Source organism: Choloepus didactylus, chromosome 3 (assembly GCF_015220235.1).
Source record: "Choloepus didactylus isolate mChoDid1 chromosome 3, mChoDid1.pri, whole genome shotgun sequence".
NCBI lineage: Eukaryota > Metazoa > Chordata > Mammalia > Pilosa > Megalonychidae > Choloepus > Choloepus didactylus.
Window position 1 is genome coordinate 790,833 of NC_051309.1, and position 256,297 is coordinate 1,047,129.

The window sequence follows — 256,297 nt, forward strand, 5'->3', positions numbered from 1 at the left end:
CTTCTCTGACTCCCTGTCGTGAGGGCCAGGCCCAGCCGGAGGGCTCGCCATTGCTCCCCACGGGCGCCCACACCACACCAGCACCAGCCCGCTCTGACCTCACAGTGACCTCCTGGGTCCCTCCAGCCACCACCACCCCTGGCCCAGGACCCCTGCCCCCTCCCACCCAGGTCTCTAGCCACTGCCTCCACAGCCCCTGACCCAAGGGGACACAGGGTGCAGGTGGCTCTAAGCAAGCCCTTGCTGGCCTGCGGGGTCGGGGTGCCATGTCGTGCAGGGCTGGCCAGCAGAGCCACCTGGACAAGGGGTGAGCAGCGAGCAGGGAGAAGGGGGAGCAGGAGCGGGGGGCGGGGTGCAGCCCAGAAGCTCCCTCTGAGCTCCAGAGGCAAAAATAGCAGAGTTCACAGCAACTGAGAATAGAAGGCTGCGTCTCACCACTCGGCACAGGAGGGGGCTGTGGGGGGCTGGGGAGGGTCTGGGGGGGCCGGGGCAGGCCGGAGGAGGGTGAGTGGGCCACGGGAGGCCCTCTGGGTGGCGTCAGGCATGTTTGGCCGCTGGGTCCTCACCAAGGTGCTGAGGGAGGGGCCCGAGCTCTAGGGGTCATGTCCCCTCTCCGCGGTCGCTCACCAACAGGAGGGACCCCGGAGAAACAGCCCACCCCAGAGGGGCTCCAGGCCGAGGGACGGTATCTCTAGTGTCCAAGGGCGACAGAGGTCAATCCGACCCTCCCTTCCGGCACCGGCAGGACACAGAGCCCAGATGCCAAGTGCACCCAAGCTGCCCCCACCCTGCCGCCCCTTGGCCCCCCACTCTGCCCTCCCCCCAGCCATGCCCCCCAAGAAGCCACTCACGGAGATTGGGGTGGCCGGGCCGTGGACTTGCACCCGCAGCTTGGCGGGTCCGGGCAGCACACACATCCCGCCGCTCAGAAGAGCCACTTCCAAGCCCAGCCTTGGCCGAGAGCCTCAGGGATTTGGCCGAGTGGCCGCGAGGGCCGGGTTAAGTGGGTGGGAGCGGCTGAGCCCGAGCTGGGCCCTGCTCCCCCCTGCTCGTCCCCAGGCCGACCCCGAGACAGCCAGCAACAGTGACCGCAAGGTGGGCTGTGAGGGGCACCTACGCGGGGCATCGGGTGCCACGTCCCTGCTGAGCCGCACATCCGAAGGAGAGTCCCCACGTGACCCTGTGATGACATCCAGGCCGTGCTCACCAGCTGTCCTGTGGCTCTGAGCTTCCCGGGCCCCCGAAGGCTCCAGGCTGGGGGGTCCCGGTAAGCAGGACCCTGAGGCTGGGGGCTGGGGGTGCTCCCTGGGCGTCAGAGGCTAGCTCCTGATATTCCCCCCAAGACAGAGCTCCCCCAGCTTTGACCAGGTGGGCCTGGCCTGCCCTTCCTTCAGCCAGAGTCAGCCAGGAGACTCTGACTCGGCACAGACCATGCAGGCTGACACCAGGGTGGTCTCTCGCCAAGCGGGCTGGGGGCTGGAGAGACCCCTCCCAGCAATGCAGGCTGTGGAGGGAAGCAACTGTGCAGAGGGATGGGGCTCCCATGCCCAAGGGCCCCAGGAGTGTGTCTCCCAGGCCCAGCGCAGGGGTCAGGGGGCTTCAACCAGGCCTTGAAGGAGAGGCCTGGGGTCCGGGGAGAGCAGGGGGCCTGGGGTGGGGCGCTCGGCTGGGCAGGGCGGCGGGCGGGTGTCCCGGGTGGGCACGACCCCTCGGGCCGAGATGCTTAGAGCCCAGGCGTGGAAGGTCGGCCCCGAGGACCCCTGCCCCTCCCCGGCCTGGGGGGGGATGTTACAGGGATGGGAGGGTGGGGGTCAGGGGGAGCACAGTGTGCTCATGTGGGAGCTCCCTCACCCCAGGGACACCGAGGGAGGCCTGCACGGGGGTGTCCCACCCAGGAAGCACGGGAGGCGCCGCTTTGTTCTCCAGCAGATACAGGCACCGGCTGAAGCCCGGGGCTTGGTTAGGGAAAGGAGCCTGGAGCCCGGCCGGCCTGGGACTGCCCCCAGTGTCCCCGGGTCTGGACCCTGCCCCTGGGCGGCCAAGAAAGAGGGTGAGCGGCGGCCGGTGGGAGGGGCCAGTGGGAGGGGCCAGCAGGAGGGGGCTGGTCGGCAGGTGGGAGGGGCCGGTGGGAGGGGCTGGGCGGTAGGTGGGAGGGGCAGGCGGGAGGGGCTGGGTGGCAGGTGGGAGGGGCAGGTGGCAGGTGGGAGGGGCTGGGTGGTGGGTGGGAGGGGCCGGTGGGAGGGGCTGGTGGCAGGTGGGAGGGGCTGGGCGGCTGGCGGGAGGGGCTGGGCGGCTGGCGGGAAGGGCCGGTGGGAGGGGCTGGGTGGTGGGTGGGAGGGGGCAGCAGGAGGGGGCTGGGCGGCAGGTGGGAGGGGCCGGTGGGAGGGGCTGGGCGGTAGGTGGGAGGGGCAGGCGGGAGGGGCTGGGTGGCAGGTGGGAGGGGCAGGTGGCAGGTGGGAGGGGCTGGGCGGCTGGCGGGAAGGGCCGGTGGGAGGGGCTGGGTGGTGGGTGGGAGGGGGCAGCAGGAGGGGGCTGGGCGGCAGGTGGGAGGGGCCGGCGGGAGGGGCCACTTGTCCCGGCTCCCGAGAGAAGGTTTTTACATTTTCAGGAGTTCTGTGAGCTAGGTCTTAAATATAGCAATGATTAAAAATTAAATCATGGAATCTTACAAGACAGTAAGTATATCACAAGCAAAGGAAATAGGGATGGCAGGAAGCTGGCAGAGTAGGAAACCCCAGGAACCAGTCCCTCCACTGAAACAGCTACTGAACCGGCGGGAACTGTCTGGAACGATTATCTGGGAACCTGGAGTCTGCTGGAGCACGGAGGCACCCAGGGACGAGCTGGAGGAAGAGGCTGGGAAATGGTGGCGAATGGTGAATTCCACCGTCCCTGCGGCCATCACCACCCCATCCCCAGCCCATGGCGGGAGCGGTGGGGGCTGCAAGGACTTGGTCCTCTAGGATCCCGGGGTGTGTGGATGATCACTGATCACCGCTTGCCCCACCTTCAGGGAAACGCAGTGAAGGAACCTTAGAGGCAGTTCTTACACTGTTCTCCTTTTGACACTTTTTATTCCACATTTGGGAGCAAAAATACTTTGGAAAAATCGCAAATTGATGACTCCAGCCCTCAAAAACAAAAAGAAAAAGAACAAAAACAGCAATCTCAGAGGAATGGGAGAAGAAACTTTCCAGAATCACAACTACATAATATTCAAACTGTCCATTTCTCAATGAAAAATGACCAAGAAAACCCACAAGGAAACAGGAAAGCATGGCCCATTCACAGGAAAAAAAGAATTTGCCAGAAACCATCCCTGAAGAAGCGCATAGATTGATATATTGGTCAAAGACTTTAAACCGACTGTCAGTGTTCAATGAGCTAAAGGAGCCTGTGATGGTTGGATTCATGTGTCAACTCGGCCAGGTGATGGTGCCCAGGTGTCTGGTCAAGCAAGCACTGGCCTAACTGTTACTACGAGGACATTTGTGGCTGGTTAATAAACCAGAAGGCTGGTGTATTAAATCATCAGTCAATTGGCTGCAGCTGTGACTGATTTTATCAACAAAGGGTGATGATTCTCTCATTCTCACAATGAGAGAATGCAATCAGCTGGATTTAATCCAATCAGTTGAAGACTTTTAAGTCAGACAGATAGAGGACCTTCACTTCTTCTTTGTCTGACCAACTAAGCGTTTCCTGAGGAGTTCATCGAAGTTGCCAGTTTGTTTCCTGAGGAGTTCATCGAACATCTTCATTGGAGTTGCCAGTTTGCTGCCTGCCGTATGGAATTTGGACTTGTGCATACCCACAGTTGCATGAGACACTTTTATAAAATCTTATATTTATACATATCTCTTGTTGATTCTGTTTCCTTAGAGAACCCTAACTAATACGGAGTCCATATACAAAGAACCAAAGGAAATTATAAAGAGATGGAAATGACTAAAAAACAAACAGAAATTTTGGAGCTGCACAGTATAGTAATTGAAACGAAAAACTCATTAGAAGGATTCAACAGCAGATTTGAACAATAAGAAAAAAGGGTCAGAAAACTTAACAGTGAATTTCTCATCAGCTATCATGGAGGCCAGAAAACAATGGAATGGCATATTTGAAGTCCTTAGGGAAAAAATTGTAAATGAAGAATTCTATATCCAGAAAAAATATCTTTCAAAAATGAAGAAGAAATTAGTGCATTTACAGATAAACAAGGGCTGAAATGTTCATTCCCAGAAGCCCTTCCCTACAAGAAATGCCAAAGGCAGCTTCAGGCTGAAGTAAAACATAGTAACTAGAAGCCATAGAAGAAATAAAAACTTTAGTAAAGGTAACTACATAGGTAAGTGTAAAATCCTATATTACGGTATTTTCAGTTTGTTACTGTTTCCCCACCTCTATATGACTAAAGAGTCAAAAGTAAAAATAATCTATGTTAATAGGCAGACAATGTACAAATATGAAATCTGAGACAATAAAAAGGGGGAGGGACAGAGAAATATAGGAGTAGAGAGTTTATATACAACTGAATCTTGGTTGGTACTAGTTGAACTAGGTTATTAAAGATGGCTGTTGCATTTACATAGATATTATATTTACATAGATAGCCACTAAGAAAATAAGTTACAAATATAGAGAAAAGGAAAGAAGAAGGGAATCAAAATGGTACTCTACAAAATGCAACTAAATACAAAAAAGGGGCAGTAACAGAATAATTGAGGAACAACAACAAAAAAAGTAGACATTCAGAAAACAAAGAGCTGAATGACAGAAGTAAATCCTTCCTTCTCAATTATAACCTTAAATGTCAATGGATTAAACTCCCTAATTAAAAGGTGGAGATTGGCAGATTGGATGGAAAATAATGATCCCTCTATATGCTGTCCACAAGAGACTATCCTTAGGTACAAAAATACAAAGAGATTGAAAGAAAAAGGGTGGAAAAAGATTTTCCAAGCAAAGAGTAATCAAAAGAGAGCCAGAGTGGCCATATTATTATCAGAGAAAATAGACTTTAAGTCAAAAAAGATGAAAAGAAACAAAGAAGGCTGTGCTGGTTTGGATGTATTATGTCCCCCAAAATGCCATGTTCTTTGATGCAACCTTGTGGGGGCAGATGTATTAGTGTTGATTACGTTGGAATCCTTTGATTGACTGTTTCATGGAGATGTGACCCACCCAACTGTGGATAATGCGTTTGACCGGATAATTTCCTTGGAGATATGGACCCCACTCATTCAGGGTGGGGCTTAATTTAATCACTGGAGTCCTATAAAAGAGCTCACAAACAGAAGGACCTAAGAGCAGCTGAGAGGCACATTTTGGAGATGGCCGCTGAAAGCAGACTTTTGCTGACACTTTGGAGATGCTAGCCCAGAGTTTGCTCTGGAGAAGCTAAGAGAGGACAAAATGCCCCAAGAGCAACTTTTCGAAGAATGCAGAATAGCTGAGAGAGGAGCTGAAACACAACCCAGGATCAGCAGATGCCAGCCATGTGACTTCCCAGCTTCCTTCTGTGAAGCTATGCTTGTGTTGATGCCTTAATTTGGACATTTTCATGGCCTTCAGACTGTAAATTTTTAACCAAATAAACCCCCTTTATAAAAGCCAGTCCATTTCTGGTATTTTGCATAACAGCAGTGTACTGGTTTACATATATTATGTCCCCCAGAAAAAGCCACGTTCTTTGATGCAATCTTGTGGGGGCAGACTTATTAATGTTGATTAAGTTGGAATGTTTGGATTAGGTTGTTTCCATGGAAATGTGCCCCATGCAACAGTAGGTGATAACTCTGGATAATTTTCCATGGAGGTGTGGCCCCGCCCATTCAGCATGGGCCTTGATTAGTTTACTGGAGCATTATATAAGCTCAGACAGAAGGAGCGAGTTGAAGGAGAAATAGATAGTTCTACAATAATAGTTGGAGACTTTAGTACACCACTTTCAATAATTGATAAGACATCTAAACAGAAGATCAATAAGGAAATAGAGGACTTGAACAACACTATTAACCAACTAGACCTAATGGACAAATATAGAACACTCCAGCCAACAACAGCAGAAAACATGTTCTTCCCAAGTGCACATAATGCAACCCATGACACATTTTCCAAGACAGACCATATGTTAAACCACAAATAAAATCTTAATAAATTTTAAAATATCAAAATCAGAAGGCATCTTCTTAGACCAAATGGAATAAATGTTGTTGATTTCTAGCTTTATTCAGTCAATGTTTCCGTCATATATTTTGGGGCTCTATTGTGAGGTGCATATATGTTTGTAATCATTACCTCTTCTTGCTGGACTGAACCTTTTATCAGTATATAATAGCCTTGGTTCTGGTTTGCTAATGCTGCCTTTTCACTAAACACCAAAATGGATCAGCTTTTATAAAAGGGGTTTATTTGGTTACACAGTTATAGTCCTAAGGCCATAAAGTATCCAAGGTAAGTCATCAACAACAACAACAAAAAGGAAAACTTGAAAATGTACAAATATACAGAAACTAAACAACACATTATTAAACAACCAATGGATTGGCCAAATAAGAAATCACAAGGGAAATTAGGAAATATCTTGAGATGAACAAAAACCAAAACTAAACATACAAAACTTATGGGATGCAATGAAGACAGTGCTCAGGGGGTAATTTACAGCTCTAAATGTCAACATTAAAAAAGAAGAAGGATCATAAATCAATAACCTAACTTCACACCTAAAGAAACTAGAACAAGAAGAGGAAACTAAACCCAAAGTTAGTAGAAGGAAGGAAATAGTAAGGATTAGAGCAGAGATAAATGAAATAAAGAATAGAAAAAATAGAGTCAACAAAACCAACAGCTGTTTCATTGAAAAGATCAATAAAATTGTCATGCCTTTAGTCAGACAGACAAAGAAAAAGAGAGAGGACACAAATAACTAAAATAAAGAAAGAAAGTGGGACATTACCACCAACCTTACAAATATCGAAGGATTATAAGAGGGTACTATGAACAGTTGTATGCCAACAAATTAGAAAACCTAGATGAAATGGACAAATACTTAGAAACAAATTACCTAATCTGATGCAAGAAGAAATAAAAAATCTCAACAGATCCATAACAAGTAAAGACATTGAATCAGTAATCAAAAAACTCCCAACAAAGAGAAGTCCAGGGCCAGATGGTTTCACTGCTGAATTCTACCAAACGTTCAAGGAAGAATTAGCACCAGACCTCCTCAAGCTCCTCCAGAAAACAGAAGAGGAGGGAACACTTCCCAGCTCCTATGAGGCTAGCATTACCCCAACACCAAAGCTAGATAAAGACAGTGCAAGAAGAGAAAATTACAAACCAACATTCCTTATGGATATAGACGCAAAAATACCCAACAAAATACTAACAAACCAAATCCAACAGTGTATTAAAAGGATTATACACCATAACCAAGTGGGATTTATCCAGGAATGCAAGGATGTTTCAAAATAAGGAAATCAATCAATGTAATAAACCAAATTAACAGAATAAAAGAAAAAACACACGATCATCTTGACTGATGCAGAAAAGGCTGTTGATGAAATCCAGCATCCTTTCATGATTAAAAAAAAAATCACTCAGAAAACCAGAAATAGAAGGGAATTTTCTCAACATGGTAAAGAGCCTATATAAAAAAACCCACAGCAGTAAAATACTGAAAACTTTACCTCAAAGATAAGGAACAAGGCAAGGTTGTCCACTGTCACCTCCCTTATTCAACACCATACTGGAAGTTCTAGCCACAGATAGAAATAAAAGACATCCATACTGGAAAAGGAGAAGTCAAATTATCCCTGTTCACTGACGACATGAACCTGTATGGAGAAAAAAACCAAAGATTCCAAAAGAAAACTACTGGAACTAATAAACAAATTCAGTCAAGTTGCAGGATAAACACAGAAATCTGTTCATCACCAGTAATAAGCAAGGAAATCAATAAAATAATTCCACTTACAATAGCATCTAAAAGAATGAAATGCCTAGGAATAAGTTTAATCAAAGACATGAAAGACTTGTACATTGGGAACTACAAAACATTACTGAAAGAAGTTAAAGAAGACCTAAATAAATGGAAAGGCAGCAGTGTTCATAGATCGGAAGGCTTAAAATTGTTACAATGTCAATTCTGCATAAAGTGATATACAAATTCAATGCAATCCCTATCAAAATCCCAGCTGCCTGTTTTGCAGAAATGGAAAATCTGATCCTCAAATTCATATGGAATTGCAAGCGGCCCCAAAAAGCCAAAGCAGTTTTGAAAAAGAACAAAGTTGGAGGACTCACACTTCTCAATTGCAAAACTTACTACAAAGCTACAAAAATTAAAACAGCGTGAAGGGGCGTAAATAGACATAGAGTTCAATGGAACAGAACTGAGAGTCCAGAGATAAACCCGCGCATCTGTGGTCAGTTGATTTTCGACAAGAGCACCAAGTGCATTCAATGGGGAAATAATAGTCTTGTCAACGAGTCGTGCTGGAACAGCTGAAAATCCACAAGCAAAAGAATGAAGGTGGACACCACGTCTCACTATATACACAAAATAATTAAAAGTGGATCAAAGACCTAAATGTAAGAGTTAATAGTACAAAACTCTTACGAGAAAACACATGGAAATGTCTTCAGGACCTTGCTGTAGGAAATGGATTTTTAGATTTTACACTAACAGCACAAGCAACAAAAGAAAAATAGACAAATAGGGCTTCGATAAAATTAAAAGCTTTTGTGCACTCAAGGACATTAGCAAGAAAGTGAAAAGACAGCCTACTGAATGGGAGAAAATATTTGGAAATGTATCTCTGTAAGGGTTTAATATCCAGAATGTATAAAGTATTCCTACAACTCAGCAACAACAAAAAAACCTAATTAAAAAATGGGCCAAGGATTGAAACAGACATTTTTCCAAAGATGATATTCAAATGGCTGGTAAGTATAAGAAAAGGAACTCAACATCGTTAGTCCTTGGAGAAACGCAAAGTGAAACTGTGCTGAGTTCCCTTCCACAGCCACCGGCACGGCTCCTGCTGGAAAACTGAAAGCGAGTGCGGGCAGGACACTGGGGAACAGGACACTGAGGAGCAGGACACTGAGGAACAGGACACTGAGGAACAGGACACTGAGGAGCAGGACACTGAGGAACAGGACACTGAGGAGCAGGACACTGAGGAACGGCCCTCGCTGGGGGGTGTGAGACGGCGCAGCCGCTGAGCAGGTGGCTCCTCTGAAAAGCAGACGCAGAATTGCCGTGTGACTGGAACGAGCCCCGAGGAACGGAGGCAGAGCCCTGGCTGAGCAGGGTCTAGCCCAGCAGCGCCCCCCGCAGCAGGGGTGGAAAACTGGTCCAGCCAGGCGCGGACCCCAGAGGACAAATGGGACGATTTCCCTCATGAAATGCTTGGAATAAGCGAATTCAAAGGGGCAGAAGGCGGGACAGTGGCCACCGGGGCGGGGAGGGGCTGGGGTTCCTGCTGAGTGAGAGTTTGGTTTGGGACAAGGAAAACATTTGCAATCAGGTGGTGGAAAAGTTAACACAACACTGTCAAGGGGCTTGATGTTAATGCACTGAAGTCCACTAAAAAGGTTAAAATGACTTTTACGTGATGTGTATTTTACCACAATTAACGGTTTCAGAGCAAATGTGACAAATGCACACAGTGCCCTGTCTGTCCTGATCTGCAGCCTGAAGGACGCTCGGAAGCAACCTGGCGCCTCGAGGGGGTCACGCTGGGGGGATTCATCCATGGAAATAGGAAAGTGCTACAGACCGGGGCTTTCTGTTCTTCATTTCCCGGAGGGCTAGTCACCGGGCGCCACTGACTCCACTCCTGCTGGGGTCCTCGGGGCCCAGGGCTCCCCGGTGGCCTCCATAAAATGTGCCCAGACGCCCACCTCCTCTGGCGGTGCAGACCCCGGGCTGGGCACACGGGGTCCCCCGGCAGCGGGGTCCCTGGCCGGTCAATCTGAGCCCCTCCTCACAGCAGGGGGGAGTCCTGGGGGCGGGGACCAGGGGGGAGCCCCGTGGAGCGGCCGGGCAGGGGGGAGGGGGTGGGAGCCCACGCCAGGCCCGGGGGGGCGGCCTGAGCCCCTCAGCCGCTGGCCCCAGCGAGGAACGTCTGGACCCCAAGGTCCTTGGCATCATCACTGCCCCGGGAGGCCTGGGTCTCGACCCTCAGGCCGTGGCCCCCTGGGTATGGGGTGAGAGGCTGGAGGCCATGACCTCCCAGCCCCCAAGGCCTCACCCACCCCCCAGGGTAGAGCAGGGGCTTCAACCCTGGAGGAGGAGGAGGGAACTTCAGGCAGCTCCTCGCAACACAGGGTTGCATACAGAATAATAAAAACAATAAAAACGAGGGGGGTTGTGGGCAAATAGCCTGAGCCGGGAGTGCCTCCCTGACGTGCTCGGGGTGCGGAACGTCGAGTCTTGCGCGGACGGACACTGTCCAGGGCAGCACCCGCACTGTTGACACCAGAAGCAGGCAAGTCTTGGATGGTCTGTGCTGGACTTCCCTGTCTTGCTTTCTCTGGCCTGTTAGTAACTCCCCTATTTTCTGTGAGAAAATGAAGCTAATAAATACGATGTGGAGCAAGCAGAGGTGCTCTTTGCCTACAAGGCTCTGAGTCCCCTGCTCCCAGAACTTTGCATTTTGTGTCCTTGTTTCATTCCTGCGCCTCCCTCTCAGCAGCAGGGGGGTCCCACGCCACGGGAAGCAGGTGCTGCCCCCAGACGGTGGGCGGGTAATTACCGACTCAATGAACCGGCAGCTCCTTCCCCGGGGAGCCGGAGCGGGGCAGGGCCACGGAGTCCAGGGGTGTGGACGGGGGGCTGCACGGCTCACCCAGCAAGGGGCAGTGGACGTGCCCGAGCCTCCCTGGGGGCCTGAGATGGGGGCTCTGGAGGGCAGCCTGGTCTGGGGCAGGTGGGACAGGTGGGCAGGGGGCAGGTAAGAGGGTGCACAGGTGGACTCGGCCCGGGAGCTCCGCCTGGGGGTCTCTGGGCCGCGACAAGTTCCCCGCGGGAGCTGCCGGCCCTGAGCGTCCCGGGGGGGCCTGTGAGCGCCGTGAGGCAGCCCCCCGCCCTGGCAGCGCGGGGTCTGTTCGCGGCTGTGGGCAGCAGGGGCGTGATGGGGGCGGGAGAGGGAGGCTGGGGGGCACGCCCCGGGAAGCCCACCCCCGCGGAGAGCCCCTGAGCTGGGAGAAGAGGTGTGGGGATGGAGAGGCGGGAGCGCTGGGCGCCCACAGAAGCCCCCGGGACAGGCGCAGGGCTCCCCAACCTCCTCGCCCGCTCTCGGGGTCGGTCCTGAGCCGTCAGTTTCCCGGGGTCTGAAAACACGTTTTATACATTGTCATCGGGCGGTACGTCTGGCCCCTGTCCCCAGGCCGCGACCGGCGGACGGGCCCCGTGTGCTCCTGTGGGTGCGGGAACCCCGCGGAGAGCAGGGGGGCGGCCTGGATGCGGGTTGTTGGAGGAGGGGGTGCGGCCGGCAGACACGGCCCTGGACTCCCCGCCAGCCCCGCGATGTCAGCGCCAGGTCAGCGGCATCTCGGGTAAACCGCGGGTCCCCCCGGGGCGGCACCGCTCGGGCTCACGGCCTCGCCCTCCCAGCCCAGGAAATGCCGCGTGGGTCCAAACCCGGCCGGACGCTGCTTGTTTGTGTGTGACCAGCTGGGCTGCGTTGCGCCCACACGGCTCAGGGCACGGAGGACACCTACGACCGGCCTCCAACCGCCCGAGAGCCACTGGTTCAGACGGTGACAAGTGATAGCTGTCCTCAGGAGTCACGTGCATCTGGGTAGCCACGTACGTATGCGTGTGTGTCCACGCATCTGTGTATCCATGTACGTGTGCATGTCTGTGTCCATGCATCTGCATAACCATGTACATGTGTGCATGTCTGTGTGTCCACACATCTGTGTAACCGTGTATGTACAAGTGTCTGTCCATGCATCTGTGTAACCATGTACGTACGCGTGTCTGTCCATGCATCTGTGTAACCATGTACTTACGCGTGTCTGTGTCCATGCATCTGTGTAACCGTGTATGTACAAGTGTCTGTCCATGCATCTGTGTAACCATGTACATACGCCGTGTCTGTCCATGCATCTGTGTAACTGTGTATGTACATGTCTGTCCATGCATCTGTAACTGTGTACATATGCGTGTCTGTGTCCATGCATCTGCATAACTGTGTACATATGCGTCTGTCCATGCATCTGTGTAACCGTGTACATATGTGTGCGTGTCTGTGTTGTGCCTGTGTATCTGTGTACCCACGTATGTGTCTGCATGTGTGTGCCCTTTCTACACAACTGTGTGTCCATGTGTATCCGTGTGTGTCTGTGTGTGTCCATGTGTTTGTGTGTCTGGAACACACCAGGTCTGTCCACGTCTGGTGGCTGGGAGCTGAGACAGGCAGGAAAAGCGAAATTCTGATGATATTCTGGGCAGACGAGTGAACCCCTGAACTCCCTCCGGGGCTCGAGAGGCCTGCAGCAAAGCCCCTTCCCAGAGGAGCCCCTCGCTCGCCCCCACAGCCCACCTGGCACCTCTCCTGGACACAGGTCTCTGCGGGGCCCCAGGGACGCTGGACACTGGCCCCAGCCACCCACTCACTGCCCCCCAGGCTGCTCACTCGCCTCACTGACCACGGGCCTACCCTCGGGGTCCTCGAGAGGAGACCGTGGTGGACAGATGGGCCACGAGCACTGGACACACCCTCAGGAACAAGGCCAAGGACTGGGCAGGGACCCTCTGGGGGTTGTGAGGAGGGGACACGAGCTCCAGACCCTCTGGCTCCCAGTGGAGACGGACTCCGGGCCCAGTTCTGAGACTTTGCTCCTGGGGGTCGACCCGGAAGGCCGGAGGGAGGGGCAGTGGGGGCGGGGGTCGCTCTGCATGCTGGTTGGGGGCTGCACGTGGAGTCCGGCCGGGGGCCAGGCCGAAGCACCGCCTGGGAACCCCGGTGTGGTGGGGGTTTGAGGCAGGTGGGGCCTCAGCGGGGCGGCCAGAGAGCAGGGAGCCGGAGCCGGGGGCGGGGGCAGCGGGCGAGACGCGTCTCGGGGAGGGACAGGCCCTCAGCTGCCCCCTCGGCCTCCGCCTCCACCCCCAGCCCGTCTGCCCACCCCCCACACCTGCGCCGACCCTCAGGTCACACCGAGAGCCCTGGGCTCGGGGAGGGGCGGGTGCAGCAGCTCAGCCCCCCTGGGAGCCCTCGCGATGGCCTCGGGTGCACTGGACGCTGCACCCCCTGCCCCCTGCGGTCACGTGGGGCCTCGCCAGCAGCGCCCACGCCGCCGCCCACCCCTGGGCCGGAGCAGGACGACTTTGGTGTGAGCCTCCGCACCTATTTAGGGTGCTCATTACTTTTTAAAAGAACTGAGCCCTAAAAATAGTGGACGCGTAGCAAACGTGGAGTCCTCCTCCGGCAAATGCCGCCTGCCCCCCGCCGGAGGGGACGGAATCCGGGCCCTTGGCGTGGACTCTTCTTGTTGCTGTGGAAGAGAGGCTGGGGCTTCCAGAAGCTTCTCCCAGAGCAGCCCCCGGGGCCGGAGACGAGCAGGGAGCACGGAGGGCCCTGGGGCGAGCTCGGGGGCTTGCAGAGCGGACGGGCAGCTGCGGGGACCGGCGTGGGGGGCCTGGGGTGGGCCGGGGAGGGGGTTCCGGGGTGCTGGCAAGACAGAGGGGCGAGCGGAGGCCGTGGGGAGTGCGGCCGGCAGTGGACGCCATGTGGCCCCTCGGGGGACCCCCGCCCCCATGACCCGGAAGGTGGGACACTTGCGGAGAAGGCACAAGGGAACCCCGAGGCCCACACAGGGTCAAGCGGGGTCCTGACACCTGGCAAATGCGCAGGCCAAGCAGGGGGCCCCGCCCCACTCCAGGGGTGCCTGCCTGCGTCCCCCTGAAACCAGGGCCTGCTCTGGCCTTGCTGCTGTGGGAAGGTTGTGGCCTCCGCCCCTCGGGTGCTGGGGGTGGGGGTGGCACTGTCAGTCGTGCCAGTGCCCCCGACACCCCTGCCCCCCACAGCCGCCCTGCCAGGCTGCCCTGGATCCACGGTTGCAGGTTCCAAGGGACCCCCGAGTGCATCAGCCTGGGCAGGCCAGAGGATCAGTGCCCACAGCGGACGAACGGGGCAAGGGCAGGAGGGGGAGAGGGCGGGCAGCCGCCTGGTTCCGCCTTGAGTTCCCTGAACCACGGAACTCGCAGGCCACTGCCCTTCAGGCTCAGAGGAAGGGGATGTGCGTCGTGAGCTGACGGCCGCGGTGGGCTTGGGCGCCAGGATGTCCCCTCTCTCCCAGCAGTGAGGAGCCGACAGGTCAGCGCCACGCAGCTGTGAGGTGCCTGGGACGCCTGGTGCCCTCCACCATACCTGGTGTCTGTAGCACGGCCAGCTGCCCCAGCCACACGCGGGGGACACAGCTGTGCTCCGGGCCGACACGAGGACGGGCCCAGGACCCTGCCTCGGGCTTGCCCCGACCGCCGGCCCCACACAGCCCTCTGGCCTTGCTGCTGCCGAGACCTGCCTCGGCGCCCACAGCAGGGGCCCCCGGCTGGCTGCACCCCGGGTTGTCCCCACTGCTCCAGGTGCTCCTGGGGGCATCGGGGGCAGCCCTGGGACTGGCCCCAGAGAGCTCCCTGGGGTTAGTTGGAATTGCCCAGCCCCCTCCCCACTGGTGTCCAGACCCAACCCCAGATGAGCAAAGATTGGTCAGGGGGTGCCCATGGGGCTCTACGCCAGCCCTGCCCCCCAGAGGTGAGGCTGGCCAGGCCCCTGCCAAGAGGTGTCACGGAGGGCAGCTCGTCACGGACAAGGTCACGGCCGAGGGTAGGAAGGACAGAGCCGCCACCAAGCACTGTCATCAGAAAATAGTTTAATTATGTACAGAACCATCATAAGACTGATTACGTGAAATAAGATGTAAATGTACACCTCGGGGGGTGGGGAAGCGAGTGCGCTTAGCAGATGCAATCCTGAGGGGCAGTCACTACACAGACAAATCACCAACCGTGAGAATCGCAGGGAGCGAGAATCAACACTCCTCCAGGACAAGAAAAAGAAACACAAAACATCAACAAAAACCAGTGGCTTTGGAATGGCTTCTCTTCTCGTGGCAGGGAAGGGCGTTCCACCATCAGGGCAGAGGCGGGCGGGGTGGGGCGCCCCATGGCTCGACCCGGCTCTCCGTGGCCCCGACCCCGTGCTCCGTGGCTCCATGGCTGAGCGAGGGGCGTGGTCCCCCCTCAGAAGAGCGGCCGGGAGCCCTGGCTCTCGAACTCTGCCCAGGCGTCGCTCAGCTCCATGAAGACCATCTTGGCGTGCTGCTCGTAGGGCTGCCCCGTGGCCTGCAGGATGAGGGCGTGAGCGCCGGGCCGGGCAGGCCCTGAGGCCCCACGGAGCCGGGCAGCCCCTCACCTTGTCCGGGTGCACCACCAGCACGGCCCGGCGGTACTGCTTCTTCACCTGGCCGGGCGTGACCAGGTCGGCCATGCCCACGGGCACCCAGCGGGTCTCACCGTCCCACAGCACCGTGTGCAGCGTGGAGAGCAGCGCTCGAATGTTCCGCTCCTTGCCATCAACCCACTCGAGGAGCTGGGGGCCCAGGGGACGGGTCAGGGGACGCCCACACCGCGCCTGCAGCCCACCAAGCCTGTCGGCACACGCGCCCCTGAAGCCGGGACAGGCTGCCGCGTCCACTCAGGCCCTCAGGGGGCACCACGTCCACACACGTGCCCGCCCCGCCCCCGGGGAGGTGATTGCTCTTCCCCAGGCCTGTGCGGGGTGTCCAGTGATTCTGGATACTGTGCATCCCCCGCCCCTCTCTGCACCACCACCCGCCCGTCACACCCTGGGGGTGTCCTCACACCCACTCGTGTCCCTGGTGACCCCTCTGAGAGCCCTGAGGTTTCAGTTCCAGGGTGCTCTCTGCAGGCTCTGGGCCCACCGCCTGCTCCAGGGCACCAGAACCCCTGCATGAGACCAAACACCCTGGCACCCTGGGAAGGACAGCAGTGAAGGGGTGGGTGGGGAGGGCAGGGCAGAAGCGGGGCTCTCTGGCCCCGGGCACCGCCCCCTTCATCACCACCCCAGCCTCCAGGTGACCCCGAGGGGCCTCAGGCACCAGGCGGGTCTACCACTGAGGGCCTGGCCCGGCCCAAGGCCCTGGAGCCCTGAGCTGACCCTCCAGGGCCACACCCACCACACACAGGAGTGCGGTCATGACACCCCCCGACCTGTCCAGCCCACCGGCCACTGAACGCGGGCAGGACGCAGGGGCTCGGGAGACCCCACCTGTGCTCAGCAGACCTGTGAGCACCCCCAGCAGGAGCCGAGCCCCGCCCCCATCACCCCCCAGCAGGAGCCGAGCCCCGCCCCATCACCCCCCCCAGCAGGAGCCGAGCCCCGCCCCCACCGCCCCCCCAGCAGGAGCCGAGCCCCGCCCCCACCGCCCCCCCCAGCAGGAGCCGAGCCCCGCCCCCATCACCCCCCCCCAGCAGGAGCCGAGCCCCGCCCCCATCACCCACCCCCAGTAGGAACCCAGCCCCACGCCCACCGCCCCCCCAGCAGGAGCCGAGCCCCCCCCCCAACACCCCACCCCAGCAGGGTCCCCGCCCCCACTGGCCCCCACTGCTGGGCGGGGGCTGTCAGGTGGGGAGAGAGCAAAGGGGAGAAGCAGCGGGACCTTGAGCTTGAGGGGATCCGTCTCTTTGGCCAAGTCCTGCTTCCTCATCTCGGCGATCGTCTTTGGTCCTTTTTTGTCAGATTTAGAGGAAAAACCTTGATTGGGCAAGAGATCTTCAAAGTCGTTTTCTGAAACTTTTGGCTTTTGAGCTAAAAGAGGGAAAATCGTTTATGAGACCCCACAGGTCCCATCTGATCGGCTGTAATCGCGTTCTCACGCCCAGGAGAACCCACTGCACCCTCTCTGTGGCCAAGAAAGAGGAGGATGGGGGGCTCCCAAAAGCGGGGAGAAGCCCCCTTCCCGGGGCGGGGGGGAAGATGGGCCCTGGCTCACCCCAGCCACCCCTCCAGCTCCTGTCCTAGCTCATCCTCTGGTGTTCAAGGGAGACTGAAAAAGGGGAACCGTCTGATTGGGCTTATTTTTAGGGCCCCAGGCCTTTCCCTTCAGGGCCCTGAGGCACCAGCAGAGGCCGAGGCGGTTCAGGTGGAGATGTGCAAAGGACACACAGGGGCTGGGGTCTCCCCAGGCTGACGGGACTGACCGGGACAGGGACGGGAGACTCTTCCCTTGCAGCTCAAAGATGGCTCATCTTTCGGGGACTAGACTAGGCGCTGGAGGAAGTGAGCCCCGTCTCACCTTTAACCTCTCCCTGCAAGCACTGCAAAGGCCACCCAGGGGGAGAGGACCTTACCGAAGGTGGGCGTGCGCACACCCCGCTCCTCTCGCCCCCCAATCACGCTGAAGTTCGGGGTGTAGTTCGGCCTTGGCTGAGGACAGGCCTTGGCAGGGGGCGGCTTGGCCTGGGGGGTCCGTGGGGTGCCCGGGGGCCGACTCGTCTGCCAGGGGCCACTGCCTGTCTTGGGGGTGAAGCCACCAGGGAGGGGTCCGCCAGCCGAGCCTGGGGGGAGAGTGCACGTGTGGGTCCGCAGGACAACCCCACAGGCTGCCCGGCCACAAAAGTAGGGTGCACATGCTGGAGATGCACCGTCTCAGGACAGAACACATGCTCAAGGCTGTGGGGGACACCACTCGGCCCAACCGCACAGGCCAGGCTGTGGCCACCGAGGACACCCCAAGGCCAGGCAACTCCAGGCCAGGCGGCCGCCAAGGTGACCCCACCCCAGTCCTGCAGTCAAGGTGACCCCCCATTACTCCCCACGGTCCAGTGTCAAGGCAGCCAACGAGCTGGCCCCGTCCACAGAGTGGACTCAGGCCTCCTGTGTGCGTGTGCGGGTATGTGCAGTTTCACCACTCGCAGCGACGGATCCCGACGCCTGCCCCCCCACCTCCTGCTCCACCCCTGCTGCCAACTCTGGCCCTGGAAACACGAATTTGTTTGTCTCTGTAACTTCATCATTTTGAGTGTTTTAAAAACAGAACCGTGCACTTTGCTGCCTTCACTCAGAGGAACGTGCTTGAGCTTCCAGGAAGCCCCAGCTCGTTCCTCCGCTGTGGAGGTGCCCGTTGGACGGACCCACGGTGCTCTGTGCCACTGCTCACCCCGAAGGACACCTGGGCTGCCTCCGGCTTCTGGCTGCCACAAGCCTGCCGAGAACGTCCACGCTCGCGCTTGCTGCCCAACGGGAGCTGAGTGGTGGGGTTTTAAGAAGCTGTGAAACTCTCATGAGGGATCTGCTTCTCCCGGTTCCCGTCCGCATCCCCACGGTGGCTCTCAGCGAGCTTCACATTTCCCTAAGGCTAACGCGGGGGCGCGTCTGCAGTGCTCACAAACATCCGGCCACCCTGGCCACGGCCCCCACACTGCCTGCAGTCCTGAGCGCTTGTTTCTCCTCTGCACAGCCGAGGTGCGGGCCTCTGTCGGACGCCTGGTTTCCAAGTATCTTCCCCAGTCTGTAGCTTGCCTTTCATCCTCGCTGCAGTCACGGAGCAGAAGTTTAATTCTCAAGAGTTGAATTCCTCATTTTCTCTTTCTGGATCATGGTGTACATGCTGTGACCGAAAGCGTCTGCCTCTGTTTCTCCCAGGGGCTTCACAGCTTTGCGTCTTCCTCTGCACCTGGAGTCGCTCCGGGCTAGCAGCTGCATGAGGGAGGCTGAGGCCAAGGTTCCCTTCGGCCTGCGGACGTCCGACTGCATCAGCCCCTGGCCACAGCAGCCGGTCGCCCGCGTGTCCATCCCCGTCCTGCCACCCTCAGCCAACACCACCGCCTCCGACTCGGTGGCCATAGAGCAAAAACTGCAGCTAGGTGCAGGGACTCAGGCCCCTTGTGCTCTTCCTCCACCACAAAATCCCTCCAGCTGCTGGCTCCCGGGGAGGCGGGCGCTGAGCCGTGGCCCCTCCGCCTCCCCCCATAGTTGGGTGTTCCCTGTAAGAATCCCGTATGGGCTGTCAGATGTCTGCCTCTTGTTTTCTGAGGCTGCACGTGGCAGCCTGCCATCCGAGTTTCACTGGGTACGCTGCTAAGCACATAGAAACAAATTATTTTTGTGTGTTGATCTTGTATCCCACAACCTCATTAGTTCTGGAAGGTTTTTGTGGATTTCTTGAGATTTCCTACATTGGCAGTCATGTCATCTGCAAACAGGAACAAATTTATTCTTTCCAGGTCAGATTTTGCTTCCCGCTCTTGCCTTACGTGCAGGCGAGGACTCCCAAGAGCCCGGCAGGAGGGACACCTGGCCTTGCTCCGTGCCGGGAGGCTGTGGCAGCGGCACCTGCTGGGTACAGCTGACCCGTGTCCCCCAAAAGCTGTACTCCAAGTCCCAACCCTGTTCCTGTGAGTGTGGCCTGTGATCTGGAAATAGGGGGTGTGCCAGTTTGGATGTATCATGTCCCCCAAAACGCCATTATCTTTGATGCAATCTTGTGGGGGCACTTACTAGTGATGATTAGGTTGGAATCTTTGTTTCCATGGAGATGTGCCTCAATCAATTGGGTGAGACCTTTGGATAATTTCCATGGAGGTCTTCATTAAATCACTGGAGTCCTATAAAGAGTTCGCAGACGGAAGGCGCAGGAAGCTGTAGCTAAGACAAACACCTCGAAGACGGCCGTTGGAAGCTGACGCTGACATTTTGGAGAACGCCACTTTGAAACGCAACCTGGGAGCAAGCAGATGCCAGCCATGTGCCTTCCCAGCTGACAGAGGTTTTCTGATGCCAATGGCCTTTCTCCAGTGAAGGTACCCTTTGCTGAAGGAGATTTTATGGCCTTAAGACTGTAACTGTGTAACCAAATAAACCCCCTTCATAAAAGCCAATCCATTTCTGGTGTTTTGAAAAACGGCAGCACTAGAAAACTGGAACGGGGGTTTCACGACATGCTTAGTTCATATAAGTCAACCTAGATTTGGGGGGGAAGGGCTCTAAAGCAATATGACTAGTGTTCTTAAAAAAGGGGAAATGAGGACACAGATACAGACAGACGGCGGGAAGATGGCCCTGTGGTGACACAGGTTGAACTGAAGTGTGGCGGCTGTAAGCCAAGGGACAGCAAGGGCTGTGGGGAACCCCTGAAGTGGGCCGAAGCCAGGAGGGGCCTCCCCAGAGGTTGGGAGGGGTGCAGCCGCCAACACTGGGACTTCGGGTCTCCAGAACTGTGAGACCTGAGATTCTGTTGTTGTGAAGCCCAGTTTGGGGTCCTTTGCTAGGGCCGGTGCTCGTGACCCCGTGGAGGACGCGCCCTGCCTGGGACTGGGTGCCGGGTGCTGTCGGGTACTCCCCCTGCTGGGCCGACACGAGCCGACACGATCGCTCGTCCTCCTCCTTTAGGTGGTCAGTGTGCTAACACAGCAGGTCACGTCCACTGATCTGCAGACACCGAGCCAGCCTCGCGTTCCTGAGGAAATCCCACTTGGTTGTGATGCATAATTCTAATATGTTGGCAAATTCTATTTGCTGATATTTGTTCACGACTTTTGCCTCGCTGAGCAGATGGCAGATGCTGCCCAGTCCTGACCAGAAGGCGGGAACTGGCGGACTCGAGGCCCATCACCTTCCAGGACAGTCAGAGAAACGGATGCAGCGGCTGCCGGGGTGGGGGTGGCCAGCCCTGGGACCCTCTCCACTTTCTCCTGCACCTGCCCAGCCTGCAGGGACATGGTCTGAGCCACCACACGGCCCCCAGGGTGGGGGCCCCGACCCCACCCAGCCCACCCCCCCAGAGCTGCACCCCAGTGGGCAGCATACGTGGCCCAGGCCCTGCAGAGTGTGTGTGCTGCTGCCATCCCTGCCCCTCACTCCACGGCCTCTGCACACCCCCCGGCACGTTCTCCTCACCTGGGAGGCCTGAACCAAGGTCGCCGAGGTCAGCAAACGGGTCCAGGCTCTGAGCCTTGGCCTGGCTGCAGGAGGGGCCGGGAGGGGCTGCCGGCTGCCCCCCCGAAGGACGGAGGGGACCTGTGGAGGACAGAAGCGTGAGAACGAGGTGCCCTCGCTGTGCCTTCCGGACCCTTCTCCCACCCTCAACGCTGTCACTGTGTGCTCAGCGTCGGCACTTACAGAGCCTCGGGAAAGATGCACCTTGTTCCTTGAATTCTGGTTGCAATAGTAATTTCAAAGCGAGAGAGGACACAAGAGTTAGCCAGTTTTGCTTCGCTCTCTTCTAAGACGCCCTGTGATGTAACAGCTGCCCTACACTCCTGTCCAGCTCAGGTAACAAAATCCTTTTGGAAAATAATTTAGCAATTTGTACCAAGAACCAACTAATGTTCACTTAGTTCTTTCTGATTTTAGGATTCTACTTCCTGGTGTCCACCTAAATTCCGGAAAAGTTGAGAATATTCCAAGTGTGAAACAGAGTGCAATAATCCAGCAGGCTACTGTATCACCAAATATCAAGCAGCCATTAACAATGGCCGCTTCTCTGTGCATAAGGAGCTCTTCTAAACCCAGGGAAAAAGGGGAAACCCCTATTTTAAAAAATGAGCAAGGAACATGAAACAGTTCTGAAAAGGAAAACAAATAATCAAAACCACACAAAACACGTCAGCCCCACTGGTGAGGAACACATGCAGATCGAGATGAGTCTGGGGGTTGTTTGTGCAACTTTCGTACTCTCGGGACAGGAGCTGCTCCTGGGTGGACACACTCAGGGCACGGCCTTGTGAACAAAGACACGCCAGGAGCTGCCCAACAGGACAGAACCACACGGTGGACGGGTGTGAACTGTGACCCCAGCTGCACCCTCACCCCACAGCTGGACACATGGACGCCTACAGGACAGAGGGACGCGCTCAGTGTGCTGGGGGCACAGTGGTCTGAGGAGACGTGTGGTGGCACAGGTGCAGCCTGCAGGACAGACGAGTCGCACCTGTGAGCCAGCGAGGGGACTGTGAGGGGGCACTGAGGGGACACTGGGGACAGCGAGGGCACACTGAGGGGACACGGGACAGAGATAGGACTCTAAGGGGACACTGGGGACGGCGAGGGGACTCTGGGGTGACACTGGGGACGGCGAGGGGACTCTGGGGGGCACTGGGGACGGCGAGGGGACTCTGGGAGGACACTGGGGATGGCGAGGGGACTCTGGGGGGACACTGGGGACGGCGAGGGGACTCTGGGGGGACATGGGACGGCGAGGGGACACTGAGGGGACACTGGGGACGGCGAGGGGACACTGAGGGGACACTGGGGAGAGTGAGGAGACACGGGACAGCAAGAGGACAGTGAGGGGAAACTGGAGACAGTGAGGGGACACTGGGGACGGCGAGGGGACTCGGGGACACTGGGGACAGCGAGGGAACTCTGGGGGGACACTGGGGACGGCGAGGGGACTCTGGGGGGACACTGGGGATGGCAAGGGGACACTGAAGGGACACTGGGGACGGCGAAGGGACTCTGAGGGGACACTGGGGACGGCGAGGGGACTCTGAGGGGACATCGGGGACAGTGAGGGTGCACAGGGTGGCAGGGAAGTGATGGCACCCTGAGCACCTTCCGCGTGCCAGCTCCCTTCTGGGGTGCGTGGGAGGTGAGTGTGTTGTTTGGGAAATGGGAGAAGGAACTCGTGACGTTCAGGCCCACGCCGCTGAGCAGGGAACCTGGGTGCGGCCGTACCTTCTGCAGGCCTGGGGGCCGGCATGGGCGCTGGGGGCTCGGCCCAGGTGTCCCACCCCCCAAGGAGGTCTGGGTGGCTGGCTGAGGCCGCCACCTTGCCAGGCTCTGCCGGGAGGTCCCCTGCGGAGAGAGAAGAGAGCAGCTGGGGGTCCCCACCTCCGACCTCCCACCTCGGGCCTCGTAGGAGCGGGGCCGCCATTCATCGGCCCAAAGGCCAGTCCTGGCAGGACAGCTGCAAGACCCTCCCTGGGGGCACCAGATCCAACAGCCTCCCTTGCGGGCAGCAGGGTCCAGGCCAGGTGGGGATGTGGGAGGATGCAACACCACAGTGGGCCTGGAGGGTTCCTAGGGGGCGCCCTCATGCAGGGCCACACACACAGGCTGACCCAGGCCCCAGCATCGTCAGAAGCTGCACTGAGACCTGCCTGAGAGGCAGGTGGGGGACGAGGCAGGTGGGGGGACAAGAGAGGGGACTGGGGAGGGGGCGAGTGGCAGGCGCTGCTCCCAAGGCCTGAGGGCCCTGCCTGTGCCATGAGCTGTGGCCCGGTCACTGCTGGGAGAACAACTCGTATCTGCAGCTAAGGGTCCCGGGCTCCTCAGGGGCGACCCCTGCCCTGCCTGTCCTCTCTGGACCCTCCAGAGCACGGTGCTTGAGGATGGCCACCTCCCCAGAGGACAGACGGCCTGCTCCCCAGGCCCCTGGCTACAGCCCTGCGCCCTAAGTGCCCTGGGCCCCACAAGGTCTCGGTGATCTTCCCCCAACATAAGCCAGACCCGCCTGCTCCACCCCGCAAGCCCCTGCCCGCTCCCCGTCCCTGCTCGGGCCTATCTCCCTCCCGGGCTGCCCCAGCTGCCTGAGCCCTCCCTGCCCGTGGCAGCCCCCTGGGCGCATGCCCACCTCCCGCGCCCTCCTGCTGGGCCTTCTTTCCAGCACTGGGCTCCCAGAACCCCTGCTCCCGTCCTCTCACCCCACTGCTCACAAGCTCCGTGCCCACAGCCACGGGCTGGGGCTTGCACCCCAGTGTACATGCAACACACCCGCTGGACACGCACGTCGGGGGCTCAGGGGAAGCACAGGCGTGGCCGGGGGAGTTGGGGCTGCCCAGGGACGACCTGGAGGGCGGGTGGGGAGAGCCTGGCCAGGGCTGGGCTCTGCGGGACACGGGCGGCCACTCACCCAGGTGCAGGAAGTCGGCACTGCAGGACGGCGGGGGAGCGCTGTGGGTGGTGGGGAAGGCGGCCAGGGCGTCGGGGTGCAGAAGCTCGCCGAGGGGGCCGGCATCAGACGCCATCGGGAAGGGGTCAAACGGGTCGGCTGAAGAGAACCAGAGCGCGCAGGAGTCAGGAACGTGGCGAGGAAGCCACACGCGCCCCTGGCACACAGCCAACGCTCAGAGGACTCGCGCGGAGGCCCCCAACCTGGCGCACTCGGGCCCCGAGGAGGAGCGCGTCAGCACCAGCCGGGCACTCGCCGCAGCACAGCCGCTGCCTTCAGCCACCCAAATTCCCCCTCAACGCCCCCCCAGACTTCTGATACCCCAGGAAGGACAGACGGACGGACGCTGTCCCATGGAGACCGCAATGCCCATGAGACCAATGGGCCCACGGCCTCGGGGGACGGGAACGGGAGGACGGGACAGGTGTGACAGTGCCAAGCGGCTCTGGGGGAGGCTCCGAGTCGAGGGCTGACCCTCCAGTCCTGCCAACAGTGTGAGGTCCGAGCCGTGGTCACACAAACACGTCCCTCTTGGCATCTGCACGCAGCCACTGGATGGGCTCATTGCGAGGCCAACAGAGGACAAGCTCATGCTCATTTCAAGGGACAGACAAATGCACGAGCAGTGGCCAAGGGCTGGACAGACAGGACTGCGCAGAGGCCGAGGCTCTGGCAAGCAGGGGCTCCAGGCAGGGTGTGCACAGCTGAGCCCCAAGGGACGTACCGGTGGGAGGGGGCGCCCCCAGGGGTGGGGCTGGGCTGGTGAAGAACAGGTCGGGGTCTCCGCCCAGCAGGTTGCCCGTGGGCCCCTCGGGGGTGGCCGTGGGGGGTACGAGCAGGCGGCTGAGCAGGTCAGTGTTGCTGGAGGCCCCAGAGGCCGGCACTGGGGGTGCCGTGCCCGGCCCCACCTCCGAGTGCAGCCCCAGGAGATCGACATTGTCATCCGGTGGGGGCTCGGGCCGTGGGGTCGGCAGCCCTGGGTCGGGGCCCAGGCTGGAGGTGCACCCCGGCTCATCCCCATCAGCCGGGGGCTCCCTGGGGAAGGCCCCGGCGTCCTCGTCGGACGGCTCGCTTCCATCTGCGTCTTCATGTAGGACGGGCTCGCTTTCCCTGAGGAAGCTGTTTTCTCTGTCAGTTTCTGATTCTTTCTCTTCTGTGAAAAAAATGCAAACCAGAAAGAGACAAGTCCGCACGCGCGGTGCCTTGGGGACGCTGACTCCAGGAGCCGCAGCACCGCTACAGCAAGGCGGACCCTGACTCGGCGGACCCTGGCCCTGCCTGAAAGGGCTCCCGGCCAGACGAGCTGCAGCGGGTGCCCACAGCGCAGGGGCACCCAGGCCAGCTGCTCAGGATGGCACAGGGACAGGTGGGAGGGCCCTAAGGAACATGCCGGAACACAGTGGGCTGCTCCCCCGAGGCGTGGAAGACAGACAAGGGGAGTTCTGAGGGCCCCAATGTGGACAAGGCGCATCCTGGGGCGGCCCCTTGGGCTTCCAGCCCCTGCGCCTCAAGGTCTGTGCAGCGGCCGCCCACAGCCCGCGTGGCCACCGGGTGGTGCGAGTGGTGGGCAGCTCGGGGCACAGAGGTGGGGTCCGCGGAGCTCACATTTTTGGGTGAAGGCCCAACAAGGATGCAGACCTGGGCCCGAGGGGTTGAGCGAGGGTGCATGAGCGTCCGCGGGTGGCCCCCTGGGGCTGCCCTGCACCCCCGTCCCTCTGCAGGGGGCCCCAGGCCTACCGTGCGTGTCCAGCGAGGGCAGGAAGTGGTTGGAGTCTGTGCTGCTGCTCTGGGGCGAGTCCAACTCGGAGGGCTCAGCCCTGGGGGAGTGTGCGGCTGCCTCGGCGTCGTGCAGCGCCATCGAGCCGGGCTGCCGGGGGAGCTCGGGCTTACCTGCCACGAGGGCAAGCGTCACGGGGCCCGGCCCGAGGACACCTGCCCAGGCCCTGGAGCCCCAGACAAGCCGTGCTGGGCGAGCCTTCAACCCCTCTCCGCCTGTTGCAGGCGTCTCACCCCAGCCAGGGCCTGGCACTGATGAGCAGGACGCGGGACACTCACACGTATGTGCACACGTGCACACACCCACACAGCACGCCCACGTGCACAGCACACCCACACATGTGCGTGCACACAGCAACCCACACGTGCACACGCACGCAACATGTGCAAGCACGCCGACACGTGCACACGCACACACAGCACACCCACACATGCACACACAACACGCCCAGCACACCCACATGTGCGCACACATGTGCACAGCACGCCCACACAGCACACCCACACCCACACAGCACCACATGTGCACAGCACACCCACACATGTGCGCATACAGCACACCCACACGTGCACACATGCACACGCACGCACAGCAACCCACATGTGTGCACACACAGCACACCCACACGTGCACACACGCACACACAGCACGCCCACAGATGCACATGCACGCACAGGATGCCAACATATGCACACGCACACACAGCACACCAACACATGCACACGCACGCAAGCACACCCACACACAGCATGCTCACACATGCGCACGCGCACACAGCACACCCACAAAGGCACATGCACGCCTACACACGCAAACGCACACACAGCACACCCACACATGCACACACACGCACAGGACGCCGACACATGCACACACATGCACAGCACGTCAACACATGCACACACAGCACACCCACACACAGCACACCCACACAGGCACACGCATGCACAGCATACCCACACATGCGCACGCACACACAGCACACCCACACAGGCACATGCACGCACAGCATACTCACACATGCGCACGCGCACACAGCACACCCACACAGGCACACGCACGCACGGCACGTGCACATGATGCTGGGACGTGAGTAAACTGGGGCACGCCTGGGAAATGCCAGCACTGCAGGCCGCCGTGTCCCTGGGTCTTCAAGCCGGTTTCTTACTGAATTTCTGGAGGGAACCCCTGGAGCATCCCTGCTCCGCCACACGCACCCGCTGTCCACAGCAGAGTGGGGTGCAGTGGGCCTGCGGAAAGGGAGCGTGAGGCCTCCCCAATGCCAGCCCTTTGCCCCAGGCTGGGGTCAGGAGCCCCTGGACACAGCCAGGGAACAGGGTGGGGTGCGCAGGGAGGGGGTGGGAACACGGCCCCCCGAGACAGACGTCGAAGGGGACACCCGTGGAGTGCCAGGCTGACAAGGGACTCGTTGTCTGACTGTGTCTTACCAAACTTGGACAGAATGTCTAGCTGCTCCTCCCGGCTGGAAAACAGGATCTTGGGGTTCAGCCCCTTCAGGCTCAGGCTGTCCCACGGCGGGGCCTCGTGGCTCGGCCTGTCCCGCGGCTCCACGTCCACCTCGAGGCTCACTTGGAATAAGTCGGGGTACTTCTCCTGGATGTCACAGGCGTCCAGGTCATACCTGCGGGTCACACGGCCATCTGCGAAGGCCCCTGCAGGGCTCACGGAAAGGGGGGCTGGGGGCGAGGCCAGCAGAGCTCTGTGCAGCTGGCACCACGCACACGGCCTCACTGACAGAGCGACCCACGTGGGCCTGTGGGCCGCCCAGGACACGGGCCCACCAAGGGAAAGCAACTGCCAGCCAAGAACTTTAGATCTCGCAAGACTCAAAAATGAGGGAGAGATTAAGAAATTCCCAGATACACAAAAGCTGAGGGAGCTCGTCACCACTAGGCCTGTCCTGCGAGCAGTGCTGAAGGGAGCTCTTCAGACTGAAAGGAAAGGACCCTGGACAGGGGGTCACTGCGGCATAAAGAATTAAAGACCGGCAGTAAAAGTGACCATTTAGGTAATTACAAATGCCAGTATTATTGTAGTGTATTGTTTGGTATGTAACTCCACTTCTTACTTCCTACAGGTGCTAAAATGCAAATGTATAAAAATAATAATAAATCTAGTTTTGAGGAATACAAAGATATAAGTAGTAGTAAGAAAAAAAATGGTGGGGGAAAGAGGGTACAGGAAAAGTACACGTGCAGGCTACTGAAGTTAAGTTGGTATCAAACCAAATATAATTGTTATCTATTTAGGATGTTAAATTACAATCCTATGGTAACCACAGGGTAAACAGATGAAAAATATATCCAGATAGAAATGAAAAGGTATTCAATATAGTATAACATAAGAAAACAAATAAATATAAAAGTAGGCTTTACCAGAAGCGAGGGACAAAATGGTATAATACTTAAAGATGGTCATTATATACTGATAAAGGAAACAATTCAACAGGATGATATAACAATTATAAATACATATGCACCTAACATCAGAGCCCCAAAATATATGAAGCAAAAATGGACAAATCTGAAGTGAGCAACTGACAGTTCTACGTTAATAGTAAGAGACTTGAACACACCACTCTCAATAACGGATAGAACATTTAGTCAGAAGATCAATTAAGGAAATACAGGACTTGAATGATAAACTAACCCAACTAGGCTTAACAGACATATATAGGACACTGCACTCAACAAAAACAGAACACACATTCTTCTCGAGTGCACATGGATCACTCTCCAGGATAGACTATATGTTGGGTGACAAAATTCAAAAATATTAAAATTGTACAATGTATATTCTCCAATTACAAGGAAATAAAACTAGAAATCAATAACAGAGGGAGAAAGGGAAAATTCACAAATACGTGGAAATTGCACAACATACTCTTAAATAACCAATAGGTTAAAGATGAAATCAGAAGCAAAATTAGAAAATACCTTGAGGGGAATGCAAATGAAAATGCAACATACCAAAACTTATGTTATGCAGCGAAGGCAGTGCTGAGAGGGAAATGTATAGCTCTAAATGCTTAAGTTAAAAAAAGAAGACTCCAAATCAGAGACCTAATCTCAAAACTGGAAGAACTAGAAATAGAAGAGCAAACTAAACCCAAAACAAGCAGAAGGAAGGAAATAACAAAGATTGGAGTGGAGATAAATGAAATTGAGTACAAAAACAAACAAACAAAACAAAACAAAACAAAAACCAACCAACAGACAGAATCAATAAAATGAAAAGCTGATTCTTTGAAAAGGTCAACAAAATGGACAAAGAAAAAAAGGGAGAGGATACAAATAACAGAAATTAGAAATGAAAGGGGGGCCATTACTACCAACTCTGTTGAAATGGAAAGGACTATAAAAGTACTATGCACAAATGTATGTCAATAAATTCGATAACCTAGATGGAATGGACAAATTCTTAGAAACACACAAACTACCTCCACTGACTCAAGAAGAAACAGAAGAGCTCAATAAACCAATTACTAGTTAAAAGATGGAATCAGTCATGAAAACCCTCCCAACAAAGAAAAGCCAAGGACCAGATGGCTTCCCAGGGGAATTCTACCAAACATTCCAAGGAGATTTAACTTCAATTCTGCCCAAATTCTTCCAAAAAACTGAAGAGGACGGAACACTCCTAAATCATTCTATGAGGCCAACATCACCCTCATATCAAAGCTGGATAAAGATGCCACAAGAAAAGAAAACTACAGACCAATATTTCTTTATAAAAAGAGATGCAAAAATACTCACCAAATACTAGCAAACTGAATCCAAAAGCATACTAAAAGAATCATACACTATGATCAAGTGGGATTTATACCTGGTATGCAAGGTTGGATCAACAAAAGAAAATCAGTTAATGTAATACACCACATTAACATGACGAAGGGAAAAAAAAAAAAAAAACCATGATAATCTCAACTGATACAACTAAAGCATTTGAGAAAATCCAGCACCCCCTCAATAAAACTTAGAAAACTACAAATAGCAGAAAACATGCTTAACATGATAAAAGGTCATATGAGAAAAACCCACAGCTAACATCCTCCTCGATAGTGAAAGACTGAAAGCTCTCCCTCTCAGATCAGGAACAAGACAAGGATGCCCACTGTCACACTGTTATTCAACTAGAAGTTCTTGCCAGAGTAAACAGGCAAGAAAAACAAATAAAAGGCATCCAAACTGGAGAGGAAAAAGAAAAGGTTTCATTGTTTGCAGATGACATGATCCTGTGTAGAAAATCTGGAAAAGTCTACAGCAAAGCTACTAGAGCTAATAAATGAATGCAGCAAATTGGCAGGCTTCAAGATCAACATGCAAAAATCAGTAGTGTTTCTATACACAACAATGAACAATTGAAACAAGAATTCAAGAAAAAAATTCCACTCACAATAGCAAATAAAAGAATCAAATATCTATGAATAAATCTAGCCAAAGATTCAAAGGACTTGAACACAGAAAACTCCAAAAATTCCTAAAACAAACAAAAGTTGACCTAAATAAATGGAAGGACATACCATGTTCATGGACAGGAAGACTAAATATCATTAAGATGTCAAAACTACCCAAAGCAATTTACAGGTTCAATGCAATCCCAATAAAAATTCCAAGAACCTTCTTTGCAGAAATGGAAAACCCATCATCAAATTTACATGGAAAGGTAAGGGGTCTCGAATAGCTAAAGTCATCTTGATAAAAACAATGAAGTTGGAGGACTCACACTTCCCAATCTTAAAACTTATTCCAGAGCCACAGTAATCAAATCAGCATGGTACTGGCACAAGGACAGACATACCAACCCATGGAACAGAATGAGAGCTCAGAAATCAACACTCACATTTATGGCCAACTGATTTTTGACAAGGTGGCAAAGACCAATCTATTCAACAAATGGTGCCGGGTAAACTGGATCTCTGCTTGCAAAACAAACAAACAAACAAACAAGAAAAAAAAAAACAAAAGGAGGACCCCTACATCACACCATATATAAAAATCAAAATGGATCAAAGACCTAAATGTAAGAGCTAGAACTATCCACCATCTTCAGACCTTGTGTCACACAATGGTTTAAGACTTTACACTAAAAGTACAAGCAACAAAAGAAAAAATAGATAAACAGGACCTCAACAAAATAAAAAACTTTTGTTCCTCAAAGGACTTTATCACTAAAGTAAAAAGACAGCCTACACAGTGGGAGAAAATATTGGGAAACCACATATCTGACAAAGGATTAATATCCAGTACGTACGTACATATGTGTGTGTGTGTATATATCCTTCAACATCTCTCCAAGAAGATATAAAAATGGCCAGAAAGCAAATGAAAAGATGCTCAACATCATTAGCCATCAAGGAAATGCAAATCAAAACCACGAGATACCATTTCACACCCATTAGAATGGCTGCTGTTAAAAAAATGGAAAATAACATGTGTTGGAGATATAGGAACACTCATTCATCACTGGTGGGAATGCAACATGGTACAGCTGCTATCGAAGACAGTCTGGCAGAGCCTCAGAAAGCTAAGTACAGAACCACACATGACCCCGGCAATCCCACTTCTGGGTATATACTCCACAGAACTGAAGGCAGGAACTTGAATAGATACTTGCACACCAGTGTTCACAGCGGCATTATTCACAATCGCCAAAAGATGGAAACAACCCAAGTGTCCATCAACTGAGGAACGGAGAAACAAAATGTGGTATATACACATACGATGGAATGCTGTTATTCAGCAGGAAGAAGGAATGAAGTCCTGAAGCATGTGACAACATGGATGAACCTTGAGGACATTCTGTTGAATGAAATGAGCCAGACACAAAAGGACAAATACTGTACCATCCCACTGATTTGAAATAATTAGAATAAGCAAAGTCATAAGTCAGAGTCTAGAATATAGGCTACTGGGGGTCAGTGTGGGGATGGGAATGGGACGTTAAGGCTCAAGTGTTCAGGGCTCCTCCTTGGTCACGGATGGTGTGATGGTGGCACAACAGTGTGGACAGTTAACAGCACGGAAATATCTCAGTGTGACTAAAAGGGGAAATGTTAGATTGTCTATGGGGTACCAGAGTAAACATTAAAACCATCCACGGACTATAGCACACAGTGAACTGTGAGGTAAACCAGGGACTACAATTAATAGAACAATTATCAAAATGTGCCATCACCAATTGTGACAAACGTTCCACACCAGGCCAGGTGTTGGGGATGGGGTGGTGTACGGGAATCCTGTATTTCACGCATGATTGTTCTGTAAACCCACAACTTCTCTAACGAAGGGGAAAAAAACACAACAAAAACCAGGCCCACTCCTATGGGATGGGCCATCAGGGTAAAAATATAATAATAGTGAAAAAATATCAAAAAGGAAACCCCCAAAGGTGATGGCTGTGGACATGGGCTGTGCTGCAGACATCAGGAGTAACCCCGAGGGGCAGCAGCTCGCCACGCCTGCAGACCAGGGGCTGTCCGCCCGCGGCCTGATGGCCAGCCTTCCACTGCCCACGCAGAGTGATAAGCATCCAAAACAAAGACGCTTGAAGCTGAGAGGAAGGGTGCCCGCGGGGCAGACTGAGAGGGCGGATGGTTTGGGTAGCAGAGTGACGGCAGATTTTAGCCCTCACTTCCCTGGACTTAGCAGAACTAACGAGAGAGCAATCCTTCAAAGTGTTCAGGATTCCAGATCGAGTCCTCCCACAACTCCAGAAACACCATTACTCTATGGAAGGGAAGACGACGAAACACGAACCACCTCAGCTTCGAGACGAGACGGTGCCCCGAGGAGACGGAGGCGGACACTGCTCAGCTTTCCGGGTGAGGGGCTCCGGTGGGGGCTGCAGACATGCGTGGCCTTCCCGCCCCCCCAGACACAGCGCCTCGGCCCAGGGACTGGCTCCAGCTTCCTTTCAAGTCAAAGTTCTTTCTTTCTAGGTCATGTCGCCCCAATAAAGGACTGTGCTTGGGCGGGAAATACCGTTTAAAAAACCAGCAGGGATTCTGGGTCCAGAGAGGTCAACAAGGACAGGAAAAGGCTCCACAGGCAGCAGGGACAGCCTGGGAGCCACGACCACAGCAATTTCCTTCACCAGCGAGAAGGCAGAAGGTTGGGGAAGAGCCGAGGGAGGACGAGGGAGCGAGGTGGGCAGGGGCCCAACAGGCACACCCGACCTCTGCAGGGAGCGCGCTGGGCTGGGCTGCTGGTGGCCGGTCATCCCGAGGCCTCCGGGCCGGCCCCACTGGGCCCAGAGACTGCGGCTGGGCCCGGGCCTGGGCCTCCAGCCTGCCCCGGGGATGGTGAGCAAACAATGCAGGGTGGGCAGGGAGCAGGGACAAGAGCACCTGGGCCTGGGGCCCAGGACACCAGCAGTCTGCTCGGCCAGGAGGCACTCGGCTCGCAAATGAACGAGTCAGGTTATCTGACAACTGGATTTCCAACCTCCTCCTCTCACGCTACCCTGTTCTAACCACCCCCCACAAGGCAATTCCTGCCCCCAGAATATGCACACCCCAACTTTTCTGCATCGATCTGCCAAATCAACAGCTTTCTGCTCAATTTAGTCAGTGAAATGTTGGAGGTGTTACATATGCATTAAGAGCAAAACTCTTAAGAGTACACAATTTTTAAAAACTATTATAAATAGCTCTTTACAGAAAGCCTCAGATATTTGCAACTGGCCGCTGGACCCACGCCAGGGTGGAGCAACGATAGCTCTGAGAGACAAAGCAAAGGGTCTCGTAGGGGAGACAATCCCCCGAAGGGCATAACATCCCCAAGAAAAGGGGGGCGGGCCCAGCACCGGTGGTGGCCATCCTTCAGAGAACTCAGACCCCAGGGGCTGGGAAACAGAAACCAGCTTCAGGCAGCCATGCCCCTGGCAGGGTCAGGGTCACCAGGAGAACAAAAGGCTCCTCATCTCCTCACACTGCCGGACAGCACAGGAGAAGCACAGAGTCTAGAGGCCTCACAGGAGGGTCTCATTCTCAGGGAAACTTCATACTCTTCTCCTGAGACCTGGGCCTCTCTGGACTGGGAAAACCTGACTGGGGTTGACCATATCTGAGGAGACCCTCTCATGGAAAGGCTACACAGAAGCAGGGAAAGAACGAGAAAAACAAGAGCTGAAATATTTGGATCAACAAAATAGAAGCTATGTTAGAGGTACAGAATAAGTTAATCTGAATGCCAAAGGATAGAGAGCAAAGCCAACCAACAAGAAAACCCTAAGCAAAAGAGTGAAAATGAGCTCCAGAATAAACTAATCAAGAAACACAGATGCCTAGACAGCTGAAAATAATGAGCCATACTAGGAAACACAAAAACATGGACTAGCCAAAGGAACAAACTAACATTTCACCTGAGATACAGGAGTTGAAACAATAATTAAAGGTGTTCAAACAAATCTTCTAAATCAAATCAATGAGTGAAGGAAAATGTGGCAAAAGAGATGAAAGATGTAAATAAGACGCTGGGCGAAAATAAGGCAGAACTCAGAAGTTAGAAAAAACAATTGGCAGAACTTATGGGAATGAAAGGCACAATAGAAGAGATGAAAAACACAATGGAGATGCATAACGGTAGATTTGAGAAGGCAGAAGAAAGGATCAGTGAACTAGAAGACAGGACCTCTGAAATTCTACACACAAAAAGAACAGGGAAAAGAATGAAAAAATATGAGCAGGGTCTTAGGGAACTGAATGACAAAATGAAGCACAAGAATATATGTGATATGGGTGTCCCAGAAGGAGAAGAGAAGGAAAAGGGGCAGAAAGAATAATAGAAAAAATTATCACTGAAAATCTCCCAACTTGTATGAAAGACATAAAATTACAGATTCAAGAAGCACAGCATAGAATAGATCCCAACAGACATACTCCAAGACATTTACTGATCAGATTGTCCAATGTCAAAGGCAAAGAGAGAATTCTGAAAGCAGCAAGAGAAAAGCGATCCATCACATACAAGGGAAGCTCAATAAGACTAAGTGCGGATTGCTCCACAGAAATCATGGAGATGAGAAGGCCGTGGTATGACATATTTAAGATACTGAAAGAGAAAAACTGCCAGTCAAGAATTCTGTATCTGGCAAAACTGTCCTTCAAAAAATAAGGGAGAGTTTAAAATATTTACAGACAGATACTGAGAGAATCTGTGAAGAAGAGATCTGTGCTATAAAAAATACTAAAGGGAGGGCTACAGGCAGATAGGAAAAGACAGGAGAGATGGGTTTGGAGAAGAGTGTATAAATGAAGACTATCAGGAAGGGTAAAAGGAGTGGGGAAAAAAATAAGTCATGACATATAAAATCCAAAAGACTAAATGGTAGAAGTACTGCCCTCACAGTAATAACACTAAATGTTAGTGGATTAAAATCCCCAATAAAAAGACACAGACTGGCAGAATGGATTAAAACACATGACCCATCAATATGCTGTCTACAAGAAACTCACTTTAGACACAAGGACAAAAAATAGGTTGAAAGTGAAAAGGTTAGAAAAAGACATTTCATGCAAACAGCAACCAGGAACGAGCAGGGGAAGCTATATTAATATCAGACAAATTAGACTTCAAATGTAAAATAATTAAAAGAGACAAAGAAAGACACTATATTAATAAAAGGGACAATTCATCAAGAAGACATAATAATAAAAAATATTTATGCACTGAGCCAGAGTGTCCCAAAATACACGAGCAAACACTGACAACACTGAAGGGAGAAGTAGATACCTCTACAATAATACTTGGAGACTTCAATACACCACTCTCATCAATGGACAGAACATCTAGACAGAAGATCAACAAGGAAACAGAGGTGTTGAGTTGTACGAAAAATGAACCGGACTTGACAGACATCTATAGAACAGTACACCCCACAGCAGCAGTATACACATTTTTCTCAAATGCTCAGGGAACATTCTCAAGGATACACTATGTGTTGGGCCACAAAGCAAGTCTCAGCAAATTTAAAAATATTGATATTATACAAAACAGTTTCTCGGATCATGACGGAATAAAGTTGGAAATCAGTAACAGGCAGAAGGCCAGAAAATTCATAAATATATGGAGGGTAAACAACACACACTTAAACAACCAGCAGTTAAAGGAAGAAATTACAAGAGAAATTAGTAAATATCTTGAGGCAAATGAAAATGAAAACACAACATATCAAAATTCATGAGATGCAGCAAAGGCAGTGCTGAGATAGAAATTTATTGCCTAAGTGCCTCTATTAGAACAGAAAAAAGAGAAAAAATTGAGGAATTAACTGGTCACCTGGAGGAACTAGAGAAAGAACAGAAAACTAACCCCTAAGCAAACAGAAGGAAAGAAATAACAAAGATTAGAGCAGAAATAAATGAATTTGAGAACAAAAAAACTAGAGAACTAACAAAACCAGAAGTTGGCTCTTTGAGAAAATCAATAAAATCGATGCACCCTTAGCTAGGCTGAGAACAGCAGCAGAAAGAGTGCACGCCAACAAGGTTTTAAACTGGTGTGACCAGCACGCAGACGGCAGTGCGGCACAGAGATCAGGAGTGACACCAGCAGGGTGGCGGGGAAGGACGCTCCCCACACACGCTAGCCAAACACTGACGAACAAGCAGGAACTCTCAGAACCCACTTTCCCGGTACACAGCACCCAAGCGAAGGTGAAGTCGAGAAAAAGGCTGCAAGCGCAGGAGAGCCGCGTGGGCCTCGGACCCCCTGCTGGCCGCGCCTGGGGGCGGTGTCTGCCGCACAGAGCAGGGCCCTGGGGCTGGCTGGAGGGCAGAGCACTCCTAAGGCACATACGTGCTCAGTGCATGTCACCGCCCAGTGCATCAGTCTGTCATCTCCCCGAGCTCACTCAGGGTGGCGCTGAACTGAACACGTGGCCACCTGTGGCTGCTGGGAGCAGGAAGGAGACCCTGGCGAGAGGGGCTGGGGAAATCTGGAAGTGCTTCAGTGGCACCTTGGGCTGATCTGCAGGCCCAGGATAAGCTGGGCTAAGTGTGAAGGGAGAGTCTCAACACAGAGGCAACTGTCAAGACTGGGAGAAGCTTTTCTGGTTTTAATTTGTTTTTCAGAGCTGCTGACATTCAAGGAATTTTCTGTCAAAACAAAAAAACAAACTAAAGGAACACCGATTTCAGTGACCATATACAGCAAGGACTAGACCCTATAGCCTTTAAACTGGGCCAACCCTCCAAACAGAAATCAGAAAACCCCAGAGAAGGGGGAGAATCTAACTGCCAATTAACACATTATAATATACAAATGTCCAAATGTCAACAGAAATCACAAGGAATACCGAGGAAAGAATGGCCTATTCAGACGAACAAAATAAAGTGACAGAAAACATCCCTGAGAAAACCCAGACACTGGAGTCATTTATGAAGATGTCAACTTTCCTAAATAAATTCACTGAGCTAAAAGAAAGCATGGACAAAGAATTAAAGGAAAACAGGAAAATGAGAGAAGACAAGAGGGGTTCAATAAAGAGACAGAGACTTTAAAAAGGAACCAAACAGAACTTCTGGAGTTGAAATGTATAATAACTGAAATAAATTCTCTAGAAGGGTTCCACAGCAGATAAGAACAGAACAGGTAAAGAAAGAATCAGTGAACTCAAAGGGTAACTGATATTATCCGGTCTAAGGAGCAGAAGGAAAAAATGAATGAAAAAATGTAACCCAAGACTAAGGGATATGTGGGAACCACTGAGTGTCCAAAAATACACATGACAGAAAGAAAAAGATAAAGGGGAAAAAGACTATTTGAAGAAATAACAGCCAAAACTTTCGTAAGTGATGAAAGAGATATACATATCTGTGAAGCTCAATAAACTCAAATAGGAAAAACTCAGAGATTCACTGAGAAAAACTCAAAAGGCAAAGGCAAAGAGAGAAGGGACTCATGGACAAATGAGCCTCAGTAAGATTAACAGCCAGTTTCTCATCAGAAACCATGGAGGACAGAAGGCAACTTATTGGTATAGATTTAGGATGAAATTGTAATCATCATGGTAGTCACCAAGAAAAATATATACAGAAAGGGAAATGAAGAGGGAATCAAAATGGCACACTAGAAAAAAATCAACCAAAAACAAAAGGCAAAATCGGAGGAAATGAGGAACAAAAGAAGATATAAGACATATAAAAATGGCAGCAGCAAGACCTGCATTATCGCTCAACACTTTAAATAGAAATGGATTAAATTCACTGATTAAAAGGTAGAAATTGGCAGAATGGATACAACAACAAGATCCAGGCTTGCTTTAGACCCAAAAACACAAATAGGTTGAAAATGAAAGGATGGAAAAAGATATTTCTTGCAAACAGTAACAAAAAGAGAGCTGGGGTGGTTATACTAATATCAGACAAAGTAGATTTTAAGGCAAAGATTCTTACCAGAGGCAAAAAAAACACATCATTACATTGATAAAAAGGTCAATTCAATTAGCAGATATAAGAACTATAAACATCCATGCACCTAACAGAGCCCCCCAAATATGTGAACCAAACACTGAAAAATTGAAGGGAAAAACAGATCTACAACTTTTTTTTAAAAACATATGCAACTAAAATTAATTCTAAACACTGCTTTAAATGCATCCCATAATTTTTTATCATTCAGTTTAAAATATTTTAATTCATGTGTGATTTCTTTTCTGGATTATACAGGAGTGTACTCTTGATTCTGATTTTCTAGGCATTTTTCTATTATTGATTTCTATCTTAATTCCACCTTTTGAGATGTTTTGAGACTTGTCTTATTACCCAACATATGCACTATTTTGGTAAATGTTTCGTGTATATTTAAACAGAACACAATTTCTCCAGTTGTTCATTGTAGTACTCAGAACTCAGGTCAAGTTGGCTAAATGTATTGTCAGGAGTCTTCAATATCTTTACTGATTTTTTGTTTTGTTGGACACTGAGTTAAATGAACATCAATATGGATGTGGTGATTTCACATTCCGGTTCTGTCAAATAAAAAATATTGTTGTGGTATGCATAACATAAAAATCGTTTTAACCATTTTTATTTGTACAACTCTGTGACACTAAGTACACTGACAGCACTGTGCAACCTTGACCACTGCCTACGTCCAGAACACTTTCATCATCTGAAACAGAAACTCATACCCAGTAAGCAATAACTCCCCGCTCCCCTCATCTCCCAGCTCCTTGTAACCATTATTTGACTTGGTTTTATTCTAAGTATTTCATATAAATGAGATCATAGTTCCTTAAGTATCTGGCTAATTTCACTCAACATGATTTCTTAAAGTTTGATCCATGTTGTAGCATGGATCAGCACTTCACTTCTTTTTACAGCGGAAAATATTACTCCATTGTATGGATGGACTATATTCTGTTCGTTCGTTGATGGACATTTGGGTTGCCTCCACCTTTTGATTACTGTGAATACTGCTGCTATGAACCCTGGTGTACAAATAGCCATTTGAGTCCCTGCTTTCAATTCTTTTGGATAGAAACCTAGAAGTGGAATTGCTGAGTGATGTGGTAATTCTATGTTCAACTTTCTGAGGAAAGAATAAACTGTTTTCTGCAATGGCTGTACCATTTTGCATTCTCGCCAACAACATACGAGGGTTCCTATTTCTCCACAGCCTTGCTAACACTTGTGATTTTCCAGGTTCTAAGTCATAGCCATCCTCATGGTTGTGAAGTGATATATCACTGGGTTTTGATTTGCATTTCCATACCTGCTAATGACCATCTTGCATACTTATTGGTCATTTCAGTATCTTCTTTGGAGAAATGTCTATTCAAATCCTTTTTCCACTTTAAATTAGGTTGCATTTTTGCTGTTGAGTTGTAGTTCTTATAATTCTGGATAGTAAACTCTCAGTGATATGGTTTCCAAATATTTTCTCCCATTGCATTGGCTGCATCTTCACTTTTTTTTGACAAATTCCTTTGAAGTACAGAAGCTTTTAATTTTGAGGAGTTCCCATTTATCTATTTTTTCTATCATTGCTTGTGCTTTGGGTGTAAGGTCTAAGAAGCAACCTCCTAATATTAGGTCTTGAAGATGTTTCACTACATTATGGTACTGTCTCTTATACTGAGATCTTTGGTCCACTTTGAGTAAATTTTTGTATAGGGTGTGAGGTAGGGGTCCTCTTTCATTCTTTTGGATATAAACATCCAGTTCTCCCATCTCCATTTGTTGAAGAGACTATTTGGTCCCAGTTCAATGGATGTGGGGGCCTCATCAAAAACTGGTCGACCGTATTATCTAGGGGTCTATTTCTGAACTCTCAATTGGATTCCATTGATCAATATGTCTATCTTTATGCCAGTATTGTGCTGTTTTGACCAGTGTAGCTTTATAGTAGGCTTCAAAGTCTGGGAAGTGTAAGTCCTCCCATTTCATTCTCTTCTAGTCATTTTTTTTTTTTTTTTTTTTTTTTTTGGCAATTTGAGGCCCCTTTCCCTTCAAATAAATTTGATAACTAGCTTTCCAAATCTGCAAAGTAGGTTGTTGGAATTTTGATGGGAATTACGTTCACTCTGTAGATCAGTTTGGGTAGAACTGACATCTAAACAATATTTAGTCTTCCTATCCATGAGCATGGAATATTTTTCCACCTATTTATTTCTTTTAGTAAAGTTTTGTAGTTTTCTGTGTAGAGGTCTTTTATATCCTTGGTTAAGTTTATTCCTAGGTACTTGATTTTTTCAGTTGCTATTGTGAATGGAATTTATGTATTTATTTATTTTTGATTGCCTCTTCAGTTAGGTCATTACTACTGCATAGGAACACTACCGACTTAAGTGCATTAATTTTATATCCTGCGACTGTGGAATTTATTAGCTCAAATAGCTTTGTGGTTGAATTCTCAGGATTTTTAAAATACAAGATCATATCATCTGCAAATAATGACAGTTTTACTTCTTTCCAATTTGGATACCTTTTATATCTTTGTCTTGGCGAACTGCTCTGGCTAGAACTTCTAGCACAATGTTGAATTAATAGATGTGACAGAAGGCATCCTTGTTTTGTTCCTGATCTTAGGGGAAGGCTTTCAGCCTCTTGCCTTTGAGTACTGTGCTGGCTGTGGTTTTATCATATTGAAGTTTCCTTCAATTCCTACCTTTTGAAGTGATTTTATAAAAAGGGAAGTTGAATTTTGTCAAATGCTTTTTCAGCATCTATCAAGATGATCATTTGATTTTTCCCATTCAATTTGTTAATGTGTTGAATTACATTAACTGATTTTCTTATGCTGAATCACCTTTGCATGCCAGTAATGAACCCCACTTGGTCGTGGTGTATAATTCTTTTAATGTGCCTTTGTATTCAATTTCCGAGCATTTTGTTGAGAATTTTTGCATCTATATTCATTAGGGAGATTGGCCTGTAGTTTTCCTTTTTTGTAGTATCTTTATCTCGTTTTGGTATCAGAGTGATATTAGCTTCACAGAATGAGTTAGGTACTATTCGTTTTTCCTCAATTTTTTTGAAAGAGTTTGAGATGGAATGGTGTCAATTCTTTTTGAAAAGTTTGGTATAATTCCCGTGAAGCATCTGGCCCTGGGTTTGTATTTGTAGGTAGATTTTTGATGACTGATTGGATCTCTTTGCTTGTGACTGATCTGTTGAGATCTTCTATTTCTTCTTGGGTCAGTCTAGGTTATTCACGTGTTTCCAGGAAACTGTCCATTTCCTCTAAATTGTCTAGCTTGTTGGCACACAGTTGTCCATAGTATCCTCTTACGATTTTTTTTATTTCTTCAGGATCTATAGTAATTATCCCCTTCTCATTTCTGATTCTATTTGGATCTTCTCTCTTTTTGACTTTGTCAGTCCAGCTAAGGGTCCTTCAATCTTGTTGATCTTCTCAAAAAACCAACTCGTGGTTTTATTTATTCTCTCTATTGGTTTCCTGTCCTCAGGCTCATTTATTTCTACTTCAATCTTTACTTCTTTTCATTTACTTGCTTTACGGTTAGTTTGCTGATCATTCTTTAGCCTCTTCAGTTGTTCAGTTAGGTCTTTAGTTTCAGCTCTTTCCTGCTTTTTGATATATGCATTTAGAGCTATAAATTTCCCTCTCAGTACTATCTTCGCTGCATCCCACAGGTTTTGACATAGTGTTCTCATTTTCATCTGTCTCTAGATATTAACCAATTTCTTACAATTTCTTCTTTGACCCACTGATTGATTAGGAGTGTGTTGTTGAACCTCCATATATTTGTGAAAGATCTGGTTGTTTGGTGGTTGTTGATTTCTAGTTGCATTCCATTGTGGTCAGAAAATGTGCTTTAAATAATTTCAAGATTTTTAAATTTATTGTTTTGTGTGTCAGCATATGACGTATCCTGGAAAATATTCCATGGGCACTAGAGAAGAATATATATCCTGGTACTTTGGGAAGTAATGATCTATATATGTCTGTTAAATCTAATTCATTTATCATATTGTTTAGTTTCTTAATTTCCTTACTGGTCCTCTGTCTAGTAGCTCTATCTATAGAGGAGAATGGTGTATTGAAGTCTTCCATGATTATTGAAGATGTGTCTATTGCTCCTTTCAGTTTAGCCAATGTTTGTCTCATGCATTTTGGAGCTCCTTGATTGGGTGCATAGACATTTATAATTGTTATTTCTTCTTGGTGAATCATCCCTGTTATTAATATATAGTGTCCTTCTTTGTCTCTCATGACATCTTTGAAGTGGGTTCCCTCCCCTTAATCTGTAACAAGAGAGTCCCCTTCCCCCTTAACCGGTAATGACTGCAAAGTAAACATTAAACCCTGAGAGGAAGGGAGTGAAACTGTGCCGTTTTAGGGAGTGAGTCTTGCGGATGTACGCATTAGCCAAGCATAACCGTTTCAATAATTAACCATTGCACCGGCCTTGAGAAAATTTCTCAAGCTTGCTAAAGGTCTTAAGCACCCATTAATTAACTGCCAACTCCGCTTTTGTCAAAGTAGCTTGCTTGCATTTTCAGGATGTGGTTTCTGCCTATGTAAGTCTCAAGCACTCTCCGGTCGCTGCTGCTGCTTACTGAGCTCCCTGCGCGAGTGACAGTCACCGGCCGGCTGATAAAAGGCTCTTTAGATTCTGCTTGGCTGTCTCGTGCTCTAACTCACAGGCACCGTAACAATCTCTGCATTGAAAGCCTATTTTGTCTGATATTAGTATAGCTACCCCAGCTCTCTTCTGAATGCAGTTTGTGTAGTATTTTTTCCATCCTTTCACTTTCAGTCTCTTTGTGTCACTGGGCCTAATATGAGTCTCTTGTAAATAGCATATTGATGGATCATATCTTTTAATCCATTCTACCAGTCTGTATCTCTTAATTAGTTTAATCCATTCACATTCAAAGTTATTACTGTGAAGGGAGTTCTTTAACCAGCCATCTTACCCTTCGGTTTTTAGTTGTTAGATCTATTTCCCCCTCCCTCTTTTTTTCCTTTAAGTTACCCCCATTAATAACTCTTCAGTTCTGTGCCCTTCTCCAGACCCCTCTCTCCTTTATTTTTTTCTCAGCTGGTAGAGCCTCCTTTAGTATTTCTTGCAGGGCAGGTCTCTTGTTAATAAAATCTCTCAGCATCTGTGAAAATTTTAAACTCCTCCTCAATTTTGAAGGAGAGCTTTGCTGGACAAAGAATTCTTGGCTGGCAATTTTTATCTTTCAGAATCTGAAATATGTCATATCACTGCCTTCTCACCTCCACGGTGCCCGCTGAGTAGTCAGTACCTAGTCTTATGGTGTTTCCCTTGTATGTGGTGAATTGCTTCTCTTGCTGTTTTCAGAAGTTTCTCCTTCTCTTCAGCATTTGACAATCTAATCAGTATATGTCTCAGAGTAGGTTTATTTGGATTTATTCCATTTGGAGTTCACTGGGCATCTTTGATTGGCATATTTATGTTATTTAGAAGGTTTGGGAAGTTTTCCTCAATTATGTCTTGAAACACTCTTCCTAGCCCTTCACCCTTCTCTTCTCCTCTGGGACACCAATGATTCTTATATTTGTTTGCTTCATGTTGTCCATTGTTTCTCTGCACTTCATTTCAAATTTTTCCATTTTCTCCCCATCTTTTTTGTGCTTGCATTTCATCCTCAAGTTCACTTATTCTTTCTTCTGCCTCTTCAGATCTGCTATTGTGTCTCTAGTATACTTTTTTAATTTGAGCCCCAGTGTCTTTTATTTCCATGAGGTCTGCTATTTTTACATTTCCTCATTCAAATTCTTCCTTATGTTCTTGTAGATTCTTCTGGATTTCCTTTATGTCTTTAGCCATCTTGTTGAAGTTGCTTTGGAAATTTGTTTGTACTTCTTTAATTAATTGCTCCAAATTTTGTGTCTCTTGTAGCTTTTTAATTTGGTGGCTTGGCTTGTCTGTATCCTTTAGATCCTTCAAGTACTTTGTAGTTTTCTGTTGGCTTCGGGGCATTTATATATAATTTGGTTTGCTGGGGTGCAGTTTCCCCGACCTACCAGCAGGTCGCCTCTCAAGTAGGTCTTCCCTGAACATCTCCTGTGTGGTGGGCAGAGTCCAGACCAGGTGGGAACCACCAGTGCACTGGATCTCTGTGTGCTCAGGGGACTGCCTGCCCTGGGGCTGCCACGTGGGCCCTGTCTGCCGTTTCTCTGTCTGCCGTGTGCCTGTGAGTCTCTGGCATGTGGGAGTGGATCCTCAGCATCAGTATGGTGCCTCTCCATTCCCTGCTTCTTGCCATTGCACTCCCTGGGCTTCTGTGGGGAGAGCAAATGCTGGGTTCCCTCATGGGAGCTCCCGCTGTCTGACCGTGGAGAATCACCACCCAGCAAACTGTCAAGGTGGGTGCACAGTGGTTTTGCTGCTGCTGCCTGGATGAAGTGGTTCAGACACGAAACAAATTCACGTGACCCTCGAGCCGCTGTCTCTCTCCCGTTTTTTGTCAGTGTCCCTTCCACATATGGTGAGAGACCCTCTATGGTATCACACCCCGAAACCATGATCCCTGGTGCCCTCTGGCCCCTCTAGTTACTTTCACAGAGAAGCCGTTCTGCCTTGCCTACTCCGCCATCTTCCCGGAAGTCCTTGCTGTATATTGTGAAGCTGTGTTTAGGTGCTAAAAGATTTAGGACTGTGGTACCCTCCCTTTTAGTACTGGGCAATGTCACTATCTCTAGTAACACTTCTTGCCTCGGTCTACCCTTTATGATATTGATGTAGCGCTATCAGCTCTCTCTTAATGTCTGCATGGTATATTATTTTCCATCACTTAACTTCCAGCCTTTCTGGGTCTTTATATACACATTATTTTTTTTTTTTTAAGTGTGACTCTTGCAAAGAGATATAGGTGAGTTTAGTTTTTCCTGCCTAGTCCAGCAGTCCTTTCTTTCAATTGGAATGTTCAGTCCGTTTACATTCGATGCAATGACTGAGACAGTTGGGCTCACCTTTACTCTCTTACCACGTGTTTTCTACCCATCCCATCTTGTTCTACTTCTTTATTTCTCCATTCTTACCTGCTTTTAGAATAATCACTTACTTTTAATGCATTTTTATTAGCTCTTTTATTGTTTACCCTAGAGATCACAACACGTATCCCTGACTTATCATAGCCCACGTTAAACTGGTATGTTTGGTACTTCCTGGGTAATGCAATAACCTCATTATAGTAACTCCACTAACCCCCCTTACCTTTTGTGCTACTGTTATTATGTATTTTAATTCCAAATAGATTAAAAAACTCACAATACATTAATAGTACTGCTTTAAATAACTAACACTCAATTTTCCTCACAAATTTACTCTCCAGTATTCCTCCATTATTTCCTTTGTGGAAGTCTGAGGCTTGCACCTAGATCATCTGCCATCTGTTCTTTCGTGTGTCTTCAAATGCAGCAGTTCTGCTCGCAATAACTCTCCCAAATTTTTTGCCTGAAAACATCAATTGATTTTCATTTTCAAAAGTTTACTTCACTGGATACAGAATTCCAGGATGATAATTTTTTCCTTCAGCACTTTAAATAAGTCAGCCAAATTACTTTTGGCGTCCATCATTTCAGTTAAAAGTTAGCTCTCAGTCTTCTTGTTCCTTTGTAAGTCATGTTTTTTTTTTTTTTTCCTCTGAGTGCTTTGAATATTTGTCTTTGGTTTTCAGATTTCAACTATGATTTGATTAGGTTGAATTTTTTTTTCCTTTTCTTAAGTCCTGCTTGGAGTCTGCAGAGCTTAATTCTATGGACTGATGTCTTTCGTCAGTTTAGGAAAATTTTTGGTCATTCCCTCTCTCATCTTTTAGAACTCCAAATAAGAGCATACCGAATCTTTTCATGTTGTCTCAAATATCTTGCGTGCTCCATTCCGTGTCTTTCATCCTTTTTCCTCTCTGTGCTACAACCTGACACTTTCTTCCAATTCCTTACTCCCATTCCACTGCTGAACACATCTGTTGAATTCTTACGTCAGCTGTCATACTTTTCAGTTCCAGAATTTGCATTTATTTCCAGGTCTTTGGTGAAATTCCCTGTCTCTTCCTGTATATTTTTAAAAATATTAATCATAGTTACTAAAAGTTCCTGTAACTAACCCCAGCATATGAATCACCTGTGAGTCTTTAACCTGTTTTTAACTCTTGGTCTTCAGTCACTTGGTTTCTTTTTTTAAGCATACTTCCCCTAGGGTTGAAAAACTACAGAAGCTCTAGTTCTTACCTTCCTCCAAAGGAGGAAAAAAGAAACAAAAATGAGTTGGGAATTTATGGGTAACAAAAGTGTGAGACACCAACCCGAAAAAGACACAACAAACACAAGAAATGTAAAAAGATTAAAAGAAAACAAAGCCATGAAAGTAAAGGATGAGCCACTCCAGTCTCTTGACAATGCAGCCATGCAGGCAGCCGCTACCAACTTGCCCTGAGCTCCTGCCAGGCGCCAGGCCCGGGTCTGGTGCTAACAGCCAGAGCCTGGAAAATGGCCTGGCCGGTCCGGCCGCGGGGGCTGTCTCTCGAGTCCTCGCTATGTAGCTCCCCTCTTGCCCTGGAACCGCCCTGTGGCTCTGGAACATGACGGGACAACGTCTAATTCATCTCTGGCCTCCGCGGCCAGCAGAGCGCTCTGCACGTAAAAGGTGCTCAGTAAACATTTGCTAACGTGGACTAACCACCGAGCCTTCCACCTGTCACTCCACACACAGGTAACAAGAAAGGTGCCGGTTAGTCCCCGGTCAGCCAGGCCAAAAGTGAAATGCTGTCGCAGCTCTACCTGGGCCACAGCATCTTGGAAACAAACACCAGTTTCAGAAGAACAGCTCCAGAACCTGCCATTCCCAGCTCCCTTGAGGGTCACATCGACCCCATCCACATTTGTGAAGCACCCGAGAATGTGCTGAACGGTTTTTGGATATTCGGGCACCCTCTCTGAACCGCAGCACATTGCATACTTGGCAAACCTGCAACATACTTGGCGAATTTCACAGTCGTTGCATTCCGAGGCACAAATCCAGTATGGAACTGAATCTGGAACATCTTCATGGAAGCCATCTGTGAAAGGAAGGAAACTGAGAGTCCTCGTGTGCGCCAGGCTGAGGGACACAGTCACAAGCCCCCAACGCCTACTCGTGCTCACGCACTGTTCAGGGTGCTGGGGACACCCGGACAGGACAGGAGCACTGCTGGGGCAGCGGGGGACAGGGATGGAAGGAGGCGGAGGGGGCGGGAGGAGAGAAGGGGTGGAGGGAGGTGCACGTGGGAGGGGACAGGGTCTGTGCACAGGGTGAAGCCAGGCACTCAGTCCCGGCCTGCTGCAGAGGGAGCTGGAGACTCCAGACTTCTCACTAAGAACCTCTGCCTTGTGCTACCCGGAGAATGTTAGGGGCACGACAAGGTGTATATCTGATAAAACCTTAAAAGCGCCTCCTGGACACCAGCTTGATTTTCTGCAAGAACCGGCCAGCCTGGACGTGGGGACAAGCCAAGAAGGGCTGCCTGTCACTCACCTTGGCCTGCAGCCTCCCTCCCAGGGTGGACCGAGCGTGGTAAATTATAATGAGCACATCTCCTTGAACGGTTATGCCCAGCGGAATCACTGCTCTGCCATCCTCGATCTTGAAATCCCTGAAAGACAGAACAATGAGTTGCTCACTCAGGTCAAGAGCGCCCAGCCAAGCAGCAGCAGCTCGCACAGGGGTTGCTTCCTTGGAAGCTTCAACACCGAAACCTGCATCTGCTGTGCCTGTCTTGGTACCAGTGAGCGCAAACAGCGTCCCGGGGAGTCACCTCTGGGAGCTGCTCCTTGGCACAGGGCTGAGGGCAGCCACAAGGACATCCCCCACCACGGCCCACGTGGCGGGGTCGAGAGGGCACAGCGGCAAAGACGGAGCACAGAACCCAGCGTGTCTGCCCAGGCAAACAGCGGGTGTTCACGACGGCACCAGATCCAATGCCCCAAGGCAGGACTCACTTCATCTTGTCGTACTCCTGGGAGGTGGTGGTGATGCGCTCGTCACCCACGTAGACCTCACAGAAGGGTCGGCAGCCGTTCCTCTGCTTGCTGAACAGCGGCACGGGGGTCATGACAACCGACTTCACCAGGATCGGCTTGCTGTGGGGCGAGACGGGCTCCTCCGCCACCATGTCACACACGTACTCAATGTACCTGGGGCAGGAGCACAGTGCATCACACTTGTGTTCCAGGCACCCAGGCCCAGGCAGCAGAGCACATCACACACTTTATTCACTCTTGTACAAACACCTAAACACTGTTTTGATTAACAGAAAAGGAATAAACACAGAAAGTTAATGTCAGAATGCTATACTTTCCGTATTTTTAGCTTAACAAATCCTATCTCACAGGCTCCAGTGAGAATCAAATGAATTACATTCAAGAAAGCATCTTAAAGAATCATGACTTTAAATATTCACAGATAAAAGGAACTGTTTTGTCGTTACTCGACTGCAGGAGACAAGAGCAGCACGTCCATCTCTTCACCAGAGTATTAACTGCGTGTGTGGCAGCCACACACCCGTACGTTTTCCAAGCTAAGACCAGGAAACACCAGCTGGGTTCAGGGAGAAAGCAAAAGTCAAGACAAGTGGCCACAAGCAGGGAGGGCAGGAGGGCAGTGCTGTGGGAGAGCGAGGCACCCGCCCAGGGCGTAAGCAGTGGGGGAGCAGCAGAAGGCCCCCAAGGAGGGCTCTGAGGGCTGCGGGTTCAGTCTCCACTGCTGCATGACACAGAATCATGGACTCAGCATGGCTTGGCGGGCACAGATGGCACTCAAGCTGCTGGCTGGTGACGTTGCCTCCTTCGAGCCCATGTGGCTGTGAGCAGAACCCAGTTCCTGGCAGGTGTAGAACCGAGGTTCTCAGCTCCCAGAGCCCCCGGTCCCCACCACATGGGTCTGCAGGCAATCCACATCAGTGCCACCTGTGTGTTCAAGGTCAGCAGGATAACCACTGTGACGTCCAGATCATCTTTTAATGTGGTCACCTTTTTGTTAACTCAGAGTTTACTGATCAGAGGCCTTAATTACACTGGAGTCCTGTTACCTTTGCCGTACCATGTGACAGAATCATGGCAGTGCTAGCCAGCAATTCTGAAACAACGTGTGGGCGAGAGGCAAGCCATAGGCCCTGCCCACCCTCGAGGGGAAGGGCTGATCAGGGGACGGGCCACTGGTCACCTCAGCATGGCGACTGCCACAGGAGGGGTATACAGAGGCCGTGAGACAAAGGGCCCGAGGTGTCTGAGCAGGACAAGCCGTGGCCGCAGCACGCACGGGCCACCAGGCTCTCTCCAGAGGTGAGACCCTCTAAGGGCCACGGGGCAGCACGCTTCAGTTGCTCTGTTCTCAACTTTAACTTTGAGATAATTTCAGACAGACAGAAAGTGGTAAAGACAGCACAGGGGTTCCCCACATCCCTTGCTGTGCTTCCCCTTTGGATAAATTCTCACACGTCACCAGAAACACAACCATGCAAAGAAAGGCACCGCCATACAAAACTGTTAACAGGAGACGCTCCCTGGCTTCCCCAGTTCCCCACCAACGTCCTCCTCTGCTGTGCCTGGTCGCGCGGCTCCTGGGAACCCCTTGGCCTTCCCTTGCCCTCGTCTTCCATGGTGACGGGGGCGAGGGCCCCCGGGTGTCCTGCTCCCCACTCGTGTGCCCGCTGCGCCTCCCCGGGCCTGCCCTCCGCTCTGCGGCCTCAGTGTGGCGTTGGTGCGGCTGTCGGCAGCCCAGGACCCCAGGCAGCTCCCAGCAGTGAGACCCTCCTGGCAGCAGGCCTGGTTGAGGACCCGCCGTGCCGGGAGCAGGGAGCAGTGAGCAGTGAGCCCGTTCCCTGGCATGCTGGAGGGCCACGTCCCCTGGGCTGGCCCCTGGAGGGAGCCGGGAAGACACCCCACGGAGCCCCAGGGAAGGCAGGAAGGGGAAGCAGCTCTCCAGGGAGACCTGTCCCCGGGTGTGAGCAATGAGGCAAGGCCTGTTTCCCAGTGACCCAGAAGCTGCGGGAACCTAACTGCCCTAACCCCGACCCTGACCCTGACCGTAGCCCTGACCCCATGGTCGACAGGCTGTGCCGTCGGCGTGGAGGGGAAGACTCCACCCCACGACTCTGCCCTTTCTTCCCAGGGGTGAGGAGGGCGGGGGGCACACCCAGGTTTACTGTCGTTCCACCTGCTCTTGGGGGGTCTCTTCCCGGTTAGCGCCCTGACACGAGCTTTGTGGTGGGAAGTGACCCCCAGCTCGGGGCACCAACAAGGCACCTCTCGTGGTGGGGAAGGGACAGAAGTGGGCAAATGGCCAAGTGTGGCCATACTGTGGTCAGCGAATGGAGGGTCCCAGTGGGGAAGAGAGAGAAGGGGCACAGCTAGTAGTCGACGCAGAGATTCTACTTCCTGCCAACGCAGAGATGTGGGACACGACGTCTCTCCTGACCCTAAAGAGGAGCGCCGCGATTCTCGGTAACGGCGTTAGCTGCTGGCAGTGGATTTTTGTGTACAACAGCAGCCAAATCAAAACGTCCAACCCCACAAGGCTCCCACGGAGGGAGCGCACTCAATGGAGGCCAGAGGGGTAGGTGGCTGGGAGAACGGGCACTGTAAGCTGACGCGGGGACTGCGCTCCTGCAGGCCGGGGGGGGCGGTGAGGGGTCCCTGCTTAGGGCCCTCCACGCCCCAGCCTGGCTTCCGGCTTCCTCCTCGGGGCACAGGAATGGTCAGCTCACCTCGGGGCCCATGAGGCTGCGCGTGGGTGGGCGCTGGGTCGGGTCACAGCTGGCACGGGCCTTCCCTTCATGTCCAGCTTTTCTGCCCCTCGTTTTCCTGGGACCTTTTCCTGCCTCCGAGAAACCCCCTGCGTGTCCGCACGGAGCCCAGGAGGCCCTGGAGGCCCCGGGCCACCCCCGGGCAGAACTCACCGCTTGTGGGACGGCCAGATGCCGGGCGGGCAGCGCCTCATGCTGAACATGTAGACAGCGGCCTCGGCGGTGGTGAAGAGCCGGCAGAAGCACAGGAAGGAGCACACCAGCACGGCGGACGCGGCCCGCCCGTCCTGCGCAGGCACAGGGCGCGTCCAGAGGGGCTCAGCCAAGCCCCAGTGCCCCCCACCCGTCCAGCACCAGGGAGCCTGAGCCGACCGTCCACTGCAGGGGCAGCCCGGCCGTCCCCAGTGTCCTGGGGAAGCGAGGACTCCGCTCCCTCACAGCCCCTCAGCAGAACCCGAGGGCAGGGGTTTCGTCCGTTTTGCCTTCCATTCCCCGCCACGACCCGAAGCCCAGAACGGGGTCTCCCTGGGAACATTGCTGAACAAACGCACAAATGGGGGACTTCAGCAAACACGGACACGAAGCGACGGCCTGGTACTCACTGTGCAGTGCACGACGCAGACGTTGCTGGGGTCCTGCTTCAGCCACAAGTGCATGTTCCTGCAGACGCCGTACAGGCTGCGCAGGCTCGGCGCCCGCCGGGCGGCCCAGCCGCACTCGGAGACCTGCGGGCACAGTGCAGCTCAGGGCCGGGCCTCGCGCCGCCCGTCCAGAAACCGGGAAGGATGGGCGCTGCCTCCTGGAGCACCGCTGGGCGCACTCGCCGGGTTTTACATCTCCCCGTCTCTCGCCGTAAGCTCCTCTGTGCTGTCAGAGTCGCTACCAGCACGATCACTGGACTCACACAAGGAGCCCGGAGCCTGCCCTTTCCCGTGCTTTGGTTTAAGCATCACGAACAGCGTCTGAGTCCTGGACGCTCACTGCGGAGAAAGCCGTCTGCTGGCCTTTCCCCGGGGCAGCCCTGGCCACAGCGCCCCCCTGCCCCCCAGGCTCTGCCTGCTGCAGGGGACCCTGTCTTACGGCACTAATTTGGGGAAGTCTCCCCCCTCCCCCACCGGCAAATCACCGGAACCACCCAGGTGGTTGGCAAAAAACAAAGGCAGCCCTTGTCCGAGGTCCACGAAGCTGCATCCGTCATGGCAGGGCCATTTGGGTTTTGGTTGGGAAAGGGTGAATCCAAAACTCTCTTCCTTCTGTTCCTAGAACACCCCCCACCCAAGTATCTTCTTCCTCTGCCTTTTCCTTTTCCTTCCTCAGAAGAGAACCTCTGACCTGTGTCTGTGCGTTTTCCACTGCCCTCTCAGAGCGGGGACACGGGGCCTCTGCAGACCGGGTGCAGGCAGGGCCCAGCGGCCCATCCCCACCACGCAAAGGGGCTCCAGGGGCAGCACTTAGCGGGATTTCGGGGGGGGGGTGCTGGCAGCAGGTCTCAGGGAGCCCCCATCGCTCCCTGTGTCAGGAAAGCACACGCCCTTGCCAGCCCCACGGCGGCCAGTAATACCGCGTCTGACCTGACGTTTGCTTGGGGGCTTTTCTCCTGACGAGGAGCAGCACCAATAGGAGAATCTGGGGTCGTGGACCAGACGCTGGGCCCCACGGTCCACACACGCCCTGCCCTGCTGGCCCCGCCCCCCAGGGGCGCCCCTGGGCCTGCTGCCTCCACAGGTGCACGGCCCGACGGCCCCAGGCTTGAGGGGCCTGATGGTCTCGGGCCTCTGTCTTCTCCATCTCCCCAGTGGCGTCACAGGCAGCCCCCTCCTCTCAGCCCCCTCACCCACTGGGAATGTGGCTGCACTGCTCTCCTGTCCCCTGGCCTAACCAGACCTCCCCTGCCCAAAGCGCCGTGGCCGCTGCGCCCGTGCGACACTGGACGGCTTTGCTCCTGCTCAGATCTGGAAGCTCCCGTGACTTCACCCTTCAACAAAAACAGCTGCGTGGCGGGCGGCGCTGGCTGTCCCGTGTCTCCTGCCCCCGCGCCGCGACTCCACCCTGCAGGGCGCAGCCCCATCCTCCACCTATGGCCCAGCGCCCACCCCCTCCACCGGTGAGTGTCCAAGATCGACCACAGGCTGAGCTGGGAACCAGTCAAGCGAAAGCTCCACTTCTGGGCAGATTCCACGCTGCCCTGGGGCGCCGGGACGCCTGGCGACAGCCTGCCAGAGCCCGGCACTCACCCGGTTATGGAACCTGGAAGGCCGGTATGTCCGCAGGGACAGGTTGTAGACTGCATAGCGGCCTGGGTGCTTGGCGTCCAGAAACGCACGCACGTCCTCCATGCTGTTCCTGATGGCGGACTCCACGCCCTCGGCCGGGAAGGACATGACTGGAACAGAGCGATGCGTCAGCACCGCCAGCCCCGGGCCAGCGCCGGGCACCCCAGGCCCCGCCGCCCGCACCACCCCTCTCGTGGCGAGGGGGCTCCAGACTGGCCTTCCGGGACAGTGGGAGGCGGAGCCGGAAAGGAGCCCCCACGCCTTGCCCAGCTGTGCCCCCTGCGCCGTGTCACATGCCCCGGAGGTCAGCGGCCTCACGGAATGGTCGCTGGAGAGGAGGAAGCAGAGGCACGTCCTCGGCTGAACTTGGCCGACATACCAGCGACTCTGGACGTGATGTAGGATATATCCAGGTCTCCCTTGGCGTAACTGAAACCGAGAGGAAGAGAGCGCGGCTGTCACACAGGTGCTGACCCGGAACCCAAGCCAGCAGAGGCCGGGGGACTCACGCTGGTGACCACTTCACCACAAGGGACCCACGCGTGCACGTGTTGTGTGCGTATGACCACACGTGTGTGGTGTGTGCACGCACGTGTGAACACACGTATGGAGCTGGCATCTGTAGCAGGGGCAGGTAAGAAATGATTAACTGCAAGCAGTGGAAAGGCCCGGGACCCAGCAGAGAGGATCTCCAGCTCTCTTCTGCCAGTCTCAAAAGTTTTGTCTAAAAAGTCACAGCATGAGGGGCGGTTTGAGAAGACAGCTGGCAGCAAACATGGAAGGCAGAGGGAGAGAAGAAGGCCCAGGGCGCAGACCCCCCGAGCTGCGCAGTCGGCCCCTGGCCCCAGCCCTGCCTCAGAGGACACCAAGGCACATGAGGGACGGGAGATCGGGATCCCAGGGCCACTGTGTGGAGCCACTGCCCCGGGCTCCGTGTCAGCAAATGTACACAGAAGTTCCGAAGGACGTCCTGAAGGGCCCACGTGGAATGGGGCAAGTGAATTCTGAAGCTCACTGTTAGAAACACTTGAACACCTGAAACACTCTTGGCGAGGAGAAAGGAGGAAGCCTGGCCCTGCCAGTGGCACAGCACCAGCCTGAGCTGCAGTCTCTGAACCAGCGCAGGCGCCAGGGAGGAAGCAGTCAGCAGGACGGAACAAACTGCGGTCACAAGGGCCACGTCAGGAAAGCGCAGGTGAGCCCATGGCCGGGCCAGGACCACTGGCCATCTGCTCAGAAACCCACCACAGAAGGAAATGCCAGGTGCCCGGCCCCTTCCCTGGGCGGCAGCCACGCAGGCATGAAACCCAGGGGGGCTGATGGTGGGGCTGGCAGCGGCTGCGGGGAGGGCCGGGCAGGGCCGCCGACGTGCAGAAAGCTCTCGGAGACGGCCCTGCGGCAGTGTGCCCGAACACACACACAGAGAACGTGGGCAGCACGGAGCTGTCAGCACAAGGCCACTGCCCGGGGTCGAGAGCCAGCTTGCTGGGGCTGTGGGACGAGATGTGAGAAGAGCACACGCAGGCAACAGGAATGCACCTGGCTGGTGGCCAGTGGAGGGCAGAGCCCAGCTGGTCCCGTCCACGCCGGCCCCTCTGCCAGGCCCACCTACCCAGAGCTGTGGGCCGGACAGGCCTCAGGAGCCCCAGCCCTGTCCACACGCATGGCCACGGAGGGAACCCTGGTACTGCAGACGGCGTGGAGACAGGCGATGGCCACCACGCGAAGGAGAAAGCAACAAAAACAAGGACAGAGAGTTCCATCAACTGTCAAAGGGACACGGGGTCACCACAAAGAGGTGCAGACATCCCCGAAGCTGGTACGGGCACCAGGCAAGCATTGCAGTTTCCTGGGTTGGCTGTTTGCTCGTGGTTTGGGGCTAAAACAAAGTCCAAATCGAGGCGTCACCAGGGCGACCCTGGCCCTCTGTCGCACGCGGGGCACGTGGCAGCGTCTCTGGCCTCCCCTCTCTTCCGGATCCCGGCAACCTGCAGCCTGTCGCTCTCCCTCAGTCTGAGCCTGGAGGGCGCTCGGGGACAGGACTGAGGCCCTTCCTGATGCCTTCCCTGAGGCAACCCCACCAAAGGCCCTGGAACGTGCTTTCCTGCAGCACACACAGCTCCAAGCACCACACTCCACCCCTGGACCCCCAAACCCATGTTCTTTCTATATGCAGAATAAATGCATTCCGTCAGAGTGCCTCAAAAGCCCTAGTCGTTTCAGAAACGCTAGAATGAAACCGGTTCCGCGCCTGCTCTGTCCAGGGGCACAGCTCCCCTCCACCTGCGAACTCTCCAACGGAGAGTGGGGGGACTGGCCTGGGGTAAGCATTCCCATTCCCACAGGGAGAGACAGGAAGGAAAACGGGGTCACGGGTCCCAAACGGTTCCGAAACGCAGAGGGCAGTCTCCTTGGATCTCGAGGTCCCAGTTGTCTGTGGACCGACGTGTTGTCCTCGGGCCTGATGCGGCGGCCGCCCTCCCTCCCAAGTGCTCGCACGGGGCCCCGCTCTCCCCAGCACTGGGGTGAAGGCGCCACCCCTCCAAGTATCGGGAGGCGGCCAGGCTCTCCGCGAACCCCGGACACAGGCTTCACCGTCCCCAAGCATTGGCCAGACTTTCCCCAATCCCTGGGGAATATGCTCCACCCTCTCGAAACACTGGGATGGTAACACTCTTCCTAAACAACGGGGTGAAGGCCCGTCCTCTCCAAGCTCTGGGGCCAACTCCCCCTTTCCACACACACGAGTGGGCTGCTCTCTGGGCCTGAGCAGATGTCTTTGCTCCAGACCTCAGCTTCCATGGCTCTGACCTTGAAGTGACTTCTCTTTCAATTCTTCTCTTCTCTGTTCCTTTAGGTCCAGGCTGTCAGTCACCCCATTCAAACAGATATTGCAAAAAACCTTGTCGGTTGTGTATACAGAATGTACCAGTCCCATCTACCAGACAGCAGGACTTTCCATGGATCCTTCCTGGACAGCTGCACCCCCAGTCCTGACGCGCATGGGAATGGGTGACCGGATCCACAATCAGTGAAGCCCTCACGTGGGGCACTGGTCTCTAGGGACTTGTATTTAGGAAACTCAGAATTTCTGGTTTCTTGTGCCCAGGAGCTCAGTTCTCAGCTTATCCGTTTCCTCTTGTATTTCACCGTAAGCTGTGAGAAACCAGACTGCACCTTCCACACTTAGCTTGGAGAGCTCCTCAGCTGAATATCCGTCATCACTTTCAAGCTCCGCCTTCCACCTGACACCAGGACTCAATTTCCCCAAGTTCCTGCCATTTTAAAATGGGGATCGCCTTTCCTGCAGTTTCCATGACACGTCTGTCGTTTCTCTCTAAGGCCTCAGCGGAAGCAGCTCCGGCTTCCGTACTTCCACAACAGCCTCTTCAGAGCCACCAGGGCCTTTTCCATCAGCCCCTCCCAATCCTTCCCGCCTCCACCCACCGCCACTCCAAAGCCGTGTCCACGGTCTTGGTATCTGAAACAGCAGCACCCCACTCCCAGTCCCAACATCCACTTCTGTTTCCTGGGCACTGGAAACAAAGACAACGAAATGAGCCTGCTTAAATAACGGGGATTTATGTGCTTAATTCTGAGGCTAAAACAACTCCAAATCAGGCGCCACGAAGACGACCTCCCCACGTGGACCAGCCTCCTGGGGCTGCTGTGCCCGGCGGACGGCGAGGCCCTGGCGGCGTCTCCCGGCCCACCCTTCTCTCCAGGCCCTGGACGTGCAGCCTCCTGCGGTGCCCCCTCACTCCCGTCCAAATCCACCCCATTTATACAGGAGCAGCCACAGGCCAATGTCCCACCTCCTGGACCGTGTTCACGAGGAGTCGCTCTGCTCAAGCTGCCTTGCTGGGTTCAGCAGAAGAGCTGCGGCCAGTGCGCCATCCGCCAGGGCGTCATTAGAGCAAGCGCACCTCCCACCCAGCCCCCCCTGCCCGGCCCCCCGCCCAGCCCAGGCTGTCTCATCTGAAAACGCTGTTCTGGCACCGTCTCGCTGCCAGGACCCCGCCCTGGCTCTCCTTCCTGACCCCCCAGGCCCCAGCACCAGCCACTCCTGCCAGGGCCCAGGGGTGCTTGGTCACCAAAGGGCCGAGCCGCTCCCCAAGGGGATGCTCAGGAGAAGAGGGGACGCTGGGCCCCTACTGCCCACCTGGCCAGGCCGCCTGCACACCAGGCTGACAGGTTCTGAGGTTCTGTCTGGCACCATCATCCCCTTCCGAGAGCGGGCAGGCCCCACCTGCACCCCTAGGGCCCCGGGCCACCCAGTGCCGGCTTGCCAGAGCAGCTGTGGCAGAGCCTGCCCCGTAAAGCACCCCTGGTCCTCAAATCATAGATCATGGCACAGGGGTGGACAGGGGCTGGGAGGGCCCTGGGGCCGCCTAACGCTCTGAGGCCTCCTGGACTCCTGGGTGGGCAGGGGGCAGGAGGCGCCTCAAGGTGGGACACACACAAAGCTGTGGGCCTGGGGCTGGTGCTGACGCCCCCGCTCCCCCCGCCCCCCACTGTCTCCTGCGAGGACGCACACTCACTTGGCCACAGACTGGATCACCTTGGAGGAAGTGTCCTTCAGGTTCGTGAAGAGCCGCTCGGTCCCTCCGCGAAGAATGTCCAAGAAACCCCCATAGGGCGGGTCACACTCCACCAGGGTCAGGCCTGGAGCAGAGACCGCAGCAGTCAGGGGCCTGGGGGCAAGCCCTGAGGCCGCCAGCAGGGCCCGATGCCCGCCTACAGCGCCCGTCAGCCGGAGCCAGCCCTGGGCCCTGGGAAGGCTGCCGGGAGCAGGCATATGGACGAGGTCCCGGGCCCAAGCCCTCATGCGGGGCGGCTTCCAGGTGCACGAGTCGAGACCCCCCCAGCCCCCAGGGCAGAACACCACAGGAGGGTGTCCCCTGGCCTCTGGGGTCTCGGGAAGGACCTTGCCAACAAGCCATCGCCTGACATGTGCTGTGGACATGCGGGGGCCCTGCAGCAGACGCAGGGCAGGGGTGTGGCCGACAGGGCTTGGGGCCAAGCAGGAGGCACTCAGGGTCCCTGGGAACTGAGGGCAAGAGCAGGGATCCCAACACCAGGTATAGGCTGGGGGGACACCGCTGCGCAGGCCTGGACTCAGGAGGGTCAGCGAAGGCAGTGCTGGGAGGGACAAGGCAAACCCACAGAGCGGCATGTCGGGAGCTCCCAGGACGGAGACGGACACAGGGGCAGCAGAGCTCTGAAGGTCTGCCCATGCCCGGCCTTCCCGGGGACCCGAGGGCCTGGGGGAATCCGGACACCAAGCGGTGCAGCGGGTGCGGAGCCTGTGTAAGCCCCGGGTCCCTGGGGTGTGCGCACCGCAGGAGGCCTGGTGCTAACCTGCCTGCGGAGAAAACCCTGACGCGCTCCCCGAGTCCTCACGGGCCTAGCCAGGTTGAGGGAGCCCCAAGCGCCAAATTTAACAGCCCCAGCGGCGAACAGCCCTCACCTTCGGGGGTACAGCAAGACAAAAGCGGAGGGCACGGCTGTCCAGAAGGGGCAGCCTGTGCCCAGACGAGCCAGCCCGGGACTCTTTAGGTAGGTTTAGAATAAGGACTCTCGCTGCCCTGGAAGCGGCAGGTTTCTAAGCTTCCTCTCCCCCACCAGGGCACACGCACACCTGGAAAGCTGGGGCTGCCGGCCATGGACACGGAGGTGCAGAGGCTGGAGAAGGGGCCAAAACCGACTCTGAGCCAGGCCCCCGGAAGGGGCCCCCAGACTGGCTGACCCGAGGGCCGGGTGTGGGGCTGGTCACGAGGTCTGTCCGTCAGCACACAGCCACGGCACTGTCACGTACCCCACCTGCCCAGGGCCCAGTGGTAAGCGGCCCTGCGGGGATCATGGACCCACATGTGCCCCAGGCACCCCGAGAATCCACCTCACTGCCCATCAAGCGCAGCATTGGCTGTGATGCAGAACCCAAGGCAGGACAGACCCAGACGAGGGGCAGACCAGCCAGCGGGGACCCCCACGCCCAGCCAGGAAGGGAAGAACTGGAGCAGAGCCCAGGCGAGAGTTTCACCTCCAGAGTGGGTGGGCATGGGGCCGGGAGCTGACGGGGGGAGGGTCCCAGGCCCCAGCTCGGTGGTGTAGACTGGGATGACAAACACCCCGCCAAACACGTCCTGAGCCCATGCCCAGGTCTGCTTTGGCCACTGCCCAGTGGCTGCCCCTTGGGGCCCACTCACAGGAGGCTGGGGCAATGCACCCGGAACCTCCCTGTGCCCTCGGAGCACGCCACGAGTGCCCCAACCCCAGACCCTGCTCATTGGCCCAAATGGCCAGCCCAGGTGAGCTCTGGGCCCTCAGCCTCTGGGTGCGGTGCCCAAGGCACACGGCAGACGAGACAGGTGTAAATTTTACTCAAACGTGACTCATGGTGGGGGCCTTGGGCACGCAGTATCAGCCTGACTTCTGGAAACGCCGGCGCTCAGCCATGGGCACACGGCCAAGGCCCAAAGCAAACTCTGGAGGCCAGGGCCCCACGGGCTCCCTGAGCCTCTCCCGGACCCTGCCACGCACCTCTCCCCTCGGCTGACCTTGATCTGCAATCACCCAAAACCGCGAGCGCAACCGCTGCTGACTTCTCCATGTCCCTTCAGGGAGTGCCCGGACTTTGGGGGTGCAGTTCGTCCAAACACGGGGATGCCGCCCCTCTCCTCTGAAGACTCCCAACAGAAGGCCGTGTTGAGCAGGGCCTCAACGGGCCTGTGAGCCCCACTTGGACACAGTTTCGGGGTACACTTGGGAAGGCAGAGGGGAGCTCCTGCCAAGAACCTGCGAGTGCCACCAGCAGGGCCCAGGGATTCCCGGTGTGCCCATTTGAGACAAGTCCCAGCCGGCAAGCTCAAATCTCCCCGAAACCCGGGGAAACCCTGGTGACGAAGGCCAGGCCAGAGGAGCTCCGCAGGAGATGGAGACGGTTTGCTCAGGAGCTCATTCCCAGGAGAAGCAGGAGGTGCGTGTGGTGCCACGAGCAGGGAGCCCCTTCTCCCCCAGGGTCAACCTGGAGGCCCCAGCAGCTGCCGGCCTGACGCCACCTGGTGCTGCGGCAGCTGCCCGTGGCCCACAGTGGCCTGGTCACGGACAGCAGCTTCAAGGTGTGTGACAGTGTCCTGTTGGGAACTCCACTGAACAAAGACCAATGGACAGAAAGACTGACGGAAGCAGGTAACAGCAAGTCAGATCAATGGGCAGAACCACGGGATGCTTTTCTCGCAGCGATGGATGAGCCCCTAAGCTCAGGTGAGTGCTGACGCGGGGCGGTGGCCGGCGGCCTGGCCGTGCCAGCAGGTGGCAGTGGGACGTGGGCGAGTCAAGCATGCACACGTGGGGCGCAGCCCGAGGGGATCACGCAGGGAGCTCAAGGGGACGTCCAGGGAGGGTGTCGACACCCATCAGAGACCCCTGCTCGGAGCCACATGGGCATCAAGGCGCACGCACCTGGGGTGCACCCGGGCCAGGAGGCAAATAGACACGTGGGCCGCAGTGAGCAGAGATGGCTTCTTGCACTGAGGCAGAAAATGCCAACGAGAGCTGCCCTGCCCGGCAACCAGAGGCCGAGACGCAGGTGTTGGCGGCCGAGCACATGGCCCTCACAGATTGTGGGGGGCACCCGCGCTGACGCAGCCTCTGAGAAGGGGGTGCCGAGTGGCCTCCTGGGGGATTACTGGGGACCTCGTCGACCAGGATGCAGCCCCCGAGAACAGGGACCTGGGCTTTGCTCCGAGGTGTCTCCTGAGGGCCTTGTGCATGGGAAGCTCATGGACCGTCGTGGAGCCAACGGCAGGTGGGACGGACGTGCGTGCTGGCAGGTGAGGGCAGCTCCATGTGGCCAGGGACGTGCTTACCTCCGCTGTACCCGCTGCTCGCGGAGCCGTGGGGCCGCCCTGGGCACACGGAAGGGGACGGCCCTCGGGGCTGCGCCGTGTTCCCATAGCCTCCGTTCTGCTCCAGGAGCTGTGGAGACCCAACCCCAAGGACACCGTGTCCGTAAAGGAGCCTCTGCGCCCGTCGGAACTGCAGCTACACCTGTGGAGGAAGCTCCCTGCCACGCCGCCACGCCGGCCTTCCCCTACCTCGGTGATGGGCGACTTGGGGTTCACGTTCCTGGCAGCCGCAATCTCCTGGAGCTGGTTCACCAGCTCTGTGATGGACAGCCGCTCCTCGGGGTTGACCCTCAGTGTGGAGCCTGAAACAGGGGCGCAGCCATGAGCTCAGGAGGGTCGGGCCGAGAGCAGCACCGGGCCAGGGGCTCCCAGCCGCGGCGGCTCCCAGGGACGGCACGACACTGCGCTGTTCCTGCAGACGTCTCAAACGCCCAGGGCCCCTCATCTTAAATAACTGTTTTTAAAGCAAGTGAGCAAATGGTTTTAATAGACATAATTATCTATTATCACAGATATAGACAAGTTTTCATAGAAAAATAAATCCAAACAGTGCACACCAAAGGGGCTAACCCAATCTGGAGCTCGAGGAAAACCTGCACTCAGCGATGCTGTAAAAAGGGTGGTGCTGGGGGTCCTGTGGGGCTGTGCAGCCGCCCAGGGCTGTGGGTACACAGCAGATCAGCCCCAGCCTCACGGGGACCCGCCCCTGAGTGTCCCACCCGCCGGCACTCACTCCACAGTGGGCACTCACGGATGAGACCGTGGAAGACAGTGTACCGCGTGTCACCGGGAGGAATGGAGTACTTCCCGTTAACTATCCGAAGTCTCGCCCCGTCTTCAAAGGGGTGCTGCCGGAAGCACAGCAGGTACAAGATGCAGCCCAGGGCCTGTGGGGACAAGGACAGGGGCTGGCCAGGGACAGGGTTTCCTGTCTCGGCGGGCAGCATGCGTCTGGGAGTATGTGCCCCGAGGGCCCCTCCTGGGGCAGACAAGACACCAAGGGCAGTCGAAGGCAGCACAGGCCCCCCAGCCAGCAACCCTGAGCCCCAGAAACTCATGCATTCCAAGCTGCACAGGAAAGGGCCAGCCTGACCCCAGAGGGGTCTGGCCTTGCCCCCAGCTCCTAGGAAGGGACCCCTGAGCCCTCAGAGCGTCCTGCCCAGCCACACTGAGTCAGCTCGACCTCTGTCGGGGCTGGACACGGAACATCACCATGTGGACAGTCAGCCAAGCTTACATGATGACCCCAGGAAAAACCCTGGACGTAAAAGCTCGGAGGAACCTCCGCCAGCCGTGCTCCGTGCACGTTCTCACGCACAGTCACGGCTCCACGGGAAGTGAACTCCGGGAAGCTGGAGCCCGGAAGCCTCCTGGGCCCTGCCCACACCCCTCTCCTTTGATGACTTTCGTCTGGATCCACAGCCGTGAGGATGACGGCTTTTGGTGATTCTGTGAGTGGTCCCTGATACCCCCTGAACTCACAGTTGGTGTCAGAAGTGAAGGGGACACCCCTAACTTGGTACAAACTACAAGGCAATCTCAACTCCAGACATGAGACTGAAATTCTGCACGTCGAAGGCTACACCACCCCGGGGGCTTCACCTGAAACACAGACTGGGAAGGCAGCTCGCCCCTCGAGCACAGAAATGCTGCTGATGCACCCGCCATGCCTGTCCCTGTGGCTATGGGAGGCCAGGGTGGGATTCCCACTCAGGCCGGCACCTGGCAGGCACCCAGCACCCCGGAGGTTCTGAAAGGCTGGAGCTCACGAGCATGCTCCTGGGACACGGGCTGAGGGCAAGGAAGCCACCACCCAGCGCCGGACCCACCCGCTCCCCGGACATCGCCACTGGCCTTGCAAGTCGAGGACATGGGATTCAGAGCTCCCCACCTCCCCCACCGGAACGGACCACAACAGCCCAGCTGCCCGGGTGAGCCAAGGGCTGTGGCAGGCTTGGCGTGGCGCCTGTGCCACGAGACCTCCAGGGGCTGGACGCACAGGTCTGGGTCAGCCCGGAGTGGACATCTGTGGTCCTGCAGTCCCGGGCGGCACGTCTGCACAAACGCACCTCCACACGGACACACTGCCCATTTCCAGTCCGTTCACCTCCCATGAGAGTCACGAGGGGAGAAAAAAGAAGGGACGGAGGGGACGTGCTGATTTCTGAGTCATCAGGAAGGCTGTAAAATCCACCATTGCCTAAGGGCCAGCCCGGTGCTCCAGGTGCCGATGACTGCGTCCACTCCAACCCAGAGAGTCACCAACAGCGTCCACTCCTGACCCCAGGAGAGTCACCAACAGCGTCCACACCAACCCCAGGAGAGTCACCAACAGCGTCCACCCCTAACGCCAGGTGCAATGGTGCGTGGTGTCCGCCCTGACCTGGGTGCGCTGAGGGGCATCACCTCCAGGACAGGGCCACCCTCCCTGATGCAGGCCCCTGGTGCTGGGTAGGTACCACAGTCTGACCACAGACCCAGGTCAGAGGGGAAGAGGTCCTTACCCAGATGTCCTGCTTCTCGCTGATTGGGAAGTTTGAATACAAGTCCACGATTTCGGGTGTTCTATAAATGGGTGTTGTATTCCTCGTGATCTGGAAAAAAAAACCACAAATGTTTCAAAGGAAAAATTATAGGCAAAGGAATACATTTTATCAATGATCTACAACTTCCCCAATTTACAATGTTAGACCTGCTGTCGAGGCAGGACACTTACAAATGCTGTTTATTGACATCCTGTCATGTTCCTGAAAGACCCACGGTTGCTCAGTTCCCTGCTCTCCAGCTGCGCCTGCCGTCTTCCTTCAGACCAGCACTCACAGCCACGTGTGGGCTGCCTGTGCCACTTTGGTCTCCACAAGCCTCTTCACCAAGTTTTAATAAAACAGCATGTCAAACTGTTGTCGCCGTGCCCGTTCTGTGGGCTGGACGTGCACCCCACTCAACACTAGAGCCAGGCCCCAGACAGCTGCCTCCTAACCAACTTCCATGCCTCAAAGCACCCCACTGTAGGTGGGGACACGGCAGAAAGCAGCAGCCAATGAAACCTTTGGAGGATAAGATGTCTTCTGCAATGGGAGAAAGAACTGAGCAGAATTTGCCAGTCAGTTTACGCACATACCCACGTGGACACCTGATGGGCAGGGCTGCCCGGCACAGTGGCAGGAGGGGCGGCCCCCTCGGTGGGGCAGCATCACCGAGCAGGGACAGATGGACCTCCAGAACCAGCCTCGGCAGACAAGCCTGGCCCTGACCCCCCAGCACTGACAAGCCATTTAGAAAGAACCCTGAATATGGCTCTAAAGTTGTCTGGCCCAGGATTGAGACGGCAGAGGGACGCGTCAGTGCCCGCCCTCCCAGGACTGCCCTGCATGTAGACGGCGGCTCACCAGGCTCTCCTGCCCAATTCTGTGGGCAAGCAGGTACGTGGCCGCCTGGGACAAGGGCCCATGGCTGTAGGACACACAGCACAGGGCCCAGGACTGCGAGGAAGCCATTTCCTGAGGAAGATGGGGCGCTCCTATCCGAGTGGCCCGGGGAATTCCCAGGGCCACAGGAGTGTGCCCAGGACAAGACGCACGTGCAGGCAGGACCAGGGAGGCCTGGGGCTCTCTCCAAACTCGCCGTGCGGATCAGCCCTGAGGGAGAGCACTGCACAGGTCAGTCCGCAAAGACTGGGAAGGGGTCTCCTTTCCTATTCGTCAGCTCTGGCATTCAAGGAAAGCTCCGTCATAACACTAGTCGGACAGAAGCTTAAGGAACTGTCGCCTCAGAGTCTACATTTCAGTGATAGCACAGTAAAATATCAAAATGCCCAGGTTTCAATAAAACATTCAAAACACTCAAAACACAGCAAGTGATGGCCCAGATGAAGGAGAAGATTAATGCATTAGAAATCATCAATGAGTAGGACCAGACCTGGGGCACAGCAGGCAGACTTTTAAAAAATCTTTAAAAAGTAGTCCTGGGAGGCGGGGCAAGACGGCAGACTGGTGAGCTGTATGTTTTAGTTACTCCTCCAGGAAAGTAGGTAGAAAGCCAGGAACTGCGTGGACTGGACACCACAGAGCAATCTGACTTTGGGCATACTTCATACAACACTCATGAAAACGTGGAACTGCTGAGATCAGCGAAATCTGTAAGTTTTTGTGGCCAGGGGACCCATGCCCCTCCCTGCCAGGCTCAGTCCCGGGGGAGGAGGGGCCGTCAGCTCCGGGAAGGAGAAGGGAGAACTGCAGTGGCAGCCCTTATCAGAAACTCATTCTACTGATCCAAACTCCAACCATAGATAGACAGAGACCAGACACCAGAGAATCTGAGAGCAGCCAGCCCAGCAGAGAGGAGACGGGCATAGAAAAAAAACAACACGAAAAACTCCAAAATAAAAGCAGAGGATTTTTGGAGTTCTGGTGAACACAGAAAGGGGAAGGACAGAGCTCAGGCCCTGAGGCTCATATGCAAATCCCGAAGAAAAGCTGATCTCTCTGCCCTGTGGACCTTTCCTTAATGGCCCTAATTGCTTTGTCTCTTAGCATTTCAATAACCCATTAGATCTGTGAGGAGGGCCCTTTTTTTTTTTTTTTTTAAATCCTTTTTTCTTTTTCTAAAACAATTACTCTAAGAAGACCAATACAGAAAGCTTCAAAGACTTGCAATTTGGGCAGGTCAAGACAAGAGCAGAACTAAGAGAGCTCTGAGACAAAAGGCAATAATCCAGTGGCTGAGAAATTTCACTAAACACCACAACTTCCCAAGAAAAGGGGGGTGTCCGCTCACAGCCATCATCCTGGTGGACAGGAAACACTCCTGCCCATCGCCAGCCCCATAGCCCAGAGCTGCCCCACACAACCCAGTGTGATGGAAGTGCTTCAAATAACACGCACACTCCACAAAACTGGGCGTGGACATTAGCCTTCCCTGCAACCTCAGCTGATTGTCCCAGAGTTGGGAAGGTGGATCAGTGTGAATTAACAAAGCCCCATTCAGCCATCATTTCAGCAGACTGGGAGCCTCCCTACACAGCCCAGCAGCCCAGAACCGCCCTGGGGGGACGGCACTCACCTGTGACATAGCACAGTCATCCCTCAACACAGGACCAGGGGGTGCACGCCCTGGAAGAGGGACCCACTTGCAAGTCTCAGGAGCCATACGCCAATACCAAGGACTTGTGGGTCAGTGGCAGAGACAAACTGTGGCAGAACTGAACTGAAGGATTAGACTACTGCAGCAGCTTTAAAACTCCAGGATCAACAGGGAGATTTGATTGTTAGAGCCAACCCCCCTCCCTGACTGCCCAGAAACACGCCCCATATACAGGGCGGGCAACACCAACTACACACGCAAGCTTGGTACACCAATTGGACCCCACAAGACTCACTCCCCCACTCACCACAAAGGCAAAGCAGGGGAGAACTGGCTTGTGGAGAACAGGTGGCTCGTGGACGCCACCTGCTGGTTAGTTAGAGAAAGTGTACTCCACGAAGCTGTAGATCTGATAAATTAGAGATAAGGACTTCAACTGGTCTACAAATCCTAAAAGAACCCTATCAAGTTCAGCAAATGCCCAAGAGGCCAAAAACAACAGAAAATTATAAAGCATATGAAAAAAACAGACGATATGGATAACCCAAGCCCAACCACCCAAATCAAAAGATCAGAAGAGACACAGCACCTAGAGCAGCTACTCAAAGAACTAAAGATGAACAATGAGACCATAGTACGGGATACAAAGGATATCAAGAAGACCCTAGAAGAGCATAAAGAAGACATTGCAAGACTAAATAAAAAAATAGATGATCTTATGGAAATTAAAGAAACTGTTGACCACATTAAAAAGATTCTGGACACTCATAGTACAAGACTAGAGAAAGTTGAACAACGAATCAGTGAACTGGAAGATGACAGAATGGAAAATGAAAGCATAAAAGAAACAATGGGGAAAAAAATTGAAAAAATCGAAACGGACCTCAGGGATATGATAGATAATATAAAACGTCCTAATATAAGACTCATTGGTGTTCCAGAAGGGGAAGAAAAGGGTAAAGGTCTAGGAAGAGTACTCAAAGAAATTGTTGGGGAAAACTTCCCAAATCTTCTAAACAACATAAATACACAAATCATAAATGCTCAGCGAACTCCAAATAGAATAAATCCCAATAAACCCACTCCGAGACATATTCTGATGACACTGTCAAACACAGAAGAGAAGGAGCAAGTTCTGAAAGCGGCAAGAGAAAAGCAATTCACCACATACAAAGAACAGCATAAGACTAAGTAGTGACTACTCAGCAGCCACCATGGAGGCAAGAAGGCAGTGGCACGATATATTTAAAATTCTGAGTGAGAAAAAATTCCAACCAAGAATACTTTATCCAGCAAAGCTCTCCTTCAAATTTGAGGGAGAGCTTAAATTTTTCACAGACAAACAAATGCTGAGAGAATTTGCTAACAAGAGACCTGCCCTACTGGAGATACTAAAGTGAGCCCTACAGACAGAGAAACAAAGAAAGGACAGAGAGACTTGGAGAAAGGTTCAGTACTAAAGAGATTCGGTATGGGTACAATAAAGGATATTAATAGAGAGAGGGGAAAAATATATATGAGAAACATAAACCAAAGGATAAGATGGCTGATTCAAGAAATGCCTTCACGGTTATAACGTTGAATGTAAATGGATTAAACTCCCCAATTAAAAGATATAGATTCGCAGAATGGATCAAAAAAAATGAACCATCAATATGTTGCATACAAGAGACTCATCTTAGACACAGGGACACAAAGAAATTGAAAGTGAAAGGATGGAAAAAAATATTTCATGCAAGCTACAGCCAAAAGAAAGCAGGTGTAGCAATATTAATCTCAGATAAAATAGACTTTAAATGCAGGGATGTTTTGAGAGACAAAGAAGGCTACTACATACTAATAAAAGGGGCAATTCAACAAGAAGAAATAACAATCTTAAATGTCTATGCACCCAATCAAGGTGCCACAAAATACATGAGAGAAACACTGGCAAAACTAAAGGAAGCAATTGATGTTTCCACAATAATTGTGGGAGACTTCAACACATCACTCTCTCCTATAGATAGATCAACCAGACAGAGGACCAATAAGGAAATTGAAAACATAAACAATCTGATAAATGAGTTAGATTTAACAGACATATACAGAACATTACATCCCAAATCACCAGGATACACATACTTTTCTAGTGCTCACGGAACTTTCTCCAGAATAGATCATATGCTGGGACATAAAACAAGCTTCAGTAAATTTAAAAAGATTGAAATTATTCAAAGCACATTCTCTGACCACAATGGAATACAATTAGAAGTCAATAACCATCAGAGACTTAGAAAATTCAAAAATACCTGGAGGCTAAACAACACACTCCTAAACAATCAGTGGGTTAAAGAAGAAATAGCAAGAGAAATTGTTAAATATAGAGAGACGAATGAAAATGAGAACACAACATACCAAAACCTATGGGATGCAGCAAAAGCAGTGCTCAGGGGGAAATTTATAGCACTAAACGCATATATTAAAAAGGAAGAAAGAGCCAAAATCAAAGAACTAATGGATCAACTGAAGAAGCTAGAAAATGAACAGCAAACCAATCCTAAACCAAGTAGAAGAAAAGAAATAACAAGGATTAAAGCAGAAATGAATGACATAGAGAACAAAAAAACAATAGAGAGGATAAATATCACCAAAAGTTCGTTCTTTGAGAAGATCAACAAGATTGACAAGCCCCTAGCTAGACTGACAAAATCAAAAAGAGAGAAGACCCATATAAACAAAATAATGAATGAAAAAGGTGACATAACTGCAGATCCTGAAGAAATTAAAAAAATTATTAGAGGATACTATGAACAACTGTATGGCAACAAACTGGATAATGTAGAGGAAATGGACAATTTCCTGGAAACATATGAACAACCTAGACTGACCAGAGAAGAAATAGAAGACCTCAACCAACCCATCACAAGCAAAGAGATCCAATCAGTCATCAAAAATCTTCCCACAAATAAATGCCCAGGGCCAGATGGCTTCACAGGGGAATTCTACCAAACTTTCCAGAAAGAACTGACACCAATCTTTCTCAAACTCTTTCAAAACATTGAAGAAAATGGAACACTACCTAACTCATTTTATGAAGCTAACATCAATCTAATACCAAAACCAGGCAAAGATGCTACAAAAAAGGAAAACTACCGGCCAATCTCCCTAATGAATACAGATGCAAAAATCCTCAACAAAACACTTGCAAATCGAATCCAAAGACACATTAAAAAAATCATACACCATGACCAAGTGGGGTTCATTCCAGGCACGCAAGGATGATTCAACATAAGAAAATCAATCAACGTATTACAACACATTAAAAATTCAAAAGGGAAAAATCAAATGATCATCTCAATAGATGCTGAAAAAGCATTTGACAAAATCCAACATCCGTTTTTGATAAAAACACTTCAAAAGGTAGGAATTGAAGAAAACTTCCTCAACATGATAAAGAGCATATATGAAAAACCCACAGCCAGCATAGTACTCAATGGTGAGAGACTGAAAGCCTTCCCTCTAAGATCAGGAACAAGACAAGGATGCCCGCTGTCACCACTGTTATTCAACATCGTGCTGGAAGTGCTAGCCAGGGCAATCCGGCAAGACAAAGAAATAAAAGGCATCCAAATTGGAAAAGAAGAAGTAAAACTGTCATTGTTTGCAGATGATATGATCTTATATCTGGAAAACCCTGAGAAATCGACAATACAGCTACTAGAGCTAATAAACAAATTTAGCAAAGTAGCGGGATACAAGGTTAATGCACATAAGTCAGTAATGTTTCTATATGCTAGAAATGAACAAACTGAAGAGACACTCAAGAAAAAGATACCATTTTCAATAGCAACTAAAAAAATCAAGTACCTAGGAATAAACTTAACCAAAGATGTAAAAGACCTATACAAAGAAAACTACGTAACTCTACTAAAAGAAATAGAAGGGGACCTTAAAAGATGGAAAAATATTCCATGTTCATGGATAGGAAGGCTAAATGTCATTAAGGTGTCAATTCTACCAAAACTCATCTACAGATTCAATGCAATCCTAATCAAAATTCCAACAACCTACTTTGCAGACTTGGAAAAGCTAGTTATCAAATTTATTTGGAAAGGGAAGATGCCTCGAATTGCTAAAGACACTCTAAAAAAGAAAAACGAAGTGGGAGGACTTACACTCCCTGACTTCGAAGGTTATTATAAAGCCACAGCGGTCAAAACAGCATGGTACTGGCACAAAGATAGACATATAGATCAATGGAATCGAATTGAGAATTCAGAGATAGACCCTCAGATCTATGGCTGACTGATCTTTGATAAGGCCCCCAAAGTCACTGAACTGAGTCATAATGGTCTATTCAACAAATGGGGCTGGGAGAGTTGGATATCCATATCCAAAAGAATGAAAGAGGACCCCTACCTCACACCCTACACAAAAATTAACTCAAAATGGACCAAAGATCTCAATATAAAAGAAAGTACCATAAAACTCCTAGAAGATAATGTAGGAAAACATCTTCAAGACCTTGTATTAGGCGGCCACTTCCTAGGCTTTACACCCAAAGCACAAGCAACAAAAGAAAAAATAGATAAATGGGAACTCCTCAAGCTTAGAAGTTTCTGCACCTCAAAGGAAATTTCTCAAAAAGGTAAAGAGGCAGCCAACTCAATGGGAAAATTTTTTGGAAACCATGTATCTGACAAAAGACTGATATCTTGCATATATAAAGAAATCCTACAACTCAATGACAATAGTACAGTCGGCCCAATTATAAAATGGGCAAAAGATATCAAAAGACAGTTCTCTGAAGAGCAAATACAAATGGCCAAGAAACACATGAAAAAATGTTCAGCTTCACTAGCTATTAGAGAGATGCAAATTAAGACCACAATGAGATACCATCTAACACCTATTAGAGTGGCTGCCATTAAACAAACAGGAAACTACAAATGCTGGAGGGGATGTGGAGAAATTGGAACGCTTATTCATTGTTGGTGGGACTGTATAATGGTTCAGCCACTCTGGAAGTCAGTCTGGCAGTTCCTTAGAAAACTAGAAATAGAGTTACCATTCGATCCAGCGATTGCACTTCTCGGTATATACCCGGAAGATCGGAAAGCAGTGACACGAACAGATATCTGCACGCCCATGTTCATAGCAGCATTATTCACAATTGCCAAGAGATGGAAACAACCCAAATGTCCTTCAACAGATGAATGGATAAATAAAATGTGGTATATACACACGATGGAATACTACACGGCAATAAGAAGGAACGACCTCGTGAAACATATGACAACATGGATGAACCTTGAAGACATAATGCTGAGCGAAATAAGCCAGGCACAGAAAGAGAAATATTATATGCTACCACTAATGTGAACTTTGAAAAATGTAAAACGAATGGTTTATAATGTAGAATGTAGGGGAACTAGCAATAGAGAGCAATTAAGGAAGGGGGAACAGTAATCCAAGAAGAACAGATATGCTATTTAATGTTCTGGGGATGCCCAGGAATGACTATGGTCTGTTAATTTCTGATGGATATAGTAGGAGCAAGTTCACAGAAATGTTGCTATATTATGTAACTTTCTTGGGGTAAAGTAGGAACAGGTGGGAAGCAAAGCAGTTATCTTAGGTTAGCTGTCTTTTTCTTACTCCCTTGTTATGGTCTCTTTGAAATGTTCTTTTATTGTATGTTTTTCTTTTTTGTTTTTTGTGTTTTTTTTTTTTTTAATTTTTGTTTTTCCATACAGTTGATTTAAAAAGGAAAAAAAGGTTAAAAAAAAAAAAACAAAACAAGGAAAATAATATGTAGTGCCTCGTTGAGGAGCCTGTGGAGAATGCAGGGGTATTGGTCTACCCCACCTCAATGGTTGCTAACATGACCACAGACATAGGGAACTGGTGGTTTGATGGGCTGAGCCCTCTACCGTAGGTTTTACCCTTGGGAAGACGTTTGCTGCAAAGGAGAGGCCAGGCCTCCCTATAATTGTGCCTAAGAGACTCCTCCCGAATGCCTCTTTGTTGCTCAGATGTGGCCCTCTCTCTCTAGCTAAGCCAACTCGAAAGGTGAAATCACTGCCCTCCCCCCTACATGGGATCAGACACCCAGGGGAGTGAATCTCCCTGGCAACGTGGAATATGACTCCCGGGGAGGAATGTAGACCCGGCATCGTGGGACGGAGAACATCTTCTTGACCAAAAGGGGGATGTGAAAGGAAATGAAATAAGCTTCAGTGGCAGAGAGAATCCAAAAGGAGCCGAGAGGTCACTCTGGTGGGCACTCTTACGCACAATTTAGACAACCCTTTTTAGGTTCTAAAGAATTGGGGTAGCTGGTGGTAGATACCTGAAACTATCAAAGTACAACCCAGAACCCATGAATCTCGCAGACAACTGTGTAAAAATGTAGCTTATGAGGGGTGACAATGGGATTGGGAAAGCCATAAGGACCACACTGCACTTTGTCTAGTTTATGGATGGATGAGTAGAAAAATAGGGGAAGGAAACAAACAAACAAACAGACAAAGGTACCCAGTGTTCTTTTTTACTTCAATTGCTCTTTTTCACTTTAATTATTATTCTTATTATTTTTGTGTGTGTGCTAATGAAGGTGTCAGGGATTGATTTAGGTGATGAATGTACAACTATGTAATGGTACTGTGAGCAATCGAATGTACGATTTGTTTTGTATGACTGCGTGGTAAGTGAATATATCTCAATAAAATGAAGATTAAAAAAAAAAAAAGTTGTCCTATTCCTTTTGGACTTTTGACCTCCAGAACTGTATGATAATAAATTTGCATTAAGCCACTAAAAAAAAAAAAAAAAAAAGTGGTCCTAAATATACTCAAAGAGCTAAAAGAAGTCAGAAAAATGACAGATGAACACAAACAGAATATCCATAGAGAGATGGAAATTATGAAAAGGATCCAAATGGAGCTAAAAACCACAGTAAAAGAAATTAAAAATTTCCTAGAGGGGCTCAACAGCAGATCGGAGCAGGCAGAAGAAAGAATCAGTGAACCTGATGATGAGACAAGTGAAATCATCCCGTCTGAGAAGAAAAAGGAGGAAAGAATGAAGAAAAGAGGAACCTGTGGGACACACACCATCAAGCATAATATTCACATTGTGGGTGTCCTAGAAGGAGAAAAAGAGAAAAAGAGGCAGAGGGAATATCAAAGAAACAATGCCTGAAAATTTCCCAAATTTAACAGAAGTCACAAACATCCACAGCCAAGATGCTCAACAAGTTCCAAACAGGATAAACCCAACAGACCACATCACACCGTGTTACAATCAAACTGCCGAATGCCAAAGATAAAGAGAACTCTGAAAGCCACAAGAGAGAAACGACGTGTCACACTCAAGGGAGCCTCTGTAACATTAAGTGCCAATTTCTCATCAGAAACCTCGGAGGCAAGAAGACACATTTAAAGCGCTGGAAGCAAAACCTGCCAACCAAGAATTCTATATCCTGCAAAACTGTCTTTCAAAAATGAGGGAGAGATTAGGACACTCCCGGATAAACAGAAGCTGGGGACTCGTCACCACTAGAGCAGCTCTACAAGAGATGCTGAAGGGAGTTGTGCAGGTTGAGAGAAAGGACAACAGACTTGGAGCCACGTGAAGAACTAAAGAGCCCCAGTAAAGATAATGAGAGGGGTAAACACAAACACCTATATGCTTTATTTGTGACTCTGCTTTTTACTTCCTACAAAATCTAAAAGCAAATGTATAAAACATAATGATAAAACAGTGGACTCATAATGTATAATAAATAATTTCTGACAAGAACCACATAAAACTGGGGGTGGAGGGGACAGAGCATGGTTTGTATGTACTACTGAAGTTAAGATGGCATCAAAGCAAATGAAATTGTTAACAGATTCAGGATGTTAAAATTAAGCCTCATAGTAACCATGAAGAAAATAATCAGAAAACGTTCAAATTCAAAAGCAGAAAATAGAGCACAGTTTACTGGGGTGAAGGCCAGGACAATGGGAGCTAATGCGAAAGAGTGTAGGGTCTGCTTGGGGAGAAGGGGAAATTACCAAAGCAGGGTCCCGTCGCAACGGCTCTAGGGCACCAAGCAGGTGTCGGTGACCTGGGAAGAGGGACGACGGCTCCATGGAGGTGGAGCAGGTCCTAGACTCAGAAAGAGATGGAGATGGCGGCCGCGCCCTTCTCCGAGTGTCCTCAGAGCTCCCCACTGGGCGTGCCTGCAGCTGGGTGTCCAACCCACTCCCTGCCTTAGCTTTTTTCCCTATGTTTATCCAGTTTAGGTAAAGTTCTAGGTGAGGAGATGTGCACGAACCCTAAGAGTATGGCTCAGGCAGACCCACCAGCCCCAGAAGCTCTGCACCCACCACCGCCCCGTCCCATGCCTGCTGGCGCCACGGGCCAGCTCTGACAGCACGATGCTTTTCCCGGATCCCTTGTGGTTATGGCCCCTGCAGACCCCTCGTGGGTGCCCTCCACACACACAAACTGCGCCTTCCTGGCCAGCACTGTCCAGCCAGCTGGATGTTCCCATCTCCTGGGACTTCCCTGGAGGCAGCCTCCCAGTCTCCCAAGTTGAGCCAGGTGGCGAATGGCAGCAGTAAAATAAAATATACAGTTAAAACCAAGAAGCAGACGGACGGCCTCGGTTGTCTCTGCAGTCCGCAGGGTGGGGGAGGAACGTGCAGGCTGTGTGGAATGCGGCGAGGCCCCCAGCGTGGGGCACCAGCGAATGCTGGGGCAGGGAGTGGCACCCCGCTTGGCAGGGTGCACGGCACAGCCGCACTCCCAAGTCGCAGAGGCTGGCCAGGGCAAGGGGGTATCCCCGAGCGCGGGGCCCGGCGGCTCGCACCTCCTCCTCCACCATGGCGCGCTGCTGAGCGCTCCAACTGTAGTCGGGGTAATGGGACGCAGTGGTGGCGCTGCCAAAGTCACACAGCTTGATGGTCCCCTGGTTGCTGAGCAGCAGGTTCTCAACCTACAAAATCCAGAAAAAGTGGACGTGAACTTGGGATGCAGGTGGCTAGACAGCAGGAAAAATCAACTGGAGCAGAACACACGACCCTGCACCCCGATCACAAGCCGCCCCCTCTGCTCTGAGAGCCAGGCTGCGGGGTCTTCATGGGGGCGTGTGTGAGGAGGCTGCCGGGGCAGTGAGGGGCTGTGGGCGTAAATGGGGGGGTGGGGAGGTCCGGGGGACATTTCAGACGAAGCGGCCTCTTTCTGGCAAATGGGGGAAAGCTAAAATCTTAATTTTTCCTGGTTCAAAACCAATATACGTAACTTAAAAGCAGGTAATTCAGAAAAAGTAAAGGAAAAAAGTTGAAGTCAACCATAAATTAAACAAAGATAACCCAATGAATACAGTAGGCTACCCCAGGAAAGCCTTTAGAAAAGACAGTTTGAAAGTGAAAAAACATACATAAGAAGGTTTGATGAATCAAAGAAACAATCCAACATAAATACAGAAAAAAAGGCACAGAACAAAAAGAGAAATAAGGCTCACTGAAAAATAAAGCATAAGAACTATATACATAACATTGAGCTTCATTAATAATCAGGACATTGCAAAACAATAACACGAGATTCCACTTCCCACCAGCCAGGGCAAAAATCGAGAAGGCAATTCCCAGCCTGTCGGCCGTGTGGCACCACAGGGACACGCCAGCTCCTCCAGCGTGTGTGGAAGTCACGCACCCATTTTGGAAAATCGTTGGACACCACTGAGCAAAGCTGAACACAGACAAACCCTACAGCCTGGAAACTCCCCTCGTGAGCAGCGAGCACAGACTGCTCCGGCCGCAGTGCCCGTGGTCAGAGGCCAGGACTCGGCCTCAGGAGCCGCAGTCACCTCCCAACCCCACACGGCGGAGTCGGGGAGAGAACACATCACGCACGTGGTGGGGGGCTGCCGCCAGCTGGCGGGCGATGCAAGGACGCCGGGTGAGGAGCAAGGCCCCCATTTAAATTCCTGATGTCCAGTGAAGGAAGCACTGGGGTCGAGGACTGTTCTGTGGGAGCAGCAGAAAGGCAGACAGAACAGGAGCCTGGGGGGGCCCTGGCATGCCCTCCACCATGCACACAGGTCAACGCCCGGGTCAGTGCCCTGGAGGGACAGCGGAGTCAGGGGACCCATGGTGAGCACAAGCTGGGGGGACACAAGCCCACGATGGGGAGAGCGGAGGTCAGGGCCCAGGCCCCGGCGGGACGAGGCAGGGGGAGGGGCGCCGAGTGGGCTGTGGCCAGGAGCCCGAGGTTCAGGACCCCGGAGGGGCTGGGGCACCCGTCCCGTGGGGTGAGGTGAAGTTCTCTACAGCACTGAAAAGGGACGCTTCCAAACACCCATTTCTGATGTCAAGAAGCTCCTACGCAAGTCTCATCAGATTTATCACGGGAAACCATCACCAGCACGTCCCTCGCCAGGAAGGACTGAGGTCACGGAGCGGCCAGCTGCCATCGCAGGACCTCGGTACCTTGAGGTCTCTGTGAATGATGGGCGGCTTCTGTTTATGCATGTGCTGCACAGCTCTGCACGTCTGATAGAAGATCTTCAGAACTGTATCGCACGAGAGAGGAGCCTTGGATTCAATTTTCTTTACAAATTCCACCAGCTGTCCTGAAAGACAATAAACTTACATCACCGTGGAGCTTTGCATGTGACGCCTCCCCTGCCAGAGGTGGCTTCCAGGCACCCCTCCCTGTCCCTGGGGCCAGAGCTGAGACCCCGGCTAGCTTCACATGGTCTGGTTGAAGGGCCTCCAGGCACAGGCATGTGCCAGACTACAAGTGTGGCACAACCACAGGTGTGCCCCAACCCAACCACAGGTGTGTCCCTGACCACAGGTGTGCTCCAACCACAGGTGTGCTCCAACCACAGGTGTGCCCCTGACCACAGGTGTGCTCCAACCCAAACACAGGTGTGCTCCTACCCAACCACAGGTGTGCTCCAACCACAGGTGTGCCCCTGACCACAGGTGTGCTCCAACCCAAACACAGGTGTGCCCCTGACCACAGGTGTGTCCCAACTCAACCATGGGTGTGCTCCAGACCACAGATGTGCCCCAACCCGATCACGGGTGTGTCTGTGACTGCACTGCCCCAGGCCTTTCCCTTGACTGTGGTAGGAGACGTGTGCGTGCTCCAGAATGCATTTAGCTACGAGGACACCACTGCAGGGAGGTTTGCTCAGCACTAGGCTACCCACTGCTGGCACTGCTGCAGACCACCCTGGGGGGCAGGGGGAGCCAGGAGCTGGCAGGGGCAGCAAGCAGCAATCCAGTCCCAGAGGCACAGGTCAAAACAAGCTGCTACAGCTCTGGAGACCTGACTACCGGCACAGATGTCCAACGCTCGGCTCAAAATGGCATGGCCAACAGCAGATTGACACAGAGAAACTCCTAGAAATATGCAAATTTCTTCAAATGTCACCATAAAATAAGCATTGAATTATCTTAAATCACACAACGGCTATTTACCTGGTAACATTAAGCTCCAGTAAACGAGCATTTGTTACTGAACGAGACAATGTGTGGCCAAGGGTGCAGGGAGCCTTGGCACTGGGGCCCCCATGGGCCATGGTACCTCCCTCTGGGGCCCTGGACGGGTGCAGCTTCCCAGGGCACCCACCTGCATCTTACCTCGAGCACAAAACTCTCCAACAGGCTGCCCCAACGTAAATCAAGCTCCCGTCCAATACTTCAGCGACGCCTGTGACTCCACTGCCTCTCCCGGTCCAGGCAGGCCCCCCACACAGCCCCAGGGGTCCGCGGCACACCTGCGCGCCCCTCCCGCCCACTCTCCTGAAGCCCCCCTGGCCCCCTCCTGTCCCTGCCTCAGACCTCCGTACCAGTGCTCCCACTGCTGGAAGGCCGTGCCCCCTTGCCTCCTTCTGTTGGCTCATCTCCCCTCCCAGGAAACCACATCTGCCCATCCCTTCAAAATCTGCACCCCCAAACCCTCTACCCTGTGTCTCCACGGCTCGGGGAACCACCAACACCTTAGCTCACGGAGGCATCTTCTTGCAGGCCAGGTAGCCTCAGGGCCCGTGTGACTCACTGCCCACGGCAGGTGCAGCAGCTGGTGTGAAAATGCCTGCTCGAAAGTGGGGAACAAGCTCCGGACAGAGCCTGGATTTTTATATTTGTGTGCTGATTTTCTTACATAACCATGCTACCCTTCTACCTTGCAAAACAAGAGGCTCCTACATGTGTGAAGGTCTATGGCCCCCCAGCTCAGACACGAGGCTTCCCTGCAGTCTGGTCCATAAGCAGACCCTGAGCATCCATGCCCACCAAGACCAAACGGGCAAGCCCGTGCTGCCCTTCCTGCCTGCATGGAGTAGAGAGCTGCAGGTGGGCAAGCGGGAGGAGCTGGCAGGGGGCATTCGGGGCAGGAGGGAAGCCGTGGGCAAGCAGGGGACAGGCCCACAGGCCTCACTGTGGGGGCCGGACGGCAGGGCGTGGGGTGTGCACTCACACGGCAGGTAGTGGGGAGCACTGCAGGGGAACGCAGCACCACCACTCCGCCACCCACCCCGATGGGAGCGGGTCTGTGGCAGGACCCGGAAGATCCCTCCTGTTCCCGGAACCCCTCTTCAAAGGTCCCACCAGCCCCTCCGCCAGGCTGGGAACAGCTCCATGGGGCTGCAGCTGAGCCCATGTCCCCAAGGCTTCCTATCCCTGCACCCACACCCCTCCAGAAAGGGGTCCCACGCAGTGCCAGCTCCGGGGGGCACCTGACCCCTGCCCTGGTGCGGCATTGCTGTGCAGTGAGCAGTCATGAAAACCAGAAAGGTGAGAAAGGGCAAAGCAGCGTAAACCCACGCAGCTCTGCTGCCCTCCATGAGACCCCCGCGCCCCGAGACAGATGCTCAACGCCATCACCACCACCAGCACCCGGAGAGTGCGCAGACAGACGGAAACCACTCCGGGCTCATCGGCCAGGAGGTGGGGGCTCAGGGTCACAAGCCCACCTCCGGGCACCTCTCCAGCCGGAACTGAGCCAAGCAGCCTCATGCTGAAGAACATGGAGGCTGGTTACAAGGTCCCCGGGCACTGACACTACAGAAAACTGCAGCTTTGAAGAGACAAGGTGAGCACGTTGGTATGAAAGCGTGCCTGACGCAACACGTCACTCTTAAACAGAAAAGGACGTATGTACATCAAGGTCCCGTTTGTCAAGAACCCCATGCAATGCTTCCTTGTTTCAACTTTCTAACAAGCATGTATTCTTTTCTAATTAAAAAAGGAACAGTTTAAAGGGGAGAAGCCTGTGGCCCTGGACTCGGACCGAGGGCCACCGAAGGCCCAGCAGCAACGACCACTCCCAAGGCCCATCCCCACTGAAAGGAGAAACCAAACTTAGAAGAAGGAGCACTGAACAAACACCACAATCAGATGCATGCTTGAATCTTATCCGGATCTGGGGGGTGGGGGTGGGGCGGAGGCGCACATTATAAAAGACACATTGGGGACACCTGGAGAAATGTGAAAATGGACTGTATGGCATGAGGTGTCATTGATTTAATATCCATTTTCTTAGCCGTAATAATGGGATTGTGATTATAATGGAAAATGCCCTGGCAAGAATTTAGGGTCCTGGCAAAGTGTTGCATTAATAAATTGAACCTTCAGGGTTGTAGATAAACATGGATGTGTGCAGGCATATCCACATCCCATGAACTCTTTCATGAATAAATTGAACCTTCAGGGTTGTAGATAAACACGGATGTGTGCAGGCAAATCCACATCCCATGAACTCTTTCATGAATAAATTGAACCTTCAGGGTTGTAGATAAACACGGATGTGTGCAGGCAAATCCACATCCCATGAACTCTTTCATGAATAAATTGAACCTTCAGGGTTGTAGATAAACATGGATGTGTGCAGGCAAATCCACACCCCATGAACTCTTTCACTGTAGCTGTGACAGCTCAGAAGGAAGCAGGGGACAGAACCGGGGGAATATCTGGCAAATCAGTAGAGTCAGGTGACCCCCAGGAGCCACTTGGGATCCTCGGATCTCATTCTCTAAATCTGCTTTCTTGACTGTGTTGTTTACGCGATATAATCAATGTATAATCTTATTGGGCCCAGACACTGCAATATATCTACTGATTCAGATACTGAAAACCAACAGGCTAAAAAACAAAATGATGAACCAAAAAATACTAAAATATTTTATGCTGCAAGAACTAGCAGCTCCCCAATCAGCACATGAAATAACCTTAAATCTGCTTCTCGCCTCTTCCCCAATCTTTTTTTTTCCAGATCATCTCTCACCTTTCCCCCAAAAAAGAAACAAAATCAGTTGCACCTTAAACCATGGACGTTTTTCCTCAGTGGCTTCAAACAATTTCCTCCACAATGTGTCTTGTAGCACAAATTAAATACTACCAAAATTTGCAGTAAATTTTATTTGGATATTTTAACCTGTTAAGGGTGTGTGTGTTTTCTGTACCCAACCAAACTTTAAATAAAACAGAAGTAAAACCTAAATTAAAAAAAAAAAAAAAAAAAAGAATTTAGGATCCTGATGTTTGCAACTTATTTCCATATTGTTTAGTAAGAAGATATTCAAAGAGATAAGGCAACTGCGGAAAAAGCTAAAAATCAGTGACTCTGAGAATAGGAAACGGGTGTGTCTTTAGGCTTCTTTCAAGTCTCTCTAGGCTTAAAGTTTCAAAATTAAAAGTCGGAGTGAAACGAAGAGTCCCCTCAAGAGAGCGCTGATTTAAGAAGGGAAGCTCCAGCTCCGACCCACACCACCGCGGCCCCCACCCCTTCAGGCGCCCCCGCCGCAGGGCCAGCCCCGGCCCCGGCTGCCTTCCCCGCGTGGCACTCGGGCTCTGTGCCTTGGGCTAACGCTGCCCTGTCTGCTCCCACTCCCGGAACCCGGCCACACTTGCCGCGCCCCTGCCCTGTCCCGGCAGCTTTCCCCGTGGGCACCACGGCTGCCGTGCCGACGGGCTCTGCGGGCTCCCCGGGGGCCTCCTTACCCTGGATTCCCGCGACCACCCCCGGACGCCGCTCCCCGTCGAGTCCCCAGACCTCCGACCTCCGAGTGGGGGGCTTCCCTTCCCACATCACCCCAGGTTCCCACGACAGCTCGGCCGTGCGCCAGCCTCCCGCGCCCCTCCGCCGCCCCAGCCCCTGCCCTGGGTTCTTCCTCGAGCTGAGGACAGTGCCCCCCGCCTCACGCCCTAGGAGCCAGCCCCTCTTGCTCCTTTCCCCACTCTGGCACCCCGTCAATACTGGCTGCTCTCTCTCTCCCCTGCCAGCCTGTAAGCTCTGCCCACTTGGTTCTCTGTGGCAGTCCCTGAAACGGCCCCATGCACAGCAACAAGTTTGGTAACTACTGGTTGACTAACAAATATGCAGTGTTATTTCTTCCATTTTCCGGATAAAGACACTGGGACTCAGTGAAGCGCAGCCTCAGAAGAGTCAGCGAAGGGGACATGGGTGGCACAGGAGGCAATGGGGTGCATGTGGGAGCCTGCCTGGCTGCGGGAGGCAGGTCCTGGGGTACACACGGCCTCTGTACCAAGGGCATGTGTCCCGACACCTCGCTCCTGGACCCCATCTTTGGTCAGTCCTGCAGAGCTGCTGGAACTTTCTCCCAAAGGCACTTCCCCACCCAGCAGGGCCAGTCCCACCTCTCTGGCATGGCCTCGATGAGGACAGGGGAGCGGCAGCAGCCACTGCGGCCACCCTGTTCTGCAGCTGCACCTCTCCTCAGGTGCTCCCCGGGGAGATGGAGCACACATGGGGGTGCGGGGTCCTGCTGGGCACAGCGAGGTGGCCGGGCCCTGGGTTCTCGGAGCACACGGCCCAGGGAGGACACCCGAGAGGCCCAGGGCCCAGGCCTGTTGGGCAGTGCCCGTGCCACAGCAGTGGGGAAAAGGGAAGGACGTGCCCTCATAGTGCAGTCTGATGGAGACATTCTCTCCACTGAATACCACTGTGTTTCTGTGACCGAAGACACTGGGAAGTCCTGCCTGCAGCTCCTAATCATCTGATGTTTTGAAAACAACCACGCTGGCTCTAGAAGAACTTTACCTTTGCAGAGCTCTGTGAGCAGAAGGAACTCAGTCTGCCCAGTATCCGACTCTTCTTTTCCTACCGACGCTGCAGAACAGAACTGGACAATGTTGGGATGGCCAGAAAGTTTTTTCTGCAGGTGCTTGTTAAAGGAGAAAAGCGCATTAAGTCTGTCTTGAGACCTGTGCACTGGGTTAGGGCACTGAGGCGTGGAACGTGGCCCAAATCCCTTATGCCGTGGCAGACAAGCAGGGCCCGGGGGAGGCAGGAGCGCAGGCTGAGCACAGGGCGGGGGCAGAGAGGGCCCCGGCTCCCAAGGCAGGAGCACATGTGTCTGCCCGTGGCTGTGGGACAGTGGGCAGGTGCCCAGGGGCTCAGGGACCAGCAGGGAGGCCGTGAGGGATGGCGTGGCCCCCACCACAGACACACGTGCTCCCAAGGCGGGGCCAGCAGGTCGGCCAGAGCTGAGGGGCCAGGCCTGGAGAGTGAGAGCAGCCTATCCTGACAGGAGAAAGGGAGAGCAAGTGGGAGTGCCCCACATTGGGCGGGTGCCCCGGGCATGGGTCCCTCCAAATCTACTGCCTCTGAGTGGAAACACCACAGGCCCAGGTGAGCTCTGGGCAGGGAGAGAAGGGATGGCCAGGAGAGTGGTCGACATGGCGCTACAAGGTAAGCGTGGGGCTATGGGGAGCCAGGGGCTGGGTTGCCATGGAAAGCACGTTGCCCAACTGGTCATGCGCACCTCTGCTGATGGAAAAGCACCTCCAATCCCAAAGCCGCTGGACCTTTTAATTTTACCCAGGGAGTACAGACCAGGGAAGAAAAGTCCTTTCCACTGGGAAGACTCTACAGGGAGGTCTGATAAATGCAGAGGCCATTTTCACAGGTCACATAGGCCTGGCAGAGTGCTCCACCGCACGGGCAGTGCAGCCAGGGGGTCTGCACCTCCCAGAGCAGCCTGCGTTCTAGTTTCCAGGAAAAGGATACCATAAAACAAACTTCTTGAATGATTGCTCTGTTCTTTTCCTCTTCATTGGACAACAACCTCTGTATCAGGAAATAACACACACACACACACAAGATTAGGGCTGTTTAGTTTTCCACTCTGCATAATGTCTTATCTCAGACATAAACATCCAGGAGAATAAACACAGTGCCTCTAAAGGAGCAAAACCTGTTTATATTTTAACATTTAACCTGTGTAAAAACCTGACAGAAGGGTAAAAATCCTCAAAAATAGAATTTTATGACCCAAAGATAAAAGAAAACTAAAAATAAAAGCCTTGTCTCCAAATGGCCGAGTCAAACAAGACGATGGGAATGAGTCCCCGGATCGGGGGGTCCAGGCGCAGCCCCGGGCCTCAGTGAAGGCCGAGTACTCCACTGAGTGGCTTCTAAATCACTGGGCTCAGGGAGCCCTTTTCTCAACCCTGGCACCTTGCCAAAGCCACAAGGCAGTGGCACCACGGCCCACGGAAGCCCCAAGCCTGGAAATCACGGTTTTAAAGTGCTCTGAGAACACTGTACCTCAACTCACCAAATGCTTTACCAGGAAGAAATAAGTATGTACCCCCAAAAACCAGACTAGCAAAATAAAAAACTAAATAAAATAACCAAATAAATTTCCGGTCACACTGAGTTAGAGATTTCCTTTAAAAGAAACCAAAAGCCCATATGAAAAAAGTGAAGTCATTCTCTATTACCTTTAAAGCATACTCTTTGCCACTGCCAAGATCTTGAGCTTCATATACAAATGCAAATCCTCCTGAAAATTAAAAACAAGCAAACATACGTATTGATTCAGTGTTGTGATTTTACTTAACATATTAAGCTAAAATAAAGTACAAACTGGTTTTCTAGCTGTGACAGCAACTTGTTTTCAACAAAAGTAACAACTCCAATTCATACAGTACTACCTTCTAAATGTGCGGCTTCAGAGGCAGGAAAGAAATGAAAACAAGAGCAGAAATCAGTGAAAGAAAAACAAATGAAGAAGACCAACAAAACCAAAGGCAGTCCTTTGAAAGCCAATTGACGACCCCGATGATTCAAGCGATGCTGACTCAGAAACACCAACAACAAAGAGAGAGAAGACGAACAACCAGCACCTGGATGAAAAATGTAGTATCACTACTTGAATGCCCAAAGAGCAAAAGAACTTTACGAACAGGGGCAGAAGAATTCTTAATAAAATATCAGCCAAGCAAACACAACCAAGCAGGGCTGGTTTAATGTCTGAAAACCAGTCGATGTTATTCGATTATTTTTAGGCTTCATTTTCAGCTTTTCCTAACTTCCTACTGTGGAAAATCACATCAATAACTTTAAAATCCCCCAGCAAGATAGGAACAAAGGAGAAGGCCTCAGCTCGACAGAACAGCCACGGCAGACCTACAGCCAGCATCACGCTGCACAGGGAAAGCCGAACGGGAGGAACAAGCAAAGACTCTGCGCACGCCCGGCCCTGCTCACACGAGGCTGGGAGCCCCGGCCAGGGCAGGCAGGAAAAGAAATGAAGGGGCCCGGTGGAGAGGAAGTGGTCGGCATGTCTTTCTTCACGGAGGGCACATCACCCACGAAGAACATCTGACGAGAGCTGCAGAAGCGCTCCAGGCGCCACTTAAACGAGTTCAGTCTAGACGCAGAATACAGGAGCAATACACAAAACTCGGTGCTGTTTCTCTACATTTGCAACAGACAACTGGAAATGAAATTAAGAAAACCAATGCCACTTACAGTGGCTTCAAAAGACCTGGAGAAGGGCACAGCCCTCTGGGGCAGTTAGAGACCTCAGCGAGCAGAGAGACCGAGTGCGCTGGAGGGGCGAAGGTGCAGTGCTGCCGAGTCGCCAGGTCTCCCCAGAGCGACCGCCATGCCAGCCACGTTGCCCGCCTCGGCACCCCGCCACCGGCCATGGCCCGACACGCGGCCAGGCGAGCTCAGTGCAGTCGGAAACCCACACGGTCCTGCGTGAAGCAGCCAGACTCAGCCATCGTGACCCAGTCACTCAGCTTCCCCAAGGCCTCCAGAGCAGCGCCACGGACGGGCTGTGGGCACAGAAGTGGGGGAGGCGGGAGACATGACGGGGGGACGGAGCCTGCCGAGAACCAGCGGGGCCTTCAACAGAATTGGCACTGTTCAGTTCAATTTCCAAAAAATTTAAAGGTCTGGAGGAAATTCATTCAGTAATTCTGGATGGTAGGGACACAGGTGTTTGGTATGTTACTTTTTATGCTTTTACGCATTTTTAAAATTTTCAAAATTAAAGATAATTAAAAATTTTTTTAAATTTTATTTTGAAATAAATTCAAAGTTATAGGAACAGTTGCAAAAACAATACAAACCCCATACACAGAACTCCAGTATACCCTGACCCCCCTCCCGATACCCTGATCCACCAACTTTAATGTGCTGTCACATCTCTATTATCTTTCCCTCCCTCCCTCCCTCCCTATCTATCATCCATAATCTATTGCTCTGTCTTCTGAACATATGAGAGCTAGCTGCACACATCCTTGAACATACACTATAATTCACGTATACAATTCCCATGAACAAGAACATTCTTTTATGCAATCCCAGTAAGTGCAGCTAAGAAGTTCAAGAAATTCAACCTTGATACAAAGCTTACATTCTGTATTTCCTTTTTTTTTTTTCTTCTTATGTCTCAACGTGTCCCTTTGAGCATCCTTGGCATTCAATTGTCATCTATTTAGACTGTCTTTTCTTTTTTTTTTCAATTGTGGAAACATATATACAGCTTAAATCTTCCCATTCCACCCCTCCCTAGCATTCCATTAGTGGGATTAATCACATTTAGAATGTTGTAATGCTATCACCTTCCCACCATCCATTATTAGAAATTTCCCTTCACCTCAAACAGCAACCCTACACTCACTTCTTAACTCCCCATTGCCCCTTCCCCCACTTCTCGTAACCCATACTTTACTTTTCATCTCTACGGTCATATTCTCTGATACTTTCTTTGTGTTTACTGTGGGGCTTAAATTTAACCTCTTCAATCCATAACAATCTTGTTTTTCTTTGATACCAACTAAACTTCAATAGGACACATAAATTATGTTCCTATACTCCTCCATTCTATTCCCCCACCTTTATATAGTTCTTGTCAAAAATCACATATTTTACATTGAGTCCAAAACCACTGATTTGTCATTAGAGTTTGTGTATTTTACATCATGTAGGTAGTAAATAGTGGAGATACAAATAAAAAATTATTGACTTCTATTTGTATTCCATTGTGGTCAGAGAATGTGCTTTGAATATATTCAATTTTTTTTTTTTTAATTTATTGAGGCTTGTTTTATGTCCCAACATATGGTCTATTCTGGAGAAAGATCCATGATCACTAGAGAAAAATGTGTGTCCTGGTGATGTGGGATGTAAGGTTCTATATATGTCTGTTAAAATTCTCTGTATCGCTCTCTCCTTTCTTTGTTTCTCTGTGGGTAGGGCTCCTTTAGTATTTGAAGTAGGGCAGGTCTTTCATTAGCAAAATCTCTCAGCATTTGTTTGTCTGTGAAAAATTTAAGCTCTCCCTCAAATATGAAAGAGAGTTTTGCTGGATAAACTATTCTTGGTTGGAAATTTTTCTCTCTCAGAATTTTAAATATGTCATGCCACTGCCTTCCAGCCTCCGTGGTGGCCGCTGAATAGTCACTACTTAGTCTTATGTTGTTTCCTTTGTATGTGGTGAATTGCTTTTCTCTTGCTGCTTTCAGAACTTGCTCCTTCTCTTCAGTATTTGAGAGTCTGATCAGAATATGTCCTGTAGTGGGTTTATTTGGATTTATTCTATTTGGAGTTCGCTGGGCATTTATGCTTTGTGAATTTATATTGTGTAGAAGGTTTGGAAAGTTTTCCCCAACAATTTCTTTGAATACTCTTTCTAGACTTTACCCTCCTCTTCCCCTTCTGGGACACCAATGAGTCTTAAATTTGGATGTTGTATTTTATCTATCGTATCCCTGAAATCCATTTCGATTTTTTTGATTTTTTTCTCCATTCTTTCTTTTGTTCTTTCATTTTCTGTTCTGTGGTCCTCTAGGACACTGAGCTGTTCAACTTCCTCTAATCTTGTACTATGAGTATCCAGAGTCTTTTTAATTTTGCTAACAGTTTCTTTTATTTCCATAAGATCTTCTATTTTTTTATTTACTCTTGCAATTTCTTCTTTATGCTCTTCTAGGGTCTTCTTCATGTCCTTTATATCCTGTGCCATGCTCTCGCTCTTTGATTGTAGTTCTTTGATTAATTGTGCCAAGTAGTGTCTCTTCTGGTATTTTGATTTGCGTGTCTGGGATCGGGTTCTCCATATTGTCTGGTTTTATTATATGCATTAAGATTTTCTGTTGTTTTTGGCCTCTTGGCATTTGCTTTGACAGGGTTCTTTCAAGTTGTAAAAAATACCAATCTAATTTTTCAGATCTACAACTTGGAGGCGTACACTTTCTCTAACTAACCAGCAGATGGCATCTGCCCCTCAAGCAGTTCTCCTCAACTTTGTCTTTGTGGTGTGTGGGGAAATGACTCTTGTGGGGTTAAATCGGTGAACTCAGTTTGGGTGTGTTGCTGGTGCTGTCCACCCTGAATGTGGGGTGTGTGTCTGGGTGGTTAGGGAGGCAGTGCAGCTTTAATAATCAAACCTCCCAGGTGTTACCAGAGATTCAAGGCTCTTGCAAGAGTCTAAGCCTTCATTTCAGTTTTGCCAGAGACTTCTCTGCCGCTGACCCACAAGTCCCCGGCATTGACGTAGCGTCCCTGGGTTTTTCGAGTGGGCCCCCCTTCTCAGCCGTGATCTTCCAGGACCTCTGCCGAGGGAAGGCTGTGCTATGTCACACGTGCACACAGTCCCTCAAGGGAAGCCCTGGGCTGCCAGGCCGTGCAGGGGTGCTCCCAGCCTGATGCAAAGATGGCTGAATGGGGTGTCCCACACCCCCCACTTTTCGCACAGCTCCCCCTTCCCAGCTCTGGGACAACTAGCTGTGGGTGTGCCCAAGGCCACTGTCCACGGCCGATATTGTGGCCCGTGCGTGGTGCCATGGGACACACTCCCTGTCACACTGGGTTTCTTGGCACGGCTCTGGGCTTTGGATACAGCCCCTGGCAGGAGTGTCTCCAGCCCGCCCGGGAGCTGGCTACAAGCAGCAGGGTTTCTTTCTCCTTTTGGCTCTCCCCTCTGTCCCCCTGGCCCTGAGGGAATCAGCAGCAGGCTATCCTCCATGCCAGACAACGAGAGGTTGGCACAGCCCACTCCTGCCATGCTTCACTGTGCGGTTCTCACCATTGTAACTGCAGCCGCTTCTGGGGTTTTTTCTTTTCTTTTTTAAGAAGAACTAATCCGTCTCCAAATGCCAACCCCAGGTTTCCCGACACAGCAGGGCAGTAGTGGGACTTTCAGCCAGCTTATTCACTCATTTCAGAATGCAGACTCCCGGTTTCACCAAGTGTACAGTCCTGGTAGTTTTAGCAGAACTTGTCTAGCTGGTGCATCGCTGAAACTGGCGTTCTGGGTCACTTTCTGGTTTTTATCTAGTATTTTTCAAGGAGGTGTTTTTTTGCCCTGTCTCCCCTAGCCGCCATCTTAGGTTCTCCTCGATAATTAAAATTTTATAATTAAAAAAAGATAATATCAGATCTAAGATGGCGGCATAGAGAGGAGTGGAAGCTAAGTAGTCCCCCTGGAACAACTAAAAAAAAAACAGAAACAACTAGTAAATAATCCAGAATAACTGCAGGGGGACAAACGTGACCGTCCACTCATCATAAACCAACATGAACTGGGAGGAATGCCCGAGATCACAGCATAAAATCTGTAAGTAAAAACTGCAGATCAAAATCGGGAGACCCCCTCCCCCACAGCCCGAGCTACAAAGCCTCGTGGTGCCAGAGAGAAGCTTTCTCCCAGCAAGTGCATATAGCTCAGCTGAGCTCCAACTGGGGTTTTCATTAGTGAGTGTGAACTGCTCACTACGAGGTACAAATCCCCAACAGGCAGACAGAGGCTTTGGGTGACGACTGACCTTGGAGAGCCGGAGGGTCACCTCGGACTAGCTCTGAAGGGGACTCTCTGTTCCTTTATCGACACAGTGAAGAAAGCCTCAGCCATTTTCAGTTCCCAGTTCTGTGACCCAGACAAGGGTATAGCACAGGCAGAGAGAGACCACTGAAATGCTAATGACCCCCCCCTACGGCGTCTATCTTCTCTAAGAGGAAAGGGGTGGGGCCCAGCTCTACTACCTGCCTCCCATTCAGAACTTACACCAGTCAAGAATTAGAGGCTAACAGGCACTGCCTGCTGGGCAGAAAAGCACAATGACTGGAGGCATCACAGGGTGTACCAATTTCTAAGACACACCCTCAGGGAAACCAGATACTGAATATTTCTTCCTTCTGGGACCTTAGCCCATTCTGGTCTGGGGAGGTCTGATTGGGGTAACCAAACAGAAAACTACAACCTACACCAAGAAAAATGAGGTTATGGCCCAGTCAGGGGAACAAACTTGCACTTCAACTGTGATGCAGGAATTGAAACAACTAATAATAAGTCAATTCAAAAAGTTTAGGGAAGGTATGGCAAAAGAGCTGAACTGTATAATGAAAACACAGGACGTACATAAGGTAGAAATTGAAAGTTCAAAAAACCAACTGGCGGAATCTATGGAACTGAAAGACACAACGCAAGAGATGAAAGACACAATGGAAACATACAACAGCAGATCCCAAGAGGCAGAAGAAAACACTCAGGAACCGGAGAAGAAGACACCTGAAAGCCTTCCCACAAAAGAACAGATAGAGAAAAGAATGGAAAAATACGAGCAACGTCTCTGGGAACCTAAAGACAAGATGAAAAGCAAGAATTTACATGTCGTTGGTGTCCCAGAAGGAGAAGAGAAGAGAAAAGGGGCAGATGCAATAATAGAGGAAATAATCAATGAAAATTTCCCATCTCTTATGAAAGACATAAAATTATGGATCCAAGAAGCACAATGTACCCCAAACAGAATAGATCTGAATAGGCCTATGCCAAGACACTTAATAATCAGATTATCAAACATCAAAGATAAAGAGAGAATCCTGAAAGCAGCAAGAGAGAAATGATCTATCATATACAAACAAAGCTTGATAAGACCATGTGTGGATTTCTCAATAGAAACCATGGAGGCAAGAAGGAAGTGGGGTGATATATTTAAGATACTGCAAGAGAAAAAAACACCAACCAAGAATCCCATATCTGGCAAAACTATCCTTCAGATATGAGAGAAAGCCTAAAATATTCTCTGACAAACAGACAATGACCGAGTTTGTGAACAAGAAACCTGCTCTACAGGAAACATCAAAGGAAGCACTGCAGACAGAAAGGAAAAGACAGGAGTGAGAGGTTTGGAAAACAATTTTGGGAGACAGTAACACAGCAATGTAAGTACAATGAACAAATATGACTGTGAATATGATTGAAAGAGGAAGGCTGGATCATGTGGCACACCACAACAAAAGACGAACGATAAAGACTGGGACTGTGTAACTCAGGGCACCTAGGGTGCTCAATGATTATAATAAAAGGTACAAATATATTTTTACATAAGGTAGAACAAATGAATGTCAACATGGCAAGGTGTTAAAAATAGGGTGGGACTGGGGGAAAATACAATCAATGCAAACTAGAGGCTAGAATTAACAGAAACATTGTATTATGCTTCCTTTAATGTAACAAAAAGCAATATATCAAAGCTAAATGCATATGGGGGGGTGGGGAATAGGGGAAGGGTATGGGACTCCTGGCAGCGGTGATGTTGTCTTGACTCTTTATTCTACTTTAGGTTAATGCTGTCTTTCCTTTTGTCACCTTCTAGCTACCAAGTTTTTTGTTTGTTTGCTTGTTTCTCTTGCCTTTTTCTTTTGCCTCTCTGCCTTCTTTGACTCTTCCTCCGTCTTTGTGGAAGAAATGTCCTTATATAGAGAGTGGCGATGGTGCTCAATACATAAATACGTGACTATACGGGAAACCAATTGTTTACCTAGGACGGAACGTATAGTGTTTGAACAAAACCATCTTAAAAGAAATGGGTTGATGAAGAAACCTTGAGGGCACTACATTGAGTGAGATAAGACAGACACATAAAGGCAAATATTGCAGGGTCTCACTAATATGAATTAATTATAATATGTAAACTCATAGACATGAAATATAAGTTACCAAGAAACAGAATGAAGCTAAAGAAAGGGGAGCGGTTGCTTATCATGAGCAGAATGTTCAACTAGGGTGAACTTAAATATTTGGAAATGGACAGGGGTGACGGTAGCACGTAATGAGAATAACTAACAGTGCTGAAAGGTGTGTGAAGGTGGTGGAAAGGGGAAGCTCAGAGTCATGCATGTCACCAGAAGGAAAGCTGGAGGTTAAAAGATGGGAATGTATAAAACAGTGAATCCTGTGGTAGACAATGTCCGTGATTAACTATACAAATATTAGAAATCGCTCTCACGAACTAGAACAGATGTATGTCACTATAACTAGAGGTTAACAATAGAGAAGCATATAGGGAAAAAATATATACCTATTGCAAACTATATACTATAGTTAGTAGTATTTTAACATTCTTTCATTAACAGTAACAAATGTACTATACCAAAACTATGAATCAATAATGGAAGGGGGGGCGTGGTTAGGGGTACGGGAGGATGTGAGTTTCCTTTTTTTGTCTTTGTTTCTTTTCTGGAGTAGTGAAAATGTTCTAAAAATTGAAAAAAAAAAATAATTGTGTTGATGGATGCACAGCTGTATGGCCAACTGATTGTACACCTTGGATCTTTGGATAGCTGTATGGTATCTGAACAATCTCAATAAAAAAAAATAAAAATAAAAAAGAAAATATCAGAAAACAAGGGGTAATCTTCATGTTTTGGATTTGGCAAAGGATTCTTGGATATGACACCAAAAAGCACAAGTAACCACAGAAAGAATAGATAAATTGAACTTTGTGAAAAGTAAAAACTTTTTTTTTAGAAGGTGAAAAACAAGAAGGTGAAAAGACAACTTATGGAGGAAGAAAAGTTATTAAAAAATCACCTATTTGATTAGGGTCTAGTATCAGAATACATAAAGAACTCTTACAACTCAAGAACAAAAAGACAAGCCAATTTAAAAATGGCCAAGGACTAAAATAGCTTTCTCCAGAAAAAGACACCCAGTGGCCATCAGCACCGAGAGGGTGCCCACCAGCACGGGCCGTGAGGGAAAAGAGACAGCGTCTCCCACTCCTGAAGGCGGCTAACACACAAACTCCAAACGCTGGCGAGGGTGCGGGGAGAGAGGGTCCCTCAAACACTGCTGGCGGGAAGGCAAATAGAAGACAAAACACAATTTGGAAATTTCTTTAAAAATTAACGTATCACTACCACGCGCCCAGCCACTGTGCACCCAGAGACACAGAGACTTGTGTCCATGTGACACGCAGACAAGCAGCACAGCGTTCATGGTAACAGCCCCAAACTGGAAACCGCCACACTGAGCGTCAGCGACGGGTGTGGTGCCCCGACCGCATGCAGTGTCCAGAGAACTGCGCTGGAGAAGAAGCCAGTCCCACGAGGCTATGTCCCATGGGGTTCCGTTTACGCAGTGCTCGTGAGATGGCAGACTGTAGGGGAGGGCAGATGAGGGGCTGCAGGCTGGGGCAGGCAGGGCGCGGGGTCTCTGCCTGGCCGGCTTCCCCACCATCCTCTTGGTGGTGGCGGCACACTACAGTTCTGCAAGATGTTACCCCTGGGTGCAGGAGAGATCTCTCTGTATCATTTCTTACAACCTCATGTGAATTTAGTCATCTCAAAATAAAACATTTAATTAAAAATAGTAACAACAATGCAAACATTTAAGGAACAACAGGGCAGCCTTCCCAAGTCATTTCACACACTGGTCCTGCAGGCTGGGCCAGCACAGGACGTTACTGCCTGGGCCACAGGGCCTGGCTCCCGAGCCCTGGCCGAGATGCAGCCTAGCCTACAAGGCAGGCGACGCTGTGGCCGACCTCCTCCTCACAAAATCCCTCAAGACGACAGAGAAAAGGAGATGCAGATGCAGCAATAAACCAGTCAGCCCAAATGCTCGCAAAGCCCCACAAGACTGTGCTTTCATCTCCAACGTGCACACACTCACATGTCATTTGCTCACTCACACTCACACACACACTCCCAAAGCCCTCTGCAGTTCACCCTGAACAAACCTCCCAACGCAGAGAAACCACGGGGCAGACAGGAGGCACGACAGGCTGTACTGAAACCAATGCCAGCAGGGAATCTCCGTATGCTCAAGGACGTGCTGCTCCACGAACCTGCCCCCGGAGCGGGGACCCAGGGACCCAGACAGCGGCTGGCCTCCCTCGGGTCGCAGCCAGCCCTCGGCTCTGGCTCTGGCTCCGGCACCACCAGACTCGCCGCCCCCGGGTTCAGGCAGCGCTAAGGTGGGAGTCGGCGCTCCTTGGAAAAGAAGGAAAACAACCTAACTAATGTTTCCTCCAGCCACTATAAAGCCAGAAAGTCCAGCAGACCAAGTGCCCCCCATCCACTCACTCACAAGCATTCAGTGGCACCTGCTCTGCGCCCAAGGAAACACGGGGTCCCAGCCTGCACAGGGCCTCAAGGCCTGTCCCCGAGGACAAAAGCTGGTTCTCACTGAAATTAACAAGTTAATTTTAAAGTTTATATGAAAATGCTCAACTGGTAAAACAATTTTGAAAACGAACAAAGACTTCAAGACTTATTCTAAAGACACAGCAGGTCTCCGGACACAGGTGGCGCCTGTGGAGACCCACCCCCAAAAGGTCAACCGCTGGCAGAAGCACCAAAGCTATTTAACAGGGAACAAATGATGCTGAATCAACTGCCCTCCATCTGGGAAAAAATGAACCCCAACCCCCATCTTAAACCAGACACAAAGATTAGTTGGAAATGGATCATAGACTAAAGCTAAAGTTATAAATACTCTAGAAAAAAAACAGAAGAACTTTGTGACTTTGGCTAGGAAAAGACTTCTTAAAGAGGATACAAAAAGCACTAACCGTGAAAGGAAAAAATTGATAAATTGGAATTCACCAAAATTTAAACTATTTGCTCATCAAAAGACAACAATAAGAAAATGAATAGGTAAGCCCCAGGGAGATAAATACACACACACACACACACACACATGTGCACACGTGCGTGCAAACACACAATAAGACTTGAATCCAGAATAAGAAACTCCTACAACTCCTAAGCAATTAGAAACAGGCAAAAGACTTGAACAGATAATTTCACAAAAAAATGAATGGCCAACAAGCATGTGAAAAAGTTTTGACATCATTATCCCAGGGGAATGCAAATGAAAACCACAGTGAGACGCCACTCACCCGCAAGACAGACATAATCAAAAGGACAGAGGACAAGAGCACTGGTGAGGATGTGAGAGATGGGCCCTCGGACACCGCTGAGGGGGGCTGGAATGGTGCAGCCACATTCGGTGAAAGAGGTGAGGTAGATTCGTGTAAAGCTAAACACACGTCCGGCTTCTAAGCGAGCAGCTCTACTCTGAGGTACTCTGCCCAGGAGAAAGCAGACTATTTGTCCACACAAAGATTGCAAAGTGTGTCCTGGCAGCTTTGTTCACAAACAGCTGAAATGTACAAAATTCAACAGTCCATCAGAAACTGTGTACATCCACACAATGGAACCCTCCTTACCAATAAAAAAAGTGAACTTCCAGTAGATGCATCAAGAATGCACTTCAAAACCATCCTGCCGAGGAAAGACGCCTGTCAGGAAAGAGCACACAGGGTAGGGTCCCGCACAAAGGACATTCTAGAACAGGCACAACGACGACAGGAGGCCCAGCGTAACCCCTGCTGCCAGGTTCCTAAGCCGGCACAGAGTCCTGACAGCATGGCGCAGCCCTGCAGCTCTCCGTACACATCACACATTCCCTGTGCCCTCGCCCAGCTCAGAGCCCCGTGCCTCGGGCCCAGGCCCTGGAGGAGACCAGGAGCCAGAGACGCGGAGGAAGGAGCCAGGCCGGGGGCACCGGGCTGCAGGTGATCCAGAGAGTGGGCGACAGCGGAGCCCGCGTGAAATTCGAGTGCTGGGTCCCAGGTCCAAAGTTCCCAGGGGTCTGCTCATGATCTCAAACAGAAGACAGTTTTTTGAGTAGGAATCACATTCTGTGTGACTGGCACCCTTCCATGCCACACAGACCTCACACACAGGTCAAAAGCAAACAGTTTATGGCTAACAGATGTTACATGTAACACCTAATCAGATACAGTGAAACCAGATACTTTTTCACTGAACTGCATAACAGCTACATAGAATCAGTTTCACTTTAAAAAGTGCTACTCCACACGTTATTCCAATTAATCTCCATAGCAGTAAGTCAAAAGAGGAAAAATTAAGTTGGCCATACTGAAGAGAAAGGATTTGCCCTTCTTGAAGCAAATGCTTTCCTTAGCAATACCAATCCATCTCCAGGTATCTTCCAGCAGTAGGAAGCCACAGCATGCAAAATTCAAAAACAAGAGAATACAGAGTATACTTCTGAGGTTCTAGAATGCCCTGTACTGGGCATCTCTGACACTGTGTACCCCTAGGAATTTGCTTTTTTTTAATTTTAAGATTTAGAACAAATTTTAAGATTAGAAAGTTATTTGCCTCCACAGGTCTGCCCAACAACCCACCTTTATGCCACAGATCCAAAATCCAAAAAGCTATGGAAACAAAGTTTGTTTTCCTAATTCTTTTGGTGGCAAAAGCTGAGATAAACTAATACGGGGGCTATTTACAGACTTTAGCCACCCCATGGTGAAAATGTCTATTAATTTAATTTCAGAAAATATTAGTGTATTTGATTAGAGTATACGTTTCCAACTCCACTAGAAATACTCCAGTATATACAGGATATGTATTTTATTACCTTTCTAAAACCTGAAAATTCTGACTCTTTAAACATCTGGCCCCAAGAATGTCAGCTTGCAGACCTTCCCTGTATTTGTCCAAAATAGCTTGAGTTCCCACAACCCAGGTTCTAAGGCAGCTGTTGCAGCAAGAACTTTAGTACTTTTATGTAAACTATGTAAATTTTCTATTTAGTTTTCTTACCCCTTTTCAGTTCAAGAAAGAGGCTTCAAAATGCTTTAGAAGCTGCAAGCCGCCTATTAGGTTTGAAAGGAGGAAATCTACAGCTCATAATTGCCCTGGTTATCTTTATATCCCAACTTGCCCAGATAGCAAAGAGAAACGAGCTCTTGTGCATAACCACAGCGTCTGGCCACACTTCCGTGTTTTTCTTCCTGGGTGGAGGGTGATGGGCGTGAGTCAGGGGGCCGGCCACCTCCTCCCGCCTGTGGCTGTCCCTCCCAACCCTGGCCGCGCACCGGGCAGAGGTGCATCCTGGCTCCCTCTTCAAAGCCACGCAAGAGCTCGGCAGTGGCCCCCAGACCCCTCTGTGCTGCCTGCACTACCCCAGGGCCCTTCCCGCACACTGCGTGTCCCTCAGCCACCTGGGTGTGTGCTTCACCTTAAGCTCCAACAGGGCAGAAACCCTGTCCTTCCTGAACCTAGGGAGGTCTAAACAAATCAAGATAATTGCTTCTTATTTTCAGGATAAACAAATTCATTTGGGGAAACTCCTTGTTCTCAGAATATCACGCCTCAGAACGCGAGCAAAGCGCTGGCCACCACTGCCTAAGGAGGAAAGCCAGGGTCGTCCACAACTCTGCCCAGGCGTGCCTGCCTCTGACCGCGGCGGTGAGAATGTGGGTGACGACGCCGGGCAATCCTTCAGGACACTTGGCGCAATGGCCTCAGAACAGTTGGCCAAGTCCCCCACCACGAGCCAAGCACAAAAAACAGTAGGGGTGGCCACCTTGCCAGGCTGACCCTGCAGCCCCACAGGTGACCGTGGGCTGGCGAGGGCTTCATGGACCAAGCCGCTCAGTGCCTCCCGCAGCGTTCATGCAGATTACAACCGGGTTCAGCACCAGCACCAAAGTCAACTGCGTAGCCAGTCAACATCACAGCAAGTGAAGTCTGACCCACTCCTGGAAATGCCACCAGACACAATATAAGCAAAATCTAGAAGAAAAAGTGTGACTGCACTGATGTTGGTGATAAATTCTGTATGAAGGAAAGAACATTCAGGAAGCTAGAAAGAGCACAAAGAAACAGAACTGACTAAACACTGACTTAAAAATATACCTATGCAAGGGTCTGTACAGGTCACAGGTATTGGTTCCGCTTCCTAGAAGTTTCACTGAATCACAAACAAACTTCCGGGGACAAGAGAAACACTCAGGTTGTATGGGGGGGTTTCCTAAATTGCAGGACACAGCACTACCTGTTTACTTCTCCAAATCCCCAAACAGGGTGACAGGCTCATCACGCATCACTACTAACTCTGAAGTTCATCAGAATTCAGGAGAGCTGGCCCCTGACATCCAGAGGTCAAGTCCTATCCCCTGCTCCCACCCACAGTAGCCCTAAGTGTGAAGGGAGGGGCTGTAGCTGACCCACCCAGCTTTACCTCTCACCTCCAGAACCAGCCTTTTCTAGACCCTGATTGCTCAGTCTCCATTGTGACCCCTTGACAAAGTTCCCAATCCAGCTGTCACAGACTCCCCCAGACCCCAGCAAGGCCCTTCCAGCCCCAGCTGGGTTGCCGGCCTATCTCACCCAGATCCCGTATCTGTAAGAAGTGTCCAACTCGAGATGCGGCTTCCCTCCTGCAGTCACCTCCTAACCTGCCCTACTAACCCCAGGGCAGAGGCTTCCTAGGGCGGGACCCACGCCCCCAGCGGTGGCTTCCCTAGGCCGACCTAACTTGGCCCCAGTCGGCCCCAACCAAGCCGCAGTCGTGACTCCCATAGACCAGCAAAGATCTACACCTCGGGAGGCAAGGACCCCCACATCCTTGGCCTTGATCCGCACCGCCAGCAGTGACTTCTCTAGGCTCGCCTGGACCCCACGCTCCCCCCACCCGGCCCGGCCTCGACTCCACGCTCCCCCCGGGGCCCGCACGATCCAAGCTCCGGCACCGACTTCCGGGGGCCGATCCCGACCCCATCAGCAGCCCTCCCCCGGGTCGGCCCAAACCCACGCCCCCCACCCAGGATTTAACCAGCGGCGGTGACCGCCCCAGGCCGGCCTCGAGCCACGCCTCCGGCCGCCACCGCCCCAGACCGGCCCGACCGCAGCCCCGCGGGCCTCACCCTCGGCCAGGACCCGCCGCACGCGCAGCCGCAGCTCGCCCAGCTCCACCGTCTGCCCCACGAAGTCGCTCTGGTCGCGGCCGGCAGCCCCGCCCAGGGAGCCCGGGCCCGCCAAGAAGTCGAGCGCAGACTGCAGCAGCGACATGGCGGCGGCGGCGACCCCGCAGCCCGCGGCAGCCCGCGGGGCCGGGCTGGGGCTCCAGGTCCGTCCGGGCGCGCTCAGCAACCGCCGGCCCGCCGGCCCACCAGCTTCCGCCCGGCGCCGTGACGTCAGCGCGGAGGCCGCGGCGCGTCCGGGGCGACGTGGCCCCGCCCCCGCCGGCTGCGAGGAGGCCCGGAAGGAGGCGGGAAAGGAGGCCCAGACCGCCCTTCCGCCGCGCCGGCCGGGAAGTGCGCGTGCGCGGCGACGGGACGTGGCGTGAACTTCCGGCCGCCGAGCTCGCGGTGCAGGGCTGTCCGGAGCTTGGAGGCGCGGAGGAGTGGCCGCGGCGGTTCCCGCCCAGGTAGTCGTGTCCCCCGCCCAGCTCCTGCCCGAGCCCACGTGGGCTTTTGGCTCGAGGTACCTTGTCGTTTTGCAGAGGCCGCGGTGTCGTCGGTGCGCGCTTCCCACCCCACCTGCAGGCGGTCCTCCGCTTTCCTCCAGCGCCGCGTCCGCGAAATGGGGCCGGGGACGGTTCCGGGGCGGGGGGCGGTTCGTGTCGGCAAGCACGGGGAAACGTGCTGGCACTAAGCACTCGGTAGGCGTTTAGCTTTTGCCTCATCGATGTCTAAGTTTCCTGCGACATTTGCCGAGCTCCGTCGCTTTGCTAACCCAGTCAGACAGCCCAGGCTTCCCGGTGCAGGAAAACCGCACACGGCCTTTCCTCCCGTCTGGGCTTGGCAGTGACCCACCACGTTTGCCACTCTGGGCAGCCTCAGTACACCCGTGGCCACCAACATCCTTTGCGGTCTGACATTTTCCAGGTTAGAGCATTTGAAGGGAGATCATTTGGGGGCTGTGTGTACGCCAGAAAAGCCTGTTCTTGAATCCAGTCCGTCCCTGTGGGTGTGGACCCTTTGTAAGTAGGACCTTCCGATGAGGCTGCTGCAGTTAAGGTGAGGCCCACCGTACTCGGGATGGGTCTTACTCCTGTTGTTGAAGTTCTGGAGCCCTCTGTAAAGGGAAGCAAGACCCAGAGAAAGCCACAGAAGCAAGAAGGTGAAAGCAAGGAAACCTGGAAGAGTAGGGAGAGACTAGCAGACGCCGCCATATGCCTTGGCAGGTGGCAGCCGAGCCCCGGGTCTCGGCAGCGGGTCGCCAGGGAGAAAGCATCGCCTGGATGTTGCCTTGATTTGGACATTTTCTCGGCCTCAAAACTGTAAGCAAATAAATTCTCATTGTTTAAACCGACCCATTTCATGGCATTTACTTGAACAGCCCAGGAAACTAAACCAGGGAGAAAAGGTGATCTGTGGGCACAAATGGCCCACAGAAAAGTTGTTTTTTTGGGAGGGTGGGGTGGGGTGAGGAGTTGGTCCACGGTGTGTTTTTTTTTTTTTTTTTTTTTATTAGGTTTTTTTTTTGTTTTTTTTTTTTTCATTTTTATTGAGATTGTTCAGATACCATACAATTATCCAAAGATCCAAAGTGTACAATCACTTGCCCCTGGGTACCCTCATACAGCTGTGCATCCAATCACACTTAATTTTTGTTCAATTTTTAGAAATTTTTCATTACTCCAGACAAGAAATAAAGTGAAAGATGAAAACAAAAAAAGAAAAGGAAACTCTAAACCTCCCCTATCCCTAACCAACCCCCCTCAATTGTTGACTCCTAGTATTGATATAGTACGTTTGTTACTGTTTATGAAAAAATGTTGAAATACTACTAACTGTAGTATATAGTTTGTAATAGGTATATAGTTCTTTCCTATATGCCCCTCTATTATTAATTTCTAATTGTATTGTCATACATTTGTTCTGGTTCATGAAGTGATTTCTAGTATTTGTACAGTTGATCATGGACATTGCCCACCATAAAGAATCAGACAATACCACCAATGTCAAGTGTCTAACATGCCTCCCCTATCCCCCCCTCTTACCTGCATTCACCTTGGTATATCACCTTTGTTTCATTAAAGGAAGCATAATACAATGATTCTATTCGTTACAGTCTCTAGTTTATGCTGATTGCATCCCTCCCCCAATGCCTCCCTATTTTTAACACCTTGCAAGGTTGACATTTGCTTGTTCTCCCTCGTAAAAGAACATATCTGTACATTTTATCACAATTGTTGAATACTCTAGATTTCACCAAGTTACACAGTCCCAGTCGTTATCTTTCCTCCTTTCTTGTGGTGTCTCACATGCTCCCCATCTTTCTCTCTCAACCATATTCATAGTTACCTTTGTTCAGTGTACTTACATTGTTGTGCTACCATCTCCCAAAATTCTGTTCCAAACCACACACTCCTGTCTTCTATCACCCTGTAGTGCTCCCTTTAGTATTTCCTGTAGGGCAGGTGTCTTGTTCACAAAGTCTCTCATTGTCTGTTTGTCAGAAAATATTTTGAGCTCTCCCTCATATTTTAAGGACAGCTTTGCTGGATACAGGATTCTTGGTTGGTGGTTTTTCTCTTTCAGTATCTTAAATATATCACACCACTTCCTTCTTGCCTCCATGGTTTCTGCTGAAAGATCCGCACATAGTCTTATTAACCTTCCTTTGTATGTAATGGATTGCTTTTCTCTTGCTGCTTTCAGGATTCTCTCTTTGTCTTTGACATTTGATAATCTGATTATTAAGTGTCTTGGCGTAGGCCTATACATATCTCTTCTGTTTGGAGTACGCTGTGCCTCTTGGATCTGTAATTTTATGTCTTTCATAAGAGATGGGAAATTTTCATTAATTATTTCCTCTATTATTGCTTCTGCCCCCTTTCCCTTCTCTTCTCCTTCTGGGACACCAATGATACGTACATTATTGTACTTTGTTTCATCCTTGAGTTCCCAGAGACGTTGCTCTTATTTTTTCATTCTTTTCTCCATCTGCTCCTTTGCATGTAGGCTTTCAGGTGTTTTGTTCTCCAGTTCCTGAGTGTTTTCTTCTGCCTCTTGAGATCTGCTGTTTTATGTTTCCATTGTGTCTTTCATCTCTTGTGTTGTGCCTTTCATTTCCATAGATTCCACTAGTAGGTTTTTTGAACTTTTGATTTCTGCTGTATACATGTCCAGTTCTTCCTTTACAGCCTCTATCTCTTCAATATCTTCTCTAAACTTTTTGAATTGATTTAGCATTAGTTGTTTAAATTCCTGTGTACGTTCGTTCCTTTGACTGGGCCATAACTTTGTTTTTCTTAGTGTAGGTTGTAATTTTCTGTTGTCTAGGCATGGTTTCCTTGGTTATCCAAATCGGGTTTTCCCAGACCAGAACAAGCTCAGGTCCCAGAGGGAAGAAATATTCAGTATCTGGTTTCCCTGAGGGTGTGTCTTAGAAAATTGCTCCACCCTTTGATGCCTCAGGTCACTGTGCTTTTCTGCCCAGCAGGTGATGCCTGTTAGCCTATAATTCTTGACTGGTATGAGGAGGTATGGCCGTGTTCCCCCAGGCTCTGGGGTCTGGTTCTGAATGGGAAGGGCCCCACCCCTTTCCTCCTAGAGAAGACAGACCCCTCAGGTGGAGGTCATTAGCATTTCAATGGTCTTGCTTTCTGCTTGTGGTGTCTCCACCCTTCCCAGAGTCACAGCCCTGGAAACTGAAAATGACTGGGGCTTTCTCCACTGAGCCAAAAAAGAAACAGATAGTCCCCTTCAGACCCAGTCCGAGGCAACCCTCCGGCTCTCCCAGGTGACTCATCACCCAAAGCCTCTGTCTGTTTTTTTGGGGCTGCGTACCTGTAGTGAGCAGTTCACACTCGCTACTTAAAACCCCAGTTGGAGCTCAGCTGAGCTATATTCACTTGCTGGGGAGAGAGCTTCTCTCTGGCACCATGTGGCTCCACAGCTTGGGCTGTGGGGGAGAGGGTCTCCCGACCTGGTTCCGCAGGTTTTACTTACAGATTTTATGCTGTGTTCTCGGGCATTCCTCCCAATTCAGGTTGGTGTATGATGAGTGGATGGTCTCGTTTGTCCCCCCGCAGTTATTCTGGATTATTTACTAGTTGTTTCTGGTTTTTTGTAGTTGTTCCAGGGGGACTACTTAGCTTCCACTCCTCTCTATGCCGCTATCTTGCCCCGATCTCCGGTCCACGGTGTTTTTTCAAATGAATTAGTTGCTAATATTTAAAGATGAGAAGATTTAAATTTTAAAAATCCAGTTTTCCAGCTTCTGTAGAAAAACCAGATTGGGCAACACTGAACCCATATCCTGTTGTCACCAGTCACTTAGAGCTGCCACGCTTCAGGTAGGACATGTTCACTCACAGTCCCCACCTAGCCTGCTTGGCTCATTTATGTTGCTGCTTGGTTCGTATAGGCACTTAAGGTTACAGTTTTGGCTGTAGCATTTTTATTAATTAAACTACAAAAGAGATTCTAAAACTCAAATCAGCGTCCTAACTCTTCCAAAATTTCAAGCTATTGAAAACTAATTTCCAAAATAGGCTAACATATCTTATTATCTTTTCCATTAAAATATAATAACAATGGTGTGGTTTATACATATAAAGCCTTATTACTCACAACATTTTTATATAATATTTCATTTTAATGATCCTAAAATACATAGTTATTTCTGTTTGGGGGGTGAAAAAACATGCTCAATGATGTCATTACTTGGCCAGGGTCAACAAGCGATACAGCTTGAATTCATGCAAGACTTGATGTTTCCGACAAGTGTATGTCTTCTGGTAGTTGGTGATACAATGATTGGGAGCTCAGAAAAGAGCCCAAGTTAGAGAAGGATATTTGAGCATCCTCAGCACACAGGTGACGGTTGACCCTGGGAGCTGAAGAGAGCACCAATGGAGACAGCATCAATCGGGATGGAAAGATGCCTGAGCCTCTAGATGTTGTAGTATATGAAGGAAACCAAGGGAACATTATATCATGAAACCAGGGACAGTGAATACTTCCAGGAAAAGAAAGGTAGTTAATAGTGTCAGATGCCACTTAGAAGTCAAGTAGAAAAAAGAATGAAAAGTGTATGTTGGATTTAACAAGAATGAAGTCATTGGTCAAGAACAGATTCAATTGGTGGTGGTTGAAACTATACATTACCAAGGGGGGAGGAATAAAGAGATGATGAGATAGACATGGTAAGTGGAGATAACAGGAACTTTGGCTGTGGAGAAGAATGTGAGAGCTAGAAGGATGATGTGTTGAAGTGTTTTAAGATGGGTGATTCTTGAACAGACCAAAGCTGATGGAGGAGAGCCAGGAGAGAGGGAAGGGGTGCCAGTACAGAAGAGAGAGGAATAATGGAGTAAGGTCTCCTAGGAGGTAGGAGGGGAGTGCTGTCCAGGGCGCAGGTGGAGAGGTTTGCCTCAGACATTGGAAAACAATTCTTCCATTGTAAGAGGAGCAAAAGAGCAGAAATGGGTTGCAAGTGTGGGTAGCTCTGTTTGTTGGAACACAGTTGAAGGAGCTCTCTTATTGTTTCTGTTTTCACTATAAACAAGGAAAAGAACATATCTGAACGCAAGAGGGAAGGTAAGAAAACCAAGGGTTTAAGCAGTGTAGAAAGATCCAAAATGGTTGTTATGAGAAGCCTGGTGGAATAATCCACTAGCAAGCATGGTAAAATTTAGGACTCATTTGAGGTTGGCCACTCATGACCAACCTCTGGCATGACCTAGGAGCAGGTGGAGTTTTCTAAATCCTGCAATTATTTTGGAAACTGCAATCTGCCCAGACTGTTTCTTGGATATTGATGGCACACCGTCCTTTACCTGGCATTGCATTGGATCCACACTAACACCAGTGTAGTGCAGATCTGTATCTCTAGGCTACTCTTCTCTCCTGAACTCTTATACATTTGTTCTTAGATATCTAACCTCATATATACATGTATAAAAGTAAATCTATGGAGAGAGGATCTAAGATGGCAGCATAGAGAGGAGTGGAAGCTAAGTAGTCCCCCTGGAACAACTGAAAAAAAAAACAGAAACAACTAGTAAATAATCAGGGATAACTGCGGGGGGACAAACATGACTGTCCACTCATCATACACCAACATGAACTGGGAGGAATGCCCGAGATCACAGCATAAAATCTGTAAGTAAGGACTGTGGATCAAAATCGGGAGACCCCTCCCCCACAGCCCGAGCTACAGAGCCTCGTGGTGCCAGAGAGAAGCTTTCTCCCAGCAAGTGCATATAGCTCAGCTGAGCTCCAACTGGGGTTTTCATTAGTGAGTGTGAACTGCTCACTACGAGGTGTGAGTCCCCAACAGGCAGACGGAGGCTTTGGGTGACGACTGACCTTGGAGAGCTGGAGGGTCGCCTCGGACTAGCTCTGAAGGGGACTTTCTGTTCCTTTATCGACTCAGTGGAGAAAGCCTCAGCCATTTTCAGTTCCCAGTTCTGTGACCCAGACAGGGGTACAGCACAGGCAGAGAGAGACCACTGAAATGCTAATGACCCCCCCACGGCGTCTATCTTCTCTAAGAGGAAAGGGGTGGGGCCCAGCTCTACTACCTGCCTCCCATTCAGAACTTACACCAGTCAAAAATTACAGGCTAACAGGCACTGCCTGCTGGGCAGAGAAGCACAGTGACTGGAGGCATCACAGGGTGTACCAATTTCTAAGACACACCCTCAGGGAAACCAGATACTGAATATTTCTTCCTTCTGGGACCTTGGCCCATTCTGGTCTGGGGAGGCCTGATTGGGGTAACCAAACAGAAAACTACAACCTACACCAAGAAAAATGAGGTTATGGCCCAGTCAGGGGAACAAACTTGCACTTCAACTGTGATGCAGGAATTGAAACAACTAATAATAAGTCAATTCAAAAAGTTTAGGGAAGGTATGGCAAAAGAGCTGAACTGTATAATGAAAACACAGGACATACATAAGGTAGAAATTGAAAGTTCAAAAAACCAACTGGCGGAATCTATGGAAATGAAAGGCACAACACAGAGATGAAAGACACAATGGAAACATACAATAGCAGATCTCAAGAGGCAGAAGAAAACACTCAGGAACTGGAAAACAAGGCACCTGAAAGCCTACACACAAAGGAACAGAATGGAAAAATATGAGCAACGTCTCCGGGAACTTAAAGACAAGATGAAAAGCAAGAATTTACGTGTCATTGGTGTCCCAGCAGGAGAAGAGAAGGGAAAAGGGGCAGAAGCAATAATAGAGGAAATAATCAATGAAAATTTCCCATCTCTTACGAAAGACATAAAATTACGGATCCAAGAAATGCAGCGCACCCCAAACAGAATAGATCTGAATAGGCCTACGCCAAGACACTTAATCAGATTATCAAACATCAAAGATAAAGAGAGAATCCTGAAAGCAGCAAGAGAGAAACGATCTATCATATACAAACAAAGCTTGATAAGACCATGTGTGGATTTCTCAATAGAAACCACGGAGGCAAGAAGGAAGTGGGTTGATATATTTAAGATACTGAAAGAGAAAACCACCAACCAAGAATCCTATATCCGGCAAACTATCCTTCAGATAAGAGGGAAAGCCTAAAATATTCTCTGACAAACAGACAGTGACAGAGTTTGTGAACAAGAAACCTGCTCTACAGGAAACATCAAAGGAAGCACTGCAGACAGAAAGGAAAAGACAGGAGTGAGAGGTTTGGAAAACAATTTTGGGAGATAGTAGCACAACAATGTAAGCACACTGAACAAAGATGACTGTGAATATGGTTGAAAGAGGAAGGCTGGGATCATGTGGGACACCAGAACAAAAGACAAACGATAATGACTGGGACTGTGTAACCCAGAGAAACCTGGAGTGCTCAACGATTGTAGTAAAAGGTACAAATATGTTTAAAAACAAAACAAAATAAAAAACAAAACAAAACAGAAATAAATTTATGGTCTTAATCCCCAAACATGTATCCCTGTAGTGAATTTCATTGCAAAGAGTATTACCAGGGATTAAGAGGATTATTTCATAATGGTGAAGGGGTAAATTAATCAAAAGGACCTACCAATCCTAAACATTTATGCATCTGATAACAAAACTTCAAAATACATGGAAAATAAAACATAGAACTACAAGGAGAAATAGTCAAATCCACTATTGTAGTTGGAGATTTCAGTACTGCTCTATCAATAACTGATAGGACATGTTCACAGAAAATCATGAAAGGTAGAGTACTGAACAGCACGTTAACCAATTTGACCTAACTGGCATTTATAGAACATTTCATGCAATAACAGCAGAATACACATTTTTTTTTTGAAGTGCATAAAGAACATTTACTGAGATAGGTGAGATATGTACTATAACACAAGTATGTTCTCTAACTGCAGAGGAATTAAGTTAGCATTCAGTAAGAAAACTACCTGGGACATCCTCCAAATATTTGGAAATTAAATAACCCACTTTAAAATAACCCATGGGGTCAAAAGAAGAAGAAATGAAAGGGGAGATTAGAAAATACTTCAAAATAAATGAAAATGAAAATGCAGCATTTCAAAATTTTTATGATGCTTTTAGAAGAAAGATCTTGAATCAATAACCTCAACATCCTTTCGTAAGAAACTAGAAAAATAAGAGCAATTGAAAGCCGAAGTAAGCATAATAAGGGAAATAATAAAATAATCAGAGTGGAAATCAATAAAATAGAAAATAGATAAGAGAGTAAACTAGTGAAACCAAAGCTGGTTTTTTGAGAAGATCAATAAAATTGAAAAATCTCTGTCCAGATTAAACAACAACAACAATAAAAAGAAGATACAAATTATCAGTATCAGGAATGAGATAGATGACATTATTAAAAAGATAATCAATATTGTGAACAATTTAATGCTAATAAGTTCAACTTTGTCTAAATGAACAAATTCCTTGAAAGACACTATTCATTTCCTCGGCCTGCTATAAGAAATTACCACAAACTAGGTGGCTTCAAATAATTTTTTTCTCACAGTTCTGGATGCCAGAACACCAAAAACAAGGTGTTGGCAGTTTACACTCCAGTCTCTCCCGATTTCTTGTAGCCCCGCACAGCCCTTGACTTGTAGACACTACAGTCTCTGCCTCTGTTGTTACATGGTGTTGTCTTTGTCCGTGTCTCCTCTGCTTGAAAGAAAACAGCAGTGATATTGAGTTCAGAGCCCTCTGCTCCAGTATGACTTCATCTTACCGAGTTGCATCCACAAAGACCCTGCCTCCAAATGTGGTCAAGGCACCTGGGCTATGGCTTCATCATATCTTTTGAAGGACACAATTTGACCTATGACAGACACAAACAACCGAAGCTCACTTGAGGGGAAAGAGGTACCCTACGTAACTCTATGCTTATTTAAAAATTAAATTTATACTTGACTTTCCCTCAAAGAAAACTCCAGTCCTAGATGAGTTCCCTGGGAATTCCACCAAACATTTGAGGAAGAAATAATACTGATTCTACAGAAACTCTTACAGAAAATGAAAGGAAGGGAATATTTGTTTCTCAACACATTCTATAAGAACAGAATTATTCTGATACTAAAACTAGTCAAAGACATTACAAGCAAAGAAAGCTGTGGACTAATACTCCTCATAAACAGATACAAAAATGCTTTTAAAACATTTTAGAAAATTAAATCCAACATTCTATAAAAAGGATAATACATAACAACTAAGTGGGGTTTGTCCCTGGAATTCAAAGTTGGCTTAATATTTGTTCATTATCTCTAGTAGGTTATTTGTGGATCCTTTGGGGTTTTCAATGGATAGAATGATATCATCCAAAATTGGTTTCCTTTATTTCTTTATCCCGTTTGTTTTTATTTTTCCTAATTGCCCTAAGACTTCCAGTACAAGGTTGAATAAGGTAATATGGCAACTCTGGAAATCAGATTCTGCCCTCCTCCACCCAAACCCCAGGGATTCCTGTTGTTTCTTGTGGAGGCCTACAGTCACCCCTCGTTTAGTGACTTTTACTGTTCTCGCCAAGATTATACCCTTTGTCATATGCAGTCACTGAAGTCTTTTCCTTTTTCTCCAGTCAGCCAGTGATCATACAGAGATCCCTTATGTACCAAGTAAGGCAGTGATCTTACAGAGATCCCTTTAGTACCTAGTTCCAGTAAGAAAGGGGGAAAATTTTCTTTTTCTTTAAATTCCTCCAACTGTCACCACCCAGGAAGCCCTTCAGTCGGATGTGGTTGAAATAATTCCCAGGCCCTCAGAGACCCATCAGGCAGATCAGCACTCGCAGCTCCAGGTGTTGGAGGGAAAGATGCTTATTGGCCACCCTGGCACCAGCACTGGCACCAGGACTGGGGGTTGCCCCCACTATTGCCTGCCACAAAATGGCAAAACTTACCAGCCTCTTTCTTCATCAGGCATGCTCCTCGATGTGAACAATGTTTGACTAGACTCTGGATTTCCAGAATAGTTGAATCTGACAATTCTTCCCTACTGAATAGTTGTTTCCGTGTTCTGGCTCTTTCTACTCTGTCGTCTGCCTTGATTTCACTATTGGGTCAAGTGACTTTTAACAAAGATACAAAATTAATTCAATGTCTTTTCAGAAATGTTTCTGGAAATATTGTATATCTGTATGTAAGCAAAGTGAGCTTCTACCTATATCTTGTACCATATATGAAAATTAACAAAAAATGTATCTTACCTAAATGTAAATCAAAAAGCATAAAACTTTTATGAGAACAGAAGAAAATCCATGACAGTTTCTATGAGGCTTTTAGATATGAAACCAAAAGCATGATCCATAAAAGAAAAATATAGGTAAACTGGACTTCATCAAAGTTAAGAATGTCTGCTCTTCCAAATACACTGTTAAGAAAATGATAAAACAGCCCAGACTGGGAAAAAATAGTTGCAGATCACGTATCTGACAAAGGACTTGTATACAGACTAAATAGAGAGCTCTTAAATGCTAAATGTCGTTAATCATTAGGGAAATACAAATTAATGAAGACACCTGTTTCAGTTTGCTAACGCTGCCAGAATGCAGCATACCAGAAAAGCATTGGTTTTTAACAGTGGGGATTTATTAAGTTACAAGTTAAATTCTAAGGCTCTGAAAATGTCCAAATTAAGGCCTCAACAAGAGGATACCTTCACTGAAGAAATGCTGCTGGCATTTGGGATTCCTGTGTTGGATAGCAAGGCACATGACCAGTGTCTGCTGGCCCTTCGCTCCCAGGTTTGATTGCTTTCAGCTTGATTCCAGTGGCTTTCTCTCTGAGCATCTGTGAGTTCTCTCTTAGCATCTCTGGGACGTTTCTCTCTCAACTCTCTCCAAGTGTTTGCTTCTTTTATCCACTCATAAAGGACTCCAGTAAAGGATTAAGACCCATTTTGAATGGGTGGGTCACATCTCAACTGAAACAACCTAATCAAAAGGTCTCACCAAGAATAGGTCTGCACCCACAAAAAAGAATTAAAAGAACATGGTCTTTCCTGGGGTACATAACTCCAAACTACCACAATACCATTACACATTAATTAGAATATCTAAAATGAAAAAGACTGAACATTCCAAGTATTCATGAGAATGTGGAGCAGCTGAGGGTCTCATACATTGATGATGGGAAAGTAGTTTGACAATGTCTTAAAAAGTTAAGCATATAGCTACCATATGACCCAGCCATTATATGCCTACAAATTTAATTTTAAAAAAGGAAAGCATATGTGCATACAAATACTTGTGCACAAATGTTCATAGCAGCTCAATGAATGCAAATTTCACTTTCTACACAGTGAAATACTACTTAACAAGAGCAAGGAATCCAACTATTGATAGCCACGAGAGCATGGATGACTCTCAGTTATGCTGAGTGAAAGAAGGCAGACAAAACAATAGGAAATGTTGTATACCTTTTATTTTAAATCATACAGTAATACTCCATTTTGTATGCACTGCATTTTGTATATCAATTTGTAGATGGACACTTCAGTTGTTTCCACCTTTTGGCTATTGTGAATGATGCAGTTATGGACATTGGTAGACAAATATCTGGTTAAGATTGTGTTTTTACTTTCTTTGGGTATATTCTTAGAAGTGGAATTGACAGGTCTATGGCAGTTCTGTTAAGAAACTGCCATATTGCTTTCCACTGTGGTTGCAATATATTTTACATTCCCACCGACAATGCACTAGAGTTTCAATTTTTCAACATCCTGTACAACACTTGCTTTCCTTTTTTTTTTTTTAATTAAAAATAATCCTCATGGGTGTGAAATGTTAACACATTATGGTTTTGACTTAAATTTCCCTAGTAGCTAACGATGTTGAGCATCTTTTCATATGCTTATTGACCATCTGTGTATCTCCTTTGGAAAAATGTCTATTCAAGTTCTTTGTCAATATCTTAATTGGTTGTTTGCCTTTTTGTTTGCTGTAAAAGTTATATATATATATATATATATATATATATATATATATAGTGCATATTAAGCCCTTTCTCATATATGGTTTGCAACTGTTTTCTCCATTTCTGTAGATTGTCTTTTCATTTTCTTGATACTGTCCTTTGATGCACAAAAGGTTTTCATTTTGATGAAGTTAAAATTATCTATTGTTTTCTTCTATTGCTGTTGTATTTCATATCATATACAAATTCATTGCCTAACACAAGATGCTAATGATATTTCCTTATATTTTCTTCTAAAGATTTTAGAATTTTAGCTCTTACATTTGGATCCTTGATCCATTTTGAGTTAATTTTTGTATATGGTGTGAGGTAGGGGTCCAGCTTCATTCTTTGCATGTGGATTTCTAGTTGTCCCAGCACCATTTGTTGAAAAGATTATTCTTTTTCCATGTAATGCACTTGGCACCCTTATCAAAAAACAACAAGCCTTGAGGTTCCTCAGGAAGCTAAGTATAGAACTTGAGGTTCCTCAGGAAGCTAAGTATGATCTGGCAATCCCGCTACTGGGTATATACTCAGGAGGACTGAAAACAGGGACAGGAACACATAGTACCACACTAATGTTCATTGTGGCATTATTCATAATTGCCAAAAGATGGAAACAACCTAAATGTCCATCCACTGATGAATGGGTAAACTAAATGTAGAATATACATATGATGGCATATTATTCAGCTGTAAGAAGAAATGAAGTCCTGATGCATGGGACAACGTGGATGAACCTTGAAGACATTGTGTTTAGTGAAATAAGCCAGAAGATAGAGTGAGGGTAGAGAATGAGGATCAGGTGCTTAATTTGTGCAGAATATTTAATAAGGTTGGTTCTAAATGTTTGCAAATGGGTAGCGGTGATTGTAACACATTATTGTGAGTGTAATTAACAGCACTGAATTGTGTATGTGGTTGAATGGGGAAGTTTAGGGTCATGTATGTCACTAGAAGGAAAGCCTGAGGATGAAACATGGGACTGTATAACATAGCGAACCTGTTGCAGTTGATAAACATGGTTAATTGTACAAATATAAGAATGTTCTTCCATGAATTAGAACAAATGTATGTCACTATTATAAAGTGGTAATAATAGGGTGGTATATGGGAGAAATATACCTAATGCAAACTATGGGCTATAGTTGGCTGTAATATTCTAATATTCTTCCATCAATTGTAAGAAAGGTACCAGACCAATGCTAAGTGTCAATAATACGGGGGTATAGGGGCATGGAATTTTTCTTTTTGGAGCAATGAAATGTTCTAAAATTGATTGTGGTGTTGAAGGCAAAACTCTGTGATTTTACTGAGAACCATTGGTTGTACACGTTGGATGGATTGTATGGTATGTGAATAAAACTGCTTTGAAAAAGAATACAACCAATAAACCTTAAATGTGTGGGTCTATTTCTGGACACTGAATTCTGTTGCATTGGTCTGCTTCTCTGCCATTATACTGGTACCACACTGTTTGGATTAATGTAGCATTGTAGTAATTTTTGAAATCAAGTAGTGTCATTTCTCTAACTTTGTTTTTTGTTGTTGTTTGTTTGTTTGTTTGTTGTTTTAAATAGTTGTTTTGGCTATTTGGGGCCATATGAATTTGAGGATTAGCTTTTCTGAAGAAATGGGTGCTTGGATTTAGATAGGGATGGCATTGAATCTATAGATTTCTTGGGTGGATTGACATCTTAATATTAAGTCTTCCAATCCATCAACATGTGATGTCTTTCCATTTATTTGAATCTTTAATTTCTTGTGATAGTAATTTGTAGCTTTCTGTGTACAAGTCCTTTATATTTGGTTAAATTTATTCCTAGGTATTTTATTACTTTATTGTTAATGAAATTGTTTTCTTAGTTTCCTCTTTGCATTGTTCATTTCTGGTATAGAAACACAATTGATTTTCGCATGTTGCTCTTGTATCCTGCCATTTGGCTGAATTCGTTTATTAGCTCTAATAGTTTTCTTGTGGAGTCCATGGGATTTTCAGTTTATAATGTCATCTGCAAATGCAGATAGTTTTACTTTTTCCATTCCAGTCCAGGTATCTTTTATTAATGTTTCTTTCCTAATTGGTCTGGCTAGAACTTCTATACAATATTGAATAGCAGTGGTGAAAGCAGGCATCCTTCTCTTGTTTCTAATCTTACAGGGAAATATTTTAATCATTCACCATTGAGCATGATGGTAACTGTAGGTTTTCCGTAAGTGTTTTTTATTGTATTGAGAATGTTCCCTTCTATTGTTAGATCTTTGAGTGTTTTTACCATTTTGTCAAATACCTTTTCTGCATCAATTGAAATAATCATGTCAGTTTTTTTTTCCCTTTGTTCTGTTTACATGGTGTATTCCATTCATTGATTTTCATATGTTAAACCAACCTTGCATTCCTGGGATAAATCCCACTTGGCCATGAAGTATAATATTTTTAAAGTGCTGTTAGCTTGAGTTATATGCTGTTAGATTTGTTGACTATTGTTGCATTTATATTGCTAAGGAATATTGGTCTGTAATTCTCTTTTCTCATAATTTTTTTTTTTTTTTGATTCCAGAAGTTTTACTTCAGTCAGGAGAACTTACAAATTTCCAAAACTTTAGATTCTTCAGCTCTCCTTTCTATTATCTCACAGGACTATCAGAATTAAACACGCTAAAGCAAACATTCCCATCTTATTTTTTTAAAATTTTATTTTGAAATAAATTCAAAGTTATAGGAACAGTTGCAAAAACAATACAAATCCCATAAAAAGAACTCCAGCATTCCCTGACCCTCCTCCCCCGATACCCTGATCCACTAACTTTAACATGTGGTCACACTGCTATTTCTTTCCCTCCTCCTCTCTCCCTATCTATCATCCATCATCTATTGCTCTGTCTTCTGAACATATGAGAGCTAGCTGCACACATCCTTGAACAAACACTATAATTCATATATACAATTCCCATGAACAAGAACATTCTTTTATGCAATCCCATTAAGCGCAGCTAAGAAGTACAAGAGATTCCACACTGATACAAAGCTTACATTCTATATTTCCTTTTCCTTATGTCTCAACTGTGTCCGTTTGAGCCTCCTGTCCTCCATCCTCAGATCCCATCCAGGGTCATCCTTGGCATTCAGTTGTCATCTATTTAGACTTTTTTTTTTTCCCCCTCAATTGTGGAAACATATATACAGCCTAAATCTTCCCATTCCACCCTCTCCCTAGCCTTCCATTAGTGGGATTAATCACATTTAGAATGTTATAATGCTATCACCTTCCCACCATCCATTACTAGAGATTTCTCTTCACCTCAGACAGCAACCCTACACTCATTTCTTAACTCCCCATTGCCCCTTCCCCCACTTCTCTTAGCCCATACTCTACTTTTCATCTCTATGGTCATATTCTCTGATAATTTCTTTGTGTTTACTGTGGGGCTTAAAATTAAACTCTTAAATCCATAACAATATTGTTTTTCTTTGATACCAACTTAATTTCAATAGGACCCATAAACTATGTTCCTATACTCCTCCATTCCCCCACCTTTGTATAGTTCTTGTCAAAAATTACATATTTTACATTGAGTTCAAAACCATTGATTTGTCATTAGAGTTTGTGTATTTTGTATCATGTAGGAAGTAAATAGTAGAGTTACAATTCAAAAATTATTGACTTCTATTTGTATTCCATTGTGGTCAGAGCTTGTGCTTTGAATATGTTCAATAGTTTTATTTTGTTTGTTTTTTTAACTTATTGAGGCTTGTTTTATGTCCCAGCATATGGTCCATTCTGGAGAAAGATCCATGATCACTAGAGAAAAATGAGTATCCTGGTGATTTGGGATGTAAGGTTCTATATATGTCTGTTAAAATTCTCTATATCTCTTTCTCCTTTCTTTTTTTCTCTGTCGGTAGGGCTCCCTTTAGTATCTGAAGCAGGACAGGTCTTTTATCGGCAAAATCTCTCAGCATTTGTCTGTGAAAAATGTAAGCTCTCTCTAAAATTTGAAGGAGAGTTTTGCTAGATAAAGTACTCTTGGTTGGAAATTTTTCTTTCTCAGAGTTTTAAATATGTCATGCCACTGCCTTCTCACCTCTATGGTGGCCACTGAGTAGTCACTACTTAGTCTTATGTTGTTTCCTTTGTATGTTGTGAATTGCTTTTCTTTTGCTGCTTTCAAAACTTGCTCCTTCAGTATTTGAGAGTCTGATCAGAATATGTCTTGGAGTAGGTTTATTTGGATTTATTCTATTTGGAGTTCGCTGGGCATTTATGCTTTGTGTATTTATATTGTGTAGAAGGTTGGGGAAGTTTTCCCCAACAATTTCTTTGAATACTCTTTCTAGACCTTTACCCTTCTCTTCCCCTTCTGGGACACCAATGAGTCTTAAATTTGGATGTTTTATTTTATCTATCGTATCCCTGAGATCCTTTTTGATATTTTCCATTTTTTTCTCCATTCTTTCTTTTGTTCTTTCATTTTCTGTTCTGTGGACCTCTAGGACACTGAGGCGTTGTTCAGCTTCCTCTAATCTTGTATTATGAGTATCCAGAGTCTTTTTAATTTGGCCAACAATTTCTTTTATTTCCATAAGATCTTCTATTTTTTTATTTAATTTTGCAATTTATTCTTTATGCTCTTCTAGGGTCTTCTTTATGTCACTTTTATCCTGTTCCATGGTTTTCTTCATGTCTTTTATATCCTGTGCCATGTTTTCATTCCTCAATTGTGATTGTTTGATTAATTGTGCCAAGTACTGTGTCTCTTCTGATATTTTGAATTGGGTGTTTGGGATTGGGATCTCCATATCGTCTGGTTTTATCATATGCATTAAGATTTTCTGTTGTTTTTGGCCTCTTGGCATTTGCTTTGCTTGATAGGGTTCTTTCAAGTTGTAAAAAAAAAATACTAGTCTAATTTTTCAGAAATACAAGTTTGTGGCATACACTTTCTCCACCTAACCAGAAGATGGCATCTGCGAGTCACCTATACCCCTCAAGTCAGTTCTCCTCAACTTTGTCTTTGTGGTGTGTGGGGAAATGATTCTTGTGGGGTTCAATTGGTGAACTCAGTTTGGGTTTGTTGTTGGATCCGTCTGCCCTGAATGTGGGGCATGTGTCTGGGTGGTCAGGGAGGCAGGGCAGCTTTAATATTCAAACCTCCCAGATATTCCCAGAGATTCAAGGCTGTTGCAAGTGTCTAAGCCTTCATTTCAGTTTTGCCCCAGATTTTCTCTGTCGCTGACCCACAAACCACCGGCATTGACGTAGCGTCCCTGGGTTTTCCGAGTGGGCCCCCCTTCTCAGCTGTGATCTTCCAGGACCTCTGCTGAGGGAAGGCTGTGCTACATCACTAGTGTGCATCGTCCATCAAGGGATGCCCCGGCCATGCAGGGCCGCTCTCAGCTGATGCAAAGATTAGTCTATAATTCTTGACTGGTGTAAGTTCTGAATGAAAGGCAGGTAACAGAGCTGGGCCTGAACCCTTTCCTCTTAGAGAAGATAGACCTCCTCCCTTAGGGGGAGGTCGTTAGCATTTCAATGGTCTCTCTCTGCCTGTGCTGTACCCTTGTCTGGGTCACAGAACTGGGAACTGAAAATGGCTGAGGCTTTCTCCACTGAGTCGATAAAGGAACAGAGAGTCCCCCTCAGAGCTAGTCCGAGGCGACCCTCCAGCTCTCCAAGGTCAGTCGTCACCCAAAGCCTACTTGTTGGGAATTCGTACCTTGTAGTGAGCAGTTCACACTCGCTAATTAAAACCCCAGTTGGAGCTCAGCTGAGCTATATGTACTTGCTGGGAGAAAGCTTCTCTCTGGCACCAAAAGGCTTTGTAGCATGGGCTGTGGGGGAGTGGTCTCCCGATTTGGATTCATAGTTTTTACTTACGGATTTTATGCTGTGATCTCGGGCATTCCTCCCAATTCAGGTTGGTGTATGACAAGTGGACAGTCACATCTGTCCCCCTGGAGTTATTCCGGATTATTTACTAGTTGTTTCTGGTTTGTTTTAGTTGTTCCAGGGGGACTACTTAGCTTCTACTCCTCTCTATGCCGCCATCGTAGATGTCTCATGATGTTTTATCAGGCTTTAATATCAGAGTAATGCAGGCCTCACAGAGTGGATTAGGAAATGTTCCCTCCTCTTGAATTCTTCAGTAGAGTTTCAGAAGGATTGGTGTTTATTCTTGATATGTGTGGTAGAATTCACCAATGAATTCATCTGGTCCTGGACTTTTCTTTGTTGTAAGGTTTTTATTATTGACTCAAAATCTGTACTTATAGATTTGTTGAGGTTCTCTATTTCTTCTTTAGATGGTTTAGGTAATTCATGTGGGAATTTTTCCGTTTTTTTAAAGGTTATTTAGTTTTTGATGTACAATTGTTCATAGTATACTCTTATACTCTTCTTTATTTCTGTAAGGTCAATAGTGATATCACCATCTTCATTTCTGATTTCAGTTATTTGCCTCTCTTTTTTCTCAGTCCAGCTACAGATTTGTCCACTTTATTTTTTCAAGGAACCAATTTTTACTTGCATTGATTCTCTCAATTGCGTTTCTATTCTTTATGTCAGTTATCCCCACTCTAATCTCAGTTATTTCCTTTTCCTATCTTTGGGTGTACTTTGTTCTTCTTTCTCTAGTTCCTCAAGATGTGAAATTAGTTTATTGATTTGGGATCTTATCTAGTCTGTGTTTTCATAACTATACATTTCCTTCTGTCATTATCTTTCTTACATATCAGAAGTTCTGGTGTGTTGTGTTTTTGCTTTCATTTATCTCCAAGTATTTTATAATTTCCCTTTGGATTCTTGGTTAAGCCATTTGTTGTTTAAGAGGGTGCTGTTTAATTTCCACGTGTTTGTAATTTTTCCAGTTTCCCTTTTATATTGATTTCTAGACTCATGCATTTGTGTTGGTGAAGATACTTTTTATGATTTCAATATTTTTAAATTTATTATTATTTCTCTGGTGCCCTAACATATGATCTATCCTGGAGAATGATCACTTGAATGACCAAATGATTGCATTTGAAAAAGATGTGTATTCTACTGTTGTGAATGAAGTGTTTTACGTATGTCTTTTAGATCTAGCTGGCTTATAATGTTGTTCAAGTCCTTTATTTCATTGTTGAGCTTATGACTGGAATGTCTATCCAGTGTTGAAAGTGGTGTGTTGAAATTTACAATTATCATAAAACTGCCTATTTGTACCTTTAATTCTCTCAGGGTTTGCATCATATATTTGGGGGCCCTGTTGTTGAGTGCAGGTAAGTTCATAATTGTTATGTCTTCACGATGAATTGACCCTTTTATCAATATATAGTGTACCTCTTTGACCCTTTCAAAAGTTTTTTTTTTTACTTGAAGTCATTTTGTATGTCAGAATAGCTACCCCAGTGCTCGTTTGTTTATTATTTCCACGGAATATTTTTTCCACTCTTTCAATTTCTATCTACTTGTATCTTTGGATATAAAATGAAACTCTCATAAACAACATATAGTTGGACCATGCTTCTTTACCCATTTTGCCTATCTTTGTCTTTTCATTGGAGACTTTACATTTAAGGTACTTATTGATAAAGCAAGACTTCTGCCATTTTGTTGATTTTTAAAATGTCACATACTTTTTTATTTACCCCCCTTTCCTCCATTACTGTCTACCTTCTTGTTTAGCTGATCTTTTCTAATTTCTAATTTCCCATTTGAAAATCTTTTTAAATATTTTCTTTGTGATTAGCATGGGTATTATCTTTAATATGATCAATATTTACAATTTATTTTGTATTGATAAAAACAACTTCAATAGACTATACAAAATCTATCCCTCTGTCCTTCCCCTTCCTGTTGTCCTTGTCACAAATTACATCTTTATACACTGATTGTCCTGGGACAAGGGTTTATGATTGTTTATTATGCTTATGACTTTAAAGTGATGTAAGAGGGAGGCAGGGCAAGATGGCGGACTGGTGAGCTGTATGTTTTAGTTACTCCCCCAGGAAAGTAGGTAGAAAGCCAGGAACTGCGTGGACTGGACACCACAGAGCAATCTGACTTTGGGCATACTTCATACAACACTCATGAAAACGTGGAACTGCTGAGATCAGCGAAATCTGTAAGTTTTTGCGGCCAGGGGACCCGCGCCCCTCCCTGCCAGGCTCAGTCCCATGGGAGGAGGGGCTGTCAGCTCCGGGAAGGAGAAGGGAGAATTGCAGTGGCAGCCCTTATCGGAAACTCATTCTACTGATCCAAACTCCAACCATAGATAGACTGAGACCAGACACCAGAGAATCTGAGAGCAGCCAGCCCAGCAGAGAGGAGACAGGCATAGAAAAAAAACAACACGAAAAACTCCAAAATAAAAGCGGATGATTTTTGGAGTTCTGGTGAACATAGAAAGGGGAAGGGCAGAGCTCAGGCCCTGAGGCTCATATGCAAATCCCGAAGAAAAGCTGATCTCTCTGCCCCGTGGACCTTTCCTTAATGGCCCTGGTTGCTTTGTCTCTTAGCATTTCAATAACCCATTAGATCTCTGAGGAGGGCCCTTTTTTTTTCTTTTTTCTTCTTCTTTTTTTTAATCCTTTTTTCTTTTTCTAAAACAATTACTCTAATAAGCCCAATACAGAAAGCTTCAAAGACTTGCAATTTGGGCAGGTCAAGTCAAGAGCAGAACTAAGAGAGCTCTGAGACAAAAGGCAATAATTCAGTGGCTGAGAAAATTCACTAAACACCACAACTTCCCAAGAAAAGGGGGGTGTCCGCTCACAGCCATCATCCTGGTGGACAGGAAACACTCCTGCCCATCGCCAGCCCCATAGCCCAGAGCTGCCCCACACAACCCAGTGTGACAGAAGTGCTTCAAATAACAGGCACACACCACAAAACTGGGCGTGGACATTAGCCTTCCCTGCAACCTCAGCTGATTGTCCCAGAGTTGGGAAGGTGGAGCAGTGTGAATTAACAAAGCCCCATTCAGCCATCATTTCAGCAGACTGGGAGCCTCCCTACACAGCCCAGCAGCCCAGAACCGCCCTGGGGGGACGGCACTCACCTGTGACATATCACAGTCATCCCTCAACAGAGGACCAGGGGGTGCACGCCCTGGAAGAGGGACCCACTTGCAAGTCTCAGGAGCCATATGCTAATACCAAGGACTTGTAGGTCAGTGGCAGAGACAAACTGTGACAGGACTGAACTGAAGGATTAGACTATTGCAGCAGCTTTAAAACTCTAGGATCACCAGGGAGATTTGATTGTTAGAGCCACCCCCCCTCCCTGACTGCCCAGAAACACGCCCCATATACAGGGCAGGCAACACCAACTACACACGCAAGCTTGGTACACCAATTGGACCCCACAAGACTCACTCCCCCACTCACCAAAAAGGCTAAGCAGGGGAGAACTGGCTTGTGGAGAACAGGTGGCTCATGGATGCCACCTGCTGGTTAGTTAGAGAAAGTGTACTCCACGAAGCTGTAGATCTGATAAATTAGAGATAAGGACTTCAATTGGTCTACAAATCCTAAAAGAACCCTATCAAGTTCAGCAAATGCCAAGAGGCCAAAAACAACAGAAAATTATAAAGCATATGAAAAAAACAGACGATATGGATAACCCAAGCCCAAGCACCCAAATCAGAAGATCAGAAGAGACACAGCACCTAGAGCAGCTACTCAAAGAACTAAAGATGAACAATGAGACCATAGTACGGGATACAAAGGAAATCAAGAAGACCCTAGAAGAGCATAAAGAAGACATTGCAAGACTAAATAAAAAAATGGATGATCTTATGGAAATTAAAGAAACTGTTGACCAAATTAAAAAGATTCTGGAAACTCATAGTACAAGACTAGAGGAAGTTGAATAACGAATCAGTGACCTGGAAGATGACAGAATGGAAAATGAAAGCATAAAAGAAAGAATGGGGAAAAAATTGAAAAAATCGAAATGGACCTCAGGGATATGATAGATAATATGAAACGTCCGAATATACGACTCATTGGTGTCCCAGAAGGGGAAGAAAAGGGTAAAGGTCTAGGAAGAGTATTCAAAGAAATTGTTGGGGAAAACTTCCCAAATCTTCTAAACAACATAAATACACAAATCATAAATGCTCAGCAAACTCCAAATAGAATAAATCCCAATAAACCCACTCCGAGACATATACTGATGACACTGTCAAACACAGAAGAGAAGGAGCAAGTTCTGAAAGCAGCAAGAGAAAAGCAATTCACCACATACAAAGGAAACAGCATAAGACTAAGTAGTGACTACTCAGCAGCCACCATTGAGGCGAGAAGGCAGTGGCACGATATATTTAAAATTTTGAGTGAGAAAAATTTCTAGCCAAGAATACTTTATCCACCAAAGCTCTCCTTCAAATTTGAGGGAGAGCTTAAATTTTTCACAGACAAACAAACACTGAGAGAATTTGCTAACAAGAGACCTGCCCTACTGGAGATACTAAAGTGAGCCCTACAGACAGAGAAACAAAGAAAGGACAGAGAGACTTGGAGAAAGGTTCAGTACTAAAGAGATTCGGTATGAGTACAATAAAGGATATTAATAGACAGAGGGGAAAAATATGACAAACATAAACCAAAGGATAAGATGGCTGATTCAAGAAATGCCTTCACGGTTATAACGTTGAATGTAAATGGATTAAACTCCCCAATTAAAAGATATAGACTCGCAGAATGGATCAAAAAAAATGAACCATCAATATGTTGCATACAAGAGACTCATCTTAGACACAGGGACACAAAGAAACTGAAAGTGAAAGGATGGAAAAAAATATTTCATGCAAGCTACAGCCAAAAGAAAGCAGGTGTAGCAATATTAATCTCAGATAAAATAGACTTCAAATGCAGGGATGTTTTGAGAGACAAAGAAGGCCACTACATACTAATAAAAGGGGCAATTCAACAAGAAGATATAACAATCATAAATGTCTATGCACCCAACCAAGGTGCCACAAAATACATGAGAGAAACACTGGCAAAACTAAAGGAAGCAATTGATGTTTCCACAATAATTGTGGGAGACTTCAACACATCACTCTCTCCTATACATAGATCAACCAGACAGAAGACCAATAAGGAAATTGAAAACCTAAACAATCTGATAAATGAATTAGATTTAACAGACATCTACAGAACATTACATCCCAAATCACCAGGATACACATACTTTTCTAGTGCTCATGGAACTTTCTCCAGAATAGATCATATGCTGGGACATAAAACAAGCCTCAATAAATCTAAAAAGATTGAAATTATTCAAAGCACATTCTCTGACCACAATGAAATACAATTAGAAGTCAATAACCATCAGAGACTTAGAAAATTCACAAATACCTGGAGGTTAAACAACACACTCCTAAACAATCAGTGGGTTAAAGAAGAAATAGCAAGAGAAATTGCTAAATATATAGAGACGAATGAAAATGAGAACACAACATACCAAAACCTATGGGATGCAGCAAAAGCAGTGCTAAGGGGGAAATTTATAGCACTAAACGCATATATTAAAAAGGAAGAAAGAGCCAAAATCAAAGAACTAATGGATCAACTGAAGAAGCTAGAAAATGAACAGCAAACCAATCCTAAACCAAGTAGAAGAAAAGAAATAACAAGGATTAAATCAGAAATAAATGACATAGAGAACAAAAAAACAATAGAGAGGATAAATATCACCAAAAGTTCGTTCTTTGAGAAGATCAACAAGATTGACAAGCCCCTAGCTAGACTGACAAAATCAAAAAGAGAGAAGATCCATATAAACAAAATAATGAATGAAAAAGGTGACATAACTGCAGATCCTGAAGAAATTAAAAAAATTATAAGAGGATACTATGAACAACTGTATGTCTACAAACTGGATAATGTAGAAGAAATGGACAATTTCCTGGAAACATATGAACAACCTAGACTGACCAGAGAAGAAATAGAAGACCTCAACCAACCCATCACAAGCGAAGAGATCCAATCAGTCATCAAAAATCTTCCCACAGATAAATGCCCAGGGCCAGATGGCTTCACAGGGGAATTCTACCAAACTTTCCAGAAAGAACTGACACCAATCTTACTCAAACTCTTTCAAAACATTGAAGAAAATGGAACACTACCTAACTCATTTTATGAAGCTAACATCAATCTAATACCAAAACCAGGCAAAGATGCTACAAAGAAGGACAACTACCAGCCAATCTCCCTAATGAATATAGATGCAAAAATCCTTAACAAAATACTTGCAAATCGAATCCAAAGACACATTAAAAAAATCATACACCATGACCAAGTGGGGTTCATTCCAGGCACGCAAGGATGGTTCAACATAAGAAAATCAATCAACGTATTACAACACATTAAAAATTCAAAAGGGAAAAATCAAATGATCATCTCAATAGATGCTGAAAAAGCATTTGACAAAATCCAACATCCCTTTTTGATAAAAACACTTCAAAAGGTAGGAATTGAAGGAAACTTCCTCAACATGATAAAGAGCATATATGAAAAACCCACAGCCAGCATAGTACTCAATGGTGAGAGACTGAAAGCCTTCCCTCTAAGATCAGGAACAAGACAAGGATGCCCGCTGTCACCACTGTTATTCAACATTGTGCTGGAAGTGCTAGCCAGGGCAATCCGGCAAGACAAAGAAATAAAAGGCATCCAAATTGGAAAAGAAGAAGTAAAACTGTCATTGTTTGCAGATGATATGATCTTATATCTGGAAAACCCTGAGAAATCGACGATACAGCTACTAGAGCTAATAAACAAATTTAGCAAAGTAGCGGGATACAAGATTAATGCACATAAGTCAGTAATGTTTCTATATGCTAGAAATGAACAAACTGAAGAGACACTCAAGAAAAAGATACCATTTTCAATAGCAACTAAAAAAATCAAGTACCTAGGAATAAACTTAACCAAAGATGTAAAAGACCTATACAAAGAAAACTACGTAACTCTACTAAAGGAAATAGAAGGGGACCTTAAAAGATGGAAAAATATTCCATGTTCATGGATAGGAAGGCTAAATGTCATTAAGATATCAATTCTACCGAAACTCATCTACAGATTCAATGCAATCCCAATCAAAATTCCAACAACCTACTTTGCAGACTTGGAAAAGCTAGTTATCAAATTTATTTGGAAAGGGAAGATGCCTCGAATTGCTAAACACACTCTAAAAAAGAAAAACGAAGTGGGAGGACTTACACTCCCTGACTTTGAAGCTTATTATAAAGCCACAGTTGCCAAAATAGCATGGTACTGGCACAAAGATAGGCATATAGATTAAAGGAATCGAATTGAGAATTCAGAGATAGACCCTCAGATCTATGGCCGACTGATCTTTGATAAGGCCCCCAAAGTCACTGAACTGAGTCATAATGGTCTTTTCAACAAATGGGGCTGGGAGAGTTTGATATCCATATCCAAAAGAATGAAAGAGGACCCCTACTTCACCCCCTACACAAAAATTAACTCAAAATGGACCAACGATCTCAATATAAAAGAAAGTACCATAAAACTCCTAGAAGATAATGTAGGAAAACATCTTCAAGACCTTGTATTAGGCGGCCACTTCCTAGACTTTACACCCAAAGCACAAGCAACAAAAGATAAAATAGATAAATGGGAACTCCTCAAGCTTAGAAGCTTCTGCACCTCAAAGGAATTTCTCAAAAAGGTGAAGAGGCAGCCAACTGAATGGGAAAAAAATTTTGGAAACCATGTATCTGACAAAAGACTGATATCTTGCCTATATAAAGAAATCCTACAACTCAATGACAATAGTACAGACAGCCCAATTATAAAATGGGCAAAAGATATGAAAAGACAGTTCTCTGAAGAGGAAATACAAATGGCCAAGAAACACATGAAAAAATGTTCAGCTTCACTAGCTATTAGAGAGATGCAAATTAAGACCACAATGAGATACCATCTAACACCGGTTAGAATGGCTGCCATTAAACAAAGAGGAAACTACAAATGCTGGAGGGGATGTGGAGAAATTGGAACTCTTATTCATTGTTGGTGGGACTGTATAATGGTTCAGCCACTCTGGAAGTCAGTTTGGCAGTTCCTTAGAAAACTAGATATAGAGTTACCATTCGATCCAGCGATTGCACTTCTCGGTATATACCCAGAAGGTCGGAAAGCAGTGACACGAACAGATATCTGCACGCCAAGATTCATAGCAGCATTATTCACAATTGCCAAGAGATGGAAGCAACCCAAATGTCCTTCAACAAATGAGTGGATAAATAAAATGTGGTATATACACACGATGGAATACTACGCGGCAGTAAGACGGAACGATCTCGTGAAACATATGACAACATGGATGAACCTTGAAGACATAATGCTGAGCAAAATAAGCCACGCACAAAAAGAGAAATATTATATGCTACCACTAATGTGAACTTTGAAAAATGTAAAACAAATGGTTTATAATGTAGAATGTAGGGGAACTAGCAATAGAGAGCAATTAAGGAAGGGGGAACAATAATCCAAAAAGAACAGATAAGCTATTTAACGTTCTGGGGATGCCCAGGAATGATTATGGTCTGTTAATTTCTGATGGATATAGTAGGAACAAGTTCACAGAAATGTTGCTATATTAGGTAACTTTCTTGGGGTAAAGTAGGAACATGTTGGAAGTTAAGCAGTTATCTTAGGTTAGTTGTCTTTTTCTTACTCCCTTGTTATGGTCTCTTTGAAATGTTCTTTTATTGTATGTTTGTTTTCTTTTTAACTTTTTTTTCATACAGTTGATTTAAAAAAGAGGGGAAAGTTAAAAAAAAAAAAAAAGGAAAACAAGGAAAAAAAAAAGATGTAGTGCCCCCTTGAGGAGCCTGTGGAGAATGCAGGGGTATTGGCCTACCCCACCTCGATGGTTGCTAACATGACCACAGACATAGGGGACTGGTTGTTTGATGGGTTGAGCCCTGTACCATAAGTTTTACCCTTGGGAAGACGGTTGCTGCAAAGGAGAGGCTAGGCCTCCCTATGGTTGTGCCTAAGAGCCTCCTCCCGAATGCCTCTTTGTTGTTCAGATGTGGCCCTCTCTCTCTGGCTAAGCCAACTTGAAAGGTGAAATCACTGCCCTCCCCCCTGCGTGGGATCATACACCCAGGGGAGTGAATCTCCCTGGCAACGTGGAATATGACTCCCGGGGAGGAATGTAGACCTGGCATCGTGGGATGGAGAACATCTTCTTGACCAAAAGGGGGATGTGAAAGGAAATGAAATAAGCTTCAGTGGCACAGAGATTCCAAAAGGAGCCGAGAGGTCACTCTGGTGGGCACTCTTACGCACAATTTAGACAACCCTTTTTAGGTTCCAAAGAATTGGGGTAGCTGGTGGTGGATACCTGAAACTATCAAACTACAACCCAGAACCCATGAATCTCGAAGACAGTTGTATAAAAATGTAACTTATGAGGAGTGACAATGGGATTGGGAAAGCCATAAGGACCACACTCCACTTTGTCTAGTTTATGGATGGATGAGTAGAAAAATAGGGGAAGGAAACAAACAGACAAAGGTACCCAGTGTTCTTTTTTACTTCAATTGCTCTTTTTCACTCTAATTATTATTCTTGTTATTTTTGTGTGTGTGCTAATGAAGGTGTCAGGGATTGACTTAGGTGATGAATGTACAACTGTGTAAGGTACTGTAAACAATCGAAAGTACGATTTGTTTTGTATGACTGCGTGGTATGTGAATATATCTCAATAAAATGAAGATTAAAAAAAAAAAGAAGAAAACAGTCACCTGGAACTCTGCAAAAAAAAAAAAGTGATGTAAGAAGTAAAAGGTGGTATTACAAAAGAAAAACCCAATAATTTGAATATTTATATTTTCACATATAGTGACGCATACTGGAGATCTTTATTTATTCAGAATAATTTGAGTTAGTCTACTTTCGTTTCCATTCAATGCAAAGATCTTCCATTAGCATTTCTTCTTAGGCAAACCAGGAGGTAATGAACTCCCAAGCTTTTACTTTACCAGAAATGACTTAACTTCTATCAGCACTTTATATTTACCATTCTGTTGCCTTCCAGCCTCCATAGTTTGTAATGAGAAATTAGATACTAATATTATTAACAATCCCTTATATATGATGCATTGCTTCTCTTGCCGTTTTCAAGATTCTCTCTGTTTTGGCATTAAACCCTTTGATTAAAATATGGTTTAGTGTGGATCATTTGACTGTATAAAAAGAGTTAACACCAGCCCTTCTCAAACTCATCCAAAAATTTGAAGACGAAGGGACACTTCCTAACTCATTCTATGAGGCCAGCGTTACCCTCACACCAAAGTCAATTAAGGACAGAAAAAGAAAATAAAATTACAGACAAAATATAGTTGCAAAAATCCTCAGTAAAATACTCGTGTAGAAAAGGCATTTGACAAAAACATGATACAAATATTCAGAAAATTAGGAATAGAAGGAAGTCCCTTTACATAATAAAGGCTTTTTTATGCAAAATATATACAAACATCATACTCAATGGTGAAAGACTGAAAGCTGTCCCCCTAAGATCAGATACCCTGTCATTACTGTTACTCAACATTGTACTGGAAGTTCTAGCCAGAACAATCAGGCAAGAAATAGAAGTAAAAAACATACAGATAGGAAAGGAAACAAGTCAAATTAACCCGATTACAGATGACATGATCCTGTGTTTAGAAAATCTTAAAAGAATTCATGAGAAAGCTATAGAACTAAGAAGCAATTCATCAAAATTGTAGGATACAAAATAGGAACACAGAAGTAAGTTGGAATCCCATACACCTGTGTGAACAATCTAAAAAATAAAACTGAAGAAAACAATTCCATTTATAATAGCATATAAAAGAATAAAATGCCAAGGAATAAATTTAACGAAGGAGGTAAAAAAAACATGTACAGTGAAAACTTCAAAATGTGGCTGAAAGAAATGAAAGAAAACCTAAATTAACCAAAAGACATTGTGTGTTCATGGATTAGAAGATGTAAGATTGTCACAATGTCAGTTCTGCCCAAAGTGATCTAGAAATTCACTGCAATCCCCATCAAAATTCCAGCACCTTTTTTGCAAAAATAGAAAAGCTGATGTTCAAATTCATATGGATCTGCAAGGGCCAAGAATAGTCAAAAGAATCTTGAAGAAGAAAAACAAATGTGGAAAACTTATATTTCAAAATTTTAAAACATTATCAAAAACAGAATAATAATGGCACAAATACAGACATACAGACCAATGCAATTAAACTGAGAGTACAAAATAAACTATACAAATATTGCCAGTGTATTTTTGACAAGGGTGCCATGTTCACTGAATGGGAAAAGAATAGTCTGTTTAACAAGTGGTGCTTGAACTACTGGGAATACACATGGAAAAGAATGAATATGAACTCCTGCCTCTCACCATATACAAAAATTAATTCAAAACGGAACAAAGAGCTAAATATAACAACTGATACTATAAAACCCTTATAAAATAAAAACAAATATTTTCAGGGCCTTGTAGTAAGTGATGGGTTTTTAGATTTTATTCCCAAACATCAACAATGAAAGAAAAAATAGATAAAATGGATGTCAGTGAACTTGAAGACAAGGCCATTGAATTTAATCTGTGGGGGAGCAGAAAGGAAAAAGAATGAGGAAAAATTAACAGAGCCTGAGAACCCTGTGGGACACGATCAAGCATAGCAACAAATGAATCATAGGATTCCCAGAAGGACAAGAGAGAGGAAAGGGCAGAAAAAATATCTGAAGAAATAATGGTGGAAAACTTCCCTCAATATGATGAGATACATGAATATACAAATCCAGGAAGTCAATGTAGTCCAACAGGATAAACTAACAGGATAAACTAAAGAAATGAAAGAAAACCTAAATTAACCAAGACACAGTGTAGCAAAATTTTGAAAGTCCAAAAACAAAAAAGAAGATATTGAAAGCAAATATCTTTCAATAAAAGGAAATAGAGAGAGGGAAAAAATATATCTGACAAATAAAAAACAAAGGATATGATGACTGATTAAAGAACTGCCTTAACAGTAATAATATTGAATGCACATGGATTAAACTCCCCAATTGAAAGATGTAGGTTGGCAAAATGGATTAAAAAATATGAACCATCAATATGTTGCTTACAAGAGACTCATCTTAGACCCAGAGACACAAAGAAATTGAAAGTGCAAGGATGGAAAAAAATATTCCATGCAAGCTATAGCCCAAAGAAAGCAGGAGGAGCAATAGTAATCTCAGAAAAAATAGAATTGAAATGAAAGGATATTATAAGAGACAAAGAAGGTCACTGTATACTAATAAAAGGGACAATTCAACAAGAAGAAATAACAATCACAAATGCCTATGCACCCAATCAAAGTGTACCAAAATAAATTAGACAAACATTGGTAAAACTAAAGGAAGCACAATAATTGTGGGAGACTTCAGTACATCACTCTCTCCTATAGATAGATCAACCAGAGGAACAATTAGGAAATTGAAAAACTAAACATTGTGAGAAATGAATTTGACTTAACAGATACATAGAGAGCATTACATCCAAATCACCAGGATATACATTCTTTTCTATTACTTATGGAACTTTCTCCAGAATAGATCATATGCTGGGCCATAAAACAAGCCTCAATAAATTTAAAAAGATTGAAGTTATTCAAAGCACATTCTCTGATCACAATAGAATGCAATTAAAAGTCAATAACCATCAGAAATTTAGAACATTCACAAATACCTGGAGGTTAAACAACACACTCCTAAACAATCAGTGGGTTAAAGAAGAAATAGCAAGAGAAATTATTGAATATCTAGAGACTAATGAAAACAACAGCACCACATATCAAAACTTACGGGATGCAGCAAAGGTGGTATTGAGTGGGAAATTTATAGCTCTAAATGCATACATTAAAAAGAAAGATCTAAAATCAAAGAACTAGTGGAACAACTGAAGAAGCTAGAAAATAGGACAGCAAACAAAACTAAACCAAGTAGAAGAAAAGAAGTAACAAGGATTGAAGCAGAAATAAATGATATAGAGAACCAAAAAAAAAAAATAGAGAGAATGAATAAAACCAAAAGTTGGTTCTTTGAGAAGATCAACACAATTGACAAGCCCTTAGCTAGACTGACAAAATAGAGAGAAGACTCAAATAAACAAAATAATATAGGAGAGAAGCAATGTCACTACAGATCCTGAAGATCCTCCTCTTATGGAGGATACTATGAACAACTGTACACCAACAAACTAGATAATGTAGAAGAAATAGGCAATTTCCTGGAAATACAGGAACAACCTAGACTGACCAGAGAAGAAATAGAAGACCTCAACAAACCAATCATAAGCAAAGAGATCCAATCAGTCATCAAAAAGCTTCCCACAAATAAATGCCCAGGGCCAGATGGCTTCACTGGGGAATTCTACCAAACTTTCCAAAAAGAAGTGATGCCAATCTTAAACTCTTTCAAAACATTGAAGAAAATGGAACAGTACCTGTGCCAGTATAGATGTATTATGTCCCCCAGAACACCATGTTCTTTTGTGCAGTCTTGTGGGAGCAGATATATTAGTGTTGATTAGGTTTGGAATCCTTTTGATTGAGTAGTTGCTATGGAGATGGGACTCAATCAACTGTGGCTGAAATATCTGATTGAATAATTTCCATGGAGGTGTGGACCTCACCCATTCCGGGTGGGTCTTGATTTAATTACTGGAGTCCTATAAAATAGCTCACAAACAGAAGGACCTCAGAGCAGCTAAGAGGGACATTTTGCTAGAGCAACTGAGAGTGACATTTTGGAGAGAGCTGCAGCTTAGAGACAGACATTGACGATGGCTGTTGAAAGCTGACACTAACATTTTGGAGAGCACCATTTTGAAATGCAACCTGGAAGCAAGCAGACGCCAGCCATGTGCCTTCCCAGCTAACAGAGGTTTTCCAGATGCCAGTGGCTTTCTCCACTGAAGGTACCCTATTGTTGATGTCTTACCTTGGGCACTTTATGGCTTTAAGACTGTAACTTTGTAACCAAATAAACCCCCTTTATAAAAGCCAATTCATTTCTGGTGTTTTGTAAAAGGCAGCATTAGCAAACCAGAACACTACCTAACTCATTTTATGAAGCTAACATTACTCTTATACCAAAACCAGGTAAAGATGCGGCAAGAAAGGAAAACTACAGGCCAATCTCCCTCATGAATATAGATGGAGAAGTTCTCAACAAAATATTTGCAAATTGAATCCAAAGACACATTAGAAAAATCACACACCATGACCAAGTGGGGTTCATTCCAGGCATGCAAGGATGGTTCAACATAAGAAAATCAATGTATTACAACACATTAACAGATAAATGGGAAAAATCAAATGATCACCTCAGTCAATGTTGAAAAGGCATTCGAAAAAATCCAGCATCCTTTTTTGATAAAAACACTTCAAAAGGTAGGAATTGAAGGAAACTTCCTCAATATAAGGGGCATATATGAAAACCCCACAGCCAGCATAGTACTCAATGGTGAGAGACCGAAAGCCTTCCCTCTAACATCAGGAACGAGACAAGGGCGCCCGCTGTCACCACTGTTATTCAACATTGTGCTAGAAGTGCTAGCCAGGGCAATCCAGCAAAACAAAGAAATCAAAGGCATCCAAATTGGAAAGGAAGAAGTAAAACTGTCATTTTTTGCAGATGATATGATCTTATATCTAGAAAACCCTGAGAAATCGACGATACAGCTACTCTAGTAAAGTAGCGGGATAAAAAATTAATGCACATGAGTCAGTAATGTTCCTATACACCAGAAATGACGTAATGGAAGAGACACTCAAGAAAAAGATTCCATTCTCAATAGCAACTACACAAAATCAAGTACCTATAAATAAACTTAACCAAGGATGTAAAAGACCCTTACATAGGAAACTACATAACTTACTAAAAGAAATACAGGGGGACCTAAAAAGATGGGAAATATTCCATGTTTATGGATAGGAAGGCTAAATGTCATTAACATGTCAATTCTACCCAAACTTGTCTACAGATTCAATGCAATTCCAACCCAAATTCCAACAACCTACTTTGCAGGCTTGGAAAAGCTAGTTACCAAATTTATTTGGAAGGGAAAGATGCCTTGAACATTCTGAAAAAGAAAAATGAAGCGGGAGGACTTACATTTCCTGACTTTGAAGCTTACTATAAAGCCACAATAGTCAAAACAGCATGGTATTGGCACAAAGATAGACATATTGATCAATGGAATTGAATTGAGAATTCGGAAATAGAACCCCAGATCTACACTCGACTGATCTTTGGTGAGGCCCCCAAAACCACTGAACTGGAACATAACAGTCTTCTCAACAAATGTGACTGGGAGAGCTGGATATCTATATCCAAAAGAATGAAAAAGGACCCCTACCTCACACCCTACACGAAAATTAACTCAAAGTGTATCAAAGACCTCAGTATAAGAGACAGTACCATAAAACTCCCAGAAGATAATGTGGGGAAACATCTTCAGACCTTGTATTAGGAGGTTGCTTCTTAGACTTTACTACCAAAGCACAAGCAACGAAAGAAAAAATAGATAAATGGGAGCTCCTCAAACCGAAAAGCTTCTGTACCTCAAAGGAATTTGTCAAAAAGGTGAAGAGGCAGCCAACTCAATAGAAAAAAATATTTGGAATCCACGTATCTGATAAAAGACTGATATCTGCATGTGTAAAGAAATCCTACAATTCAATGACAATAGTACAAACAACCCAATTATAAAATGGGCGAAAGATATGAAAAGACATTTCTCTGAAGAGGAAATACAAATGGCTAAAAAACCCATGAGAAAAAAATGTTCATCTTCACTAGCTATTAGGGAGGTGCATGTTGAGGCCATAGTTAGATATTATCTCACAGCAATCAGAATGTCTGCCATTAAACAAACAGGAAATGACAAATGCTGGAAAGGATGGAGAAATTGAAACTCCTGTTCATTGTTGGTGGTAGTTTATATTGGTACAGCACTCTGGAGTACAATCTGGCAGTTCTTTAGAAAACTAGATATCGAGTTACCCTTCAATCCAGCAATTTCACTTCTCGGCATATACCCAGAAGATCTGAAAGCAGTGACGTGAACAGAAATTTGCACACCGATGTTCATAGTGGCATTATTCACAATTGCCAAGAAATGGAAACAATCCAAATTTCCTTCAACAGTCGAGTGGTAAACAAAATGTGTTTTGTACACACAATGGAATACTGTGCGGCAGTAAGAAGGAATGAGGTCATGAAACGTGACAACATGGATGAACCTTGAAGACATGATGTTGAGTGAAATAAGTCAGTCACAAAAAGAGAGATATTGTGTGTCACCACTAATGTGAACTCAGTGAAAAATATAAAATAAATGTTTTTTTATTGTAGAATGTGGGAGACCTAGAGATAGACAACGATAATCTAATAAGAACAGATAAGCTATTGAGGGTATGTCAGTTTGGATGTATTATATCCTCCAAAATGCCATCTTCTTTGATGTAATCTTATTGGGGCAGAAGTTTTAGTGTTGATTACGTTGGAATCCTTTGATTGAGTGTTTCCATGGATATGTGACTCAATCAACTGTTTGCAAGACCTTTGATTGGATAATTTCCATGGATTTGTTACCCCACCCATTTAGGGTGGGTCTTAATTGAATCACTGGAGTCCTATAAAACTGTTCACAGACAGAAGGAGGTGCTGCAGCCCAGAGAGACACTTTGAAGAAAGCATAGGAGTTGAGAGTGGAGCTGGAACACAACCTGCAATCAGCAGATGCCAGCCACATGCCTTCCCAGCTAACACAAGTTTTCTGGATGCCATTGGCCTTCCTTCAGTGAAGGTATACTTGTGTTGATGCCTTCATTTGGAAATTTTCATGGCTTTCAGACAGTAAATTTGTAACCAAATAAACTCCCTTTATAAAAGTCAATTCTTTTCTGGTATTTTGCATATTGGCAGTATTAGCAAACCGGAACAAAGGGTAATCTTAATGTTGTGGGAATTCTCAGGAATGATTATGGTTTGTAAATTTTCTTGGGTGTGGTAGGAACATGTTGGAATCAATGTAGTTATTTTAGGTCATTTGTTTTTTCTTATTCCTTTGTTTTGTTTTGTTTGAAATGTTTTTTTTTTTTAATTTTTGAGGAATAAAGTTAAAAACAAAAACAAAGAACATAGCAGGAATGGCTATATTATCATTGAACAAAATAGAGTTTAAGTCAAAAGAGGTTACAGGAGACAAAAAAGATATAAATTGATGAATGTTTCAATCTGGCAAGAATATATAATGATTACAAACATAAGATGCACCTCACAACAGAGCCCCAAAATATCTGAAGTAATCATTGACAGAACTGAATGGAGAGATAGTTCTGCTTTAATAGTTGGGGGCTTCAATACAACACGTTTAATAATTAATAACATCTAAACAGAAGACCAATAAGAAAATAGAGGATTTGAACACACTATTAACCAATTAGACATCATAGATTATATAGAATACTCTACCCAACAATAGCAGAATACACATTCTTTTCAGATGCACATGGAGCATTGTCCAGTATAGACCATATTTTAGTCCACAATAAAATGTTAACAATTTTAAATATTGAAATTGTATAATGTATCTTCTTAAGCCACAAGGGAATAAAGCTAGAAGGAAAACTGGAAAATTCACAAATATGTGGAAATTAAACAACATACTATTAAAACAATCAGTGGGTCAAAGAGGAAATCACTAGGAAAATTGGGAAATATCTTGAGATGAACAAAAACAAAAACACAACATACCAAAACTTATGGTACGAAGGGAAGGCTGTGCTCAGAGGGAAATTTATAGTTCTTTATGCCAACATTAAAAAGGAAGAACGATCACAAATAACCTAACTTCATACCTTGAAGGAACTAGTACAAGAACAACAAACTAAATCTAAAGTTAACAGAAAGAATGAGATAATAAAGATTAAAGCAAAGGTAAAGAAAATAGCAAATAAGAAAACAGTAGAGAAAATCAAGAAAACCAAAAGCTGATTTTTGAAACGATCAATAAAATTGGCAACTTTTAGCCAGACTGACAAAGAAAAAGGGAGAACACAAATAACTAAAATCAGGAAATCAAATGGCAACATTGCTACTGGCCTTACAGAAATAAAAATAATTATAAGAGGGGACAATGAATAATTTATATCAACAAATTAGAAAACCAAGATAAAATGGACAAATCCTTAGAAGTAAACAAGTAAACAAATGACTTAATCTGACACAGTAACAAATAGAAAATTCCAACAGACCTACAGCAAGAGATCAAATTAGTTATCAAAAACATCCCAACAAATAAAAGTCTAAGACTAGATAGTTTCACTGATAAATTCTACCAATTCCAATCTTTCTCAAACTCTTGCAAAAAAAATAGAAGTGTGAATACTTTCTAACCCCTTCCATGAGATCAGCATTCCCTTGATATCAAAGCCAGGAAAAGACAGCATAGCATAAGAAAATTGCTGACCAGAATCCCTTATGTGTATAGAAGCAAAAATTGTCAACAAAATACTGGCAAGCTGAATCCAACAGTATATTAAAAGGATTATACACCTTGACCAAATGGGTTTTGTTCCAGGAATGCAAGAGTTGTTTAACATAAGAAAATCAACAAATTCAGTACACCACATTAAAAGAATGAAGGGAAAAAACACATGATAATATCAATTGATACAGAAAAAGCATTTGACAAGATCCAAAATCCCTTCGTGATAAAAACACTCAGAAAACTAGGACTAGTTTTCAACTATTCTTCAACATGATAAGTGCATGTATGAAAAACCCACAACAAATAACATACTCAATAGTGAAAGACTGAAAGTTTCTTCCTAAGATCAGAAACAAGTCAGGGTGCTCACTGTGAGTCACCCCCATTCAGCATCACACTGGAAGTTCTAGTGAGAGCAATTAGGCAAGAAAAATTAAAAGAAATCCAAATGGAAAAGAAAGAAGTCTTAAATAATTAACCCTATTCACAAATGACATGGTTCTGTATGTAGAAAATCCCAGCATTTCCACAAGGAAGTTACAAGAACTAAGAAATTCAGCAAGTTGTAGGATACAAATTAAACATGCAGAAGTCACTTGGGTTCTTATTCATGAAAAATGAACAACTGAAAAGGAAATCAAGAAAACAATTCAATTAACAATAGCATCTAAAAGAATAAAGTACCTATGGGTAAATTTAAGGAAGTGAATGATATATACACTGAAGAGTACACTGCATTGCTGGAAAAAAATATTAAATAAAACCTAAATAAATGGAAAGACATCCCCTGCTCTTGGATTAGAAGACTTAAGATGTCAACTCTGCCTAAAGTGATCTACAAATTCAGTGTGATCCCTATCAAAATTCCAGCAGCCTTTTTTACTAAAATGGAAAAGCTGCTCCTCAAATTCATAGGGAATTGCTAAGGGCCCAAATAGCCAAAATAATAATAATAATAATAATAATAATAATAATAAAATAAACTGAATAAGAAGAACAGAGTTGGAGGATAGACACTTCCTGGTTTTATACTATTCCAGTGCTGCAGTAATTAAAACAGTATTGGCATAAGGATAGACATACAGACCACTGTAATGGAATTGAGAGTCCGGAGTTAAGTCCACATTTCTGTGGCCAGTTGATTTTCAGCAAGGGTGCCAGACATTCAGTGGGGATAAAATAGTCTCAACAAATGGTCCTGCTCATGTAAAAGAATGAATGTGGGCTTCTACTTCTCACCATATACAAAAATTGAGAGTTTACTGGAACTTCATCAAAAGTAAAAACTTTTGAACATCAAAGGACATTTCCAAGAAAGTGGAAAGACATTCTACAGAATGGGAGAAAATATTTGGAAAGTATATATCTGAAAGGGCTTGTATCGGTTTGTGTATATTATGTCCCCCAGGGAAAGCCATGTTCTTTGATGCAGTCTTGTGGGGGCAGACATATTAGTGGGGATTAAGTTGGAACATTTGGATTAGGTTGTTTCCATGGAAATGTGCCCCACCTAATTGTAGGTGATAACTCTGATTGGATAGTTTCCATGGAGGTGTGGCCCTGCCCATTCAGCCTGGGCCTTGATTAGTTTGCTGGAGCACTATATAAGCTCAGACAGAAGGAGTGAGCTTGCTACAGCCAAGAGGGACACTTTGGAGAATGCATAGGAGCTGAGAGAGGAACTGCTGTTTACAGAGACATTTTGGAGACAGCCTTTGAAAGCAGACTCTTGCTCCAGAGAAGCTAAGAGAGGACAGACACCCCAAGGGCAACTGAGAGTGACATTTTGAAGAGGAGCTGCAGCCTAGAGAGGAATGTCCTGGGAGAAAGCCATTTTGAAACTCCGGAACAGACGCTAACAGAGGTTTTCTGGACACCATTGGCCATCCTCCAGTGAAGGTACCAGATTGTTGATGCATCATTACCTTGGACACTTTATGGCCTTAAGACTGCAGATAAACCCCCCTTTATAAAAGCCAATCTATTTCTGGTGTTTTGCATTCTGGCAGCATTAGCAAACTAGAATAGGGGTAGATGGAGGGGGGCATGGGGAGTCCTAAAAAAACATGAGTTTTGATTTGGGATGATGAAAATAGAAGATGGCAAAAGTTACACAGTGCAATCAATGTATTTAAAGTCAAAGAATTGTCCACTTCAGATGGTTAAAATGATCTTTATGTTATATATATTTTACCACATTTAGAAAGAAAACTAAAAAAAAAAATGTAGAGAATATAAAATCTGCCCAACGGCAGGGGACACACACACAATGAAATACCACTACACACCTATTGGAATGGCCATGATTAAAAATTAATTAATTAAATACATATTTAAGAATCAGCCAAGCCATATCTCGAGAGGATGAGGAGTGGTTGCAACTGCCGTGCACTGCTCATGTGGCAGTGGACTTGGCAGTTTCCTATACATGTAAAGTTATCAAATGATCTGGCAGTCACACTCTGAGGTATATGCAAGAAAAATAAAAACATATTCACTCAAAAACTTGTATGGAAAAAATTTATAGTAGATTTGTTCATAGTTGCCCCAAACTGGAAACAACCCGAACAATTCTCAGCTGGTGAATGTGGTACACTTACAATGGAAGTAGTGCACAGCAATGGAAAGCAACTAATTGCTGATACACCGAACTACATCAGTAAACCTCAGAATGCATTATACTAAATGAAAGAAGCCAGGTTCAGTAGGCTTTAAAGGGTGTGATTCCATGTACATGACATTCTGGAGTAGGCAAAATTACAGTAACAGACAGATGAGTGGTTGCAGGGTTTGTTGCGGGTGAAGTGTCGACTGCCCCAGGACTGCACTGGGGATTTTGTTTGGTGATAGAAATGTTGTGTGTCTTAATTTTGGTTACATGACCTTATGCATTTGTCAAAGTCTCATAGAAATGTACACGAAAAGAGTGAATTTTACAGTGGGTAAACTTTTAAAAGTAAATAAAGTGAAAAATAAACTAGAGGTAAAGCTAAGACCCCCTTCCCATCCCACAGTCCTCCCTGGATAGGTAAATATAGAATGATCCTGAAGTTGGTGGATGTTGTTCTATTTTATGTTTATTCTTGCTGTATATGCTTACATAATTATGAAGAAGAAATGTGACTGTTTTATGTGTCTTAAGCATTTACATGAATGAGATAATGCTATCTATTTTCTTTTGAAACTTGTGTTTTTTCCTCTCAACATTATGTTTTTGATATTTATACTTATAGATCTGATTTGTGTATTTTAACTTAATAGTTTAATGAACAGTTCAATAACTTGTTCCCTCTAGTTGGTTAAATGTTTTGACCTTTTGTTGAAACGTTAGCAGTGCTTGAGCACAGATCCTAATATGTATCTGTTTTAATTTCTCGGGGCTGCTGTAGCAAAGTACCACGAACTTAGGTGGCTTAAAACAGCACTTGTCTCAGCATTGGAGGCCAGAAGTCTAAAAATCAAGGTATCAGTAGGGCTCTGCTTCCTTGGAAACCAATAGAGTATCATTTGAGTCTTCTATTTCCTTATTGATCTTCTGTCTGGATGTTCTATCCATTAATGAAAGTGGTGCATTGACAGTCTATATTAATGTAGAACCCTCTTTCTCCATTCAAATCTGTCAATATTTGCTTTATATGTTTTGGGGCTCTGCTGTTAGGTGCATATATAGTTCTAACTGTTATGTTTTCTTGAATTGACCTTTTTGTCAGTACAAAATGACCTTCTTTGACCCTCATAGAAGTTTTTTACTAAAAGTCTATTTTGTCTGATATTAGTTTAGCTACCCGAGCTCTCCTTTTGTTACTGCTGACATGGTAAATTTTTTTCCATCCTTTCACTTTCACCCTACTTATGTCTTTGAATTTAAGGTGAGTCTCTTGCAAACAGCATGCTTTTGTATCCATTCTGCCAATCTCTGCCTTTTGACTGGAGAGTTTATTCCACTTACATTTAAAGTAATTACTGATAATTCAGTACTGTTGCCATTTTCTCTTTAAGGCTTAAACTTTTTTGACCTTTGTTTCTTCTGTTAATGCTGTCTTCTATATTTATTTATTTTGTTTGTATGTGTGTGGATTATACATTTTGAGTCTCTTCTCATTTCTTTCTGAATATCATTTTTGGGTAAATTTAACACCCTAAATCTATAACAGTTATATTTGATTTGGTAACAACTTATCTTCAGTAGCATGCACACACTATTCCTCTCTCCCTCCATTCCCTTACCTTTTGTTTTTGTACGTGTTGCAAATTACATTTTTTCTATGTTGTATGTCCAAAACCATAGACCTATCATTACTTGTTATGCATTTTCATTTTAGCGACTGTAAGAAGAAATGGAATTACATAATAAAATTACAATACAACAGTAATGGCATTTATAATGACCCCTATGGTTATCTTTACCAGAGAGCTTTCTCTATTTTGTTTCGATCCACTGTCTAGTATCCTTTCTTGTCAGTCTGAAGAACTCCCTGCAGCATTGCTTGTAGGGCAGGTCTAGTGGTGATAAACTCCATCAGCTTTTGTTTATCTGGGAATGTCTTAATCTCACCCTCATTTTTGAAAGAAAGTCCTGCCAGATATAGAATTTTGGGTTGGCAGTTGTTTTCCTTCAGCGCTTTAAATATTTCATACATTGCCTTCTTTTCTCAGGAGAATTTGGCACCTAATCTTATTGGGATTTCCTTGCACTTAACTCATTGCTTTTCTCTTGCAGCTTTTAGAACTCTCTTATCCTTGTTATTGGACAATTTGGTAACTGTGTCTGGGCATGGGTCTCTTTGAGTTCATCCTGTTTGGGGTTTGATGGGCTTCTTGAATGTGCATATTCGTGTCTTTCATTAAATTTAGGACGTTTTCTGCCATTATATCTTTGAGTATTCCTTCTGTCTCTTTCTTTCTTCAGTGGAATTCCCATACACATATTTTGGTGCACTTGATGGTGTCTCACAGGTCTCTTGCGCTCTTTTTGTTCTTTTTAATTTTTTCTTTCTGCTTGTCAGCCTCATTTCACTTGCCTTGAAGAATCAGTTGTCACTGATTCTTCTGCCACCTCCAGTCTGCTGCTGAAAACTTCTAGGGAATTTTTCATTTCTGTTATTGTTCTTCAACTCCAGTATTTCTGTGAAGAGATTCCCATATTGTTCATTCATTGTTTTCCTCATCTTCACTTCTTTCTCAGCATTTTCCTTTATCTCCTTGAGCATATAGAGAATCTTTTTTTTTTTAAGTCTCTTTCCAGTAAGTCCAAAGTCTGGTCCATTGATGGTTTTTGGACTTTCATCTTGATCCTTTGGATGGGCCATCATTCCTGTTTGTCTTGTAATCTTTTCTTGCACACTGTACATTTTAATATTTTGTAGTGTTAACTCTGGGATTTAGTCTCTGAGCTGTCATATCCTAACTGGTGAAATGACAGAGATTTCCTTGAGTGCCAAGAGCTAATCAGAACAAACCAACCAAGGCAAAAATCACCTTTCATTGTCTTTGCCAAGTGGCTCTGCCTTGGCTGGTGGTCTCCTTCAGGACTCAGCCCTTCTATCAAGAAGACCAGCCCAAGGCAAAAAGGAAGCGGAGGGTCCTGTCTGTCTTATCTGATCCTGTGTGGAGCCAGAGCCAAAGAACCTGCTTCTTTTCCTGGGTTTGTGCTTGCTAGGGGCCTTTGGAATCCCCGGTTACAGTCTACAGGGGCTGGAACAAAGGCTCCTTCTACTCTACTCCCTTTGAAAGGGCCCTCTCTCTTTTTTTTTTTTTTAATTCAGTTTTATTGAAATATATTGACGTACCATACAGTCATCCATGGTATACAATCAGCTGTTCACAGTACAATCATATAGTTATGCATTCATCACCATGATCTATTTCTGAACATTTTCCTTACATCAGAAAAAATCAGAATAAAAATTAAAAATAAAAGTAAAAAAAAACACCCAAACCATCCCCCCCATCCCACCCTATTTGTCGTTTAGTTTTTGTCCCCCTTTTTCTACTCATCCATCCATACACTAGATAAAGGGAGTGTGATCCACGAGGTTTTCACAATCACACTGTCACCCCTTGTAATCTACATTATTATATAATTGTCTTCAGGAGTCCAGACTACTGGGTTGGAGTTTTGTAGTTTCGGGTATTTACTTCTAGCTATTCCAATACATTAAAACCTAAGAGGTGTTATAGATATAATGCATAAGAATGTCCACCAGAGTGACGTCTCGATTCCATTTGAAATCTCTCAGCTACTGAAAGTATTTCGTCTCATTTTGCATCCCCCTTTTGGTCAAGAAGATATTCTCAATCCCACGATGCTGCATCCAGATTCATCCCCAGGAGTCATATCCTGCGTTGCCAGGGAGATTTATACCCCTGGGAGTCGGGTCCCACGTAAGGGGGAGGGCAATGAGTTCACCTGCTGTGGTGGCTCAGTTAGAGAGAGAGAGGGCCACATATGAGCAATGAAGAGGCACTCAGGGGGAGACTCTTAGGCACAATTATATGCAAGTTCAGCCTCTCCTTTGCAGTAACAATCTTCATAAAGGCAAGTCCCATGATAGAGGGCTCAGCACATCAAACTGCCAGTCCCAGTGTTTGTGAGAACATCAACACCAATCCAGGTAAGGAAGTCCAACACTTCTGCACCTTCCCCCAGCTCCTTGGCTGGGGGGGGGCTGTAAAATATTTTTTTTCTCTGCCCAAATTACTTTGGGATGTGTCACTATTTTACTCTAACCTATACTACCCTACCATATCTCACTTCCTAGTCAAAGTTCCACTTACTTGTGGTGTTTGAACAAACCGACTGTAGAGTTATACTGTTTAGAAAATATAGATCCTGCACCAAATAGACATCTTTTCCCTGGGTCTCACATGGAAGTTGAAGTTTTAAAAGTCACTTTCGACCTTTACCCTTTGGCCTGGTTTGCCCTAGTCTTTTTTTTTTTTTTTTTAATCTTCATTTTATTGAGATATATTCACATACCACGCAGTCATACAAAACAAATCGTACATTCGATTCTTCACAGTACCATTACATAGTTGTACATTCATCACCTAAATCAATCCCTGACACCTTCATTAGCACACACACAAAAATAATAAGAATAATAATTAAAGTGAAAAAGAGCAATTGAAGTAAAAAAGAACACTGGGTACCTTTGTCTGTTTGTTTGTTTGTTTCCTTCCCCTGTTTTTCTACTCATCCATCCATAAACTAGACAAAGTGGAGTGTGGTCCTTATGGTTTTCCCAATCCCATTGTCAATCCTCATAAGCTACATTTTTATACAATTGTCTTCGAGATTCATGGGTTCTGGGTTTGATAGTTTCAGGTATCTACCACCAGCTACCCCAATTCTTTAGAACCTAAAAAGGGTTGTCTAAATTGTGCGTAAGAGTGCCCACCAGAGTGACCTCTCGGCTCCTTTTGGAATCTCTCTGCTACTGAAGCTTATTTCATTTCCTTTCACATCCCCCTTTTGGTCAAGAAGATGTTCTCCATCCCACGATGCCAGGTCTACATTCCTCCCCGGGAGTCATATTCCACGTTGCCAGGGAGATTCACTCCCCTGGGTGTCTGATCCCACGTAGGGGGGAGGGCAGTGATTTCACCTTTCAAGTTGGCTTAGCTAGAGAGAGAGGGCCACATCTGAGCAACAAAGAGGCATTCGGGAGGAGGCTCTTAGGCACAATTATAGGGAGGCCTAGCCTCTCCTTTGCAGCAACCGTCTTCCCAAGGGTAAAACCTACAGTAGAGGGCTCAGCCCATCAAACCACCAGTCCCCTATGTCTGTGGTCATATTAGCAACCATCGAGGTGGGGTAGGCCAATACCCCTGCATTCTCCACAGGCTCCTCAAGGGGCACTACATATTTTTTTCCTGATTTTTTTTTTGTTTTTTTTTTTAACCTCTTCTTCCTTTTTAAATCAACTGTATGAAAAAAAAATTAAAAACAAACAAACAAAAAAACACATACAATAAAAGAACATTTCAAAGAGACCATAACAAGGGAGTAAGAAAAAGACAGCTAACCTAAGATAACTGCTTTACTTCCAACCTGTTCCTGCTTTACCCCAAGGAAGTTACATAATATAGCGACATTTCTGTGAACTTGTTCCTACTATATCCATCAGAAATTAACAGACCATAGTCATTCCTGGGCATCCCCAGAACGTTAAATAGTATATCTGTTCTTCTTGGATTACTGTTCCCAATTACTCTCTATTGCTAGTTCCCCTACATTCTACATTATAAACCATTCGTTTTACATTTTTCAAAGTTCACATTAGTGGTAGCATGTAATATTTCTCTTTCTGTGCCTGGCTTATTTCGCTCAGCATTATGTCTTCAAGGTTCATCCATGTTGTCATATGTTTCACGAGGTCGTTCCTTCTTACTGCCGTGTAGTATTCCATCGTGTTTATATACCACATTTTATTTATCCACTCATCTGTTGAAGGACATTTGGGTTGTTTCCATCTCTTAGCAATTGTGAATAATGCTGCTATGAACATTGGCGTGCAGGTATCTCTTCGTGTCACTGCTTTCCGATCTTCCGGGTATATACCGAGAAGTGCAATCGCTGGGTCGAATGGTAACTCTATATCTAGTTTTCTAAGGAACTGCCAGACCGACTTCCAGAGTGGCTGAACCGTTATACAGTCCCACCAACAATGAATAAGAGTTCCAATTTCTCCACATCCCCTCCAGCATTTGTAGTTTCCTGTTTGTTTAATGGCAGCCACTCTAATAGGTGTTAGATGGTATCTCATTGTGGTCTTAATTTGCATCTCTCTAATAGCTACTGAAGCTGAATATTTTTTCATGTGTTTCTTGGCCATTTGTATATCCTCTTCAGAGAACTGTCTTTTCATATCTTTTGCCCATTTTATAATTGGGCTGTCTGTACTATTGTCATTGAGTTGTAGGATTTCTTTATATATGCAAGATATCAGTCTTTTGTCAGATACATGGTTTCCAAAAATTTTTTCCCATTGAGTTGGCTGCCTCTTCACCTTTTTGAGAAATTCCTTTGAGGTGCAGAAGCTTCTAAGCTTGAGGAGTTCCCATTTATCTATTTTTTCTTTTGTTGCTTGTGCTTTGGGTGTAAAGTCTAGGAAGTGGCCGCCTAGTACAAGGTCTTGAAGATGTTTTCCTACATTATCTTCTAGGAGTTTTATGGTACTTTCTTTTATATTGAGATCTTTTGTCCATTTTGAGTTAATTTTTGTGTAGGGTGTGAGGTAGGGGTCCTCTTTCATTCTTTTGGATATGGATAGCCAACTCTCCCACCCCATTTGTTGAATAGACCATTATGACTCAGTTCAGTGACTTTGGGGGCCTTATCAAAGATCAGTCTGCCATAGATCTGAGGGTCTATCTCTGAATTCTCAATTCGATTCCATTGATCTATATGTCTATCTTTGTGCCAGTACCATGCTGTTTTGACAACTGTGGCTTTATAATAAGCTTCGAAGTCAGGGAGTGTAAGTCCTCCCACTTCGTTTTTCTTTTTTAGAGTGTGTTTAGCAATTCGAGGCATCTTTCCTTTCCAAATAAATTTGATAACTAGCTTTTCCAAGTCTGCAAAGTAGGTTGTTGGAATTTTGATTGGGATTGCATTGAATCTGTAGATGAGTTTCGGTAGAATTGATATCTTAATGACATTCAGCCTTCCTAACCATGAACATGGAATATTTTTCCATCTTTTAAGGTCCCCTTCTATTTCTTTTAGTAGAGTTACGTAGTTTTCTTTGTATAGGTCTTTTACATCTTTGGTTAAGTTTATTCCTAGGTACTTGATTTTTTTAGTTGCTATTGAAAATGGTATCTTTTTCTTGAGTGTCTCTTCAGTTTGTTCATTTCTAGCATATAGAAACATTACTGACTTATGTGCATTAACCTTCTATCCCGCTACTTTGCTAAATTTGTTTATTAGCTCTAGTAGCTGTATTGTCGATTTCTCAGGGTTTTCCAGATATAAGATCATATCATCTGCAAACAATGACAGTTTTACTTCTTCTTTTCCAATTTGGATGCCTTTTATTTCTTTGTCTTGCCGGATTGCCCTGGCTAGCACTTCCAGCACGATGTTGAATAACAGTGGTGACAGCGGGCATCCTTGTCTTGTTCCTGATCTTAGAGGGAAGGCTTTCAGTCTCTCACCATTGAGTAGTATGCTGGCTGTGGGTTTTTCATATATGCTCTTTATCATGTTGAGGAAGTTTTCTTCAATTCCTACCTTTTGAAGTGTTTTTATCAAAAACGGATGTTGGATTTTGTCAAATGCTTTTTCAGCATCTATTGAGATGATCATTTGATTTTTCCCTTTTGAATTTTTAATGTGTTGTAATACGTTGATTGATTTTCTTATGTTGAACCATCCTTGCGTGCCTGGAATGAACCCCACTTGGTCATGGTGTATGATTTTTTTAATGTGTCTTTGGATTCGATTTGCAAGTGTTTTGTTGAGGATTTTTGCATCTGTATTCATTAGGGAGATTGGCCCGTAGTTTTCCTTTTTTGTAACATCTTTGCCTGGTTTTGGTATTAGATTGATGTTAGCTTCATAAAATGAGTTAGGTAGTGTTCCATTTTCTTCAATGTTTTGAAAGAGTTTGAGAAAGATTGGTGTCAGTTCTTTCTGGAAAGTTTGGTAGAATTCCCCTGTGAAGCCATCTGGCCCTGGGCATTTATTTGTGGGAAGATTTTTGATGACTGATTGGATCTCTTCGCTTGTGATGGGTTGGTTGAGGTCTTCTATTTCTTCTCTGGTCAGTCTAGGTTGTTCATATGTTTCCAGGAAATTGTCCATTTCCTCTACATTATCCAGTTTGTTGCCATACAGTTGTTCATAGTATCCTCTTATAATTTTTTTAATTTCTTCAGGATCTGCAGTTATGTCACCTTTTTCATTCATTATTTTGTTTATATGGGTCTTCTCTCTTTTTGATTTTGTCAGTCTAGCTAGGGGCTTGTCAATCTTGTTGATCTTCTCAAAGAACCAACTTTTGGTGATATTTATCCTCTCTATTGTTTTTTTGTTCTCTATGTCATTCATTTCTGCTTTAATCCTTGTTATTTCTTTTCTTCTACTTGGTTTAGGATTGGTTTGCTGTTCATTTTCTAGCTTCTTCAGTTGATCCATTAGTTCTTTGATTTTGGCTCTTTCTTCCTTTTTAATATATGCGTTTATTGCTATAAATTTCCCCCTGAGCACTGCTTTTGCTGCATCCCATAGGTTTTGGTATGTTGTGTTCTCATTTTCATTCGTCTCTCTATATTTAGCAATTTCTCTTGCTATTTCTTCTTTAACCCACTGATTGTTTAGGAGTGTGTTGTTTAACCTCCAGGTATTTGTGAATTTTCTAAGTCTCTGATGGTTATTGACTTCTAATTGTATTCCATTGTGGTCAGAGAATGTGCTTTGAATAATTTCAATCTTTTTAATTTTACTGAAGCTTGTTTTATGTCCCAGCATATGATCTATTCTGGAGAAAGTTCCATGAGCACTAGAAAAGTATGTGTATCCTGGTGATTTGGGATGTAATGTTCTGTATATGTGTGTTAAATCTAATTCATTTATCAGATTGTTTAGGTTTTCAGTTTCCTTATTGGTCCTCTGTCTGGTTGATCTATCTATAGGAGAGAGTGATGTGTTGAAGTCTCCCACAATTATTGTGGAAATATCAATTGCTTCCTTTAGTTTTGCCAGTGTTTCTCTCATGTATTTTGTGGCACCTTGATTGGGTGCATAGACATTTATGATTGTTATTTCTTCTTGTTGAATTGCCCCTTTTATTAGTATGTAGTAGCCTTCTTTGTCTCTCAAAACATCCCTGCATTTAAAGTCTATTTTATCTGAGATTAATATTGCTACACCTGCTTTCTTTTGGCTGTAGCTTGCATGATATATTTTTTTTCATCCTTTCACTTTCAATTTCTTTGTGTCCCTGTGTCTAAGATGAGTCTCTTGTATGCAACATATTGATGGTTCATTTTTTTTGATCCATTCTGTGAATCTATATCTTTTAATTGGGGAGTTTAATCCATTTACATTCAACGTTATAACCGTGTAGGCATTTCTTGAATCAGCCATCTTATCCTTTGGTTTATGTTTCTCATATATATTTTTCCCCTCTCTCTATTAATATCCTTTATTGTACCCATACCGAATCTCTTTAGTACTGAACCTTTCTCCAGGTCTCTCTGTCCTTTCTTTGTTTCTCTGTCTGTAGGGCTCCCTTTAGTACCTCCAGTAGGGCAGGTCTCTTGTTAGCAAATTCTCTCAGCATTTGTTTGCGAAAAATTTAAGCTCTCCCTCAAATTTGAAGGAGAGCTTTGCTGGATAAAGTATTCTTGGTTGGAAATTTTTCTCACTCAGAATTTTAAATATATCATGCCACTGCCTTCTTGCCTCCATAGTGGCTGCTGAGTAGTCACTACTTAGTCTTATGCTGTTTCCTTTGTATGTGGTGAATTGCTTTTCTCTTGCCGCTTTCAGAACTTGCTCCTTCTCTTCCGTGTTTGACAGTGTGATCAAAATATGTCTCGGAGTGGGTTTATTTGGATTTATTCTATTTGGAGTTCGCTGAGCATTTATGATTTGTGTATTTATGTTGTTTAGAAGATTTGGGAAATTTTCCCCAACAATTTCTTTGAATACTCTTCCTAGACCTTTACCCTTTTCTTCCCCTTCTGGAACACCAATGAGTCTTATATTAGGACGTTTTATATTATCTATCATATCCCTGAGGTCCGTTTCGATTTTTTCAATTTTTTTCCCCATTCTTTCTTTTATGCTTTCATTTTCCATTCTGTCATCTTACAGGTCACTGATTCGTTGTTCAACTTCCTCTAGTCTTGTACTATGAGTGTCCAGAATCTTTTTAATTTGGTCAACAGTTTCTTTAATTTCCATAAGATCATCTATTTTTTTATTTAGTCTTGCAATGTCTTCTTTATGCTCTTCTGAGGTCTTCTTGATATCCTTTGTATTCTGTACTATGGTCTCATTGTTCATCTTTAGTTCTTTGAGTAGCTGCTCCAGGTGCTGTGTCTCTTCTGATCTTTTGATTTGGGTGCTTGGACTTGGGTTATCCATATCGTCTGTTTTTTTCATATGCTTTATAATTTTCTATTGTCTTTGGCCTCTTGGCATTTGCTGAACTTGATAGGGTTCTTTTAGGATGTGTAGACCAATTGAAGTCCTTATCTCTAATTTATCAGATCTACAGCTTCGTGGAGTACGCTTTCTCTAACTAACCAGCAGGTGGCGTCCACAAGCCTCCTGTTCTCCACAAGCCAGTTCTCCCCTGCTTTGCCTTTGTGGTGAGTGGGGGAGTGAGTCTTGTGGGGTCCAATTGGTGTACCAAGCTTGCGTGTGTAGTTGGTGTTGCCCGCCCTGTATATGGGGCGTGTTTCTGGGCAGTCAGGGAGGGGGGGTGGCTCTAACCATCAAATCTCCCTGGTGATCGTGGAGTTTTAAAGCTGCTGCAATAGTCTAATCCTTCAGTTCAGTTCTGCCACAGTTTGTCTCTGCCACTGACCCACAAGTCCTTGGTATTGGCGTATGGCTCCTGAGACTTGTAAGTGGGTCCCTCTTCCAGGCCGTGCACCCCCTGGTCCTCTGTTGAGGGATGACTGCGGTCGCAGTTGACTCGTCTGGGGGGGGGGTGGCGGCCGGTTGCTAAATCCTAGGCTCCCAGGCTTGCTCTGAGGGTACCGGCGGCGGGGGCTCTTTCCCGGAGGCGAGGGCGAGGCGGGGGACTTGGCCAGGTCCCCGGCGGGGGGGGCGTGCAAGGTGTGGAGGGCGGCGAAAAAGAATAGGCAGGACACGGTTCTTTTAGGGTAATAGAAGAAAACTAAGAGAGCTTTATTAGGCGAGAGCACAAGCTTATATTGGGCGATTAGAGGGCGGGGTAGCTGTAGAGGTCAAAGGCTTGGATTGGTTCAGAGAGGGGGCGGAGGTTGATAGACAAGGGGCGGGAGTTATTCTGGTAACTGCGCATGCGCACTGACGGTGGGGGAGTTGCTCTGGCAATGGGGAGTGTCAGGGGCAAGATAAGGGGGTGGGAAAAGGCGGTTCCCTCCGGCAAGCCTCCCCTAACGGTGGTATTTTGGGTGAGGAAATGGGGCCTGCCTCCGGCCTCACTTTCTCAGGCCTGGGGGGCTGTGGAGGGCGCTGTCGCCCGTGCCCACCACCCTCCCCAGGGGCTGATCAGGTCCCCCAGCCCAGGCCCGCCAAGTCAAAGCACGTAATCAGTGTCCCGCAGATGACTGTGCTATGTCACAGGTGAGTGCCGTCTCCCCAGGGTGGTTCTGGGCTGCTTGGCTGTGTAGGGAGGCTCCCAGTCTGCTGAAATGATGGCTGAATGGGGCTTTGTTAATTCTCACTGCTCCACCTTCCCAACTCTGGGACAATCAGCTGAGGTTGCAGGGAAGGCTAATGTCCATGCCCAGTTTTGTGGAGTGTGCCTGTTATTTGAAGCACTTCCGTCACACTGGGTTGTCTGGGGCAGCTCTGGGCTATGGGGCTGGCGATGGGCAGGAGTGTTTCCTGTCCACCAGGATGATGGCTGTGAGTGGACACCCCCCTTTTCTTGGGAATTTGTGGTGTTTAGTAAAATTTCTCAGCCACTGGATTATTGCCTTTTGTCTCAGAGCTCTCTTAGTTCTGCTCTTGTCTTGACCTGCCCAAATTGCAAGTCTTTCTGTATTGGGCTTCTTAGAGTAATTGTTTTACAAAAAGAAAAAAGGATTATAAAAAAGAAAAGGGGCCCTCCTCACAGATCTAATGGGTTATTGAAATGCTAAGAGACAAAGCAATTAGGGCCATTAAGGAAAGTTCCACAGGGCAGAGAGATCAGCTTTTCTTCGGGATTTGCATATGAGCCTGAGGGCCTGAGCTCTGCCCTTCCCCTTTCTATGTTCACCAGAACTCCAAAAATCCTCTGCTTTTATTTTGGAGTTTTTCGTGCTGTTTTTTTCTGTATCTGTCTCCTCTCTGCTGGCCTGGCTGCTCTCAGATTCTCTCGTGTCTGGTTTCAGTCTATCTATGGTTGGAGTTTGGATCAGTAGAATGAGTTTCCGATAAGGGCTGCCACTGCAGTTCTCCCTTCTCCTTCCCGGAGCTGGCAGCCCCTCCTCCCACGGGACTGAGCCTGGCAGGGAGGGGCGCGGGTCCCCTGGCCGCAAAAACTTACAGATTTCGCTGATCTCAGCAGTTCGACGTTTTCATGAGTGTTGTATGAAGTATGCCCAAAGTCAGATTGCTCTGTGGTGTCCAGTCCACGCAGTTCCTGGCTTTCTACCTACTTTCCTGGAGGAGTAACTAAAGCATACAGCTCACCAGTCCGCCATCTTGCCCCGCCCCTCCCTAGTCTTAACCAGACCTGTTTCATTCATATCACTAATTGAAGTCTGGGCTCTTTTTCAGCTTTTTTTTTAACAGTTGCTGTATGCACTAATGCTGACATTCATATCTGCCGAGCTCTAGCTCTGAGTTTCAGGTGTCTCAGAAATAAGCATTGTTCCAGAGACCAATCAGGTTATACGCTAAGGGATCAGCATCTCAAAGTTTAGAGATAGGCATTACAATTCAGGAATAGAGTTGACTGCTCTAAGAGCTTACAATCTAGGGACCATTACAATAGTCATGTCCACGTTAGGCTATGTTCTAAGATTCAATTCTGAGTTTACACATTGTAGTTAGTCCATATTGGTGAGGCATTATAGTGCTTGCCTTTATTTCTGGGGTACTTCACTCAAATGCTGTGTACAGGATCCATTCACTTCGTTGTGTGTCTCACAGCTTCACTCATCTATCATAGTTGCTCAATATTCCACTGTATGCATACGCCACAGTTCACCATTCTGTTCCTCAGTCTATGTACCCTTAGGTCACCTCCACCCACTGCAAATCATGATTGCTGCCTCCATGAACACCAGTGTGCAAATGTCCATTCAGGTCTCTGCTCTCAGATCTTCAAATGACACACCCCATAATGAGGTTGCAGGACCTTATGGTCCCCACATACTTAACTTTTTGTGGACCCACCACACTGACCTTAAGAAAGGCTACACCATTCTACCTGCTCATCAACAGTAGATAGGTACATCCCTCTCACCATGTTTTCTCCAACACTTTTACTCCTATATATATTTTTTCCTACAATTTTATTAGAGTTATATTCACATACCATACATTTACCCTCAGTGTACAATCACTTGTTCATGGTAACATCATAAAGTTGTACATTTATCACCACAATCAGCACTTGAACATATTGATTACTACAAGAAAAACTGTGGGGTTTTTTTTTGTTTGTTTTTTGTTTTAGCAATAATAAGAAAGATGATAAAAAGAAAAATGTCATACAATACAATATAATTTAAGTATTAAGTATTCCTCCCCTATATAAGTTAAGTATTCCTCCCCTATATCCCCCTGTCATATACACAGCATTGGTATATTGCCTTTGTTACATTTAATGGAGGTATATTACAATGTTACTGTTGACCATAGATTCCAGTTTGCTTTATGTTTTTTTTCCCAAATACCTTCCCTTTTTCAGCACTCTACATGGTTGAGAAAGGGCCCTCTCTTGACTGACGTAATGAGGGTAGACTTTTGCCCCAGACATCTTCAAAGTAATTGTTTCTCATACCCTCCCAGCTCTTCAAGCTGCTTCTCTGCCCTCAGGACAAAAACTCTGGGAGGGTGAGCCCCAAATTCCCCAGTTCAGGCCCTCAGATTTACACCCAAAAGGTGGGCACTGGCCTACGTGCACCCCAGTATTCATCCAGGGGCCACTCGGATCCCGCGGATCAGGGCCAGGGACCCACAATAAGTGCAAGCTGGCCTGGCTCCACCTCTCCTAGTTGAGGGGGTGGGGGAGGCGCCACCAAGAGCACCGGGAGCTTCTGTGGCTTTTGAAGCTGCGTGTTCTTAATTCAGCACTTGTGGGGTTATTTTTTGTAGTTTCCTGGAAGGTTACCCTCTTTAACACTCCTCTGCCGCCCTGGGCCTCTAACACCCTCAGCCTGGGGCCCCCCAGCTGGACCCTCCCGCATCATCTTCCCTCCCGTCGTGGACCCTCCCTGCATCCCCACTGCCCCGTGTGCCCACCTGAACAGCCTCCCGCACCCCCCAGAGTCAGGCTCCTGGAGGCTCCTCTCTCCAGAATCGGAGTCAGCGTCAGGAAGCACCCTCACTTCCCAGATGCCTTCCTCTCAAGAGCTCCCTCCCCGCATAAGCACCCTTCCCTTTAGTACACCTACTCCTCAGGAGCACCCTCCCCTCAGAGAGGCTCTCGCCTGCTTTCCAAGCCTGGAATATAACTTGTAAGTTGGGTGTCCTCCGCCCCGCCGCCCAGAACTTTGGGGGCCTTCCCTCGTGAGGGCTTTTTCAGGTGAAGCCGCCCGACGGGAAGCCGCGCCCCGGGAGCTTCGGGCACCGCTGAGACGAAGTCGAGTGGCCGCAGCTACAGCTGCGCGGCTTGGGCCCGTGACCCCGGCCGAGCTTTCCTCCGGAGGGGCCCCGAGGGCCGGGCTCAGCCCTTAGCTGGGGCGGGGGGTGCTGGAGCCTCAGCCCGGAGCCCGGCAGCGAGGGCCGCCCGCGACCCTTCCCCGTCACGGCCCCGGCCCGGGAAGCGCCTCCTCCCCGGCCAGGCAGCTCAGCTCTGCGCTTCCTTCCAGGACCCGCGTCGGGACCCAGGTCCGCGCCATGTCTGAGCTCGGGAGCCCAGAGCGGACGCCGGACGCGCAGACCCCGGACACGCGGGACGACGACGCCGGCGACGGGATCCAGGCCTCGCAGCGCATGCTCAGCTTCAGCGACGCGCTGCTGTCCATCATCGCCACCGTCATGGTGCGCGGGGCCCGGGCCCCGCCCCGCCCCAGGGCCCCGCCCTCCTAACCTCTGCCCGCCCCAGGGCCCCGCCCCGTCCCTAGGCCCCGCCCTCCCACAGCCTCTGTCCTCCCCGGGCCCCGCCCTCCTAACCTCTGCCCGGGCCCCGCCCCGTCCCTAGGGCCCCGCCCTCCTAACCTCTGCCCGCCCCAGGGCCCCGCCCCGTCCCTAGGGCCCCGCCCTCCCACAGCCTCTGTCCACCCCCGGGCCCCGCCCCGCCCTCCCACAGCCTCTGTCCTCCCCCGGGCCCCGCCCCGTCCCTAGGGCCCCGCCCTCCCACAGCCTCTGTCCTCCCCCGGGCCCCGCCCCGTCCCTAGGGCCCCGCCCTCCTAGGCCTCTGCCCTCCCCCGGGCCCCGCCCCGCCCCAGGGCCCCGCCCTCCTAGGCCTCTGCCCTCCCCCGGGCCCCGCCCCGCCCTCCCAGAGCCTTTGCTGGAATCCAGGGCCCCGCCCCGCCCTGGGGCGCCTTCTGCGGAACGCCCTCACCTCCTTCTGTCCCCGCAGGTCCTGCCCGTGATGCACACCAAGATCTACCCGGAGCAGGTATTTTGTGGCCTTCAGTGCTCTCTGCCTCCGGCTGTCCCTGAGGTCTCTCTCCGTCTCGGATCTGCCCTGGGAGGGGACCCTGGAGGCAGGCTCCACGCTCTGCCCTGGGACGGGTGACAGCTGCGCCTCTTCCCTCGCCACCCGCCTGCGACCCGCCCAAGAGGCCCGACCAGCCCGGCTTCAGGGGCGCCCTGGACCCCAGCCCCAGCCCCAGCCGGCAGCGAATCAGGCACTTCCCTGAGCGGAGCTTTCAGAGACAAGTAGGAAGGAACGGAAGGTTCCTCGAGCTAGTTTGGATTCTTGTGGCCAAAGAGCAACAGGTCCTGACGTAGGTTCTACAGGTTTGGGTGAGAGATGGTTCCTAGCACTGAGGGGGGCCCCGTGGATGTCCCTGGGTACACTCTGACCAAGTAGCCCTGCTGGAGTCCAGGGGTCCACTGAGACCCCAGGCAACACTGTCTTGCAGGCCATAGAGCTCAGAGCAAGCCTGTCCACTGCATCCACTCAAGGCACGTTTCTTCCTGTGAAAAATGTGTGATTTTTATCACAGAGGCTGGTGGGAATTAGGGCTTTTAGAGAGTTTCCATTGATAGCCAACTTTATGGGGGTTTTTCTGTTGTGTAAGATAAATTGCATCACATAGCCTCTTAGACACTGAATGTGCTTTCAGAAGACCTCTGGACATCTGGGCATGTGTGTGCACATGTGTGTCCATGCATGTGTGCATGACAGGTTGCCTTGTCCCTGAAGAGGTGGGCAGTCTGCCTCACAGGGTACTTGGGACCTGGCCCAGTCCCCTCTCCGAGCTCTGGGTGTTTGTGGGCACCGCAGGTCTGAGCCCCTGTCCTGCCCTCTGAACTTAGGCCTGCATGGCACTGGGAGGGCCTGTAGCAGCTTCCAGTTTGGCTTGGTCGTTTGTGACAAGTGATAACAATGGTTTTCATAGGCTTGTGATAAAAGGTAAGTAGAAAGGCAGGATGAACTTGGGCCTTAGCAGACGAAGCCCTGAGACCAGCTGCAGCACAGCACCTGGGGGGCCTGGGTCACAGCACCTGGGGGGTCTGGGTCACAGCACCTGGGGGGCCTGGGTCACAGCACCTGGGGGGCCTGGGTCACAGTACCTGGGGGGTGTGGGTCACAGCACCTGGGGGCCTGGGTCACAGCACCTGGGAGCCTGGGTCAGAGCTCCGGCCCCTTCCTGGGGGTCCTGGCTTCTGAGAGGCAGCTGCAGGTAGTAGCTGCTCGGGAAAGCAGTGGTCCCAGCTGGTGGAGGGCGCCGGCCCACCTGGGTGCCCCTGCTCGCCAAGGGGCTCGGGCCATCCCAGGGTGGCAGGCCAGCCAGGAGGAGGTGCCCTGCGTCCGAGCCAACTTCAGAAAAGGGTGTTGACGTGGTACGGGCCTGAGCCAGACACCCAGGAACTAGCACGGGATGCCCGGGTGCCTCCATCTGTAGCAAAAGGAAAGGCCGTGGGACTCTCATTTTTCTGCATTTAGGGTCATCTTGGGGGGATTATAACTGTTGGTTGCAAAATATTTTTTCTGTTTCTTCTAATTGGCTCTCAGAAAGAGCTCTGAGCTTGGAAAGAATCCCTTGACACTTACCGGAACTTGTTCAGAGATGTATTGTTGAGATTTGCTTAGCTGTGGAAAGAACGGCAGACCTGACATGTTTCCTTGGGTGCCTTCTTGTCCACAAAGAGGGTTAGTGGCTCGTTCTGATTCTGTTAGGAAAAAAAAAAAAGTCAAGCCTTTGAAAATCCAGTGATTTCACAAAAAGTAACTCGAAGTCTCGAGTAACTGAAATACTGGCTGAGTAGAAACCGACTTGCAGATACAGAACCACTGAAGACAGTAAAGCTGTTGGCATTCTCGGTCGAGCATTAGTTAAAGGGTGAGGCCTTCTCAGGACTCAGGAAGGCTGTGATGGGTGCCAAGTGTTCCCTGGCACTGGATCGGAGGTCGGGGCACTGGATGGGGTGCTGGGTGGGGGTGGGCCTGCCCTGACGGGGACAGGAAGGCTCTGTCCGAGCACGTCCGGTGCTGGAGCAGGCAGTCGGACACGGTGGCGGGACAGGGCTGTGCCTGGCAGAGGGAGGGCCGTTGGGATGTGCCCACGGGCGCTGGCATTTGCTCGGAGTCATGGGCGCCCTTGGCGGACCCTGAGTGGAGCTGGGACAGGTCGGGCCTGGGCTTTGGGAAGTGGCTGTGCTGGAGCCAGGCGGCCTCTGCCTGTCTCACTGTGTCCCGGTGGGTGGAGGACGCCCGGCAGGGCAGGCTGCGTTTCTCCTGGGTGGTCGCGTGGGTCGGGCTGGGGCACCTCTGCCTCCCGCCCCCTTGGCTCGCTGGCAGGGAGGAGGGGCGAGGCCCAGCTGCGGCCCTGGCCTGATGCCATGGTCAGGGAGAAATGCCATGGCCGGATGTGCCTGGTTTCCAGAGTGTTTTGAGAAGGAAAGAAGGATGGACGTTCTTGTCGGTGGCCTCTCCCCCCACCCTTGGATGGGAGGTATGCTCCCCGAGGGGTGGGGGCCCGAGCTTGCTGTCCGCCAGCCTCAGGGCGGCGCGATGGCTCACCTCCTACCCCACTGTTCGCACAGTGCTTACTTGCTCTTCATCATAATTTTCTCTCCTCTCTTCTGTGAATGTTTTTGTCAAGACTGTTCGTGCTTTCCATATCCTAGCTCATTTTCCTAGGGTGTCCTGGAGCCACTCTCAGCCCCAGTCCTCCTCCCACTAAGCACTCACTCGTTTTCTAGAGTCCCCACAAAGTAGGGGGATGTGAGAGGCCTGCCTTGGCCGGTGGGAAGGAAGGGTACAAGGGCGCGGCCAGGATGAGAGTCAGTGAGGCCCCTGGGGTGCCTGGGGACCCCGGCTGGGGGAGGCCCGGCCCTGCCCCTTAGGTGCGTGCTTGCACCACTGCAGCGGACGCTGCTGCCTGCGCACAGGCGTTGCTTCGTCTAACGGCCACGCCATCTCATTCCAGCACTTTGACAGAAGCATGCAGAAACTTCTAGCAACTAAAATCGCGGTGTACCTGATGTCGTTCCTCATCGTGACGGTGGCATGGGCAGCGCACATACGGTAGGAGATGTGGTGCTTCTCTGAGCCAAGTCAGCCCCAGCGCTTTGCTCACACATGTGCCAGGCAGGGGCCAAGCCCCAGGGCCAGGAGGGCAGTGCCCTTGCCTCCCGGCTGCGTCCCCAGGGGCGACAGGCCGTCCCTTCCTGCCCCCACCCATGGCTCTTTCCCTAAGCACCATCTCAGTTGCCAAGGCAGTGACGGGACTCTCCTGCCAAGGAGTGGGGGTGGAAAAGTGGGGGTGCGATGGTTGGGGTGGACAGGACACGACAGTGTGGCAGGGTGGCTGGACTGTGGGGGACCAGGCTGGGACAGTGGTGGTGGGGGGTGCGGTGCAGGAGGTTGCTCAGGGCCTGTGCACATGTCCCCCGTGGCATTAAGGGGAGCGCGGAGTGGGCTGTGGTGGGCCCAGCTGGCAGTGTGGTCTCCTGCCAGCTGCTCCCCCCTTGGGGACTTGGGAGCAGCCGCACTCGCCCCTCAAGCCCAGAGGAGGACCAGGTGGGGCAGGCAAAGGGCTGGGACTGCACGTGCACATCCTGGGTCTCGGAGGGCCAGCGTTGTCCCCATCCCCATGGCAGGGCCTGGACCTCCACCCAGTCAGCGCAGCCCCCGGTCTTATGCGGTCGGACTGTTCTCTGCGAGGTGGGGCGGGGGCAGGCCTGCAGGTGGGATACAGCTCTGGCAAGAGGGTCCCCGGAGCTGGAGGGCATTCGGCTTCCTAAGGCCAAACAGAACTGCTCTGCTTGGGGAATTCTGGGGGTGCAGAGAAAACCATGGTGTCTCCCTGACTTCATTATCCCAGTGTTTTTTGCATGTGTGTTGGTTTGTTTTTTAATTTTATTTTTGCAGGGTAAATTTTACGTAACAAAAATCATCTTAACCTTTTTTTTTTAACATTTATTATTGTGAAATATATACAGAAAGGTGGTATCTTTCAAAGAACGGTTTAACAAGTAGTTATACAGCAAATTTCAAAGTATGCTATGGGTTACAATTCCACAATTTCAGTTACTTCCCTCTAGCTGTTCTAATACACTAGAAACTAAAAAAAAAATCTACATATTCAGTGTTCCTAATCCTTTGTTAAATCCTAATTTCTCTGTGGCTACCCCTTCCTCTCGTTTGATCGCTTTCTCAATTTTTAGGGTAATCTGGGCAGCGAGCCCCTAACCTGTTCATATTGAAAAGGGGAGTTGACATTATCGGGAAGGAGACACATCTGGGTGATGTTCTTGAAGAGGCTGTTGTCTCTGGGTTTTGGGACTTATCTGGCATAGGAACACTCTGGAGGATTTAAGTTTCTGAAAAATAAACTTAGTGAGTGAAACTTTTATCAAGTCTCGGATAGGGACTCAGGTATTCAGGGCTACTGTTGGTTAGGGCTAAGCCATCTGGCATATCTAGCTGAAGCTCATGTAAGAGAAACCTCCAGGACAGCCTCTTGACTCTTCTTTGAAATCTCTTAACCACGGAAACCTTATCTTGTCGCCTTTGTTTTTCCCCTTTTGGTCAAGAAGACATTCTCAATCCCACAGTACCAGGACCACACTCATTCCTGGGAGTTGCGTCCCACATCGCCAGGGAGACTCATTCCCCTGGGAGCATGTCCCATGTAGGGGGGAGGGTGATGAATTTATTTGCAGAGTTGGGCTTAGAGAGAGAAAAGCCACATCTGAGCAACAAAAGAGGCTCCCTGGAAGTGACTCTTAGGCATAATTATGTGAAAGCTTAGTTTACCCTTTACAGCCAGAAGTTTCACAAGAGCAAGCCTCAAGATCGAGGGCTTGACTTATTAAGTAGGGGGTCCCTAGTTTCACATAGCATATATTCTTTCCAAGATAAACAATCAATGTTTCACATTATCTTCACTTAGTTGTACAATCGTCATCACTCTTGATTTTAAACAAGTATCATAACCCCAAACACCCCAAAGCTCTTACCACCCCATGATTATTTACCCCTAGTATTAGTGTGGTACTGGTAAGGTATTCCTATTAAATACAGTCCATAATATGCAACAGGTAGTTTTCCCCATATACCACTCTGCTGCTAACTCCTTGTTTGAGTGTCGTACCTCAGAAGTAGATCATGCAGGCACTTATTTGTCTTTGTAGTGCTAATCTGTGGGACACATGCCTTTAAACAACACCTTTCAGTCATGTTCACCTTCAGTACAGCACTGGTATTTATTATCTCATTAACAAACTATCATCACTCCTGTTCATTCCATACTTTTAAGTTCAACCTCTGTAACAAGTCTGTACGTATTAGGTAATCGCTCCCCCTTCTCTAGCTTCTGACTGTCTCTATGTCCCCTATATTCTACATTTTAAGCCGCTGATTTTACTTTATCCAGGAGATTCATATTAATGATAACATACAATATCTCTCCTTTTGTGTCTGACTTATTTCACTCAGCATGATGTCTTCAGGGTTGATCTATCTTGTCATGTGTTTCAGGACCTCGTTCCTTCTTACTGCTGCATAGTATTCCATCGTATGTGTATACCACTCATCTGTTGAAGGACACTTGAGTTGTTTCCATCTTTTGGCAATTGTGAATAATGCCACTATGAACACTGGTGTGCAAATGTCTGTTCGTGTCACTGCTTTCAGATCTTCTGGGTATATACCAAGTAGTGGAATTGTTGGGTCGTCAGGTAACTCCACATATAGTTTTCTGAGGAACTGTCAAACTGTCTTCCACACTGGCTCTACCATTATACATCCTCACCAGCAGTGGATAAGAGTTCCAATTTCTCTACTTCCTCTCCAGCATTTGTAGTTCCCTGTTTATTTAATGGCAGCCTCTTATTGGAGTAAAATGATATCACATTGTAGTTTTGATTTGCATTTCCCTAGTAGCGAATGAAGTTTTGTATTTTCTGTTCGGAAAAATGTCTTTTCTTGTCTTTTGTCCATTTTACACTGTACATTTGTACTTTTATCGTTGAGTTGTAGGGTTTCTTTATATATGCTGGATATCATTCCCTTTCAGCTTTATGGTTTCCAAATATTTTCTCCCATTGAGTTGGCTACCTGTTCATCTTTTTGACAAAGTCTTTTGAGACACAGAAGCTTTTGATTTTGAGGAGTTCCCATTTATCTATTTTTTCTTACATTGATTGTGCTTTGGGTGTAAGGTCTAAGAAGCTACCTCCTTTTATTAGGTCTTGAAGATGTTTCCCTACATTATCTTCTAGTTTTATGGTACTGGCTCTTATATTGAGATATTTGTCCACTTTGAGTTGTTATGGCTTGTGAAGTAAGAGTCTCTTCCATTCTTTTGGTTATGGATGTCCAGTTCTCCCAGCCCCATTTGTTGAAGAGACTGTTCTGTCCCACTTCAGTGGATTTGGGGGCCTTAACAAAAATCAGTCGACTGTAGATCTGGGGGTCTATTTCTGAATTCTCAGTTCAATTCCATTGATCAATACAGTGTTCATCTTTATGCCAGTACCATGCTGTTTTCACACTGTGGCTTTAGAATAGGCTTTAAAGACAGGAAGCGAAAGTCCTCCCACTTTGTTCTTCTTTTTCAGGATGTTTTTGGCTATTTGAGGCCCCTTTACCTTCCAAATAAATTTGAAGACCAGCTTTCCAAATCTGCAAAGTAGATTGTCAGAATTTTTATTGGAATTGCATTGAATCTGTAGGTCAGTTTTGGTAGTATTGACATCTTAATGACATTTAGCTTTCCTATCCGTGAACACAGAATATCTTTCCACCTACTTAGGTCCTTTTTTATTTCTTTTAGTAAAGTTTTGTAATTTTCTTTTTGGAGGTCTTTTACATCCTTGATTAAGTTTATTTCTAGATACCTGATTCTTTTAGTTGCTTTGTGAATGGAATTTTTTTTATTGCCTCTTCAGTTAGGTCATTACTAGTGTATAGGAACATTACTGATGTATGTGCATTGATCTTGTATCCTGCCACTCTGCTGAGTTTGTTTATTAGCTCAAGTAGCTTTGTCATCGATTTCTCAGAATTTTCCAAATATAAGGTCATATCATCTGCAAATAATGAAAATGTTACTGCTTCCTTTCCAATTTGGATCCCTTTTATTGCTTTGTCTTGCCGGATTTCTCTGGCTAGAATTTCTAGCACAATGGAATAATAGTGGTGACAGCAGGCATCCTTGTCTTGTTCCCGATCTTAGAGGGAAGGCTTTCAGTCTCTCACTGTTGAATACTGTGCTGGCTGTTGGTTTTTCAGATACGCTCTTTATCATATTGAGGAAGATTCCTTCAATTCCTACCTTTTGAACTGTTTTTATCAAAAAACACTTTTATCGAATTTTGTCAAATGCGTTTTCAGCATCTATCAGGATGATCATTTAATTTTTCCCTTTCAATTTGTTAATGTGTTGTATTACATTGATTTTCTTAAGTTGAACCACACTTGCATGCCTGAAATGAACCCCACTTGGTCATATGTATAATTCTTTTAATGTGCCTTTGGATTTGATTTGCAGGTATTTTGTTGAGAATTTTTGCATCTATATTCATTAGGGAGATTGGCCTGTAGTTTTCCTTTCTTGTAGCATCTTTATCTGGTTTTGGTATTAGTGTGATGTTAGCTTCATAGAATGAGTTAGGTAGTGTTCCTTTCTCTTCAATTTTTTGAAAGAGTTTGAGCAGGAATGGTGTCAGTTTGTTGTTGTTGTCATCGTTTTTGTTTTTTGAATGTTTGGTAAAATTCCCCTGTGAAACCATCTGGCCCTGGGCTTTTCTTTATAGGTAGATTTTTGATGACTGATTGGATCTCTTTGCTTTTGATTGGTTTGTTGAGGTCTATTTCTTCTTGAGTCAGTCTAGTTTTTTCATGTGTTTCCAGGAAATTGTCTATTTACTCTAAGTTCTCTAATTTGCTGGCATACAGTTGTTCATAGTATCCTCATGACTTTTAAAATTTCTTCAGGATCCATAGTAAGGACCCCTTATTTCTGATTCTGTTTATTTGGGTCTTCTCTCTTTTTGAACTTTGTCAGTGTAGCTAAGGGTTTTTCAATCTTGTTGATCTTCTGACAGAATCAATTTTTGGTTTTATTTATTCCTTCTATTGTTTTTTTGTTTGTTTGTTTTATAAATCATTTATTTCTGCTTTAATCTTTATTTCTTTTCTTCTACTTGCTTTAGGGATAGTTTGCTGTTCCTTCTCTAGCATCTTCAGTTCAGTTATGTGTTTGGTTTTAACTCTTTGTTCCTTTTTAATGTGTGCATTTAAAGCTATAAATTTGCCCCTCAGCACTGCCTTTGCTGCATCCCATAGTTTTTGATACATGGTATTCTCATTTTCATTTGTCTCTAGATATTTACCAATTTCTCTTGCAATTTCTCTTTGACCCACTGATTGTTTAAGAGTTGTTTAACCTCCATATATTTGTGAAAGTTCTGGTTCTTTTAGTGGTTGTTAATTTCCAGTTGCATTCTATTATGGTCATAGAATATGCTTTGAATAATTTTAATCTTTTTAAATTTTTTGAGAGTTATTTTGTGCCCCAGCATATGATCTGTCCTGGAGAACGTTTCCATGAGTGCTAGAGAAGAATGTATATCCTGATATTTTGAGGTGCAGTGTTCTATATATGTCTGTTATGTCTAATTCATTTATTGGTTCTCTATCTAATTGTTCTGTTTATATAAAAGAGCAGTGTATTGAATTCTCCCACTACTATTATAGTAACATCTGTTGCTCCCTTTAGTTTTGCCACTGTTTGCCTCCTGTACTTCCATGCTCCTTAATTGAGTACATAAACATTTATGATTGTTATTACTTCTTGGTGAATTGTCACTTTATTAATATGTAGTGTCTTTTGTCTCTTATGGCATCTCTTATGGCATCTTTGCTTTTAAAGTCTATTTTGTCTGATATTATTATAGCTATCTCCACTTTCTTTTGGTTACAGTTTACATGGGATATTTTTTTCCATCCTTCCCCTCCCAGTCTGTTTGTGTTGCCAGGTGTAAGATGAGTGTCTTGTAAACAGCATATCAATGGGTCATAATTTTTAATCCATTCTACCAGTTTGTATATTTTAATTGGAGAGTTTAATCCATTCAAAGTTATTACTGTGAAGGGAGTTCTTGAACCTGCCATCTAATCCTTTGGTTTTTAGTTGTCAGATCTCTTTTTTCCCTCTCTTTTTTTCCTTTAAGTTACCCTTACTAAAACTCTTCAGTTCTGTGCCCTTCTCCAGACCTCTCTCTCCTGTCTTTTTTTCTCAGCCAGTAGAGCTTCCTGTAGTATTTCTTATAGGGCAGGTCTCTTGTTAGCAAATTCTCTTCAGCATTTGTTTGTGAAAATTTTAAACTTTCAGGTTTGAAGGAGAGCTTTGCTGGATAAAAAATTCTTGGCTGGCAATTTTTCTCTTTCAGAACCTTAGGTATGTCATACCACTGCCTTCTTGCCTCCATGGTGCCCACTGAGTAGTCAGTACTTAATCTTATGTTGTTTGCCTTGTATGTGGTGAATCACTTCTCTCTTGCTGCTTTCAGAACTTTCTCCTTCAGCATTTGACAATCTGATCAGTACATGTCTCGGAGTGGGTTTATTTGGATTTATTCTGTTTGGAGTTTGTTGGGCATCTTTGATTTGCATATTTATGTTGTTTAGAAGAGTTGGGAAGTTTTCCCCAACTATGTCTTGAAACAGTCTTCCTAGTCCTTTACTCTTTTCTTATTCTGGTACGCCAGTGATTCTTATATTTGTGGGATTCACATTGTCCATCATTTCCCTGAGATCCATTTGAAATTTTTCAATTTTTTCATGATTTGTTCTTTTGTGCAATCGCTGTCCATTGTTCTAGCCTCTAGTTCATTTATTCTTTCTTCTGCTTCTTCAAATCTGCTGTTGTGTGTCTCTAGTATATTTTTAATTTGATCAACAGTGTCTTTTATTTCCATATGATCTGCTATTTTTATATTTACTCTTGAAAATTCTTCTTTATGCTCTTCTAGTCTTCTTTATATCTTTTGTATCTTTAACCATCTCATTGAACTTGTTCTGGAGATTTGCATAAACTTCTTTAATTAAGTGTTCCAAATTTTGTGTCTCTTCTGGCTATCTAATTTGTTAGTTTGGCTTGTCCATGTCTTCTAGATTCTTCAGGTGGTTTATGATTTTATGTTGGCTTCAAGGCATTTGCTTATCTTGGTAAGATTATTTTGGGAAATGCAGAATTATTTGAGCATTTATGTATAATTTGGCAGAGCTACAGCCGCTGGAGTGCACTTCACCTGTCCCACCAGCAGGTGGCACTCTTGAGCCACATCTCACCCTCAAGCCAGCTTTCCCCCTACTTCTCCTGCTTGCTGGGCAGGGTCCAAACTGGTAGAAATCCAATCAGTGCATCTCTATGTGTACCTGGGACTGTGTGCCCCAGGGGTGCAATGTGTGCCCTCTGCAGTGTGCAGGGAGTCTGCTTAGGGGCCGGTGGGTATGGTGATTCCCAGTCCCCCGAATGGATCCAGCTCGGGCCGAGGGTCTCCGAGTCCCAGCCTCCTCAGTCCTCCGCCGTTTCAGTGGTGCGCTTTTAGTCTGCCCACAAGATCCCTGCCCGCCGTGCGCCTGCAGGCCTCTGAGGTGGGGAGGGGCTCCCAGTGCCTCCGTGTGGCCCCTCCCTTATCCCTGACTCTCCCCCGTGCATACCACGGCCTCCGTGGAGGGAGTGTGATGTCAGCAGCACACAGGTTGTCCCTCTCACCTGCTGATTGTCGGGGCGGCTCTGCTCAGCTCTGCATCCCCTCCCTCCCAAGGGGAGGGCCCCCCAGTGCCCCCCAGTGCCAGGTGACACCTCTTAGAGTCCACCCTGCTTGGAGTGCATTGAGCTTCCTGGATGTGTATATTCTGGTCTTTCATCAGCTTTGGGAAGTTTCCGCCACTATTTCTGCAAATAGTTTTCTGCCCCTTTCTCTCCCTCTCATCCTTTTGGGACTCCAATGGTGCATGTGTTAGTTTGCTTGATGGTGTCCCCCAGGCTCTTCAGGCTCTGCTCAGTTTTTTCATTCTTTTTTCTTTCTTCTCCACACACTGGGTAAATTCAATTGTCTTGTCTTCAAATTCACTGATATTTTCTTCTGCTTCTTCAGATCTTTTGTTGAATCCCTCTAGTGAGTTCTTCATTTCAATAATTGTACAGTTCCTTTCCAGAATTTCTGCTTTGTTCCTTTTTATAATTTATGTCTGTTTATTTTGTTCAATGTTGTCCTATTTGCTTTAGTTCTTTGTCTAGGGATTCCTTCAGCTACTGACCATATTTAAGATGGTTCACTTAATGTCTTTGACTAATAGTTGCAATGTATGAGCTTCCTCAGGGATAGTTCCTGTCAAATTCTTATTTTCCTGTGCATAGGCCATACTTTCCTGTTTCTTATTGTGTTTTATGAATTTTTGTTTGTTTGTTTTTGAGAACTGGACGTTCTGAGCACTATGTTGTTGTAACTCTGGAAATCTAATTCATCCACTGCTCTGGGATTGTTGTGATTATTTTCTTGCCAAGGACTGGAGCTGAGAGTCTGTAACTTTTCAGAACTATTGTTGCTCCCAAATGGGGTACAGAGAAAGAAGAGAAAGTAGACACTGGCTCTTGAAGACTCCCCGGCCACGCTGTGCGCAGGGCTGGGTGGGCTTGGAACGACGGCCGCCCTCTGTGCTACATTTTCACGTTTTATTGACAATGGCTTTTTCAGTTTTTCTTAATTAAATTTTCTCTTTAGGTTGTTCCAGGTCGTTGGGAAAATAGATGATACACTTGCCTTGCTCAACTTGGTGAGTGTTTCCTTCACCTTAATTTAATCCTCCCAGGAGAGGGAGGGCGGCTTCGGGCCCTGGGGCTCCTTGCCCCCCCTGCCGCCGGCTCCTCCAGGCCGAGCAGCCCACCCCAGTCTGCACCGGGCACTGCCGGGGTGGGGGCAGAAGGTGACGCCCGCCCTGACGTCCACCCCCCCACCCACCTCCTGGGGAGGGCACAGCCTGCTCAGCCCTCTGGGGAGGCCCATGGACAGCCGCCTGGACAGGCTCCCTCCCTCCCCCTTCCGTCTCCACAGGTCTGCATGATGACCATCACCTTCCTGCCGTACACAGTGAGTCCCGGCCCAGCCCGTGCGCCCCGAACCCCACTAGGTGCTGCCCAGGCTCCTCCCAGCCCAGCCCACGCGCCCCGAACCCCACTAGGTGCTGCCCAGGCTCCTCCCAGCCCAGCCCACGCGCCCTGAACCCCACTAGGTGCTGCCCAGGCTCCTCCCAGCCCAGCCCACGTGCCCCGAACCCCACTAGGTGCTGCTTAGGCTCTGGCTTATCGTGCTGGGCACAAGGACTCAGAACTGAGGCGTCCGTGACAGCCACCCTGAGAAGTAGGGGCCCACCGTGGGGGCCTGGGCCAGCTGCAGGGCTGTGTGAGGAGAGGAGGATCTGGGCACAGACCACAGTCAGGGACGGCTGCCAGATGGGAGGCTCCCGGGGGCTTCTGAGCAGGCCGTGCAGAGAGCAGACCCCAGGCCTGGGGACTTCCCAGCTTATCCCAGGCACCGCACCCTGCCACACGCCCTCTCCGACTGCTCCCCACCACGTGTACCCCCCACCCCGGCCCACACAGCCCATGACAGCACTTAGCGCCAAGTTCTAACAGACAGCGCGGCTCTGAGGATCAGCACTGTGCTTTATGGAGAGCGGGGATTGGGGGTTTGTGAATTTGGTGGCATTTCAGCTTGAAAGGCCTGAAGCATTCTAAGGAATTGGCTCTTCTGGGAGTTGGAGTGAGAGCCTGGGACTGAGGCCAGCAGCCGGGGAGCCCTTGGACCCTGCCCTCCCCACAGACACCCCAACCCTGCCCCACAGACACCCCAACCCTCCCCACAGACACCCCGGCCTCCCCACAGACACCCCAACCCTCCCCCACAGACACCCCCGCCCTCCCCACAGACACCCCAACCCTCCCCCACAGACACCCCCGCCCTCCCCCACAGACACCCCAACCCTCCCCCACAGACACCCCCGCCCTCCCCACAGACACCCCAACCCTCCCCCACAGACACCCCAACCCTCCCCACAGACACCCCCGCCCTCCCCCACAGACACCCCGGCCCTCCCCACAGACACCCCCGCCCTCCCCACAGACACCCCCGCCCTCCCCCACAGACACCCCGCCCTCCCCCACAGACACCCCCGCCCTCCCCCACAGACACCCCAACCCTCCCCCACAGACACCCCCACCCTCCCCCACATCACCCCACCCTCCCCCCAGACACCCCCCCTCCCTCCACAGACACCCCAACCCTCCCCCACATGACACCCCCACCCTCCCCCACAGACACCCCAACCCTCCCCACAGACACCCCCCGCCTCCCCACATACAAACCCCCCCCTCCCCCACATACACCCCCCCCTCCCCACATACACCCCCCTCCCTCCCCCACATACACCCCAACCCTCCCCCACATACACCCCAACCCTCCCCCATACACCCCAACCCCCCACTACACCCCCCATAACCCCCCCCTCCCTCCCCCACATACACCCCCTCCCTCCCCCACATACCCCCAACCCTCCCCACATACACCCCCTCGCCTCCCCCACAGACACCCCCACCCTCCCCCACAGACACCCCCCCCCCCCCCCCCCAAACCCCCCCCCCCCCCCCACCCCCCCGCCCCCCCACCGCACCCCCGCCCTCCCCCACAGACACCCCCGCCCTCCCCACAGACACCCCCGCCCTCCCCACAGACACCCCAACCCTCCCCCACAGACACCCCAACCCTGCCCCACAGACACCCCAACCCTGCCCCACAGACACCCCAACCCTGCCCCACAGACACCCCAACCCTCCCCCACAGACACCCCAACCCTCCCCACAGACACCCCCGCCCTCCCCCACAGACACCCCAACCCTCCCCACAGACACCCCAACCCTCCCCCACAGACACCCCCGCCCTCCCCACAGACACCCCCGCCCTCCCCCACAGACACCCCCGCCCTCCCCACAGACACCCCGCCCTCCCCCACAGACACCCCCGCCCTCCCCCACAGACACCCCGGCCCTCCCCACAGACACCCTGGGCTCCAGCCATTCCGCCCACTTATCAGAACTGCAGGACTCAGAGAGGCCAAGCTCCAGAAGCCCTGGACGGTCGTTTTCTGTCTTGTCCTGCAGTTTTCCTTAATGGTGACCTTCCCTGCTGAGCCTCTGGGCATCTTCCTGTTCTGTGTGTGTGTGATCGCCATCGGGGCCGTGCAGGTAGGGTCTGGGGTCTGTCCCTGGGGCCATGCAGGTAGGGGCCAGGGTCTGCCTGTGTCCCGGGTGCCCCGGCCCTTGTGGAGCTACATTCTCCACACACACACGTTGCTGTGGTGAGCCTCAGGCAGAGCAGCAGACAGATGGAGTCTGTCTGGGACATCGAGACGATGTGCCTGGAGATGTGTGGGCCCTGGGCTGCCTGGGTGATGTCCACAGAGGGTGAAGGGAGATGCCAGATCCAGGCCCTCGGAGGGGGAGTAGAGTGGACCTGCACTCACAGAGTCCTGGGGTGAGATCCCACCCCAGGGAGGCCCCGGGCTCAGGGGCTCTGTCCCCTCTCCACCTCCAGGCATCCAGCACTCCAGGGAGCATCTCAAGGTGCTGGGTCCCCCACCCTGTCACCTATCACACAAGTGTGTCAGCAAGACGGAGGCAGCAGGTGGTGGGCAGGACCCTCACACAAGCTGTAGAGCCCTGTCCTCTGCCCCGCTCTCCCCCTTTGGCCTACCCCAACCCCGCCCCATGCTCATCTCCTCCCCCTTGTCCTCTCCTCTGCCCCACGCACCCTCTGCCCATACCCCTCCTGCCCCACGGCCCCTGCCCTGCAGCCAGCCTCTTCCCACAGGCGGTGGTTGTGGGCTACGCGTTCCACTACCCGCACCTCCTGAACCGGCAGATCGCGTGCTCCGTGCACAGGGTCACCCTCCAGCGGCACATCCTGGGCATACTGCTTCGGGGCCCTGCACTGTGCTTTGCTGCTGCCATCTTCTCCCTGTTTTTCTTCCCCATGGTGAGTCCCCTGCTGCCATGCCGGGATGTGCAGGAAACCACCTGCATCCCAGTGACAGGGGCAGATTTCCAGAGGAGGTGCCCTCCACGCTGAAGGCAGATGCACGGCCAGGCGAGGACCGTGTGCCACAGACTCCGGGGACTGGGAGGGACTGGGGCTGGGGGTGCCACGTAGCTAAGATGCTCTTTACCCTGGCAAGCCGCCACTCATACCCTATTTCCCCCAAGTGTGACACAGCTTAAAGGTAATTATGATGACAAAGATACCCTGAGAGTTGAGGCTTGTGCTTATTTTATTTTGAGGTAAGGAATTGGTACAGTAAACACAACAGCTAATTTGGTGGCGTGATCAGAGTCACTGCCCGTGATCATGGTAAGCAGCCAAGTGAACTGCAGAAGAACCACTTTGGTGAGCCCTGATGTCAGCACCGGGGACACGGAACAGAAGCCATGCCAGCGAGCCCTGAAAGCGCATAAGGCAGGGAAGGAGGCTGTCAACAGGAGGACATCACCCGGGGGAGAACATCAGCGGGAGGATGTCACCCGGGAGAGGCCGTCAGCGGGAGGACATCACCCGGGGGAGCACATCAGCGGGAGGATGTCACCCGGGAGAGGCCGTCAGCGGGAGGACATCACCCGGGGGGAGAACATCAGCGGGAGGACTTCACCCGGGAGAGGCTGTCAGCGGGAGGACGTCACCTGGGGGGAGAACGTCAGTGGGAGGATGTCACCCGGGAGAGGCCGTCAGCGGGAGGACATCACCCGGGGGGAGAACATCAGCGGGAGGACTTCACCCGGGAGAGGCTGTCAGCGGGAGGACGTCACCTGGGGGGAGAACGTCAGTGGGAGGATGTCACCCGGGAGAGGCCGTCAGCGGGAGGACATCACCCGGGGGGAGAACATCAGCGGGAGGACTTCACCCGGGAGAGAACCACCCAGGGGAGAACATCAGTGGGAGGACGTCACCCGGGAGAGGCTGTCAGCAGGAGGACGTCACCTGGGGGGAGAACGTCAGTGGGAGGATGTCACCCGGGAGAGGCCGTCAGCGGGAGGACATCACCCGGGGGGAGAACATCAGCGGGAGGATGTCACCCGGGAGAGGCCGTCAGCGGGAGGACGTCACCTGGGGGGAGAACGTCAGTGGGAGGATGTCACCCGGGAGAGAACCACCCAGGGGAGAACATCAGTGGGAGGACGTCACCCGGGAGAGGCTGTCAGTGGGAGGACGTCACCTGGGGGGAGAACGTCAGTGGGAGGATGTCACCCGGGAGAGGCTGTCAGTGGGAGGACGTCACCCGGGGGGAGAACATCAGCGGGAGGACTTCACCCGGGAGAGGCCGTCAGCGGGAGGACGTCACCTGGGGGGAGAACGTCAGTGGGAGGATGTCACCCGGGAGAGGCCGTCAGCGGGAGGACGTCACCTGGGGGGAGAACGTCAGTGGGAGGATGTCACCCGGGAGAGGCTGTCAGTGGGAGGACATCAGACATCACCCAGGAGAGGCCACCAGCAGGAGGATGTCACCCGGGAGAGGCCATCAGCGGGAGGATGTTACTTGGGACGCACCAGATAGAGGCTTTTAGAAACCTGTCCTAAAGATGTTGAAGAGCCAAAGGAAATCAGAAAAACAATAGATGAACACAGAGAATATTGAGAGAGATGGAAATTATGAAAAGGAACAAAACAGAGCTGAAGGCCACAGGAACAGAAATGAAAAATTCCCCAGAGGGATTCAACAAACACTTTTGGAGGAACATGGAAGGAACCATATTGATAAAAAGTTAATTCATCAAGAAAATATAACAACTATAAACATATTTGTACCTAACAACTGAGCCCCAAAATATAGGAAACAAATATTGACAGACTAGAAGGGAGAAGTGGATGGTTCTACATTAATAGCGGGAGATTTCAACACACCATTTTTGATATGGCTAGAGTATCTAAACAGAAGATCAGTAGGGAAGAGAGAACTTGAGCAATACTATAAACCAACTAGGACATATATAGAACACCTTAACCACAGCAGAATACACATTCGTCTCGAGAGCACATGAATCACTCTACATGATAAACTATGTATTATATCACAAAACAAGTCTCTAAATTTTAAAATACTGAAATCATACAGAGTATCTTAGCTGAACACAATGGGGCTGAGAACTGGAAAATTCACAAATTAAACAATATTGGGTCCAAGAAGAAATCAAAAGGAAAATTAGGAAATATACTGAGATGAATGAAAATGCAAACACAACACACCAAAACTTATGGGATGCAATGAAGGCAGTGCTCAGAGGGAAATTTATAGCTATAAATACCTTTACTAGAAAAAAGAATGGTCTCAAATCAATAACCCAACTTCCACAAAGAAGAGCAAAGTAAACTCAAGCGAAAGGAAAGAAATAAGATGAGAATGGAGATAAATGAAATAGAGGAGACAAAAATAATAAAGAGATTCAATGAAATGAAAAGTTGTTTTTTTGTAAAGATCTCAAACTTTAGCTAGACTGAGAAAGTAAAGAGAGGAGGACACAAATAACAAAAATCAGAAATTCAAGGAGGAGTATAACTGCCCACCTTACAGAAATAAAAAGGATTATAAGAGGATACTATGAACAATTGTATGCCCAGAAATTAGATAACCTACGTGAAATGGACAAATTCATAGAAACACACAAATTACCTAAACTGATTCACAGAGAAACAGAATGACACCTAAGGAATATAGAATGCTTTTTATAAAAAAGCATGGTTGAGATAATAAATATTCTGCTTTGTGATGGTGGAAAAAAGACGAAATAGAAGATTTCAACAGACCAATAAAAGTAAAGAGATTGAATCTGTAATCAAAAACTTCCCAACAAAGAAGAGTCTGGGATCATATGGTTTCATTGGTGACTTTTACCAAACATTCAGAGAATTAACACTAGTCTTTCTCAAACTTTTCCAGAAAATTGGAGAGGAGGGATTACTTCCTAACACATTGAGGCCATCATTACCCTGATACCAAAGCCAGATAACGACAGTGCAAGAAAAGAAAATTATGGGCCAATATCCCTAATGAATGTAGAAACAAAAATCCTCAACAAATACTAGCAAACCACATCCAACAAACAGCACATTAATAGGATTATAAACCGTGAAAAAGTGGGATTTAATCCAGGAATGCAAGGATGGCTCATATAAGAAAATCAGTCAATATAATACATCAAATTAATGGAATGAAAGAAAAAAACCTCTTGATCATCTCAGTTCATCAAATGATCATGTCAATTGCAGCAAAGGCAACTGGAAATAATCCAGCACCCTTTATTGATTAAAACACTGAGAAATATAGGAAAAGAATGGAACTTCCTCAGTATGATAAGGGGATAGGTGAAAAACCCACTGTTAACTTCCTACTCAACAGTGAAAAACTGAAAGCTTTCCCCCTAAGATTAGGAACAAGACAAAGATGCCTGCGTTCACCACTGCTATTCAGAATTACACTGGACATGCTAGCCAGGACAGTTAGACAAGAATTAGAAATAAAGAGCATTCAAATTGGAAAGGAAGGAATAAAACTTCCCCTATTTCCCAATATATGATCTCTATATAGAAAATCCTGAATAATCTACAAGAAAGCTACTAAAGCTAATAAATGAATTTAGCAAAGTGGCAGGGTACAAGATCAGCAACCAAAAATCAGTAGTTTCTATTCACCAGTAATGAACAATCTGAAAAGTAAATCAAGAAAACAATTCCATTTACAATAGCTACTAAAAGAATGAAGTACCTAGGCATAAATTTAACCAAGGATGTAAAGGACTTGCTGTACATGGAAAACTACAGATCATTACTGAAAGAAATTAAAGAAGAGAAGAACTAAATAAATGGAAAGATATTCCATAGTCATGGATTGGAAACGTCATGTCTACCCAAAATGATTTACGTATTACTACAATCCCAATCAAAATTATAACAGCTATCTTTGCAGAAATGGAAATACTAATCATCAAATTCATATGGAAGTGCATAGGACCCTGTGGTCGCAGTTGATCCGTCTGGGTGGGGGGGTGGCGGCCGGTTGCTAAATCCTAGGCTCTCAGGACTGCTTGGAGGGCACCGGCGGCGGGGGCTCTTTCCCGGAGGCGAGGGCGAGGCGGGGGACTTGGCCAGGTCCCCGGCGGGGGGCGTGCAAAGTATGGAGGGCGGCGAGAAAGGAACAGGCGGGACACGGTTCTTTTAGGGTGAAGAAGCCAAGAGAGTTTATTAGGGGAGAGTACAAGCTTATATCGGGCGTTTAGAGGGCGGGGTAGCTGTAGAGGTTAAAGGCTTGGATTGGTTCAGAGAGGGCGCGGAGGTTGATTGAAAAGGGGCGAGAGTTGCTCCGGTAACGGTGTCTGGCAACAATGTATGCGCACTGGTGGTAATGGGAGTTGCACCGGCAACGGGGAGTGTCCGGGCAAGATAAGGGGGTGGGGAAAAGGCGGTTCCCTCCAGCAAGCCTCCCCTAACAGTGGTATTTTGGGTGAGGAAATGGGGCCTGCCTCCGGCCTCACTTTCCCAGGCCCGGGGGGCTGTGGAGGGCGCTGTCGCCCGTGCCCACCACCCTCCCCAGGGGCTGATCAGGTCCCCCAGCCCAGGCCCGCCAAGTTGAAGCACGTAATCAGTGTCCCGCATTTCCCCCTTCTTTTCTAATTAAAGGAAGAAGCTTACCGGAGAGGTCCGCTAAGGGATGAGGGAAGGGGGAGGCCGGGGAGGGGAAAAGGGGTTGACGGTGGCTCAGCGAGGCTGGAGCTCGGCGTTGGTGTGGCGCCCGGGCGCTCGAGAGGGGCCTCGCTGCTTGCGGGATGGACGAGGGTGGGGGGTTTAAAGTTGGAGGTTCAGAGAAGCTGGAGCTCGAGGTTGGTGCGATGTTCAGGCGATCGAGAAGGGCCTCGCGGTCGGCGGGTTGACCGGTGGCAGTGAGGTCGCGGAGGGTTGGTTGTTATCTCGGAGTAGGGAGCGCCAGAGGTGGCGAGTTGCTGGTACTGGACTTGCACGAACGAGGAAAAAATAGCATCCGTTTGTTTCCTTACAAGCTGGACAATTCTGCGGATAATGCAGGGTCCTAAGGTGAGAGCTAGAATAATCATTAGTAGGGGGCCGAGGAGAGGGAGGAGGTAAGGGAGGAGGGGGGTAAAGATGTGGGACCAATAGCTGGTGGCTTCACGGTCTTTTTTGCGTTGTTCCAGTCCCTTTCGGACCTTCTTTAGGCTGTCCTCGGCGAGACCTGTGGAATTGGCATATACATAGCACTCTTCTCCTAGGGTGGCGCAAAGGCCTCCTTCTTTGAGGAGGAGAAGGTCGAGACCTCGGCGGTTTTGGAGCACGACCTCAGAGAGGGAATTGACAGAATTTTTAAGATGGGAAATAGCGTCTTGTAGGTGACGAATGTCCTTGTCAACAGCCGCCCGGAGGTGAGTTAGGGCGGAGCCTTGACTGGCTAATGCAGCGATTCCGGTGCCAGCGCCTGCAAGACCTAGGAGGGAGGCAATCGTGAGGGCGGTGATGGGCTCTCGCTTTTGCAGAGTGGCAGGAACTGTAGTTCTTTCCAGGCGGAGGAAGAAGTCTTCCTTGCTGTGGTATAGGACCCTAGGGATAAGGACAATTAGGAGGCAAGTTTCTTTAGTTATATTGATGGTTTGCACGTTAAGGCAGGGGGTAAGTCCTGTAGAGGAGTAGAGCCATTGGGAGGAGTTATGAGGAATGAGAAATTTGGCAGAGCTGCTGGGAGATGAGTAGTTGGCACAAGCTGTGAGGTTGGGAGAGTTACTTGAGCGAGGGTGGATGCACTTTCCTGTAAGGGGGACGGCAGAGGTATTCCAATTGCATTCCGAGGGGCTATTCTCTGTATTTTCTGAAAAGGAAAGGTTGGAGGCGACGGGCTTATACAGGGAGGAGGAGGTGCAGAGGCAAAGCCAGCAGGAGGAGGTAAGATTGGGGTTGGAGGAATTCACTGAGGTGAAGGCCGCTTGGATAAGGTCAAGGATGGGAGAGGAGTAACAAGAGGGTGGCAGAAAAGGTTGGGGTGGTGGGGTTGGCGATGCACTGTTTGTAGCTGAGGTACGGCTTCCGGTCGCGCTGCTTGTACCTGAGGTGCGGCTGGAGAGCTGTGGAAAAAGGGGGTTAATGATTTGGTTGGGATTTATGCCAGAGGGTGTTTTTAATGCAGTATTTTGGCATGGTTGGCTTGCAGCCTCCTTTTTTATGAGAATAAGTGATCCTCGGTTGGCTCCTTTCTCATAGATTCTGAAGCCCCAAGTTCGACCGAGTAACCGGGAGGGATTAGTGGGGAGCTGCACTGTAAGATTAAGATGTGTGCAGGATTTCTCGCTTTCTTGGCCAAGCCAGTTAACTGTAGGGAGTTTGCACCCTGTAGGGGCCCACTTTAAGGTAAGGTAATGATTAGGAACAGGAGGCTTCCAATTAGTGGCTAATGTTTCACACCCCCAGTATGCACAGTAGTAGTCGTTGGGGGAATTACAGTACGATTTTCCAGGATTTGAGGATGGGCACATGTAATATTGGGCCTGGGGATCACTTACCTTTCGAGCGCAGGTTTCTTCGACTCTGGAGACAAAGGTGGCGAAAGGCTTACTCGGCTCCTGGAAGAGCTTGGTGAATTTATTAGGCCGACAGGCAGAGCAGTTGGCAAACGCTCGTAAGGCGATTCCCCAAAGGATAGGCCAAAAGGTGGCAGGTGCATTAATATAGGCAGATGCATTTATAAACGCTCCCGTGCCCAAGTAAGCTTCGGGGTGATGATAGACTCCAGTGGCTGCGTCTTGCTCGCTTTGCTTAGCTGCTTCCGCCTGGAAGTGAGCACGCCAATCAACGAACTGGCCGGGGTTAAAGATGGTACGGGCAAGCGAGGCCCAGTCTTGGGGGAGGCAAAAGTCCATGGCGAGATCCTGCAGTATTTGGGAAGCGTATGGGCTACCTAACCCGTCCTCCTTGACGGCCCTGCGAAGCTGCTTGATAGTATCTGAGTCAATGGGATACCAGTCGTACGGTTTCTGCGGTGTGGGGGCAAGGTTAAGAGGAAAGCAGCGAAAAGCACGAGAGAAAGGAGGACGCGCTTGCAGAGGGCTTGGCGCGGGAGTGGGGGTAGGGGGAGCGTTGCCCCAAGGGTTGCCTTGAGGTGTAGAAGGCAGCCAGGGGTTGTTAGTCGGCAGGGTGGGAGGAGCGGCGGCAGCTGCCGGTAGCGGCTCCGAGGGGGAGCTCGCCGGAGGGGGAGGCGGAAGTGGGAGGCCCCAAGCGTCGCAAGATGGCGGCGTGGTGGGAGTGGCTAAGGCACAAGATGGCGGACTAGCTCCGCCCTGTGAAAGGGCGGGGTCTAAGGCATAAGATGGCGGACTAGCTCCGCCCTGTGAAAGGGCGGGGCCTAAGACATAAGATGGCGGACTAACTCCGCCCTGTGAAAGGGCGGGGTAAAGCGCATGCGGTTTCCGGCCCAGCTTAGGGCTGACGTCATCGCCGGAGCACTTCCTCCCCTTGATGGAAGAAGAAGGAGGAGGAGGAAGTTCGCCATCTTGGCGAGGCTCAGTGTTATTTTGTTTTTTGGGAGTCACTTCGAGCGCGTTGTTAATCTGCTCGACTAAGGACTCTGTGTCCAAATCGTGGTTTACATTAGTATCGCTGTCTGAATCTGTTGACTGGGTTGATAGGGCCTCCTTGGATTTAATGGGGCTTCGATCAGGGGGGAGGGAGCCTTGAAGGCAGGAGCGGACGGTTATTAAGGTGGGGAGCAAGCCAGGAGGGAAGCGCTTGCTCTCATGTTCCATGGCGTTGGTGACCCGATCAATAAGGCGATCATAAGTAACAGGGTCCCAAAGATGGCAAGTGGTGAGCCATGGGTTAAAGGGCAGCAGGAGGTCCCAGTATACTTTGCAGCTGCCGGACAGACACCTTACAGCGATGTGTGTCTAGGAGACCAGCCAGAGCACGAACTTGGGGTGCTTGGCGTGCAGATAGACGATTACCCATAGCGGAGTGAGAAAAGTAAAAAAAGGGGGGTTGATTATTGAGTAAAGAAAATGAGGTAAACCGTGGCCGCGAGGCCGAGGGAGACGGTGAGAATAGAAGGCAGGACCCTCTAGTAGCAAGAGCAGTTTGGGGGGGGGCGGTCGCAAAGAGGCACACCGCGCTAAACAAAGAAACAAAGACACAAAGGACCACAGCAAAGTAATGGAGGGGAAGAGGGAAGAAGAAGGGGGAAAGCTACTGGAGGAAGAGGGTTAGGAGGAATGGGGGGACATAGGAAGAGAAGACGAAAGGTAGTCGGGGGCAAAAGCCAGGTTAATGCGGGAAAGGAAGAGCGGCCCGGGCGCGGAGCGGCGTGGGAGAGGCGGCTCCAGACGTGGAGCGGCGAGGGAGAGGCGGCTCCGCGGGGCGGCGAGGGAGAGGCGACCCTTACTTTGCAGGCGAGGAGAAGGGGAGCTGGAGAGGCGTCCGGGCGAGAGGGTGGTTTTACTGGACCGCTGCGTGGAGACGACTTTTAATTCCAGGTGCCCCACATTGGGCGCCAGTTGCGGTCGCAGTTGATCCGTCTGGGTGGGGGGGGTGGCGGCCGGTTGCTAAATCTTAGGCTCTCAGGACTGCTTGGAGGGCACCGGCGGCGGGGGCTCTTTCCCGGAGGCGAGGGCGAGGCGGGGGACTTGGCCAGGTCCCCGGCGGGGGCGTGCAAAGTATGGAGGGCGGCGAGAAAGGAACAGGCGGGACACGGTTCTTTTAGGGTGAAGAAACCAAGAGAGTTTATTAGGGGAGAGTACAAGCTTATATCGGGCGTTTAGAGGGCGGGGTAGCTGTAGAGGTTAAAGGCTTGGATTGGTTTTGAGAGGGCGCGGAGGTTGATTGAAAAGGGGCGAGAGTTGCTCCGGTAACGGTGTCTGGCAACAATGTATGCGCACTGGTGGTGATGGGAGTTGCACTGGCAACGGGGAGTGTCCGGGCAAGATAAGGGGGTGGGGAAAAGGCGGTTCCCTCCGGCAAGCCTCCCCTAACAGTGGTATTTTGGGTGAGGAAATGGGGCCTGCCTCCGGCCTCACTTTCCCAGGCCCGGGGGGCTGTAGAGGGCGCTGTCGCCCGTGCCCACCACCCTCCCCAGGGGCTGATCAGGTCCCCCAGCCCAGGCCCGCCAAGTTGAAGCACGTAATCAGTGTCCCGCAGGACCCCAAATAGCCAAAACCGTCTTTAAAAAGAATAAGGTTGGAGGACTCACACATCCTAATTTCAAGACTTACTACAAAGCTACAATATTCAAAACAGCATGGTACTGGCACATAGACAGACATATAGACCTGTGGAATAGAATTGAGAGTCCACACATCTATGGCCAATTGATTTTTGGCAAGGGTGCCAAGTCTACTCTGTGGAGAAAGAAGAGTCTTTTTAACAAATGATGTTGGGAAAATTTGAAATCCAAATGCAAAAGAATTAATGTGAACCCCTACCTCACACCATAAACAAAAACTAATTCAGAATGGGTCAAGGACCTAAATATAAGAGCTACAAATGTAAAACTTAGAAGAAAACATAGGGAAATATTCTTCAGGATCTTGTATTAGACATTAGATTCTTAGATTTTACACCAAAGCATGAGCAACAAAAGACAAAATAGATAAAGTGGACTTCATCAAACTTGAAAATTTTTGTGCATTAAAGAACATTACCAAGAAAGTGAAAAGACATCTAATGGAAGGGGGGAAAATATTTTCAAATCATATGTCTGATAAGGGTTTAGTATTCAAAATACATAAAGAACTCCTACAACTCAACAACAAAAAGATAAACAACCCACTTGAAATTTGGGCAAAGGACTTAAATAGACATTTCTCCAAAGAAGATATATAAATGGCCAGCAAGCACATGAAAAGAAGTGCAACGTCATCAGCCATTAGGGAAATGCCAATGGAAACCACAGGAGCCCTGTCGCTGCCCTGCCAGGTTCCTCTGCCCGTGGTCACACGAAATTTGGGCAAAGGACTTAAATAGACATTTCTCCAAAGAAGATATATAAATTGCCAGCAAACACATGAAAAGAAGTGCAACGTCATCAGCCATTAGGGAAATGCCAATGGAAACCACAGGAGCCCTGTCGCTGCCCTGCCAGGTTCCTCTGCCCGTGGTCACACCTTTGGCCTGGGGCCTGAGGGCCACAGCACCTTGTGCCCACCTCCCCCACAGCCAGCTGCAGGCCCTGTGCCCATCCTGGTTCCTCTCAGCTTCTCCAGCGCCCTGCTGCCCACTCGGTCCAGCCCAGGGCCCCCAGGCTTTGACCTGCTCTCAGCCTGTGTCCTCCAGCTCATCCAGCTTCTCCACATTGGCCCAGCTGCCATCTGAGCTAAGCCCACCAACCACCCCACCCCCTAGGGTCTCAGAGTGCACTCACCTGGTCAGCAGGTGAACCTGGGTGGCAGGTGGACCTGGGTGGGGCAGGTGGACCTGGGCAGTGGCAAGCACTGCCCCAGCTGAGGAGATGAAAGGGGGAGCAAAGAAAGAAGAATCTGGGGAGTCACAATGACACGGCTTTAGACCTTTTGATTAAACCTCTTTTGTAATGTGTTCAATAAGAAGCTGCTCTCTTAAATTAAAAAAGCCTCCCCTTAGCCGTCCTTCACCTGCCTCCCTGTGCCCTTCTTGAGGGCAACAGCCCCAAGCTCACGGATCAGCCATGCCTTCTAGCAGGTACCACCGAGAGAAGCATGTGGGCAAAGTGCACAGGTCACAGCAGCGGCCACACAGCCTTGTGACCTGCAGGCCACACGTGTGAGCAGCACACACATTTTAACCATTGTAGCCATTTTTGGAATATAATTCAGTGGCATTTAGTATCTTCAGTACCTTGCACAATTGCCACCTCTGTCTAGTTCAGAACGTTCTCATCACCCCAAAAGGAAACCCCCGTACCTGTTAAGCAGTCACTCTCCCTGCCCCCCTCCCCCCCAGCCCCCGATGACCACCAGTCTGCTTTTCATCAGTGATCATCAGATTCTGGACATTTCATGTAAATGAGGTCACACAGTGTGTGTCCTTCTGTGTTTGGCTTGTTTTCATGGAACACGATGTCTTCAGGGGCCGTCGCGTGGATCAGTGTTTCATTCCCTTTCGTACCCCATAACCTTCCATCATGTGGCACATTTTGCTTATACAGCCTCAGACACTGGGGTGGCTTCCACCTTTTGGCTCTTAAAATAAAAGCGTGAACATTCGTGCACAGGTGTTGGTTTTTGAGTACTTACTTTCAGTTCTCTTGGGCATATATCAAAGAGTGGGGTATATGCCCAATGTGCTTTTTGGCCATTTATATATCTTTCTCGTAGAAATGAGTACAAATTTTGCCCATTTTTCAATTGTGTTGTTTGTCTTGTTGGTTGTAGAAGTTCTTTTTGTACTCTGGATATTAAACCTTTAGATACAGGATTTGAAAATATTTTTTCCCATTCTGTAGCTTTTTTCACTTTCTTGATCGTGTCCTTTGATGCTTAAGTTGTTAATGTGATGACATCCAGCTTTTCTGTTTTTTCTTTGGTTGCTGGGCTGACCCCTTGAGCAGGACCTGACAGTGCGGCCTGCAGTCGGGTGGGTGGGGGGCCCAGGCATGGCAGCAGGTGGGGCTGGGGTCCCTGCCTTGCCCCCACCCCAGCTCACCAGTGACATCAGGTTTGTCTTCATGCAGTCGTACCTGCTGCTGGTGCTGGTCATCGTCCTCCCCTACGTCAGCAAGGCTGCCCGCTGGTGCCAGGAGCATGTCAGGGGTAGGTGAGCACACCTGCGGAGGGAGTGGCCAGAGGCCCTGCGGTGGCCCTGCTGCTCCCCGGGACCAGACTTGGTAACCCCTCTGCCATCCTGGAGGGACGCCAGGCTACCCCCACAGTCCCCCCTCCGCCCACAGGCCCAGGGGAGCCGCCCACCCAAACCCTGCAGTTCTTCCCTTTTGACCTCCACGAGCCCCTCAGCAAGGAGCGGGTGGAGGCCTTCAGCGACGGCGTCTACGCCATCGTGGCCACCCTCCTCATTCTGGACATCTGGTAGGAGGCGCCGGGGCTGGGGACGGGTGGGCCTGTCCCTGCCTGGTCCGAGCGGCTGGCGGCTGGGGGCGGGCCTGAGGGGCACTGGGGGCGGGGGCTGCGGGGCGATGGGGGCGGGGCCTGGGAGGGGCTGGGGACGGGTGGGCCTGTCCCTGCCTGGTCCGAGCGGCTGGCGTCCGGGGGCGGGGCTGAGAGGCACTGGGGGCGGGGCCTGGCTGGTCCGAGCAGCGGGTGGCCGGGGGTGGGGCTGAGTGGCATGGGGGCGGGGCCTGGGAGGGGCTGGGGCAGGGGAGGGCTGGTCCGAGCGGCTGGGGGCGGGGCCTGTCCCCGCCTGCCCGGAGCCGCGGAGCCCCTCTGCTCTGAAGTCCGGCCAGTGGAGGCTGACCGGGGCCGAGGGCGGGGCCTCCCCAGCTCCGCCCCCAGCGAGCCCCTGCTCCCGCGCGCAGCCCCCAGTCCCGCCCCCTCATTCGTTCCCTCAGGACCCACGTCCCGTCACTGCTCTCTGCTGAGCCTCACCTGCCACTTACTGCTTTGCCTCTAAATTGCTGCTCTTAATTTTTCTCTTTCTGAAGTTCTATCTGGTTCTTTTTCAAACCCTCGCTCCTGTCTCACGCCCTCCGGCCCTCGCCTGTCCCCGCGCCCCCTGGGTCTGCCCGGCTGCCGGGTCTTCAGGGGCCCGTTCTCGCGCCCCTCTCGGCCACAGCTTTGTCCTGCAGTTAGTAAATGCCGGGACCTCATCTCCAGAGCCCGGATTTGTTAACTCTCCGCCCGGCAGCCACACACGCCCAGGCCCCAGGGGGCGCCGGCCCGTGTCCCTCGGGGTGTCCAGGGCGACCCCCAGACCCTGACTCCTGCCCCCCAACACCCCGTCACGTGGTCCCCTCAAACCCAAGCTTCAGCCCCGTGGCGTGGAAGACGCTCCAGTGTATCCGCTGCCCCGCGAGCCCTTCCCCTTCCCTCTGAAGGTGAAACCAGAGCCTGGGGACCCCGCCTTTCCGCTGTGGTGGGGTCCCCGAGTGAACCCGAGAACCTGGGAGGGGGCCCCTCCTCAGACGGTCGGGGACTGTGAGCACGTGGCACGCGGGCGCAGTTGGATTTGGGGTTCGGAGGGGCAGGTGAGGCTGCAGTCGGCCGGTCCCCCGTGCTAGATTGCACACGGGCTGGGCAAGTCCCCGGCGGCCTGTGGGAGCCGAGGGCCCTGCCGACGCCGTCTGCTCGCCGCCCGCAGCGAGGACAACGTCCCGGACCCCGCGGAGGTGGAGGGCGCCTTCCACGGCAGCCTCGTCGCGGCCCTCGGCGCATCCCGGCCGCGCTTCCTGGCCTACTTCGGGTCCTTCGCCACGGTGGGCCTGCTCTGGTTCGCCCACCACTCGCTCTTCCTGCACGTGCGCAAGGCCACGCAGCCCATGGGCCTGCTCAACACGCTGGCGCTGGCCTTCGTGGGCGGCCTGCCGCTGGCCTACCGGCAGACCTCGGCCCTGGCGCGGCGGCCGCGCGAGGAGCTCGAGAGCATCCGCGTCAGCTGCGTCATCATCTTCTTCGCCGGCACCTTCCAGTTTGCCACCTGGACGGCCGCCCTGCTGCGCCAGAGGGAGACGCTGCACCCGACGGTGTGGTACGGCGGCCGCGAGCACGCGCTCATGTTCGCCAAGCTCGGCCTCTACCCCTGCGCCAGCCTCCTGGCCTTCGCCTCCACCTGCTTCTTGAGCAGGTTCAGCACCGCGATCTTCCACCTCATGCAGATCGGCGCGCCCCTGGCCTTCCTGCTGCTGCGCCTGCTGCTGCGCCTGGCGCTGGCTGCCCTGCGGGGCCTGCGGGGCCTGGCGTGGCCTGCGGACCCCCAGCCCAGTGGCCGGGGGCAGGACGGGGACGGAGATAGGGCCGACCTGCAGGCCCAGCTGCTGCCTGACTCCTGATCCTGACTGCCTCACCAGGCTGCCCGCACAGCCACAGCCGCAGGGAGCCCTGTCCCCTCACAGGAGTCTGCTCCTTGGCCTGAGGTTGACTTGGGGACAGCGGGGTGGGGAGCTTGTCCTCAGAGTGCTCCCACCCTCCACAGGGACCACAGTTTCACAGAAACCTCACTTTGGCTTGTTTGCATTTTGTGTCAATCTGCTTCCTTAAAGGCCCAAATAAGCTGCCAACAATGTATCTCAGTCTCCGATTGAACTGAAGCAAGCTCCGTGGAGGGCTGGGGGGGGGGCGGGGGGCAGCGGCCCAAAGCCCGAAGCAGCCCCAGCGGGGCCTGGTGCTGTGGGTGGCCCCGATGGGAGGGATGGGCCACTGTGGCCTGCTGAGTCATTTCTCCCAAGGGCCCCTGGGCCTCGGTGGCAGCCTGCCCAGCACCCTCTCAGGGCACTAGGGAGGAAAGGGCCATCTCCAAGGGGCTGCCGGCTCCTGGCCCACCCTCCCACACACAGCACATGCTGGGCCCAGGCAGACTCCTCGGCTCGCAGGACGGCCAGGAAAAACTGCAGCCGATGGTGATGCCCAGTGGTGTTATTTGTCACAGACATGAATCAGCACTACACTCGGGGACTTATAAATTACACACAGAGCAGGGGACTCAGGTCAGTGTAAAACGGTTGGGCAAAACCGCCAGCCACAGTGTAGACGGACAGCACCCGCGGGGCACAGACACACTCACCAGAACCACTGTGGTGATGTGTTTGTGCATTTCTGGCAGAAGCGGGGTGGGGGTGGGAAGTGAGGAGTGGGGACCCAGGACAAATGGAGGGGGGGGGGCAGCTGTCCATCCTGGGGGTCTGAGCTGTCAGAGGAGGGGAAGAAATGAGGCCTCGTGCATGATGCAGACACAGAGGGGCTGCCGGCAGCCCCAGCGCCCGATGGCCCCATCCATGCCGACCAGAAGCTGGTGGTCAGCCCGGCAGCTGCTGGCGAACAAATAGTAAAGTGCTTCTGTGACTGTCCCCCCCACCCGAGTCCATGTCCATTTACACCCTCGACCCCTGGGGCTCAGGCCCTGGAGCGGACTTTCAGGAGAAGGCGGTGCCAGCTTCTCTTCTGGTCCCTTCCACCTGCTCTGGACCCCCAGACCCTTCCAGGTGCTAAGAAAGTGGCTGCTCCCGGCCTGGTCCCCACTTCCTGCTGCTGCCCAGTGATACTGCAAGGCAGCTGGTCCCTCAGGCCACCCAAGGCTTTCCCGCCCAGGACCAGGCCTCAACCTGAGCTGCCCAGAGTTGCGTCCAGGCTGACACCCGACGGACACAAAGCACCCAGCAAGGAGGGCAAGGGCTGCCAGGGAGGAGGGGCCTGGTCCCCCATCCCCAGTGTCCCCCAGAAGCCCGGGCTGGCTGTGGGGTGGGCAGACCAGCTCCTAGCACCACACCCGGGGCCCAAGGAGAGCAGCTTATCCCCCTGAGCCCAGACAGCACGGGGGACAGAGCTGTGGTCAGGAGCCAGGCACTGCCAGATTGTTCTTAGCCCACTGCAGCCACCTCCACTTGGCACAGCCCTCAGGACAGGTGCTGTGTCTGCTCAGGCCTCCTGGGGGCTGCTCACGGCCTTCCGAGGCTTCTGCTTGGACCTTTTCAGCATGTGGACCTGGCGGGACAGCGGGGGGTCAGTGGGCCCAGCTCCGGGTGGGGGGTCCAGGCTGGGTGCTCACCAGGGGCTAAGGCAGGCCCAGCACCAACCCCCGGCAGCCCTGCCCAACCCCTGGGCTCACCCCCCATGCCTGAGTACCTTCGGCCCCGCAGCTGAGATGATTATGTGCCCAGGAGCCTGGACCCAGGGCTCGCCGTCCACCTGTACAGGTGTGGCCTTGAAGAGCGTGACGCGGAAGTAGGAGCCCTGGGCAATACGGATACCGGAGCGGAGCCCACCCTGGACCTGGACCTGGGGGGCACGGAGGGACTCAGTCAAGCCTATAGCAGGACAGAAGGACAGTCGGGGGACACAGGGTGGGCACTGAGGGGGCCGAGGGCTCACCATATGCACGACGCCCGTCACGCCCACCACCTCCAGCAGCCCGTCGTCCATGCGCGGCTTCTCGAACCTCGAGTCGCTGTCTGGGCCCCACAGGTCGGCCCCCGAGCCCCAGCTGCGCCGAGAGGGGGGGCTGGGCGCTCAGAGCCGCCGAGGCCCGGGGGTGCCGGGGAGGCCAGGTAGGGGCAGGACGGGGCACCCCACCTGGGGATGTTGATGAAGATGAGCCCCTCCAGGCTGGGCAGCTCCACCTCCTGCTGCTCCACCTGCAGTCGCAGCTCCCGGTGCAGGCCCCGCGCCCGGCTGAGCTTCTGCAGCCCGACCCGCACGTACTCGCCCTTGTTGCGCAGCCTGCGGGGGAGCCCCGAGGGGAGCCGTGTCACCCGCGCCACCCGCGTCGCCGACGCCCGGCCCCGCCTGCCCGCCCGGCCCGGCCGCCCCGACCTGCTGGTGAACCTGCCGGGCGCCTCCTCCCGCGCCTGGTGGAAGTCCAGGCTCAGCTCCGCGTCGATGCCGATCCCGCAGTAGCTGCTCATCTGCACGACCTGGGCCAGGGAGCGCCTCACCCACCGGCCCGCGAGACGGCGAGCACCCAAATCCCCCGGGGTAGGGGTGGGCGCCCACAATGCCCCCAGGGTAGGGGGTGGTCCTGGTGCCGGCCCCTGAGCATGCTGGGAGGAGCATGGCAAAGATGGGTACTTGGGGTGCTGCAGGGCAGGGTCCCCTGCCTGGGCCCCCACTACCTTTGGGGGCTCCCCGTTGGCCATGCCGTTTTCTGCGCCATCTGCTGCGTGGGCGTCCAGCAGGATGGTCCAGCGGTCCATGAGCACAGCGTCAGCCTCGTCCACAGACAACAGCACCGAGAGGGGGTCTTCTCCGCTGTAGCCCGCCCCCCAGCGGAGGACACGGCCAAGGTCATTCCCTGGGACACGGGCAGGATGCGGAGTGGGTCCCCGAGGGCAGCCGGGGCAGGAGGGGCCGCCCCGAGCCCGGAGCCTGCCTCGCTGCCAAGCCCACCTGTGCCCAGCGGCAGGATGGCCACGGAGGGCGAGGGGCAGGCCAGGCGGTGCCGTGTCTCCTCCAGGGTGGCCAGCACCCAGCTGACAGTGCCGTCCCCCCCGCACACCAGCACGCGGAAGTGGGGGACCTGCGAGAACACATGGAACCTGGAGGGGGGCGACGGAGTTCAGTCGCCCAGGGCTCCCCACATAGGGCCCCCCAGGACAGTCCAGCCCGGCCCCGGCGCACACAGCCTGAGGTTCTAGCATGAACGACAAGCGCCCGCTGCCCCATCCTTCCCAGACCCGGCACCCACCCCAGCCCCTGGATCCCTCCGGCCTCACCCAGGGAGGGGCCCCCCGTTGGTCAGCTCGAAGACCTGGTGAGGGTTCAGCAGCTTCCGGAAACTGCAGAGCAGGTCCCGGCCCTTGAGGCCTCCACTCTTGGGGTTCACAAACACGAGGAGGGGGCAGCAGTCGGGGGGCAGGTTCGTGTGCTGACAGGAGGGGGTGCGGGGTCAGGGCCGGGCAGCCCAGGACCAGCAGGCCCCAGGGCCCAGCCCACCCACTTGCCATGGCCGCCCCTCACCGCTGACCTTTCGAGGTGGGCACCACAGGAGGGCCACAGCTACACCCCCGTGACATGGGGTCCCTCAGCCCTCCACCCAGATACACTGTGCCCGACACCAGAGACCCCCAGCCAGAAGTCCAGTGGGAGCCAGCTGGGCTGCAGAGCGTGCAGAACCCCAGAAGACCATGGCACCCAGGGGTGCCCCCTTCACCCCTCCTGGCCTCGTCAGCCACGGGGACAGAGCCCACCACTCCACACACAGACTCGCACTCGCAGCGGCTACAGAGATCAGGGCCTGGGGTCTCCACGACAAGGATCTGGGGTGAAGGGGGCTACGGGGAGACAGACGGGCTGAGCTCGGACACAAGATGGGCTGTGACATCTCAGGGACCTGAGGGACACGTGGGTGACAGGTGGCCCCACCGCAGAGCTGGCCTGTGGTTACCACTTACCGCTTACCCGCGTGCAGGCAGCTGGCAGGAAAAGAAAATGCACATCGGCACCGCCGCCCGGCTCTGCCCACAGAGGGGGACCATGGGGCAGGGGCTGAGGGGTGGGGGTGGGGCAGCCAGGGGCCTGGGGGGCCAAGGAGTTTGGGGAGAGCAGAGAGCAGGGCAGGGAGGAGATGGGGAGAACCATGGGGGAGCGCCCCTTCCCTGGACCCAGTGGGTCCTCGGGGACCAAAGTCAGCAGTGCCCCTGCTGGCAGGGCGCCCGCTGTGCAGCACGGAGGATCCCGAGGCCCTCACAGTGACCCCCAGAAGGCAGATGGCCATGTCAGACGTCTCCTGAACTCACAAGTCCCTGGGATACCAGGGGTGCCAGGGGGTGCTGGGCAGTGCAGCAGAGTAGGCAGACCCCATGGCCAAGGCACCTCGGTGAGGCGCCCAGCTCTCAGGACCCCCAGCAAGGGTGCTGCACCCCACGGTGAGCCCCACGTCCCCCGGAGTGCTGGCATCTCACTCACCAGCACAACAGGGAGCACCAGTGCCGTCAGTGGCCGCCCCTGCACGGCCGTGTCCCTGGCCAGCACGTACAGCCGCTCGGCCTCGGCGAAGCAGCGCACGTCCAGCACCACAGCCCCTACGGGAAGCCGGCTCAGCGCCCGGCCCCAGAGCAGTCCCCGTCCCCAAGACCACCATCCCCACAGGAGCAAGGCCGTGGTGCTGTCTCCCACTGTCCCACTGCCCCGTCCCCACTGTCCCCCACTGTCCCCCCACTGTCCCGCCCCCACTGCCTCCACTGCCCCAAGGCACCCCGCCCCCCCAAGCAGAGGCCGCAAGAGGCCCAGGGATGGCCTGGGGGCCAAGAAGCACCCCACAAATGGAGGCAACAACCGCAGCACTAGATTGTGGCTGAGGACTAGAGACAAGTTACAGGGTCCCCCCACCGCCCTCTCCCCTGCCCTGTGAAACTCCCACAGCAAATGCGTCCCAGCTGTGACGTGGGAAGGACATGAGGTGCCCTCGGAGAGCTGGGACTGGGTGGACGCGGGGCCCAGGGCAGGGGGTGCACTGCTGGGGAGTAACTCACCTTGTGAGGCATAGACATGACTCACGGACACCACATCAGCTGCAAAGACACAGCCCTGTCAGCAGCCCGGGGGCCGCCACGGCCATCGCTGGACCCAGGCAGCAGGGGGCCGAGAACAACCACCAGCCCCGGAGCCCGGCCAGGTCTGCCCATGAGCCCCCCACCCCGCTAAGGTCCCTGTGGAGGGCTGGGCAGCAGGAGGCAGAGGGGACAGCAGCCGGACACTGGGTGTGAGAGGCCAGGGGGGACAGAGGCCTCCGGATGGGACAGCGGGGCGAACGCTAGGGAGGCCCCCACGGCTGGACCGCCCTCCCCCCCAGCCTGGCCAGGCGCCCCAGCTCCCGCATCGGACCTTTGGGGGCCATGGCCTCCCACAGCAGGGTGCTGTACTCTTGGGAGTCCAGGCTGGCAGGCAGGCCACCCACGAACAGAGAGACGCATGGCACCACGGGCCTGCTCTCCTCCACGTAGAAGCGCGTCTGACTCATCTGCTGCACGGACATCTGTGGGGAGTGGGACGGGCAATGGGTCAGGACCCCTGCCCTGGCCACCCAAAGCCCTCCATGCGCCCCGTGGGGCTGGTGTCCAAGCCCACCTGCCGGATGTCCTGGAGCCGGTCCAGCAGGAGCCACTCGCCCTCCAACACTGTCCGCTGGACTGCAGGCGGAGGACACAGTGTGACCCGGGGCTCCCAGACACACAGTGGGCGGCCGGGTCGCAGGGCAGGCTCAGGGCCTCCGGGGAGAGGTGCAGATGCCAGACCACCCCGGCAGCCCCCAGACCCAGCGCGCGGGGAAGGCCACCTGCTCACCTTGCCGGCTGCCCATGAGCACCTCCACCAGCTGGAAGCTCTCAGGACCCTCGACCTGGGGGGGCAGGGGCGTCAGGCCTGGGTGCGCAGTGACCCCCTGATTGGGCATCGGGCCCAGCTTTGCGCACCTGGCGTCCGAGCAGCGGGAGCACCTCCAGCACCACCGACCCGGCCGTGCTCTGCGGGGTCAGCCGGACGGACACGCAGGCCACGCCCACCCTGCGGGAGCGGGAGGAGGGGCTCAGACCACGCCCCACCCCCACGGCCCCGCACACGCAGACGCCGGGCAGCACGGCCCCCACCCTTGCGGACTCACTTGAGCCAGCCCGGGTAGACCCTCAGCACCTCCCGGGTGCGGGGCAGAGCTCGGATGACCCAGGCCTCGGACGTGGGGTCCCGGGACCCAGGGCCTCTGAGGACCTCTTCCTTGGTGGCGCCGCTGCCCGGGGCCTCTCCAGGGTCCCCGCTCTCGCCGCCGTGCGGGGACGAGGGCAGCGGCTGCAGCTCGAAGCCCTGGGGGTCGTCGCTGATGTAGAACGCCTGCAGGGCCGCCTCCTGGGGAGGGACGGGGACACAGGGTGTGGGCGGCCACGGAGCGGGCAGCCGCTGGACCCCAGGGCCTCCCGAGGTGGGTCCTGCCGCGCCCCCACGGGCCTCCTACCAGCACCTCCTGGCTCCTGGCCTGGCGGGGGACGGTGACCAGACGGAAGTGGTTCCGCTGCAGGGCGTCGTTGCCGTCAAACACCCTTAGGGTCAGCTTGCCTGGGCAGGGGGAGGCGGCCGTGAGCCCGGGCCCGGGGTGGGGGCCGCTGGGGGGCCATGCAGGGCTGCAGGGGGCCGCCGTGGCACTCACTGGACTCCGGGGCCGACAGCGCCTCTCTGCCCGTGGGCGCCACGCCTCCGTCCACGCCGTCGTCCCCCTCGCCTGCCGGGGAAGGGACACGCAGGGCCTCACTCGGGGCTCGCCCTTGCCCCGCAGAAACACCAGGGACGCAGGCCCCTCACGTGGGCTTCTGCCAGAGCCACTGGCCCCTCCGCAGGCCCCTCACCCAGACCCCGGGCTCACCCGGCTCCGGGGCCGCCGGCTCGGGGATGCGGAAGCAGTGCTTCTTGCTGAAGTTGCGGGACGCGAGGCGTACGCAGGCGGGGGGCAGCACCATCCCGCGCAGCCGCCCGAACGTGCACTCGGGGGCGAGCGCCACGTGGCAGACCGAGTGGGCCTGGGGGGACGCGGGCTTCAGCGGGCCGCCCCCCAGGGACTAAGCAGCAGGCCCCGCGCTCAAGCCCCCATCGGCCCGCCGGCCCCCGCCAAACCCCGCAGGCGCGCCCGCAGATGCGCTCAGCAGGCAGCGGGGTCGGGGCGGCCGCAGGGACCTGCTCCCGCGCGGGCTCAGGGGGCGGGCGGCACCCCTGCCCCCCGCCGACACCCCCCCCGACGCCCCCACTCTGCCCCCGCCCGCCCCTGCCCCGCACCCACCTGCACCGGCCCCCACGCTGCACCCACCTGCACGCCGCACCACTCGCAGCGCAGGCCGACCAGCACCTCGGAGGAGCCGCACGCCTTCCGGCAGACCTCGCAGCGCGCGCCCGAGGACGGGCTGCCCTCCCGCCAGTGGTGGTGGTACGTGTCCTGGGGAGGGGCGCGTGAGCGCTGGCCCCTGGCGCGCTCCCCGGCCCGCGGACCCCCCACCCTGGGGCACTCACGTGGTCCTGGGGCGCGTCCCGGTGGCACTGGCGGCAGTCGCTGCAGGCGAAGGGCACACAGTCGGGGTGAACGTGCAGCTCACACACTGGGGGGCGGGCAGGGTTAGGGGCCGCGGGCAGCACCCGGCACCCCGGTAGGCCGCCCCCTCCGTGACGCCAGCTCTGCTTCCGCCTCAGCACGCACCCCTGTGGCCCCCTCCCTGCGCCCCAGACCCCCTGGGCCTCCTGCCCCTCTGGAACTCACAAACGCTACCGGCCTCAGGATCCCCACACGTGGCTCCCGACCCTGCCGGGCACCCCCCTACCTCCCACCACCACCACCCCCACCCTCGCCCATGCAGGCCTGGGCGGTACCTTCGCAGCGGAGCGCCGGCGCCTCCAGGCCCTTGCGGCAGACGTTGCAGAACCTGCGCTTGTACAGCCCCCGGGGCCCGAAGCAGTGGGCCACTGGGACCTGGGGGACAGAGGCAGCCTCAGCCCCGGCCACGCCCGGCTCACCCCCATCTCCCCCTATTCCCCCGCGGGGCCCTGCAAACCACTGCAGCCCACCCGGCTCAGATGCACAGCCCACCCTGCTCAGACGCACAGCCAAGGGTCAGCCCAGCTGTGACACTCGGACCGTACTTCCGCCGGTCGCCCCCCATTCCCGGTCACCCACTGACTCCCACCAGGCCCAACTCGTCCCACAGCTGCCACAGCCCAGCTGGGGTGTCCTGGGAGCCCTGCCTCGACTTATCCCCCAGGCCTGCACCCCAGGGCTGTCTGAACTGCCAGGCTGATCAAGGCCAGGGGAGGGGACCCCCAAGACACTGAGCAGGGGTGTGGCCCCCACCTGCCATGGCCCTGGCACCTCACTGCCCAGCCCCAGAGCCCAGGGTGCGGGCTGACTTCTGAGATCTCCTCCCACCCCAGGGCTCTAACCCCTTTACTTTCTAATTTTAACTGAGCCTTTTCTTGGAGACGGCTGTGGGAAACAAGGCAGTGAGGTCAGTTCCCGGAATCCACAAGACCACGACCCAGATCCTGACCTTCACTCTGTCAGGACCCAGAAAATTCCATCACCCGGGGACCCTCCTGTCAGCCTTTCACAGCTCCCCCACTCCCTACCCGGCCTTCACCCTGTTCTCCAGCTCTCTGGTTTTGCTGTTTCGAGGACGTTCTATGAAGCTTGAGGGACTGGCTTTTCCCACTCAGCACGACACAGGACAGCCCCCCAGGTCCCCACGTGTACGGCCGCTGCTCACGGCTGAGTGGTGTCCTATCCCTCTGCTCTTTTAACAGCAAATGTCCTGAAGCCCACGACAACCATGTGGGCAGTGAGCACCCCCACACTGGTCCTGGGGGGCAGAGGCGCCCAGCACTCACCCGGACCCAGCTGGATGCGGCCCACGCACAGGGGCTCCTCACGTGCTTCATGCACTTCTCGTGGGACATGAAGTTGCAGACTGTGGGGCAGAGCGTGTGGGTCAGCCCCTCCGGCCACGGCCCAAGGGGTCCTGTGTTGCCACTGCCGCCCCTCCCGGCATCCTCCCCGCAGAGGCAGGTAGACTCCCCAGAGGGTGCCCTCCACCCCAGCTGATCCTCCTGGCATTTCCTGGGGCAGGCAGGGCACTGCAATTGTCCTGAGACCCTGAGCCCCTCTACTGCCCCCCATCCTGCAAGCCCCTCGGCTCCTGACACAACCTGGGTAGGGGGCCAGGCACGACTGGTGCCTCCCACCCCTGGCCAAGGCCCCCACCCCTTGCGCAGCCCGACTCTGCCTCCAGCTCAGCAGGTGGCCCCTCTGCATCTCTGTAGCCCCCCAGGCCAGCTTCCTCAGGGGCAGTATCCTCACCCCCCACCCCCGAAGTGGCCGATCGACCCCAGAGCCAGGTGGGAGTCACCCAGGGGCAGATGGCCCAAGTGAACCAGAGCAACGTGCACAGGGCTGGGGCCGGTGCCAGCTGCTGGGGTGCTCGCAAGGCCCGTGGGAGCCCCCAGCAAGCCCACCCCATCCCGTCCAGAGGGAGCCAGGGCATGTAACAGGCCCTGGCTGGCGGCTGAGGACCTCCCACCAGGCTCAGCAGTGAGACGGACCAGGGTATGGACAAGAGGGGACAGCGGGATGCCAGCAAGAAAGAGGCAGGGTGGCCTCTGGGGGGGGGGGGGGGACATGAGCACACAGGGCCAGCGGGGGCTCAGGACACTGGTGAGAAGGGAAGGGCCAGGCTGGGGCCCGGACGGGTGGACAGAACTGCAAGGGCTCAGCCAACAGCTCCCCTCACAGGCCTCGAAGCAGGCAGATCTCCTGGGAAGGCCTCTGGCTAATTGCCCCCAAATAGCATCCCTGTCACACCCACTGCACACCACCCCCACCCCAATCCCCAGTAAGGGACAGACCAAAGCTTCCCTGTGGGCCAGGAGGAGCAGCCCTGTGGTCTCACTCCGGAGAAACCTTCCGGAAGTGGACTGAGGTCTGATGAGAAGTGGGGAGCATATGGAGGAAGGCAAGCCCCTTCCCCCTCAGCTTCCCCCCCCCAGGGCACCCCAGGCCAGCTCTGCCGTGGAAGCCTCACCCACTTCCTCTCCTGGCACATGCAGATAGCACCCACTCTCCCACCCCACATCCTATGTCCTGGGGGCTTTTCTTCCCACAGCCCGCCAGGCCCTCTGCCTGCTGTAAACCGCCAGCCCTTCCCCCACAGATGCAGGAATGTCCCGACGGCTGCCCAGCAAACGCTCCCACATCTCCCGAGCACCAAGCCTCTTCCGAGATGCTCTGGCCCAGGAATATTCCAAATGTCCTTGAGTGTCCCTCAGGCCTGGAGACCCACCCTGCACCCCTGCAGGAAGTCATGCCTGTGAGGGGCACCCAGGGTCAGCCAGAGACCTAGAGCCCTGTCTTCACCACGTCATACCTCTGCAGGGGTTCCAGGGTTTGGTCTCAGACGCGGAGCTGAATGCACCTGCTGATACGTGCCCTCCACCCCACCTGATCCTCCTGGCATTTCCTGGGGCGGGCAGGGCACTGCAATTGTCCTGAGCTGACAGGGAACCAAGGGGGACCACCCCACGCCCTTCTGGCCAGGCCAGCTGGGGCAAGGACCCCACTCCCCGTGCAGTCGGGACGCCCACGCCGTCTTGTCTGATTCTGGGCCGTGGCATCGTGTGCGGCCCAGCCCCTCACTCCACCCGCAACGCCTCTGCAGGCCTGAGCGGATCCTCCATCCCCAGAGCCAAGGGGCGGCGTCCCGCGCCTGCAGGGGCTACCCGTCCCCTCTCCGCCTCCCCGGGCCGGGGCCTTCTGACTGCGCAGCCTGCCCCCCGCTTCACACCAGGCACGGCCGCTGGGTGGGAGCCCTGTCGGGACACGCAGCACCGGGGCGACGGGCCGGGCCGGCCCTCTGGAGGCACAGCCGGGCAGGGCCAGCCTCGGCCCCCCTGGCAGCAGCCCGGGCCCACGGGAGCGACGCCGGCCGCGGGGACCCGGAGGCCGCTCCCGCCGAGCTGCGCGCGGGTCCCGGCCTGGCAGGGGCCCGGGCCAGGGGCGCCCGGAGGGCCCCGCGGAGGGCGGAGGTCAGCGCGGGCGAGGCCGGAAGGGAGGCGCCGCGCGGCGGGCCGGGCTCACCGTCGCACAGGAAGCCGGCCAGCCCCCAGACGAAGGCGGAGCAGAGGTGGCAGAAGGTGGGCCTGCTGAGCGTCACCCTGCGGAAGCGGTGGCCCGGCGCGGGGCTGGAGGCCGGGCTGCCACAGCGCGGGGAGCCGCCGGGGCGCCAGGCGCGGGCCCCGGGCTCGGCCGCCGCCATCCCCTGGCCCGGGCCCCCGCGAGGCGCCGAGGAGACACCGCCGCGTCCCCGCGCCGCGCGGGGCTTCCGACTGCGCTCGCCGCCACTGCGCAGGCGCGCGCTCCGCGGGGGCGAGGCCTGCGGGCCGGGAGGTGGGGCCTGAGAGCGGAGGGGCGGGGTCTGCAGGCCGGGAGGCGGGCCTGAGGCCGGGAGGCGGGGTCTGAGGCCTGGGGGGCGGGAGGTGGGGCCTGAGAGGCGGAGAGGCGGGGCCTGGGGGCGGGAGGTGGGGCCTGAGAGGCCGAGAGACGGGGCCTGGGGCCTGGAGGCGGGGCCTGAGAGGCGGAGGGGCGGGGTCTGGGAGGCGGAGAGGTGGGGCCTGGGGTCTGGGGCGGGGGCCTGAGAGCGGAGGGGCGGGGTCTGAGGCCGGGAGGCGGGGTCTGAGGCCTGAGGGCGGGAGGTGGGGCCTGAGAGGCCGAGAGACGGGGCCTGGGGCCTGGAGGCGGGGCCTGAGAGGCGGAGGGGCGGGGCCTGGAGGCGGGGTCTGGGGCCTGGAGGCGGGGCCTGAGGCGGAGGGCCGGGGCCTGGAGGCGGGGCGTGCGGGCCGAGTATCTTGCTGGACAGACCCCGGCGGACTCCGGCCTCGGTCCCACCCGCCTGCGCCCCACCCCGCAGCCCCGGAGCCGGAGGTTCTCGACACGGGGTGCGAGGCTTTTGCACCTGCCGCGCCCAGGCCCGCGGCTGCGCAGACGGCTCCCCGCCCCCCACCGCGGGACCCCGATCTAGCCGAGGCATCGCGACTGACGCGGGCCCTCCCAGGGTGGGGAGGTGGAGGGTCCAGGCCCTGCCCCGGGGGTCTCAGTCTGGGGGTCGGAGGACCTGGGAAGGGTTCCTGGGCCCCCCGGTTTGGGGTTCCGGGGAGGGAGCAGACCCTCTTCTGGGGGGTCCCCAGATCCGGGGTAAGAGGAGCAGGGGAGGGACCCTGGAGTCCGAGTGTGGGGGTCCGGGGAGGGGGCGGAGGAGGAGTGCAAGCGGGAAGGAGCCGGCTCCTGCGCGAGCCCCCTCCCTCCCGCCCTGGCCTTTTGTTCCCCAGACCCAGGGCTGGGATGTCGTGACCCTCACGCAGCCCCCGTGGAGACCCCCATGGAAAGGCCCATCTTGCCCCAACTCCCAGCTCTGGGCGAAGCTCGCCGTGCACGGTGCCCTCAGCTGTCTCGTCTACGGGTGGTGCTGGGCGGTTAGGGGCCTGGGGCCCTGCCTGGTCCCTGCTGGGGTCTGGGACGCCCTCGAGCCAGGCCCCCAACCCCGGCTGGCCGAGCAGGACGTCGGGGTGCCTGCCTGGGGTGGAGGCGGAGAGGCGCTGGGCAAGAGTGGTCCCAGACGAGGAGAGAAACGGGGCCAGGAGGCGGGACGGCCGGGGGGCTGGTGTCCAAGGTTGGGGGCGTGAGGACCCCAAATGCCGCGGAGGAGGTGCCCTGGGACTATGGGTGGGTGGTGCGGTCGCGGGGAAGGTCTGCCGAGGGCGGGAGGGGCAGGAAGGAGGAAGGGACGCCAGGGCGTTGCCAGGCAGGAGGCTGGCGCTGGAGAGGAGGCCGGCAGCCCCGGGACGGGGCTCTGGGACGCGGTCCGTCCACTGCCCAGCACCTGTGCTCGGGTGCCCCGAGGGCCTGCCCCGGGCAGAGGGACGCGGCGCTGGAACAGGCAGGCGGGGAGCAGCTGCTCGGTGGCGGGTGTCTGCTGGGGCTGCAGGAGGCAGGGCCGAGCCGCCGGAGGGGCGGCCGCGGCGCTGCGGGCCTGGGATGGCTGAGCCCTGAGCCCGCCTGCCCTCTCCCCACTTCCTTTCGGAGCCAGAGGCTCGGCGGACCCCGGGCCTGCCCCCCTCTCCTAAGCCCTCAGCGCCTCACTCTGGCTTCCGGCCTCGCCCTCCAGGTCACCACCGGCCCCGGGCGCCCACCTGCGCCTTGACCCCGGGAGGCTGCTCACGAGAACCAGCGCCAGGGCCGTCTCCCTAAAGCGTCTCTGGTGCTTGCTGATCTCACGTCTTTAAAAAGGCAAACACTCCTCCAGTCAGACCCTCCTGTGAGCTTTCTAGAAGAGCTGCTAAAACTCTTAGCGGCTCCTCACTGAAGCCCCTGCACCGTTTTAAATCTGCCCCAAGACCCGGCATCTCGGCCCTGCCCCATGTCTGTGGCTCACCTTTTCTCTCCTGCCCATTTGCTCTCCTCAGCTGTCTGCCTGTTCCACTCTCTCCCTTCCCCTTCAGGAGCGAACCCCATCCTGAAATTTGCGTTTCTCCCTCGCTTGGCTTTTAGCTGGTTAGGGTGGAGCATGGCGGCCTGAGGACAGACGCCCGGTCCTAAGCGGACGGATCTGGGAAGTAGCGCGGCGCGAAAATCCCGCAAGTAGCTGCCAAGACCCCGTGCCCCCTCCCAGCCGCTACCCACCTCCCCCACCGCACCTCCCCCACCCCCACCTCCCCCCATCTCCCGCCCCAGAAAGCGGCGGAGCCGAGTCCAAGGCCCCCGACTGAACAGCACTGGAACGGGATCGGGCCGCAGTATCGGGGCGCTCCTTCGGCATGAAGTGTGGTTTGTGAGCTCTGTCCAGTGGCTGAGGGCGGCCACCCCTGGGTCCTGGTGGCTGCCACCGTCCATCCGTGCTGCTGCTAATGCACGTGGGTCTGTGCTGGTTTGGAGCTGCTGGTCCCCCAGAAGAGGCCGTGTTCTTTTCATCCGCTCCTGTGGGGCGGACCTGTTGCGGGGTGCAGGGGCCTTTTGGTTAGGTTGTTTCAACTGAGATGTGACCTCGCCCATTTAAAGGTGGGTCTTAATCCCCTTAGTGGGGTCCTTTATGAGAGGACAAACACATACAGAAGCCAAGAGGTGACGTTCAGAGAAACGCCCGGAGAAGCTAAGAGAGGACCCACAGAGCCACAGAGAAGCTGGAGAGGCCACCCGAGCCCCGGACCCGGGAGAGAAGGACCAGCTGCCCGTGGGCCCTGCTGTCTGACCCGGGGGCTGAAGCTGCCGATAGGCTCCTCGGAGAGGGGTTATGTTGCTGCCTTAACTGGGACATTTTGACAGCCTTAGAACTGTAAAGGCATAAGCTAGTAGATCCCCATCGCGGGCCGCCCATTTCTGATAGGTTGCATCCGGCAGCTTTAGCAACTGACACCAGGCCTGGGCTGCCGGGGCCACTCTCCCGAGGCCCTGGGAGCCACGCCGCTGCCTGCTGGAGTCCCCTGCCGGAGTCCCCTGCCGGAGTCCCCTGCCGGAGTCCCCTTGCCGGAGTCCCCTGCCAGAGTCCCCTGCCGGAGTCCCCTTGCCGGAGTCCCCTGCCGGAGTCCCCTGCCGGAGTCCCCTTGCCGGAGTCCCCTGCCGGAGTCCCCTGCTGGAGTCCCCTTGCCGGAGTCCCCTTGCCGGAGTCCCCTGCCGGAGTCCCCTGCTGGAGTCCCCTTGCCGGAGTCCCCTGCCGGAGTCCCCTGCTGGAGTCCCCTTGCCGGAGTCCCCTTGCTGGAGTCCCCTGCCGGAGTCCCCTTGCTGGAGTTACCTGCTGGAGTCCCCTTGCTGGAGTCCCCTTGCTGGAGTCCCCTTGCTGGAGTCCCCTTGCCGGAGTCCCCTGCTGGCTCCCGGGAGCGCTGCGCTCTCTCTCGGCGGAGGATGCCGAAGGAAACCACGCGCAAGCGCCGAGGCGCTTCCACCAGCCGGAGGGGACCCCGCTGCTTCGTTTTTGCCCAGCCTGGGCGCGGTCAGTGTTTCATTCCCGCCGGCCCGGGGCTCTAGGGGCTGGGGTCAGGCGGGCTCCACGGCCATTTGCAGCCCCCTCGGAGGGCCCTGCTGAAGCGGCGCAGGCTTTCCCGCTCTGTGTTCCCGATTGATTCTAGGGTTCCTCGTGTATCCGCAGGAGACTTTGTCGGTCACCTGGTCTGCGCGGGCAGGTACCTTCCCCGGCGCGGAGGGGCTTGTTGCCCTTCCGCTGCAGACCCCTCAGCTCCAGGCTTTCGCTTCCTGGGGAGGGCGTCGGTGTCCCGTCTCACACTGGCAGGGCGCCCTCCTCTAGAAGAGGGTCGTTTCCCTTTCGCGTCCTGATTTGGGGGTGGGCAGCCTGGGGCCTCGGGGGCTCTCTTTAAGAAAAAATGCAAAATGGCTATTATAAAATTAGGTACAAATGTAAATATTTATTCAGAACAAGAGAAGAAATCACAGCAAATTAAACATTTAAAAAACTGAACTAGCTCAAACATCCCCAAATCCAGAAAATAGTGCAATTGCTACTCATAGCTGTCCACCACACCTCTGGGATATTTTTCTCATGTACATTTTTGATGGCCTCTTTCTATAAAAGCAATTTTTCCATATTATTTTCCAGAGAGAAAAGAAAGAATTCAGACTTTCCTCTAGCTTAGCTGATAAAAACAAAACTGTTACTGCTATTTTACAAGAGTTTCTGCAGACAGCCTATTGGTGGTTATAATGTACGAGTCTTTAAGACACTTGTGCTCCAGGCTCACGGCCCGTCCCCATCTCATGGCCAGCAGAGTGGCATCTGCAGCTGCCCCTCTCACAGCCAGATGCTGCCCAGGTGGGCCAGGTGGGCTGCTATCTCAAGACCCTTCCCTTCGCCAGACCGTGGGGGTGATGGCCACTGGCTCCCGGGGGCTCCGCAGCCTGCCTCAGTTTATCACTCTGTGTAACTTCTTTCTCTCCCTCGCAGCTTTACGGTGCTGTTGTCCGTGCTTTAATTCTCCAGGTACATTTTAAGCCCCACGTGACAACCCATGTTCTTTAGAGTGGGATGTAATATAATAAACCCTCAGTCGCTCTGGTTCTCCCTGCCTGTCAGAGCTGTCGTCTGGATCAGTTCCTTCTTCTTGGACTCTGCTCCCTATTTGCTTGAGTGGTGACCAGTTCCTCAGCTCCTGTCTCACTGGAACATCTTTATTTGGCCTTCACTGTGGGGATATGTGTTTGCTGGACTTGGGGTTCTAGGCTGCTGCCCCTTCCTCAGGGCCACTGTCCTCTCTTTGCTCCTGGAAGGTGATGAGCCGTCTAGTTTCCTCGTTGCTGAGGCTGATGCCACCCAGTGGGTCGGCTCCAACAACGGGCGGTTACAGGGTCATGGTTTGAGGCCAGGAGACGTGCAAATCACGGCGCCACCCAGGCGGTGCTTCACCCAGAAGACGACACTCCGGGGTCCTGGGCTCCTCTGTCTGGGGCCTGGCCTCTCCTTCCTCCTCCAGCTCGTGGCTGCTCCCTCCCTTCTCTCTGACCTCCCCCAGGTGTGCTGGGCCACACCCTGCGGAGTCACCTCAGGCTGGAGGTCCACGGGCAGGAACCGGTGGGGTGAAGAGCTGGGTTTCTGGGTACAGACCTCCAAGCTGACGGCAGTGGTTGTAGAAATGCTCTGGCTTGGCTTTCCCTTGGCTTGCCTCTTGGGCTTCACAGCACTTCTTGATTCTGTGATTTCATGTCTTTCATCACTTTTAGAAATTTGTCGGCTGGCATCACTTCACACACTGTTTCTGCCCCATCCTCTCATTTCTCACTAGGAATTCAGTTCTACTTATGTCAGACACATTCATCACGTCTGTTCTGTATATTCACTATCTTTTCATGACTCAGTGTGAATATTTTTCCAATCTGTCTTCCAGTTCATCAATTGTCTCTTTAGTTCTAGCCTGGTATTAAATCCCATCCAGTTTTTGCCAGCTTTAATGAGATTTGATTTATATACAATAACCTGGACTAACTTTAAATGTATAATTCAATAAATTTTGAATGTTCTTGAGGTGTCTCTATTTTTTCAATTTTGGAAAACTTCAAGCTCACAGAAAAGCACAAACACTTCACCTAGGTCCACAAATTATTACTGTTTTGCTGCATTTGCATTTATTTTCTTTATTGGAGAAGTTGGGGTATACAGAACATTGAACATAAAATATAGGATTCCATATTCCACCCTATTATTAACACCTGGCATTGGTGTGGTGCATTTGTTACAATTGATGAAAGGACATTTTTATAATTGTACTAACTGTAGTCCATATTTTAACTTAGCGTTCACTGTTTGTAGTGTAGTTCTGTGGATTATTTTTATTTTAATTGTTACCATAGCTACGATCTAACATTCCCCCTTTAATTGCATTCAGATATATATTTCAGTGCTGTCAATTGACGATCACACTGTCATGTCACCATCACCACCATCCATTACCAAATGTTTCCTGTATATTTTAAGCCTTAACTTCCCATTCCCTGTCTCTATCCCATCCCGTGGTAGCCTGTTTTCTAGCTTCTAACTATGAGTTTATTTATTCTAATTTCAAATCACTGAGATCATACAATATTTCCCCTTTTGTGCCTGGCTTATTTCACTCAGCATAATGTCTTCAGGGTTCATCCATGTTATCAGGACTTCATTTCTTTTAAGGGCTGAGTAGTGTTTCATCATATGTGTTTACACATTTTATGTATCCATTCGTCTGCTGATGGACACTTGAGTTGCTTCTATCTTTCCGCAATTGTGAATAATGCCACTGTGAACATCAGTGTGCAAGTATGTTTGAATTCCTGCTTTCAGTTTTTTTGAGTATATACCGAGTAGTGGAATTTCATGTGGTAATTCTGTACTTACCTTTCTGAGAAACTGTCGAACTGTCTCCCACAGCAGCTGCACCGTATTACATTCCCACCCGCAGTGAACGGGGGTTCCCATATCTCTGCATCTTCTCCAACACTTGGGATTTTTTTTAATAGCAGCCATTCTAGTGGGTCTGAAATGATTCCTCATTGTGGTTTTGACTTGCATTTCTGTGATGGCTAATAATATTGAGCATTTTTTCTTATGCTTTCTGGCTATTTGTATATCATCGTGGGTGACATATCTATTCAAGCCTATTGCCCATTTTTTAATTGGGTTATTTGTCTTTTCATTTTGAATTGTAGGATTTCTTTATATATTCTGGATATCAAACCTTTATCGGATATGGAGTTTCCAAATATTTTCTTCCATTGTGTAGGCTGTCATTTTACTTTCATGATAAAATCCTTTGAGGCACAAAAGTTTTTAATTTTGATAAGGTCCCACTTATCTATTTTTCTTTTGTTGCTTGTGCTTTGAGTGTAAGGTCTAAGAAACTGTGCTGGTTTGGATAGATTCTGTCCCCCAGACATAAATCTATATTCTTTAATGCAATCTTGTGGGGGCAGATTGATTAATCTTTCTGATTAGGGTGTGACCTCTTGATTGTTTCCCTGGAGAGGTGACTTACCCAACTGTAGGTGATGACTCTGATTGGATGATTTCCATGGAGGCGTGGCCCCGCCCATTCAGCATGGTCTTGATTAGTCACTGGAGCCCTGTAAGAGCTCGGACAGAAGGAGCTCAGTGCGGCAGCGGGGAGATGCCTTTTGGAGACGGCTGTCGAAAGCAGACTTTTGCTGACACTGGTTGCGGTCGCGTCTACTGCTTCGGGGGGGGGGGCGGCTGGTTGCTGAACCCTCGGCTCTCCGCGTTGCTCGGAGGGTACCGGCGGCGGGGGCTCTTTCCCGGAGGCGAGGGCGAGGCGGGGGACTGGGCCAGGTCCCCGGCGGTGGCGTGCAAGGTGTGGAGGGCGGCGCGAAGGGAAAGACAAGACACTCTTCCTCCAGTAGGGGTAGAACAAAAGGGCAAAAGGGGGTTTATTCAGGGGTGAGCACAGGTTATATAGGCTGGCAAGAAGGGCGGGGTCGGAGTGGGGGTGTAAGAGCCTTAAATGGTAATGCTGAGGGGAGAAAGGCTAGGATTGGTTCTGAGAGGACGCGGAAGCTGTTACAGCGGGCGGGAGTTGCTCTGGCAACGGGGGGTGTACAGGCAAGACAAGGGGGTGGGGAAAAGGCGGTTCCCTCCGGCAAGCCTCCCCTAACGGTTGTATTTTGGGTGAGGAAATGGGGCCTGCCTCCGGCCTCACTTTCCCAGGCCCGGGGGGCTGTAGAGGGCGCTGTCGCCCGTGCCCACCACCCTCCCCAGGGGCTGATCAGGTCCCCCAGCCCAGGCCCGCCAAGTTGAAGCACGTAATCAGTATCCCGCAACTGATGCTTACACATGTTTAGAGGTGTGGACAGAAGGACATTTAGCTAAGAGATGAAGCCCAGAGTTTGGTCCAGGATATGCTAAGACAGGACCCCCAAGTGCTTAGAGAGAAATGTCCTGGGTGAAAGAACCAGGAATGCACAGGAGCTGAGAGAGGAGCTGGAGCACAACCCAGGATCAGCAGACGCCAGCCACGTGCCTTCCCAGCTGACAGAGGTTTTGCAGACACCAACGGCCTTTTTTCAGTGAAGGTACACTCATGCTCATGTCTTAATTTGGACACTTTCATGGCCTTCAGACTGTAAATTTGTAACCAAATAACCCCCCTTTATAAAAGCCAAGCCATTTCTGATATTTTGCATAACAGCAGCATTAGCAAATCAGAACAGAAACCATTGCCTAACACAAGGTCCTAAAGATGCTTTGTATGTTTTCTTCTAGGAGTTTGATAGTTCAGGCTCTTATATTTAGGCCTGTGATCCATCTTGAGTTGATTTTTGTATATGGTGTAAGGTAGGGGTCCCCCTTCTATTTTTCTGCAAATGGAGATCCAGTTTTCCCATCACCATTTGTTGAATAGCCTATTCTTTCTCAATTGAGTGGTCTTTGCCCCCTTGTCAAAATCAGTTGGCCATAAATGTGATATTTGATTTCTGAGCTCTCCTTCTATTCCACAGGTCTGTAAGTCTGTCCTTGTGCCCGTACCATGCTGCTTTGATTACTATGGCTCTATAATAAATTTTAAGTTTGGAAAGTGTGAGTCCTCCAACTTGATGCTTCTTTTTCAAGTTATCTTAAGTTATTTGGGACCCCTTACCCTTCCATATAAATCTGATGATTGGTTTTTCCATTTCTGCAAAGAAGGTTTTGGAATTTTTATTGGGATTCATTGACTCTATAAATTGCTTTGGGTATGTGCCAGTTTGAAACTGTTATGGATCCCAAAAGAGCCATGATCTTTCAATCCAAGCTTGTTGGGTAGAACTTTTATTGAGTGTTTACATGGAGATGTGACCCATTCTGGTGGGTTTTAATTGGATCACTGGAGTCCTTTAAGAGAACTCACAGAAACTGGGAGCCCAGAAAAGCTGAGAGAAACATTTGGGAGAGAAGCTAAGAGATGTAATCCAGAGTCTGCCCTGGAGATGCTAAGAGAGGACCCCCAGATGCATAGAGAGAAATGACCTGGGAGAACAAGCAAGGATGCACAGGAGCTGAGAGAGAGAAGCTAAGAGAGTCAGAAGCTAAGAGAGACAGGAGCCCAGAGACAGTTCAGAGAAAGCCATTTTAAAACCAGAACCTGGGAGCAAAGGACCAGCAGATGCCAGCAACGTGCCTTCCCAGCTGACAGAGGCGTTCTGGATGCCTTTGGCTTTTCTTCAGTGAAGGTATCCTCTTGGTGATGTCTTAGTTTGGACACTTTATGGCCTTACAACTGTAAATTTGTAACCTGATAAATCCCCATTATAAAAGCCAATCACTGTTTTATTGGCTAATCAAATGTTTAGAAAATATTTGATTTCTAAACATTCTTCATATGCCTTCAACTTAAGCCAGAAATTATTCCATGGGCCCTACTTGAATTTCTTTGAGGCAGCTCCAGATTGCCCTGCAAAGGAGTTTTTGGAGTTAAATGAAGCAACTAGACAAACACATAAGTGGCACCATCCAGCAGACCCTGTGGGATAGTGCTGAATGTATCTGCATCAAATCTGCATATGACCCGGTATAACAATTTATTCTTGATGTGTGCAATTGTGCACTGTAATTATATTAACAGAGCACACTAATAAATAATTTATTTATTTAAATTATATATATTAGATTTTGGGTTTGGTTTTTACATTCTCCCATGGGGAACTTCTTACTTCCCGATGTGGAATTGTACATTTAAAGCTTAGTCAGATCTAGTGATAGATAGAAGCTAGTGAGGGGGATGATAATCTAATATGTTCAGATATGTTAATGAGGGTGAATTCAAAGGTATGGGAATGGATAGTGGCAATGATTGTTAATGGGATTATAAGTATCAGAGCTGCATTGAAGGTGAACAGGATTGAAAGGGGTTGTTTAAAGGCAGGTATCCCACAGATCAGCACCATAAATGTAGATAGGGGCTTGCCTGATATACTTCTAAGGTACGACACTAGCACAGAGAGTTGACAACAGAGGGGTATATGGGAAAAATCTACCTATGGCATACTCGGGACTATAATTAATAGGAATACCAAACTAGTGCCACACAAATACTAGGGACAAATAATTAAGAGCTGAAAAGAGGTATGGGGCATTTGGGGTCATGAGAATTGTTTAAAATGGAGAGTGATGAGGATTGTACAACTGAGTGATGATAATGTGAGATATGGATGGATTATCATGGATCTAACATATGCTGTGTGAGCTTAGGAACCCCCTGCTTTATAAGTCAAATTCTTGATCTTGAGGTTTGCTTGGGTGAAACTTCTGACTGTAAAGGGGAGGCTAAGCCCACCTGTAATTGTGCCTAGGAGTCACCTCCAGAGAACCTCTTTTGTTGTTCAAATGTGGACTTTCTCTCTCTAAGCCCAACTCTGCAAATAAATTCACCACCCTCCCCCCGATGTGGGACAGGACCCCCCAGGTGAAGGAGTCTCCCAGGGGACGTGGGACACAGATTCCGGGAATGAGCCTGACCCTGGCATCAAGGGATTGAGAGTGCCTTTTTGATCAAAAGAGGGGAAAGAAAGGCAACAAAATAAGGTTTCAGTGGCTAAGAGATTTCAAACAGGGCTGAGAGGCTGTTCTGGAGGTTACTCCTATGTAAGCTTCAGCTAGATTTGCCAAATGACCACAGTATAAGCCCAAGTCAACAATAGTCCCGAAAACCTTAAAGAATACCCAGATCCCTGCCTGAGACTCTATAAAAGTTTCACTCACTAAGTTTATTCTTCAGAAACCCAAATCTTCAGAGAGCTCCTATGCCAGCTAAATCCCAAAACCCAGAGGCAACAGCCCCTTCAAGAACGTCAACCAGGTGTGTCCCCTTTTCCCATAATGTCAACACCCCTTTTCAACTGAACAGATTAGGGTGGTCCCTGCCTAGGCATCCCTGAACATTGGGGAAGGGATTAAACTAGAGGAAGGAGTAGCAACAGGCAAGATGGGATTTAACAAAGGATTATGAATACTGAATCTCTATATAATTGTATTTTTCTTAGTTGCTAGGGTATTAGAATAATTAGAAGGAAAGAATTGAAATGATGGAACTGTAACCCATAGCATCCTTTGAAATTTGTTCTATAGCTACTTGTTAAATTGTAGTTTGAAAGCTATCACCTTTTTGTATATATGTTATATTTCACAATAAGGAAATAATTGAAACTATGATACTGTAAGTCATAATAACTTTGGAAATGTCCTATATATCTAGTTAAATCATACTTTGAAAGATATTATCTTTTTGTATATATGTTATATTTCACAATAAGGAAATAACTAAAACTGGAACTGTAACTCACAATATTCTTTGAAATTTGCTCTCTAACAACTTGTAAAATTGCATTTGGAAGTTTATTACTTCTATGTATATATGTTATATTCTAAAATATAAAATATAATTAAAAAAAAAAAAGCTTGGTTGGTGCCCTTTACATACCATCAGCGAGCACAGCTAAGAGCAGAGTGCGGGCGGCCCACGGCTGCTCTCCTGTGCACCCGGGGTAATGATACTCTGCGTAGTTGACTGCAACGAGGTTTTATGAATATTAGTGGTTTTTGAAGGCCTTTGATTTCCATCTGCATATTAGCTCTTTTTCTCATGTTTTTTATTGTAGAATATAACATATATACACAAAAGTGATAGCTTTCCAAGTGCAATTAAACAAGTAGTTAGCAAATTCCACAGTTTCCGTTATTTCCTTATTATGAAATATAACATATATACAAAAAGGTGATAACTTTCAAATTACAATTTAACAAGTAACTACAGAGCAGATTCCAAAGAATGCTTTGGGTTACAGTTTTACCATTTGAGTTCTTTCCTTCTAGCTATTCTAATACGCTAGCAACTAAGAAAAATACAATTATATAGAGATTCAGTATTCATAATCCTTTGTTAAATTCCATCTTGTCTGTTGCTACCCCTTCCTCGAGTTGATCACTTTCCTGATCTTTGGGGATGTCTAGGCAGTGACCACCCTAACCTATTGAAAAGGGGTGTTGACTTTATGAGTAAGGGGAAAATATCTGGCTGACGTTCTTAAAGAGGCTGTTGCCTCTGGGCTTTGGGACTTAGCTGGCATAGGAGCACTCCAAAGGATTTAGGTTTAACAATCACCAACCTTATCCATTAGCATACCTTTGAATTCACCATCTGTGCCAGTTTGTGCGGGTGTCTGAGCTTGTGCCTCGACTTACCAGGCCTGGGCCAGGGGACTTGATATCACCCCCTGGGGAGGGTAGTAGGTACGGGCGTGAGTGCCCTCTGCAGCCCCCCCGAGCCTGAGGAGCGAGGTCAAGGCAGCTCCCTTTTCCTCACCCAAAATGCCACTGGCAGGGGAGGCTTGCCGGAGGAAACCGCCTTTCTCCCAACTGCCCTTTCCCCACTACCTTATCTTACCCACTCACTCCCTGGTGCCAAGGCCACTCCTGCCACCGCCAGTGCGCATGCACCGTGGCCAGAACAACCCCCGCCCGCTGCAACGGCTCCTGAATCCTCTCAGAACCAATCCTAGCCCCTCTCCCTTCAATATTGCCATTTTAGGCTACTTCACCTCCTTTCCAGCCCTGCCCCTCTTACCAGCCTATATAACCTGTAATCACCCCTGTATAAATCTCTTTGGCGCATACCCCTACTGGATGAAGAGTGTTTTTGTCCTTATCGCCGCCCTCCTTGCACGCCTCTCGCCGAGGACTCTGGCCAACGTCCTCCGCCTCGCCCTCGCCTCCGGGAAAGAGCCCCCGCCGCCGGTACCCTTTAAGCAGCCCCGAGAGCTGAGGGCTCGGCTACCGGCCGCCACTCCCCCTAGAAGCAGTAACCCCGACCGCAACTGGTGCCCCGTGTGAGGAACGTCTCCACACGACAGTTTGGCAGGTCACCCGCTCGCCCGGACGCCCCTCCAGCTTCCCGTCTCCTCGCCTGCAAGGTAGGGCCGCCTCTCCCTCGCCGCTTCCGGAGCCGTGGGAGGTTCCTTGCTCCGAAGCCGCTCCTCCCTTCCCCCACGCTCTCTTCATCCAGTAGGAACTCCTCCCTTCCCCCACGCTCTCTTCGTCCTCTTGTATGCGCACTTCTATGACCCCCGTTCCTCCTAACACTCTCCCTCTTCCCCTCCATTACTTTGCTGTAGTTCTTTGTATCTTTATTTCCTCATTTGGCGCCGTGTGCCTCTTTGCAACTGCCCCCCCTGACTGCTCTCGTTGCCAAAGGGCATTGCTTTCCGCTCTCGCCGTCTCCTTCGGCCTTGCAGCCACAGTTTATCTCATTCTCTCTGCTCAGTAAACTACTCCTCCTTCTCCTCCCCGCCAGCCGGCCGGCCCGGCTCGGGAGCAACTCCCCCTCCTCTCCCCTCAGCTATGGGTAATCGTATATCTACATGTCAGGCACCTCAAGTTCGTGCTCTAGCGGGTCTCCTAGATACGCATCGCTGTAAAGTGTCTGTCCGGCAGCTGCAGATATACTGGGATCTCCTGCTGCCCTTTAACCCATGGCTCACCACTTGCCATCTTTGGGACCCTGTTACTTATGATCGTCTGAACATGAGAGCAAGCGCTTCCCTCCCGGCTTGCTCCCCCCTTGATAACCATCCGCTCCTGCCTTCAAGGCTCCCTCCCCCCTGATAGAGGCCCCGTTAAATCCAAAGAGGCCCTATCAACCCAGCCAACAGACTCAGATAGCGATACTAATTCAAATCATGACTCGGACACGGAGTCCTTAGTCGAGCAGATTAACAACGCGCTCGAGGTGACTCCCAAAAAGCAAAATAACACTGCGCCACGCCAAGATGGCGAACTTCCTCCTTCTTCTTCCATCGAGGGGAGGAAATGCTCTGGTGATGACATCAGCCCTAAGCTGGACCGGAAACCGCATACGCTTTACCCCGCCCTTCCACAGGGCGGAGCTAGTCCACCATCTTATGCCTTGAACCCCACCCTTTCACAGGGCGGGGCTGATCCACCATCTTGTGTCTTAGCCACGCCTACCGCGCCGCCATCTTGCGACGCTTGGGGCCTCCCACTCCCGCCTCTCCCTCCGGCGAGCTCCCCCTCGGAGCCGCTACCGGCAGCTGCCGCCGCTCCTTCCACCCTGCCGACTAACAACCCCTGGCTGCCTTCAGCACCTCAAGGCAATCCTTGGGGCAACGCTCCCCCTACCCCCACTCCCGCGCCAAGTCCTCTGCAAGCGTGTCCTCCTTTCTCTCGTGCTTTTCGCTGTTTTCCTCTTAACCTTGCCCCCACCCCACAGAGGCCGCATGACTGGTATCCCATTGACTTAGATGCTATCAAGCAGCTTCGCAAGGCCGTCAAGGAGGACGGGTTAGGTAGCCCATATGCTTCCCAAATACTACAGGATCTCGCCATGAACTATTGCATCCCCCAAGACTGGGCCTCGCTTGCCCGTTCAATTTTTAACCCCGGCCAGTTTGTTGACTGGCGTGCTCACTTCCAGGCAGAAGCAGCTAAGCAAAGTGAGCAAGATGCAGCCATTGGAGTCTATCATCCCCCTGAAGCCTATTTGGGCACTGGAGCGTTTATAAATGCATCTACCTATATTAATGCACCTGCCACCTTTTGGCCTATCCTTAGAGGCATCGCCTTACGCGCGTTTGCCAATTGCTCTGCCTGTAGGCCTAATAAATTCACCAAGCTCTTCCAGGAACCGAGTAAACCTTTCGCCACCTTTGTCTCCAGAGTCGAAGAAACCTGCACTCAAAAGGTAAGTGATCCCCAGGCCCAATATTACATGTGCCCATCCTCAAATCCTGGAAAATCGTACTGTAATTCCCCCAACGAGTACTACTGTGCATACTGAGGGTATGAAACATTAGCCACTAATTGGAAGCCTCCTGTTCCTAATCATTACCTTACCTTAAAGTGGGCCCCTACAGGGTGCAAACTCCCTACTGTTAACTGGCTCGGCCAAGAAAGTAAGGGATCCTGCACACATCTTAATCTTACAGTGCAGCTCCCCACTGATCCCTCCTGGTTACTCGGTCAAACTTGAGGCTTCAGAATCTATGAAAAAGGAACCGACCGAGAATCACTTATTCTAATAAAAAAGGAGGCTGTAAACCAACCAAAAAAAGATACTGTTATAAAAAAGCCCTTTAACATTGGTCCCAATAAAGTCATTAACCCCCTTTTCCACAGCCTTCCAGCCGCACCTCAAGTACAAGCAGCGCATCCGGAAACCGCACCTCAGCTACAAACAGCGCATCGCCAACCCCACCACCCCAACCTTTTCTGCCCCCCTTCTCGTTATTCTTCTCCCCTCCTCAGCCTCATCCAAGCTGCCTTTGCCTCAGTGAACTCCTCCAACCCCAATTTTACCTCCTCCTGCTGGCTCTGCCTCTCCACCTCTTCCTCACTGTACGAGCCCGTTGCCTCCAACCTCTCCTTTTCAGAAAGCACAGAAGACAGCCCCTCGGAGTGCAGTTGGAATACCTCTGCCGTCCCCCTAACCTTTCATTCAGTCTCCTATACGGGAAAGTGCGTCCGCCCTCGCTCCAGTAACTCTCCCGACCTCACTGCCTGTGCCAGCTACTCATCTCCCAGCGGCTCGGCAAAATTTCTCATTCCTCATAACTCCTCCCAATGGCTCTGCTCCTCTACAGGACTTACCCCCTGTCTCAGCACGAATATCATCAGTGAATATAAAGAAACTTGCCTCCTAATTGTCCTTATCCCTAGGGTCTTATATCATAGCGAAGAAGACTTCTTCCTCCGTCTGGAAAGAACTGCAGCTCCTGCCCTTCTGCAAAAGCGAGAGCCCATCACCGTCCTTACAATTGCCTCCCTCCTAGGTCTTGCCGGCGCTGGCACCGGAATCGCTGCACTAGCCAGTCAAGGCTCCGCCCTAACTCACCTCAGGGCGGCTGTTGACGAGGACATTCGTCACTTACAAAACGCTATTTACCATCTAAAAAATTCTGTCAATTCCCTCTCTGAAGTCGTGCTCCAAAACCGCCGAGGTCTTGACCTTCTCCTCCTCAAAGAAGGAGGCCTCTGCGCCGCCCTAGGAGAAGAGTGCTATGTATATGCCAATTCCACAGGTCTCGTCGAGGACAGCCTAAAAAGGGTCCGAGAGGGACTGGAAAAGCGTAAAAGAGATCGTGAAGCCACCAGTTATTGGTCCAGTTTTTTCACTCCCATCCTCCCATACATCCTTCCTTTTCTTGGCCCCCTATTAATAATTATTCTAGCTCTCATCTTAGGACCCTGCATCATCCGCAAAATTGTCCAGCTTGTAAGAAAACAAACAGATGCCATTTTTTCCTCGTTCGTGCAAATCCAGTATCAGCAACTCGCCACCTCTGACGCCCCCCACTCCAAGATGACAACCAACCCTCCGCGACCTCAACGCCACCGGTCAACCCGCCGACCGCGAGGCCCTTCTCAATCACCTGAACATCGCTCTCACCTCGAGTTCCAGCTTCTCTGAACCCCTGAACTTTAAACCCCTGAACTTTAAACCCCTGAACTTTAAACCCCTCACCTTCTCCCAGCCCGCTGCAGCGGAGCCATTGTCAAGCGCCCGGGCACCACACCAACACTAAGCTCCAGCCTCGCTGAACCACCGTCAACCCCTTTTTCCCTTCCCTTACCTCCCCCTTCCCTCACCCTTAGCGGGCCTCTCCGGTAAAGCCTCTTCCTCTAATTAGAAAAGAAAGGGGAATTGCGGGTGTCTGAGCTTGTGCCTCGACTTACCAGGCCTGGGCCAGGGGACTTGATATCACCCCCTGGGGAGGGTAGTAGGTACGGGCGTGAGTGCCCTCTGCAGCCCCCCCGAGCCTGAGGAGCGAGGTCAAGGCAGCTCCCTTTTCCTCACCCAAAATGCCACTGGCAGGGGAGGCTTGCCGGAGGAAACCGCCTTTCTCCCAACTGCCCTTTCCCCACTACCTTATCTTACCCACTCACTCCCTGGTGCCAAGGCCACTCCTGCCACCGCCAGTGCGCATGCACCGTGGCCAGAACAACCCCCGCCCGCTGCAACGGCTCCTGAATCCTCTCAGAACCAATCCTAGCCCCTCTCCCTTCAATATTGCCATTTTAGGCTACTTCACCTCCTTTCCAGCCCTGCCCCTCTTACCAGCCTATATAACCTGTAATCACCCCTGTATAAATCTCTTTGGCGCATACCCCTACTGGATGAAGAGTGTTTTTGTCCTTATCGCCGCCCTCCTTGCACGCCTCTCGCCGAGGACTCTGGCCAACGTCCTCCGCCTCGCCCTCGCCTCCGGGAAAGAGCCCCCGCCGCCGGTAACCTTTAAGCAGCCCCGAGAGCTGAGGGCTCGGCTACCGGCCGCCACTCCCCCTAGAAGCAGTAACCCCGACCGCAAGTTTGAATGTATTAAGTCCCCCCAAATGCCATTATCTTTGATGTAATCTTGTGTGGGCAGACGTATCAGTGTTGATTAGATTGTAATTCTTTATTTGAGTGTTTCCATGGAGATGTTCCCCACCCAACTGTGGGTGATGACTGATTGGATAATTTCCATGGAGGTGTTACCCCACCCATTCAAGGTGGGTCTGAATTAAATCACTGGAGACATATAAATGAGCTGACAAACAGAAGGAACTCAGTGCAGCTGAGAGTGACATTTTGAAGACGAGCTACAGCCAAGAGGGACACTGAAGAAAGCACAGGAGCTGCAGTTGAGAGACAGTTTGAAGATGGCCGTTGAAAGCAGACTCTTGCCCTGGAGAAGCTAAGAGAGGACAAACACCCCAAGAGCAACTGAGAGTGACATTTTTGAGGAGCTGCAGCCTAGAGAGGAACGTCCTGGGAGAAAGCCATTTTGAAACCAGAACTTGGAGCAGACGCCAGCCACGTGCCTTCCCAGCTAACAGAGGTTTTCCGGACACCATTGGCCATCCTCCTAGTGAAGGTACCCGATTGCTGATGTGTTACCTTGGACACTTTATGGCCTTAAGACTGTAACTGTGTAACCAAATAAACCCCCTTTTATAAAAGCCAATCCATCTCTAGTGTTTTGCGTCCCAGCAGCATTAGCAAACCAGAACACCATCATTATCATACCTGAACATATTAGATTATCACTCCCCTTCATTAGCTATGGTCTATCACTAGGTCCCCAGTATTCTCACATTATAAGACATTGATTTTACGTTGTTAGATAGTTCGTAGAAGTGGTAACATACAATAGCTCTTCTTTTGTGTCTGACTTATTTCACTCAGCACTATGTCTTTAAGGTTCATCCATGTTTTCATGTTTCATGACTTCTTTCTTACTGCTGCATAGTATTCCATCGTATGAATATACCACATTTTGTTTATCCTTTCATCTGTTGAAGGACACTTGGATTGTTTCCATCTCTTGGTAATTGTGAACAATGCTGCTGTGAACATCAGTGTACAAATGTTACTGCTTTCAGATCTTCTGCATATATATCAAGAAGTGGAATTGCTGGATCATAGGGTAATTCAATAGTTTTCTGAGAAACCGTCAAACTGTCTTCCAAAGTGGCTGTACCATTATACAGTCCCACCAGCAATGAATAAGAGTTCCAATTTCTCCACATCTTCTCCCACATTTGTAGTTTCCTGTTTGATTAATGGCAGCCATTCTTGTTGGTGTGAGACGATATCTCATTGTGGTCTTGATTTGTATCTCTCTAATAGCTAGTGGAGATGAATATTTTTTCATGTGTCTTTGAGCCATTTGTATTTCCTCATCAGAGAAATGTCTTTTCATAACTTTTGCACGTTTTATAATTGGGCTGTTTGTACTATTGTCTTTGAATTGTAGGATTTCTTTATATATGCAAGATATCATTCTCTTATCAGATACACGGTTTCCAAATATTTTCTGCCATTGAGTTGTTGCCTCTTCACCTCTTTAACAAATTCCTTTGAGGTACAGAAGATTTTGATTTTGAGGAGTTCCCATTTATCTATTTTTTCTTTCATTGCTTGTGCTTTGGCTGTAAGGTCTAAGAAGTGACCTCTTAATACTAGGTCTTGAAAATGTTTCCCTATATTATCTTCTAGGAGTTTGATGGTACTGTCTCTTATACTGAGGGCTTTGATCCACTTTGAGTTAATTTTTGTATAGGGTGTGAGGTAGGGGTCCTCTTTCATTCTTTTGGATATGGATATCCAGTTCTCCCAGCCTCATTTATTGAAGAGACTGTTCTGTCCCAGTTCAATGGATTTAGGGGGCTTGTCTAAAATCAGTCAACCATATAACTGGGGGTCTATTTCTGAACTCTCAATTCGATTCCATTGATCAATATGTCTGTCTTTATGTTGATACCATGCTGTTTTGACCACTTTAGCTTGATAGTAGGCTTCAAAGTCTGGAATGTAATTCCTCCCTCTTTGTTCTTTTTTTTAAGACATTTTTAGCAATTTGAGGCCCTTTTCCCTTCCAAATAGATTTGCTAACTAACATTTCCAAGTCTGCAAAGTAGGTTGTTGGAATTTGGATTGGGATTGCATTGAATCTGTAGATCCGTTTGGGTAGAATTGACATCTTAATGATGTTCAGTCTTCCTATCCATGAGCATGGAACACCTTTCCACCTATTTAGGTTCTTTTTTTGTTTCGTTTAGTAAAGTTTTGTAATTTTCTGTCATAGAGGTCTTTTACATCCTTGGTTAAGTTTATTCCTAGGTATTTGAATTTTTAGTTGCTATTGTGAATAGAATTTTTTTGATTGCTTCTTCTGTTAGATCACTACTAGTGTATAGAAACATTACCGACTAATGTTCATTAATCTTATATCCCACCACTCTGCTGAATTTGTTTATTAGCTCAAGTAGCTTTGTGGTAAAATTCTCAGGATTTTCCAAATATAAGATCATATCATCTGCAAATAATGACACTTTTACTTCTTCTTTTCCAATTTGGATACATTTTATATCTTTATCTTGGCAAATTGCTCTGGCTAGAACTTCTAGCAGGATGCTGAATAATGGAGGGGACAGTGGGCATCCTTGTCTCGTTCCTGATCTCAGAGGGAAGGCCATCAGCTCTCACTGTTGAGCCCTATGCTAGCAGTGGGTTTCTCATATATGCCCTTTATCATATTGAGGAAGTCTCCTTCATTTCCTGCGTTTTGAAGTGTTTTTATCAAAAAGGGATGTTGAATTTTGTTGAAAGCTTTTTCGGCATCTATCAAAATGATCATTTGATTTTTCCCTTTTGATTTGTTGATGTGTTGAGTTACATTAAATGATTTTCTTATGTTGAACCACCCTTGTATGCCAGGAATGAACCCCACTTGGTAGTGTTGTATAATTCTTTTAATGTGCCTTTGGATTCAATTTGCAGATATTTTGTTTAGGATTTTTGCATCTATATTCATTAGGGAGATTGGCCTATAATTTTCCTTTTTTTGTAGTGTCTTTATCTGGTTTTGGTATAAGAATGATATTATCTTCATAAAACAAATTAAGTAGTGTTCCTTTTTCTTAAAATTTTTGAAAGAGTTTGAGCAAGAATGGTGTCAATTCATTTTGGAAAGTTTGGTAAAATTCCCTTGTGAAGCCATCTAGCCCTGGGCTTTTATTTGTAGGTAGATTTTTGATGACCGATAGCATCTCTTTGCTTGTGATTGATTTGTTGGGGTCTTCTATTTCTTCTTTGGTCAGTGTTGGTTTGGTTGGTTCATGTGTTTCCAGGAAATTGTCCATTTCCTCTGAATTGTCTAGCTTGTTGGCATAGAGTTCATAGTATCTTCTTATGATTTTTTTTTTTATTAGTTCAGAATCTGTAGTAATTATCCCCTTCTCATTTCTGATTCTGTTTATTTGGGTCTTCTCTCTTTTTTACTTTGTCCATCTAGCTAAGGGTCTGTCAATCTTGCCAATCTTCTCAAAGAACCAACTTTTCATTTTATTTATTCTCTCTATTGTTTTTACATTTTCAGCTCATTTATTTCTACTTTAATTTTGTTATTTCTTTTCTTCTACTTGCTTTAGATTTAGTTTGCTGATCATTCTCTAGCCTCTTTGGTTGTTCAGTTAGGTCTTTAGTTTTAGCTCTTTCTTGCTTTTTGATATATGCATTTAGAGCTATCAATTTCCCTCTCAGCACCACCTTCACTGCATCCCACAGGTTTTGATATGTTGTGTTCTAATTTTCATTCATCTCTAGATATTTACCAATTTCTCTTGCAATTTTTTCTTTGACCTACTGGTTGTTTAGGAGTGTGTTGTTTAACCTCCATATATTTGTGAAAGATGTGTTTCTACCACAGGTTTTACCCTTGGGAAGACGGTTGCTGCAAAGGAGAGGCTAGGCCTCCCTGTGGTTGTGCCTAAGAGCCTCCTCCCGAATGCCTCTTTGTTGCTCAGATGTGGCCCTGTCTCTCTAGCTAAGCCAACTTGAAAGGTGAAATCACTGCCCTCCCCCCTACGTGGGATCAGACACCCAGGGGAGTGAATCTCCCTGGCAACGTGGAATATGACTCCCGGGGAGGAATGTAGACCTGGCATCGTGGGACGGAGAACATCTTCTTGACCAAAAGGGGGATGTGAAAGGAAATGAAATAAGCTTCAGTGGCAGAGAGATTCCAAAAGGAGCTGAGAGGTCACTCTGGTGGGCACTCTTATGCACACTTTAGACAACCCTTTTTAGGTTCTAAAGAATTGGGGTAGCTGGTGGTGGATACCTGAAACTATCAAACTACAACCCAGAACCCATGAATCTCGAAGACAGTTGTATAAAAATGTAGCTTATGAGGTGTGACAAGGGGATTGGGAAAGCCATAAGGACCACACTCCACTTTGTCTAGTTTATGGATGGATGAGTAGAAAAATAGGGGAAGGAAACAAACAGACAAAGGTACCCAGTGTTCTTTTTTACTTCAATTGCTCTTTTTCACTCTAATTATTATTCTTGTTATTCTTGTGTGTGTGCTAATGAAGGTGTCAGGGATTGATTTGGGTGATGAATGTACAACTATGTAATGGTACTGTGAACAATCGAAAGTACGATTTGTTTTGTATGACTGCGTGGTATGTGAATATATCTCAATAAAATGAAGATTAAAAAAAAAAAAATAGGGGAAGGAAACAAACAGACAAAGGTACCCAGTGTTCTTTTTTACTTCAATTGCTCTTTTTCACTCTAATTATTATTCTTGTTATTCTTGTGTGTGTGCTAATGAAGGTGTCAGGGATTGATTTGGGTGATGAATGTACAACTATGTAATGGTACTGTAAACAATCGAAAGTACGATTTGTTTTGTATGACTGCGTGTGGTATGTGAATATATCTCAATAAAATGAAGATTAAAAAAAAAAAAATAGGGGAAGGAAACAAACAGACAAAGGTACCCAGTGTTCTTTTTTACTTCAATTGCTCTTTTTCACTCTAATTATTATTCTTGTTATTCTTGTGTGTGTGCTAATGAAGGTGTCAGGGATTGATTTGGGTGATGAATGTACAACTATGTAATGGTACTGTGAACAATCGAAAGTACGATTTGTTTTGTATGACTGCGTGGTATGTGAATATATCTCAATAAAATGAAGATTAAAAAAAAAGAAAAGAAAAGAAAGATGTGTTTCTTTGGTGGTTGTTGATTTCTAGTTGCATTCCATTGTAATCAGAGAATGTGCTTTGAATAATTTCAATCTTTTTAAATTTATTAAGACTTGTTTTCTGCCCCAGCATGTGATCTATCCTGGATAATGTTCCATGGGCACTAGAGAAGAATGTATATCCGGGTACTTTGGGATGTAATGATCTATATATGTCTATTAAATCTAATTCAATTATCATATTGTTTAGGTTCTCAGTTTCCTTATTGGTCTTCTGTCTAGTTGTTTTATCTATAGAAGAGAGTGATGTATTGAAGTCTCACACTATTATTGCAGATGTGTCTATTGCTACCTTCAGTTTAGCCAATGTTTGTCTCACGTATTTTGGAGCTTCTGGTTTGGTGCATATACATTTATAATTGTTATTTCTTCTTGGTGATTTCAAGAAATTGTTATTTCTTCTTAATATGTAGTGTCCTTCTTTATCTCTTATGACTTCTTTGCATTTAAACTCTATTTTGTCCTATATTAGTATACTTAGCCCAGCTTTCTTTTGATTGCAGCTTGTGTGGAATATTTTTTACATCCTTTCACTTTCAGTCTCTTTGTATCACAAGGTGTAAGATGAATTTTTTGTAAATAGCATATTGATGGGTCATATTTTTTAATCTCTTCTACCAATCTGTATCTTTTAATCAGAAAGTTTAATCCATTCACATTTGTTCTAGTTTGCTAATGCTGCCAGAATGCAAAATACCAGAAATGGATTAACTTTTATAAAAGGGGGGTTATTTGGTTACACAGTTACAGCCTTAAGGCCATAAAGTGTCCAAGGTAATGCATCAACAATTGGGTACCTTCACTGGAGAAAGGCCAATGGCATCCAGAAAACCTCTGTTAGCTGGGAAGGCACTTGGCTGGTGTCTGCTCCAAGTTCTGGTTTCAAAATGACTTTCTCCAAGGACGTTCCTCTCTAAGCTGCAGCTCCTCTTCAAAATGTCACTCTCAGTTGCTCTTGGGGCATTTGTCCTCTCTTAATTTCTCTGGAGCAAGAGTCTGCTTTCAATGGCCATCTTCAAACTGTCTCTCATCTGCAGCTCCTCTCTCAGCTCCTGTGTGTTCCTCAAAGTGTCCCTCTTGGCTGTAGCAATCTCACTCCTTCTGTCTGAGCTTATATAGTGCTCCAGTAAACTAATCAAGGCCCACGCTGAATGGGCGGGGCCACACCTCCATGGAAACTATCCAATCGGAGTCATCACCCACAGTTGGGTGGGTCGCATCTCCATGGAAACACTCAAAGGATCACAATCTAATCAACATTAATACATCTGCCCACACAAGATTACATCAAAGATAATGGCGTATTGAGGGACATAATACATTCAAACCAGCATGACATTCAAAGTTATTACTGTGAAGGGAGTACTTGAACTAGTCATCTTATTGTTTGGTTTTTAGTTGTTATTTTTTTTTCTGTTCCTTTGTTTTATTTTATCTTGAAATGTTTTTCTTATTTTTTGATAAAGTTAGTTTTTTTAAATTTTATTTTGAAATAAATTCAAAGTTACAGGAACAGTTGCAAAAACAATACAAACCCCATACACAGCATACCCTGACCCCCCTCCCCCGATGCCCCGATCCACCAACTTTAACATGCTGTCACACCATTTCTTTCTTTCCCTCCCTCCCTCCCTATCATCCATCATCTATTGCTCTGTCTTCTGAACATATGAGAGCTAGCTGCACACATCCTTGAACATACACTATAATTCACATATATACTTCCCATGAACAAGAACATTCTTTTATGCAACCCCCTTAAGAGCAGCTAAGAAGTTCAAGAAATTCAACATTGATACAAAGCTTACATTCTATATTTCCTTTTTTTTTTTTCCTTATATCCCAACTGTGTCCCTTTGAGCATCCTCTCCTCCATCCTCAGATCCCATCCACGATCATCCTTCACATTCAATTGTCATCTATTTAGACTATCTTTTTTTGTTTTTCCAATTGTGGAAACATATATACAGCCTAAATCTTCCCATTCCACCCCCTTCCCAGCATTCCGTTAGTGGGATTAATCACATTTAGAATGTTGTAATGCTCTTACCCACCATCCATTACTAGAAATTTCCCTTCACCTCAAACAGCTACCCTAAACTCATTTCTTAACTCCCCATTGCCCCTTCCCCCCCTTCTCATAACCCATACTCTACTTTTCATCTCTATGGTCATATTCTCTGATAATTTCTTTGTGTTTACTGTGGGACTTAAATTTAACCTCTTAAATCCATATCAATCTTGGTTTTCTTTGATACCAACTTAACTTCAATAGGACCCATAAACTATGTTTCTATAGTCCTCCATGCCCCCGCCTTTATACAGTTCTTGTCAAAAATTACATATTTTACATTGAGTCCAAAACCATTGATTTGTCATTAGAGTTTATGTATTTTATATCCTGTAGGAAGTAAAAAGTGGAGTTACAAATAAAAAATTATTGACTTCTATTTGTATTCCATTGTGGTCAGAGAATGTGCTTTGAATATATTCAATTGTTTTGTTTTGTTTTGTTTTAATTTATTGAGGCTTGTTTTATGTCCCAGTATATGGTCTATTCTGGAGAAAGATCCATGATCACTAGAGAAAAATGTGTGTCCTGGTGATTTGGGATGTAAGGTTCTATATATGTCTGTTAAAATTCTCTATCTCTCTCTCTCCTTTCTTTGTTTCTCTGTCGGTAGGGCTCCCTTTAGTATCTGAAGTAGGGCAGGTCTTTTATTGGCAAACTCTCTCAGCATTTGTTTGTCTGTGAAAAATTTAAGCTCTCCCTCAAATTTGAAGGAGAGTTTTGCTGGATAAAGTATTCTTGGTTGGAAATTTTTCTCTCTCACAATTTTAAATATGTCATGCCACTGCCTTCTTGCCTCCATGGTGGCCACTGAGTAGTCACTACTTAGTCTTATGTTGTTTCCTTTGTATGTGGTGAATTGCTTTTTCTCTTGCTGCTTTCAGAACTTTCTCCTTCTCTTCAGTATTTGAGAGTCTGATCAGAATATGACTTGTAGTGGGTTTGTTTGGATTTATTCTATTTGGAGTTTGCTGGGTATTTATGCTTTGTGTATTTATGTTGTGTAGAAGGTTTGGGAAGTTTTCCCCAACAATTTCTTTGAATACTGTTTCTAGACCTTTACCCTTCTCTTCCCCTTCTGGGACACCAATGAGTCTTAAATTTGGACGTTTTATTTTATCTATCATATCCCTGAGATCCATTTCAGTTTTTTCAATTTTTTTCTCCATTCTTTCTTTTGTTCTTTCATTTTCTCTTCTGTGGTCCTCTAGGACACTGAGTCATTGTTCAACTTCCTCTAAGCTTGTATTATGAGTATCCAGAGTCTTTTTAATTTCACCAACAGTTACTTTTATTTTCATAAGATCTTCTATTTTTTTATTTACTCCTGCAATTTCTTCTTTATGCTCTTATAGGGTCTTCTTCATGTCCTTTATACACTGTGCCATGCTCTCGTTCTTTGACTGTAGTCCTTTGATTAATTGTGCCAAGTACTGTGTCTCTTCTGATCATTTGATTTGGGTGTATGGGATTGGGTTCTCCATATCATCTGGTTTTATCAAATGCTTTAGTTGCTTGATAGCTGTGATCTTCCAGGACCTCTGCTGAGGGAAGGCTGTGCTACGTCACAAGTGCATGCCTTCCCTCAAGGGAAGCCCCGGGCCACCAGGCCGTGCAGGGGCACTCCCAGCCTGATGCAAAAATGGCTGAATGGGGCATCTCAACCCCCCCCCCCCTTTTTGCACAGCTCCACCTTCCCAACTCCAGGACAACTAACTGTGGGTGCACCCAAGGCCACTGTCCACGGCCAATATTGTGGTGTGTGTGCAGTGCTGTGGGACACACTCCCTGTCAGACTGGGTTTCCTGGCATGGCTCTGGGCTGTGGGTCTGGCCCCAAGCAGGAGTGTCTCCAGCACGCCAGGAAGCCGGCTGCAAGGTGCGCGGTTTCTTTCTCCTTTTGGCTCTCCCCTCTGTCCCTCTGGCCCCAGGACAATCAGCAGCAGGTGTGGGGAGGGCTATCCTCCATGCCAGACACCAAGGCTTTGGCTACAGCCCCTCCTGCAGTGCTTCACTGTGCAGTTCTCACTGCCATATCTGCAGCCGCTCCCAGGTTTTTGTTTTGTTTTGTTTTTTGTTTCAAAAAGAACTAGTCCATCTCCAAATGCCAACCTGCAGTTTCCCCACACAGCAGCACAGCCACGGGACTTTCAGCTGGCTTACTCACTCGTTTCAGAATGCAGACTCCCAGTTTCACCAAGTGCACAGTCCCTGTGGATTTAGCAGACGTTGTCCGGCTGGTGCATCTCTGGAAGTGGTGTTCTAGGTCACTTTCTGGTTTTTATCTAGTATTTTTCACGGAGGTGTTTTTTTGCCCTGTCTCACCTAGCCACCATCTGAGGTTCTCCCTTGGAGAGCCAGAGGGTCACCTCGGACTAACTCTGTTCCTTTTTTGACTCAGTGGAGAAAGCCTCAGCCATTTTCAGTTCCCAGTTCTGTCTGGTTTTTAGTTGTTAGATCTAAGTTTTTTCCCCTCTCTCTTTTTTTCTTTAAGTTGCTCTTACTAATAACTCTTCAGTTCTGTTCCCTTCTCTAGACCTCTTTCTCTGTTCCTTCTTTTTTCTCAACTGGTAGAGCTCCCTTTAGTATTTTTTGCAGAGCAGGTCTCTTGTCAACAAATTCTCTCAGTATTTGTTTTTCTGTTAAAATTTTAAACTCTCCCTCAATTTTGAAAGAGAGTTTTGCTGAATAAAGAATTCTTGGCTGGCAATTTTTCTCTTTCAGAATCTGAAATATGTCATACCACTGCCTTCCCGCCTCCACGGTGCCCACTGAGTAGTCAGTACTTAGTCATGTGTTGTTTCCCTTGTATGTGGTGAATTGCTTCTCTGTTGCTAATTTCAGAACTTTCTTCTTCTCTTCAGCATTTGACAATCTAATCAGTATATGTCTCGGAGTAGGTTTATTTGTATTTATTCTTCTTGTAGTTCATTGAGCATCTTTAATTTGCATATTTGTGTCATTTAAAAGGGTTGGGAAGTTTTCCCCAATAATTTCTCCGAATACTCTTCCTGGCAATTTACTCTTCTCTTCCCCTTATGAAACACCAATGATTCCTATATTTGTTTGCTTCATGTTGTCCATCATTTCCCTGAGATCCATTTCAAACCTTTTTTATTTTTTTCACCATTTGTTCTTTTGTGCTTTCACTTTCCATCACTCTATCTTTGAATTTGCTAATTCATTCCTCTACTTCTTCAAATCTGGTGTTATGTGTCTCAAGAATATTTTTAATTTGATCAACAGTATTTTTTATTTCCATAAGATCTGCTATTTTTAAATTTATTCTTGCAAACTCTTCTTTATGCTCTTCTAGGGTTTTCTTCATGTCCTTTATATCCTGAGCCATAATACTGATGTTTGTGTGTCCCTCTTTGATTAATTGCTCCAAATTTTGTGTCTCTTGTGGCTTCTTAATTTGCTTGTTTCACTTGTCCACATCATCTATATCCTTTAAGTGCTTTGTAATTTTCTGCTGGCTTCAGGGCATCTACTTGTCTTAATAGGGTTATTTTGGGAAGTGCACAATTAATTGAGCATTGATATATAATTTGGTTTGCTGGAGTGAAGTTTCCCAATTCCACCAGCAGGTGGCAATCTTGAGGCACAGCTTTCTGGGGTGCAGTTTTCCTTACCTGCCAACAGGTGGCCTCTCAAGCAGGTCTCCCCCAAATGTCTCCTGTGTGGTGGGCGAGTCCAAACTGGGTGGGAACCAATCAGTGCACCGGATCTCCTGCGCTCTGGGGGCTGCCTGTCCTGGGGCTGCCAGGTGGGCCCTGCCTGCCCGCTCCCTGCCTGCCGTGCACCCGCGAGCCTCGGGGGTGTGGGAGGGGCTCCTGACCACTGGTGTGTGGCCCTCCCCTCCCCTCATGCTGCACCCCACTCCCTCTTCTGTGGGGGGAGAGCTGTCAGCGCCTGCTGGGGTCCCTCACGGAGCTCCCGCTGTCTGGCCGGAGGGTCACCCCCCAGCTAACTCTCAAGGTGGGAGCACGGGGGTGCTCCCTGCAGGGGGGTTCGCTGCTGCCGGTCTGGGGGAAGGTGGAGGGGGTGGTCCCACCGGGGAACACAGTCACCGCGTCCCCCCAGCCACCATCTCCCGCCGTTTTTGTCAGGTGTCCCCTTCATGTACTATAGGGGCTTCGGCCCTTTTCTACTTGCTTTCTTGGAGGAGAAGCCCGTTCTGTCTCACCTACTTGGCCATCTTCCCGGAAGTCCTGCATATTAGCTCTTAATGTGTGATTTTGGAAAGATAACTTTGACATCTGTAAAAAATCAAAATACCACTCTTTTTAAGACATTTCACAAATAGTCTCTTACATTACAGGCTGAAGGGATTTTATTCATATGTATATTTGTACCAATAAAATGATTTTTCAAGTGAAAACAAAAAACCAATCCATTTCTAGTATTTTGCATAACACAGCTCTAGCAAAGCAGAACAGGGTAGGAATGACATCTTAGTGATATTTACTCTTCTGGTCCATGAACACAGAATGTCCTTCTTTGATTTCTTTTTCTTTGATTTTTTTAGGTGTTCTTTGATTTCTTTTATCAGTGTTTTGTATTTATCTGCATACAAGTCCTTTACATCCCTGGTTAGATTTATTCCTAGATATTTGATTCTTTGAGTTGCTACTGTGAACGGAATTTTTTTCTGGACTTCTTTCAATTATTCACTGCTTGAGTATGTAAACATGACTGATTTTGGGGTGTTGATCTTGTACCCCACCACTTTGCTGAATTTATTAGCTGTAGGAGGTTTGTTGTGGATTTTTCAGGATTTTCTGTATACAGGATCATGTCATCTGCAAATATGGAAAGTTTTCCTTCTTCCTTTCCAATTGAATGCTTTAATTTCTCTCTCTTGCCTAATTGCTCTGGCAAGAACTCCCAGTACAGTGTTGAATAAGGTGGTGACAGTGGGTGCCCTTGTCTTTTTCCTGGTCTTAGAGGGAAAGCTTTCAGTCTCTCACCCTTGAGTAAGATGTTAGCTGTGGGCTTTTCAGATGTGCCCTTTATCATGTTGAGGAAGTTTCCTTCTATTTCTAGTATTCTAAGTGCTTTTATCAAGAAGCCTTACTGAATTTTGTCAAATACCTTTTTCTGCATCAATTGAGATGATCATGTGGGTTTTTTCCTTCATTGTGTTAATATCCCATATTACATTAATTGATTTTCCTATGTTGCGTGAACCTTGAAGACCAGGGATAAATCTCACTTGATCATGGTGTATGATTATTTTAATATGCTGTTGGATTTGGTTTCCTAGTATTTTGTAGAGAATTTTTGCATCTATAGTCATAAGAGACATTTGCCTATAGTTTTTTGTGCTTTTTTCTATGGCAGGCCTACTTTTTTTTAATGTGGAATATAACATATTTACATAGATGTGATAACTTTCCAAACACAATGTGACAAATACTTAGAGAGCAAATTTCAAGGAATGTTATGGGCTACAGTTCCATGGTTTCAGTTCTTTCTTTTTTCTTTTTTTCCCCCATGACCAAGTGGGGTTTATTGCAGGTATACAAGTGTCGTTCAACACAAGAAATTCAGTTAATACAACACACCACATCAATAAATGAAAGGGGAAAATCACATGATCATTTCAATTGATGCACAAAAGGCATTTGAAAAAATTCACCATCCTTTCTTGATGAAAACAAGCGTATAAACAAACTGGTATATTCACACAATAGTATATGACACAGCTGTAAGAAGGAATAAAGTCATGATGCACACAACAATATTGATGAACATTAAGGACCTTATGTTGAGTGAAATTACCCATAAACAAAAGGACAAATACTGTATGGTCTAACTAATATAAACTAACTATATTGAGCAAACTCGGAGAGTTGAAGTTAAGAGCACAGGATATCTGCAGATAGAAAGAGGGTAGAGATTGGGAGCTTGATGCTGAAGGAGTACAGAATATTCAATAGGATTGACTGTAAAGATCCAGAAATGAATAGCACAATATTATCTGGTGGTAGCACAATATTGTAAATATCATGAGCAAAGCTGAGTGTGAACGTGGTTTAAGGATGAAGGCTGGGGCATGTAGGACTCCAGAAGGAAAGAGAGGGGATAAAAGCTGGGGCTGTGTAACTTAGCAAAACCTAGAGTGGACAATGATGGTGATTAAATGTACAAATCTAAGAATGTTATCACATGAGTGAGAATGAATGAATGTTAACATTGCAACATGTTAAAAATAGGATGGTATTTGGAAAAAATATGATTAATGCAAACTAGGGTCTTTAGTTAACAGTAACATTGTAATATTCCTTCATTAATTGTAATGAAGGCAATACACCAAAGCTAAATGTCAATAATGGAGGGGTATTGGATTCTTGTTGTTGTTTCTCTTTTTTCCCCCTTTTTCCTTTTCTTTCTTTGTGGAAGAAATGGAAATGTTCTCATATAGTAAATGCATAACTATGTGATTATACTGGGAGCCATTGACCATACACAGGATGGATTGTAGGTGTGTGAATAAAAATGTTTAAAAAATAAACAGAAAAATTCAAGTGCCAGAGAAGATGTGGAGGGAGAGATACACGTATTCACTGTTGGTAGGAAGTAGGATGGTGTAGCCCCTCTATAGGCAGTGAGGTGGTTCCACAAAAGGCTAAATATACATTTGCCATATGATCCTGCGACCTTATTATTAGAGACATGAATGGACATTTGCACACTTGTGTTTATGGCAGATTATTCATGATTTGCAATGGGTGGTGGTGGCCTGAGGGTACATCAGCTGATGAACAGAAGGGTGAACTGTGGTGTGTACATATGACAGAATATGGAGTGGCTGGAGGAAAGAATTTAGTTGTGAGGCATGCAACAATTTGAATGAAACTTGAGGACATTATATGGAATGAAATAAGACAGAAACAAAGGACAAATATTGTATGGTCTAACTAATGTAAGTGTAATGAGCAAATACTGGGAATTGAATCTGAGAGTGTAGGTTTTCAGGGGACACAGTGGGTAGAGATAGGGCAATTGATGATTAGGGAGTACAAAATGTCCAATGAGGCCCATGGTAAAGGTCCCTAGATTGTGAGCTCTTGCAGCAGGCATGACTACTCCTCAATTTTAGCTGTTATTTCTAAATTTGAGACGCTCTGCTCTTTGTGTATAGCCTGGTATTTCCTGGTACTCTGGGTTCTGGGTGACCCCTGAGACTCAGAGTTGGAGTTCAGCAGCTCTGAGGGTCAGCATCAGTCCATACAGCAACTGCTGAAGAATTTCAGTCTAGTCATGTTCTTTGAAGGGGAGTTTGATATAGGAATTCTTACTACTTTGGAATGGACCAGGTTCTCTGTTAGGAGGTGCTGGGAGAAGATGGACCACTACTTTGGCACTTTTCCCAAAGGCAGTCACCCGTTCTTCAATGAACACAATTTGGGGAAGAGGAATCACCATGCAGCTGTCCTGGCTTCCGTTTGCTTCCTCAGGAAGATCTGAAGCTGCACAGGCGGCACGGCCCTGGGGGGAGGCCTCCAGGTGTGAGCTGCCCCACACCCCGGCCCTGGCACGCCCACAGGTCCCTCACCGCCCTCCCAAAGCAGGAACATGGCATTCAGGGCCTCCTTGGAAGCCCAAAGGGGACCCCTCAGGCCCTGGAGCGTAGGGCGAGCCCTTGGAAGAGTGGGAAGTCTCAGTTATTTCTTTATTGTGAAAAGGTAATAACTTCCAAATTATGATTTAACTAGTATATAGGAAATTTCCAAAAATGTTGTTACAACACCATAGTTTCAGTTATTCTCTTATTGTGAAATATAACATATATACAAAAAGGTGATAACTTTCAAATTACAATTTCACAAGTAGCTATAGAGAAAATTTCAAAGGATGCTATGAGTTACAGTTCTGCCATTTCAGTTCTTTCCTTCTAGCTATTCTAATACTCTAGCAACTAAGGAAAAGAAAATTATATAGAGATTCGGGATTCATCATCCTTTGTTAAATTCCATCTTGTCTGTTGCTACCACTTCCTCTAGTTTAATCACTTCCCCAATATTCAGGGATGTCTAGGCAAGTGACCTAATTTGTTTGTTGAAAAGGGGTGTCAAATTTATGGGAAAAGGGGAAACATCTGATTGATGTTCTTGAAGAGGCTATTGCGTCTGGATTTGGGGACTTAGCTGGCATAGGAGTCCTCTGGAGGATTTAGGTTTCTGAAGAATGAATTTGGTGAGTGAAATGTTTTAGGTCTCATATAGGGATCCAGGTATTCTTTAGGATTTTCAGGACTACTATTAACTTGGGCCTATACTGTGGCCATTTGCGTATCTATGTGAAACTTGCATAGGAGTAACCTCCAGGACAGCCTCTTGACTCTATTTGAAATCTCTTAGTCACTGAAACCTTATTTTCTTGCCTTTCTTTCCCCCCTTTTGATCAAAAAGGCACTCTCAATTCCTTGATGGCAGGGTCAGGTTCATTCCCGGAATCCATGTCCCACATTACCAGGAAGGCTCATTCATCTTGGGGGTCCTGTCCCACATTGGGAGGAGGGAGAGGAATTTATTTACAGAGTTAGACTTAGAGAGAGAAAGTCCACATTTGAGCAACAAAAGAGGTTCTCTGGAGGTGACTCCTAGGCATAATATAGGTGGGTTCAGCCTCCCATTTACAACCATAAGTTTCACCCAAGCAAGCCTGAAGATCGAGGATTTGACTTGTAAAGTAAGGGGTTCCTAAGCTCACATAGCGTATGTTCTGTCCATGATAATCCATCCATATCTTACATTTTCATCACTTAGTTGTACACTCATCATCACTCTCCACTTTAAATACTTCTCATTACTCCAAAGGCCCCATACCTCTTTTCAGCCTTAATTATTTGTCCCCAGTACTAGTAAGGTATTCCTATTAATGATAGTTCCTAGTATGCAATAGGTAGATTTTCCCATATACCATTCTGCTGTCAACTCTCTGTACTACTTTAGTACAGTGTCATACTTTAGAAGTATATAATGCAAACTTCTATGTGTGTTTGTGGTGCTGATCTATAGGATATATGCCTTTAAACAACCCCTTTCAATCCTATTTGCCTTTAATACAGCTCTGATACTTACAATACCATTAACAAACAATCATCACCACTATCCATTCCCATACCTTTGAATTCACCCTCATTAACAAATCTGAACATATTAGATTATCATTACCCCTCACTCAGTTCTGTCTATCACTAGGTCCCAAATATTCTACATCATAAGAAATTGATTTCACATTATTCAGGTAGTGGTAATATGCAATATATTTCCCTTTGTGTCTGACTTATTTCACTCAGCATTATGTCTTCAAGGTCCGTACATGGTGCCATATGTTTCAGGACCTCGTTCCTTCTCACTGCTGCGTAGTATTCCATCGTGTGTATAGACCACTCATCTGGTGAAGGACACTTGGATTGTTTCCATCTTTTGGCAATTGTGAAAAAATGTTGCTATGAACATCAGTATACAAATATCTGTTCATGTCACTGCTTTCAGATCTGGGTATATATCAAGAAGTGCAATTGCCAGATTGTAGGGTAATTTGAAATCTGGTTTTCTGAGAAACCAGCAAACAGTCTTCCACAGCAGCTGCACCATTATACATTCCCACCAGCAGTGAATAAGAGTTCCAATTTCTCCACATCCTCTACAGCATTTATTGTTTCATGTTTGTTTAATGGCAGCCATTCTTATTGGTCTGAGATGTTATCTCATTGTGGTTTTGATTTGCATTTCCCTAATAGCTAGTGAGGATGAACCTTTATTCATGTGTTTTTTTAGCCATTTGTATTTCCTCTTTGGAGAAATGTATTTTCATATCTTTTGCCCATTTTATAATTGGGATGTTTGTACTATTGTTGAGTTGCAGGATTTCTTTATATATGCAAGATATCAGTCTCTTATCAGATACATGGTGTCCAACTATGTTCTGCCTTTGAGTTAGCTGCCTCTTCACCTCTTTGACAAAGTCTTTTGAGGCATAGTAGCTGTTGACTTTGAGGAGTTCCCATTTATCTATATTTTCTTTTGTTGCTTGTGCTTTGGGTATAAGGTATAAGAAACTACCTCCTTTTATTATGTCTTGAAGGTGTCTCTCTATATTATTCTGAGAGTCTTATTGTGCTGTCTCTTATATTGAGGTCTTTGATCCACTTTGAATTAATTTTTGTGTAGGGTGTGAGGTAGGGGTCCTCTTTCATTCTTTTGATTATGGCTATCCACTTGTCCAGCCCCATTAGTTGAAAAGACTATTCTCTCCCAGTTAATTGGATTTGGGGCCTTATAAAAAATCAGTTGACCATAGGTCCGAGAGTCTGTTTCTGAACTCTAAATTCAATTCCATTGATCAGTGTGTCTATCTTTATGGCAATGCCATGCTGTTTTGACTGCTGTGGCTTTCTACTAGGCTTCAGTTCTGGAAGTGTAAGTCCTCCTACTTCATTCTTCTTTTTTAAGATCTTTTTGACTATTCAAGGCTCCTTTCCCTTCAAAATAAATTTGATAAATAGCTTTTCCAAGTCTATGAAGTAGGTTGTTGGAATTTGGGTTGGGATTGCATTGAATCTGTAGATCAGTTTGGGTAGAATTGACATCTTAATGACATTTAGTCTTCCTATCCATGAGCATGGAACATCTTTCCACCTATTTAGGTCCTTTTTTATTTCTTTTAGTAAAGTTTTGTGATTTTCTGTGTAGAGGTCTTTTACATCCTTGATTAAGTTTATTCCTAGGTACCTGATTTTTTAAAGTTGCTATTGTGAATGGAATTTTTCTTCTGATTGACTCTTCAGTTAATCATTACTAGTGTATAGGAACATTACTGACTTGTGGGTTTTAATCTTATATCCCACCACTCTGCTGAATTTGTTTATTAGCTCAAGTAGCTTTGTCATCAATTTATCAGGATTTTCCAAATATAAGGTCATGTTATCTGCAAATAATGACAGTTTTATTTCTTCCTTTCCAATTTGGATGTCCTTTGTTTCTTTGTCTTGGTGAATTGCTCTGGCTAGAACTTCTAGACAATGTTGAATAATAGATGTGACAGTGGGCATCCTTGTCTCATTCCCAATCTTAGGTGGGGGAGGCTTTCAGCCTGTCACTGTTGCATTCTCTGCTGGCTGTGGGTTTTTCATATGTGCCCTTCAAAATATTGAGAAAGGTTCTTCAATTCCTACCTTTTGAAATGTTTTTATCACAAAAGGATGTTGAATTTAGTCAAATGCTTTCTCAGCATCTATCAAGATGATAATTTAATTTTTCCCTTTTGATTCATTAATGTATTGTGTTACATTAATTGATTTTATGTGGAACAACCCTGGCATGCCTGGAACAAACGCCACTTAGTTGTGGTGTATATAATTCTTTTAATGTGCCTTTGGACTCAATTTGCAAGTATTTTGTGAGAATTTTTGCATCTATATTCATTAGGGAGATTGGCCTATAGTTTTCCTTTTTTATAGTATGGTTTTGGTATCAGAGTGATATTAGCTTCATAAAATGAATTAGGTAGTGTTCATTTTTATTCAATTTTTTGAAAGAGTTTGAGCAGGAATGCTGTCAATTATTTTTGGAAAGTTTGGTATAATTCCCCTGTGAAGCCATCCGGCCCTGGGCTTTCATTTGTAGGTAGATATTTGATGACTGATTGGATCTCTTTGCTTGTGATTGGTTTGTTGAGGTCTTCAGTTTCTTCTTGGGTCAGTCTAGGTTGCTCATGTGTTTGCAGGAAATTGTCCATTTGCTCTAAATTGTCTAGTTTATTGGCACACAGTTGTTCATAGTATCCTCTTATGAGTTTTTTCTTCAGGATCCATCATAATTATCCCCTTCTCATTTCTGATTCTGTTTATTTGGGTCTTCCCTCTTTTTTACTTTGTCAGTCTAGCTAAGGGTCTCTCAATCTTGTTGATCTCAAGGAACCAACTTTTGGTTTTATTTATTTTCTCTATTTTTTTTGTTCTCCAGCTCATTTATTTCAGCTTTAAACTTTGTTATTTCTTTTCTTCTACTTGCTTTAGGGTTAGTTCGCCTGTCATTCTCTATCCACTTCAGTTGCTCATTAAGTCTGTGGCTTTAGCTCTTTCTTGCTTTTTACTTTTATCATTTATTTTATTTTTAACTCATTTTTATTGAGATATATTCATATACCATGCAGTCAGACAAAGCATAAAATTGTTCATAGTACCATTATATAGTTGCGTGTTCATCGCCAAAATTAATTTTTGAACATTTTCATTACCATGCTCAAAAAAATAATAAGAATAAAAATTAAAGTCAAAAAGAACACTGGGTGTTTTGTTTGTTTGTTTGTTTTGCCCCCATTTTTCTACTCATCCATCCATACACTGGACAAAGGGGAATGTGGTCCATATGGCTTTCCCAATCACGTTGTAACCCCTGATAAGCTACATTTTTATACAGTCGTCTTCAAGATTCATGGGTTCTGGGTTGTAGTTTGATAGTTTCAGGTATTTACCGCTAGCTATTCCAATCATTAGAACCTAAAAGGGTTATCTACATTGTGCGTAAGAGTGACCACCAGAGTGACCTCTCAGCTCCGTTTGGAATCTCTCAACCACTGAAACTTATTTCATTTCCTTTCACATCCCACTTTGGGTCAAGAAGATGTTCTCCATCCAACAGTACTGGGTCTAGATTCCTCCCTGGAAGTCATATTCCACATTGCCAGGGTGATTTACTCCCCTGGGTGTCAGATCCCACATAGGGGGGAGGGCAGTGATTTCACCTGCCAAGTTGGCTTAGCTAGAGAGGGAGGGCCACATCTGAGCAATAAAGAGGCACTCAGGGGGAGACTCTTGGTCACAATTATAAGCAGGCCTAGCCTCTCCTTTGCAGCAACAGTCTTGCCAAGGGTGAGTCCCATGGTAGAGGGCTCAGCCCATCAAACCACCAGTCCCAAATGTCTGTGAGTACATGTGCATCTATCACCACAATCAGCACTTGAACATATTCATTGCTTCAAAAAAAATTTTTTTTTAATTGAAACCACATTTCCAGAAGATGGTGGTTAGGGGAGACGGCAAAAAAAATCTCCGTGAAAAATACTCGACAAAAGACAGAAAGTGACCCAGAATACCAGTTCCAGCAATGCACCAGCTGGACAAATTCTGCTAAATCTACAGGGACCGTGCACTTGGTAAAACCAGGTGTTCTAGTTTGCTAATGCTGACAGAATGCAAAACACCAGAAATGGATCAGCTTTTGTAAAAGGAGGTTTATTTGGTTACACAGTTACAGTCTTAAGGCCATAAAATGTCCAGGGTAGCACATCAGCAATCCCCCTTCACTGGAGGATGGCCAATGGTGTCCAGAAAACTTCTGTTAGCTGGGAAGGCACGTGGCTGGCGTCTGCTCCAGAGTTCTGGTTTCAAAATGGCTTTCTCCCAGACATTCCTCTCTAGGCCACAGCTCCTCTTCAAAATGTCACTCTCAGTTGTTCTTGGGGCATTTGTCCTCTCTTAGCTTCTCCAGAGCAAGAATCTGCTTTCAATGGCCATCTTCAAACTGTCTCTCATCTGCAGTTCCTCTCTCAGCTCCTGAGCGTTCTTCAGAGTGTCCTTCTTGGCTGTAGCAAGCTTGCTCCTTCTGTCTGAGCTTATATAGTGCTCTAGTAAACTAATCAAGGCCCATGCTGAATGGGCGGGGCCACACCTCCATGGAAATTATCCCGAGTTATCACCTATAGTTGGGTGGGTTGCATCTCCATGGAAGCACTCAATCAAAGAATTACAATCTAATCAACATTAATACATCTGCCCACACAAGATTACATCAAAGATAATGGCATTTTGGGGGACATAGTACATTCAAACTGGCACATTCCATCCCCTGGACCCCAAAATGCCATGATCTTTCCATATACAAAATACATTCATCCCATCACAGTATCACAAAAACTTAAATCATTTCAGTAACAATAGTTAAGTGCAAGATCCCATTAAATCAGTTACAGGCATGGTTTGTCCTAAGGCATAATTCCCCTCAGACTCTGTACCTGTGAAACTTAGAACAAGTTATGTGCTTCCTATATACAAAGGTGGGACAATCATAGGATAAACATTCCCACTGCCATAAGGAGAAACTGAAAGGAAAACAGGGTTTAAGGGACCAAAACAGTTCCTAAAACTGGCAGGACAAACTCCGTTAGATTTCAAAGTCTGAGAGTCATTAACAGAACGACGTTGCATCCTTGGGGCTTGAGAGAGCAGGAGTCTAACCCTTCCTAAGGGCCTTTGTGGCAGCCCTTTCCTCTCCAAACGCTTGTGTGAGTGCTCCAACATATCCACACATTGGGGAGACCACCTTTTCGGCCCCACCCTCCTCAAACATTGGGGCAGCTCCCAGATTCCCTTCCATCTCCGGGGCACATGCTCAACCCCTTCAGAACAGTGTGGTGGCAGCCAGGCTCTCCTGAGTCCCCTGGGAATGTGCTCCACCCTCTTTGGGGCTTGGGGTTGCAGAACTTTTCCTGAACGTCAAGGTGGAAGGCCTGCCCTCAAACTCCAGGGTAAACTCACCCTTTCCATGCATGTGGGCTGCTCCACTCTCCCAGCCCAAGGCCTCTTGACTCCAGACCTCAACCTCCATGGCTCTGTCTTTGAAGAAATTTTTCCTTCAATTTGTTCCTTGTCTGTCTCCTCCAGACCAGACCGGCAGCGGCTCCATCTATAAAGATCTCACAAAAATTCTGTTGGCTTTGCATGAAGCACACAGGGGTCAAAGCCATCAGACAATAGGACTTTCCACAAATCTTTCTGGGTAACTCCATTTCCAATCTTGGCTTGTACTGAAATGGTGGCTGGGTTCCATGTTTGGTTAAATCTTCATGTAGGGCTGTAACTTCTGGGGTTTCACCCCATGGAAGCCCAGAGTTTTTCAAGCCATCAATTTCTGGTTTCTTTGAAACCAAGAGTTCATTTCTCAGCTTATCTGTGTCCTCTCACATTTTTCTATAAGCTGCAATTAAAGCCAGGCTACTTCTTCTATATTTTGCTTGGAGATCTCATCAGCTAAGTATTCCAGGTCGTCGCTTTCAAATGCTGCCTTCCATCCGACACCAGGACTCAATTTGGCCAAATTCTCTGCCACTTTAAAACAAGGATCGCCTTCCTTCCAGTTTGCAACAACACATTCATCATTTCTGCTCAAGGCCTCGTCAGAAGTATCTTTAGAGTCTGTATTTCCACAAACAGTCTCTTCAAAGCAGTTTAGGCCTTTTCTATCAAGCTCCTCACAATTCTTCCAGAATCTTCCCCTTATCCATTTAAAAAGCCACTCCAACATGTTTGGTATTTGCAAACTCAGCAGCAAAAGCACCCCACTCTCGGTACCAAAATCTGTTCTAGTTTGCTAATGCTGCCGGAATGCAAAACCCCAGAAACGGACTGGCTTTTATAAAAGGGGGTTTATTTGGTTACACAGTTACAGTCTTAAGGCCATAAAGTGTCCAAGGTAACACATCAGCAATCGGGTACCTTCACTGGAGAATGGCCAATGGTGTCCAGAAAACCTCTGGTAGCTGGGAAGGCACGTGGTTGGTGTCTGCTCCAAGTTCTGGTTTCAAAATGGCTTTCTCCCAGGACGTTCATCTCTAGGCTGCAGTTCCTCAAAAATGTCACTCTCAGAAGGGATGGAGCTTCTGGTTGCCGAGCAGCAAAGGGTGATCGCAAGACATGAAGTCCGAGAAATTGAGCAGCGACATACAATGGATGGTCCTCGGCAAGATATGTCTTTGGATGAGGAAGATGACATGGTGAGCATTTATAACAGAGTCCCCAAAACTGCAAGCACCTCTTTTGCCAATATCGCCCTATGACCTGTGTGCAAAGAGTAAACATCATGTCCTTCCCATCAGTACTGCCAAAAATAATCCAGTGATGTCACTGCAAGTTCAGGCACGCTTTGTTAAGAGTGTAACTTCCTGGAAGGAGATGAAACCAGGGTTTTGTCATGGACATGTTTCTTATTTGGATTTTGCCGAATTTGGTGTGAAGAAGCCAATTTACATTAGTGATGTCAGGGATCCTATTGAGAGGCTAGTTTCTTACTATTTACTTTCTGAGATTTGGAGATGATTATAGACCAGGGTTAAGAAGGCAAAAACAAGGAGATAAAAAGACCTTTGATGAATGTGTAGCTGAGGGCGGCTCGGACCGTGCTCCAGAGAAGCTCTGGCTTCAAATCCCATTCTTCTGTGGCCACAGCTCGGAATGCTGGAATGTGGGAAGCAGGTGGGCTATGGATCAAGCCAAGTATAATGTCATTAATGAATACTTTCTGGTGGGAGTTACTGAAGAGCTGGAAGATTTTATCATGTTATTGGAGGCAGCTTTGCCCCGGTTCTTCAGGGGTGCTACAGAACTCTATCGTACAGGAAAGAAATCTCATCTTAGGAAATTCCCCACTAAACAGACCACTGCAAAACTGCAGCAGTCTGGCATTTGGAAAATGGAGAATGAGTTCTATGAATTTGCACTAGAGCAGTTCCAGTTCATCAGAGCCCATGCTGTTCAAGAAAAAGATGGAGACCTCTACGTCGTAGCACAAAACTTTTACTATGAAAAGATTTACCCTAAATCAAAGCAAGTACAAGGTGCAGCTGTTAGATTCTTGAACTAATGTTTTATCCTCTCTTTACCTTCGTTCTCAACTCCACAACCTGGATTGCTGATAGGTGTATAAGACGATTTGTATTGAACCGAGTTAGGAAACAGGACAATAATGTCAAGGAAGTAGTTACTGGCTGGTATGTCAGTGTTCTAAGAAGTTTAAGAAGGGTGTTTTGTTTTTTTTTTTCTGGTTAGATTTTGGTGGGAGTTATAACTTCCTGCCTGAAAAAAACCTACACTTCACCTAAAATACACACATAGCAGGTCTAATCAAAAGGCTAAATACCATTTCAGAAAAGGTTCTGATACTCTGTTTTTGACAAAGCTTTTTTTTCAACTAAGCATGAATGAAAATGAATCTGTCTGCTATTTCCACCTTCACCTGGAGGTCTGGGTTATCCACTTTATGAATAGTGTTAATAGCTGGTTGACAGTGTGTGTTTTGTTTCTGTGAATCAGGGCCTGTGAAATTTATTGGAATGACTATCATGTTTGCTAAGAAATGTTTCTGCTGTAGCTGGATTTGACCATATTATGTAGGTTGTTTTAATTCTTTTAAAATGATGATTAGTGTTAAAAAAAAATTTAAACCGTTACTAATACTGTGAAAAAATTAGAGAGAGCAGTATTTCTCATTCCTGCCCCCCCAGTATCAAGATTCGGAAGACACTTCAAAGAATGTTGACATTATCTGAAGTTTTACTTAAGAGTTCCACACACTGATATTAAAAAAAGTAAGTTCAGATTTGTTTCTCTGTGGATTATTTGTAATAGCTGTAAATTGAAATATTGGTGACTCTATCTGACTCCGTTAGTGAGCTGTGGTGTGGGTAGGGTTTTCCTACTTCTTCTGTACTTTCACCTGTAGACTATTTTTACTAAGGTGAATTATAATGTGTTTTAAAGCATTGCATTTACAAAAAAGGAAAATGCTGTAAATATTGCATATTTTATGTATTTGGACCAAAACATTATAAGTAATTAAACAAAAATGGTTTTGCACCAATTTTATTATGCAAAGTAAAACCATCAGACCTACATTTTTGTATTTTTTATTTAACCTTACTGTCAAGATATCACTGAAATGAATTTCAGTAATCTTTCAATTTTGATACACAGTACATTATTCAAAATTGGAGGCAGTATTTATGGTGAAAAGCATATGGACAGAGTCAGAAAACTTGATTTCTGATCATGGCTCTTTCCCTTACCAGCTGTGTGACTTTGGGCAAGTCATTTAACCTCTCCTGGCCTCCATTCCTCATCTTCAAATGAGGATAATAATATCTGCTGTACCTACCTCACAGGGATATTCTGGGGATTCAATGAGATGGCCTGTGAAAGCACTTTGAAAACATAAAGCGCTATATAAATGTAAGGTATTATTGTAGAAACATCCTTAACATAGTTTCATACCATTCATTTTTTAACACAATAAAGGTAAAATCTACTTATAAGCTTGTTGAAAAAAAAGTCAATTCATATCTGATAAATATCTTAGTGTTTTATCTTCTGTGTTTCAACAGCTTTTGAAATATGAAACACCTGGAACTCTTAAAATTCTTGAGCTGGTGCTTGAGTTCAGAAGGTTCCCTGTTGGAAATAGACTTCCTTAGCTGACTAGGGGCAGGAGAAACTTCTGTCTCCAGATTTGAAATATTGTTCTGTTTTTGTTTTACGTTAACAGTCAGAAATGGTAACTGTTTTATGCTTATGGTTTCTAAGGTATATTTTGTGGAGTTTAATTTCGCTATGCATTCTTTTTCCCCTTCTCAGAGTGACAGAGATAAAGAATTTTAGGAACAGATTTTCAAAAAGAATAGCCTTTAATATGTCTAATTTAAATAAATATTCTAGAACAAGTCTTCACCAAACTATGTATACATTTTAGACAGGTCTCTTTAAAGGTTATTAACTGGAGAGGTGTTGGGGTGGGGAGCAGTATTTATCAGAAAACTTTTACAAACAAATTTGAAGAAAAACTAAAGGAAGATGATAAAATGAATCATTTTAGACCCTTTCTTCCCAGTAATATGAAAATATTAAGAGAACACATTCAGGAATACTTTTCTTACTTAGATTTCTTCTTTCCTTTTTTTTCCTTCTTTTTAAATATACTAATTAACTTTTACAGGTATTTGTGGAACATATATACAAATTATTTCCTTGCCCAAAAGGAGAAAACACCAAGTTGGGGGTTTGTGACGTTTATCTGTTAATGACTTCCAGTGTTCAGGTTATTCTTGGAATACAAGCTAAAATCTCCTAGAGGTGCATTAACTCTTTTCAGTAACTAGGGTAGCATTCAGCACACTAGATCAAGGTCAGTACACTTTTTGTGTAAAGATCCAAGGAGTAAATATCTTAGGCTTTGTGGTTTATGTGGTCTATGTCACAACTACTCAATTTTGCCATTATAGTGTAAAGGCAGTCATAAACAATATGTATGTGACTGCATTCCAGTAAAACTTTATCTATAAAAACAGGTGACATGTCAGCTCTTGCCTAAGGGCTGTAGTTTACCAACATCTGCACTAGAGAAATCATTATTTGTGGAGAAACCGTTTTTGATCTTACTCCAGTGTCCTGAAGGAGCTCATGCACTTCCAGAGGCTCCTAACTTACATCCAAAGAATAGCTCTCTGATTCATGCAATCTCTTCCACAAATTCATAAACTTTTATGACTTAGATTGCTTCCAGCTGGGCATGTTTTCTTTCCCAGTTTACCAGTTCAGAATAGGGGCATTTATTCTGTCATCTTGTAGGGTAGGTTAGGACTGTCCCTAGAGGCTGAGAAAGGGGTAGATTTCATTCCATCTGGTCCAGTACAGTTCTGGGAGTCAAGTGCAGAGTCCTGATAATGCCTAGCTTTATAATCAATTAAATAGATAGAACCACTGAGACAATAATATATTTTTTTTTAAGTGGCAAATGTGTTTTTTTTTTTTTTCAGCCTTTGCTTTTTTCCGTATTTTGATCATAGGGAGATTTTTTTGCATAATACAAAGGTAAATAACCACCTTGATTTTTAAAAGATAATGTTATGTATGTGTGCATATAATTATATCTATATCTATATATTTCCTAAAAGAGGAAAAAGTACCTTTTTGTTCAACTTGTATCAACTCCTGTTTTCTAATTGCTGTGAAATGGCAACTGTTGATAAATTATTGTGACTGTTTTAAAATATAATGGGGAGGATATATTTTTATTTTACCCAGCTTTAATCTGTAAAATATCATTTAAATACATCTGACAGCAACACCTAAAAAAGAAAAAAAGTGTCACTCTCAGTTGCTCTTGGGGCATTTGTCCTCTCTTAGCTTCTTCAGAGCAAGAATCTGCTTTCAATGGTCATCTTCAAACTGTCTCTCAGCTTCAGCTCCTCTCTCAGCTCCCGGGTGTTCTTCAAAGCATCCCTCTTGGCTGTGTCAAGCTCGCTCCTTCTGTCTGAGCTTATATAGTGCTCCAGTAAACTCATCAAGGCCCTTGCTGAATGGGCGGGGCCACACCTCCATGGAAACTATCCAGTCAGAGTCATCACCCACAGCTGGGTGGGTCACATCTCCATGGAAACACTCAACAAAGAATTACAATCTAATCAACACTAATATGTCTGCCCACACAAGATTCCATCAAGGATAATGGCATTTTGGGGGACAGATGCATTCAAACTGACACACCAGGAGTCTGCGTTCTGAAATGAGTGAGTGAGCCTACTGGATAACCGGCAGCCATGCTGTGATCTGGGGAAACCAGGGGTTGGCACTTAGAGTTGGACTAGCTTTAAAAACCCAAAAGCAGCTGCGGATACAGCAGCGAGAACCACACAGTGAAGTGTGGTGGGAACTGTCCCCACAACCTGTGGCGCGCCTCAATATCTGGCATGGACAATAGCCTTTCATGCACCCACTGCTAACTGTCTTAGAGCTAGGAAGGCAGACGTTAGCAAAAAGAGGAAAATAACCACACCCCTTGCAGCCATCTTCCTGGTGGGCTGGGAATGCTCCTGCCTGGCGCCGGCGCCACAGCCCAGAGCTGCCCCAAATAACCCAGTGTGACGGGAAGTGTTTCCAGCAACACGTGCACATGCTACAATATCTGGTGTGGACAATAGCCTTTTGCGCACCCACAGCTACCTGTCAAGGAGCTAGGAAAGTGGAGGTGTGCAAAAAGGGGGAAATTAACACACCCCGTACAGCCATCTTTTCAGCAGTCTGGGAACACCTCTACGTGGCCCTGAGGCCCAGAACTTCCCTTGGGGGATGTCACTCACTTGTAACATAACACAGTCTTCCCTCAGCAGAGGCGCTAGGAAGGCACGGCTTGGAAGAGGGACCCACTTGGAAATCCCAGGGACCCTACATCAATGCCAAGGACTTGTGGGTCAGCAGCACAGACAATCTGTGGCGAGACTGAACTGAACGTTTAGAGTCTTCAACAGCTTTAATTCTCCAGGAACACCAGGGAGGTTTGATTATTAAAGCTGCCCTCCCTCCCTAATCACTCAGACACATGCCCCACATTCAGGGCAGGCAGAACCAACTACACATGCAAACTTGGTGCAATTGGACCCCCACAAGAATCAGACCCCCACTCACCACAAAGACAAAGTTGGGGAGAACTTGCTTGAGGGGAATAGGTGTCTCACAGAGGTGACATGCTGGTTAGAGACAGTGTAAACCACCAAGCTGTAGATCTGACAAATTATAGATAAGTGTTTGAATAAGTCTACATATCCTAAAAGAACCCTATCAAGTTAAGCAAATGCCAAGAGGCAAAAAACAACAGAAAATTTTAAAGCATAGGAAGAAAACAGACATATGGATGGCCCAAAGCCAAACACCCAAATCAAAAGATCAGAGGAGACACAGTACTTGGAGCAATTAATCAAAGAACTAAAGACAAACAAATGAGAGCATGGCACAGGATATAAAGGACATGAAGAAGACCCTAGAAGAGCATAAAGAAGAAATTGCAAGAGCAAATAAAAAATAGACAGTCTTATGGAAGTAAAAGAAACTGTTGACCAAATTTAAAAGATTCTGGATAGTCACAGTACAAGACTAGAGGAAGCAGAACAGTGAATCAGCAACCTTGAAGAAGAGAGAATGGAAAGTGAAAGAACAAAAGAAAGAATGGGGAAAAAATGAAAAAATAAAACGGACTGCAGGGATATGATAGATAATATAAAATGTCCAAATATAAGAGTCATTGGTGTTCCAGAAGAGGAAGAGAAAGGTAAAGAGCTAAGGAGAGTATTCAAAGAAATTCTTGGGGAAAACGTCCCAAACCTTCCAAACAACATAAATACACAAATCATAAATGCCCAGTGAACTCCAAATAGAATAAATCCAAATAAACCCACTCTGAGGCATATTCTGATCAGATTGTCAAATCCTGAAGAGAAGGAGCAAGTTCTGAAAGCAGCAAGAGAAAAGCAATTCACCACATACAAAGGAAACAACATAAGACTAAGTAGTGAGTACTCAGCGGCCACCATGGAGGCGAGAAGGGAGTAGCATGACATATTTAAAGTTCAGAGAGAGAAAAAATGCCAACCAAGAATTCTTTATCCAGCAAAGCTCTCCTTCAAATTTGGGGGAGAGCTTAAAGTTTTCACAGAAAAACAAATGCTGAGAGAATTTGCTAACAAGAGACCTACCCTACTTGAGATACTAAAGGGAGCCCTACTGACAGAGAAACAAAGCAAGGAGAGAGAGAGATGGAGAAAGGTTCAGTACTAAAGAGATTCAGTATGGGTACATTAAAGGACATTAAGAGAAAGAGGGAAAAATATATGTGACAAGCATAAACCAAAGGATAGGAGGGTTGATTCAAGAAATGCCTTCACAGTAATAACATTGAATGTAATCAACATTAGACAAACAGGAAACTACAAATGCTAGAGAGGATGTGGAGAAATTGGAACTCTTATTCACTGTTGGTGGGACTGTATAATGGTACAGCCACTCTGGAAGACAGTCTGGCAGTTCCTTAGAAAACTAGATATAGTTACCCTTTGATCCAGCAATTGCACTTCTTGGTATATACCTGGAAGATCTGAAAGCAGTGACAAGAACAGATATCTGCACACCAATGTTCATAGCAGCATTATTCACAATTACCAAGAGATGGAAACAACCCAAATGTCCTTCAACAGATGAGTGGATAAATAAAATGTGGTATATACACATGAAGGAATACTGTGCAGCAGTAAGAAGGAACAATGTTGTGAAACATATGACAACATGGATGAACCTTGAAGACATAATGCTGAGCAAAATAAGCCAGGCACAAAAGGGAAATATTATATGCTACCACTGTTGTGAACATTGAAAAATATAAAATAAATGGTTTATAAGGTAGAATGTAGGGTACCTAGCAATAGAGAGTAATTAGTGAAGAGAGAACGATAACCTAATAAGAACAGATAAGTTATTGTGGGTAAATTTAACATTCTGGGAATGAATAGGAATGACTATGGTTTGTTAATTTCTGGTAGGTATGGTAGGAATAAGTTAACGGAAATGTTGCTATCTTAGGTTATCTGTCTTTCTTATTCCTTTGCTGTGTTATAGTCTGTATATTTTCCTGGGGTAGAGTAGGAACATGTTGGAAGTTAAGTAGTTATTTTAGGTTAGTTGTCTTTTTCTTATTTCCTTGTTTTGATTTGTTTGAAATGTTTTTTATTGCAGTTTTTAAATTTTCTATATAGTTAATAGTTAATTAAAAAAAAAGTGAAAAATATGCAGATCCCCCCTCAGGAGCTGGTGGAGAATGCAGGGTGTTGGGCTTCCCCACCTCAATGGTTGCTGATGTGCTCACAGACATAGGGGACTGGTGGTTTGATGGGCTGAGCCTTCTACCACAGGACTTTCCCTTTGGAAGATGTTACTGCAAAGGAGAGGCTAGGCCTGGTAATAATTGTGCCTAAGAGCCTCCTTCTGAATGTCTCTTTGTTGCTCAGATGTGGCCCTCTCCCTCTAGCTAAGCCAACTTGGCTGGTGCAATCACTGCCCTCCCCCCTACGTGGGATCAGACACCCAGGGGTGTAAATCTCCCTGGCAATGTGGAATATGACTCCTGGGGAGGAATGTAGACCTGGCATCATGGGATGGAGAACAGCATCTTGACCAAAAGGGGGATGTGAAAGAAAATGAAATAAGTTTCAGTGGTTGAGAGATTCCAAAAGAAGCTGAGAAGTCACTCTGGTGGGCACTTTTATGCACAATATAGACAACCCTTTTTAGGTTCTAATGAATTGGAGTAGCTATCAGTAAATACCTGAAACTATCAAACTACCACCCAGAACTCTTGAATCCTGAAGACGATTGTATAACAATGTAGCTTATGAGGGGTGACGATGTGATTGGGAAAGCCATGTGGACCACACTCCCCTTTGTCTAGTTTGTAGATGGATAAGTAGAAAAATGGGGGCAAAACAAAACAAAACAAACAAACAAAAAAACTAAAGGAAGAATGGGGGGACAATTTGGGTGTTCTGTTTTTACTGTTTTTTTTTAATTCTTGCTTTCACTTTTTCTGGTACAAGGAAAATGTTTAAAAAAATAGATTGGGGTTATGAATGAACAACTATATGATGGTAATGTGATCAATGGATTGTATATTTTGGATGATTGTATGGTATGTGAATAAATCTTAATAAAAAATAATTAAAAATATTAAAAATTTTTAAATACCATACAATACAATATAATAAGCTCAGACAATAACACCAAGAATCTCATACCCCTCCCTTATATCCCCTTTCATACACATTTAGCTTTGGTATATTGCCTTTGTTGCATTTAATGGAAGCATATTACAATGTTACTGTTAAGCATAGACTCCAGTTTGTTTTGATTATATTTTTCCCCACTATTGTCCCTTTTTCAACACTTCTTTCTTGCTTTTTGATATATGCATTTAGAGCTATAAATTTCCCCTTTCAGCATTGCCTTCACTGCATCCAATAATTTTTGATATGTTTTGTTCTCATTTTCATTGACCTCTAGATATTTGACTATTTCTCTTGCAATTTCTTCTTTGACCCACTGGGTGTTTAGGAGTGTGTTGTTGAACCTCCATATATTTGTGAAAGACCTGGTTCTTTGGTGGTTTTGACTTCTAGTTGCATTCCATTGTGGTCAGAGAATGTGCTTTGAATAATTTCAATCTTTTTAAATTTATTGGAGACCTGTTTTGGCCCCAGCATATGATCTATCCTGGAGAACGTTCCATGGGCACCTGGTGATGTGGGATGTAACACTATACATATACGTTTGTTATGTCTAAATCATTGATCACTTTGTTTAGGTTCTCAATTTCCTTATTGGTCCTCTCTCTGGTTCTATCAATAGAAGAGAGTGGTGTATTGAAGTCTCCCACTATTATTGTAGATGTGTCTATTGCTCCCTTCAGTTTATCCAAGTTTTGTCTCATGTACTTTGGAGCTCCTTGATTGGGTGCATAAATGTTTATGACTGGTATTTCTTATTGGTGAATTGTCCCTTTTATTAATATATAGTGTCCTTCTTTGTCTCTTATGACATCTTTGCATTCAAAATTATTTTGTCCAATATCAGTATACCTACCCCTGCTTTCTTTTGATTGCAGCTTGCCTAGACTATTTTTTCCATCCTTTCACTTTCAGTCTCTTTGTGTCACAGGGTCTAAGATGAGTCTCTGGTATACAGCAATATGATGGTTCATACTTTTTAGTCCATTCTCTCAGACTGTATATTTTAATTGGAGAGTTTAATCTATTCACAGTCAATGTTCTTACTGTGAAGGGCGTTCTTGAACTAGCCATCTTATCCTTTGGTTTTTAGTTGCCAGGTCTATTTTTTCCCTCTCTCTTTTTTTCCCCTTTATGTTACCCTTATTAATTTCTCTTTAGTTCTGTGCCTTTCTCCAGACCAATCTCTCCTTTCTTTTTTTTTTTCTAAGCTAGTAGAGTTCCCTTTAGTATATCTTGCAGAGCAGGTCTCTTTTTAAACAATTCTGTGAAAATTTTAAACTCTCCCTCAATTTTTTAAATTCAATTTTATTGAGATGTATTCACACACCATACAATCATCCATGGTGTACAATCAGCTGTTCACAGTTCCATCATATAGTTGTGCATTCATCACCCCAATATATTTTTGAACATTTTCCTTATACCAGAAAGAATCAGAATAAAAAATTAAAATGAAAAAGAACACCCAAATCATCCCTCCCCATCCCACACTATTTTTCATTTAGTTTTTGTCCCCATTCATCTACTCATCCATCCATACACTGGATAAAGGGAGTGTGATCCACAAGGTTTTCACAGATCACACCATCACCACTTGTAAGCTACATAGTTATACAATCATCTTGAAGAGTCAAGGTTACTGGATTGGAGTTTGGTAGTTTCAGGTATTTCCTTCTAGCTATTCCAATACATTAAAACCTAAAATGTGTTAACTATATAGTGCATAAGAATGTCCACCAGAGTGACCTCTCGACTCCATTTGAAATCTCTCAGCCACTGAAGCTTTATTTCATTTCATTTTGCATCGCTCTTTTGGTCAAGAAGATGTTTTCAATCCCACGATGCCAGGTCCAAATTCATCCTCAGGAGTCATATCCTGCATTGCCAGGGAGATTTATACCCTTGTCTCCTTCAATTTTGAAGGAGAGCTTTGCTGGGTAAAGAATTCTTGGTTGGCAATTTTTCTCTTTCAGAATCTTAGATATGTCATACCACTGTCTTCTCAGCTACCTGGTGCCCTCTGAGTAGTCAGTACTTAATCTTATGTTGTTTCCCTTGTATGTGGTGAATCACTTCTCTCTTGCTGCTTTCTGAACTTTGTCCTACTTTTTTGCATTTGACAATCTGATCGGTATATGTCTTGGAGTGGGTTTATTTGGATTTTTTCTATTTGGAGTTTCTTGGGCTTCTTTTATTTGCATATTTATGTCATTTAGAAGGATTGGGAAATTTTCCCTAACTATGTCTTGAAACACTCTTCCTAGCCCTTTACTCTTCTCTTCTTCTTTTGAGACACCAATGATTCTTATATTTGTGCATTTCATGTTTTCCATCATTTCCCTGAGATCCATTTTAAATTTTTCATTTTTTTTTTTCACAATTTATTCTTTGGTGCATTTGCATTGGATTGCACTGTACTACAGTTCACCTATTCTTTCTTTTGCCTCTTCAAATCTGCTGTTGTGTGTCTCTGGTATATTTTTAATTTGATCCACCAGGGTCTTTTATTTACATAAGGTCTGCTATTTTTTTTATTTTTGCTTTCAAATTCTTCTCTATGCTCTTGTAGAGTCTTCTTGATTTCCTTTATGTCTTTAGCCATCTCATTGAAGTTGTTTTGGAGATCTGTTTTACTTCTTTAATTGCTCCAAATTTTGTGCCTCTTCTGACTGTTTAATTTGTTTGGCTTGTACACTTCTTCTAGATTCAAGTGCTTTGTAATTTTCTGTTGGTTTGGGCACATTTTCTAATCTTGATATGGTTATTTTGGGAAATGCAGGATTATTTGAGCATTTTATATACTTTGGTAAGGCTACAACTTGCTGGAATGCAGTTTTCCTGCCCTACCAGCAGGTGGCGCTGTAAAGCCGAACTTCTCCTGTGTGGAGTCCAGACCAGGTGGGGAACCAATCAGTGCAACAGATCTCTGTGTGCTCTGGGGGCTGCCTGCCCTGGGGCTGTGACTGGGCCCTGAGCAGGGCGGCAAGGAGCCTGATCAAGGGCACCCCGCAGATGGGACATGCCCTGCTCTCTACCTGCCACATCCCTGCAAGTCTCTGGGGTGTGGGAGGGGCTCCTGGTGCTTCCATATGATGCCTCTCCTTTCCCCATTTCTTGCTGGTTCACCCCGTTTCCCGGCCGGCGGGATGTTCAACGGAGGCTCCGAGTCCTGTGAGGGAGGAATGGTATGGGACAAGAGACACGAGGAATGACAGCAAGACAAAGATTCTGATCAAGCTGCAAATCTTTATTGAAGAGGCAGGGTATATATACTCTAGGAGAGAGGGGGAGTGGCTAGCCAGGGCGGGTGGCGGTCTAGGATTGGCTGCTGCTGTTGCTAGGGCGGATGGCAGATGTAAGGCTAGCACAGGATTGGTGGCTACTGTTGCCGGGGTAGAAGGCAGATTGTAAAGCTAGCACTCTAGGCGCGAATCTTAGGCGCGAATGGCTATCACTTCCGTAGAAGGCTGAGGGCAACTTAAGCTGTTATTGCATCAGCCCTAGCGGCCATGTTGCATATCTCCGGCATCGCCGAGGGTGGATTTTATACATGCTACCTTAATCGTCCCCAACACCCCTGGACTTCCGTGGGGGGAGAGTAAATGCTGCCTCCCAGGTTCCCTCCTGGGAGCTCCCACTGTCTGGCTGTGGAGAGTCACCTCCCCAGCTAACTGCTAAAGTGGGTGCACAGGAGTGGAGAGCTGCTGCTCACTCCCTTGCCTGACAGCCATCTCACCACTGTGCACCCCAGGATGCAGTCCCAGGCAAACAAACTCACCACAAGGCACCATCTTGCTGCATTTTCCCCTCGTCCCCACCATGTACTGTGTGGAACCCTCTATGGCTGGTCACACTCTAAGACTGTGAACCCTGGTGTCCTCCAGCTCCTCTCTAGTTTCTTTCATGGAGGAAAAGCCTGCTTCACCTGACCCACTCCACCATCTTTCCAGAAACCTGGTCTATAGTTTTTTCTCTTGTGGTATCTTCCTCCAGCTTTGGTATGAGGGTGATGTTGGCCTTATAGAATGAGTTAGGGAGTGGTCCCTCCCTTTTATTTTTTGGAAGAGTTTGAGCAGAATTGGAGGTAAGTCTTCTTGGAATGTTTGGTAGAATTCCCCTGTGAAATCATCTGGTCCTGGGCTTTGCTTTGTTGGGAGGTTTTTGATGACTGATTCAATCCCTTCACTAGATTGTTGAGATCTTCTGTTCTTCTTGAGTCAATGTATATAGTTTGTGTTTCTAAGAACTTGTCCATTCCATCTAGGCTTTCTAATTTATTGGTGTACAGTTGTTCATAGTATTCTCTTACAGTCCTTTTAATTTAAGCTGGGTCAGTAGTAATGTCCCCCTTATCATTTCTGATTTTATTACTTGTGTCCTCTCTTTTTTTTTCTTTGTCCATCTAGCTAACAGTTTGTCAATTTTATTAATCTTTTCAAAGAAAATACTTTTGGTTTTGTTGATTCTATTTTTTTGTTTGTTTTCTCCTTCATTTATCTCTGCTGTAATCTTTGTTATATCCTTCTTTCTGTCCACTTTGGGTTTAGTTTGCTCTTCCTTTCCTAGTTCTTCAAGTTTTGAGTTTAGGTCTCTCATCTTTCTTCCTTTTTAATGTAAGCATTTAGAACTATAAACTTCTCTCTATGCACTGTCTTTGCTGCATCCCGTAAGTTTTTGTGTTATATTTTCATTTGCATTTGCATTGAGATATTTCCTAATTTTGCTTATGATTTCCTCTTTAACCCATTGGTTGTTTAAGAGTATGTTATTTAATTTTCACATATTTGTGAATTTTCCATTTCTCCCTCTGTTATTGATTTCTAGCTTCATCCCATTGTGGTTGGAGAAGACCCATTGTATGATTTCAATATTTTTTAATTTACTGAGACTTGTTTTGTGACCTAACATATGGTCTAGCCTGGAGAATGATCCATGTGCACTTAAGAAGAGGGTGCATTCTGTTTTCATTGGGTGAAGTGTTCTATATATGTCCATTAGGTCTGTTGGTTTAGTGTATCATTCAAGTCTTTTACTTACTTATTGATTTTCTGACTAGATGTTGTATCCATTATTTACAGTAGTAGATTAAATTCTCCTATTAATGTAGAACTGTCAATTTCTCCCTTCAAATCTGTAAGTATTTGCTTCATATATTATGGAGCGCTGCTGTTAGGTGCATATATATTTATAATTCTTACATCTTCTCATTGAATTTCCCCTTTATCAGTATATAATGACCATCTTTGTTCCTCATAACTGTCTTTTATTTAAAGTCTATTTTATCTGATATTAGTATAGCTACCCCAGCTCTCTTTTGGTTATTACTTGCATGGTGGGCTGGTTTGAATGTATTATGTCCCCCAGAAAAAGCCATATTTTTTTATGCAATTTTGTGGGGCAGACATATTAGTGGGGATTAAGTTGGAATGTTTGGATTAGGTTGTTTGCATGGAAATGCACCCCACCCAACTGTAGGTGATAACTCCGATGGGATATTTCCATGGAGGTGTGGCCCCACTCATTTAGGGTGGGCCTTGATCAGTGGAGCCATATAAATGAGCTGACAAACAGAAAGAATGCAGTGCAGCTGTGAGGAACGTTTTGAAGAGGAGCTACAGCCAAGAGGGACACTTTGAAGAATGCACAGGAGCTGAGGAGCTGCAAATGAGAGACAGTTCGAAGATGGCTGTTGAAAGCAGACTTTTGCTCTGAAGAAGCTAAGAGAGGACAAATGCCCCACGGGAAACTGAGTGACATTTTGGAAAGAAGCTGCAGCCTAGAGAGGAATGTCCTGGGAGAAAGCCATTTTGAAACCAGAACTTGGGAGCAGATGCCAGCCATGTGCCTTCCCAGCTAACAGAGGTTTTCCAGATGCCATTGGCCATCCTCCAGTGAAGGTACTTGATTGCTGATGTGTTACCTTGGACACTTCATGGCCTTAAGACTGTAACTGTGTAAACAAGTAACCCCCCTTTAATAAAAGCCATTCCATCTCTGGTGTTTTGCATTCCAGCAGCATTAGCAAACTAGAACACATGGTATATTTTTTCGTCATCCTTTCACTTTCAACCTACTTTGTCTTTGAATTTAAGATGAGTCTCTTGCAGACAGCATATTGTTGGGTCATGCTTTTTTATCCATTCTGCCAATCTCTGCCTTTTGACTGGAGAGTTTAACCCATTTACGGTTAAAGTCAATACTCATAATGCATGTCTTTGTTCTGCCATTTTGCTATTCAGCCTTTGTAAGTATACTGTTTGTGTCCCTTAATTCTTCCATTAATACCTTTTATATTTGATTTTTGTGTTCATGTTGTACCATATTGACTGCCTTCTCATTTCTATCTGGATATATTTTTCATCTATTTTCCTTGTTACCATGGGTTAGAATTTAACATCCTACATATATGACAATCATATTTTTTCTGATACCAACTTAACTTCAATAGCATGCACATATACTTTTCCTATACCCCTTTGGCACCCACCTTCTTTTGTACTTGTTAATATTTATATCTTTGTACACTGTATGTCCAAAATCATAGATTTTTCATTACTTTTTATTCATTTGCATTTTAGAACCTGTAGGAAGTAAGAAGTGGAGTTACATACCAAACAATACACTAAAATAATACTGGCATTTATAACTACCTAAATGGTTACCTGTACCACAGGTCTTTATTTCTTTATGCTGCTTTGATCCACTGTCTAGTGTCCTTTCCTTTCATTCTGAAAAAAAAAAAATCCCTTTAGCATTGCTTGTAGGGAATGTCTAGCAGTGTGAACTCCCAAAGCTTTTGTTTATCTGGGAATGTCTTAATCTCACCCTCATTTTTAAAAATAACTCTTGCCAAATATAAAATTCTTGGTTGGCAGTTGTTTACTTTCAGCACTTTAAGTATTTCAACCCACTGCCTTTTTGCCTCTGTGGTTTCTGAAAAGAAACTGGCCTGAATCTAATTGGAGATCCCTTGTACATAACATGTTACTTTTCTCTTGCAGCTTTCAGGCCTCTCTCCTTGTCCTTTGCATTCAGTAGTGTGATCAATATATGACAGGGTGTATTTTTCTTCATTATTATCCTGTTTTGTGTTTTCTGGGCACTTGGATGTGCATATTCACATCTTTGCTAAGTTTGGAAAGTTCTCTGTCATTATTTCTTTGACTACTCCTTCCACCCCTTTCTCTCTTTCTTCTCCTCCTGGGGCTCCCATAATGCATATATTGTTGCATTTGGTGGTGTCTCATAGTTGTCTTAAGCTATTTTTACTTTCAACATGTCTTTTCTCTTTCTGCCCCTCAGCCTGACTCATTTCAAGCATGTTGTCTTCAGGTTCACTGATTCTTTCTTCTACCAGCTCCAACCTGCTCTTGAAACCCTCCCAGGCATTTTTCATTTCAGTTATTGTGGCCTTCAACTCCAGTAGTTTTGTTTGGTTCCTTTTTAAAATTTCTACATCTTTACTGAGTTTCTCATATTGCTCATTAATTGTTTTGCTGGTATGCTTTAGTTCTTTCTCCGTATTTTCCTTCATCTCCATGAGGAATTTTAAGATCAATTTTACTAAAAGCTTTGTTTGCTATGTTCACATTCTCATCATCTTCATTGGTGTTTTCTGGATTTTTATCCTATTCCTTTGGATGGGCCAACATTTCCTGTACTTTTGTTTTGTACTCTTGTTGCAGACTGTACACTTTAACATTTTAAAATGTTAACCTGGCATGTATCCCTGAGATGTCTGTGCCTTGATTTTGTAACCAGCTGGTGATAAGACAGAGGTTTTCTCGAGCTGCACCCTCCTATCAAGGCAAATGCACTGTGCAGGTTTCCTTGCCCTTCTGTCCTTGGTCTTGTCTTGGGGCTTTTGCTTATCAGTTGTTTTGGGGTTCCCCTGTTTACAGGAGTTTGTTCACCCCTCTGTTTCCCAGGAGCCAGAGCTCCCTCTCCCAGGTGTTTGAAGCTGGCAAGCCTTCACCCTAGACTGTCCACCTCTATGGGTTTTTATACCCCTCAGAGGGGAATTCTGGGAGGAGGGCACTCCAGAGAGGACTTCCCCAGTTGCTCTTTACCAGCCAAAGCAGGGCAGGGACCCACTCAGGGGGCACAGACCAGCTCCAGAGTGCCCTGGGGAGGGGTCAGGATAGGTGCCAAGAGCTCACCACAGCTGAGCTTTCTCGGCCTGCCCAGCAAGTGCAGCCCTTTAACTAGCTGTCCCCCAAGCCCCGAGGTAGAGCAGCGTCTTTAAGTCTTTAATTGGAAATGGCCGCTACCGCCCTCGTCCAGGGCAGCATGGAACAATGGCCACCCTCAGAGCCAGGACCCAGTGATCCAAAGTCACTAACCAACAGCGTGGTGCCCGCCCTGCTCCTGGGGAAGAGGATTGTCCCGTCCCTCTCTGTTCCCAGCGGTTGGCCAGGGCCTGGACCCCACGGCAGCCTGCTGTGAGGCTGGGGGGCGTCAGAAGCCGCTGTGTGGGGAGGGCAATGTGCAGTTCTTTACCTTGGTTCAGCAGCCTCTGCCTCCCGGTCCTGTACAGCCTTCTTCTGGCCTCCAGAGTTTCGAAGTAGTTTTTTCCATACACTTCCTCCCTGTTTAATGGTCATTCTGGTGGAAGGACTGAGTCCTGGAGCTCCCTATCCTATCTTCCCACAAAATCCTCTCTGTATTTACTTTAATCCTACTTTCTCTCTCTCTGTAATCATATCATTGATTTTTGTTTTATTTTCAGAACAGTTTTGGGTGCAGACATGAGGCCTCTTCAGCCCTACATACTTCAGCATGGATCTCAGCAGGGTACCTCCCTCCACAGCCGTGATGCGATGTAATGACGGGACGTTCTCTTATCCAATGTAGTGCTTATTCCACATTGTGAATTTTCCCAATCAGACCCCTTATAATAATCAAAGTCTTCCAGGAAGACTTTTCTGTCTTCCTCCAGGGAAGACTGACTCTTCCGGAAGGTGGCTGGATTAGCAGGATGAGCTATTCTAAATCATCTCGATTCACTCAGGACTTGAGGTGATTCGTGGCTACTTCATCTTTATTTGTGGGGAAGCCCTTTGGGGTCCCCACCGACACCTGGAGAGTTTGCCCGGGCCCTGCTGCCACGCTCTGGACTCCAGCTTTTGTCCCGTGTCCCTGTGAGTCTACCGGAGCTCTGCCCGGCTCTCTGGCCAGCCCGCCCACCATGGGAGATCCCTCCAGAGGGGCCCGGGTCTGAATGCTGGGCTCCCCCCCGGGGCCTCCTTTTCTCCCAAACTGTGGTCCCGCAAGTTCTTGCTGCCTTCCGCGTTGCCCAGTGCCCCAAACAGGTTTTTTTAAAGCACTTTGTCTGGTTTGTTGGTTGTTGTCAGGAGGACAGTTGGCTTCTGAAACAGTTCAGTCTTCGGTAATTGGGAACTTTCCCTTCGGTCCCGGGCTGATGAATCCTTAGCGTCTTTTCAATTCTTCGATGCCTTTAGGAATTGTTTTTAAAATGTTGTATCCACTCTTTTTAGCTGTTTTCTCTGGGATGTTTGGCGTGAGTAACTTCGCCCGTCATCACCAGACAGGGATGTTTCTGGGCCGTCATTTTCATTCTCCCAGGCAACCTGCCCTCCCTCTCCCTGCCTTCAGGTTTTTAATTGAAGTGTTTTTTTCCTTCGTTAATTTTTAGAGTTCTGGTTTGTTTGTTTGTTTTTTCTCCCTACTGGTTTGGAATGTATACACTTTCTACTTTTAAATGGCCAATCTTGAAATTTTGCCTTACATTTTTAACATAAGAAAACCTAAAGTTAAACAATATCTTAACCTTTCTCCCCCAAATAAAAAGGCTTCAGAACACTAACTCTGATCAATCCTCCTCCCAACTTACATGCTGTTACTTTCCGGTATTTTAATTCTGCTCTTACTGTCCATTATTATGCTATACAATGTCTTCATAGATACATGAAGGTATACGAATGTACCTTGAATATGAGTGCATCTGAGTATATAAGTGTGTACACACATACACACACACACACACACACACACACACACACACACACAAACTTTTCTTCTGGGACTATTCTGGGATGGTTTTCCTTCTTACAGAAGGAAATACCCTTGGGTTGGGTCTCTTGGTGAGACTCTCAGTTTTCATTAATCAGCAAAATGTCTTTGTTTCACCCTCATTCTTTTTTCTTTCTTTATTAGAGAAAATGTATGTTTACATCTTCTCTAATAGATGATTAGAATACAGGATTTCCATTCACCCTCTGTGCCTGTTTGAATGTATTATGTCCCCCCAAACACCATTATCTTTGATGTAATCTTGTGTGGGCAGACCTATCACTGTTAATTAGATTGTAATTTTTTTGTTGTTTCCATGGAGGTGTGCCCCACCCAGCTGTGGGTTGTGACTCTGATTGGATGGTTTCCATGGAGGTGTTACCCCACCAATTCAGGGTGGGTCTAAATTAGATCAGTGGAGCCATATAAATGAGCTGACAAACAGAAGGAACTCAGTGCAACTGTGAGTGATGTTTTGAAGAGGAGCTACAGCCAAGAGGGACACTTTGAAGAAAGCACAGGAGCTGCAGATGAGAGATAGTTTGAAGACAGCCATTGAAAGCAGACTCTTCCTCTGGGGAAACTGAGAGAGGGCAAATATCCCAACTGCAACTAAGAGTGACGTTTTTGGGGAACTGCAGCCTAGAGAGGAATGTCCTGGGAGAAAGCCATTTTGAAACCAGGACTCTGGAGCAGATGCCAGCCACATGCCTTCCCAGCTAACAGAGGTTTTCCAGACGCCATTGGCCATCCTCCAGTGAAGGTACCCGATTACTGATGTGTTACCTTGGACACTTTATGGCCTTAAGACTGTAACTGTGTAACCAAATAAACCCCCTTTATAAAACATCTCTGGTGTTTTGCATTCCAGCAGCATTAGCAAACTAGAACACCCTCATTCTTGAAAAGTAGGTTTTTTGGGTCCACAACTCTGGGTTGATGGGTATTTTCCTTCATCACTTTGTAGATGTTCCACTGTCTTCTGGCTTCTGTCATTGTTGTTGACAATCTGCTGTCAATCCAGTTGTCCTTTGCAGGTGATCTGATTGCGTTGAAGGTTTTGTTGTAGTCTCTGTGTCTGGCTGTTTTGCTGCAATATGTCTGGGTAAGAATCACTTTTTATTTATTCTGCTTGGTCTGCATTGTACATTCTGGGTCTGTAAGTTGGGGTTTCCTATAAATTCTCTCTTCCTATCAGGCCTTTATGGCATTCTTGGTATTCTCGCTTTCTGGGACTCAAATTAAAGTGGATCAGGCCCTGTTAGTTTTCTGGGCTGCTCAAGCAAACACCATAAAATTGGTTGGCTTAACAATGGGAATTTATTAGGTTAAGGTTTCAATTCTAAAGAAAGTACAAAGCAAGGCATCATCAGGTGACGCTTTCTTCCCAAAGATCGGCTGCCAGTGATCCTTGGCTCCTCTGCCACATGGTGAGACACATGGTGGCGTCTGCTGGCCTCTTCCTTCTCTTCTGGGTTCACTGATTTCAGCTTCTTGCTTCTGTGGCTTTCTCCTTCTTTCTGAATTTCACTCTGCTTATAAAAAAAAACTCCAGTAATAGGATTAAGACCCATCCTGATTGGGCTGGACCACCCCTTCTTAACTGAAGTCACCTTATCAGTGGGTTCTACTTAACAATGTTCAAACCCACAGCAATGCACTGGATTTAAGCACATGTTTTTCTGAGTTACATGCAGCTTCAAACCACCACAGACCCTTTAACTTTATCCTCTATATCTCTCAACATCCCCTTAATCATTTTCTTGACTCTTTGCTGCATTCTGGTTAATTTCTTCGGATATATCATCTAGTTCACTAATTCTGTCTCCAGGTATACACAGTCTGCTGTTTAACCCTCCATTGAGCTTTGCATTTTAATAAATACACTTTGTTCCCTAGTTGCACTGTGGGGAGCACAGGTCCACTTCTATTCTCCATCCCTATTCCCCCTTATACCAGCTCTCTCCTGATGACCTGCGATTTAACGTCACCCACCTACGGAGCTGGAAACAGGGAAGGGACCTGTCCTAGTTTGCTAATGCTGCAGAATGCAAAACACCAGAGATGGATAGGCTTTTATAAAACGGGGGTTTATTTCACTACACAGTTACAGTCTTAAGGCCACAAAGCATCCAAGGTAACACCTCAGGAATCGGGTACCTTCAACGGAGGATGGCCAATGGCGTCCGGAAAACCTCTGCTAGCTAGGAAGGCAGCCGGCATCCGCTCCAAAGCTCTGGCCTCAAAATGGCTTTCTCCCAGGACGTTCCTCTCTAGCAAGCTTGCTCCTCTTCAAAACATCACTCCCAGCTGCACTCAGTTACTCTCCTCTCTCTGAGCCAGCTCATTTATATAGCTCCACTGATCAAGGCCCACCCCGAATGGGCAGGGCCACGCCTCCATGGGATTATCTCATCAGAGTCATCACCCACAGCTGGGTGGGGCACATTCCAAGCAAATCCGACCAGCACCAAAAACGTCTGCCCCACACAAGACCACAGAGATAATGGC

At 48.1% G+C, this 256,297-nt stretch overlaps 3 protein-coding genes and 1 pseudogene across 16 annotated transcripts; 2 read left to right on the plus strand and 2 right to left on the minus strand.

Moving 5' to 3' along the window:
* Nucleotides 1-14,869: 14,869 nt before the first annotated feature.
* Nucleotides 14,870-98,743, minus strand: GAK (cyclin G associated kinase). 3 transcript variants are annotated; one of them, XM_037829177.1, is made up of 28 exons: nt 98,493-98,743; nt 83,946-84,007; nt 83,230-83,289; nt 82,261-82,375; nt 76,677-76,819; nt 75,056-75,181; nt 63,639-63,728; nt 61,886-62,021; nt 61,324-61,436; nt 61,096-61,204; nt 57,766-57,889; nt 53,604-53,653; nt 53,186-53,334; nt 51,554-51,676; nt 51,105-51,238; nt 48,148-48,342; nt 47,684-47,801; nt 47,149-47,228; nt 27,154-27,347; nt 25,666-25,818; nt 24,653-25,081; nt 23,890-24,027; nt 22,713-22,832; nt 20,934-21,053; nt 17,387-17,593; nt 16,696-16,844; nt 15,429-15,605; nt 14,870-15,358 (listed from the first exon to the last, which is right to left on the minus strand). In XM_037829177.1, the coding sequence occupies exons 1-28, from the start codon at nt 98,635-98,637 to the stop codon at nt 15,257-15,259; spliced, it is 3,861 nt and encodes a 1,286-aa protein (XP_037685105.1). In that variant the 5' UTR covers nt 98,638-98,743; the 3' UTR covers nt 14,870-15,256. The 3 variants fall into 3 exon arrangements, with proteins under 3 accessions (XP_037685105.1, XP_037685106.1, XP_037685107.1); XM_037829178.1 differs by lacking the exons at nt 83,230-83,289; nt 83,946-84,007; nt 98,493-98,743 and having other exon boundaries at nt 76,677-76,814; nt 82,261-82,376; XM_037829179.1 differs by lacking the exons at nt 75,056-75,181; nt 76,677-76,819; nt 82,261-82,375; ... (1 more) ...; nt 83,946-84,007; nt 98,493-98,743 and adding an exon at nt 74,256-74,541.
* A 97-nt stretch (nt 98,744-98,840) lies between these two features.
* TMEM175 (transmembrane protein 175) lies at nt 98,841-183,284 on the plus strand. 9 transcript variants are annotated; one of them, XM_037829194.1, is made up of 12 exons: nt 98,841-99,051; nt 153,228-153,399; nt 153,941-153,979; nt 156,963-157,060; nt 165,775-165,826; nt 166,105-166,140; nt 168,207-168,290; nt 168,640-168,729; nt 168,916-169,080; nt 180,782-180,860; nt 180,998-181,133; nt 182,362-183,284. In XM_037829194.1, the coding sequence occupies exons 2-12, from the start codon at nt 153,256-153,258 to the stop codon at nt 183,047-183,049; spliced, it is 1,611 nt and encodes a 536-aa protein (XP_037685122.1). In that variant the 5' UTR covers nt 98,841-99,051; nt 153,228-153,255; the 3' UTR covers nt 183,050-183,284. The 9 variants fall into 9 exon arrangements, with proteins under 9 accessions (XP_037685122.1, XP_037685120.1, XP_037685121.1 ...); XM_037829192.1 differs by having other exon boundaries at nt 98,841-98,998; XM_037829193.1 differs by having other exon boundaries at nt 98,841-98,995.
* Nucleotides 183,285-183,614: 330 nt separating this feature from the next.
* Nucleotides 183,615-194,548, minus strand: DGKQ (diacylglycerol kinase theta). 4 transcript variants are annotated; one of them, XM_037829183.1, is made up of 22 exons: nt 194,305-194,548; nt 192,063-192,142; nt 191,052-191,151; nt 190,698-190,783; nt 190,498-190,623; nt 190,060-190,213; nt 189,847-189,918; nt 189,655-189,755; nt 189,310-189,548; nt 189,122-189,212; nt 188,994-189,048; nt 188,778-188,839; nt 188,535-188,685; nt 188,183-188,221; nt 187,617-187,732; nt 186,425-186,576; nt 186,099-186,247; nt 185,526-186,003; nt 185,286-185,432; nt 185,085-185,196; nt 184,839-184,991; nt 183,615-184,697 (listed from the first exon to the last, which is right to left on the minus strand). In XM_037829183.1, exons 1-22 carry the CDS (start codon nt 194,480-194,482, stop codon nt 184,632-184,634), a joined length of 2,907 nt encoding a protein of 968 aa, XP_037685111.1. In that variant the 5' UTR covers nt 194,483-194,548; the 3' UTR covers nt 183,615-184,631. The 4 variants fall into 4 exon arrangements, with proteins under 4 accessions (XP_037685111.1, XP_037685110.1, XP_037685109.1 ...); XM_037829182.1 differs by lacking the exon at nt 194,305-194,548 and adding an exon at nt 193,595-193,991 and having other exon boundaries at nt 186,099-186,228; nt 186,460-186,576; XM_037829181.1 differs by lacking the exon at nt 194,305-194,548 and adding an exon at nt 193,595-193,990 and having other exon boundaries at nt 189,661-189,755.
* A 40,482-nt stretch (nt 194,549-235,030) lies between these two features.
* On the plus strand, nt 235,031-236,019 carry LOC119529117 (annotated as a pseudogene).
* The last annotated feature ends 20,278 nt before the right edge of the window (nt 236,020-256,297 follow it).

Bases quoted from the DNA above. Each gene is read 5' to 3' on its own strand.
- GAK (XM_037829177.1), bottom strand. From the start codon at position 98,637: ATGTCGCTGCTGCAGTCTGCGCTCGACTTCTTGGCGGGCCCGGGCTCC. The intron at 61,437-61,885 runs GTGAGTGCCCAC...CCCCTGTTTCAG, and splicing joins TGTCTTCCACGGTCTCATCC to GCTCCACACTGAGGGTCAAC. The intron at 53,335-53,603 runs GTATGTCGGCCA...GCTCTGTTCCAG, and splicing joins CATCACGTCCAGAGTCGCTG to TCATGTCCTTCCCGGCCGAG.
- TMEM175 (XM_037829194.1), top strand. From the start codon at position 153,256: ATGTCTGAGCTCGGGAGCCCAGAGCGGACGCCGGACGCGCAGACCCCG. The intron at 153,400-153,940 runs GTGCGCGGGGCC...CTGTCCCCGCAG, and splicing joins CCATCATCGCCACCGTCATG to GTCCTGCCCGTGATGCACAC. The intron at 168,730-168,915 runs GTGGTGGGCAGG...CTCTTCCCACAG, and splicing joins CAGCAAGACGGAGGCAGCAG to GCGGTGGTTGTGGGCTACGC.
- DGKQ (XM_037829180.1), bottom strand. From the start codon at position 193,841: ATGCCACGGCCCAGAATCAGACAAGACGGCGTGGGCGTCCCGACTGCA. The intron at 190,214-190,497 runs GTGGGTGCAGCG...GCGTCCCCCCAG, and splicing joins GCGAGTGGTGCGGCGTGCAG to GCCCACTCGGTCTGCCACGT. The intron at 189,919-190,059 runs GTGAGCCCGGGG...CTTCCCCGGCAG, and splicing joins GCCGGCGGCCCCGGAGCCGG to GCGAGGGGGACGACGGCGTG.